The sequence below is a fragment of the Lagenorhynchus albirostris genome, chromosome 10, assembly GCF_949774975.1.
Source record: "Lagenorhynchus albirostris chromosome 10, mLagAlb1.1, whole genome shotgun sequence".
Lineage (NCBI taxonomy): Eukaryota > Metazoa > Chordata > Mammalia > Artiodactyla > Delphinidae > Lagenorhynchus > Lagenorhynchus albirostris.
Window position 1 is genome coordinate 40853865 of NC_083104.1, and position 275899 is coordinate 41129763.

The 275899-nt window shown below is 53.2% G+C and overlaps 12 protein-coding genes, 1 long non-coding RNA gene and 1 pseudogene across 37 annotated transcripts; 8 read left to right on the forward strand and 6 right to left on the reverse strand.

Moving 5' to 3' along the window:
• Positions 1-674: 674 nt before the first annotated feature.
• Positions 675-3512, reverse strand: LOC132527071 (death domain-containing membrane protein NRADD-like). 3 transcript variants are annotated; one of them, XM_060162131.1, is made up of 4 exons: positions 3394-3512; positions 2620-2698; positions 1754-1943; positions 675-1634 (listed from the first exon to the last, which is right to left on the reverse strand). In XM_060162131.1, exons 2-4 carry the CDS (start codon positions 2660-2662, stop codon positions 986-988), a joined length of 882 nt encoding a protein of 293 aa, XP_060018114.1. In that variant the 5' UTR covers positions 2663-2698; positions 3394-3512; the 3' UTR covers positions 675-985. The 3 variants fall into 3 exon arrangements, with proteins under 3 accessions (XP_060018114.1, XP_060018113.1, XP_060018115.1); XM_060162130.1 differs by lacking the exon at positions 3394-3512 and adding an exon at positions 3131-3194; XM_060162132.1 differs by lacking the exons at positions 2620-2698; positions 3394-3512 and adding an exon at positions 3131-3260.
• NBEAL2 (neurobeachin like 2) lies at positions 3347-34971 on the reverse strand. Of its 8 annotated transcripts, none has more exons than XM_060162126.1 (54): positions 34740-34971; positions 25512-25600; positions 25312-25440; positions 25129-25210; positions 24921-25045; positions 24655-24737; positions 22939-23024; positions 22557-22839; positions 22288-22394; positions 21728-21808; positions 20205-20288; positions 19702-19800; positions 18644-19245; positions 18429-18561; positions 18223-18342; positions 17696-18017; positions 17383-17465; positions 17176-17268; positions 16806-16983; positions 16544-16677; positions 16012-16171; positions 15681-15783; positions 15360-15513; positions 15098-15256; positions 14749-14908; positions 14487-14572; positions 13807-14319; positions 12968-13146; positions 12714-12873; positions 12336-12473; positions 11650-12243; positions 11341-11498; positions 11074-11198; positions 10855-10990; positions 10220-10380; positions 9805-10121; positions 9609-9704; positions 9164-9288; positions 8939-9079; positions 8641-8771; positions 8415-8524; positions 8208-8325; positions 8003-8100; positions 7816-7932; positions 7102-7191; positions 6906-7015; positions 6565-6737; positions 6357-6451; positions 5983-6099; positions 5728-5886; positions 5503-5651; positions 5023-5158; positions 4036-4132; positions 3420-3469 (listed from the first exon to the last, which is right to left on the reverse strand). In XM_060162126.1, the coding sequence occupies exons 1-53, from the start codon at positions 34788-34790 to the stop codon at positions 4073-4075; spliced, it is 8292 nt and encodes a 2763-aa protein (XP_060018109.1). In that variant the 5' UTR covers positions 34791-34971; the 3' UTR covers positions 3420-3469; positions 4036-4072. The 8 variants fall into 8 exon arrangements, 7 of the variants coding, with proteins under 7 accessions (XP_060018107.1, XP_060018109.1, XP_060018105.1 ...); XR_009542841.1 differs by having other exon boundaries at positions 3453-3469; positions 3740-4132; XM_060162128.1 differs by lacking the exons at positions 3420-3469; positions 4036-4132 and adding an exon at positions 4700-4938 and having other exon boundaries at positions 11650-11799; positions 11887-12243; positions 34740-34969.
• Positions 34972-37267: 2296 nt separating this feature from the next.
• On the forward strand, positions 37268-102969 carry CCDC12 (coiled-coil domain containing 12). Of its 5 annotated transcripts, XR_009542842.1 has the most exons (10): positions 37268-37385; positions 69824-69891; positions 80540-80619; positions 81934-82104; positions 82239-82300; positions 82546-82580; positions 83633-83709; positions 97238-97384; positions 101532-101623; positions 101948-102969. XR_009542842.1 is itself a non-coding variant. In XM_060162136.1 (8 exons), the coding sequence occupies exons 1-8, from the start codon at positions 37275-37277 to the stop codon at positions 83890-83892; spliced, it is 690 nt and encodes a 229-aa protein (XP_060018119.1). In that variant the 5' UTR covers positions 37268-37274; the 3' UTR covers positions 83893-85085. The 5 variants fall into 5 exon arrangements, 4 of the variants coding, with proteins under 4 accessions (XP_060018119.1, XP_060018120.1, XP_060018121.1 ...); XM_060162136.1 differs by lacking the exons at positions 97238-97384; positions 101532-101623; positions 101948-102969 and adding an exon at positions 83807-85085; XM_060162137.1 differs by lacking the exons at positions 97238-97384; positions 101532-101623; positions 101948-102969 and adding an exon at positions 83807-85085 and having other exon boundaries at positions 81979-82104.
• On the reverse strand, positions 99138-123972 carry PTH1R (parathyroid hormone 1 receptor). Of its 2 annotated transcripts, none has more exons than XM_060162134.1 (15): positions 123952-123972; positions 121933-122055; positions 111316-111418; positions 109280-109414; positions 107552-107662; positions 107322-107440; positions 107059-107153; positions 106641-106833; positions 105984-106137; positions 104315-104375; positions 103885-103951; positions 103504-103598; positions 102694-102835; positions 102547-102588; positions 99138-101876 (listed from the first exon to the last, which is right to left on the reverse strand). In XM_060162134.1, the coding sequence occupies exons 2-15, from the start codon at positions 122005-122007 to the stop codon at positions 101499-101501; spliced, it is 1770 nt and encodes a 589-aa protein (XP_060018117.1). In that variant the 5' UTR covers positions 122008-122055; positions 123952-123972; the 3' UTR covers positions 99138-101498. The 2 variants fall into 2 exon arrangements, with proteins under 2 accessions (XP_060018117.1, XP_060018116.1); XM_060162133.1 differs by lacking the exon at positions 123952-123972 and adding an exon at positions 123077-123217.
• On the forward strand, positions 110729-138674 carry LOC132527074 (uncharacterized). The gene is made up of 7 exons (XR_009542843.1): positions 110729-111059; positions 111329-112241; positions 113394-113743; positions 116075-116638; positions 121623-121719; positions 131525-131608; positions 138599-138674. It is a non-coding gene; the product is annotated as an uncharacterized LOC132527074 (long non-coding RNA).
• Positions 138675-141164: 2490 nt separating this feature from the next.
• Positions 141165-146692, forward strand: MYL3 (myosin light chain 3). Of its 2 annotated transcripts, none has more exons than XM_060162141.1 (7): positions 141165-141374; positions 143596-143623; positions 143760-143909; positions 144730-144903; positions 146029-146106; positions 146222-146264; positions 146360-146692. In XM_060162141.1, exons 1-6 carry the CDS (start codon positions 141240-141242, stop codon positions 146248-146250), a joined length of 594 nt encoding a protein of 197 aa, XP_060018124.1. In that variant the 5' UTR covers positions 141165-141239; the 3' UTR covers positions 146251-146264; positions 146360-146692. The 2 variants fall into 2 exon arrangements, with proteins under 2 accessions (XP_060018124.1, XP_060018123.1); XM_060162140.1 differs by having other exon boundaries at positions 141166-141374; positions 146467-146692.
• Positions 146693-171687: 24995 nt separating this feature from the next.
• Positions 171688-177156, forward strand: LOC132527863 (putative serine protease 42). Its single transcript, XM_060163903.1, is given in 8 exon segments — positions 171688-171715; positions 171900-172032; positions 172434-172509; positions 172511-172554; positions 172556-172616; positions 173155-173419; positions 174317-174489; positions 176257-177156. Coding segments are annotated over 8 exon segments (882 nt in total). The 3' UTR covers positions 176359-177156.
• Positions 177157-181270: 4114 nt separating this feature from the next.
• LOC132528019 (serine protease 45-like) lies at positions 181271-190868 on the forward strand. Its single transcript, XM_060164036.1, is given in 6 exon segments — positions 181271-181367; positions 183407-183433; positions 188341-188488; positions 188997-189271; positions 190137-190296; positions 190631-190868. Coding segments are annotated over 6 exon segments (945 nt in total).
• On the reverse strand, positions 185237-185696 carry LOC132527377 (Purkinje cell protein 4-like protein 1; annotated as a pseudogene).
• Positions 190869-194395: 3527 nt separating the features above from the next.
• On the forward strand, positions 194396-221605 carry LOC132527865 (serine protease 46-like). Its single transcript, XM_060163904.1, is given in 7 exon segments — positions 194396-194444; positions 201174-201349; positions 201531-201705; positions 201708-201788; positions 202575-202645; positions 202647-202742; positions 221351-221605. Coding segments are annotated over 7 exon segments (903 nt in total).
• On the reverse strand, positions 206470-207588 carry LOC132528020 (dehydrodolichyl diphosphate synthase complex subunit NUS1-like). Its single transcript, XM_060164037.1, has one exon. The coding sequence runs from the start codon at positions 207586-207588 to the stop codon at positions 206638-206640; it is 951 nt and encodes a 316-aa protein (XP_060020020.1). The 3' UTR covers positions 206470-206637.
• Positions 221606-223297: 1692 nt separating the features above from the next.
• Positions 223298-236191, forward strand: LOC132527079 (probable threonine protease PRSS50). The gene is made up of 5 exons (XM_060162152.1): positions 223298-223762; positions 225080-225240; positions 226226-226509; positions 234345-234464; positions 235998-236191. Exons 1-5 carry the CDS (start codon positions 223298-223300, stop codon positions 236168-236170), a joined length of 1203 nt encoding a protein of 400 aa, XP_060018135.1. The 3' UTR covers positions 236171-236191.
• Positions 229961-243138, reverse strand: TMIE (transmembrane inner ear). Of its 3 annotated transcripts, none has more exons than XM_060162155.1 (4): positions 243095-243138; positions 234970-235087; positions 231558-231707; positions 229961-231253 (listed from the first exon to the last, which is right to left on the reverse strand). In XM_060162155.1, exons 2-4 carry the CDS (start codon positions 235019-235021, stop codon positions 231153-231155), a joined length of 303 nt encoding a protein of 100 aa, XP_060018138.1. In that variant the 5' UTR covers positions 235022-235087; positions 243095-243138; the 3' UTR covers positions 229961-231152. The 3 variants fall into 3 exon arrangements, with proteins under 3 accessions (XP_060018138.1, XP_060018137.1, XP_060018136.1); XM_060162154.1 differs by lacking the exon at positions 243095-243138 and adding an exon at positions 238294-238507; XM_060162153.1 differs by lacking the exon at positions 243095-243138 and having other exon boundaries at positions 234970-235189.
• Positions 243139-243566: 428 nt separating this feature from the next.
• ALS2CL (ALS2 C-terminal like) lies at positions 243567-265753 on the forward strand. Of its 8 annotated transcripts, XM_060162142.1 has the most exons (29): positions 243567-243639; positions 244290-244411; positions 244655-244709; positions 247508-247633; positions 248402-248600; positions 248932-248997; positions 249446-249611; positions 250120-250251; positions 250953-251072; positions 252516-252574; positions 252718-252784; positions 253205-253401; positions 254476-254541; positions 254974-255072; positions 255163-255324; positions 256064-256175; positions 257274-257351; positions 258205-258335; positions 259535-259708; positions 259864-259960; positions 260126-260283; positions 260873-260941; positions 261861-262034; positions 263263-263305; positions 263893-263922; positions 264122-264183; positions 264290-264439; positions 264729-264825; positions 265244-265753. In XM_060162142.1, the coding sequence occupies exons 2-29, from the start codon at positions 244325-244327 to the stop codon at positions 265301-265303; spliced, it is 3036 nt and encodes a 1011-aa protein (XP_060018125.1). In that variant the 5' UTR covers positions 243567-243639; positions 244290-244324; the 3' UTR covers positions 265304-265753. The 8 variants fall into 8 exon arrangements, with proteins under 8 accessions (XP_060018125.1, XP_060018130.1, XP_060018129.1 ...); XM_060162146.1 differs by lacking the exon at positions 244655-244709 and having other exon boundaries at positions 243622-243639; XM_060162144.1 differs by lacking the exon at positions 243567-243639 and having other exon boundaries at positions 244211-244411; positions 261906-262034.
• Positions 265754-275899: the final 10146 nt, after the last annotated feature.

The following is a 275899-nucleotide window of genomic DNA, read 5'->3' on the forward strand; positions in this document are numbered from 1 at the left end:
TTTAGCAACGCCCTCCAAAGGCACAGTAACTGACCTGCCTGGTGGGCATATGTGAGGGGTGCAGGTGGTCTGGCTGCAGCTGCCCTGTCCTCAGCGGCCCCTCAGGTAGGTGGGATGACCTGCCTGTGCTTGGCTTGTGTGGAAGCATGTTTGGACCTCCCTCTTCGAGTCTGGAGTATGGGTCTTGAAAGGACACTTTCTTCCTTTTCCTCACCTGGAGATGACCTGAGGCCCTTGGTAACTAGCTTCCCAGGACCAGTTCAGAGGCAGTTCACTTTGCCTCGGAACTGCCTCTTGCTTTCTGCCTAGGGGTGGGGCAGGCTTCCAGCCCTTGAGGCTAGTCACAGCACAAGTCAGGAAAATGGTCTCAAACCCAAGGCCTGAGAGTCTTGGTGGGAGGCTTCTGAATGTACCAGTCTATTTATTGTTCTCCAGCTAAGGAAGCTGAGGTTCAAAAAGGTAAAATGCTTCCTAACACAATTCAGCCAGTGAATGGCAGATGCAGGATGTGAACTACATACACTCTGCCCGCAGAGCTCGCACATCTGCAGAACACACTGCCTGCCAACTCAGGGGCTTTTCCCACCTTCTAGGGATCCCATCCTTTTTCTGGGCCTCTGCCACATAGCTATCCAACTGTCTCACAGGCCCACGGAACCAGACAGAGCCAGGCCAGTAGTCCAAAGTTGCCTTTAATATGGGATACAAAAGTAGAAAAAACAGTTGAGGCTAAGTAAGAGGGGGTGGAGTGGGGATCAGGAGAGCAGGACTGCTCCTCACTATCAACCCCTCCCCCCAATATCCTGGTCCCTGTCCTGGAGGAATGTAGGGTGAGGGGAGGTGAGTGGTGCCTGGATCTTCCGTGTCCCCCCAGAACAGCAGGCCGAGGTCACCAATGCCAGGAATCCCGTGAAAGGGAAGGTGTATGAGCTGGGGGTGGTGGGAGCACCAGAGCAGGTTCCCTGAGAGGCCAGGCTGTGGAGCGTCACACCACGGAGCAGTCCTCAGCCAGTGGGCCCAGGGCCCAGACCACATCTTCACAGCCCAGGACAGCCAGCGCATCTGCTAGCACCCTGAGGGTGGCACCACTGCCTTCTTGGACAGCCCAGTACCTCAGCAGGGTGTAGGCTGGCACCTGGCTCTGAGCCATGGTCTCCACTGCCTCAGCCTGGTAGCCCAGGTGGCCCGCCAGGCCCCGCCAGCCTTTGTCAGGTTCACCCGACACCTCCAGGAGCTGTTCCACTTCCTCCTGCTGCTGCCGAGGGAGCTCCAGGAGCTGTTCCACTTCCTCCTGCTGCTGCCGAGGGAGCTCCAGGAGCTGTTCCACTTCCTCCTGCTGCTGCCAAGGGAGATGGAGGTAAAGCCGGCAGCCAAGTTCAGGATGTAGCCCTGGGATGGGAGACATGAGGGACACATGAGGGTTAGGCAGGCTTTGTGGTGGGACAGAGCTAGGTAGGTGTGAAGGACTACAGTTTGGGGAAAGGGGCTCACCCTGGCTGGGGACACAGGGCTCCAGGCTGCTAGGAGAGTCCCAGAAGACACTGCTCTCCCCAAGCATCTGGTCCCTGTTGAAGGCCCCCAGCTCTGCAGTCCGAGCTTTGGCCAGCTGCTGTCTTTGTTTACGTGAGCACCAGCTGTGGGGAGCAGGGGGAACCTGCCAGCCTGCTCCAGCCTTCACTGAGACAGACAGGGAGCTGGTTGGGAGCCCGGATGGGGAGGGAGGTTACCAGAGGGCGATGCCCAGACTACCTACCACTTGAAGGCCACGTAGGCAAGCAGACTGAGGGCCACAGAGGCCAGGAGGGCACAGTAGACAGGGATATTGCTGCCTGAGGCCCCTGGAGGCTCAGGGGGGAATGAGCAGGAGGTACTGGGGGCCAGGGCTCCCCCTGCCCCTGCCCACACCCCTTCCCTGTCCCTGTCCTGCTCCCTCTGGGACTTATCTGTGGAGGAAAGGACAGACAAGGTCAGGGGCAAGGAGGCAGCAGATGTAGACTTTGCTGCTAGAAAGACTGGAAATCATAGTCCCTACTGTGTAGAGTCAAAAGTTCATACCGTGGCGTCAAAAGCTGACTGGTTCGTTCCCCACCCTCATCTCCCACAGCCTCCCCTTGGCTCGCCACGCTTGGACACCTAGCCCTTCCCAGATGTACCTTCTCCGGGCTTCCAGACGTCTGCTCTTGCTAGTCTACCTTTGCCATCTGACAAACTGGCAGGAAATCTACTCTGGGAAGTCTTTCCTGATCTCTCCCAGGCTCCCTTTTCTGGCTCCTGGTGCATCTCCTCTGCCTGCTATGGCACTAAACTGTGTCCTGTCTCCCCCACCAACTCTGGACTGTGAGAGCACACTGATTCATTTTGGTCCCTGTGGGAGCCTCTGTGCAGAGGAGACCTTGTAGATTTTTGCAAAATAAAACTGATCCGAAAGGCAAGTAAATGCTGCTGCTAACTTCTGCCTGCAGGCCAGTTGTCCCCACAATCCAGTGCAGGCAGGGCACAAGAAACAGGGACTCCAAAGCCTGTGACTGGACTTGTGTATGGCCTGCAAGGCCAGGGGCCCATGGATACCTCTCATCCTACCCTCTCAGTGCCCAAAATCTGGATCAAGAAGTACTTAACCCACATGCACCGTGCCTTCCCTGTGGCTGGAGTTGTGAAGCATGGTTCTGCCAGCTAGCAGTGCTCCCAGTGGCTGTATCTTAGAGAAGGGGTTGGAATGTCATGGGCAGCACTCAGAAAAAGGAGCTGGGAGACTTCTCTGAGTCCAGAAGGGGCTGTGTATAGGGACATGGGGGAAATTCCTCAAGCCTGAAGTCAGGAGTCCCTTGGGGTAGTCTGTTCCGCTTTCCTGGCTCACTTCATCCTGATTCATTCCAGGACTGGGTACCTACCCCCCAATCTCCCCAGTCACCAATCTGGACCAGTTTCCTCCAGTGTCAAATGGGGTGGAAGTGATATTGCTGGCCCCAGCTGGCCAAAGCTGGAGGAGACCATATTGCAGCTCTGGATGGAAAAGGGCACACTGGAAACCACCCTGTCTCAAAGACCATGGCAAACCCCTGGTCTGAGTCCAGGGATAGCCCAGGGAGACTCCCATCCCCATCTAAGCCAGAGCCAGGTGGAGACTTACTAGCTGGTAGGAGGCTTTCCAGAGTTGTCAGCAACAGCATAGTCCCTGGAGTGACTAAGCTCCCACTCCTGCCTCTAGGGTCAGTGTCCAGCCCTCACCTCCTGCTCAGGGGCTGGACAGGAGGGTTCCTTGGTGGGTTCAGCAAGGGCAGATGGCATGTGGGCCCAGAGGCTCCCCCTGGTCCTTTCTCATCTGGGAATTTGGAGAGGGCCTGGAGGCCAGAAACCTGAAGAACACTCAATCCAGGACCCATCTGTACTTACAAGGCTGATCCTGCTGAGACCCACCTCCTGAGGCTTGGGGAAGAGACCCTGGTCTGGGCAGAGGAGGGGACTTTGCCTGGAAAAGGGATAGAGATGAGACCTGGGGGAAGGTCCTCCAATTCCCCCACATCCACATTCGACCTGGTCCAACCCAGGCTCTCCAAACTCACTTCCCCCCACATCCACATCCGACCTGGTCCAACCCAGGCACTCCAAACTCACTTCCCTCCACAAGGCCAGAGGCCCATGTGTATGGTAAAGCACACAGTCGGCAAGTGGGCCTGGCACTGAGGCTGTGGTGACCCTTGCCACCTGAAGGATGTGTATGTACATTTGTGTCACTTACCACATAAGGGGCCCTTTCTGGATCCGGGTTGGCGGGTGAGCTTGTGACTAACGGTCGCAGAGACAGCCAAGCCTTGTGCCCGACCCACCCCGAGCTGTGGGACTGGAGCCTCTACCAACTCCCACACACACCCATCTCGAGGCCCACAGAATATGCACACACGCACACACTACCCCGACTTCCCACAGGCAATCCAACCGCACAGGATTTCGGGTCTGGAAATGGGGGGCAGAGAGGCAGCCTTGGCTCCCTCCGTCCAGAAAGACCCAAAGCTGTGTCCCCAACCCGCTCCTGACCTGTGGGGGCCGACCCTCCGCGGGTCCCAGGATCTGCTCAGCCGGGCGGGACGGGGCCTCCGGGCCTTGGGCCGGCCGGGAAGACAGAGTGGAGTCCCTGGGGATACCAGGTTCTTACCCGCCCGAGACTAAAGCGGCGGCACAGACAGGAGGAGGACTGGACACCGAGTGGGCGGGGGCGCCCACGGTCTTGCCCCGCCCGGTCCCGGAACGCACACATGCGTGGAGGTGAGCCCGGAGGGGGACTGAGCGTGCAGCTGCCGGAGAAACTGCAGCCGGGGCCCCTAGGGACTAGGGCGGTGTGGTTGGGGAGGGGACGGGTCGCCGCAGGTGCTCATGGACCAGGGGGACGCTAGCCCGGGGCTGTGGCCAGGGCGGGTTGAGACGCCGCGCGTGCACATATGCTTGGAGGCGGAACAGCTACAAAACTAGTCCAGGTTTATTGCGGAGATGCGAGAGCGGGGGGCCGCCCTTAGGATTAAGGCCACGGCCCGGCCCCTGTACTCTGCCGGGACGGGGGCTTGGGAACCTGGGCTCCCCACCCCAGGCTGTGCAAAAAGTGCTGTGCGGCTGCTGAGGCCAGCGCTGGGACTCCGGGAGGCCCCTCTGCCGGCGAGGGGCGGGACTTCCAGGAGTGATATCGCCCACCAATCCCTGAGCTGGGCAGAGGTGGGGCCCCGCCCACCCCCTGCCAGAGTGTGGGCTGGACGTCACCCTCTCCTTGGACTCCTGGGCGGGGCCCTCCCAGGGCGAAGCCCGCTGGGGGCGGAGCTGCGCGGCGGGGCAGGGCAGGGCAGGCTGTCAGCGCGCCTCTCCAGGGTTGTACTCTGTCTCCCCAGAGGACACCTGGGAGATGCGCCGGGAGGATCGCCACAGCTTCCGCGCTAACTGGCTGCTGCGCACCTGGTAGGAGCAGGAGCAGGCTGGGGTCAGCCAGGACCGTCGCTTCCCCATCCCGTTCGAGGCCCTCCCGGCCCTCATCCTCACCTCAGAGGGCTGCCCTGCGCCCACCACGATAAGCTTGCCGTCTTCCAAGCCCACGAGCACGTGGCTGCGCTCCTTGGTCACAGCCACACTGCGGACGGGCACCTTCATGGGAAGGGGAGGCGCGGCCGGCAGCAGTCTGGAGGGAGGGAGGGGGGATATATATATACGAACTCGCAACTACAAGGAAGCTTTGATCCAGCAGATAGATGTCTCTCCATTCTCCCATCTACCTCCCAGTCCTCATTTGAAGGATGACTCGATTAAAATCCTGACACAGAAAGGGACCTCCCACAAGTGTGTGGCTAAGGGAGGCCCAGGGCAAGAGCTCCCCACTGGGGGATAGGAGGACAGGTGACAGGCCTTGAAGAATGTGTCCACAGACATGTAAAGGGGATGTGGGTCCACGGGGGCACCTCCTAGTGTCCTCTGCCAATGACCACCACCCTGAAGTATCACAAACCCATAAACAGTGGGGCTCACTTGTTCAAATGGAGGATGTGCAGGGCACACTGGGCTGTGCCCAGCAGAACGAAGTCCTCCGTCACCGCGAGGGCTGTGGGCTGCTCTACCAAGGGCAGTGAAGCCCGCAACCTCCCGTTCACCGAGTACAGGTGCAAGGAGTAGGTGACCTGGAGGAAGCAGGAGGTGTCAGCAAGGACAGAATCCCAACCACCCCTATCTTGGCTGGGCGCCCCTTTCCCGTACCTGGGCCCCCAGACGCTCCCGCGCTGAGCTCTGCACCAGGATCTGGCCCTCAGACCCCAGCGCCAGGTGGGACACAGGTCCAGGCAACGTGGCTTCTGGGTGCCTTAGTGCGGCCACAAACTGGCCACGGCGTACAGTGTGGATGATCACAGTTCCATCCTGCAGGAAGGCAGCTTAGGGTGCTAGGCAGGGGTGTGTGAGCTCCAGGGGCAGTGCCCAGCAAACAGCCTCCCCTGGACACAGGCATACACACACCTCGGATCCAGACACCGCCATGTCAAGTTCAGTGCTGATGGCCACACAGCTCACTGCAGCCTCATGCCCGTATAGGACCTGCACAGGCTTTGATGCCAGCCCCACCGAGAGACCACCCTGTGGGGAACACCAGAGCTGGCTCAGGACTGGGGCCTCCCACTACCTTGGCTCCTGAGTGAGTGAGAAGGCTAAAGCTCAGAAAACTGAAGGTCTTGTCCAAAGCTGGAGAGCTGGAGGGCTGTGGAGCCCCAGACTTGCTCATGGTAGCAGAGGGAAGGAGAAGAGAACAGGGTAGGACTGGAGAGGCCCACTGAGGGGCAGACGGACTGCAGATCTGGACTATGGGGGCCCCGGAGGGCTGCCACCCAGCATACCTGCTGCAGGAGCCGCCACACCATGCATGTGGTGTCCCGGGAGCCTGAGATGAGGTAGATGCCACAGGTGTCCAGTGAAAGGCAGGTTACTACATCTGAATGGAGCGGGGAGGGGAGGGTACCAGCAGAACAAAGTGGTTACCCCCTCCCTGGCCAGCCTTGGAACCCTACTCCCACCTGCACACCCCGAGTCCAAGACTGCACATACCGAGGTGGCAGCTGAGCTGCTTCAACAGCTTGCCCCGGGGTAGTGACGTCACCCGCAGGCTGCCATCCCAATGGCCGCCACTGAACACCAGCTTTCCGTCTGGGGCTGCTGCCAGGGCCTGCCCACTCACACCACCACCTGGCACCCAAGGGCCACTCAGCAGTCGCTGCATCCTGACCCAGTGAGGAGGACCACAGGTGAGGTCAGGCCACAAAGGAGAACCCAGGCCCTCAGAAATCTTGGCCAGAGCCTGCAGCTGGCCTGCATTCTGTTTGGGTGGGGAGATGACTTGGGGTGCAGGGTATTTAGAGCCCACCCCTGCCCACAGCCCTATGTCTTACTTGGGGTTGCCCACGGTGGGGTCTTTGCTGAAGCTGAAGTAATTGCTTATATTACGGTCATAGGGCAACCAGCTGTGGGTGCCCAGTAGCCCATTGGCACTCACAGTCACCTGTGGGCAAGAGGGGACAGAGGTGGGTTTGGGGCAGAGTCAGAAAGGGGTTGGAGCTGAGATGGGGCCCGGCCCAGTACACTTACCAAAAGGTCTGCGGAGCCCTGGGTAATGAAGGAATGGGGCTGCCGGTGGGGAACCAGGGCCAGCACTAGGGGCACGCCATCACTGATGACCTGCAGGGAGCGGAGCAAGGCTAGCTGTGCCTGAGCAGCCAGCTAGGGCTCTCACTACACTACCGGCTCCCTGGAACACGACTCAGTCCCTGGCCCTCAGCCCCCAGGGGTCACAGGCTAGGCATCATACAGACAGAGGTCTCTCAGAGGAATAGGCATCAGAGACCAGTGTGCCTTCAGGGCGTCTCAGAAAGTGAGTGAGAAACCAGATGGACAAGGAAGATCCTTCCAGGGTGTCAAGCTTGGTTTCAGCTGTGGTCATCCCAACCCATTACTCCACGGCTCTGAGCCTGCTAGCAGGAGGAGAGAAGAGCCTAAACACGTCAGACTTGGGGGCATTCTGGGATGCAGACAGGAAGGTGAGGTAGAGTATCTAAGGCCGGACTCCCTCCTTCTGGTCACCCTAAGGATGGTCAGGTGAGTCAACACCTTGTCCTGACTCTTCCTCACGAAGAAGGCATCCCACCCGCACTCCCATCTCCTCTGATGTTCACCTCTTTTTCTAAGACGTCTTAGCATCAGTCACCTTGATTTAGGTTTTCTATCTGCCCCAAGAGGCTGGTAAGGACAGTGGGATTCAACGAATTTCACAAAGTAAGAAGTCGAGACCCTGCCTCCTCTCACCTCTGCGAAGAAGGCCTTGAGCTGGTCCAGGTGCTGGAACATGCTAGGTGAGTTAGTATCCAGACGTGCAAGGCGTTGGGCTGCTTCCTCAGCTGAAAGCCGAGCTGGATGTGGCTCCTGTGGGCAAGTGGCCGATCAGCACCGTGGCCAGGGCATCCCTGACCACTGTCTTCCAAGCTGGCCTTACCTTCAGCAGTTGACAGGGTGTCTGCCCGAAGTTGCTGATAATGCCCTCCAGAGCCTTCCGTTCCCGCTCATCTGCCACTTGGTCCAGGTCCACGGCCCCTGAGCATCAGACAGGAAGGGCAGGGCAGTCAGGACTCCCTCTGTGCCCACCGCATTCACCCCTCCTCTGTGCCCCGGCTCCCACTTGAGTCAAGGACACTGCTCACCCTCATAGGTGCAGTAATAGAAGACGTTGAGGGCCTCCTCTGCAGCTGGCCCCCGCTGCTTGTAGCCAAAGATGAGGTCGATCCACTCGTGGAGGTGGGCGGACACATATTCTGACTCCTGGGGGCGGGGAGGAGGCAGTCAGTCCAGGAACGGCTGACTCCCCCACCAACCCCGGCTGCCCGCCTGTCTGCGTGTGCTCATCTCACCAGAGCCCGGCGGTGCTGCTGGATGAAGTCCTCAGGAGAGCTGGCCCACGGGGGCAGCACCACGTCGCCTACCTTCTCGTTGGTCAGCTGCAGGCAGCCCAGGTCAAAGCCTGGCACAGAAGACTGGGTCAGCTGTCTCTCTACGCCACCTTCACCTGCTCCCTGGCCACCGCCCCCAACCCGAGCTCTCCATCCCCACACCTCCTGCCCCGACGCCAGCTCCTACCGTTCTGGTTCTCCAGGAAATCAGGGAAGTAGAAGAACTCTGGGATGAGCTCCTTCACATCGGCTGGGCTCTCCAGGCGGGCCTGCCAGGCTGCTGCCACCGAGTGGAACTGCCGGTCAGAGCAGTCAAAGCTAGGGAGGGGCACGGGCCAAAGTGAGGTGGAGAGAAGGGAGACAGTGGGGGAGAAGGTGTGGCCGCAGGAAAGCCGGGAGCCAGAGGGTCCAGGGTGCCTGGAAGACCCGCCTCTTCCCTTCATCCACCCTGCCCTGCCCTGCACCATCTGCCTGCCCCTCCGCACCGGCCACTCTGCAGCTGGACGTGCAGGGAGGTGAAAGGTTCCACGCGGATGAGGTAGTGCATCACACCTGCTGCGTTGGAATAGTGGGTGCCATAGTGGAATCTGTCAATGGTGCCCGCTGGGTCCTCGAAGCTCTCATACCTAGAGCAACAGTTGGGGGGAGTCAGCAGAAGCCCTCCTCTTGTCCATCCCAACCCCCGAGCCCAGCCTCACTCAGGCACTCACTTCTCTCTCACAAGCTGGGCATGCTTGGGATTCACCACACCGATGGGCTTGGACAGGTCCCGGAAGACGACTGGGTTGCTGAGGTCCAACGTTGGGGACACATAGTCCTGTAGGACCCAGGGGAACTGGCCGCCCACCCGGGCAGGAGCTGCATGAGGGTCCTGATGGCCTACCTGCCCTGCCCTCACCCTCACCCTCAAGAAGACGGGCGGAGCCCACAGGTGGGGATGCACCACGTGGAGGGGCTGCAGGGGAGCAGGAGGGACTGTCTGGGACAGGATTCCCTTCGGGGAGAACAGAGGCCAGGCCTCAGACAGCACCCACCCAGGACCAAGCTCAGGGCTCAGTCCTGACCATCAGTAGGACCTGACCATCAGTACCCACACTTGGGTGAACCAGGGCTGGCAGACCAGAGGAGTGGGGGAGGTGGGGAGCAGGCCCTCACCACAGGGTACTGAGACAAGTCATTGTAGGTCCGCCCCGCAATGGTGTTGAGTTGCATCAGGTACTCGAAGTTGGAGATCTCACGCTGTACCCATTTCTGGGGGGCAGGGGCAAGAGGTGAGCCAGCTGGGCTGCCAGCCCTCTTCCCAACCGCCGGGCCCTGACCTCACCCGATCCTCACACTCCAGGGCTCTCACCTGGGTAAGGCCTGAGGCGCGCAGCATCTCCTGGGGGGAGCGGCTGCTCAGGTAGCCTTGGGTGGGGGGTCGCAGGCGCAGGAGCCACGAGTACACTTGGTTCCGCACCTGGGTGTGGGGTGGGATGGGGCAGGGTTGGGGCCTGGGGGCCTGGCACGGAGATGAGGCCGTGGCCCCACCCATCTTGCAGGGGAAGTTGAGAAAGTAGTTGGCCTGATCAATGAAGAAGAGCTCAAGCGCCGAACGGCGCAGGTTGAAACGCCGCAGGTGGACCTCGCGGAGCTGGGCCAGTGGGCGCCGGAAGTCATGGCCGATGCCTGTGGGGACGGACAGCGAGTGCAGAAGTCACTTGCCCCGGCCCCACCATACCCCAGCCATCCCTGCCGTCCCTCCGTCCCGTTCCATCAGAACACACCCTCCTCGGTTTCCACACGCTCAGCGCTGCCGTCGTAGAAATACACGTGCTGGGTGGTGACCTCCAGCAGCCCTGGGACCACAGCCACCACTGTGACCAGCTGGCACTCAGCTGACAGCACCAGCTTCTCATGCTGCTCGTCCAGCTCTGCGGCCTCCAACCTGGGGGCCGGCACCCACTTTAGGCTCCAGACTCTGGGGTCCCCTTTCTGACAAGCCCAAGGACCACGCTCTCAGAGCACCACCAAGTCATGAGGTGCACAGCTCATGACTCCCAGAGGAGGAGGAGCTGCCCAGGGTCCAGACTGACCACAGTCCCCGCCCCGAAACCTGGGCCTCTGAATGTCTTGCCAGGACACCAACCCCCATCCCCGGCTTCCCTCACTCAGCCCTGCCTGCTCCCATGGGCCCCCATCCTAGTCTGGTCTGTGTTTCTCAGTCCTGCTCTGGGGTGCCGAGCCATGAAAGAGCAACTATCCATCCTGTTATAGCTGTGCCCAATACTCCCACCTGATTTTGGACCATCCCTTTCAGCGGGAGGGGAAACAGACTCCGGAGTCAATTCCACCACCGGCCAGCACACACTGGAGCAGACCCGTTGCCCCCATCAATCAGCTCTTTCCCAGCCCCACTCACGCGGTCTCCAGCGCAGCCAGCTCATCCTCACCCAGCTGGTCTTCCTGCAGTTCCTCGGGTAGGCTGCTGACTTTGGCCTCTTTGGTCACTGCTAGAGGCAGGGAGGCCTCCTCTGCAGGTGTCAGGGGGGCCTCACCTGCAATGGGCCCAAGGGTGCTCAGTCAGAGACAAGACAGGGCGTACGAGGTTGGGTGGACCCAGCTCAGCACACCCTCTCACCCAGGTTGTCGCGTAGGGCACTGGCTTCCAGGTGAGGGTTGAAGTGATGGTTGGGCACCAGCTTCAGACGCATGCGCGAGTATGTCTCGGCACTGGAGAGCTTCCAGCGGGGGGTGGGCGGGTCCCTACAGATACGTCCCCAGTGATGGTCACGGGCAGAAGGCTATAGACCTCTGGGTTCCTCCCAGGTTCCTCCCCAAGGGCACCCTCCCGGCTCCTCCCTCCCAAGCCCCACCCCACCCAGACTCCACCCAGAACCCCGCCCACCTCAGGGCCCAGGCCCCACAGGGGCTAGAGAGCTGACGCCACAGCGCCCCCCAGTGCAGCAGGGCGGTCGAGTGCTGCGCTGCCTGCTGCTTCAGGGCCGCTGTGTACCGCAGCCCCTCCAAGCGCGCCCGCCGCTGTGCAGGTTCCAGCACCAGCTCCTGAGGAGTGGGGGGGTGGGTAGGGTGGAGGAACGGGTGAGTCCCGCTGGCTGCTTCATGTGCTGTCCCTGTTTCTCCACTCCGTCCCATCAGCCGTCCTCTGGGCCCACGTGTGGAGCAGCTCCCCGCCCCCCCGCCTCGGGTCGCACACCTGGAAGGCCCGACGACCGCGTGCCCGCTCCCGCTGGCGCCGCTGCCCACTGCTCATGAGCATGTCGTAGCAGGCATTCCAGAAGCCTGACATGAGGTCGTGGCTCTTAGCGTAGGTGTCCATTTCGAACTGCGACATGGTGGGCTGCACCTGGAGGATGGGACAGGGACAGGAGACCGGTGCTCGATGTGGGTCCCCAGCTCGCACTTCTCTGCCCGTGCCCCCAGCTCCAGGCACCTGCTTGTCGATGAAGTGACGCCATTCGGGGGTGGCACAAAAGGCCTGGAAGTCCTCGAAGAAGGTGGGGCTGCCGTTGGTGGGAGGCAGGGAAGGCAGCCCCCACTGCAGCCCCAGGGGCCCGTAGGCACGGTTCAGCAGTGTGCGCACCAGCGGTACCAGCCATGAGCAGCGCTCTGCAGCAGCGGCTGCAGCTGGGGGCTCCCCGTCCCCGGTGGGGGTCTCTGAGGCTGGGGTGTTCAGCGCCCGTGCCAGCGCCGCCTCCAGCTTGGAGAGCACATAACAAGCCTCCTCCCGGCGCATGGGCACTGCAGTCTGCAGCAGTGCGTGCAGCTTTACATAGGCCTGGGCGTGCAGCTGTGGACCGAAGGGGTGGAGGTGTCACCAGCTACTCCCGGAGTTCCCTATACCCACCACACACCCTCCCCTCACACCCACCCTGTGCTCACCTGTGGGTCCTCCAGCAGAATGTAGCCAAGCACGAGGCGCAGGCCAATCTGTGCCATCTCTCGGAGATCTGCTGTGCCATTGGCCAGGTGCAGCCAGGCCCCCAGGCGATCAAGCAGGCTGCACACACCTTCAAAGAGCTGCCACACACCATATATTCCAGGCGGCCATCACCAGAGGAGGCCAACAGCCCATGGGGCAAGAGCAAGGTGAGGTTTGGGCTGGAGGCCAGGGAGGGTTTGTACATACAGATAAACCTACGCTCACAGATACCGGAGCTGATGAACCCATGACGGCACACGTGTACTCATCCACCTCCCAGACCAGATGCCCTCAGGTGCACGAGAACATCGAGCACGTGCCCCTCTGAGCTATCATACCTTCTCACTCCACAGCTCCTGGTTACCGTGGCCCTCGGCACACAGGAAGTCCTGCAGCAGGCGCAGCAGCCAGAGCGCCTGCTGGGTGAGGCTGGCTAGGACCCCAAGGGGGGCCTCTTTGATGTCGGTCAGGGCTGACTCCAGCATCATCTCCAGGAGGCTGGAGAGGGGCGAGGGACTCAGGTGTCTACCTGACCGCCTTCTTGGCCCCAGGTTTCCCCGAGGCTCTTCCCCCTCCTGAGTCACCCCCTCACCTGCGCTTGATGCAGTCTGGTGGGCGCACAAGCGTGGCCGAGGCCCCCAGCTGGGTGAGCACGGAGAAGACCTGGCCGCGCTCCCGCCAGGCAGCCTCGTCACTGCCATCCACTCCCCGCCAAGTCACCGAGAACAGCACGTTGGTGAGCAGGTTACAAAGCTCCTCCTCACAGGTTTGCTGCGGACACAGGGGGTGTGTGGGGTGCAGGCTGGGGAGGGAGGCAATCACTGCCCCACTACCATCCCTGTTCAGCACGTCCGCCCACCCACTAGTAGGGACAGCAGGAAGCCGAGCTTTGGCCAACAGCCGAGCCAGTCTGGTGCTAAAGGCCTAAACAGATGGTGTGGGCCTCAGCCACTGCCCGAGTTCCAGGGAGGATCCTGGGATTCCAGGACTCCTAAGAGGAGATGAGGTAGTTCACACGGTTACCTCACAGTCCTCACAGGCCTCAAGGACTGTCCTAGAATTCTCTGGAAGAATGCCATGGAATAAGCAGACGCCCATCCCCGGATCCAGAAGCACAGGCAGGACCCTTACAGCAATACTGCCCACGGGCCCTGTGAAGTCCCTGCCTCACAGGCTCTCTAGGGCCTTCTGAAGCCTGGTTAGTGCCCCCAACTCTGTCTCAGCATGACTTGCCCTGTTCCAGAATACCCCCCACCCCCCAGGGAACACACTGCAGATAAAAGCTACAAGGCGGCAGCGCCAGACCCGAATAGCAGTTGTAGCCCTGATGTCAAATAGGGCAACACCTGTGGAAAAGCTACGCTGCCTGCCCCGTGTCCCAGAGGTGCCCTCCCTTGGTGCCGCACGGTGGTAGAGGGTGGGCCGCCTCACCTGAGGGTTGCTCGTATTAGAGGTGTCATCCCCACTGATGGTGGGCTCTGGCAGGCTGCCATCCTCCAGCACATTGGAGAGACTGGAGCTGTGGCGGCCCTGGGCAATAGGGAAGGACCGGGGCCCATCCAGCGGGGAAGGGGTGCCAGGCTGGCTGGCTGGAGTGAGAGTCCCACTGCCACTGCCACCGCCAGCAGTATTGCCTGAACTCACACTGGCCCGTTCTGGGCCCAGCTCAAAGGGTGTGGAGAATGGGGAAAGAGCCTGGTAAAAGGCGTCAGGGTCAGGGCAGGGGACCTCCGCGGGCAGGAAGACGTCCGAAGGCTCAGGTGACTCAGTGGGTGGCTTGTGTAAGGCTGGCTCCGGGGAGGTGGGTGGCTCGGGGGTAAAGGGCAGGGGACTGCCAGCTGTGACGGCTTCCAGGACAAACAGCCGGGTCAGCACATCCTGCCAGCCGGCCTGTCGGGCCAGCAGCCGCACTACATCTGGCTGTCCGTAGATGAGGTGGAAGAGCTGCCGGGCCAGGGCACAGCAAGTGAGGGACTCATCCGACAGCCTGCCCCAGCCCCTCCTCCTGGGGCCTTTGCATGGGAGGCCTCCAGAGACCCCTCGTCACAGGCAAAGGCCGCAGGGTAGAAGCCGCCCCCCAACCCCCAACAAAGCTTTCACTTCCCACTCACCTGACGACAGATGTCTAGGCGGATGCTGAGGTCAGCCTGCAGGGACAGCTGCACCACAGCCAACAGATCTGAGAGGTTCAGGCAATCTGGGAAAACGGCCAGAAAAGGCCTGAGGGACTGACCCCAGAGAGGGACTGTGCTCCTCTGCTGGCTCAGCCTTGGTCCCTTGGTACCAACACCTTCCCTATTCCCACCTGCCCTGGTTCCTGGATCCACATCACCCCTCTACTTGGCCTGCCTCTTGGCTCCAACCAGGTTGTACCTGCCCCCAGGAACAGCTTGAAGAGGCCCTGGCAGAGCTGGGGGGAAACAGCCCCCTCCGGCAGGCAGGCAACGAGACCCTGGAGGCCACACTCTCGCAGCCGGAGCCGCTGGCGGCTGCGCTCAGGTAAGCGCTCATTCTGCTGCAGTCTGCGCAGGATCTGTGTAGGGGTCGTCATCATGGGGAAAGAGTTACTGGAGGAGGGTGAGTCACCACGCAGGCGTGTGGCTCCAAGAGAGGTCGGCAAAGGCAGCTTCACCCACCAGCCTAAGGCCTTCTGCACCTCTCTCAACTCAGGCGGGGGCCCCCGTGAATTAGGATGCCAGGGTCAGGAGTGAGCTGAGTGTACCTTGCAGACTCGGTCGGGCAGCAAGGGCATGGGCCTTGGCCGCACCAGCAGTGCCAGCAGCACCTCAAGGTTCCCTGGCTCCAGCAGGAAGGCAGCCAAAGACTCCTGTGCTGGCGAGCCCTGCAGCAGTGCCAGCAGCAGGTCCAGCGCACCCAGCACCTGGGGATACAAAGTCTCACACTGAGCCGGCCACCCCCCAACCCTGAACGTGGTCCACACTCCACCCCTCCCCCAGTCTCACCCTCGCCAACCTCCAGCTTACCTGGCCATCATCACCCGCAGCCGCCAGAAAGTTCAGCACCACCTGCAGGTCATCAGCGGAAGAGCTCCGCACCAGAAACTCCCGCGCCAGGCCCAGGAGTGAAGTCTGCACTGTGCGCAGGTCATCAGCCGCTAGGGGGTGCTCCCGCTGTAGGCTGGGCAGGTCCCAGCAGAAACATGCACCCAGGGCCAGGAGAACACAGGGGCATGAAGGGGAGAACAGGGCAAGTGGGCAGGTGAGCTGGGGGACTGAACAGACCTGCCCCCAAGGCCAGAAGCTGCAGTGTCAGCACCCCACCCCATCTGCCCCCACCAGCCTCACCTGTAGTGAGCGCGCAGAGCATCGAGGATGAACTGGACCCCATACTTCTTCCGGAGCTTTTGTCTATGCTCACGGACTATGCTAGACACGTACTGGATGTGGCCTAAGTGGGAATCGGCAGAGGGCTCAGGCTACCTGACTGAGCCGGGTCCCTTCCATCCTCCAAGACAGGGGCCATGCCCCTGCCAGACCTCCCTGCCCACCTCCACCCCCCACCAGGAGAGGGTCATGGTCCCCTCAGACGCCTCAGGGCAGATATGTCCCCTCAGATCACCCACAGGGTTATAGCTTCTCAGAACCTCCACCAACATCCCCAAGTCCCCACACCTACCCAGGCGCACAGCAAAGTCACTAAGGGTCCAGAGGTGAAAGTTGAAGAGCAAATGCTGGTAGAGCAGGTACAGGAGGGGCCCACCGCCCTCGGCTGCCACCTGCTCCATCAGAAGCTGGGCAGACATGAGCACATTCATGTCCATGGCCCAGCTGGGGACCTGGGGGAGGACAGAGGAGCTGGGGTGAGATATCAGGCCCTGCCCGCCCACTCTCAGGCCTCCCAATTTCCACCCTGCCCTGCACAGGCAGATGGACACAAGCATTCTGCCTGCTCAAAACGCTTCAGTGGCTCCCTGCTGTCTCTGAAGTGCAAGCTCCCAGACTGCTGTGCAGGTGCCCTGCTGTTCTGCTACTCCCCCCAGACCCTCTTAGCCAAACCCTGCCCAGCCTTTCAAGGCCCTGCTCAAATGCCACCTCTCCCAGGAGGCCCTCCCTGACTGATGCCATCAGGCTCCCCTTCTTGGTCCCTCCAATCAGTCCCCTTAGTCAGACAGGGCAGTCCCCTCCCCGCCTGCCCCAGCAGGCCCCACCTTGCGCAGGAGGGCCCCAATGATGGCAGGCCCCTGGCACTGCACCAGGCTCTCCTGGTTCACAGCATGGCCCTGTAGGAAGTTCCGCAGCATCAGCAGAAAGGCAGCCACTGCATTCCTCTCCATTCGCTCCTCTACCGCCACCAGGAAGGGAACAGATGTACCTCAAAGGCCTGCCAGTGGCCACAGAGACCTCAAGCAGTCCAGTCCCCCAACCATGCCAAGATCTCCTCCCCCCAGTTCAGGCAGCAGGGACACTTACCTGAGGACCTGCCCAGTGGGAGAAGCAGTCCCTGGGTGGCGTTGTGGCCAGAGGTCAGTTCGGGCCCCACAAGGTCATGTGTTTCTGCTGGACCTGCCTCGGCTTCTTGGGGCTGTGTAGCCACTCGTTCCAGCAGGGGCAGCAGGGCACCCATGCCTCCCACGCAATTCACCACATCCTGCGGGTGGGGGCCCCCATGAGAGGGCAGCACCCAGCCATCTCCTGCCCCACTCCATCCCAGCAGACCCTCCAGCCTGGAAATCTGGGTCTCCTCAAGACCTCCCAGGGCACAGTGCCACTCCCCAGCCCGCCCTGTACACATGTGCCCATGCTCATGCTTCCTGCACACACTGCTCACGTGAGCACACACCTTCACGTCCCAGGTCTCCACCCTGTGGCCTGTCAGGCGGCCATCCAGCCCGTGACCAGGGGACAGGTCCAGGCAGATGTTGTTCTTACAGGCCTGCGGACAGGGGGTGAGCAGGCAGCAAGGCTCAGTGGAGGAGGTGGCGGGAGACAGAGGGTGGGAGGCAGGGGGACGGAGCGGGATTAAGCCAACTGCCCACCTCCGCAGTACCTGAGGTGAGTAATGGAGGAGCAGCTTGGTGCCAAGTTCATGCAGTTCACCCTCGGGCTTGAAGGGTGCTGTCTCATTGGGCCCTGGGGGGTGGGCAGGGGGGCTTCAGACCTGGCTGGGCTTCTGGCCAAACCCCACACACAGCCTGCCTCTTCTCTGCCTGATAAGAGGACAGACCCCCCCCCTCCCAGGGACACCTTCCCCCCCGCCAGACCCCTCGTTTCTGGCCTGGGCACTTGTTGAGACCCAACCAGTTGGGTCCTGGGGCAAAGCGGTAGGGGCTGGGGCAGGGCACGGGGACGGCGCTGCATACCCAGGGTGCACAGGACCCGCAGGGCTGCCGCCTGCAGGGCTTCATGGAAGATGGCCACAGCCCCCAGCTCGCCCTCCAGGGATGTGGGGCTGCCCCACCGAGTGTCCTGTGTGCCTGCGAGGGTGGAGCTGATGCTGCCCTCCTGCAGAGGGGCCACCAGCCCGGACCCCCAGCCAAGCCCTGTGGTGGCCGGGACTGACTGGGAGCGGGTGAGGGAGGGGTGAGTGTGAGCCAGGGCAGCGGGGACAGGTGGCGCAGGTAGGCCCGTGGTGGTGGTCGTTGTGCGGTGCCCAGCAGAGCCGATACAGCAGGAGGAGAAAGGCTGTGGGGCCAGGGTTGGGGGAGCGGTCAGGTCACAGCAGAGCCTGGGGTTCCACCTGCATCCAGTTCCTCGGTGACCCCCAAGGCTGCACAGGCCCCAGAGGCTGAGGCCTGTGGGGTGGGGGAGGGGGAACATGGGGCTCCAGGCCCCACCCTGTCCAAGTGCCCCCAGCTGCCCAAGCCTCCCTAAACCCTGCCTGGCACACCTCACTAAGGGAGGGGCAGCGAAGGGGTGCCGTCTTCACCAGATGGCCGTCTTTGTAGACATGCACCAGGTTCTGGCTGAAGGGCCGGCGCCCGGGCACATGGACAATGGCCACACAGTGCTAGAACAGAAGCCACAACATCAGGTCACAGGTTGGGACGTGGTGTCCCCTCCACCTCCCTGGGCCACATGAGGACGGAGGCTCACCCAGGCAGAGTCGGCAAAGGACACTTCAGGCAAGCTCATGGTCAAGTACTCCTTCCGGGTGCACACGGCCACCACCAGGGTCCCAGCCGCCGTGAAGAAGGCTTCAAACCCTGAGCCGCTGCTGGTGAAGAAGCTGGGGGCAGGCCAAGCCAGTTATGCCCGCTGGTTCTCCTGCTCACCCTGGCACCGCGCCCTGGTCCCTAGCAGTCACCCACCTGTACAGTTGCTTTCGCTGGAGCGGCCGGGTGGGGCCCGGGGCGGGTGTTACAGCCGTGGGGTGCAGACACAGCCAGGCATGGAAGGTGAAGCCAGGTCCTGGCCATCGCTGCACAGGGGGTACCATGATACCCGCCATGCTGGGCGTGAGGTCAAAGTAGCACAGGGCTCGTGCCGGGCCCTGGCGCCGGGCCATGCCTGAGAGCGCGCGGATGGTGGCACCTGCGTGTCGGGCAGCCCCGGCCTCAGCTCCACCCGGCCCTGAGTCCAGACCTGCTGGGGGACGAAGCAGGCGACGCAGCTCCAAGGGCCTTAGTGACACGTGGCCCAATGCTTGCAGCAGCGCCAGCAGCTGCTCCTGGCAGCGGGCCCCCAGGGCTGCCCCCTCGCTGAGTGTCTCCAACAGGCAGCCCACCAGACCGGCCTGGACACACGTGGCACGGCTGGCAGGGCAGCTGTCGCAGAGCCACCAGAGGCGCTGTGCTAGGAAGAGCCGCAGCTCAGCTGTGGGCAGTGCTGGCAGCCACCGCATTAGCACCAGCACCGGCTGCTCATTGCGGATTGGTGGTGGCGGACACGTGCTGTGGTTGCCCTCCACAGCCTGCGGGTGGAGAGAATGATAGTTCCCGGGCAACTGGCATGGAACAGGCCACCCTACCAACAGTGGGACTTCCTGTCTCAGTTTACTTGCCTCCAGCATGGGAACACAACGTGTGCTACCCCATCCAGCTCACAGGTTGTGTCTGAGGCTCAGGAAAGCCAGAGGTGCTCAGACAACCATTGCTACCAACAACAACCCTTGGCTTTCAGTCTAGGTTGGCCTAAACCCCAACTGCCTATTCCTAGGATCATCCTGGGGCTTGCTAACATGTAGCAGCTTCTGTTGGTAGCCCCATGCAGCTCAGAATCCTCACCCCAGTGACCCTGACACACAGGGTCAGGCCCCAGGTCACACATAGTCAACATGGTCCCCTAAGGTGGAGAGCTCACCTTCCGTGGTAGCCCTGACTCACTCCTGGCTGCCCTTGGGACCCTGCCCCCAAGCCCTTGCCCTCACCATGTTGAGCAGCTCTTGCAACAGTCGATGGGTGGGGGGACCGTGACTCTGCAGAACCTCTTGCAGGTGAGGGTAGCCGATGCGCTCCTTAAACACCTCCTGTGCAGGGACGTGTGGGAAAGGAGTGAGTGTGTATGTGGGCCCCAGGGCGCACTCACACCCTACAGGAACCCTGGAGGAGGCATCACCTTTCAGAGCCCCCTTGCCTGGCTCTGCCTCTGGGTCACAGTGCTAGCAGGGGAATAGGTCTACCTCGGAAGGCTGCAGATGGGGTCAGCCACAAGCGTCCTTCCGCCCTCCAGCTCTGAGCCAGGATAGCCAGCTCCCAGGACTCACTAATGACCACGCTCGCCCAGGGGCCTGAGCCGCACCCCAGAGGGCAGGATGGTCACCTCCCCAGCTCACTTGCTCTGACAGCCATCAGCCAGGCCTGTTCTAGAGACAGCCGATCAATTGAACTCCCATCCCACACCCCTACTACAGCAGGACCGCAGCATCCTCACCTTGGCGGAGGGGGAGCCGCTCATGATACAGGTCAACACTCTGACTACGTGGACTGCAATGGCATCTGTGTCCTGGTCCAGTACCTTGGGGTGGGGAGGGACAGTCAGGAGAGGCAGGTGCCAGGACGTCGCAGCTGGCGGCACCCTGCAATAAAAGGGGTGCAGGGACAGGAACAGATGCCCCAAGGCAAGTAGCTGAGCTGGCTTGGGCCAAGGGAGTGTGGAAGCCCTGTCTGGGCCATACAGTGCTAGAACAGAAGCCACCAGGCCCTCTACCCTTGCCCAGGCTGCCAAGCAGTTTGGCAAGGCCCACTCTGACAGAGAAGCCAGGGAAGAAACCAAGGCTGGGAAGGGCCTCACTGGGATACTGGGACAGATCACCAGTGAACCCTCTGGCCACAGCCCTCTGCCCTCCACTGTCCGGTGGGTTTATGGGCCTCAGTCTCCGCCCATCACCACCCAAGCTAAACACATGTGCAGGAAGGCTGGCAAGTGTCCCATCACCCACGATGATTGACAGGGGGTTGGGGAATTTAGGGACAATCAATCACAGGATGTTAGAACCAGAAGAACCTTCGAGACTTGAAGTCCTACCCTGCCCCTTTCCCCTAGATCCAGGTGGGGATGCTGAGGCCCACCCTGGCTGCACCCAACAGCCAGAGGCACGCTACTCCTTCACCCTGCCCTGCTGAGGGGCTGAGAAGTCAGGAGGGCTCGGAGAGTTTGTCAGCAGGTGCCAGGCTGTATTTTGGCTCCATGGGGCCCTTGGTCCCAGCTCTGCCTGACTCCCTAAGGGACCTCCGGCAATCTTTTCCCTCCTCCAGGCCTCAGTTTCCTCATCTGTAAAAAGCAGGGGTCTCACTGGCCTTGCCTGCTTTGTAGATGAATGGACATGCAGGTTCTCAGAAAACAGCCAAGTGCAATAGACACACAGGGCTGCTTCATGAGGACAAAGCCAGGGCGGGGCTCTGGAGGTGGGGGCCCAGGTGTTGAGCCACCAGAGAGAGGATGCCCCATGCAAAGCCCCTGACACCCCGCAGCCTCCTACAGCCCCCATGCAAGGTGAGGCAGGGAGCACGTCATGAGGGCATGAGGGGATAGGGAACTCCCAGTGACCCGCTTAGGGCAGGTGCAAGGATCCAAGCAAAGAAGTGGCCCCACGTGGGGGACCTCCTTCTCTGTGAGTGACCACAGCCAAATCCCTGAGTATCTGGCCTCTTGTTTCCCCTTCTGTGCAATGGGGGTGGGGTGGTTGAGTATCGAAGGTTCCTTCCAGGTTGGCATAGCCAAACCCCAGCTCCCAAGACTAATACAAGGCAGGGAACAGATCACAACTGTGCCATTTCCTAGGACTGGGATTTGGAAGGTAGGTGAGACAGCATGGGGGACCCAGCCCCATCACTAGGCTATACCAGGACTGGCATCGTTCCCCCTGCATAGTTCAGAAAGGCTCAAAGAGGGAGCCCCGGGGGGTGGGTGCCCAGGGATGTGGGTGCCTGAGCTGGTCAGCCCCAGGGTGGTACCTTCTGGACATCGGGCTCGGTCAGTAACCAGGTAGCCAGGTCACTGTCCCCCTCAGGGGGCGCCCGGGCCTGCAAGTACAGCTGTCGGGGGTGGGGGGGAGGCACAAGGTAGAGGAGGCAGAGGAGAGAGAAGATGAGGGAAGGGTGGGATTAGAGCAGGACCTGGGGCAGTTGCCAGGGCTCCGCCCCATAGGGAAGGATGCGCCCTGAGCCCCAGGCCGAGCGCCCCACCAGGCACTAGGGAAGGGTAGGGGAGCTGAGCCACCCATACCCTGCCCAGAGGGACAGAGCCGGGGGCAGATAAGTGGGCAGGGATAGGCACTGCATCCGAAACAGCTGAGCCTTCCTCCTGCCCCTACGTTTGGGGTTGGGGAAAAGGGAAACAAGGGGCCAGGGCAGCTCCCGTCCTTCTACAACACCCTCTTCATGTGGGGTCCAGAGCCATCCTGAGCCCCAGGCCCTCCCACTGAAGTGCAAGCCATCCCACCAGCCCAAGTTTGCTCATCAGCAGCTCGGCATCCACATGTGGTGCCCCCAGCCCCAGCCTGGGCCCTGCCCACCTTGCTGTTCTGGATGAGGCGAATAAGGTGTTCAAAGCAATTGTTGCTGAGGAAGGTGGCCTGCAGCACGGGCCGGTCCTCACATGCCAGCATCATGGGGATGGCATCTGTGGAGAGGTCAAGGGTCAGTCCTGCCCAAGCCTGTCTCAGCAGCGCCTCTGGTCAGCCTTAAACCTTCTTCCCATACTGCCCAGGCCAGCCTTTCCATCATAACTTGGGCCTTCCCCTGCTAGTGCCACCTCCCCAAGAGCCCAAGAGGCTATACCCACCGAGCATGCTGACCCGTAGGGTGATGAGGGCCTCTTCGGGGTCCAGGCTTGGCCCGGCTGGCCAGTCGGCATTAAGGACACGGAAGTAGCCCTCAAGCAGGGCTCGGAGCTCTGGCCCCCGGGGGGGTGTGCGGCTGGCGTGCAGGACGTGTACCGCACCCACCAGTGCCTCCAGTGCCAGCGGCACTAGGCGGGGGTCCTGGGCTGGCCCGTGGCCCCAGCCCCGCACCACATCCAGCAGGCCCTGAACAGTGCCAGCGCTCACAGCCTTCTGCCCGTTCTCCTGCAGGTGTGGGCAGAGACGGGCAATGGGCAAAGGGCTCACCCAGCAGAGAGACTCTGAGACAGCCACCCTTGGGCCCCCAGGCTCCTCCAGGCCTACCTTCCCTCCTGCAAGGACAGCACCAAAGAGATGGATGAGACGCAGCAGGAGCACAGGCGGCAAGTGATCTGCATCCTGCAGGCTCTCTGATGGGGGTGGGGAGCAAGACAATGTCACAAAGCTTGCAGGGCTGTGGGTCCAGGGGACCACACAAGAGGTGGGTGCCCTGGGGTGGGAGTGGGGGGCTGGGTCAAGGAACAGGGCTGGGAGGCCCAATCTGAGGGAGAAGACCGGGTTCTGTGCTGGGAGTCTAAAATGTCATGATTCTATGCTAGGAGGTCTGAGGACACAGCCCTTCGTTGGGGAGCTTGTAGGGGGCATGGCCCTGCCCTGAGAGCCTAGCCAGCTCCCTGGAACCTTAAGCCCCAAAATGAGGACCCCAGGGTGAGCACCCCCCATGCACTTCCCCATGGCAACCCAGGGTTTAGTTTCTTAGATACAAGTCTCCTGGTCCCTCTGCCCTGTGATGGCTGGAGCGTCCCATGACCGGCTCTGGGGACCCTGCCGTACCTACCATACAGATGCTCCACACACCATCCCCCTACACCCCCACTGGGGACTTCTAGGGGCTTTCACAGCGTCATATCTGGGAGGCCCACCTGGCCCTGCTCCAGTAAAGCTGGACAGGATGCCAGGACACGAACTGAAACCCAGAGAGCAGAAAGGACCAGCCCTGGGTCACATGAGTGTGTGTGCGTTGAAGGGGGGAATGCAGAGCTGCCTTGATACCAGTGGGATGGGGTGGGGGTCCTCCCAGGGGACAGGGCTTTCAAGGTGAGGCCTGATAATGCAGTTGGCCTGGAAAGGATAAGGAAACAGTATGGGCAAAGACGAAAGGTGGGACAGTTGGATTCTAGGAATGAGAGGACAGGACCGTGGCTGGAGAGCGGAGAGCAGAGAGCCAGCGGGGCTGGAAAGGAAGGCTGTGGAGACGATTGGATTCTGAGGGTGTCAGGTCCCCACTGAGGAATTTACAGTAGGGGAAACAAAATCCAGTGTGTTTTAAGAAGAGTACTCAGGCTGTGGGAGAACAGAGGCAGGGACTTCCCAGGGGCATCTCCCCTCTTGGAGCTGTTGCCCCCGTTCCAAACCCAGGCCCGCAGCTCCCTGGTGCATCCCAGAAACACTGAGGTATTTCCTAGGCCACCACCTTCCCAAACCTGGCCTGCCCCTGTCCAGACAGCATCCTGCCAGGAGCCCATCTGAAATCCTGGCCAGTGTCTTCCAATGAGAGGAGAGGGGACACTCAGGAGCAGAAGGTACCCAGGGAGAATAGGTGGCCAGAGATGTTCTGGGGGGTCAGCTTCCCCAGGAGTATGGGAGCAGGAAGGGGAGACACCTAATGTAGACACTGTCCTGTGGAAGAGAGGAGACTGGGTGGAGCTACAGGGACAAAGAGATTGGACCAGGGAGTTTTAAGATGGTCCAGATCAGAGTGGGGTACAAGCAATGGGGGGTCCCAAGAGACAGAAGAGAAGGGGGAAGGGAAATCGACTCCCCCGCAAAAAGAAATTACTCATTTTGTGCAGACATGCCCTTCCTCTCCTCTCTGCCCCTGAACTCCTACTTGCCTTTGGAAGCCCACTCAAATTCCCATGGTTCTTCCAGCCCTGAGTACAGCCACAAGTGGGTCCTATCCTGCATATGCAATGGGGAACCAAAGGAGGGGGCTCATGTTTGGGGGCGGGGCCAGGCGGGCCGGGGGTGGGGCCTGACCTCGGAAGAAGGTGCTGAATCCACAGGGCAAAGCCGCAGGAGGGAACTTGTACTTGCTCTTCTCCTTGGAGCTGATGACTTCCCTGGCAGGTGGGGACAGGGTGGGCAGGGGCTGAGGTGAGGCCAGTACTTCACTCCTCCTGCGTCATCCTCCCCCTCAGCAGCCTGCACACCGGCCCCTCCCACCTCTGCACCTTGGCCAGTGCGGCCACCCCCATCCTGTCCCGGGCCTCCTCTAGGTCCTCCGCCTGCGGGCTGCCTCTCACCCACTGTGCTGGCGCCGCCAGGTCTGGTAGGGGTCGAAGAGGCCCTCACAGAGGAGCAGGGCATGCAGGGCTACGTTTTCCAGCTGGGACCCATGGCCCTTCTCCGGTGGTGGGGGTCCTTTCAGCTGTAGACATGCAGAGAGGGTGAAAGGGGGTTAGTTGGGCCGTGGCTACCACCTGCCAACCGCCAGGGTAGAGGCCACCTCACCTTGGCCACCAAGCAGGTCAGCAACGCCAGCACCCGGGGCACCAGCACCTGGCCCCAGCCTGCCTCTACATTCTCCGGGTTCCTGGGAAGTGAATGACGGGAGAGGTCCCGGTGACAAGCCAGCCCCCACCCCGGCCCATAACTGCACATTCTCTCACCGTGGAGAAGACAACAGGGACCCACCTGCAGAGGATGACGAAGAGCTTGAGCAGCAGCAGGGCTTGCTCCAGGTCCCCCTCGTCCAGCCGCTCGGCCAGCACGTGCAGCGCATCCCGAGGGAGCAGCGGCACCTCTGCACCTGCCTCCTCCGGCCTGCAGGGAGCGGGGTCACTAGGCGCCGAGCATCCCTCAGTCTCCCGCCCTCCATGTAGCTCCAGCCTCACCTGCGTGGCTCCAGAGAGGACAGTGAGATGCTCTTCTCGAAGGTACCCACAAAGGCCTTCAGCCACTGCTGCAGATAGCCCAGGTCCTTCTGCAGGCAGAGGAGTTCAGGGGAACAGTGGTGGGGGCAGAAGGGGCACAGTGGACAGGGGAGGGCCAAGGGGATGTGGACAGAGGTGGAAAGTGAATGGGGGTACACAGGGATTGGAGGCAGAGCAGTGGGGGTGGAGAAAGGTAGGGATGGGTTGGGGAGGAGGACAGGAAGCGGAAGGTCAGCATCAGAGGACTGCCTCACATATTGACCACTCTCTCAGGGCCCCCATCTGCTTTTCTCAGCCTCCCAGTCTCCTCTCCCACTTCCTGAACCCTTGGGGACCCAGGCAAGCCTGACACAGGCAGGGGAGGGACTTAAGTGTATACCTTCCTAGGGCACGGCTGTGGCCCACAGGGGTGCTATGGGTAAAGGTCTCCCACTCACCAGCCTCCCTGAACCCAAAGCTATGAGCTGGGCTCTCGCCTGCCACCTTCTCCCAACTCAGCAGCCACCACCTCCAGAAAACCTTCCTTGACTGTATATCCCAGGCTGCATGTGCACTATCGACCAGGCAGACCCACGCACACACAGGACCCCCCCCCCACCTGTACAGGCAAAATGCCCTGCCTCACCTTGGGAACCTCCGCCCACACCCTGGCTGGTTACCTGGACCCCAGGCCCCAGAGCTGGTTCCATGGGTAAGAGGGACAGCGGGCTGAGCCCGAGTTTGGGCGCCACCAGCCAGGGAAACTTTGGTGTGAACGGGAAACGTCCCCTCCCACCCTGGCCCCCGGGGCAGGAAGCGCAAAGTCACGGTGGGGGAAGGGGGCCGCTTCCTCCCGGCAGACCGCAGGGATGTGGGAGGGCCTGGGGCACCCAGGGCCCAGCAAGAGAAGCTGTGAAGGACCCAGCCTAGCACCGGGGGTGGGGCCTGCAGCACAGATGGGCAGGGGTCACATTGCCCTGGGTGGGGCTTGTGGACAGAAACTAGTTCTACAGGCGTGAGGTCCAGGAGAACTCCAGGACAGGAGTCAGGCCAAGCCTATCCAGGGACAGGTTGTGGTCCGTGCTACCACAGTGCCCTTCATTCAAGGTACCCACAGCTCCCTGACCTGGGGCTAAGGCCTCAGGCCCAGGCAATGATGCTGAAGGACTCATCCATACCGCTGCCCCACCCTCCTCCTGCATCCAGGCTCCCCATCTGGCCCTGCTGGTCTCTTTGCTCCAGGGACACTGGTAAGCCCTGGACTAGCCCTAATCTGTTCTAACCTCTAAGCCCCTCCCAAGGCATGGAGTGGGTGGTGGCCTGGATCTGAGCTCCTCCTTCCACACCAGCCCCATCTGGAGGACCCACCCTAACCAGCATGGCCCAGAGAGCAGCTTTCTTTCCCAGGGGTGGGGGGGAAGGGCAGGGACTATACTGAACATGTAGGGGCAAGGGACACACCACAGACGACACCCTGAGACTGCTCCCCAGGTGCCACGGGCCTCAAATCAAGGACCTCCACAACTACTTTTGCATGGACGGCTAATTTTTTTTGCCGCTTGTGGGCCCCAGACCACAGGGCCAGGGCTGAATAGGCTCCAGGGAAGGGGCCTGACCCCAGCAGACTGGGCCAGGCCCCCAAAAAACCTAGACAGAGCAGCCCTCCACCCTGTGGCTGGACACCTTCCTTGTACATTTTATCACAGAGCCAAGGCCCAGGCAATTCAGAGAGGGGCTGGGGCCACCAAGGTGCAGGCCCACACCGCTGTGACTTTTTGCCTGTCAGTTACCTTTGGCGACCTCTCCACCCTCTGCCGACCTCTCCACCCTCTGCCGCTGGCAGCCTCCCTGCTCACCTACCTCTGTCTATACCTCTCCTCTCCACAAACCAGCAAGGACATCAACATGCCCAACCCTGAAAACACCAGAGCAGGCCAGGGCTCTTAGACCATTTCTTCTGAACCCTTCCCACTGCAAATGGGAAAACGGGGGGCCCCAGAGGGGATGCCTCGTCCACTAGCACAGTTGCAGCTCAACCTCTGTTCTAGGCCAGGATCACTCATGGTGGCTAGAGCCAGTCAGCCCAAGCTGACCACATGACCCACGACCCTGCCTCAATGACCCCACACATCCCTCCCTACCTTCAAAATTGTCCCAACACCATCCTCCCTTCTTCTAGCCCCAAACCACCCCCAGTCAAGCCACTGTCTCTCCCACCCAAAACCTGCGTCCTTCTTGCCCACTACAGCTCTGCTGAGCACCTGTAAGCCCACATTTGACCATGTCCTCCCTCCCTGACCCAAAGATAAAAGGCTTAATTGGTAAGCCAGGCATTCTGGGCCCCTAGTCCAACCAGGGACTCCTTCTCCAGCCTCTCTGCCCTCCCACATCTGTGATTCACATTCTCCTGTGCAGGCCTCTGATCTCCCCATGCCCCACTGCCATCTGTGACTTGGGCTTTTGGTACTTAAGCAGGAAACTCCCACCCTCCTCATAGCCATCACCTGGATCGGCCCTCCCAGACCTGATGGGCCCCTCAAACTCTGCACACCCCTGCTTTCTGTCCCTAGAACCACACCCTCAGCATGTCCAGTCCTGCAAACTTCCAGCAGGTCCAGGCTGGGCTGGGTTCAGGTCTGAGGCAATCAAGGCAGCAGCCTTTGTGGGTTCTGGAGGGGCAGGAGGGGTCTCTAGAGCACAGTAGTAGGCAGGGGTAGGGGTAACTGCCGGTCTTGACTCTGGGGGTCTCACCTCTTCTCCCGGGGAATCCTCAGCCTGGCTCTGACCTGGGCCCCATGGCTTGAGGCTGCAGTGCTGGGGGGTGAGGGAGTCCCTGCAGGCACCGGGGCTGGGAGGCAGGGCAGAGCAGGGGCCTTAAGCATGGAGGCACTGCTGCATGCCGAAGGCTCCAGAGCCGGCAGGAGGTGGCTGTGCTGCTCAGGAGCCCCACACTCCTCTCAAAGCTCTGCCTCGCTGGCTCCTCCTTCCCTTTCCAGCTCAGAACAGGAACATCGGTGGGCCAGCCCAGTCCCCACCCCAACCTGACTGGGACGGGGTCCCAACCCTGCCCCTCCCATGAAGGCAGGTCAGGAGCAGTCACACTCCTCCCAGGGCCTTGCAGCAGGGGAGAAAGCTGTGGGTATGGGGGTCTCAGAGTCACCCCTGTTGGGACCCCAGTCTATGCCCAACCAGCCCTGAGGACACTCAGTGCTGGAGGAGGGGAGCTCCCACGGGTTGGTTAGGTCCTGGGTGAGCGTGGAACTGCCACTTCCTCAGAACTCTGAGGTAACGCGGCAGGGCTGAGGGCAGGCGGCTGAGGCATGGATGGGTGGGTAGGGCTGTCTTTCAGAGGGACAGGGACCACTGAGCTCCTGACACTGTGCTGCCTGAGACCTGCGTGCCTTACCCCGAGCCTGACATCAGGCCTGGCTTGCCCTGTGTCTCAGGGACCAGATCTTGCCCCAAATCCCCCATCCCCAAAGTTCCTTAAGCAGTACCCAGCGCCCCCAGGACCCATCAGTTACCACTACTGTCTGAGCAGCCAGTCAGCCACCCTACCACAGGCCCAGGGCACGTCCACAGCCTCCCCCCGACATCCGAAGCCCGCCACGGGTGGTGCCCACCTCATCTCCAGCCCCACATGCCATATTCACTGGCTGCCCCACTGGATATTACTCACTGTCCCCACTGCCACAAGTCTGCATGCGCTTTGCTCTCCGTGTTTCCTCGGCTTAAATGTATCCCCATCAGAGCCAGCACCTTCCCCAAGATGCAGCCCTGTCTGGTACTTCAGAAGCCGGGGGTGCCAAATTGAATGTGGTTGAGGGCATGGGTTCTGGAGTCCAGACCTGATTTTTACACTCGGTAGCTTACTAAATATTAATCTCTCAAAAGGGAACTCTCCTACACTGCTGGTGGGAATGTAAATTGGTACGCCCACGATGGAGAACAGTATGGAGGTTCCTTAAAAAACTAAAAATAGAGCTACCATGTGGTCCAGCAATCCCATTCCTGGACATATATCCGGAGAAAACCATACTTTGAAAAGATACATGCACCCCAATGTTCATGTATCATGAACAGCACTATTTACAATAGCCAAGACATGGAAGCAACCTAAATGTCCATCAACAGATGAATGCATAAAGATGTGCTACATATACACATTAGAATATTACTCAGCCATAAAAAGAATGAAATAATGCCATTTGCAGCAACATGGATGGACCTAGAGATGATCATACTAAGTCAGAAAACAACAAATATCATATGTTATCACTTATATGTGGAATCTAAAAATTGATACAAATGAACTTAATTACAAAACAGAAACCCCATCACAGATTTAGAAAAAAAACTTATGGTTACCAAAGGGGAAAGGTGGGGGGGGGGAGGGATAAATTAGGACATTGGGATTAACATATACATGCTACTATACATAAAACAGATAATCAGGGCTTCCCTGGTGGTGCAGTGGTTGAGAGTCCACCTGCCGATGCAGGGGACACAGGTTCGTGCCCCGGTCTGGGAGGATCTCACATGCCGCGGAGTGGCTGGGCCCGTGAGCCATGGCTGCTGAGCCTGTGTGTCCGGAGCCTGTGCTCCGCAACGGGAGAGGCCAAAACAGTGAGAGGCCCGTGTACCGCAAAAAAAACAAAACAAAAAAAACAAACAGATAATCAACAAGGACCTACTGTATAGCACAGGGAACTCTACTCAATACTCTGTAATAATCTATATGAGAAAAGAATCTGAAAAAGAATAGATATATGTATAACTAAGTCACTGCTGTACAACCGAAACTAACACAAATTGTAAATCAACTATATTCTGATATAAAATAAAAATGAAAAAAACAAAACAAACGATTAATCTCTCTGCTTCAGCTGCCTCTTTAAAACCATCTCTTTGCTTAACAGGTAAAGGCTCTCCAACCACACCCACCAGCATGTGGTAAGGTGAGTGGGAGCTCCACTCCCAAATTCACGGGCTCTGCCTTCCCAAGCCCTTGGCATTCCAGGGCAACACTCATCTTCTCCCCACCCACCTCCATGAGTGACAGATGAGTGGCAGACCTTGGTTCACTGGCAGAGCCAAGGTCCCATGGGCCACTCCCCAGCTGGCTGTCCCAGGCAGGTGGAATGGGAGGATCTTCATGGACCCCAGGTTAGCGCTAGAAGGAGGGTAGGGAGAGAAGACTGAAGCTCCATAGTGGTGACTCTTCCCAGTCAGAGCTGCCTAGGTGGTAGGGAGCACCCCATCTCCTGGAACAGGCAAGCAGAAATGGGATAGGGTGGGGTGGGGCCTGACCAGGATGACCTCCTTCATGTGTGGGGGTCTCCCCACTCAGCATGAGGGGGATGGCAACGTCAAGCTGAAGGTGGCCTTTGGCTACACCAGGACGACTGGAGGTCAGACTTGGAGGGCCTCGGGCCAAGGAACGAAGCAGGAAGATGGGGACTTTGCCAGGGGCAAGGACAACTGAGGCTAGTGGTCCAAGTGCCTAGGTGGCTGGGCCAGTCTCTCCCCCTTACCTGGGGATGGGGTCTTGAAAGGCATGGACCTTCTGGTCTCCATAACACCCCTCAGGGTTTAACCTTCCCCTTGTCCTATCACTTTGGAAAACAGGAATTTCCTTTCAGGGTCCCCATGGTAACTGACCTGTTTCCACAGTGACCCCACACTTCCACATCAGCTCCCCAGTTGCCATAAAAGCTCCAGGGATTACCAGCCCCTCCCCCAACCCTGGACTCTGTGCTACTCTCCCCATCACCTCAGTCCCTCCATCTTCAGTTGCCTCAGTAATAAAGGCAGGTAGGAGGAAACTCTGGTTGCCCCTTTAAGGTACGGAAGAGGGTTGCGGGGGGGGGGGGTCAAGCACCAAGGAGGTCCTTTTTCCCATTTCAAGATGGTAAACTGAGGCAAAGGAAGAAATATGACCCAGCTAAGGTCTCGGAGGGAGCAGAGGGCCTGACTAGGTTTCCATGAGGCAGTAGAGCTCATCAGTCAGGGGTGAGGGACCAGGGAGGGGCGGGCAGAGCGAGGACAGCTCGGGCTCTGACCTGACCTTCCTAGAACCCTGAGTCCTCAATAGCATAAGCAGAGAGTTCAGCCTAGGCTCCCCACCTGAACCCTGTCTGTTTGCCCTGTCCTGACTTTTGGGACCCTAAGTACCCCTCAGCTTTCATGCTCCCCAACGCTCCCTTTCACTGGAGGGCTACTGAGCAGCACTACTGCTCCAGCCTGAAAGAGGGCCACTCAGCTGCATATTTTGCATAACCTCGACAGCCACCCAACTGCTAGCCTACTGGGTGCGGCCCCAGTCCCCTTATCCTCTCCCCCACTTCCTAAGCCCTCACTGGGGAAGCCCTGCCGAGTTGAGTCCTCTGGATGTGCCCCCACCCACCCGACGAACTTGCCGCTCACAGTTCCCACTGCCGTGTGCTTGCTCCTCCTGCTCCTGTGCGCTCAGCCCTCCAGGCCCAAACTCAGGCCTCTGGTAAGACATCCCTGATCAGTCACCCAGACATTCAGCTAATACCCAAGGAGCACCGGCTAAGTGTGAGGCGCGGGGAAACCGCAGAGTAGCAAGCACAATGAGGGTTCAAGTGGGGACACGCCTGGGCTGAGGTCCAGCTTGGGCTGCGGGAACAGGCGGGGAAGGCCTCCTCAGACAGGAGGGAGAAGGCTCCAGGCAGAGGACACAGCCTGTGCCGTCCCAGGGTGCAGGCCCACCTGAGTCTTCCCGCCCACAGGACTAGACCTTTCCTGGGTAAGGGAACACAGGATAGAGACTGGGCCAGAGCTCTGCCAGGCTCTGCCCCAAACCTGTCCAATGACCTTGGTACAACGCTGCCTTGGTTTCCCCACTAAGGCTCTGAGGGGCTCAGACTGAGTGATGGCCAGGGGGCACTCTGACCCTCCTTCCTCCTTCAGTAGCCACCCACAGCCCCCTCACCCACTCGTGGCCCCAAGAGGTAGGGGGTGAGCAGGCATGAACCTGGGGTCTGTGAGGGGAAAGGAAGGGCAGAAACAGGGGTGCTCCCAGGGCGGGCCTAGACCCACAACTGGGGAAACAGGTTTGCCAGCTGATGTCAGCTCTCACTGTTGAAGGGAGGGGCGAAAGTATTGGGGGAGCCTACTGGCTGGGTAGCTGGCCATTTCAGGGGTCTCTTAATACCCTCTCTCAGTTCGACCCCTTACCTTATCTTCCCCTCTCCCCCAAGTACACACACAATAGGTCCCTGGCAGGGCTCAAAGTAGCACAGCCACCACTCCCTAGGAGCTCAGTACAGAGGGTGGAGACCACGTTCCGGGAGCAGAAGCAGGACCAAGCCGGCAGGAAGGCAGTGCTGGGAGGCTGGCTGAAGCTTCCTCTCCCCAGGAAACCTGGCCCCTCCCGGCCCCTGGGTTCACACTCATATCCTGGATTTGTTTGCCTGGCCCCAGGCCGTACCCTGCCTGCCCAGGCTTCTAAGGCTACAACCAGCTAGCCTGTGCCCCACACCCGCCCTGTGAGGTGAGGAGCTGGAGCAGGAGAAGGGACTCAGCACAGATGAATGCTAAACACCTGTGAGGGACTGACCACTTGCAGAGGTCAGCTAGAAGGGGCAGCAGGAGGTAACCACGTCGGAGGTACAATCCTGGGAAACTGCCGAGACACCCTTCCCCAGCAGCATGCCACCCAGCCTGAAGACCCACCATTCACAACCCTCAGTCTCGTCTCCTCGCTCAAGCCCCCCCCACCGTCGCCTGATCACAGCTGAAGAAACTGAAGACCAAGAACCTGCCCACGACCACGGAGGCAATCAGAAGCATGAGGGCCAGAGGCAGGTTTCCTCCCAAATCTTTTGCTCCTTCACAAGGACCAACCTTTGGCGATGGAGACAGAGAAGCTGGGGTGAGGGGATCCAATGGGGCGGGGAAGCAGGAAACTTCTCTGGCCTGGACCAGCCATACTGGCTATCCCTCTGCACAGTCCAGGCCACCGGAGGCCAGGACTGTGCCAAATTTACAGATATGGAAGCAGAGGCTCAGGGGTGTAAAGAGCGTGCCCTCGGTCACACCAAAGACAGACTCCATGCGCTGCCTCTTGCCGGGTGCCTGGACTTCTCACCACCTAAGCGGGCTCAAGAAGCTACGGCCCTTATGGCCTGGACTCCTGATCTCTGGGGCCCAAGTCCTGGCCTGCAGTCCTGGGAGACAGTCGGCTAGCCTCTTCAGAGGGCCAGCTGATTTGAGCATGAACTTCCCCCTAGTGACGAGATCAGGGGCACACAATAGTGCATTGTGCCCAAGGCACACCTGAGCCAGGAGTATGATGCCAGGCAGGTGCAGGGAGGAAGGCTGGTGCTGGGTGAAGGGGAGAGGGAGCCTTACCCTGGGTTCTCTCCTTGCTGTGAATACAGAAGGAAAGTGGGGGCCTATGTGTGCGAGACACAGTTTGGGGTACACCTGGGTCAGAGTTGCTCCCTTCACCTTCTGAGGCCACTTGAGGTAGTCTCTGAGGAAGGACGGGGAGCTCAGGAGAAAATGGCCTCCCTCCATCCCTTTCAAACATCCCTCCCACCTCACCCGCATTCCCCATTTTCACCCCCAGCATCCAAGGCGAATCTTTGCTTTGGGCTGGACCCCCCCTCCCCCGTAATCCACACCCTGCCCCCCGCCCCGGGGTTGGGGTGGGGCCACCTGGGGTCAAGGAGGAGCTCACCACCGGCAGTTCACCGCAGGGTATCTGAGGAGTTGACTCAAGTCAGACCGAAGTAGGGACGCCCCCTTGCATGCCTGGAGACCCCCAGCCCACTCAGACCCATCAGGCGACCACCCAACTGGGCTGCGCCCACAGGAGTGGCACGCCCAAATTCAAAGTAAGCCTCCCGCCCCTTTCGACCCGGCCAGCCTTATTTTCCCCCCAGGCCTCAGTTTCCCCATCTGTAAAAGGGGTAAGTGCCCTGTCTTGGTCCAGGCCCCTCTCCTCAGGGACAACCGAGGCTGCACTGTCCCCACCCAAGAGGCTCTTGTAAGGTGCGCACCCGCGAGGGCCGACCCCCAGGTATAAGTGCCAGAGGCACCAGCCGGCCGGGGTCGCACACGTGCGTGCGGAGCCCGAGCACGCCCGGCGCGTGCGTATACACGGCCCAGGTGGCGCCGGGCGCAGGTGCAGCAGACGCCGGGCGCGCGGAGCTGTGGGCACGGCGGGCGCGGGCTCACCTGCGCGTAGTAGAGTAGCCACAACTCGTAGAGCCGCTCCGAGGCGGCCATGGCCCGACCAGGCTCCAACCCTGCTGCACGCCACCTGCCGCCGCCGCCGCCTCCTCCGCGCCGCCCGCCGGTTGCCCTCGGCCAGGCCCATGGGCGGAGGGCGTCACTCCAGGGCGGAGCGGCGCGGTACTACTGAGGGAAGTAGTACTGGCCGCCGTCGCGCTCCTCCTCCTCTCGGTCGGCCACCGCCCGGCTTCCTGCGCTTCTGCAGCCGCCACCGCCGCCCCGCCTATCCCGGGACCGTGCAAAGGGCGGGGAGCCCGACAGGAGGAGGAGCCTGAGGTCAGGGCGGCCCGGGAGGGCGCCCAGCAGCCCCGCCCCCCCGCAATCCGCGCCCTCCGGAAAGGCCAATCTGAGGCCCCCGGACTAGGGTCTGCGTCAGGGATTCCAGATTTGCCCTACGTCTAGATCTAACCGGGACGCAGCCCGCCTGGCTGGAAAGGCCACCATTCGTGGAAGGGACAGGCTCGCGGGATTGGGGGAAGGGGCTGCGGGCCGCGTGCAGATGGGCAGGGTCCTTCAATAACTAACGAGGACAACAACCGTGACAACCACTTGTAGAGTTTACCACGTGCCAGGCGTTGGTATAAGCGCTTATGGGGAGACCGAAGTGTCACTTTTTTAATCCTGTTGTTAGTGGAGCAGGGTTGTGTGGCAGGAGTGCGGGGCGGGGGCGGGAGGGGGGATCAGAAAACAGCAAGACAAGCCTGAAATAACTCCGGGGGAGCAGTTCCTTCCATCTGTTGGGCAGATCCCTGGAAGATTTAGGTACTCCTCACCTCGCCTGGATCCCCTCCTCCAGGAAGCCTTCCTAGATACTCCGGAGGCACCCTTCACTCCGGGGCTCAGCACTTGATTCACATTTTTTTTCTTTAACTTCAAGAGGTTAAAGGCTAAAGGGTACCTCATGCTTCTGTTTAACAGGCAGAGAAACTGGGGCCCAGATGGGCCAAATGAGGACCACCTGGGCAGCATGGACAGGGACAGAGGCCTGACTTTCCAGAACCACTGCCACCATCACCCCTGGGCCTCTTCCCCCACCTCCCCGTACTCTCCCTGGGAGGTGAGGAGGGCCCATGGTGTTGGGCAGGGGTTAGGCCCTTTTTTGGGGCTGGGGGGAAAGTTTGTGGGACCCAGAGAGTTACCATCAATTGGAGGAACTGACCAGCCTGGAGCCCCCTAGACCTTGGGTGGCCAAGAAGAGACAGACTCTGTCCCCATACCCATCCTGTTCTGTCCTCCTGGCTTTTTGGGCATCTCCTCCACTCTGGCCTTTTCTTCTGCCCCATCCATCCTACTTCTGACATTTCCTGAACACTTACTACATGTGTATTGGGTACTACCTGCATACTAGGCCCTGGCAGGGCACCCCACCTGATGCAGGGGAGAGGGCACCAAAAGGCCCAAGTTACAGAGGTCAAGAGGGTCGTTTGTGGGGGCCAGTTGGACAGGGGTCTGTGGCACTGGGGATCTCTGAAGGGAACTGGGAAGCAAGGAGTGGGTGTCCACCTGCTGTCAGCCTGGGAAGGGAGGCCACAAGCAGGGAACAGCTTTGCTGAGAGACAAGTCACTCTCCCTAGGTGGGAGGAGGTGTGGCTCTGGGGACCTGGATAGGCTGTCAGAAGATACTGACTTCAGTCAAAGTGGTCTCTCGGTTGTCAGGGCATGGTAATTGACTTGGGAAAGGATACCCTGGCAGCTCCTGCTGGGAGGCAGTGCACCTATCGGCCGAGGCGAAACCAACTCTCAGCTTAGTTCTCAGGAACTAAGCTCAGGGTGGTCCCTTAGGGCCCACTGGGCCCAAGTTGGGGTTTGCTCTTCTCCAGGTTAGGTAGTCTGACCCTGGGTACTTAGCCACCCCGGGGGCGGAGGCCGGGCGGGGGGTTGGAGGTGGGAGGGGATCATCCATGAACCCAGAGGAAAATGGCCATTCAGCCAAGCCCTGCTCTGCTTAGGTTTTGTCTGAGCTGAGAGTGGACAGAGAAGGGCCCAGAGGCCCATGAACAAGTGCATCCAGGAAGCCACAGATAGCTTAAGAGGAAAGGAGAGGCAGACCTCTTAGGCTGGGATCAGAGTAGAGAGTCAGGGAAGGCTTCGTGAAGGCATTCGAGCCTTTAAGAATCAGGAGAAGTGGACAAAGATGGGTCGGCGCATTCCAAGTGGCCAGCCAGCATGGTTGGCGCTTAGGTAAAACCAGAGCGATTGACGCGCTCTATCCTCCTTCACTCAGGTCTGGTTCCTCTTGCCGCTTTTTCCCTGATCGGCATTGGACGAATCGAGCCTTAGCGCCTTCTTTGTCGACCCCCGAAGAGTTAGACGTTCTGTGGGGGAGGAAGAGGGAGGGTCCTCCTGTAGCAACTCAGCATTGGTTGGCTTTCAGGACTTCCTGCTCTCCCATTCTCGTCCCTGGATTGGCCGTGAGGGGTTCGTCTAACACCTTGGGCCTGCGCGCTGCGGGACAAGAGAAGAGTGGGGGCGGGGGGGATGTCTGTGGGCAAGATGGCGGCTACTGCGGCCGGTGTGGGCCGGTTGGAGGAAGAGGCGTTGCGGCGAAAGGAACGGCTGAAGGCCCTACGGGAGAAAACCGGGCGCAAGGTGAGGAATGCAGAGTGAGGGCCGTGGCTGAGGTACCCAGCGTTTGGTTCCGGCATCAGGGCGAGAGGGCAGGGGACTACAGGGAAAAGGCAACTGCTGGGGACGCGCATGCGCGCTGCTGGAGCATGCGTACGGCGTCGGCGACCGCCCAAGTCTGGGTCTGCGAGAGCGGTACTATGCTTGGCGCTAGTGCTGTCGCGCGTGCGTTGGTATGGTAGGGCAGTGGTCGACGCGCCGCAGGCCCTTTGGCTCCGGGCCGGTGTTTCCCGTGTGGATTTCCAGGGCCAGTTTTAGTTTCATATGCTCGTTGGTTTGGGCGTGATTTGTTCGTGTCTGAGCACGCTGAATCTTCCGTTTTCCCATGACCAGCCGGCCTCCCATCCCTGGTGAAATACCGCGAGTATGGCCGACTCTCCGCTGTGTGCCAGAGCGCCTTGGGCAGGGCAGTACGAGACTGCCCTGGGAGCCCGGCTGGATCGTTGAGTACAAAAAACCAGAAGGAAAGATCTATGTCTGGGTTAGGGTAGACCTAAGGGAAAGAGGCGGGCGCTTAGTTCTTTTCCAGGCTCTTCTTTGGGGATTTAGTCCTATTAGTTGCCAAACTTGGAAGCATTTTTCCTTGGTCTTGTTTGACAACAAAATGGTCTGATTCCATTTCTATTTCGTTGTTCTTTCCGAAGTAATCGAGAGGAAGGAGAACTCTGAAGTTCACTACTTTTGTGCGAATCCTGGTCCTGTCACTTGGGGTTGTAGGATTTGGGACTAATTGCTTCATCTCATGAGCTCCTGTTTCTTCATGTCTCCAGTGGAGGATAACAACCCCAAAACATTCATTCTCACTGGGTTATTTTGAGATCTAACAGGATAATCTGTTAGATTATCTGTATGCAAGAGCCCTAGAGAGTATATAGAGTACAGAGGATGGACGTTGTTCGTTCTGCTGTTTTGGGGTGGGCAAAAACTTTGTCCTCAGCTGTACAAAATACAAAGGATATTAAATATCTAGACCTGTAATGGATGGGGGGAAACAGGGACTCCATTTTCCAACTAAAAAAAATCAGGCAGGTTGGTTTGGCCCGTTTCCTTTCTGCATGGCCGTCTGGTGTCCTGTGAGAAAGTGTAAGGGGAAGTAATAGAAAGTGAAAGCCAGCGGGATTGGCTTCTGTTTTTGTTGGCAATTTGTCGGCTCTGTCAGTTATCCCTGCAGACTGCTTGGCCTAGGGATACTCAAGACCTCAGCCTTTCAAACAGCAGCTAGTCAACCCGAGCTGTTTCCTTGGATTTAGGGTCCAGATTATGGAATTGGGTTTGAGGGCAGAATACAAAGGACAGAATGGTATCCTCAGGCCCCCTTACAATGGGAAGGATGCCCCAGGCTATCAGGAAAACTGGCCTTTTAAGAGGGATTCTCTCAATGCGCTGAAAATATGGACCTGTTTTTTCCTTTACTTTTTAAAAAATTGTAGTAGGATATACATAACATAAAATGTACCATTTTAAGTGTACAAATCAGTGACATTAAGGATAGTCACAGTGTTATATAATTAAGCCACTATTTCCAGAACTTTTCATCATCCCAAATGGAAACTCGGTACCCATTAAACAATAACTCCCCTTCCCCTTCTCTCCCCAGTTCCTGGCAACCACCATTCTTTCTGTCTCATTGAATTTGACTACTCTAAATATCTCATATAAGAGAATCATATACTACTTGCCTCTCTGTGACTGGCTTATTCATTCAGCGTAATGTTGTCAGGGTTCAGCCATGTTGCAGCATGTGTCAGAATTTCATTCCTTTTTAAGGCTGAATAATATTCCATTGTTTGTATATAACACATTTTGTTTATCCATTTATCTGTTAGTGGGCATTTGGGTTGCTTCTAGCTTTTGGCTGTTGTAAGTAGTGGGTATACAAATATCTATTTGAGTCCCTGTTTTCAGTTCTTTTGTGTATATATCCAGAAGTGGAATTTTGGGATCATACAGTAATTCTATGTTTAACTTTTTGAGGAACCGCCATGTTTTCCATAGCTGCCACATCATTTTACATTCCCACCAGCAGTGCACAAGGGTTTCAGTTTCTCCACACCCTTGCCAACTTTTCTTTTTATGTTTTGTTGGTTATACACATCCTAATTGTGGTTGTAGTTTTGATTTGCATTTCCTTGATGAGTAGTGATATTGAGCATCTTCTCATGTGCCTATGGCCATTTGTTTATCTTCTTTGGAGAAATGTCTATTCGATCCTTTGCCCATTTTTAAATTGGGTTTTGGTGGTGGTTGTTGAATTGTAGGAGTTCTTAACGTATTCTGGATATTAACCCCTTATCAGATGGGTGATTTGCAAATATTTTCTCCCATTCCCAAGGTTGTCTTTTTACTTTCCTGATAATGTCCTTTGATGCACAAAGTTTTAAATTTTAATGAAGTTCAGTTTATCTTTTTCTGTTGTTGATCCTGCTTTTGGTATCATACCTAATAAACCATCATCAAATCCAAGATCATGAAGCTTTTCTCCTGCGTTTTCTTCTAAGAGTTTTATAGTTTTAGCTCCTACATTTAGGTCTTTGATCCGTTCTAAGTTAATATTTGTATATGGTATAACATAAGGATCCAGTATATTCTTTTGCATGTGAATATCCAGCTTTCCCGGTACCATTTGTTGAAAAGACTGTCCTTTCTCTATTGAATGTTCTTTGTATCCCTGTTGAAAATCATTTAACCATATATGCAAGGGTTTGTTTCTAGACGCTCTTTTCTGTCCCATTGGTCTGTACGTCTGTCCTTATGCCAGTATCACTTTGTTTTGATTACTGTAGCTTTGTAGTAAGTTTTGAAATCAGGAAGAATGAGTCCTCCAACTTAGTTCTCTTTCAAGATTGTTTTGGCTGTTTGGGATTCCTTGAGATTCCATATGAATTTGAGGATAGATTTTTCTATTTGTGCAAAGAACACCATTGAGATTTTGATAGGGATTGCACTGAATCTGTAGATCATTTTGGGTAGTATTGTCATCCTAACAATATTAAGTCTTCCAATTCATGAGCATGGGATATCTTTATGTTTATTTAAGTCTTTAATTTCTCTCAACAAAACTCTTTAATTTACATTGTACAAGTCTTTAGCCTCCTTGGTAAATGTAATCCAAAGTATTTCGTTCTTTTTAGTGTTGTTTTAAATAGGATTGTTTTCTTAATTTCCTTTTCGGATTGTTCATTGCCAGCATATAGAAATGCTGCTGATTTTTGTTCATTGATTTTGTATCCTGGAACTTTGCTGAATTTATTATTTATTCTAACATGGTTTTTTTGGTTCTGTTTTGTGTTTTTGTTTTGTTTTTTGGTGGACTTTAGGGTTTTCTGCATATAAGATCATGTCATCATTGAAGAGAGATAATTTTACTTCTCTTTCAATTTGGATGCCTTTTATTTATTTTCTTGCCTAATTGCTCCGGCTGGAACTTTCAGTACCATATTGAATAGAAGTGTTGAAAGCAGGCATCTTGGTTTGTTCCTGACCTGAGGGAAAGAGTATTCAGTCTTTCACCATTGAGTGTGATATTCACTATGGGTTTTTCATATATGGTCTTTATCATGTTGAGGAAGTTTCCTTCTGTTTCTAGTGTTGAGTGTTTTTATCAAGAAGGGGAATTGGATTTCATCAAATGCTTTTTCTTAATCAATTGAGATGATCGTGTGGTTTTTTTCCTACATTTTATTATTGTGTTATGTTGATTAATTTTGTAAGTTGAGCCATCCTTGCATTTCATGAGTAAATTCCACTTAGTCATGGTGTATAAACCTTTTAATATGCTGCTAAATTCAGTTTGCTAGTATTTTGTTAAAGATTTTTGCAACAGTATTCATAAGGGTTATTGATCTGTAGTTTGTCTGGCTTTGCTATCAGGGTAGTGCTGATCTTATAGAATGATTTAGGAAGTATTTCCTTCTCTTCATTTTTTTCGAAGAGTTTTAGAAGGTTTGGTGTTAACTCTTTAAGTGTTTGGTGGAATTCACCAGTAAAGCCAGCTGGCCCTGGGCTTTTCTTTGCTGGGAGGTTTTTGGTTACTTATTCAGTCGTCTTTCTAATTATAGGTCTATTCAAATTTTTTATTTCTTCATGAGTCAGTTTAGTTACATTGTGTGTTTCTAGGAATTTTTCCATTTCATCTAGGTTATCCAGTTTGTTGGCATACTGATTACTACTTTAATTGGTTTAATCTTCACAGTTCTGACTTCAGAAAGCTCATGGTTGTGAACTCATTTCTGAAAAATGTACATTTGGAAATCACATGGCTTTCCTCTTGGAATTGAGAGCTCACTGGCCTTTGGAGTTTCCTTGCATTCATTTTAAGAAACAAGAGTTACTGTGAAGCCACAATTTTGATTCCGTTGGAAGCTTTTTCCTTTCTTGGCATGCGTATCTAGGAGCTCCTGATTTTTCCACTCGTATAGTCCTTTTCCTGCTTAGAAAGCGAAGTTAGAATTTTTGGTTGACTCTTCGATTTCCATGCAGTGGTGTCAATAGTGCATTAGCAGTAGGTGATGAAATATTGTTTGGTTTGTTTCAAAATGGATTATTAGAACTAGTAATCCATTCCTTCAACAGAGGTGTACTGAGCACCTACTGTGCACCAGTGATTCAGGCACTGGAGGTACCACAGTGAACAAAGCACACAGAAGTCTGTGCCCCAAGCAGCTTCCATTTAGTTGGGGGCACAGATGGTCGTGCAAAATATATCTAGTGTTAGACGGAGATGGTGTTATGAAGAAAAGGAAAGAAGGAAAGAGAGATGGGGAGTACATGGTGCTCCTGTTTTACTCTGTAGCTCTAGCAGTTTAATTTCTTTATTAAAGGCAGCAGTGTTTTCAGATTTAACATGGCTAATGATACTGCCTGCCTGGCTTATCTTATCTGGTCTTGATGGCAGCCTTGAGAAGAAGGAAGAAGGAGGGCTAATTTATAGGTGGCAGCACTAAGGCCAATAAATGGGAGGCAGTTTTATTTGTCACATAAGGAGGAGGTATCCCAGGTGAGTGCTGCGGTTAGGGACCGTGAGAACAGGTGGTGGCTCTCTTTATGCACTGACTTGGGCTGGTTTCTCAGAGGCAGGGTGGGGGCAGGTTGAGAAGCTTTCCTACATAATTTCTGGCTTCTTGAGGTTTTATGAATTACATCCCCAAAAAACAATAGTGGAAAAAGAGTATAGGCCCAGGACTTCCCTAGCAGTCCAGTGGTTAAGAATCCGTGCTTCCACTGCAGGGGGCACAGGTTTGATGCCTGGCTGGGGAACTAAGATTCTGTATGACGCATGGTGTGGCCAAAAATAAATAAGTAAATTTTAAAATAAAGTAAAAAAAAAAAAAAGTATAGGTCCCAAGTCCAAGCTGCCCGTATGTACATGCCTTAATCCCTACTGACTAAGATCCCAATTAGTCCTGATTCTGGCCCTTCTTCCCACTGACAAGGATGGGTGTAACCTTATTTGCCACAGTTCTTTTTTTTTGGTATTTTTTTTATTATGGTAAAATCTGTATGACATAAAATTTGCCATTTAACCATTTTTCATTGGTATTAAGTATATTCACAATGTTGTGCAACCGTCACCACTATTTCTAAAACGTTTCATCACTCTAAACAGAAACTCTGCACTCATTAAGCAATAACTCCCTATTCCTCTCTTACCCCGGCGCCTTGTAGCCTCTAACCTACTTTCTGTCTCTCTGAATTTGCCTGATATAAATACCTCATATAAATGGAATCTTGCAGTATTTGTTCTTTTGTGTTTGGCTTATTTCACTTAGCAAAAGTTTTCAAGGTTCATCCATTCTAGTGTGTAACAGAGTTTCATTCCTTTTTAAGGCTGAATAATATTCCATTATATGTACATACCACATTTTGTTTATCCAGTCATCTGTTGATGGACACCTTTTGGCAGTTGTGACTAATGCTGTCATTGGTGTATTGGTGTACGTTTTGGTGTATAAGTATTTGTTTGAGTCCCTGTTTTCAGTTCTTTTGGGTATATACCTAAGGAGTGGAATTGCTTATAATTCCGTGTTTAACTTTTTGAGAAACTGCCAAACTGTTTGCCAGAGCAGCTGTACCATTTTCCACTACTACCTGCGACGCATGAGGGTTCCAATTTCTCTACATACTTGCCAACACTTGTGATTTTCCTTTAAAAAAAATAATTATAGCTCTCGTAGTAGGTGTGAACTGGTATCTCACTGTCGTGTTTTTTTTTTTTAATTTTATTTATTTATTTTTTGTCTGCTTTGGGTCTTCGTTGCTGTGTGCGGGCTTTCTCTAGTTGCGGTGAGTGGGGGCTACTCTTCGTTGTGGTGCACGGGCTTCTCATTGTGGTGGCTTTTCTTGTTGTGGAGCACGGGCTCTAGGCGTGAAGGCTTCAGTAGTTGTGGCACGCGGGCTCAGTAGTTGTGGTGCACGGGCTTAGTTGCTCCGTAGCATGTGGGATCTTCCTGGACCAGGGATCGAACCCATGTCCCCTACATTGGCAGGCAGATTCTTAACCACTGCGCCACCAGGGAAGTCCACTATTGTGGTTTTGATTAGCATTTCCCTAATGATTATTGCTGTTGAGTATCTTTTTATGTTCTTATTTGCCATTTGTATATGTTCTCTGGAGAAATATCTACTCATGTCCTCTGCCCATTTTTTAATTGGGTGGCTTGTCTTTCTGTTGTTGAGTTGTTGATTTTTTTATATGCGCTGGATATTAAACCATTATCAGGTATGGGATTTGCAAATATTTTCTCTCATTCTGTGGGTTGTCTTTTCTCCCTCTTCGTAGTGTCTTTTGATGCACGAAAGTTTTTAAAATCTTGATAAAGTCCAAATTATCTTTTCTTACCTTCTGTTACCTGTGTTTTTAGTGTCATATGTAATCTCCACAGTTCTTTTGTTTTCCTGCGGTACGTGGGCCTCTCATAGTTGTGGCCTCTCCCTTTGCGGAGCTGCGCAGGCTTAGCGGCCATGGCTCATGGGCCCAGCTGCTCCACGGCATATGGGATCTTCCCAGACCGGGGCACGAACCCGTGTCCCCTGCATCAGCAGGCAGACTTTCAACCACTGCACCGCCAGGGAAGCCCTCTCCACAGTTCTTGAGTGACGTTACTTTTGGGGTAGATGCCTGGGGAAAAGACAGTCAAGGGTCTAAAGTCTGAGTTAATTTTTCAGTCCACAGTTATTTCTCGTGGGACCTGTGAGTGTGGAGGAAGTACGGCCTGCCTACTGCCGGCAGATAGGAAGCAAGTGGTCTCCTCCCTCAGGGAGGAAGTGGTGCCCCACTTTTAGTTCAGTCTTCTGGTGTTAGGACGAGGCCTCTGTGGGACAGACTCCAGGGTCGAGCGCTGCCTCAGCCTGCCCCTGTTGATGGAGAGTGCCTGTCTGCCCCATGGGGTGGCTCCCTGCTGGCCCCCTAGACTCTGTGCAGGTCCTTCGTTGGTACCTTCTGTGCACATGGTTTTGCAGGAGGCGTCAGGGTTTCGGGCATGAGGTTGATTTTCCTCATGGTGTTATCTTACTTTCTTCCCCCACAAGACTATAAACTTATAATTTAGTGTAGTGTGGAGGAATCAGTGCTGAGATTGTGACAGATGGACTCAAAATTATAGTCATGAAGTTTCTGTGTATTATTCAGCAGTAAAGCTCCATCGTGGTTGTGCAGCTTAGCAGTTTTCCAAAGTGCGTCCTTGCTACCCCACCTGATGCAGCTGATTTGAGAGGGGGCAAGACAAGAAGAGGTTCAGGTGCCCAAGGTTATGGAACATAAGTGACTCTCCTGGATTCCAGCCCAAGCAAGACGCCCTGCTAGACCCCCTGCTAGAGGGGGCTTTTATGCAGGGACAGCCCTGCTTGTAGCAGCATACTGTAGGTCAGCCAACCCAGGTTGACAGGTGGAAAGACCACATACGATGTTCGACTGTGCTCCTGGGGTTCATTTCCTGGGAAAGCCAAGCTGGGTCCAGGGAGGCTTCATGGGAAGGCAGAGTGGAACATGGGCTGAGTTGTGGTGGATGGGACTGGGAAGGGAGTATTAAAGTAGCTGGAGAGGAATGTTCCAGGGGAGCAGTTCAGAGATGGGAACATTCAGGGGCACAGAAGGGAGAGTGGGGGATGCTCCAGAGGGTTTGACAGCAAGCAGTTGGCAGGGATTGGGGCAGGGATGAGGTCTGAAAGTGCTGCTGGGTGCTTTGGTGGCCAAGTTCTGCAGGAGCCAGGGCTTGCAGCTGCAAGGGCAGCCAGCTTGCCCGGGCACATATTTCTGTACTGCAGTATTTGAACCTCATTTCTTGATGCTCATCCAGAAGTTCCAAGCTGGGTGAGTAGGTGAATAGTTCAAGGCTGTAGGTGAAGTTCTGTGGCATCTCTCTACCATGCCATCCAGCAGGGCACTGTGAGGCCACTTTCTTTTCTGACCTCTTCCTCAGCAGCCAAATGGTGGCTTCTGAAGGTGATTCACTTGGCACAAACACTTGCCCCTTGGCTGTTGGCTCTACTGACATTTGGCCTGGATTGGGCTGTCTCTTTCTGCCCTGAGACAGGGAGACTGGTTGTCGGCCTGGCCAGCCCCTCAGGGGTTGGGTGTGGTCTCGGGGCCAAGGTCTGGCTGTCAGCTTTCAGGTTCAACAGCAGTTCCTGTTTTTCACCTGGCTCTAGAGACCAGAGCAGCACTGTTCAGTGTTCTACATCTAATCTGTGCTGTCCAGTACCATAGCCACAAGCCACATGTGGCTTTTGAGCCCTTGAAATGTGGCTAACAGGACATTAATTTTATTCCATTTTAATTAGCTTACATTTGAACAGCTACACTTGACTTATGGCTGTCTTATAGGATAGTGCATCTTTGGAGGACTTGCTTCCTCTAGTCCATCTCATAAGAGACCGTGTCTCTACCTAACTCCCATTTATTGAGAGGTAAGAGGGAGAGGGCAGGTGGAAACCACCCAGGGGACCATCAGATCAGCCTGGGGGGCCTAAAAGTCCAATGTGCTACCCATTGCACCACAGAGCCAGGTCTTGGGGGGCCTAGAGTTGGGGCAGAGGGCTTTGAAGTTGCCAGTCTTCGTGGCTGGTGTCTCTAGCACATGCATATCCCTGACCTTCTGTGTGTGCATCCAGTGCAGTTAAATGCTGACCATTCAGCGGTACAGTTGTGGTCTTCACACGCAAGGAATGTGCATGTGGAGAGTGGGAGCAGTGCCAAGGCAAAGGGGGAGCACGTTGAAACTTTCTGACTTTGGTGCACCGGGGAATGTCCTGGCCAGATAGGGGCAGAAGAGGGAGCTGGAGGGAAGGGCTAGCAAGTTGGGGGGGGAGGGCAGAGTAGGGCAGTGAGGGAGGCGGTGGAGGAGAGCCCAGGGAGCTGGGGGGAGTCTGACGTGTCCATGTCCTGATCACCTCTCAGGAAGTTGTCTCTATCCCCACCCCATGTGGCCACACCCCATGCCCAGCAGCCTGATTGCTAAGTCACTTGAGGAGGTGACTGCCTCTTGGGTTGACAGCCTTTTGCAGGTGGGCAGTCACAACATTTACACGGCCGTTTGTGACGGGATCTCGTGACTTGTTCAGTCCCCAAAGCAGCCCCTTCAGGTAGGTGTTGGTTTCTCCCTGTTTAATAGACAAGGAAACCTGAGGCTGAAGGGACCTCTTGTGCCTATGCTTTGCCGTGTTGCCAATCCTGGATGGTCCCTTAGGCCCTGGCCCTGTATCCCTCTCCACTTCTCAACCCCAGGTGCTTGGGAACAAGCGGTCCCCAGGAAGGGGTCTCCTTCCCATCACACACAGAAATTGCCATCAGGCTGCCTGGTGGGAGCTGCCTGGCTTAGCGGAGAGCATCTGCTTTGGAACCAGGTAATGTGGTTCAAATCTCAGCTCCATTCATCACATCTTTGGGATAGAAGCAGGTCTTCAAAACTCTGAGCCTCCCTATCCTAGACATGGCTTCTGACCTCTTCAGTAGCTACGAGCCCAGAGAAAGAGGTCCAAGAAGTGTCCAGCTCAAGATCTTGCCCATGGGCCTTTTATAAACATGAGTGTCTGTCCTTTATCCTCTGCCCTCTTGGAAGCAGGGAAGTCAAGTGGTCCTCCAGCCCCCTCTGCTGAGTGACAGTGGGTGGAGCCCGCTCTGTTTCCGATGGAAGCAAAGAGGACATCCTCCTGGTACCCTGGCTTTACTCAGCCTAGCCCTAATTCCTTGAAGGTGGAATTCATTTTTAGTGCCAAATGTTAGATTAACAAAGTGGATTTGCAGAGCTGCAACCTTGATGAGGTTTGCAGTTCCCATTCATCTTAAGGACTGACCTCTTCCCCACCTCTGCTCAGACCCTAAGGTCTTAGAGCCAGTGAGAGAGAGAACCTTGTGGGTGGGAGGTTTGGGCTCCCAACACAGATACCTGTTGATGAACCAGTGTTGAAACTTTGGATTCAGTCATCCCCTTGGAGGGCCCTGACTTGTTCATTTGTGAAATAAAGATGTTGGTTCAGTCAGAGGTCCTCAGACCTACCAGTACATCAGGATCACCTGGGGAGACAATTTGCAATCTCTTCTCTGGCCCCATCCCAAACCTCCTGTCAGGATCTTAGAATCAAAGCATTTTTAAAGTTCCCCAGATGATTCTGATACAGCATTTTTCTGGAAATCTCTGATCACTCCCCTGACATTCTCCCTTGACAAAAGGAAGTAGAACATCTCCTTTCCCTGGAGCATTAGCTGCCCTTTCTGACTGCAGGAACTCTGCAGCCAGCTACCAAACAAGTATTATTGAGCACCAGCTGTGTGCCAGGCCCTGGGGATCCAGCCTGTGAATAAGACTGCCTCCCTGCCTCCAGGGGCTTCCATGGGAGGAGTGGGTGGTTGGTAAAGTACACATAAACGGGGAAGATAACGCGTAAACAGGGAAGATAACTTGTGAGGGCTAGGATGGGGGTGTTGGGGTGGGTGTGTGTGTGTGTGTGTGCGCGCGCGCGCGCGCGTGCTGCACAGCTGCCTTCGGTTGGGAAGATCTCTTTGAGTGGGAGATTTGAGATAGAGGGGGTAGGAGTGAGGGGTGGGGAGCGGGGAGGGATGGGATGCCAAGATCTAGGGAAGAGCAGGTGGAGCTTGGCTTGTTTCAGTGGCAGAAAGAATCCCTGTGTGGCAGGAGTAGAGTCAAAGGTTGGGGGCGTAGGGTGGGCATGAGAGTACAGAGGCCCTGGGAGGCTGGGGCCGCAGGGGCTGGACCTCCCTCTGAGGGTGATAGGGAGCCACTGGAGGCCTGAGCGAGCACCAGTGCCCTGCCCTGACAGTGTGTGGCGGTAGGAGGCTGCTGCATTAGGCCAGGTGTGAGGCAGTGGCCGTCGGACAGGGTTCCGGGACGTCCTGACAGATGGGCTGTGGGGTGAGTGAGCTGAGTGGATGGCGGGGCCTGTTCCTGAGATAAGTCCAGGGGACAGTGGTCTTGAAGGGGAAATCAGGAGTCCAGTTTAGGTCACTTTAGGCCTGAGACGACTATTAGACATCTAAGTGCAGAGAGACTGGCAGGCAGGCATCTGGACTGTTGAGAGGTGCTTGTGTAGTAGGATTTGAAGCTGTAGGTCTAGATGAGGGCCCCTGGGTTCAGAGCCTAGAAAGCAAAGCGGGAGAACTGGGGGCACCATCAGTGCCCTGAGGCTTGCCCTGCGGGCGTTTCGGAGGAGTTGGTGGAGGAAACTTAGAGGGAGGGGGCAGTGGGGCTGGGGAAGCCAGGTGAGGATGGAATGGCTTTGGGCAGGACGAGGTGACAGGCGAACTCGGTCCAGCTGTTTCAGGGAAGTGTGTGGGGGAGGGGAGGGTGCCAGTGGGGTCCAGGCCGGCTGGATAGGGGTGCAGCATGGCAACCACAGCCTCACTGTGAATTGGGCCTCCTTTCCACTGTAGCAAGGCCTCACCGGACCCCAGCGGTAAGACTCACTGGTCTCTCAGGAGAGGTAGCACAGGCTGAGGCAGTGCCCCTGTGGCTTGGCTCTCTGGGCTGGCCCTGTGTTGTGGAGCAGGCGGCCTTCCTGCTTCCTTCTCTCTCTTTTTTTTTTTTGTTTTTGCGGTACGCGGGCCTCTCACTGTTGTGGTCTCTCCCGTTGCGGAGCACAGGCTCCGGACGCGCAGGCTCAGCGGCCGTGGCTAACGGGCCCAGCCGCTCCGCCGCATGTGGGATCTTCCCGGATCGGGGCACGAACCCGTGTCCCCTGCATCGGCAGGCGGACTCTCAACCACTGCGCCACCAGGGAAGCCCGCTTCCTTCTCTTTTGCCCTTACCCATCCCTGTGGGTGGGCAGGCCCCGAGGGCTGCCTCCATTTGAACTGAGTGCTGCCTCTGAGTCAGGCTGGTGGCTTCTCTTGAGGTTCCCTGCACCAGGGTTGCCTAGGCAGATTGCATTTGCCACCTTGCCTGCTACTCTGCTAACTCTGAGACCGATAGGTAAATCTCCTCGTGTTCCTGAGCTTACACTTCTTCAGCCGGCCACGGTAACCCCGGCCCTCCAGGATGAAGATGAAGTGGGGTGGTGGGTGCAGAAAGGTGTTGAGAAATGAGAAGTGTGTATGTGCGTTTATTCTTTCTGCTGTACTCTTGTTCTGCCCCCAGTGAGGACCCCTTTACTTTACAGATGTGACAGTGGAGACCCAGAGAGGGTCGGGGGCTGTACAAAGTCACACAGGACTGCCCCCCTGGAGATGGGCACAGAGGAGCCCACCACCTCATGGCTGAGTCCCTTGGAGCCCTCCCGATGGGGTGGAACTGGTGCAGCCTCCCCCTTGGAGCTGTGCAGGGAGGGGCTTTGCCATGGGCTGCAGGGAAGAGAACGAGACCTTCCCTCAGCTTGCTCTGCTAATGTGGGGAGAAGCTACTGAGCTGGGCAAAGGGTGCACCTCTTTCTAAGTTTCCTGGGAGGGTAGGGCTTCCCGAGGTAGATGCACAGCTGTCTGGCTCTTTTATGGTTTAGCTCACCTGCGGTGGCTGAGGCAGCCTCATGTAGCAGAAGAGACCCTGGACAGGAAGCCAGAAGACAAGATCCCTCTTTCTTGCTCCTTCACTGCACTGATGCAGTTATTCAGGCCTCAGTTTCCCTTTCGGGTGACTTCTGTGGCATTACAAGATGTAACCAGGTGTTCTCAAGGCCCCACTGATGGGGGACAGGACTTGGAAAGCAAAGGAATCTTGAAATTCAAGCTGGTTGGTGTGTAATCTTTCTGTTAGCTTTTGCAACAAAAGAATTTGTGTGACCTTGATGGTGAATCCCTCAGTTGTATTCGCTTGTCTCCTAGAGTCAGGAGGGTGTGAGGGAGTGTGCTTCCCTCTTGGTGTCCAGGTAGCTGTCTTCTTGGTGTGCTTGGGGGCCCCGAGATATTCTTCTCTTTGGAGAACTTACTTCTTACTGTCATCTAGACAGAATTAGCCCCCGCTTTAGGTTTTAATGATTTATTTTTGGTTTCTAAATGGATGTCAGTTTTTCTGTTTTAACAACAATGAAATGGCACTAAAAATTTTTAAAAAACAACTCTTAATTGAAGTATATTATACATAAAGAAAAGTACACAAATCAGCTCCGTTATTTTCACTAAGTGAATATACCCATGTAATCAGTAACTCAGATCAAGAAACGTGGCAGCATTCCAGAATCCCCCTCCTGCCCCCACCCAGGTGCTTACATCTCCAGAGTAATCAATCCCTTGGGACTTTTAACACCAGAGTTTGGCTTTTCTTACTTTTGAACCTTATGTAAATGGATCATACAGCACATACTCTTGTATCTGGCTTCTTTCATTCATCATTATGTGTGTGGGCTATTTTACTGAGTGTGGCATTATTTCATTCTTATTGCTGTACAGTATTCCATTGTTTGAATATACCGCATTTTATCCATTCCACTCTAGATTTTCAGGGTGGGGCTATTATGGATTATGCTGCTGTACCCAATCTTGTGCATGTCTTGGGGAATCTATGTACATATGTCTGCTGGGTGTATGCCTGTGAGTAGAATTGCTAGGTCATAGGGCATATATAGGGTAGATACTGCCTAACAGTTTTCCAAAACGCCTGTACCATTTTACACTCCCACCAGTGGTGTATATGAGGGTTCTCTCTAGCACTTTTGTGGTTTAAATTTGCATTTTCTTCCTAACTAATAGAGTTCTGTATCTTTTCATATGTTTATATGAAGTACCTGTTCAGGCCTTTTATTGGATTGCCTGATACTTTTTCCTCTTGATTTTTAGGAGTTCTTTATTCCAGTCCTGCGTGAGTCCTTTGTTCTATATGGTGCTGCAACTGTCTCTTCTACCGCCTCTGGGCCTTCACTTTTCTTGCTTTTAATTGCATTCTTTGATGAACAGAAGTTCTTCATTTAATGTAGGCCAGTTTATCCATTTTTCCCCCTAATACCTTCTATGGCCTATTTAAGAATATGGTTGCATACTCTGGGTCATGATGATGTTCTCTTATGTTATATTCTAGAAGTTTTACTGTTTTACCTTTTACCTTTAGATTGCCAGTCCATCTGGAATTTATTTATTTTTACATGGTGTGAGATAGAGGTCAAGATTTTTCCCCCATATGGATATCAGTGACTCAGCACTACATATTATTTGGCATTTGTTTTTTTAGAAAGAAGACTGTTTCCTTGTGAATGGTTGGCAGGCATGCAGCGTCCTTGATAAGCCATACTGCTAACCTCCCACATCTTGATAATAGTTGTAGTTACTATAATAATAATAGTAGTAACTAATTTTTTTTTGTTTTGAATGTTACTGAGTCCCAGTTCATGCCAGCCGCTCAGTAGACAGGCAGCTCCTTGGGGCAGGGACAACTCAAACTTATTTTAACATAGCATTTAGATATTTCATGCCATTGGCAGTTGTCCTGGGTGTTCTTTGTCCCATGACTCTGAACCCCTTGGCTTTGTGCACCAGACCACGGACTCACACAGAGGGCAGGGACCTGCTGAGCCTGGCTCCCCAAAGCTGCTTGGACTTGCCATCCACTCTCTCCATGTTCTGGACCAACTGACTGGGGTGTTCTGACTAGAAATATGAGTTGCCTCGAACAGTTGCTTCTAGGTCAGCTGTTTCAAACTCGGGCTGTATGTTTTAAATTCGCTCCTGCTAACACTTGGACCGGGATGTGGTTGCTCCATAGTACTAAGTATTGTAATACAGAATTGAAATGCAATTTGTGTTCTTTGTTATTATTTTTAAAATTTTTATTGGAGTATAATTGATTTACAATGATGTGTTAGTTTCAGGTGTACAGCAAAGTGAATCAGTATACATATAACTGATCAGTTATACATATACATGTGTCCACTCTTTTTTAGATTCTTTTCCCAGGTAGGCCATTTCAGAGTATTGAGTAGAGTTCCCTGTGCTATACAGTAGGTTCTTCTTAGTTACCTATTTTATATATATTAACGTGTATTTGTCAATCCCAATCTCCCCATTTATCCCTCCCCAACTTTCCCCCATGTTCGTTTTTTTTTTAACTTATTTGTTTTTGGCTGCATTGGGTCTTCATTGCTCTGCGCTGTCTTTCTCTAGTTGTGGTGAGTGGGGGCTACTCTTCGTTGTGGTGTGCAGGCTTCTCATTGTGGTGGCTTCTCTTGTTGCAGAGCACGGGCTCTAGGCTTGTGGGCTTCAGTAGTTGTGGCTCATGGGCTTAGTTGCTCCGCGGCATGTGAGATCTTCCAGGACCAGGGCTCGAACCCGTGTCCCCTGCATCGGCAGGCGGATTCTTAACCACGGTGCCACCAGGGAAGCACCCCCACACACACACCCTCCAACCCCCGCTCACTCCCTTACATCATCGTATCCCACATCTCCTCACACTTCCCCAGCCCCTCCCCACGTACCCCACACAGCAACCCGCCAGACTACACCCACTCCCACTGCCTTCTCAACCCTCAGTACCTCCATCCCACACCTCTACACATCCTATAACTCCCCAAAACACACACATGAACCATACCCCACACCCTCAACACTGTCTCCTCTCCAACCCCCAACACATACAACCCTAAACAGCTGGGAGGGACTCGCCATTTCTAGTTGCTAAGCCATTGCAGAGATCTGGGAGACCCCAAGGCAGAGCTTGCTGTGGCTTGGTCACGTCTGGCCCTCCTTCTTTCAGGGCCTTCCCTTACTCCTCGGTGCCCTGGCTTCTCCCCGGTTTTGTTTTTGAGGGAAGCAACAGCTTGTACTCTTGAAAGAATTCCAAGAGGAAAAACAGTTGCTGTGGTAATGAGGCCCCGTGGCCAGTAAAATCCACACTCCAGGGCTGTTTTGATTCAGGGCTCTCAAGAGCTGCTCTGTCTAGAGAAAATGTGAATGGCTGGAGCAGAAAACATTTGTCCTTTCAAGGATGGCACTCCCTCTCCCCCCACACCCTGTGTTCAGGGCAGGGCCACACTCCAGTTCTGGCAGGGCAGTTTGAATCCTAAAGAAGAAGCACCTGTGTGTTGGATAGCTGGGAGAGGCAGTCCTTTGGTGAGAGCAGGACTTTCCTGCCCCGGGTCCAGGAGTCCATGACTCCTTAGAGAGTGGGGCTTGAGGCCTGGGCTCTCTGGGGCGAGGCGTAAGTTTCCAAGCCCTTCTTTGCAACCGCTGTCCTTCCTCTTACTGAGGAGCACCGGCTGTGTGCTGGGCTTGTGAAGAGCTTGGGGACCGATATCAGTGAGGCTGGGCCCAGTGGGGTGACAGACCCGCGCACACCAGTTATGATACTGCGTACTGCTGTGCATTGCGGAGGGACGGGAGGGGTGTCTGAGAGAGCTGTGAGCCTCCTGGAGGGAGGGCTTGCAGCAGGGTATGGGCTGCATGGAGGAGGGAGTCCTGAGCCCAGTGTGAATTGCTTTCCCCGCTGTGTCTTATTGGTTGGCTTTGTGCCCCAGGCAGCATAACTGACCCAGCAGAGGTGCTGAGAAAACACTTGAGGAGGGATTGAGTGGAAGGCAGTCTGGAGGCCTGGGAGAAGGTGAGGGGCTGGAGCACAACTGGCACGTGTGGAGGTGTCTGACTTTGAGGAGAAGCTCCTGCCTCAGTTCACCCTCCCACTGTGACTAGCTTTCCTGACCTGGACTCATGTCCTCTGCACACGGGATGGATGTGCCCTTCTAAAGTGAGGTCAGCTCAAGGGCAAGGGATCAGTCCTCCTCTAGATGAAGTGAGGGGAGGGGAGAGGCATGCGTGTGGGGATCTGTCATATGACCCCTTTCAGGGATGGGGTGGGGGGAGCAGGCCTCACTTGGGCGGTAGAATTTCGGGGCCTCACACGGACGGTGCAGGTGAGAGCATCCGGCCCCACCGTCAGTCATCACCGTGTTGGCGCCTACTGATCGAGGACTTCTCGGTGCGGCCGTAGCACAGAGCTGCACACATCACATACGCTCCCTCATTTAACGCCCCTCTGCAGTTTTGGAGAGTGCAGCTCTGAGAAGCTCAAGAACTCAGCGTAGTCCCACAGCATGGCTTCCTTGTGTGCTTCTGCCTTCTCAACCTTTCAGCCCAGCACGTGGTTAAAAAGAAAAAAAGGCTTTGCTTCCAGAGGAAATATGTGTAGGTGAAGACCAAAAGACCTTGTTTAAGCGATATTTTCCGCAACAAATAAATGTGCCAATTCTGGCTTGTAGTTTAAATTTGGTTCAATTAGGATTTTTATCACTTGGAGATCACACCAGCGAGGACACAGCTGTCTTACCTTTACTTCTCAGACCGTGACACTCTGAGAAGCAGCTGATCAGAGGTTAAAATAGCTTCTAGTCTCCTAGGAGCTTCAGCGCACTTTGTTGCTCTGTAAACCGCTGACTTGCCTGGGAATTGACTTGTAAAGAATTTGCTTTTTGAACTGGGGTGCCAGTGTTGGGACCCTGCACATTTCAAGCTCAGCTCCAGCTTGGGATGGAAGGATGGTGAGAGGAACCCCAGGCCAGGTGAGCACCTTGGCTTGCCTGCATCACCCATTGGCCTTTGTGTTGGACTTGGGGGAATGCTGGGACCCAGTCCACAGAACACTTTACATCCTGAGCCCAGCTTCTCCATTTGCAAGCTAGGCATCAGAACCTTTGCCTTGCTTGCATCCAGGGTCTCCCTGTGGATCAGATGAGTCAGGGAATTTAAGAAACTTGGAATGCTTAAAGTGATGCCCATAATTATTGTTAGGCTATGGCTGTAAGTGGTCACATGAAGCTAGGGTACTTAGTTGCAAGCAACAGAAATCTACTCTGACTGGTTTGTTTGTTCATTTTTGAAAAAAGAGAGAGCAGAGCCTACCTTGGAGGTTCGCAGTCAGAAAGAAGCCCAGCATTTCACAGGAAAATGGCTTGCTCTCAAGTACTAGACACCGCAGCTTGCTCTGCTACCGATGCCGCCAGAGAGAAGTCTGTGCTGCTGGCGCCTCCCCACAGCTGGGACAGTGAGTGGGGGGCACTTTATAGGCTGCAGCTGGCTCTTCTTCCCTCGAGGCTCCATGTGGAGCCTTCCCAAGTAAGGGAGGGGCGTGGGCATTCGGCAGCCCATAGAATGACTTGGGAATTGAAGTTCCAGTCACCTTCCTCCATGGCTCCAGGCAACATGGTAAAATAGACAACATACCAGTCAAATTGAAGTCCAGAGACCTGAGGTCTAGGTTAGCCCTAGCTCTTGCCCTTCTTGTCCTGTACTTTACTTGGGTCTCTTGTGGCGCTCAGGATGTCTGTGTTGTATGAGAGATTTCTGTGTTTCTTCTCATCCTGCCTGCTCTGATCCAGAGCCCACCCACCCTGGTGACCACAGTAGGCACTCAGGCAGCTTGGGGTGGCATCATACAGGTCACTTCCTCCCGTGGGTCAGCCTCTTTGAGAGGAGGGATGTGGTCTGACTCAGAAGCTCCTGAATCGGGCCATGTGGTAGAATCATGACCTGGGAGTGGGCAGGCTCTTGAAACATTCAGATTCCTGGGTCTTACAGTGGAAGATTCTGATGTGGTCAGTTTGATTTCTAACACCCTCCCTGGGCCACTGGATCTAGTTCATGTTGTACCGGATGATATCTGAGGTCTTTGCAGCCCTAACAGTTTATGGTTTTGTTACTTTTCTCACTTGGTAATGGACATGGTCACACTTCTCTGGCTACTGTGCAGAAAGCACACCCAAGCTTTGAGGCTATTTATTTGAGTTTTGGAAGCATGATGCAATCAGGAACTTCAGTTTAAATGCTGACCTGTCTTTTATTAGCTGTGAACCGTTGAGTAAGTTCCTTAGTTGTTACGAACCTTGTTGTTTGGGCGGGATGATAACGCCTGATCCCAGGGTAGTTGTGGGGACAAGAGGCCCTGTGTGCCTGAGTGAAGTGTGGGCAGCTTTGCAAGCACAGCATGGTACCGTGCAGCTGGAAGAGTCTATCCCTCCAGACAGACTCAGAGGCAGCTGCCATCTGCCATCCTTGGGGTAAGGAGGTGGCTTTTTGAACCCATATGTGGCTTGTTTTTCCAGTGGCCTCAACCAGTGAGCCCTGCACTTTCTGGCCCTTTCTGAATGTTCTTTATAAATAACACTCTCAGCACATTTTTGCCACCTCCTTGCCTGTCCTTTCACTGGCTTCTCAGTGCTCATGGGATAAAGTCTGTAGCCCATGGGGCAGGCCTTCCTATGCTGGGTCCCTCCTCCAGGTGCACCTTGGGGGTCTCTGCCCTCTCCATGGACACAAGGCCCAGCCTCAGTACATCCACTCCTTCCAGTAACTCCGGCGCTCCCTGCCATGCCTGCTCTGCCTTGAGTGTTCCTCCAGGTGAGCTGAGGTTTTGTCTTCCCCTCAGCTGTTAGTCACTCTGCATTCCCCTAGCACCCAGGAATTCACGGCCTCGCTGTGTGGGGACTCTCCGTTCACCTGTCTGCTTCCCTGTTCACCTGCCCCTCAAGTCCCTGAGGACAGCAATCACATCTTAGTCACCTTTTTGTCTGCCAGGTGACAAGACCCAGAGGCACTCTGTAAACATTCGAATGAAGAAATGAAGCAATGTGGCAGGCACATGGACTTGGGAGTTGGTTGGGCTGAGATTTTTCTGAAGGAAAAGCAGACCTGCCCTTTGGGAGGAGTTCAGGGGCTTATTTAAACGTCTGCAGGCAGCAGCGATGTCAGCAAGATCAACTTCACTGTGTGTGAAGTCTACTAAGACAGTTAAGTTTCCAAAATCTGTTGTTCAGGCATGGACTGGGGTTGCTTTGACACCTGTCCACGTGGAGAAGAGCTGCTCGTGTTAGTCGATCACAGGCTTTTAATAAGCCAGCCACGTGATGTTGGTAACAGGAGCCCTGATGTCCGGTTGGTGGCTGTTGGGGAACCACTTGGGGGCACCCAGCATCGGTGTGAACAGGCACATGTGCTTAGGTGTGTGTGGGGCGTGTGGAAGGCTGTCATTTCAGGGGCCATTCACTGGGGTTTTCAGACCCTTGCTTGCTGCTTCCACTGGATCCAGGGATGGTGAACACACAGGAGATAGGCTCCCTGGGACCTCCCTTCGGGACTCCGCCTCAGAATCCCGCCCACCAGCCAGAGTTCAGGTGCAAGGGGGAGGCCTGTGTGCTCTTGAGCCCTGCGGATCTGAAGAGGGTCAGACACCAGCGGCGTGTCCTCAGGACCTGAGCTTCCGGGTGGCTCTTCCATTCCCCACAACTGATCGTCTGGGCCCCCCATTCCCCGTGCCTGGTGACTCTGGCTGTCCCCTGTGATGCGATAGGGAGGGGGCTCCAGGCCAGCTCCCCCCGCAGTGCCATGTGAGGCTGTCCCATACCAGGGCAGGGGAGCTTCAGGGACCTTATCATTTGCCATTGGGATTCGCTTGCTCTTGTTTCAGCTGTGAGTCTAGCATGGTGAGGAAGTCCTGGTGGTTGTGAGTTCTGCTTTATGGCAGGGGAAACGTTTTCCCCCTCCTTCCACTAAAGGGAAATGGTGGGGCAGGGGGAAGGGAGGGGAGGTAACCTCATCGTTTGCCATCAGTTAAGTTCTTAACTGAAATTTTCACGCTGATTATTCAGCAGGAGATGTTTGGCCTGATTGGAGGCCCCTCGGCCTGTAGTGTGACTGCGGGGCGTGTCCCTGGGCGCACAGGGACGCTGGTGTGTGCAGGCCTCAGTCTATCCTCTTCTTTCCCCACCAATGCTGGGTTTTTAGTTTTTGCTTTTTTTTTTTTTAAGCTTGAGAAAGGTCATTAAAGATTGACTGGACTGTGTTGGGCCTGAGGGCCACCCATGGTTTCCTGCTTTCCTGTTGAGCCAGGTGAAGGTCAGGAGAGTCTGTTTATGGTGTGAGTACAGTCAGGCAGTGAGCCACAGGCAGCTGGGTTCCTCGTGTCACTCTTGTTTTTAAATCATTTTGTTATTAAGTCATTTTGACAACAGAATTAAAGGAAACGGAAGAAGCACTGCCCACAGCCCTGCTGTGTGAGCCTGTGAAGTCTGTGACCATTCTGCGTCAGGTGTTGCCGTGGTCTCACTCATGGTTACGTGTGTGGGCTCCACACCCCTCATAGTCCTATTCTATCTCACGGTGATGCCCATCAGGTTGCTACTTCAGCGAGCAGCTGGCCTGCCTCACTGTGTCCGGCAGGTCACATCTCCCTCCTGGCTCCACTTCTGCCTGTTATGAGAAACACAGCTGTGAATGCCTCTACATACATTGCTCTTTTGTCTCCTTTGGTGCTTTCCTGGGATTGGAGTTCCTGGCCCAGAAATGTCTGTATGTGGGGCTCCTGATGGTTTGGTCATGTCTCTCTGAAATGTCACCGGGAAGAGATATCAGCCCTGTAATGTGATGCTGAGTGCCATTGGATGCCAGTGAGACCACCCGTGTATTTGAGGTGGGTGGGAGTAGGATCAGAGCAGAGGGCTGGGCTTTGTGGGGGAGCCACTTAGGCATGGGGCCCATGCCACCCTTTGGGCGCTGGCAACCCCAAGCAGTGTGACTCTGGGTGGGTTACTTAATAGTAACAGCATTGGGCCTCCAGTTTTATCTGTGAAAGGAGAAAGCGGTATTGACCTTATTAAATTTTTATGCTGATTAATTTAAATGTTATTTCAATTAATTGAATAATCAATTGCCTGGCATACTGTTACAACTGCTGTTGTAGGAAATACAGTAGAACAGAGTTGAATAACAATTGGGTCCAGCCCTCCCCAGAGCTCACCTTTTATTGGGAAGTCTTCTAATTTTATGGAACCTAGTCAGATTTGATTCTTACCACTCTCTTAGGGAGTGGGCACGGTTGAGATTTTTGCCCTCATTCTCTGGGAAAGAAGCAGAGGCGCGGGTAATTGTCAGAGGGGAGGATAGAACAGACAGCTTAGCGGTGAACAAGCGGATGTGTTGGTAGAAGGAACTGTGTGTGTAGAGGCAGGGAAGTGGGCTTCCAGTTGTCTGTCTCCTCAAACTGACGGAAAGAGTGTAGGGTCCGACATCACAAGCCTAGTGATGCCTGAGGCACGGGCGCTGTTTGGAGGCTTAGACAACCAACTTGGGGAGGAGAACCTCATCTGTAAGCGGAGGAATTAACATGTGCATCCTGTCTCCCCCCAAGTTGTCAATTCATTCATTGGCTATTGTTACCCTGCTGTCATGTGCCAGGTGCTGGGGAACAGTGATGGACAGGCTTCTTGAAGCTTGAATCTAGGCAGGAAGACAGGTGATAAACAAAATCTCTTGTAGGCAACTCCAGGTAAAATCGAATGTCTGGGACAGTTATCATTAGAGGGCCTGCCTGGGAAGAATGCCCTCTGCTAAAAAGGGGTGTAACTTTCAGCCCGCACAGCCAGGGGAAAGTGCTGTAACCCACCAACCATCTTTCAGCTGCCGTGGAGTTTTGTGGTGGGTGCAGAACAAGGTTTCTGTAGGGAAGCCTCACAGATGTGGTATCTGCTCTTCCAGCCTGGGGCCCCTGAAGGAGTCAGACAGGTCATTCTTAATTTGAGTCTCAATTTTAAAAATTAAATTTTGTCATTTACAGAAACTTGGCAGAAAATAAAGAAGCACTATCAGAAAAGGATATTGAGGGGTCAGGCAAGCAGGTGGTGGCGGGGGAAGGAGAGGGAACATCTGGTTCCCCAGGAGGATGCAGCAAGAGTTAGGCTCACTGCTGATGGATGGCAGGACTCGGAACACCCCAGGATGCCAGCAGGTTGTTTCCCATAATGGGTGTCATGGGGGGTCCTGTACCAGATGGTGGACCCCAAGTTAGCTTGTTTAATCCTCAAACACCCTGTGACATAGCACCAGCCCCACTTTAACAGGGGAGGGAACAAGAGCCTCGGAGAGGTCCTGCAGGTGCCCACAGTCTCACCGTTGGTAAGCAGTGGAGAGTGATTTTCCGGCCTGTCCAGTCCTGCTGCCTGGCTTCCTGCAAACCACAGTGCCCCCTACAGGTGTCTGGGCGGGAGCTGGGAGTCTTGCCTGGCTGCCCAAAGGAACTGGTCCAGGCTGACTGTGTATGAAGGAAAGGAGGGGACTGGTCTTTGCTCTGCCCTCAGTGTGACCTTCCAAAGGCTTTCCTGCAGGGGATGTGGGAGCAGTGGAAGGGCCCTAGCAACCCTGTGCACACTCACAGTGATAGTTGTTCCCTCTGCTGCCCATCCCCCAGCCCCTCTTCCCACTCAGCCTTTAAAATGAAGACAGAGGGCTTCCCTGGTGGCACAGTGGTTAAGAATCCACCTGCCAATACAGGGGACACGGCTTCAGGCCCTGGTCCGGGAAGATCCCACATGCCGCGGAGCAACTAAGCCCGTGCGCCACAACTACTGAGCCTGTGCTCTAGAGCCCGTGAGCCACAACTGCTGAAGCCCATGTGCCACAGCTACTGAAGCCTGCGCACCTAGAGCCCGTGCTCCGCAACAAGAGAAGCCACCGCAATGAGAAGCCCCCGCACCACAATGAAGAGTAGCCCCCGCTTGCCGCAGCTAGAGAAAGTCTGCGTGCAGCAACGAAGACCCAACGCAGCCAAAAATAAATTAATTAATTTAAAAAGATAAAAATAATAAAATGCAAGACAGGTGGTACTGTACTTCCTTTGGAGAGCCTCCCCAGATACCTCAAGTGCCACCCAAAGAACCTCCTTCCCCACCATGCTGTTGTCACCTTCCCTTTCCTCCTCTGGGTCGTCACCCCCTTGAGAATCTGAAGAGCTGTGGATTCTTACTCCAGAAAAATGAGCCTTTGCACACCTGGCCTGTGTGTGTGTGTCTGATCATGGACCTCTGGAATCCTGTGCATGGACCCAGACTGAGTCCCCACCCTGGTCTGTGAACACTAGGTGCCTACTTGTTCTTTTTTTCTCCTCGGCCAGTGTGGAGTACCTAGCAGGAGGGAGCCAGTCAATATTTGTTGACTAATAGTCTGCTGGAGGGGTTATCTGCCACCCTCTTTGAGCACGACTGGTTCCCCAGTTGCACTTGTGGCAAGAATAGGACCCGACTTGGCTTGGGGCCACCTCCCCACACTAGTCTGCCACACGCAGGTCGTCAGCAGTCATCTGGGGCAAGGCCATGCATGCCGTTGCCTGGGCCTCGGGATGGGGTATCAGTGGTGGAGCCGGCCCTGCCTCTCCTGAGGAGTGGGCCCATTTTCTGCTGCTGAGGACACCTTGACAGGCACTGGAGCCTCAGCCATTGTCTGCACCGGCCATCGCCAGACTCCAGCATTAGGCCTCAACCCTGGTCATCCTGAAAGCTGCCGCACCCTTTCTCTTTGTCGCCTAAGCACTGCCACCTTTTTTGTTAAAGGCGCCTTCATTCTCCCAGTGAGTCAGGGTCAGGACCTCAGTCGTCCCTGACTTCTTCCTGTCCCCTCGCAGCATTCAGGCACCCCCTTGTTCTATCCCATCGCCACTGACCTAGTTCCGGCTCTTATCTGCAGTCCTTATCTCCCGCTCCCTTTCTGTTCTCCCAGCCCTCAACTCCCTGCGAGCTTTGTTCGCTTTGTTCTCTCCGCTCACAAGCCTTTAGGGAATGTCCACACCCACAGGAGAGCAGTGGCTCTCAGCTCTGGACCCACCCTCCCCTTCTGAACTCTCTGATCCTTGGTGAAGCACTGAACGGGGAATCAGAAGACCTGTTCCCCCTGTACAGATTGTCTGACATGTCTTCTGACGTCGTCTTCGTGGAGCAGATGTTATCATACTGCCCGTCTCGGAATTGCAGAGAAAGCCTGGTGAAAACAAAGTGAAAACTTACCGTGACCTCTGCAGGTGCCAACAGTCTGGGCCTGTGGCCTCATGGTTTCTCTGCGGCCCTTCCCTTCTTGCCCTGGCCCGATTCTCCCTGCCCCTCAGGGTCTGCTGTCCTGTTACCCAAGCCACAGACCTTCCTCCTTCCTCCCTGGTCATTTCTTTCTTGCAATATTGCCATGATGTTGGTATGATAGTCCTGGTTTTCATACATGGGGAAACCCAGGCCAGACAGATTGAATGGCTTGCCCAAGGTCACACAGCAAGGTGAAATTGAGCCGGGCTTGCCAGACACATTCCCATCCAGAGCCCATGAGCTCAACCACTGTGCTGTGCCTGCTGTAGGCGGTGTCAGGCCCACGGGTACAGGTGGCTAAGACCAGCATCTGCCTTCAAGGATCTCTCCGCCTACTGAGCAGTGGGCACACCGGCCAGGCCATCCCAGCAGCAAACTGAGTGCCAGGGCCCAGAGTCAGGGGCCCTGCTGCCCAAGCTGCCTGTTGGAACCTCCCCTCCCCACCCCCTTCCCTGGTCTCTGGGCAGTAGAGAGCCATTCAGTTTCTGTGCCCAGGTGTGGTGGTGTTCGGCCCAGGGCTTATCATTGCATCTTCAGGGTGAGTCAGACTCTGGGTGACTGCCCTGCCCGCTAAGTGCCCTTGGAGCACAGCTCCGGCTGCAGCTGCACCCGACAGGAAGTCCCTTTGCCCCACATGGGGCTGCCCTGGCTCTGAGGATGGGCAGCAGGGTGATACTGTGAAACCTGCCAGGTTTGCCCTCAGCATTGTTAGTGCCTTCCTGCTCCCCACTTCCTGGCATCTGTGCCATGTCTCTTTGACTTTTCCCCACCCTGGGCCAAGTTGGAACTGGAAAGGCTCAAACCGGGGCCAGTTTCACCTCTTCTTAGGGAACCAGGGTTTGGAGCCTGTTCTCTTGATTGTTGAACAGAAGGGCTGTTTCCATGGACAGTACCCCAGGCATACTCAGAGCTAATGAGGCATGTTTGCCTGGGCACTGGAAAGTGTTTCTGTACCTGTGAGTTTCTGTTGGCTCTCCAGCTGCTTCAGTAATGGTCTCATGGTGGGAGGAACCTAGACCAGAAGTTGAAGTGTCTCTCTGTTAACCCTTTCCTGCCTCTTTTTCTTCTGGAAGGGAGAGCCCCAGGCAGCAGCTCCTCTTCGGATGAGGGAGGGGCTTGTTCCTTGTCCCCTCAAAGCAAGCGCCCCTGCCTCGGCACATCTGCCCCTGATGGCACCCACCCGACCCTCAGTTACTCTTAACCACCCTCCCCAGCGCACACGCACAAAGAACAGGTAGGGACAGGTCCAGGCTGGGAGTGGAGCATCTCACCTGGTTTCTAGTCTCCGTCCCCTCCCACCACTCACTCTCCAGGCTGCCAAAGTGCCTTTCCAAGCATCAGCCTCCGCCCACCCAGAGCACTGGAGGAAGACCCTGTCAGCCCACCTCTACTCCTGACCCCCGCAGTCTTGGGTGGGCCAGCCACCTGGGTCTGCCCTATAGGTCTTATCAGTGCCCTTGCTCTGCTCTCATGTCTGCCAGGCAAGTACCATTCCCAGGAATGTTCTGCCTTCTTTAGCCACTTGGCAAGTCCCCATTTGACATTTAGAGTTGAGTTGAAGGGTAACCTCCTTCCCTGACAACACCTGTTCTTGCCGATTCTCCAAGTATACAAAACATTGAATGAAGCTTTCCTCCTCACTCTTGGCACAGTTACCATTGTCTAAACCTGCTCCTTGAGCTCCTTGTGGGCAGGGTTCTTGTTTCCTTTATCCTGTGTCTAAGGCAGACCCAGCACACAAAGGGGTCCAGGGGTACAAGGGAAGAGGGACCCTTGTCTTTGCCTGGGTGGGGAGGTCAGCAGGAGGAGATGCAGCAGCCTCCCTTCTCCCCCTGCTTTTCTACATTTCTGGTGGTTAATTGAGCTACTTCTGGTAGTCGCCCTACATTCAGGCAGCAAGTATGGATTGATCTCCCCGCCCCCCATTTTGTATACCATCCAGAGGCAGGTGAATTCAGCTAGTGAGGGCTCCTTCTGAGAGGGGACTGAGGAGCAAACACGGAGTTAAAACACCAAGTCTTGGGACTTCCAGTGGTTAAGACTCCGTACTTCCACTGCTGGGGGCATGGATTCGATCCCTGGTCGGGGAACTAAGATCCTGCATGCCGCCTGGCGTGGCCAAAAAATTAAAAAAACAAAAACGAAAAAAAACACCAAGTCTGGACATGTCCCAAAATTGATAAATCTTCAGCTGGTCTAATAAGGAAAGAGAAAAAACACAAATTATCAATATCAGTGGATATCACCACAGATCCTACAGACATTAAAAGGATAATAAGGGGGGCTTCCCTGGTGGTGCAGTGGTTAAGAATCCACCTGCCAATGGAGGGGACACAGGTTCGAGCCCTGGTCCGGGAAGATCCCACATGCTGCAGAGCAACTAAGCCCGTGTGCCACAACTACTGAGCCTGTGCTCTAGAGCCCACGAGCCACAACTGCTGAGCCCATGTGCCACAACTACTGAGCCTGTGTGCCTAGAGCCCGTGCTCTGCAACAAGAGAAGCCACCACAATGAGAAGTCCGCGCACTGTAACGAATAGTAGCCCCTGCTCACTGCAGCTAGGGAAAGCCCGCGCACAGCAATGAAGATCCAATGCAGCCAAAAATGAATAAATAAATTTTTTAAAAAAGGATAATAAGGGAATATTATAAGCGACTTTATGCCAGTAAATTCAGTATGAATGGATATTCCTTGAAAGACACGATATAATAAGACTGACTCAGGAGGAAATAGAAAATCTAATGAGCCCCATACCTAAAACCTCACAAAGAAAACTTCAGGCCAAGATGAAGTCTTGTCATATATTTAAAGAAGAAATAACACCAATCTTGCACAACGCTAATTTTATGAAACAGGTCGGTCAGGCTCTGTTTGGGGCAGAGCTGTTTTTGAGAGGCCCTGAAGTCCTGCCTCAGAGGCCCCTTCCTCCTGTGGGCTCTGAGGGAGGTGAGAGCAGGGGCAGGGCCTAGGTGTGGAAACCTGGGCCGGGGTCAGAAATGTGGGGTACCTCCAGTAACATGCAGGCGGGCTGTGGGGAGGACCCCAGTCCAGGCCTTGGCTTTCCTGCTCTCCAGCCACCAGTGTTCTAAGAATTTGGCTCTTCTGGAGTTGGTGGAGAGAGTGGTAGTTAAGTTAGCACAGAGTTAATGAAGGTGATGTAGTCCAGGCTCATGGCTACGCCTACAAGAGCTCTAGGAGACGTCTCCACACTGAGAGGGACTTGGAAGGGACACAGAGGCCTGATGATGAGTAGGAATGACAACAGGCTTGTGTCTTGGGCCCAGAGGAGTGACAGAGCCTGTTGCCTGGGAACCTCAGAAGGCTGCCTTGAGGAGGTAGCCTTTGAGCTGGAGTCCAGAACTGGCCAGAGGGTGGGCTTTGTTCGGGGTAGTCAGAACGGACAGATCAGGATTTGGGACAGAGGGTCCGGTGTCAGGGTATTCTGGACAAGGCCAGTATGGATGGGCTACAGGGAGAGTGCTGAGGCCTTGGGAGGCTGCACCTTGAGGAGAATGCTGTTCCTGAGGGTATGGGGACCAATGAGAGCTTTGAGCAGAGGACACCCTCCGTCCACGTGGATGGATAAGGTGGAGAGAGATGTAGGGGAGATGGATTAGAAAGAGGAGGAGGGTGCAGCAGGCTGCTGTGTTCTCCAGAGTGTAGCGGGTAGATGGCGGCAGGCAAGGGTGGGGGGAATAGCTGTGGGCTTGGCTGTGGTGGGGACCTATCAGGGTGGGACAGAACATGGGGTTGGAAGGAGGGAGAAAGGCGGGAGATTGGGGAAGGGTGTGTGTAGGCGGGACGAGGCAGCGAGTTACATTTAAGGGTCTGGGGGTGGGTGAGATGTCTCTAGATTCCCTGGGATGCTGTGTACCTCGGGCCCTGCCTGCACTCCCATGGGTGTCCTCCAGGGCTTAGACCTAGGCCCAGGCTGGCTGTGACTGGTCTGAATGCACGTGGCCAAATCTGAACTGTGAGGGGAGCATGGGAGAGGTGACTAGGTTCAGAGCTGGTTTTAGAAACTCAGTGCCTCTCCTGTCTCCTTGGCAAAAATGCAAGAGTTCAGGAGGACCTTGATCCAGAACCCCAGCTACCACTGACAGATTCTGTGACCTTGGGACAATCTTTCCTTTCCGTGGCGGTCATTTGCCAGCTTCCCCCATGGGTTGATTTGAGGACTCGGAAGGCGGTGGTCCTGTGAGCCCTCCAGTTCTGAGGGCCTTCGAGTCTCTCAGGCTGGGTGGGCCGTGAAACTGGTCAGTGCCTCCTACCACTGTCCCAAGCAGTGCAAGTCCTGCCTTGTGACCTAGGCCAGGGTTGCCCCAAAGCCATTTCCCTGCTCAGAGATGCTCACCGTGCTACCTGAGTTGCCTTTGAGTGGGCCGACTGGAGCGTGCCTCGTCCCTGCACTTATGTGGCCTGTTCATTTGTTCACCGGCTCCGGCTCCACGCACATATGGGTACCATTCTTGAGCCCCTGCTCTTGCACAGCCTCCCAGGCTGGGGTCTTCCTTAACCTCAGCAGTCTGCACGGCCCACCAGACTGCGGGGCATGTTTTTTAAATGTCATTTAGATCATTGGGTGTTTTCTCATTAATGAATAACTTGGCCTTTGCCGAGACACTTGAGTGTCTCCGGGACCCCAGGAGGGTGGTGGCAGCTGCGCTGCTGAGTTTGCCCTTGCTCAGGGGCTGTGAACGTGCATGGTGTTTGCAAAGGAGTTGCTCCCAAAGGCTGTTTCCACAGTCCCCAACCTCTGCCTCCAGCTGGCCCAGGTTAACAGGGCCCTCATGGAAAGAAGCCTTCCTGTGGTCTTGCCCATCAGCCCACTTCGGGGGAAAGCTGAGCCTTTGCTGCTCTTCCACCTCTGTCCTTTCTCACCAAGGGGAGGTGTCTGCCACCTTCTTCCCCTGCTGCAGGACCTCTGGCCATCAGGGAGTCCACTGGCTGGCAATTAGGAAGGAGCTTTTAGTTCCTATGTCCTGGCTTCTGGCGTCCCGTGATCACTAGCATTTGTCAGGGAGGGGTGCATGCAGCCTGGGAGCCATGTGGGGAGCCTTAACATGTTTCTCAGTTGAGAGTTTGTACGCCTGCTCCCCTTACCTCTTTGGCCATCACCAAACAAATGCTTCTGCCCCAGGGCCTCCCTGCCCAGCCCTTCAGCAGGCTCTTGGGAAAGGCCTCTGGTCCTTCCTCCAGCAGCTCTGCTCCCGTTGCCCTGGAACACTGGCCAGAGCCCTCTGTGATCGGCCCCACCCCTTGACAGCCTTACCTGAATTCACCTGCGTCCTGCCTGCTGCTCCAACCACCTGTGTGTTCTTCAGACCACACCCCGCCTTTGCTCAAGCTTGCTCCCCTCTGGGAGTGCCCTTCCTGTTCCTGTCTCCCCATCCTGTAACACCCAAATTCTGCCCACCCCTTAGTAGGAAGGTAGGAAGCCCCCTACCCACCCCACAGACCCATGTTGGCCTCACTCATGTAGCTGTTGTGGTTCCTGCTGCCTCATCCCCAGGAGACTGAGCCGCCCTGGGTTGAGAGAGCCAGGGGAACATCTTGCTCTATTCACATCACAGAAACCTTTCTCTCGTCCAGGACTCCGAGCCTGGTTTGGGTGGTCTCCTTGCCCATAGGTGTGTGGCCAACGAATGGCGCAGTCTGGTGGTTTCCAGGGTCTCCACGATGAGCACTGGCAGGAAGTGACTCATAATGCAAATGCCACTCTCGGGGAGGCCGTTGTCAGTGACAGAAACAAATCTCTAGGAGGGGTGGTACAAGGAGCTATTTTACTTACAATTTATATGTTCTTTTCTCCATTGCAGCAGGTCCCCCATGGCAGGGGCTTCCAAGTGTCTCCTCGGAACATGCTCCAGCAAGTCAAAGGCAGGTCATGGCCAGTTATCAGGGGCACATTGATCCCCTCTGGAGGGCCAGCCCTGGCACGCAGGGAGACCCCGGGCAGGGCTCTGTCCCAGATTTTCTCAGGACAGACACTGGGGGCGTGGGCCATGCGAGAGCACACCCAGTGCACGCCCTCCATGTTCGTTAGTCTGCTGGCAGGTCTGATCCAACTGCAGTGGTCACATGGTAAGGAAGAAAGCCCAGGAAGGTGTTTCCTGCTGCAGGTGGAAGCAGCATGGGGGTGTCCTTCTGCTGGGCCCTCGGCGCACCTGAGAGCAAGCACACTCTGTCAGGGTTGAGAGGAACATGGCTTCTCTAGACTTACAAAGAGGTGGGGAAGGGGGAAGAGGAAGATAACCACATTTAGAAATTTTTCCCATGGAAACTTCAAACTAATTCCCCTTCCCTCCGTCCCCCTGAATGCATTGCAGGAGTGAACCTGTTACAAGCCTGGTCCTAATTCGAGTTATGCTGCTCCTAAAGGGAACCAAATAGGTGTTTCTGGAGAGGCCTCTGGCCTGGAAGGCAGGGGGTGGCGGTCAGGAGACCTGAGCTTTTGTGCTGCTCTGCTTGCTGGTGACTCTCCCGACACATGAGGGTGGCTGGTGGCCTGCCAGCGTGGGCCCTCGGCGGCACTGACCAGCATCATCTCTCACCACCTAAGACCTTCCAGCTCTTCCTGCTAGTGTTCTCTGAGGGCCACCCTGGTCTGGGCCTGGGCTGGGATCATGGTTTTGTTTTGTTAATTAATTTATTTATTTTTGGCTGCATTGGGTCCTTGTTGCCGTGCCTGGGCTTTCTCTAGTTGCAGCAAGTGGGTGCTACTCTTCGTTGCGGTGCGCGGGCTTCACATTGCAGTGGCTTCTTTTGTTGCAGAGCACGGGCTCTAGGCGCGTGGGCTCAGTAGTTGTGGCGCGTGGGCTTCAGCAGTTGTGGTTCGTGGGCTCAGTAGTTGTGGTGCACAGGCTTAGTTGTGGGATCTTCCCGGACCAGGGCTTGAACCCGTGTCCCCTGCATTGGCAGGCAGATTCTCAACCACTGCGCCACTGGGGAAGCCCAGGGTCATGGGTTTTAAATTCTGCTCAGGGAGTTGAGGGGTGGGAATTGTGGCTCCAGCATTGTGCCCCGTCGGTTGCAGCAGGCATGTGCCCCGCTTGGAGGCTGGAATGCCAAGCTGGTCCTGGCCAGGCTGTCTAGCTCCTGGAAGGAGTGTTAATTTGAGCAGCTCGTTTTCTCCCTTCCTTTGCAGGACAAGGAAGATGGGGAGCCAAAGACCAAGCAGCTCAGAGAAGGGGAGGAGGAAGGCGAGAAGCACAGGTAATGCCTCACACGCAGCTCTCTGCCCTGCGCTCTCCTCCAGTACCTGTTGGCTTCCACATCCTCCCAACTCTGCGTTCAGTCTCTACCCCGTTGCTTCCTCTCCACCCCATGGCTGCCTTGTTCAGACAGGACAATCTTACAGTTGGAACCTTCTCTGCACCCTTTCCCCCACTGGCTATCTGACTCTTAGCCACCAGCCTTTTATTCCAGACCCTCATGTCCCCTCACTCTTCTCTGAAAACACTTTGGGTGACATGGTTCTACAGCACCTGCAGAATCAGGTCCAGACTCTCCCTGGTGTGTGAAGCTCTGTCTGAGCCAGCAGCCTGGGCGCCTGCTCACTTCGGGGAGTAGATCTTGATGCCCTGAGAAAGCTTATCTCAGTGGGCTGTGCTTTGAGGGGGTGCAGCAGGTGGGGAGGGGTGCTCCCCAGAAGAAGCTGGACCAGCACTCAGAAGCAGGCCTTCCTGACGCCACAGCCTGCTGTTTCCTTCACCAGTGTGAGTGGAACCCTCCCCAGGTGCAGGCCCCTCATCCCTGCCTTCTTATTCAGGAGCTGATCTCAGACGAGATGGGGCTTTTTCAAGTCCACAGGGGCGCGCGTGTGTGTGTGTGTGCACGTGTGACTTAACACTTTACAAGGTGTGTTCACGCCTTCCTCACAGCAGCCCTGCAGGGTCCTTGCCATCTCCCTTGTTATCACAGAAGGCGACAGCTCTGTGCTGAGAGGCTGGTGATGCTCAGTGGTGGTGCAGGGACCCTTGTCACCCTAGCACTGGGCTCTGGGGTGTCTTGTTGGACCTTGCCCCCCCCCCCCAGCACAGCACGTGGCCCTCTCTGGTGACAGAAATGAAGGCCAGGTCATTGCTCTTTTGCCAAGTGACTGCAGACTTGGGCGCTTGGGGGTGGGTCTGTGGTAACTGCTCAGAGACTCTTTGGTTTTCTTCTGGTTTGTCCTTAGGTTTTTGATTACTGACTGGAGCCTTGAGTCATTTTGCAGATTCAGTTGTCTAACCAGATACAGTGCGGGGCCAGGGGTTGTGGCTGAGGAAATGGGAAAATCCAGCAGGATTGGAGGCAGGCACCCCAGGACCTCACCCCTCACCAGCCATGCTGGAGAATCACCCACCTTCCTCTCTGCCCATGCTCCTACCCATCTGTCCAAGGAGACCTATTTAGAATCGTGGCTGTTTTAGTTCCTTTGGCTTTCCTTATAGGTTTTAGAATCAGTTTGTTAATATCTATTTTTAAAGCTTGCTGAAGGTGACTGAGAGTAAAGAGTGACAGAGGAGGACAATGATGTGTTGTGGAAACCAGGAGAGGAGGGGGGGTGGCTTTCTGGAGACGGTGCCCTTCCCTTCATCCTAACCCATTCCTTAGTGGCCCTGTGCATGGGTATTTCAAGGAGTGTGGAAGGGATGGACCGTCTCATGTCAGTTCCTCTTAAAATTTCAGAACGTAGGCATCATTCAAGTGTACGTGTTTGTATTGTTGCCTACTTATTTAAAATAAACTAATACAAAAAAGAATAAAATAAAAATAGATAAAAAGTTTGCTAGAGTTTTGATTGGTATTACATGGAATCTACAGATCAGAATACCTTTAAACATTTTTTTATTACTCTCTTCAGGATAAATCCTACCGTATTCCCCTACAACCAAATCCCCATTGAGTGGGAGTCAGTCCCCCGAAGGTCGACTAGCGTAGGCCAGGCTCTGTGGGAAGGTAAGACGAGTTCCCACCTCCAGAAGGACCCCTGCTTCTCCTGTGGGCTGGATCTGCCCTCTCCCAGCCAACCTTCCCTCTTGGTTAATTGCACGGGCGCCCATGACTCATCTCTAACACAGCCCCCTCCTTGCCGCCTAGGTAAGATGTGATATGGCAGCCCTGGAAACCTGGCCACAAAAAGGGGCATTTATGTCAGTTGCTGTTGTTTTTTGTAAGCCCTCAGTCACTTCCTCCTGAAGGCAAGTTGGCTAGTGTATGCCGTGGAGGTATGTCTAGGGTAGGGTTTGTGGCCAGCAGTCGTGGCCACCCTACCAGGTGGGAGGAGAGGGCCGGCGTCGCACACTGTTGGGCATGGAGCGGGGGAGCGGTCTTAAGTGCTTGAACAAGCAAGCCCCAAACCCTCAGCTCCCACAGCCGTCACCTCCCCTTGGCTTAGGATTGAGGTCTGCACCCAGCCAGAGCTGTCACCATTCAGGGACACCCTGGGTGAGTGTCACGTACTGGAGAAGGAACTAGGCCACGAACCTTCCTTCCTCGGGGATGGAAAACCGGTTCTCCAACTCCATATGGAGAAAGGCCCCACCCCAGCTGAGGCCCGGCCCAGCCTTGTCCCAGTGCCCAAGCCCTTTCGGCTGACAAATGCCAGGCCTTCTCGCATCTGCCGGTTGGGTCCCCAGGATGGTGGCTTTGCACCAGGGCGTGCTCGCAGACCCATGACGTCAGCTTGATTCGGCAGATATTGCTGAGCTCTCGCGGTGATGCTCAGAGCGGCCCCTGCCCCCACTTGCTGAGTTATCTCACTCCCGCTCCAGGCCGGAATGTCGTGGCCCTGGATAGAGGGGCTGGACTGTGGCTCCGTGACTCGTGCTGAGGCAGCAGCACAGAGACCTGCGGCTGCCCTGTTTTTCCTGATCCTGTTGCTCGGGACTAGGCGCAGGAATGTGGAAGAGTGAATCAAGAGAGAACTGGTATAAGGGATGTGGTGTCGTGGGAAGCCGACTCGACGTGTGACCGGGCCAGGTGCTTCCCTTCGTGTAGGGGGAGAGTGGGAGCACGGCTGGGGCCTTTCTACATGGAAGACAGTCTTCGTCTTGTATGTTGTGATCTCCAGTGCCTCGAAAGTCCTTCTCATTAAACCTGTTCTGGGGGAACGTTGTGATCCACCGTGACTGAGGAAACCACAGTTCACACAAGTGAAGTGACTCGTCTAAGATTCCCCAGCTGAGAGGGAGGGGACCGGCACTGGGACCCCTCCTCCATCCCTGTCTGGTGTGCAGGCAGGGTGGAGAACAGCTGAGCTCATTCAGCTGTCATGTCACAGATGGGGAAACAGAGCCCTTCCCATCCTCTGCATGCGAGCTCCCGGGCAGGCCAGGCCTGGTTCCGTTGCACTGCCTTCACTCTCAGTGCAGTGGCCTTTGTCCCATGTGTCCTCTTGGCTGGAGCTCTAGGGGTGGGCATCAGGGCTGCCGACAGCTGTGCGGTGGAGAGAGAGTGTTTCTCTTGGGCAGCCTGCAGCCTGCATTCTGCAGCCCAGGACGGCCCCCAGAGTGGTCTGAGGGATAGATTGGGCCCCAGGAGAGTGGGGGACAGTGAACTGTGCAGGCTCTGGGCCCTGCCACCACCTGGGCCCCGACAGCCAGTGTGGCCACTTCAGTTCTCATCTTGTGGGCCCTTTGGGATTCAACTTAGCTGCCATAAACCTTTACTCCACGCCTCTTTTTAAATTTAAATTGATATTGAAAGTACTTAAAGATTTTTTCAATTGTCGGAAATTTAGTAAATCCTATTAGCCTGTATCTGTGAATATCCTTCTGTTTTGTAACCTTTTTCACATACTGTATCTTTTTTGTTGGTGGTGGTGGTGGTGGTTTTTTTTTTTTTTTTTTTTTTTTTGCGATACGTGGGCCTCTCACTGTTGTGGCCTCTCCCGCCGTGGAGCACAGGGTCCGGACACGCAGGCTCAGCCGCCATGGCTCACGGGCCCAGCCGCTCCGTGGCATGTGGGATCCTCCCAGACCAGGGCACGAACCCGTGTCCCCTGCATCGGCAGGCAGACTCTCAACCACTGCGCCACCAGGGAAGCCCCACATACCATATCTTGATCATCTTTTGATAAACATGCTTCTATAAAATTCTCAATGGCTGCTTAGTATTTCTTTGAGAGTGCCGTAATTAATTTTTCAGTCCTTGAGTTTTGGCATATCAGCTGTTTCTACTTCTTTAAGTGCCCATCAGCTATGCATTTTCAGGTGGATTGGGGGCAAAGCTCAGCCTGTAAATTTATTTATTTATTTACTTAAAATTTAATTTAATTTTATTTATTTATTGTTTTTGGCTGCGTTGGGTCTTCGTTGCGGCGTATGGGCTTCTCTCTGATTGTGGTGAGCGGGGGCTACTCTTAGTTGCGGTACACGGGCTTCTGATTGTGGTGGCTTCTCTTGTTGCAGAGCACCGGCTCTAGGCGCACGGGCTCAGTAGTTGTGGCTTGTGGGCTCTAGAGCGCAGGCTCAGTAGTTGTGGTGCACGGGCTTAGTTGCTCCACAGCATGTGGGATCTTCCAGGACCAGGGCTTGGACCCGTGTCCCCTGCATTGGCAGGCAGATTCCCAACCACTGTGCCACCAGGGAAGCCCCTCAGCCTGTGAATTTAGAGAAGCTGGGCTGGGCTCTGTGGAGTCTTGGGTGGGAGTAGGTGCAGACCATGTGGCTCAGATGCGATGGCAGCTTCAGCTGGACAGGGGCCTGTCTGAACTAGCTCTTGGCACATTCAAAATAACCAAGTGAAAAATCACTCTTAGATAATCATTGTCAACTTTTAAATTAATTAATTAATTAACTTTAGTTTTGACTGCATTGGGTCTTTGTTGCTGCGCGCGGGCTTTCTCTAGTTGTGGCGAGCCGGGGCTACTCCTCGTTATGGTGTGCGGGCTTCTCATCGCGGTGGCTTCTCTTCATTGCGGAGCACGGGCTCTAGGCCTGTGGGCTTCAGTAGTTGTGGCACATGGGCTCAGTACTTGTGGCTCACGGGCTCTAGAGCGCAGGCTCAGTAGTTGTGGCACACGGGCTTAGTTGCTCCATGGCATGTGGGATCTTCCCAGACCAGGGCTCAAACCCCTGTCCCCTGCACTGTCAAGTGGATTCTTAACCACTGCGCCACCAGGGAAGTCCCTCATTGTCAACGTTTGGTTGTTGTTTTCTGTCTGTTAAATTTCTGTTATATGTTCAGAACAATCCTTTGCAGACATTATTTTCAGTGGTTATATAATGATCCATGTAATGTCTGGGTGTATCTTTATGTATTTTATATATATTTTATTTTATTTTTTGAGTATGTAAAGGATTCATGATTCATAATGCAGAAGGTGTTAAAAGACACACAGGGGAAAAAAATCTTCCTTCACTCCCAACCTCCTAGCTGCAAGACCACCTTGAGGGCCAGCTCCTTGGCTCCTTTCAGAGGTGGACTGTGCACAGATATTCAAATATGCTGATATATATCCCCCCAACCCCCCACATACACATGCTTGTTGTTACACACGTGATAGCACACTATACTGCCATACTACTGTTCCTCACCTCGCTCATGTCAATTTGACAGTACAGCTTGACATTCATTACACAAAAGTTCATAAAAAGCATCTTCCTTGTCCCTTTGGTCATGTGGCGTTCTATTGTTCATATGGGCCAAAGGGCACATAAGCAGGGTTTGCATGATGCACTCTCCCCGCTAGGAGAGGGTTAGCTCCAGGAGGGGGCTCTTAATGTCTGTGTCCTCCAGAGCACCTTAGCACAGGACTCCCCTGTTTTGCAGCCTTAGACCAGGGGAGTCTGAAAGGCTCCTGGTTCTTCTCTGGCCTGGCTCTCTCCACCATCTGCCTTTGGCTCCTGGAGAGCTGGGGATCGGCTCACATTTCCTCAGTGTCTGGGCATTGCCTCAGGCGTAGGAAGAGCCCGTGCAGTTGGAATCTGTCTTCTTTCCTTATCCAGAAGATTTCAGTCCAGGTCCATTTCACACCTAGTGCTGAGAAGAAAGGGCTGTAGATATAAGCAGTAAGATAAGAAGCCAGGCTCCTGGACTTACCAGTAACAATGCCAAGTTCATGGAGATCAGACATACTGGAGAGGCAGGTAGTAGGCTGTTCTTTGGCTGGGCCTCAACTGCTGGGGTATGTCCTGGCCAGCCCTGCCACTTGATGTGCAATGTGCAGAAACAGGCGCGTCCCTGCCACCCTGTGGGCCACACGAGGACCACTTTCGATCTGCTTGCGCAGTATTTTGAGAAGGCTTGGTAGGCCATGCGGGCTGGGCATGGCCCAGCCGTGGGCTGCTGGGCTGCTCGTTCCCACCTGCACTCAAGGGTTACTCTCTGGGCTTTGGAGGGTTGACCGTCCCATTTTGGGACAGTCTGCCATACTCCCCTCATAGCAGTTAGAGAGCTCTCAGGGTTTAGGAAGGGGCTTCTGGGGCAGCAGTGTGGAGTGGGAAGGTAGCACTCCTGGGCAATTTGACCTTTGCTCTGCAGGACACCACTCTGTGCAGTGTTGATGTCCACATTCTGTGTCACCCACAGCCTCATGAGAAATGATACCTTTGATTTCCATATGGAAGCCAATGAAAGCATGACACTTTCCATCCTGTCTCAAAAGCTTCAAAGCTGGATTTGAACCCAGGTCACACTGTTGGAAGGCCAAGGCTCTTGTACCCTCTCACCCGAGCAGCTTCCTCGTTCTAAAATGGGGATAGCAGAACCAGCGTTTGGCTCTAGTGGCCTCCAGAAGGGTGAATTCCAGATGCCAGTGCTGCCTGATGAGTGCAGTCGCATCCCACCCAGTCTCCAAGAGCTGTGACAGTTCCAGTCACTGCAGGGGGAAGCCCCCAGGACGGCAGCCTGGGCCCACCTCGTGACCCTCTTGTCTTACCGTTCGTTTCTTGGCTTTCCTGTTGTGTCTCAAGTCCGGTCTTCTTTTGGATTTTTTGTTTTTAATCTTTCCATGTCCTTCCTGTTATCTTGCTAATAATATACTCCTTTCCCTTTTAGAGGTTTCCACAGCGATACAACATACATCCTTAACTTGTCAAAGTCTAATAACAAGTCACATTTTACCATTTCCCATACAGTGCCACAACCTCAGAACACTCTAAGGCCATTTGCCTCTCTTCCTGTCTTCTGTACCGTTGTTGCTATATTTGAAATCCCACAAGTCATTATTACTGTTTATACAGTCAATATTCATTTAAATTTACCCACGTATTTACTCTTTCATGCTTCTCAAGGAATGCATTTCATTCCTTCCTGAGTTCCATGCTTCCATATGAGATCATTTTCCTTCAGTCTAAAGCATTCCCTTTAGTATTTCGTAAAGAACAGATCCTCTGATGACTAATCTTCCCAATTTTTCTTTATCTGGAAGTCTTTCTTTGAAGGCTGTTTAACCTAGCTTTATAATTCTGGTGTGGCATTTTATTTACTTTTGGCCCTTCCCATGTATCTCTCCATTGTCTTACGATTTTCATGGCTTCTGTTGAAAAATCAGCTGTCATTTTCAGTTTCTCCTTTGAAGGGTGTCTTTGTCCAATTTAAGAATTTGTCTTTGGTGTTAAGTAGTTTGACAGTGATTTGCCTAGTTATGCTTTTCTTTGGAGTTCATAGAGTTTCTTTAATCTATGGCTTGATGTTTTTAATTAATTCTGTAAATTTTTCACTCATTATCTCTTTAAATATTGGTTTGCGGACTCTAATTACATGTATGTTAGATCTTTCCACCATGTTCCATATGTTTCTTAAGTTATTTTCTGTATTTTTCAACTTTTTCACTTCTGTCCCTCAGCCTGGATATTTTCTGGCTTATCTTACAGTTCACTAATCCTTTCTTTAGCAGTATCCACACTGCTGTTGAACCCATTTATTGATTTATTAATTTTGATTCTATTTTCACTTGTAGAATTTCCATTTGATTGATTTTTACAGTTTCCGAAATTCAGATCTCTGCTAAAATTCTTTTTTTTTTTTTTTTTTTTTTTTGCGGTACGCGGGCCTCTCACTGTTGTGGCCTCTCCCGTTGCGGACTCTCAACCACTGCGCCACCAGGGAAGCCCTCTGCTAAAATTCTTGATCTTGTGGTATACCTTCCTGAACTTTTAATAATTTCAATTAACGCACATTTCATTTCTGATACTATATTCCAGTATCTAGGTCTCCTGTGAGTGCATTTCTGTTATCTTTATTTTTTTCTCTTGGCTTTGATTGAATTCTGGATATTGCATATGAAAAGTTCCAGAGATAATTTGGGATTTTGAATAGTTTATTTTCCCCCAGAAGGAGTTTATTCCAGCTTTTGGCGGACATGGATACCCTGACCTACCCTTTCAGGACTGATGAAGAGGCTTCCTCTCACTGAACAGAAATTTTTGTCTCTTCAGCCTCATGAGATCGCAGGAAGCTCTGCTTGGTCTCTCGGCTTTTCAGCTTCTGCTTGTAAAAAGACAAGTGCTTTAAGGGGAAAGAAATGCCCAAAGCCAGGCTCACCTTGTTGCACTTCCCTTCTTTCTGTGATTGCAGCCCCTCAGGTCCTTGTTGCCGTGGTAATTCACCAACACACAGATTTTTTTTTTTTTCACACAGATTTTTTTAAGTTTGCAGAAGGAGGGAATTAAACCTTGTTCCTTTGTTAGAAAGGCCAGGCCCCAGAGCAGAACCCAGTGCCCCATGACCTCTCCAGAAACTTTTGCCATTTGGTGGTAAATAGGGGTGGGGTGGGAGGAGCAGTTAATTGGACATTAGTGAGGGTCAGTCTCTTCATTATCTCTCAACAGACTGAACCAGGGAAGGACTTGAACCTAGCTTGACAGAGCTCGACACACCCAGCATAGCCTTCTTGTTTACAGATGTGAAAACCGGAGCCTAGCATGGGGCACTTCCACAGTGACTGGGACCCAGGTGTTCTTGAGTGCTTGACCAGTGCTCAGCTCTAGGGGAGAACAGGGGACAGTGGCCGGCGGGGCTACCGGGGGTGCTGGGGGTGGTTGCTGTGCAGCCAGCCCACCAGACGCTGCTGCTCTTTCCTGTTGCTTCAGGCCTCTCCGTGTCTCCTGCTGTGTCCTCCCTCTTGCGGCTAGTCTTCTGAAGCCTGGGCAGCAGGGGGTGCTGGAGGTGTGGGTGCTTGTGGTTACTGCTATGAGCTCTGGGTACAGCTGCCATCAGACTCTCCTCTCTCTGATCTCTTACAAGACCCTGGAGCCAGTTTCTGAGAGTGACAGTTTTTTTTTTATTCTCACAAATCCCCACAGTTTTCTTCCCACACCCAGTTTCTCTTCCACTTTTCTCCCCACCCTGTTACAAACGAAAGTCAGTGTACCGATCATGCCCCACTTTCTCTCCCAGTGCCTTAGTGACCTGGCATTTACCTCCAGGCATTAGGGGATGGTGTCCCTGCTCCTTAGAGGAGGTAGACCCTGGGAGTAGGCAGCAGGCTTCCTCCACACAGGCCATGCTGGTACTACTCCCAGGCACACAGGTTTAGCCAAGCCCCAGGACTGCAGGCCCTGGGGGCCCTGGCAGAGGGCAGGGGGGGCAGGTGAAGCTGGTGAATAGGGGACTGATTTGGTGTCAGAAAACCCCCAAGTTCAGACCACTGTTACTTGCTAACTGTGTAGCCACAGATACCTCCTGCCTCCCTTCTGGAAAAGCTTGCTTGCCCAGGGGCTGGAGAAATCAGCCACACATTTCCCTGGCACAGACAGAGGGTTCCATAGATGACAGACCACAGGAGGCCTCCTGTTGAGAAAATGTTCCCAGGATTTCTGAGGCGCCAGCAGTCCTGAGAGGGCTCAGAAGAGGTAGTGGGGAGGAAAGAGGACCCACATCCCAGTCCCATCTGGCCGACCGGTTGGGGAGGCCACTTCTGCCTCCCGCAGGGCCTAGATGGTCTGTCCTAGTGTCTCTGTCTTGCCTTTATTAAGCAGCAGCCCCCAGGAACTCTCTTTGCTACCCTGTGGAGTTAGCCAAGGGCCCGTCCTGCGGGCAGGCTGCTGTGTGTGGGAGTCAGGGTTTGATGAGCTGCTGAGCCAGAGAGGCCTCCAGTGAGCACTTGGTACAGCCAGCCCTGCCCGAGGAGACTGCAATAAGAGGAAAACAACACCACGGTCGCTGGTCAATCCTAGTGTGCCATTCTGGCTCCTTGTGGCCGCTACCCCTTCATGGAGGAGGTCGTGGGATCTGCTCTGGTAGATTTATAAAAACCCCTTGCAGGGGCGAGGTATGTGAACTTCTCATGGCTGTCCTGGTGCATTGTGGCTTTCCCAGCCTTGCACACTGTCATGCCTGTTCCCTCAGCCCTTGCTGGCCAGCACACCAGACCCTTGCCACCAGTAGCTGAGGCTCCAGGGCACGAAGGCTCTGAGGAGCAGGTGGGGCTTGGGGAACCAGTGGGTGACCACTGGCTTCCTCTTTTAGGAGTAGCTCTGGCCCTGGCTTGGAGTCACAGCTTGCCTTGTCTCAGATGCTACAACCACTGCTGTATGACCCTATAAAAATGGTGCAGTCTCTTTGACCCCCAGTTCCCGTAACTGTCAAATGGAGATAATGCTGGAGAGACATCCAGTGAATGCTCTCTGTGCACCCCTGACCCCAGCTCTTGATGAGAACCTACAGTGCAGGTGGGGCTTTGGGAGAGCACCCAGCCTGGCTGCTAACGGGAAGATGAGGAGGCTGAGGCTCGGAGAAGGGAGCCTATCACAGTGAAGCTTCTGTTCCTGTGCTGTCCCCCTTCACCAGGTCATCTCCAGAGAGACCAGAGGAAAGTCCAGGAAGTAGCCAGCTCCTATGGCTTCATCACATGCCAACCTGCAACCTGTATAAGGTGAATGAGACTGTGTTATACCTTACTTTCTCTCTGCTTGTTCTCTCTGCCCTTTAGGGAACTCAGGCTGCGGAACTATGTCCCAGAGGATGAGGACCTGAAGAAGAGAAGGGTGCCCCAGGCCAAGCCAATCGCAGGTAGGTGGGCTGCATCTCCACCTCTGTTCCATGGCACTGTTGGTTGCCTCCACCTTGGCAGGTGTCACCGTCTCTTGGAGAATAACTGACAGTGCTGGGGCTGGAAGTTGGGCCTCCAGGACCCTCCGTCACCATCTTGTGGCAGATGCACAACTAGAAGCAGTCTGGGCACTGAAGCGGCCCGTTGTGCCTGCTCTGCCCTGCTCACGCCCTGCCTTGGAGGCTTTCCAGGGGCCTGTGAGGGAAGTGGCCACATCCCCTCAGAGGACCTCTCCGGGCTGAGAAGTGGAAGTGGCCCTGGGGCCCTTGGACAGCAGGGGCAGGGTGATGGGTGCTGCGGGCCCTTGGAGGGTCAGAGTGAGAGACGCTGAAGACGGGCTGACCATCCAGGTGCTTGGAGAGTAGTGGGCAGGCAGACACCCGCCCAGCTTGGGGCGTGGCAGTGCCAGAGCACAAAGGATGGGCAGAGGTGTTCTCACTGGTGGGATGAAGGGCCTGGCCCGGAGGCTGCCCAGTCACACCAGGGTGTGGGGAGCTGCACAGCAGCCAGAGCATCTGGCCAGCTGCAGCCTGTCCAGAGCCATCCACGCTGGAGATGCTGGGGTGCTTCCTATCATGCAGATCCCTGGCCCTGGCCGTGTTTTTTATTCTTTGTTTTTATCAATTTTTAATTATATGAGTAATAAACTAATAGATACATTTATCTTATAAAAGAGTAAAGTGTTGCGCATTCAGCCACACTCCAGTCTGCCTCCCCATCTCCTTCGGCCCTGAGAGTCACACACTTCCCAGGTGATCTGCTTCATGGTTTGGGCCTTGCCGTGGTGAGGCAGTGGCATGGTGGGGAGAGTAAGGCAGGACAGAGGACAGGGACGGGGAGCTGGTCCCATGTCTCAGGGTCAGCACTTGTGGCTGGCGGGAGGTGAGGCAGGGCAGAAGGGCCATGAGGAGACCCGGGACAATGGTGAGGGGGGTTAGAGGAAGCCCATGGAGCCCAAATTTGTTGTTCTTGACATCTGTCCCCACAGGGTCAGGGCCCTCCTGGTCAGGCCACCCAGAGGCCCGTTGTGCTGTTGGCAGCTGGGTGGAGCCGGGAGGTACACGTGGGCAGGACTCCTCAAGGTGGCTGCCCCGCTGGTCTTGGGAGCACAGATCTAAGAGTGGGATGGGAAGAAATGCCACCTGTGCCCTGGCCATTCCCAGGGCATGTCCTCAGAGCCCAGGAGCCCCAGGAGGGTATGGGAAAAGCCAATCCTCAAGGCCCTTCCCAAAACCATACTTTGGATATATCCAGGCAACTGTCTCATTTCCCAGCTGGGGATCCTGGGACTAAGAGAAGCACCCATGCTTCCTGGCTAGAGGTCTTGGCTCCATCTACTCTAGCTGGCTGCCGCCTGCTGGCCCTCCTTCATCCCCGAATTGCCTTCATCCTGAGAAACCCAAGCCCTTCCTCCAGAGCTGCCTTTGCAGGATCTTCACCTCTAGGTAGTTAGGGGCCAAGGGGAGAGGCGGGGCAAGAAAGCCCAGACTCTCCCAGGGACCTGCGGCTGCAGTTTGCCTATCTGGGAGAGTGGTGGCTCCTTTCCGACCTGCCTCCGTTGTTGTCTTGCGCCCTCTAGTGGAAGAGAAGGTGAAGGAGCAGCTGGAGGCCGCCAAGCCAGAGCCCATCATTGAGGAAGTGGTGAGTGCCTGGGGGTGTCCCCATCCTCCCTTGCTCCTTCTGTGGGTCCTTTTCTCCTTCCCACCTGCTCTCTTCACACATCCTTCCTTCTCGTCACTTCTTTATTCCCTTTCTACCTCCCTGTTTCCCCTCAGCCCCCTCCTTCCTCCTCCCTTTTCTCCCCTTTTCCTACCTCTGTCCCCTGTCTTCTACTTCCCTTGGGGCTAAGCCCTTCCAGCCCTGACATGTATCTCCTCCCTCCCCAGGACCTGGCCAACCTCGCACCCCGGAAGCCTGATTGGTGAGTGTTGCCCATGTAGGACCGGTGCAGACTGACTGGGACACTCTTGGTGCTAGGCATGGGCTCCGGCTGGGCCTTTCCCAGCCTCGCAACGGGAGGCAGGCAGTGTAGACATACAGCTACAGGAGATTATTAATGTCTGAAGTAAGTGCCGAGAAGGACGTAAGTGGAGAATGAGAGGAACATGACGGGGAATGACACCTAAGGGTGGGGAGGGGCTCGGGCAGAGGGGGCTCAGCAGTCCCCTCCAAAAGTTCCTGCTGAAAGGATGAGGGCCCGCCCCACCTCAGAGAGCTCCATTTGAACAAGGCTGACCGTTGCCCTCAGGGAGCCATAGGGTAGAGGCCAGACGGTGGGAAGGGCAGATGAAGGTTTCTGTGCCAGTTCTGCCACCAGCTAGCCTGTTTTCCTTTGGCCTCAGCTCCCTCTGCAGTGAAATGGGGATGCTCATCCTTCATGGTGCCCCTTTGACTGGGCAGAGAAAGAGGGCGAGAGAGGGCCGTGTGTTCGCTTTACCTTGGTCCAGAGGTACCAGCCATTTCCCTCTCACTTGCAATTCTGTGTCAAGTACGGCACTAGCTGAAGGTGTTCTGATATGATGAAACAAAAGCATGGGGCGCGTGTCCTTGGAAACCCAGATCCAGGGGGAATAGGCTGTGTGTGCACTTCTGGAAGCTCCTGGTGGTGAGGGTGAACGTGTGGTCGAAGGAGGAGCAGGACCCCCAGCGGGCCAGGGCAAGTCACTCCCTGATGGAGACCAAGGGGAACAGACAAAGAGAGGACCCTAAGAACCATCTGCCTTGTACCCCTTGACTCGGTCCCCTGTGTTGGGTGGGTCTGTGGTGCTAGTCCCTGCCTCACTGGGACTGGCAAGGTTGGCTGGTGCTGGGTTTTGGAGGACACAGAAAGAGAGAGGGGAGGAGCATCCTGACCTCAGGCACCTGAGTGTGATTCCTGATGCCGGAGGGGCTGTGGGAGGGGAAGGCCCCAAGGCCACACCAGGCCAGCCTTCAGCCTCCGGCCTCCTCCCACCTCCCACCTCCCTGCTCCAGGGACCTCAAGAGAGATGTAGCCAAGAAGCTGGAGAAGCTAGAAAAGCGGACCCAGAGGGCCATCGCCGAGCTGATCCGTAAGTGCGGGGCCTGGTAAGGCAGCGTTCCCTGCCCTCTGGGTGGTGGCGCAAACACACGGCCCCTCTCCACTCCTCCTGTCTGCCACCCTTCCAGGTGAGAGGCTGAAGGGCCAGGAGGACAACCTGGCCTCTGCAGTGGCGGCCACCACCACCGAACAAGAGGCTGGTGACTCCGACTGAGGCACGCCCTATCCCCTCGCCGCCCGCCTTTCAGGCCTGTTCTATAGGAGGATGGTCTTGGGCAAGGGTCGGGGCTGGGCTTGCCATCACCTCCAGTTTGGCCTCAGAACAGTGACTCCCTGCCTAGCGGTCTGAACCCCACCCCTCCCCATGCTGTGAGGTCGGCTCCTTGTCTCCTGAGTGGTCCCCAGCGTGCTGAGTTGGGGCAGAGCCAGCAACAACTCTGTGGACTTGCTGTATCTCTACATATATATGTTATTTTGAATTTTTTTAATGTCTAGAAATAGAAACAAGCAGACCCCTGTGTATGGCAGAAACCTCCTGAATATTTGGGATACTCTGGGTTTGGGCCCCAAGACGGGGCAGCTGCAGAGGTGATGTTTAATATGAGTAAGCCCTGTGTTGGGCTGAACATGTTGAGGCTGGAGGGGTGGGGAAGGCCCAGGCCTGACCTTCTGGGTCCAGGTTTCTGGTCCAGTCCTTGGTCAGCGGTGATCATCTCAAAATCCTTGGGTGACAGAGATAGGCCTTACAGTAGTTTGTGGGATACCTTGGAGAGGCTCCCACTCTGGTCCTCTGTGGACCCCCTTGCAGTGAGAAGGAAGCGACTGGGCCCATGAAGGGGGTGAGCTGTGCCTTGGCAAAGCCTCGACTCTGGGCCACTACAGATTCGGGGCCCCTGGCACTGCTCGTTCACATTCCACCCACAGCCCCAGCAGCCCGTCTCCCCACTTCACCGGCCAGAGCTAGACGCTGGCTTCCCTGGCACAGGGCACCCGTATGGGGGAGGGTGGCCCATTCTGCTAAAGACTGGGGTATTGTAGCCTGGGTTTCGGGGGTGATCTTGGACCCTGGGTCCCCAGGGTCCTGGCTTCAGGACCGTGAGCCGCCTCTGTGGAGCTGACTCTCCAGAATGACCGGCTGGCCACAAGTGTGACTCCAGGTACCTGTGACCATTTAGAGTTTCATCTCCTCCAGGATGATCACTCTCTTAAGTTTCCTTCATGGTTTCCCCTTGAGCCTCCCGCCCCTGCCCTGAGTCATCCCAGTGTGTTCCTCCCTCCGTGCCAGCTTCTAGGAACACAATGGCCCAGCTCTGGTAGACGGTGCTGAGGACTCGGGCGGTAGAGGTGGAGGGAGTGTGTGCACACAGACTGTCACTCATACAATAAAGTAAATGGTTTAACTTAAAATTATGCAACTCCTCTAAGAAGATAATTCTTGGGAAGGGAGCAGAAACTGGCAGCTATGAGTAAGGGCTGAAGTGGTAGGTGGCTGACTGCTGTGGTGAGCTGTGAGACAAGGCCAGGACTGATTCCCACAACGGACAGGGATCAGACATGCCCCACAGGTGTCAGGACTGGAGCCAGGCTCTCTCTGCATAGCCAGGGTCTAGAGCTGGGCTTCCCTTCCTAGGAATAAAGGGTGAAAAGATGCCCCCACCTCCTGGGATTGCAGTTGGAAGCAGGATGTTTGTCTGTGGCAGTGTAGGACTCAGACACCTGTGACTGGCAACTAGGCTCCCACTTAGCACCAGAGTAAGGATATCCCCACTGTATGAGAGCCCAGAGAGTTAATGAAAGGTTTGCTTCTGCATTTGCAGCCCTGTGTGCCCTATAGAACAACGGCCGTGCAGGGAGAGAGAAAAGCAAAAACTATCACCCATGAGGGACACTCAAAAATTATAAAATGCATGAGAAAATCCAGTGCCATAAAGAATGGCCAGCAGCCCAACAAGTGGGAGAATTTCTACTTGAAGAAAGTAAAACGATAATATCCTAACAGGCTTTAAAATGAGCATTTGTTTTATCACCAGTGAGATCAAAGAGGGACTTTCTGATCTCTCACAACGCAAGAACAGGGATTTGGTATAAGAAACAACTGATTAGAAATCTTGGAAATAAAGAATGTTTATTTATTTATTTTTTTTAGTTTATTTATTTATTTATTTTTGGCTGCGTTGGGTCTTCGTTGCTGCGTGCGGGCTTTCTCTCGTTGCGGAGAGCGGGGGCTACTCTTCGTTGCGGTGCACGTGCTTCTCATTGCGGTGGCTTCTCGTGTTGCGAAGCACAGGGCCTAGAGTGCGTGGACTTCAGTAGTTGTGCCACGTGGGCTCAGTAGTTGTGGCTTGCTGGCTCTATAGCGCAGACACAGTAGTTGTGGCGCACGGGCTTAGTTGCTCCGCGACTTGTGGCATCTTCCCGGACCAGGGCTTGAACCCGTGTTCCCTGCATTGGCGGGTGGATTCTTAACTGCTGAGCCATCAGGGAAGCCCAAGAATGTTTATTAAAGTAAGAAACTCACTGGAGGAGCTAAATGATTACTTATAGTCAAAGAAGGGATTAATAAATTGGAAGTAAAGTTGAAGATCCAAAAGGTGGCAGAGAGAGAGAAAGAAGAGAGGGGATAGGTTGAGAGCCCTGACGTACTGGTAGCTGTCCTTTAGCTGATAGGAATTCGTTTGGGAAAAGAAAACTGGAGAAAAAAGGTACTTGAAGAAGGAGTAGCAATCACTTCTGTTTCTGGCATCTCGGTAGGATGGTTGCCTGAAGTGATCTTCCCTTGGAAAACAGCTAAAAATACTAGGTAAATAAATATTGACAAATGCTTTTTAAATGCATCCATGATCTGGCAAGAAAGTATGGAATACTCAGGCCAAAAGGTAAGAGAAGTGGCAGAATGCTGAAGCCTGACCTTTGCCCTGGAGGTATTTGACAAGCCAGGTGAAATCGAGCCTTGGTTTTGGAGGCCCTCAGTGCCTGGTGGGGCCCCAAAGGGCAGCACCCTCTGTAAACTAATAATCAGTCTGTACTCTTGACATCCCAAGGGGAGCTTGAACCCTGCCAATTACTGGAGTAGAATAAAGTCTCCCTTGAGAACTGAGGCAGCCCTCCCTCATGTGGGTTTGCACACGGGAAACCTCAGCTCAAGATTTACAGTGGTCCCAGAATGTGATGGTCTCAGACACTTGATAGAAGGAAATGCAGATCCGACCTGAATGAATCTTTATTCATCTGAGTCCTCAAAGAATCCCCACCAATAAAGTTCCAAGAAAGAGGAATAGCTTACAGAAAAGTTCACGAGATATACTAGGCAACAAAGCACTCAGAGCAAAGGACATCAGAAAGAACATGGTAGCATGAGAGTTGCAAAGACTTCAGACATTAGAATTATCAGTCAGATAATTTCAATGTTTAAAAATGATTTAAGAACTAAAAGAGAAGCTTGAAAACCAGAATAGATTTGCAGAAGAACCAAAGTGATGCTCTAGAAGTAAAAATTATTATAGCAATTTAAAACCTTGTATCTGTGAATTAGAGCCAAAGAGACAATTTGTGAACAGGAAGCTAGATCTGAAGAGGTTATCCAGAATGCAGCCAGCGCGATAAACAGATCAGTAGTGTAAACAAGAGGCTAAGAGATATGAAGGATAGAGTGAGAAGATCCAACTTGTGGTTGGAGTTCCAGGGGGAAAAAAAGGCAAAAATGGGGCAAAGTTCTTTTTTTTTTTTTTTAACATGACTGAACTTTTCAAAATCACCAGTCCACAGGTTCGAGGTCAGCAGTTCTCAAGCTGGGCAACCAAAAGACATCTGCAGTCAAATGTTCTGTCTCTTGTTATGGGTGGTGACTCATTAGGTATGTTCACTTTACAAATATTCATTGAGCTGTACATATACGTTTTGTGCACTTTTTGTATGTTCATTACAGCTCAGTAAGCAAGTTTGCCTCAAGTTTTTTCACACTTTGTATTAATTATAAATTGCTGCATACAAATTACCCCAAATCTCTGTGGCTTAAAACAACAAATCATTATTTTCTGACAGTTTCTGTGGATCAGGAATTCAGGAGTGGCTTAGCTGAGTAGTTCTAGTTTGGGGTCTCTTTGAAGTAGCCGTCAAGATGTCCTCCAGGGCAGCAGACAACGCAAGGCTCGACTGGGGCTGGAGGATCTGCTTTAGGACCGTTTCCACTCCCAGCGCTCACAGGAATGCATAGAGAAGCATTACGCACCCACAGTTCTTGCCGCGTGCACCTCTCCATAAGGCTTGCATGAGTGTTCACATGTGGTAGAGGCTGGCTTTCCCCAGAATGAGTGATCCCAGAGAGGAAGCAGGAGGAAGCTTTAGGGTCTTTTATGACCAGGTCTTGGAAGTGATATTCTGCCACAGTCTGTTTGTTAGAAGCAAGTCACTGCGTCCAGCCCACACTCAAAGGGAGAAGAAAGGGAGAAGAATTAGGTTCCACCTCGGGGTGGAGTCTGAGAATTTGCGGACGTGTTTAAAAACCAGTACATACGTGAACACATTGTAATAAATTGTCAGAACGAAAAGACCAAGAAACAATCTTAAAATTAGAGATTATATTTTCTTTCAAAGAGCAAGCCCACAGCAAATGTCTCAAACACAGCCGGTGTTAACTGGAATGGTACCATCTGGCATCAGTGTTAACTGGACAAAAGGTAATTGTCAACTTGAAATTCTATACCCAGAGAAAATATGTTACAAGTACAAAATATTTTTAGACAAACAAGATCAGAGGTTTTGTCACCAGCAGACTTTTTAAAAAAATCTATCTTGAGGTAATGAAAATATTCTAAAGTGGATTATGGTGATGGTTGTACAAGTCTGTGAATATGCTAAAAGCCATTGGATTGTACCTTTAAATGGGTGAATTGTATGAGGTATATATTATATCTCAATAAAGCTGTTTTTTAAAAAAAGAAATAAGCATTCTCCTTAAAAAAAAAAAAAAAAAAAAACCTGAATGTCTTTTTTTGAATGAATGTCTTCAGACTGAATCCCAGATGGAAAATCTGAGATCGTAAGAAGGAATGAAGAGAAAGAAAGTGTAAATTTAAGTAGACGTTAACCTTATAAAACAAATATGTGTTGTGAAGTAAAAGTAAAACAAGGGCTAGGGTACATAACAACAATAATAGTAAGTCCTGAGGTGATCGGTGATTGGAATTACAGCCATCTACCAAGCTCACTCAGGAAGAGAGCAAAGACTCTGGTATACAGACAGGCTGACATTTCTAGGATAACGCTAAAAATAGAAATAGAGTGATAGAATGTACCCCTTCTTTTTTTCTTTTTTTTTTCTTTTTTTTTTTTTGCTTCACCATGCAGCATGTGGAATCTTAGTTCCCTGACCAGGGATCAAACCCCTCCCCCCTGCATTGGGAGCGCAGAGTACTAACCTCTGGACCGCCAGGGAAGTCCCTAGTACCTCTTCCAAAGAAATTAAGAAAAAAAAAATGGACTGAGAAAAATAAATTATCCAAAAGAAGGCAAAGAGAGAAAAAGGTGGGACAGATAAATCCAAATATGTCATTAATTACTATTAATGTACCTGTTCGCTTTTTTTAAAAAAAACTCTTGTCTGATGTCATTTAAAAAAAGAAACCTAAACCCAGTCTTTCAAACAGATTGAAAGGGATTAGAAAAGCTCTGTCATGCTCAAAATCAACAGAAGGAAGCTCAGCTAGCTGGGGTGATGCCAGACAAGGGAGACTTTCAGACAGAAGGGTTACTAGCTACCCTGGTGTGCTGTGGAGCAGCGGGCCTCCCACCTGCCACATGTGGGAATGCTGGTTGGTAAGACCACTTTTGCAAAAGTTGAACTGGTGCACAGCCAGTGACCAGCAATTCCACTATTAGTGTCCTAGAGCACTGTTGCACAAGAATACCGGGAGACAGGGACAGGAACCCTAATAGAAGCAATGTTCATAATAGCACACATACACACAGTAAAACACAATGAGTTATTGTTTTGACAGTGGAATACTCTATAGCAAGGAAATGAGCTATAGCCCCGTGTAAGATTGTGGATACATCTCAGAAGAAGCAAGTCAGACTTCCCTGGTGGCGCAGTGGTTAAGAATCCACCTGCCAATGCATGGGACACGGGTTCGAGCCCTGGTCCCAGAAGATACCACATGCCACGGAGCAACTAAGCCTGTGTGCCACAACTACTGAGCCTGCACTCTAGAGCCCACGCTCCACAACAAGAGAAGCTACCGCAGTGAGATGCCCACACGCCACAACGAAGAGTAGCCCCTGCTCGCCACAACTAGAGAAAGCCCGCACGCAGCAACGAAGACCCAACGCAGCCAAAAATAAATATTTTTTTTTTTTTTTAAAAAGAAGCAGGTCACAGAAGAAAAGAAGTATGAGACATTTGTGTGATGTTCCAACACAGGCAGAGTAGAACGATACACTCTCTAAGGATACACACATGGGTGGTAAAGTCGGCACAGAAGAGCAAAGGCAATGATCCTCATCATCAGGCTTGTGGTTAGCTCTGGGAAGGGGCTCTCTGAGGTGTTGATAATGTTCTTTTTCTTGGCTTAAGGGGTGGGAATTCATTTTATTCTTTATCCATTCATTTTCTCCATTTTTTTTTGGTTGTATATACTGTATTTCACACAATTTTAAAAGAAATTTCCAGAATCCACAACCTAAATTACTCGATGAGTATGAAGTAGAATTTTTTTAATGGCTTCATCTGCAGTTTCACTACAATGGTCAAGATTAGAACATTGAGGGGAAAGAGGAAAATCCAACAAGCTACAGGAGGGGAAAAAAAACAACAACAACGGAAAGTTTGCCTACTAATGAATGAGTTCCACTTTTCATCAGTCAATGGTAGATAGTAGAAGACAAATTTTTCCTAAGTGCTGAGGAAACATAAATGTCAGTCTGCTCAATAATAAATAATAAGGGCAAGATAGACATTTTCAGGCTTATGACACTAAGTGTTTACTCTGCACTGATCTTTGCTGAAAGAACTACTAAAGGATGCTCCGTAGCAGGAGGAGGAGGGAGGGGGCAGGGAGAAGGATATGGGAATCAGGATGACATTTGGCAGATGCTCACCTACAGGATTTTAAGTGAGGAGGGGTTTTTTCTTGTGTTATGTCTAAGGTGGTACAGTGACTCCTTGAGACCACGAAGGACGTGAGTCCCTTCTGTGTCCTCAGCTGCTGTCCTTAACTCTCTTGGAGGCCTTCACCCCCTCCCCCAACCGACCTCCCAGGTTTGAGCTACAGGCAGGAGGGGGAAGGGCAAAGGGCAAGCCAGCTGAAGAAACCATGACTTCAAGCCCTGTCCCCCATGCTTTCCTTCACATCTGATCAGCCATTACTGTGTCAGATCCAACCCTAACTGCAGACATGTGGGGAGTAAGGGTATTTTAAGCTGGGCACATTGCCACCATGATTGAAATTGAGGTTCCATGAGAAAGGAAGAAGGGTAGAAAGAGTACCGGGAAGGCAGCCAGCAGTGCCTGCCACAGGATGCAGGAAGAAGTGGTGAGCAAAGAAAGTGGTAAACATTGCAGAAATCAGTAATTGACTAACAAGAAATAAAGACTGATGAAGAAAGAGGAGACAGGGACTTCCCTGGTGGTGCAGTGGTTAAGAATCCTCCTGCCAGTGCAGGGGACATGGGTTCAATCCCTGGTCCAGGAAGATCCCACATGCTATGGAGCAACTAAGCCTGTGCGCCACAACTACTGAGCCCATGCTCTAGCGCCCACGAGCCACAACTACTGAGCCCACGTGCCACAACTACTGAAGCCCACACGCCTAGAGCCCGTGCTCCACAACAAGAGAAGCCACCGCAATGAGAAGCCCGTGCACCGCAATGAAGAGTAGCCCCCGCTCACCACAACTAGAGAAAGCCCATGCGCAGCAACGAAGACCCAATGCAGCCAAAAATAAATAAAAAGAGAAAAAAAGGAAAGAGGAGACACACATTAGGCATATTAGGAATGAAATAACGCTATCACCATAGACCCCATGGACATCAAAAGGACAATAAAGGGGTACTGTAAATACCCACATTTTGACAAGTTGATGAAATGGACCAATTCCTTGAAAAGTGCAAACTGCCATAACTCACCCCAAATGAAAAAGATAATTTGCATAGCTCTGTAACTATTAAGGATATTGAATTCATAATTTTTAAACCCCTGAAAAAGACATCTCCAAGCTCAGGTGGTTTTACTGGAGAATTGATACACAGGTTTAATGCAATTCATATCAAAATCTCAGTAAGATTTTTATATATAGACAAGATTATTCTAAAATGTATCAGGAAGGTTACAAGAACAGCTTAAACAATTTTTAACTAGAAGAGTAAAGCAGGAAGAGTCAATCAGCCCATTTCAAGACTTATTATACAGCTACAGTAATCAAGATGGTGGTATTGGTGGAAAAGTAGGCACATAGATCAATGGAAGAATACAGAGAACTCAGAAGTAGCCCCACATAGGTATGGCTCACTAATTTTTGGCAAAGGTGCAAAATGAGCTCAATGGAGGAAGGACAGTCTTCAGTAAATTGTGCTGGAGTGATTGGATATCCATCCAAAGGTCCCAAAAAGGAACCCCAACCTACACTTCAGACCTTATACAAAAATTAAAGTGGATTATAGGAGAAAACCTTCAGGACCTAGAGCTTGGTGAAGAGCGTTCTTAGACATGAGAAAGCACAATTCATAAAGAAAAAAAAGGGCAAATTTGACAACCAAAATGAAAAGCTTTTGCTCCAACAAAGACCCTGTTAAAAGGATGAAGAGAAAATCTACTGACTAAGAAAATACTTGCAAACCCCATATCTGATAAAGGACTCCTACCTAGAATAATACAGTACTCTTGATTGGAGGGACAGGCCCCAGCAACAGACTCTCAGGCCCCAGCAGCCCCTTTGTCATAGGGCTGAAGAAATGGGCCAAGTGGCAGTGCCCAGCTCTGTGGATGGAGCCCCGGTGTGCCCACTGCTACCTGGCTCACCAGGCACTCCTCCAGGACAGCCCTGACCTCCCAACACTCCAGGCCCCTCTTCCTGCTGGAAATCCTCAAGGACATCTGGCCTCTGGGTCATCTCAGGAGAGGTGTCAGGTTTGAAATGTTCGGCAACAGCATGGATACCCCTTTGCCAAGCAGAGGACAGGAGTACAGGGCCTGCTGGCCCAGAGACTCACGCTTGATGCCTCTGGGTAAGAGGGAAGGCAGCACGAGGGCTGGGAGGAAGTCATACCTGGGATTGCAGGGACAGGACCCTAGAGGCCAGGTGGACATCCGGGCTGGTATAGGGCCTGTAACACGGTGAGGAATCGCAGACGCAGGGTCACAGAGAGGCATAGCCCCTAAAGTTACAAGGGAAGATTCTGTCTAGCCCAGTGGGCTGCAGGTGAATTGTGTGAAGGTGACCAGTTTGGGCAAATCAAGTCCCCTGGACTCTATACCTGTGCATCCTCAAGCCCAAGGCATCGTCCAGGCCAAGTCCCCTGTTGGGGTTTCATGCTGCTCTTCCCCACCCCTGGCCTTCAGTGTGCGAGACTCCTGCTCACCTTCAGGTGACCTCTCCATGGGGCTCTGAGCTGCATCTGGGGCCTGCTGCAGCACCCTTACAGGAGCTGGGGATTCAGGCATTAATTCATCCTGTTTCCTGAGTATCCACCTTGTGCTGGACACTGTTCCAGGGGCTAAGGATGCAGCTGTAAACCTGACGTTGCCCTGCTCTCCAGGAGCTGACCTTCCAAGTGGTCTCGGGATCTGTGCTAGGAGCCACGTTCCTTTCCTCAGACCAGTCTAAAAGACTTGGCTTTCCCCAAACCATCTCACTGGGCCTCACAGTGGGGGGTAGTGAGTGGTGGGGATCTAGGGCCAAGAGCCCAGCAATTCTATTCAGCCAGCAGACCTTTATGGATAAGAATCTCCGTGTAGCCTTTATTTCCCCTGTTGCCCACACACGGCCACTGGGGGGCAGCAGAAGACACCGACCCAGGGCCCCTGCAGGGGGAGTGTGGGTCAGCATAGCCTGCTTTTCCCGCTGCTGAAGTGGATCTTCTGTAAGGAACCTCACCCCACCAGAGGAAGCACCCCATCCTTTCCCGTGGGGCCTGTGTCATTTAAGGGGCTGATATCAGAGGTGATCCCGGGAGTGGGGCTCAGTCAGCCTGAAACCCAGAACAGTGGTGGCCATGTCCTGGGGAGCAACAGAACCCTCCACTCCGCCCCACCGACACCAGCCTTCCGCAGGTTCCAGGCACCAGGCACTTTCGGGTGTGTGGGCTCCAAGTGGAGTGTATTGCGTACCCTCCCAACCCTGTGGGGAGCACCAACCCTGCCAGGTCACAGGCAGCCTCATCCCTCCCGAGGGAAGGTCTACGTATGTGTGAGACGTGTGTGGACCGAATACTCAGGGATGTGGACCCACTGTAGCCTGGCTGGGAAAGGGGCCCCACCTGGAGGGTCAGGTCCCCTTAGCCCCTGGGCCAGGTCTGACATGGCACCCCCTGGGCCTGTCCTGAGCATCTGTTGCTCAGAGCCAAGCTGCAAAGATGCCTAGATACAGGGGCCATCCAGGTGGTGTAGGGGACTCACCCACTGGATGGGCAGAAGTGGGTATCCATAGAGCACAGTGGTTGAGCATGCTGGGTTCTAGGGCTGCTTCCCTCCCTGCCTTAGGCCTGGACTCAGGGCCTCTGGCAGCTGTGGGCTGGGCAGGGGTGTCCAGCCTATTTCCCGGCCAGCCTGCCCTTTCTCTATGTATTTACTGGTTTTCTTAAAATGTTCCCATTACTCAGGGCTCTGGTCGGCACTGAGACAGAAATAAATCCCACAAGGTGGCCCAGCCAGAAGCCCGGAATCCGATTCCCCCTCAAAGGCCGAAAGAAGCTCCTGTGCAGAGCATGCTCAGACCGCAGTGGCTCACACACTCCACATGGCCACAAATATGTCCACACAAACCCCACGCACACACACCTGCAAACGCATGCATTCACATACCTAAACGTCCGCACGCACAGATGCCCTACACACATGCAGGCACTCACATGTCCCCCACACACTCACATTTGCCTAATGCACACACGCACACATTCACACATGCGCTCAGCCCACTGACACAGATTGACCTCATAGGCACACACGCATTCACGTGTACACGCCCCCCATTGCAAAATGGATTTATGCGCACACACACCCTCCCCCCTACACACACACACATGAACTCGTCCCATACACTCGTGCACACACTCCCTGGCAACGAGGCTTACACTCAGTCATGACCACACACTCTGGGATCACAAACTCAGTCATCCTCAAGGTGCTGCTGGGCGAGAAAAGTGGTGAGGCTGTGGAGGGTGGGAGGACGAGGCAGCCTCTGAGCAGCTCTGGAGGAGAGTGGCCTCATGGGAACGCAGGCCCGAGGCTGCCAGGGCTTCTGAATTTTTAAAAGAAACTGAAAAGCTGAATTTTTATGTGAAATATCCTGATTTTTAAATGTTGGCTCAAGATGTTGAAAATACTATGAGGGCCAAACCAAACATGTCTCTGGGCCAAATTCCACCCACAGGCGGCGTTCTCAGACCACGGGTCCACACAGACACACACACACAAATAGACACACACATATACACAGACATACCAATAAATACAAACAGACATATTGGTACACACACAGTACAGTCACGCACACACACACACCAAAAGACACACATGCAAATGGACACACAGATACATATTACAAACATGAGCACATTACCAACACACAGACACAGGATACAAATAGAACTACAAACTGACAGTACGAATAGACACAGCAGATACATATAACTAGGCACATATACAAACAAACACACGCAAATGCAAATAAGCATGTATACAAACACATACACATAACAACAGACACACAGCACACCTCTGTCTCTCACTGGTTGGGGTGCGCTTGTTGGGGGCAGGCAGCCTGACAGTTTCGCCTCCGGGCAGGGCCAGGACGTGGTTCACACCAAGGCCGTCCCCTGACTCACGTGCTGCAGCAGGAAAAGGGTGCTGGGGCAGAGGCCCCCAAGGAGGGCTGACTGGAGAGCACCGCGTGGGGAGTGGAGAGGAGCAGGTGGAGGGCCTCGTGCACCAGGGCCTGGAGTCTGGAGCCACAGGTGCTGAAGCTCTGAGAAGGGAGCTTGCAGTGGCCACAAGCCCGGCGTCCCATGCCCAGAACCCCGTCCTCCCAGCCTGGCCTCGTCCCCTCCTCCTCGCCATTGGGAAGCAAAGCCAACAGGAGTCCCATGGGGCTGTCCATCAACAGAGTCCCCTGCCAGAACCGCTGGCCGTGTCCCCACCCTGCAGTCTGTGAACTGGGACTGAGAACCATCAGGCCTTCCAGTCAGGAAGCCTTTGGGGGCGTTGAAACTCTCCTCTCTACCCCCCTAAAACAGATGCTGCAGGTGGCAGGGGCATAGTTAATTCAGGCACACGAAGGGCCCCACCTTCCCTCCTTTCACGCACAGATGGAAGGCTGAGGCCTGAAGGGATGGTTTTAGGCCTGGGATACAATTTTCTGCCTCCCAGACCCTGGCCCCTTTCCTGACCCCCAGCCTTTGGATGGGAAGGAGATGCCCAGGATCCACACCCACCCTCTTGGCCCCACTGCCTGCATGACCGGGATGCCGAAGAAGGAGGGAGCCTCTCACCTGGGGATGTCCTGGCCTTCAGTGCTGAGGGCCCCAGGTCTGCCCAAGGGAAAGGTAAAGTCCTTGTCCAGGCAGCCAAGAGCTAGCCTGGGGGCCCACCAGGGAGCAGGTCGGGGTACTGAGACCACACAGGCCAAGAGACCTAGACAGGAGCCTGACCTCAGAGGTGAAGCTGAGGCTCAGAGAGGGAAGGCAGCTTGCCCTGGATCACACAGCAAACACGGGAAGCCAGCCAGGGCCCAGACCCCTGTCTGGCTCTAGAGTCCCCTACGCTGCCCAAGAGGAGGCTCCTCTGCCCCAGGCAAGGCTTGTTTCAGTTGGCCGTGGGAGCCTCGGGCTGGGATCATTCTGGGGCTGGCTGAGGAGACAACAGGGTTATAGCTGAACACAGTCCAGCCTGTGTGTCCCAGTGCTCAATGAGAGCCACTGACCCAGCACCCTCTGACCGGGTCCCCACAGCCAGACCTCACTTCTAAAAATGAAGGCAGAGCCAGGACCCTGTTAGGACCCCTGATGGATGGATGGTCCACGTCCCCTCTAGTACCCTCAGAGCAGGACTGCACCCCCTCAGACCACCGCCCCCGCCCCCCCCCGGCAGGTCCATGACCCCTCACACCCCCTAGGAGCAAAACTATCAGACCCCCTGGGGCAGGGTCACGTCACTTCATGTGCCCTCAGAGCAGAGCTGTGTCCCTGCTGACCCCCACAGAAGGTCTGTGCCCCATCAAGCACTCTCAGAGCGCTGCTTTTTCCCCTCAGAGCCCTCAGGAAGTCCATGCCCACAAGCACCCTCAGTGTAGGGCTGTGTCCCCGCAGTGTTTCCCACCCCAACGGCTCCTTGTCCCTTCATGTGCCCTCAGGGAAGGATGGTGTCTCCACACCACACAGGGCAGGTCTTGCCCCTCACGCACCGTTGGAGCAGAGCTGAGTCCCCTCAGACTCCCCGTGGAGGTCCATGTCCCTCACGTGCCATCAGGGAAGGATTGTGTCTCCTCAGACCACACAAGGCAAGTCTTGTCCTCTCTTGCACCCTCGGAATAGAGCTGTGTCCCCTCAGACCACATGAAAGGTCCATGTCCCCTCACTCACCCTTGGAGCAGAGCTGTGTCCCCTGAGACCCCCTTAGGAGCTCAAATGTCCCCTCATATGCCCTCAGAGCAGAGCTATGTCCCCTCAGACCCTCACGGAAGGTCGATGTCCCTTCAGGTGCCCTCAGGGAAGGATTGTGTCTCCAGGCCACACAGGGCAGGCCTTCTCTCCTCACATGCCCTTGGGGCAGAGCTGTGTCTCCTCAGACCCCCTCAAAAGGTCCACGTCCCCTCACTTGCCCTCTGGCACAGCTGTCCCCTCAGGCCCCATCGGGAGGTTCATGTCCCCTCACGCACAAACAGAGCAGAGCTTGTCCCCTCAGACCCACTCAGGAGATTCAACGTCCCCTCACCTGCCCTCGGAGCAGAGCTGTGTCCCTTCAGACTCCCTAAGGAGGTCCAGTGCCCCCTCACATGCCCTTGGGGCAGAGCAGTGTTCCCTCAGACCCCCACGGAGGGTCCGTTTCCCCTCACCTGCCCTCGGAGTAGATCTGTGTCTCCACAGACTGCTCAGGAGGTCCAATGTCCCTTCACGTACTCTCGGAGCAGAGCTGTGTCCCCTCAGACCCACACGGAAGGTCCATGTCCCATCACCCACCCTCGGAGTAGAGTTTTGTCCCCACATGTCCCTCAGGAGGGCCAATGTCCCCTCACGCACCCTCGGAGCAGAGCTGTGTCCCCTCAGACCACACGGAAAGTCTATGTCCCCTCACTCACCCTTGCAGCAGAGCTGTGTCCCCTGAGACCCCCTCAGGAGATTCACTGTCCCCTCAGGTGCCCTCGGAGCAGAGCTATGTCCCCTCAGACCCCCAGGGAAGGTCGATGTCCCTTCATGTGCCCTCAGGGAAAGATTGTGTCTCCTCAGACCACACAGGGCAGGTCCTGTCTTCATGCGCCCTCGGAGCAGAGGTGTGTCCCCTCAGACCCAAGCACGAAGTCCAATGTCTCCTCACATGCCCGCAGGGCAGAGCTGTTTCACCTTAGACCCCCGCAGGGGGTCCAGAATCCCCTCACATGCCCTCAGAGCAAAGCTGTGTCCCCTCTGATCACCTCAGGTGGTTCAATATCCCCTTGCATGCCCTTGGAGCAGAGCTGTGTCCCCTCAGACCCACTCAGGAGGTCCAGTGTCCCCTCACGCACCCTCGGAGCAGAGCTGTGTTCTCTCAGACCCCCTCAGAAAGTTCAGTGTCCCCTCTAAAGCCCTCGGAGCAGAGTGTGTCCCCTCAGACCCCCTCGGGCGGTTCAATGTCCCCTCACACGCCGTCAGAGTAGAGCTATGTCCCCTCACACCACCTCAGGATGTTCAATGTCCCCTCACGCACTCTCGAAGCAGAGCTGTGTACCCTCAGACTCACTCAGGAGGTCCAATGTCCCCTCACGCACCCTGGAGCAGAGCTGTGTCCCTTACGACCCCCTCAGGAAGTTCAATGTCTGCTAACACACCCTCAGAGCAGAGCTGTGTCCCCTCAGACCCACTCAGGTTGTTCGTGGTCCCCTCACGTGCCCTTGGAGCAGAGCTGTGTCCCCTCAGACCCACTCAGGAGGCCCAATGTCCCCTCACACACCCTTGGAGCAGAGCTGTGTCCCCACAGACCCCCGCAGGAGGTCCAGAGACCCCTCACACGCCCTCGGAGTGAAGCTGCGTCCCCTCTGATCCCCTTAGGTAGTTTAATGTCCCCTTACATGCCCTTGGAACAGAGCTGTGTCCCCTGAGAGCCCCACGGAGGGTCCATGTCCCCTCACGTGCCCTCAGGGAAGGATGGTTTCTTCTCAGACCATACAGGGCAGTTCTTGTCCCCTCACGCACCTTCGGAGCAAAGCTGAGTCCCCTCAGATTATGATGGAAGGTCCATGTCCCCTCATGCGCCCTTGGAGCAGAGCTGTGTCTCCTCAGGCCCCCACAGAAGGTCCATGTCCCATCATGTGCCCTCAGGAAAGGATTGTGTCTCAGACTACACAGGGCAAGCTTTGTCCCCTCAGGTACCCTCGGAGCAGAACTGTGTCCCCTGAGACCCCCTCAGGAGGTTCATTGTCCCCTCCTGTACCCTCAGAGTAGAGCTCTGTCCCCTCAAACACCCATGGAAGTTCTATGTCTCCTTACCCGCCCTCAGAGCAGGGTTGTGTCCCCTTCTTCCCCCAAGGAAGGTCCATTTTCCCTCACAAACTGTCTGAACAAGGCTCTGATCAGACCGCTGGACTGGGTCATGTCCCTTTCATCTTCCAGGGAACTCAGTCCCCTTCCCCCTCATTCTGTCCTCTGTCCTACCTCCACCCCAGGTTGAGTGGTAATGGGAGTGGACTGTCAAAGCCTGCTCACTCTCCGCTGACACATGGGCCCCACTTCTCCACAGGCTGGCATGTTGTGGGTCATTAGAGGCCTCTCTTCTATGACCCTGGACCCCTGGACCCTCTCGATCCTGCTCTGAGCTGAAGCTTCCTCTTGAAGCCTGGCCTGTGTTCTAGGAGCCCCCAGCAGGGTACATTGCTTCCATGGGTCTTCAGAGGTCCTCAGCCTGGGCTGCGGGGAGACAGGCCAGAAAAGGCCGGGCCTATCTTCATGCCCAAGACAGGTGGGAGCTGGAGCTCATCTTACTGGCGTGACTTGGAATCTAGAGCAGCACCATGAGGTGTCCAGACGCCGTGGCCAAGGAGGCTGATGAGTCAGGGTCTTCTGGGCTCCTCCTCCCTGCCTGCCTGCCGCCCGGCTCGGCTGGTGTTTACGTGTTCCCTGCGGCTTGGCTGGGCTGTGAGGCCTTGAAGGGAGAAATGACTACCTGGCTCCAGCCCCTGTTCAAGGCAAACAGGGTCCTGACTGCCTGCCAGGCCCTCTGAGAGCTCCCACTTCCTCTGCCAACCCTGGATGGCCCAGGTGGGGCTCAGGGTCTCTCTGAGTGGGGGGGCTGGCCCTGGCCCAGGAGCTCCAGGTCTAAGGGAGGAGACCTTTTCCTGGACTAGGAGCTTAGACTGATGTAAGAGGTCCAGTCCTATCCTGGACATCCAGTCAAGGGGGCAAATGCTGCCCAGTCTAAAGGGGGAGGCCTGGCCTTGGACTGGGTGCAAAAATCCTGAGGAAGGAGGGCCAGCCCTTGGGGAGGAGGTATCCAAGTGGATATGGGGGAACCTTGCCCTGCTTGGGATCACCAAACCTGAGGGGGGTACCCAGCATGTCTTGGGGGCATTTAGTTCAAAGGGAAAGCACAGCTCTGTCTTGGGGGTTCATCTAAAGGGAAGGTGGTAACAAGTCTGAGGGGTGAGTATAGCCCTGTCCTGGGGGGTGCCTGGTCTGCGTGAGGGGTGAGCATAGCGCTGCTCTGCGGGGGGGACAGTCTGAAGGATGAACACAGCTCTGTCCTGGGGGTATCCAGTCTGAGGAGTAAACACAGCCCTGTCATGGGGTGGAAGAGGTCCTCAGTCTGTGGGAAGAGGTTAAACCATGTTCTAGAGGAAATCCAGTTTGAGAGGAGAGGCTCCACTCTGTCCTGGGGGGCACCCAGTCTGAAAGGAAGACATAGCTCTGTCCTAGAGGTGGCCAATATGAGTGTTTCAGGGTGAGTAGGTCTGTGGACTCAGCCTGGGCCAAAGGCAGCTTGGGTGCCCGTGGAGCCTGTGTACAAGTGTAGGGAGCAGCCGAGGTGACAGCTGGAGACAGGGAAAGGCTGGGGCCCTCCTCCTGCATGGGGCCACTGGGGTGCTGATGACCCAGCAAACCTGAGCTTCTCTAGGCTTAGACAGGGGCCTCTCTCAGGCCCTTTCTGCCGGGCTGGGTCCCGACCCCCCCAGGGACTGGCCCATGGTTCCTAGACCCCCTCCTGAGGTAAGACCAAGAACACCCCCATGGCTCCCAGCTCCTCCCCTCCTGGAATAGGTGCCCAGTTCAGACCACAGGAAGCCACACGCTGCTTCCTTTTCCTTTTTTTTATTTTTCCTATTTTATCCTCCCAGCCCCAGTCCTGAGTGGGCAACTGTCCAACAACCTGTCTCTTGGTCCGCTTGTCCACCCTTATGTCCACAGGTCCAACCCTCGGGTCCCCAATCACATGACTGTCTCCCATTCCTCCTGCAATAGGACAGGTGGCCTGTCTGGTGCAGACACCTCCTCATCCAGCCCCGAGCAGGAGCCGTTGAGGAACCCATCGTCCTTAGGAGCGGCCACGGCAGGTGGTGTGGTCTGAAGGGCTGGGGACCCTGGCTTGGTGTGGCCGGGCAGCTGGGGGTGGCCATTGGCTGTGGTAGCAGGCAGCAGGCGGGGGCTGAGGGGCAGGCCAAGTCCCGTGCGGGGCCCTACATTGGTCACACTTGTGTGAGACACCATTGGACCGTAGCTGTAGCTGCTGCTCCCGCTGCGTGCCTTGCGCTTGAAGTCCAGTGCCAATGTCCAGCGGCTCCAGGATTTCTTGATCTCAGCCTGTACCTGGGATGGCAGGAGGAGGGTGGGTGGTCAGGTGTGCCCCTAACCCCTCTGCCACATGTCCCCAACCCCAGCGGTGCCCCCATCCCTGCCCCTGCAACACTCAGCACTGAATGTAAAGAGGCGCAGGCTGTTACTGGAAAATTTCAAGGCCAAGAAGAATCCCGTCATTCTCAGAACATGGCGCCTGGCTGCAGGCAGTTGACACACCCAGAATCTAGAAAGCTCAAATGACCCCAAGGGTGGATGAGTGTTCAATCTGGATGACAGACGATTCAACCGATTCAACCGTGGGGCTGGGAAGATACTTGGCTTTGCCCACAAATCCTAGCGCATCCTCAGCCTGAATCATCTGGAAAGACTTCTCTCTGCCTTCAGAACGTCCTCAGGGATGTTCTTGGAGGAAAAGAGTAAGAACCAGGCAGAAGAATGAAGGGACAGGACTCGGGAACCCCCGGAACTTCTTTTTCATTTTTTAATTAAAAAAATTTTTTTTATTTTTGGCCGCACCTTGCGGCTTGTGGGATCTTAGTTCCCCGACCGGGGATCGAACCCGGGACCCCTGCAATGGAAGCACGGAGTCCTAACCACCGGACCACCAGGAAATTCCACCCACCCTCCCCCGGCACTTCTGCGTCCTTCCTGCCTTGCCCCAGCGTGGCCCACCGCTTACCTCGCCGTTGCAGAAACAGTATATGATGGCGACAAAAAATCCCTGTGGAGAGAGGGTACTGGGTCAGGGCCCAGAGCTGCATCTGGAGAGGGTGGAAGCAGCCTTCCCAACCCCACCCGCCCCTCACCCTCAGACAGGGCTGCGCACCTGGAAGGAGTTGAAGAGCATCTCGTAGTGCATCTGGACTTGCCAGAGCGTCCCTGAGACCTCGGTGTATGGCGTGGCCATGAAGACGATGTAGTGGACGCCAAAGAGCGGCATGAGCACCAGTGTGGATTTGAGCAGCTTCCTGGGCCAGCAGGGCAGGGGGGTCAGGGTGGAGCCACTTCCCCCTCAACAGGCGCTGTGTACCCCGACCTGCCAACCCCAGGCTCCAGAAGCCACTAAAAGGCCCGAGGCTCTGGCAGCCAGTGGGGGAACCCAGTTCACCTGAGCCAATGACACTTTGTTTTCTCAGCAAAGTGTTAACAGGGCCCCTTGATTCTGAGGTGTCCCAGAGTGGACCATAAGTTATGTCGCCCTGTCCCAGGGCCCTTTGCACCTGCTGGTCCCTCTGCAGGCACTCCCCCACTCCCCCACTCCCCCGTGGCCTTACCTCGGTATCCCAAGGTCCCTCCTCAGGTTTCAGTCAAGCTTCCGCCTTCTCAAGGCCACCCACTGCCCACCTGTCTCTCAGACTCCCTGCGACCAGCTCTCTGAGGAGAAGTCTGGGTTTGTCCTGCCCAGACCCCAGCTCTAGTGCAGGGCCTAGCGCCAAGAGGCCCAGCCTGGCTTTGGGGTGCCCCCAGAAGCCAGGCAAGATCCCATCACTGCTGGCAGGGCCAGCAAGGGAGTCAGGAGCTGAGTCCTTCCTTGAGACAGGCTCATTCGTGGAGCCTCTGTCTGCTTTTGTACATGGTGCTGGTGTTGGATGACCCCTGAACTCTGAGGAGCCTGGGCATGGTGCGTGTGGCTCACCGGTACTGCTGCCGCGTGTCACACCGGCCAGCGTTTGTCTCCCGCAGCTTGGTGGCGAGGACCCGGACAATGTTGATGAAGAGGATGAAGTTGAGCTGTGGGAGTGAGGGAGGGCTGCGTCTGGAGGCTGCACCCTAGCAGAGAGGGGCAAGGACTCTGGGACCCATGACCCTGCACAGGCTCTGCTCTGCCACTGTGTCTGCAGGTGGCTCCTTAGGCCCTTGGTTTCCCCATGTGGACCCGGGTGGGGATCAGCTGCTTCTTGGGCCTTGTGGCTCCAACCCTGGGGTCCAGGGAAGCCTCTATAGGTCCCTGTCAGGGGCTGGTCACTGGGACCCACGGTCCATACCCCGACCCAGGTCTGTGGCCACCCCTGCTTACCACAATGGAGGCCAGGATGGGCACCTGGATGATCCACTTCTTGTTCCCGGAGCTCAAGTCCCAGCACCTGGGGGAGGTTGAGGCATCAGCCCCCACCCCCTGCCGTTCCCAACCTGAGCCTTCCCACAGGGAGGCTCCAGAGCTGGTCTGCTCCGACATTAGCTGTCCCCCGACTCCCACCAAGAGCACAGGACAGGGGAGTGTCATATATGGCCAGGCCTGAGGCCACCCTCAGAGGTCCCTTCTGAAGTAGCCTCCGCTGACCCTGAGCGGGTACCCAGCTTGAAGCTGAACTGAAAACTCCCGAAACTGGGCCACTCAGGGCCAGGGTACAGGAGGTGCCCCTCACGTGCTCTACAGAGGAAGAGGGTAGCAGGGGTGTTTCTGGCCTGTGTCAGAGCCTCCTGCCCACTTCTCCACCTGGACATACCCGGTGTTTGCCAGGGTGGCTCTCACACTGACCCACACAGCCACGAAGATGGCAGGCAGACCTGTGGGCACAGAGGGAGACAGTGTGTGAGGGACTGTCCATGATGTCTCTCTCCTCAGCCCACCTTGCCAGTCCCATTCCCCTCATCCCTGGTGACCCCCAGCTTAGCCCACCCTTGTCCCTGACCCCCCTCACCCTGGGCACATGGGCTAATTGGTGACAGAGCCCTACTCTTGCATGTGCTGCCCTGCTGTCCGCACAGCCTCCCCTCAGGGCTCCAGCCCTCACGACCCTGTTCAGCCCTCTGCCCTCATCTTGGTTCCGCATCTTGTACCACACATGCACTCCTGCTGGGCACTTGGTGAATAAGGTATCACTAATTTATCCACACCCAGTCCATTCTGCCCTCCTCTCCCCTAAAGGGTGCTGCTCTGGGCTAGGGGTTCCCTGTGAGGGAGGGAGCTTATCATCACGGGTTTTCTATTCCAGCACTGCCACCCTTTACAAAGTCCTAGCCCCGTGGATGAGGCTGGATAGGGTGTGCTGTTGTTCCAGGATGGATAAAGGGCTACAGGGAAATCTCAGTGTGCCCAGGCCCAAGCCAACTCAGATGGCACATGGTACCTCTGAGTGAGTTTTGCCTCTAGGAATGAGCCCAAATCCCCACCCTCTGCCCCCACACACTTCATTCTAGGCCCAGGGTACCCTTGGGAAGGGCAGGGCATGACCTGGGTTTATGCAAGGAAAGGAGCTGTGACATTCCTGTGCCACAAAGTTCTCTGTGTTCCCCTATCTGTGTGCTTCTCGCCCACACTGATACCCTCTAGCCCCAGAGCCCACATCAGCCTGCAACTCTGGGGCTTGCCATGGATGAGGTCAAGGTCAGAGTGTCCACCAAAGGGCAGGGAGGCTATGGCTGTTGATGTGAGGGCCTCTAGGTGCTGAGCGCAGGGAGGGCTCCAGCCACCCAGCCTACCCTTCTGCAGTCTGGCCAGTTGCCCCGGAGCCTGGCCAAGCTCTGGAGCTGCCAACAATAATGGACAATTATTGGTAACTCGATCCCACAGCCTGTGGGGGGAGGAGTGCAGAACCCCAGCAACCCATTCTGCAGAGGAGCTGCTGAAGCCTAGATGATGCTAGAGCCAAGGCCTGCAGTTCTGGGCCGTGCACCCTGTGGGCAGGGTGGCAGAAGCATGGACAGCTCCATGCAGCGTGGGGACTGGTGGAGAAGTGGGGCTCAGGGTAGAGGGAGCGTTCCAGATCCCAACTCCAGCCCCAGCAGTGGTGATACAGTGGTGAGAATAGCTGCCTTCCAACTCCAGCCCCAGGCTGACCTCTGACCCAAGATCCACTCTGATCCTGAGTGGAATCTTGACCTGAGAGTCCCCCCCTCCCTCTCCTGAGCTGAGCCTCAACCCCGGGTGAACCTGCCTCCAGGTGAGCCCCAACTCCAGGCTGAGACAACCCCAAGTGAACCCTAACCCTTGGCCAAGCCCTGTTCCCTGAGCTTGGGGTGGGGGGGGCAGTCAGTCACAGACGGCTCACCACCTGCTGCCCCACATCCGGCACAGGATACGCTGTATGGGTGCTTTCCCCTCAGTGGCACTCTCTGACCCTGCTGCCCATGGTCCCACCCTGCTTGCACCTCACTGCCTGCGTGCCTGCGTACCCCAGCCGAAGATCGTGAAGCCCCAGAGGTACTTCTTCTCTGAGAAGAAGGCCATGAAGATGAGACTGTGCAGGTACAGCCCCTCCACCAGAATCCAGTAGTAGTTGGTAGCCAGGAAGTAAAGGAAGAAGGTCACAGTCACCCGGCAGCCCACCTAGGAGACCAGCTGGTGTTAGCCAGAAAGCAGGACCTGCATCTGGGGAGGGCTGGGCTGGGCTGAGGGATGGGCAGTGGGAGGGGGTGCTGGTAAGATACGACAGGTGCTAGTCAAGCTGGTGAGGAAGGGACAGGCTCTACCAAGGGCAGGGGCTGAGGGGTGTGTGTGGAGGCGATGTTGCCCAGGCAGGAGGGCACGGACGACGGGGGTGGGGGATCAAGGTGAAGAGGTGGGGTGACTGGTGGTCCGGGGCCGAGGCAGGAGTGTTGATGAAAGTGCGGGGAGGGGGAACACTCACAAAGCTCTGGGCAACAGGGCCTGGAAGCAGGGCTGAGAGGTGCAATGCACGCAGAGAGGTGGGTGTGAGTGGCCTGAAGCGCGTGGCTGCAGGAGACAGGCGGGGGCGAGGGCCGAGGCGCCGCAGGGTGGGTGGGGCTCCCGCGAAGCCATTGGTGGCTAGGGGCCCCGGGCGGGCGCGGGCCGCCGGAGGGGGCACTCACGTAGCCGGCGGCGGCGGCGGGCGGCGGCGGTGCCTGGGCGATGGCGCGCAGCTCTTCCTCCGTGAGGCGCTCAGCCTCATCAAGCGTGGCGCCGGAGTAGAGCACCGCGTCCTTGACGAAGATGCTCACGGCGCGAAGCATGAAGGACAGGAACAGGTGCATGTGGATGTAGTTGCGTGTGCAGTGCAGCCTCCTGCGGAGCGCGCGACAACACCGTGGGTGGGGGCACGGGGACACGCGGCGGGAGGGCACGAAGCGGCGCTTGGTGTGCAGGGGTACAGTGAGCGGAAGAGAGACATTATGCCTCCGCCCGGTCCAATCACGCCCTTGGCCACGCCCCACGCCCCCCACCTCGGCCCCTCCCCGACCACGTCCCCTCCCCACCCCAGACCCCCGACCCACTCCTCGCCCCGCCCACCTAAAGTAGGCCAGGATGAGGACAGCCACGGTGAGAGAGGCCAGCGAGACGGAGTAGCCCACGGTGTAGATCATGCCCAGGCGGTCAAACACCTCCTGTGCAGGTGGGGAGTTACTGTCAGAGCCCTGGGACTGGGGTGAGCATCAGGTTAAGGGTCAGAGGCCACTTTAAGGTTGCTAGATGAGTCAGGACTAGGTTCAGGGGTCACCAGTGGAGTGGGGTGGCCTTACACGGGTCAGGTTAGGGAGGGGGAAGCCTCGCACCCGTTCACGAGTCTCATTGGTCAGGAACTTGACACACTCGCTGTAGTTGGCCCATGTCCGGTTGTGCCCTGGCACCAGCTCCCAGCTGCCATTACGGTCACAGCGACGGTAGGCATGGCCTGCAGGTCCACAGGAGGGTCAGGGCAGGCAGAGAGGTCTGGCACCACTGAAGCCCTGAGCTCCAAGTCCTGACATCCCTGTGGTCCCCACCCTACTCCAGCCCGCCTTACCTTTATGATTGAAGTCATAAATGTAGTCGGGACAGGGCATGGCCACCACCTCACCTGGTGCCCCCAGCGGCCAGCACAGGATGTGGTCCCACTCTGGCAGGCAGGGGCGCCCTGTGACCACGGAGATAGACAGAACAGGTGGGGGACATCAGTCAGATCCATGGTTAGTGACCCAGAGGAATAAACACACCTGTGGTCTCTGGCTCCCTCAGGGATAGGTGTGCCCCAAGACTGGAGAACTCAGGCCTGGAGCATTCTGGAGGGAATGTATTGAGCCCTTACTCCCTACTGTGCCCTACAGCCACCTGGCCTCATAGAATTCCCTCAGACCCTCTATGCAGGTGCTGGTAATGGTCCTATTTTCTAGATTGGCTGGTGGAGGCCAAGAGAGGCGAGTGATTTACCAAGGTCATACAGCCCGGGGCCCTGCCCTCCTCTGGTGCTCAGCCCCTAGCCAGGCCTCTCTCTTTTCTCTCTGTTCTTGGTCCCACCTTCCAGGTGTCCCTAAAGAAGAGCAAGTTCCCAGACTAACTGTCCCTCAGCTGAGAATGTTTCCTATGTGCTCCTTGCCCAGGGACCATGGACTAGAGGAAGAAGGTCTAGTTTCCAGTGCCAGCCGGACTCCTGAAGAGCTGCCCACCTCATGCAGGTGTCTACTCTCTTTGCACTTCAGTTTCTTCATTGGGAAATTGGGATTGATATGCACTTCCACCACTGTCCAAGACCCGCCCTGAGCACCTGCTGTGAGACTCTGGTGACCACTTGTGGGGGTACATATAATCCCCCCAATCTAAGTGCTAACTGTGGGATTCAAGGCAGGGAGACACATCCCACTTTGGGGCTCCAGCCCCACAGCAGAGATGCTAAGTGACCTTGGAGCGTCTCCAGCCCCTGAATCTTCCACTTTCCACTCCCAGCTTCCTTCTTCCCCCTGCAGGGCTCCAACCACAGGACTCTCCAGCCACCCTGGAAGGTTGCCTTGATGGCTAGACCCACCCCGGCTTGGTGAAAGGCTCTCTGTCCTGGGCACCATATTCCCAGCCCCGCCTGGCCAGGCCCACAATTCCCTCTGATCCCTGGGGAGCCACAGGGTGACCACAGCCTCCCAGATGTGGCCCATCTGGAATCTGCTGCCCACCCAGCCGGTTCAAACTGGCCCTGTGGCTGCAGCCTGGGCTCTGCGTTTGTCTCTCCTTACCTCCCTGAGGGACAATGCAGCCCGCATCTCCCTCCTCTTCTCTTCTGCCCTCCTTGTCCCACTGTCTGGCCCCACCCCTTCACAGCCGCCCTTCTGTCCTGCTCTGTCTCTATGGCCAACCCCACTATGTGTCTTGATGCACCCTCCTATGACACCCTGAGTCCCAGTCCCAGTGTGTGCCTCCTGGTCCCCTCTCTGTCTCTTCCTGCCTCTCTTTGTCTCTGGGTCTCTCCCAGCCTCTCCCTGCCCCTCTGTCTCCTGGGTTCTCTGTCATCTCTCTCCATGGGAGGGGCCACAGCCCTGGGTCCACCCCTGAGGTGTGCAGTCAAATTCTCTGCCCACATCTCCTGGGGGCCCTAGTCCATCCAGCTTGCCTGCCCCCTCCACACTCTGCCCCCTGGGCTGAGTCTCCTCCTAGCACCTCCCCTCCTACAAGAGCCGAGGAGCATGAGCTCACATGAAGGCTGTGGAGCCGTGGGGCAAGTGGGTCCGAGTCGGTCTCAGATGGATGCATGGAAGCACAGACATACCTCGGTGCCTGCTGCCAGCGGACACCTCCTTGTCCTCCTCAGACTCAGGGTAGAGCTTCCCAGATGCCTTCTCTTTCTTGGGCTTCCCTGATGTGGATGCAGATGCCCATCCTTTGCCTGATTCCATTATGTCAGCTGGAGAAATTAGGCCAGTTATGGCTGTTGACAGCACTACAGCAGAAGACCCAGGGTACCCTCCTGCCTCAGACTCCCCCTTTGTACCATGGGGGTTGTCCCCTGCCCTGCTGACACCTAGGCTGATGACAGGTAGGGACGTGCTTTACAAACTGTAAAGTGCTTGCCAGGTGCAGAAGTAATCAGTCGGCATGGAGACTGTAAACAAGGGGTTCAAATGGTAACGAACACAATTCAGGTGTGGGATCAACTAGTGAGTGGGTTGAGCGGTAAATCCGGGCAGAAATGTCTGACCCAGGAGTCACAGCCAAAGCCCACGCAGGAGGCGAAGGCCCCACCAGGGGGCGCATGGCAAAAGTAGACAGTAGTGGTGATGTCAACAGAGGTGAAACAGTGAAAATGAATCCCGGCCAGAGCGCTGTGTAGGTCGAGAAGCTGGTGGTACGAAAGACAAGAGCAAGATGCAGTTGTCAAGGGAAGACAGATGAGCCCACCTACCCCATCCCCTGCCCTAGGATACCCAAGTAAGGGGTTCACAGCTTCCACAAGGGACCCTGGAGACTCTCCATCTGAGATGGGGCCTGGCCTTTCCCTCCACTGGAGAGATGCCTGAGGTCTCTCTTCCTTGCTGAAAGTCTTCCTCATTATCTAACCTTCAGCTACAGCCCAAGCCAAGGCCCCCTGGCCCTCCCATGTCGGGGTTTGTGGCAACAATGAGAAGCTGAGTGCAGACACCCTGGGCTGGGATAGAATGGCTGTGCCCATTTTCCTGCCTGCACCCTGGGGCATCAGTAGGGTGGGGGTAGCAGGATGAGGTAGAGTGGGAAGGGAAGGCCTCCATCGTGAACAAAGAGAGGGCAGAGGGAGGTGCCTCCATGCTTCCACAACCAGAAAGACGGCTGGGTTCAGGACTGCCCAGACCCTGATGTGACTGGGGCAGGGGAGCAGGGAGCCACCGGCGGGGCCAGTGTGGGCAGGGCTGTGACTGCAGAGACCATGTCAGTCCCTGTGAAGGGGAGCAAAGTCTGTGGGCTCCAGGGTACGTCACTGTGTGCTTGCGTCCTGGGTGTACATCAGCATCCCCTCCCAGCAGTCTGAGGGCCAGCGCAGGGGAGGAAGCTGTCTTCCCTGCCAGTCAGGTGGGGTCTGGGCCTCTTCCAGGTTGAGGAGATTAATCAGACAGAAGTCAGAGGCCTGGATGGTTGCTAATGAAGCTCCATTTCCGCTTCCAGGAAAGGGACTCAAGGAAGAGACCAGCTTGAGACTGGGGCAGGAGCTGTGAGGTCAGGTGAGTGCCCCTCCCAGCTTCACCATGGCAGGGGTCCCATGGAGATGCTGTGTTGGTAGAAGGAAGCCTTCCTACCCCATCAAGAACCCTTTACTGGACAGTGGATGTGACTGACATAGAAACCCATCCGTATCCCTCTATTCTCCTCCCCTTCCAGCCCCATTCTCCTGACCCTGGACACCTCTGCCTTGCCCTTTGCCCAGGGGGCCTTTTTCAAAGACCTATTCTTCCTTCTGCACCTGCACTGGGTAGCTCCTCCTCCTGCAGGAAGCTGTCCCAGCCCACTCCAGCGGGGTCTGGAGCCCTCGTCAGTGCTCCTGATCGTGGCGTGCCTCACTAGATCTAAACCAGTTCGAGGTAATTCAGTCAGTAGTTGCCTCCGTAACCTCCTATCCCCACCCTGGGAGGGGAGGCTCAGTGCATCTCTGAGCCTGCTGACTTTAATCTCACCTGACTCACCCCATTTTTGGTCCTCACTTTGGCCTGGCCCACTTTACCTGGACCTACCCTCCCTTGGTGCCACTTGGATCTGCATCCTGGACTCCCACCTTCCTCTGGCCCCTCTGTCTCCTGACCTTGCCCCCAGACCCTCCTCCTTTAGCCCCGCCCCCACCTGGCCTCTGCAGGACTTCTTTGAGCCGCTTCTCACATTGGGCCTGGGCACGGTGCAGCAAGAAGATCTGCTCCTCTTTGGTCATGACGTCATCTGCATCCACCTACCAAGCCGAAGGTCAGATTGCAGGCAGGACTTCCCAGCAGAGCGGCAGACTCCACAACTATCCCAACCTCCTTGAGGGATTCCCCCCCCCTTTCCAAAGAATGCGGGAAATCTGCCTTATGTAGCTCCATTGTACAGACGGGAAGCCTCGGCTTCAAGGGGAAGGGCCTGCCCCACCATAGGGAAAAAAGGGGGAGGGGTGCTGTCCCCTGCTTGCCCGATAGTAACCCCATAGGCTGCAGCCACTGATATTCTCTGTCCAGTCTGTTCCCCAGGGGTACATGGGAAAGGGATGGAATGTCCCAGGGTGGATCCTCACAGGATCCTGGCTGTCTATTGGGGACCTGGGTGGAGAGGGGGTGGATAAGGGGTGGTGAACTCTGGGGAAAGAAACGGGGCCTGGATTCCTTCAAGTCCTAGTGCCCTCGGGACCTTGGGAGTCACCAATTTCCATCCTGGCCCTCTCCCCAGTCAGTGCTTTCCCCGTGAATGGAGAGTGCCTCAACTCCTCCCACCCTTGAGGTCCCAAGAGGGAGAGGATGGAGAAATTGCTGGCAAGTGGTCTGGGTTGGGCGGGGCACTCCTGTGCAGGCTGTGGGTGGGAGTCACCCACATCCATTGCTTATCTGGAAGTTTCCCTACATCCAAGTAGACCCTGTGTTCTGATGATGTGGACCGGCCTTTGCTCCCGCTGTTCCCTCTGCCTGGAATGTCCTTCCTTTCTTTCCTTCCAGCATGTACACCCTGGGTATTGGCTGCCACCCACGAGGATTCACTGGCATCATTTTAAGGAAGGGAGCAGGAACGTCACGGAGGTGGGGGTGAGATGGGACTCACTCTGAGCCTCTGTTTCCCTGACTTAGGGTTGGAAGGAAGTCAGGGGGTAAAGGCAGCATCCCGCCCTGGGAAAAACTCAGTGTGCCCAAGCCCAGCCACTCCCATGAGTGGGACCCACAAGAGGTTAATGCATCCCCTCAGACCCCACCTTCACCCCCAAGTCAGGGCCATGTCCCCGCAGACCCCCAGGACAGAGCCTGGTTCCCTTAGACCTCCAACAGGCAGAGCTGCATCCCCTCAGACATCCCCTGTCAGGGCCCGGTCCCTTCAGTCTGAGCGGAGCTTTGGAGGGTGGGAGAGCCCAGAGGAGGCAGGGGAGGGAGGTGGAGGTGGGGGGAAGGGGCGGGCCCCATTATGCGGGGGCGGGCAGCCGCCGGGAGGGTCAGGGAGACCGCTGCAGGGAGAAGTTAATTGACCGAGTCTCTCGGTGGCAGCAGCAAGGGCTTCTAGGGCCAAGGAGTCTCCAGTTGGCTCGGCTGGGATTGGGTTCTGCTGGTTTCACTTAGCAGAGGCGCGTGCGCGTCTTTGCGTGTGAGTGGCGGCACAGCCTTGAGTGGCCGCGCACAATGCTGTCTGGCTGGTGTGTGCACTCGTGTGTGCCCCTGTCTCTGTATATTCTCACGTGGGGATCGTCCAGCACGCACATTTGGGACGTGAGCCTGAGGTGTCTGTGAACATGCACGTGTACCTATGTTTCTGGGCAAAGGTCCGCGTGTGTGTGTCTGCGAGTGTGTGATACGGTTGCTCATTAGCCTGCATGTCTGTGGGTGTCCGTGCTTTCGCGGATCACTGGCGTCTGAGTTGGACCCTGAGATCTCAGCTGGACCCAATGCCCGGGAACTGCTGGAGAGATTCCCACGTGCTTGCTGCTGGCCCCTACAGCTCCTCTGACTTCCCCCACCCGCAGCTAAGGCTGAGCAGGCTGGGGCAGAAGTAGCCCTGGGGAGATGGGGCTTGAGGGAGGACAACTAGGGTTTTCCCTAATCCAGGGGGCTCCAAGACTAACCTGAAGTTCTCTTTGTGCCTCTGGCATTGGGGATCCAAGCTGCTGAGGGGTCTGATCCCTGGGTAGCTGCCCTGCCCATCCCACCCCCACTACAGCACCCTTTCACCTCCATTTCCATTACTGCAACTAGTACCTCTGTCAGTAACCACCACCACCATCACCACCACAACCAACACCACCAACACAACCACGCCGCCCACCGCCAATACCACCGATACCACCGGCAGCGGCAGCAGCAGCACCACCATTACCCCCATGAGCACTAACTACTATTACCATCGGTATACCCACCATCATCACCATCACAACTGGTAGAACATCATTACCATCACCACCACCAGTGCTGTTTCCACCAGCACGATTACCACCGTGACCATCACCACCACCTCCAGTATTACCACCAGCATTGCCATCCCCACCAGCACCATTACCACCAAAGGCAACATCAGCACCATCACTGCCACCAGCCCCATAACCACGGTCAGTACCACCTTTCCTATCATCTTATCCTTACTCCCTCAGCATGCCCCCTTCCCCACCACCCCTTCCTCCTTCTGCCCACCTTCATCTCTTTCAAGATGAACAGATAATCACCAGATTTTTTCCAGCTGAGGAAAAGCTCCTGCGTGGCTGACAGGCTTCCACCAGTCGCCAAAGTCTGGCACACCAGCCCTCCCGATAGGCAGACTAGCCCACTGATGTGACCCTCTGAGGGTTACGGCTGATGGCCTAGGCTAAAGGCATGCAGCCATGGGTTGAAAACTGCCCATTTGGCAGACTGACAGACAGACAGGTGTGCAGCTGGGTGACGACCAGGAACTGACCCACACCCCCTATCACAGGCCCAAGGCATCTGCTCAGCCGCCACCTACTGCTACTGCTGCCCTCTGTGGCCAAGAGGAGGCACACCCTCTTTTCTGGAGTCTCATTTCCCGGTGGGTCTGGGAATGCCCAGGAGAGGGGCATGTGCTTCAGGCACCAGATAGCCCCCAGATTCCTTCACCCACAGGGACGGTGGCACCATCTCTGGCCTCCCTGGACTGTACGCCCCATTTCTCTGTCACCCAATCATGGCAGAACTGCCATTGCAGCAAGAAGGATTCAAGCCAAGGAGTCAAGAACGCACTTTCCCAAGGGGTGGAGGGCAGCTCTACACCAAGGGCATCCCCACTTGCTTTAGAGTACAGCTCCCCTGCCTGGAATTCGTCCATCACCTCTCCCTCCAGCTGCACCCTCTCCTCATCTAAGGAGATGCTGCCATCAGCATCTTGAATCCTGTCTTGAATCCTGTCTCCACCACTGACTGACTTTGTATCTTTGGCAAAGCTGTTTAACCCTTGTGCCTCAGTCTCCCATGTGTAAAATCAAGATAATAATAGGGCTGTTGTGAGGGTTAAATGAGGTCCTGTATGAAAAGCTTGGGCAGAGGTGGGGCCCACAAAAAGCTGGTTGCTATTATTACCACTGGGTCAGCAGCAGCACCAAGTCATGGCTCCCCGCCTCTGGCTATGGGCCACTGTGCTGCCGGGCACCATGGGTGCCCCCAGGCTCAGGACCCAGAGAGGCAGGGGGAGACTGTCTGAGTAGATGACTAAACCAGGGGGCCACAGTGAGGAGCAGGTGGGTGGTGGGACTCCAAGGAGGATTGGGAGCAGGGGGTACAGGAGGGCCTGCAGGTGAGGTCTGCCTGGCCAGCTTTTGGGGTGAAAGGACACCCCGATAACTCCCTGCATTTCTGGATCCACCCTGGACTCACACTAAGATTCAGGGTCACTGCCAGACCCCCATACTTGGGCTTAAGGGGCAAGAGGGCCCCTCCTCTGCCTCTGCCCTGAGTGAGGTCTTTTCTAATGGAGTGATGCAGAAAATGCTGAGAGCTCTGATTCTCCTCCTGGCCTGGCCACTCCATCCGCTGCACCCTCCCCGACCAGCCCCTTTCCCCCCGCAGAGTTCAGTGTTTCCTGGCCTAGCTCCTGGTAAGGAGGACTCAGACTTGTATCATTTTAGATCCAGAGAGTCTGTGCATCTCGGGTCTCACAGATGAGGACTGAGGGACCTGGAGCTGGGTCATGGCCAAGGGTCAGTTAGTCCATACCCACCACTGATAGGGTCACCTAGCCCTGGTGCCAGGTGTCCCGAACCCCTCTTCCTCCCACGCCCCTCCTACAGTCTCGGGTTAGGGCTGACTTCCCCTGACCTAACCATTGGAGGGCTCGGCTGTAGCACTCTCCCCATGTTCAACCCTCCAACGTGGAACCTTCCTGTGTGCACACATGTGCGTGATCTGCAGTTTGTGAACATGCAGGGAGAGAAGTGGCCTGGGAGCCTAGGGCTGGTATTTGTGGGGCCACAGGCAGGGTGCAGATGCGGGCTGGAAGCCAGTATGTTATCTACAAACATAGAAGCTGCTGTCTCAGAGAGAAAGTAATGTGTGGTCAAGAAGCCCGGATGTGCTTCTCATTTCCTGAGTTCAGAAGCTCAAAGGAAGAGAAAAGCCATCTGCTCAGTACCCCTCCCGCCAGGGGGCAAGCAGCTCCTCCTAACTCAGCTCCCAGGGAGACCCCACTGAGAATGGTGTTGGAGCTGCAGATGACAGTGATGGAGGCAGTGGGGGTGGAGGTGAAGACAGTGAGTGGGGCGATGTCAAGGCTAATGATGGTGATGGAGGTGTGATGGTGACAGTGGTGGTGGAGAGTCAGTTTCGTGCCACTGACCAAATGAGGGCCACTCCTCTCAGTTCCTCTCCTAACTGCCAAATTCCACACACTTGCTGTCTGTGATCCCAGACATGCCTACTTTCTCCTCCTCCAGGCAAAACAAAGGAGGAAATACAAGGGATCCTTCTTCAGCTGCTGACACCTCTGTCTCTGGGAAAGAGGCTCCTTCTACTGCTTGGTGTCAGCCTCAGGATGCCCTCTTGGGTCATCTCATCTATCGCTCTGACTGGCGTCAGCCTGCTCCCCCAGCGGAAGACAGCTGCTGGCTTCTTGCTCACCTCTAGAGAAAGCAGATCTACCAACATTCATCCCTGGATGTGACCGGTGTCTCCCACCCCACGAAAGCCCCTCTACATGTTGGCAACAGCCATTGCCCCCGGAGCTTTAACCACATCTCCTTCAACATCCCCATCTTACGAATGAGGCCACTGAGGCGAGAGTACAGTTCGAAAGAAGGGGGCCAGGAATGGAGCTAAGGTCTGCTTGATACTGAAGCAACAACCCCAGAGGAAGGGAAAGAAAGGAGGAAGTACCCCGCCACGTGGGTCCTCTAGTGACAGCCTCAATACCAGTTTTCCACAGAGTTCTTCTGGATTCTGTCTTTCACTGTGTCAAGCAAGAGCCTCTTTGCAGAGCACCTAAGGCAGCTTCCACAAAGGTAATTCAGGAATGGACGCAGACTTAAAGGTGATCAGGTGGTGATGGCGTGGGTGATGGCAGCTTGTGCTCAGCTCTAACTGGGCAGAGGACAGTTGCACCCTCGTATTAGGAGGGAGGAGAGTTTGTACCTTCAGAAAAGCCAGGAGGAGAAAACCTTGGCTAACAGGAGACCCCCTCGTGACCTCCTGGCCTTCCTGCCCCTCTTCTCCAGGTCCCACTACTGGGACCTGTGCTGCCACCCCTCGATGTCTCCCATGCCGGCTGGCTAGGCACTGCTCCCTGCCCTTGCTGCCTTCTGTCTGTCTGTCTGGCCTGAGCAGGCTGGGACGGGTTCCCTGCCGGGGACGCTCCTGCCCCACCACGCCATGGCTGACAAGTGCTGACTTTTCCTCCCCTCCGCCTGGCCTTCCTGAACAGGCTGCCTGTGTTCGGGGCTGGGAGGGGCTGGGGGGAGGCACTGTGACGCCTCTCATCCTGGCCAGCGTGGAGGCCTTCAGGGCAGGCAGTGGGATGGAGCCTGGGATGGCAGAGTTGGCTGCTAGGACCCTGTGGATCTTCATAAGTGGCCTCTACCTGGGCTTGGAGACCAAGGCCCAGAAGGATGGTATGACCTAACCTAACCATAACCTGGTCAGCAGAACAGAATCCTACCAGGTCTCACCTCTGCAAAAGGCAGGTCCCAGAGTTGGGGTTCTGAAAGGTTTGGAGGTTTCTGATGTCTTTGAGAATCTGAGCAAAACTTTGCACCCTCTCCCAGTCACACTATATTTTGCAGACAATTTCAGGCATCTGCAAACCCCCCACTCCACCCTTTCTTTTTCGTGGGGGCTCTCTGAAAGAGCTGCCTTCCGGATGTGGTGGCCGGACCAGGGAGTGTCCCCAGAAGGCCCACAACAGGAATCTGGGGGAGGCCTCTTGATGCCTCATTAAAACATTCCGAAGAAAACCCGGGGGGGCTCGGCCCCCCTCCTCCTGCTCTGTCCACAGGCAGCTCCCAGAGCTGGGGTGGAGGGTGGAGGTGTTTAAGGGCAGGTGATATAAAAAGCTTCAACGAATCAATACGAAAAAGACAAATAACCCGTAGAAAGATGGGTAATGGCTCTGAGCAAGCTCTTAGAAGATGGACAATAAGCCAATGTAAAAGTCCAAAAGCTCACTGGTAATTGGCATATTAAAATGGCAAGAGACACCATGGCCAAGGTGAGGAAAAGAATCTTCGGGCTACCCTGTGAGACAGAGGGTGTGGGGAAGAGACCTCCTCCGTCATTCCTAGTGCTGAGTACAAACCCACACAGGCTTTTTAGAGGGCAGTGTGGCCATATCTATTAAAATAAAAAATATGCATGTTCTCAGACCCAGCAATGACAGAATCTAGAAATATCCTACAGGGAAATGGTCACACAAGGACATGAGAAGGCACTTCAAGGAGTTTCCCTGCCACCATCTGGAATCTCTCTCTCTCTCTCTCTCTCTCTCTCTCACACACACACACACACACACACACTCATACAAACACACATGAAACTATCTAAACGTACATTCCTAGGGACTGCTTAATGAATCTCAGGTTTTGGAACACTATGCAGCCTTTAAAAAGATTTATATTCACTGACATGAAGATCTCCAAGACACATCTGTAAGTAGAAAAATGCACATGGCAGAGCCCTATCTACAAACTGCTATCATTTACTAAAAAACAAATAGAGGGGCTTTCCTGGTGGCACAGTGGTTAGGAATCCGCCTGCCAATGCAGGGGACATGGGTTCGAGCCCTAGTCCGGGAAGATCCCACATGCCGCGGAGCAACTAAGCCCGTGCGCCACAACTACCTAGCCTGCGCTCTAGAGCCCGTGAGCCACAACTACTGAAGCCTGTGCACAGCAACGAACCCAATGCAGCCAAAGATAATAAATAAATTAAATAAATAAATTTATAAAAACAAACAGAGAGCAAATGACAGAATAAAACTATCTACTTTATATGCACACAAAAAGGTACCTGTTTGGAAATATACAGAAAAGGATCTGGGAGGACATCCCCCACCCACACTGTTTAAAATTGCTTTCTCTAGAATAGGGAATGGGTTTGGGAGTAATCAAGGATAACTTCTGTTTAATCCGTATTACTTGACTCTTTTATAAGAAAGAACATATTCCAGTATTAGTTATGAAATTAAAATAAGAAAATAAAAGTAAAATAACCAAAGGATTCTACTTAAAAAAAAAAAGAAAGAGAGAAAAGGAAGACAAAGAAAACCTAAGTGGGACATAGGGATCTCCTGCCAGCATAAGCCCTCAACCTGCTTTGGAGGAAGACGCTCAGTGCAGGAGTCTGAAGACTTGGGTTCAAATCCCACCTCTGCCACAGACTCACTGTGTGACCCTCAGGGCCCTTTCCCATAAAATGGGTGGATGAACAGCTGGAATGAGAAAATATCTGTGACCATTTCTAGGTCAGAATCCGGGGATGGCCGCTGTTCAATACGTGTTGGTTCCTTCCTGTCTTTAAAAGTGAGCCCCTTGGCTGAGCTGCCCTTGGAGCCTGCTGAGAAGGGTTCCCTGGGTCCCACCTACCCCAATCTCTCCTGAGTCTGACCCTGAGGTCATATCTCTACACTCTAAGCCTCCCAACCCCACAACGCTGACCTTCAGCCTCTCCCACTGCAGTTTCTCCTTCGCAAGCGTGCATGCTGAGGGTGTCCTTAGGATGAGGCATCCCCAAGGATAAGACCACCCGTTTCCTCCCACTCACAGTCTGTGGGCCCATCCCTTCCTCCAAACTCCAGCCCACCTGACTCCCAACCTCACAGCTACTGTTTTCTGTAAGGCACAAGATGGACCAGCTGAGTCTGGCCACAGCCAGTGTCCTCCCAGTGGGACACTTGTTGGTCCTCCAACCATGAGGTCCCTCCCTCATGGAGGATGATGTGAGCCTGGTCCTGGGGCCAGCTGGGCAGGCAGCATATTGGTTTGGTGACAGGGTCCATCAGCTGAGGGTGGAAGCAGTATCCCCTGGGTTTAGGAGAGGGAGCTGGCAGACTCAGTTTCTTGCTGGCTCCAGCTGAGGCCAGGGGGCCTACAGGGTGTTGGGTGACCCTCAGGCCATATCCTCTATCCCCGGAGCCACGGAAGGTTCATTGCACTCACGGCCTGAGTGTGCAGCCATAGATGTCTCAACAAGGTCCCAGGGCAGACCCAGCCCTGGCATCCCTCCTCCTTTCCTACCCTCAGCCTTGGGCCAGGGCTAAGCTGGGCAAATTCTCTGCATGTGCCTCAGCTTCCCTGGAAATCAGTGTGGGTCCCTCATAGAGGCACAGGGCTTGGCACTTGTTGACATGCAACAAATAATGGTCATATCGGTTGTGTGAAGGTCAGTTAAAGGGGACAATAACAGAACCTTTCTCAGAGGATTGTTGGAAAGATTAAACTAGCTAATATTGTAAAGTGCTTAGAACAGTTTCTGGCAAGCAGACAGCACTACAGAAGCATTTATTGAATAAAAACAAGAAAACAATAGACCTGGATGCACATGTGACCACAAACACACACACACATGCATAACTATGCTTCTACAAGTCATGTGCAGACCGCAGCCTCAGACACACGTGAGCTCACACAAGGTCTCAGACACTCGCACTTACGCAGACCCAGAGAATACCATGCTGAGTCCCACAGAGCCCTGCTTCGACACACAGATATACTCACAGGTCACCCACGCCCATCACCCTGTCTATTCCTCTACAGTCACTTGCACACATGTGTGCACGCAGACCACACTGGCTGGCTCTGCACAGTGGCTATGCTCACACACCCTGGAAGGGGCCCTGGGAAAGGTAAGCCTGGCCTGAGGGGAGGCTGGGGAAATGGCTCTGGGCCCCGGCATTCACCAGAGTTTGGAGCATCCCTGCACTGGGTGCTGATAGTCTCTGAACCTCAGTTTCCTTATCAACAAATCCTTGTATGGGGCGATGTCTCTGGCTTTGGGGTGCCATGCTGTGTGGGCATGGACAACAGTGAATGGGGTGTACTGAGGCCAGCAGAGGAGAGGAGAGCCTCAGATCAAGGGATTCTTAGGCAAATGTTTCCTTCTTGGTGTCTTTTTACAGATAGGGAAACTGAGGCGTGGAGAAGGATAGCCCAAGGTTACACAGGCATTGGCAGAGCTGGAGGAATCCAAGAGCTCCTGCCTTCCCGCCTGGGGTTCCACCTGGATAGGGAGCTGGTCAGGGGAAGGCTGCCTGCCTGTGTCTCTAGATGGCAAATAGCCGCACCTGGGAGGTGAGGGGGAGGCAGCGGGGGGTCTTGAAGTCAGACACAGGCAGACAGTCTCCTCAGCAATTGCTGATTCCCCCAGGACAGGGCTGCTGTGGGATCTGACTGACTCCCCAGGAAATGGTCCCCAGACCCTGGCCCAGTCTGAGGAGGGTACTCAGCTCTTTGTCTCCAGCTCTTGGCCTCCGCCAGTCTCTCCCTATTTTTCTTCGCTATTCTTGGTCTATCTACTCCTCCTGCTCTGGGGAGCTCTCACCCCCATCTTCTTTGTCTCTGTCTCTTCTCTCTCTCTAACCTTATCTGTCTGTCGCTTCTTCTCTCTCTGGTCCCCTCTTGGCCTCTGCTCTCAGGAGGGTACGAATGTGGGTCTCCTCACTCACCGGAGCATGCTTCTCCTGTGGGAGTGTTCTGTGAGGTCAGTCTCCTTCAGGGGAGCTCCATCCCTCCTCCATGCCACACCATACCCGCCTCCCTGGGCAGACATCTTCCCGTCTGGGTGAAGCTGGGCATGAGTGCACGCATGTGTGTGTGCATGCGAAGGTGAGAGCTTGAGGGGCCCTTAAATCCTACCCCCTGACCTCAGACCCACAGCCCTGTGTCCCAGACTGCAAACAAAACTTGCAGAAAACAGAGGACCCCAGAGCAAAGTCTGTGTGACCCTACATCAGGGCCAAAGCCTAATCTTCTGCTAGATCACACTGTCATCTTCCAGGGAGACACAGAGCAGTGATGCTCAGAGAAGCAGAAGATAGGAGGACCCTAACCACAGATTTCCAGACCTGGGACCCCAACCCAGTCTTCAGAAATAGGTAAGTCTTAGGCATCTGGAACCCAGAGTTCAGACATCCCAGAGACAGCAGGCACCGAGGATCCCGGGCCAGAGGGGACGCCCACCCAAAGTTCAGGATACTGGGGGAACTCAAGCCTCTGAGCCCTGGACACCTTCCCCCCACCCCCAGCCCCCGCCCAGGGACCCCAGAGCAAGCCCGAAGCCTGTCCTGGACTGCGAGCGGGGGACTTACCAGCACGTATGCGGAGCTGAGCACTGGGCAGCACAGCAGGAGCGCCAGGCCGGGCGCGATCCGGGCGGCCCCCATCGCCACCGCCTAGGGCCCCGTCCCTCGGGGCAGCCGCCGCTGCCGGCCCTGGTGGTGGTGGTGGTGGGGTACAGAGCTGCGTCAGGCCGGGCTGCCCCGCCCACGCCAGGGCCTAGGGGACCCCGGAGGCCCGGCGGCCCGAGGCCCCGGGGCCCAGCGCGGGGCCCATGCGCTGAGGGCTAGGGAGCGAGCGCAAAGGAGAGAGAGGGAGGGAGGAAGGGAGGCAGCCGGGGGCCGGGCGGGCGGCGGGCGGGCGCCGAGAGCTGCGGAGCTGCCCGTCTGCCTCGGAGAGGAGAAATCACATCCATATGGCCGGGCCCCCCGCCCCCGGCCCGCCCCCCGCCCCCCTCTCCCCCCGCACCGCCTTTTCTTTTCTTTTCTTTTTTTTTTCTTTTGGGGAACTGGGAGCTGTGGCTTTGCCCCACGCCCAGTGGGGGAGGGGTCGGGGGAGGGGTTGGGGTCGCGGTCTGCAGGGGGCGAACGGGCTGTTATTTTTAGCTCCGCGGCTAGCGCAAGTAGGGGGGCGGGGTGGGGGGACGCGTTTTGCGCAGCTCCGGGCGTGCAGCTTGGGTACTCGATCCCAACTTTGCAAAGACACTGAGCCCTTCGGCGATCGGGCCGCCAGCTCCTTGCCCCTCGGCCCCCTCTGATCCTCATCCCGTCCGCGGCCGCCTCCGGCACTCCCTCCCCATCCTCGGCCGGAGCCCCGCCTGCGCCCGCGCCGCTAGAGCGCGCCTGCGGCCGGGACGCCCGGTCTCTCTGCCTGTCTGTCAGTCCGTCTCTAGCTCCCCCGGCCTTGGCCTCCGTTCTTCCAGCAGCCCCGAGCTCCGTTTCGGTCACTCCCTCGCTCCCTCCCTCCCCTCCCCCTTTTCTCTCTACGAAAACATTTGCAAGTTTCCAAAAAAGCCACGGAGCCGAGCGGCGCGGGGCTGGCGGCTCCACGGGGCTCCGAAGAGGAGCCGCTGACTGACACCGAGACAAACCAGCCCGCCCGCCCCGGTCAGGCCCGGAGTCACCCTACCCAACTCCAACCCGCTCCCCTCGCCGCTGGCCCCCAACCCCGACTTACTCCGAGCGCGCCGCCGCGGCCCCCGCCTAGCCATGGGTGTCGGGGATCCCCCGACAGCCTCCCCAGGACAGCGCCCCGTCCGCGGCCCCGGGGAGACTTCATGGAGCTCTTGGGATTCCCCCCTGGCCGGCCTGGCTTCCAGCGCCCCCCGCCCGGCCGCCTCTCGGAGCCGCCGCCCGCCGCGCGCGTCCCTCGCCTCGGCGTCTGCCGCTCCCCCTCCCCCCCCCACCCCGCGGCCCGGGCGCCTCTTCCCTCCCCCGCGCCCTCCCTGGGCCTCTCCCGCCCCCGCCCCCCCTCCGTCTTCTCCGACGCGGGTGTGTGGAGCTGCAGAGCGGAGCTCGCCGCCCCCTGCCCCGGGACATTTCTCTAGAGGCCGCGGCCCGGGGTCGCACAGCGGCGGGATGTGAGTGTGGAGGGGACGGGGCCCGGGGAGCTTTGACATCGGGGCCCGGGAACGTGGCCCGAGCCGCTCCCGCCGCTTCATTTTCCTCTCCGGGAAGGCACAGACGTTATTTTTTCTGATCGTCCGGCCCCGGCCGGTGAATAGGGGCCCTCAGCCGCGAAGCAGGCCCTCTTCACTGGAGGTACCCAGCGCGCCCCCGGCCGCAGCGCTGTCTGTCCGCCCGCGGGACTCCCGCTCAGGCTGGACCGGGATCCCCGGAGAGGCTGCTCTGCCGCCAGCCCCAGAGCCTGGCTCCGCCACCGCCCTCCCGCCCGCCCCGCCCTCGCCTGGACCCCCAGCCTCAGGAATCTCCCAAGTGGGTAGGTCTGCTGTGCCCCAGACCCGCCCCCGTCCCTGCCCGCGTCTCTGGGCTCACGTCCCTCTCTCTCCCTCCCCAGTCTCTCCCGGGTCCGGGTCTCTCCCGAGTCCCTACCCATCCAGACGCCCGCCCGGCCTCTCTAGCTCCGCCCCTGACTCCACCCCGGGCGGCTAGAGGCCGCAAGACCAAGGGCTCAGCCGGGACCCCCACCGTGGGGTTCCACCTCCCTCTCCCACTCCTTCACACCCCCAAAAGCTCTTGGCCGGCTCTGGTCCACTGGGGACCCTCAACTTGGGAAAAGGGCGGGAGGAGACTTTGGGGGCAGAGGCCAGATGGGGGCGGGGCTTATGTGCTCCTGCCCAGGGGGGGGATGCAGGAGGGCTCAGAGGAGGGGACCTCGGACCCCAAGCCTACAACCTCTAAGTATCAGGTGGGGAAGCTGAGGTTCAGGGAGGGCCTGGGGATGCCTGGAGCAAAGGGCTTTAAGGATGGTCAGGAGGAAGTTAATGCGACTGTCAGGGCCCTAGGAAATATCCGGGCTAAGTGGCAACCCCAGGTCTCCCACTTACCAATTGTGTATCCTGGACACGACGACTCTCCTGCTGTCTGAGCCTCAGTTTCCTCATCTGTAAAATGGGGAGCTGACCAGCTGATTCAAAGGGCACTTTTAACTTTACTGTTGCAGTGCCTCCGAGGGTGGGTATCTCTCTGGGTTTCTGAGAGACCCATGGACTCTGGGGGCTCCCCAGGCTCAGCCTGTGGAAATTGAGCTCCTCAGAGCCCTCAAATCGGCCCCCTGTCTCAGGGATGACCCCTCTCTTCAAAGTGAATGAGTGCCCAAGCTCAAGCCCTAAGGCCACTGGAGTCCAATTGCAGCCAACTTTCCTGGCAACCCACCCCCTCCTCCTGCTCAAACCCACCCATCTCCCAGACTGTACCCACAAGGGTCTTCTCCATACATCTCTATGGCCATACTCTCTTCCATGCCCCACTACCCTCAAGTTTCTTGTCCTGGTGTTTAGACTGCTGTTTGAGGCAGTTTCCTCCAAAGGTGACTCTCCTCAACAGGCACTGTTGACTAGGCTCCTGGTCTTCTTTCTGTGTTCACTGCGCTGCCTTTGCCTTTGTAGTTTCCTCAGCCAGGATCATACTTCTTTGCCTGGTGTAGAGGACGTCTCTCTCTCCTTGTGTCTCCATCTCTTCCATTATTGGGGGAGGGGTGGCTGTGGTTTGGGGACTGCTCCCTATGGTGTGTGGGCTCTTTGGGAACAGGGACAGAGGCTCAGGTGCCCAGAGCAGGCACCTAAAGAACACCCATGGTTCTTCAAAGAAGCTTTATGTCTCTGTTTCTAAGCAATTCGATTCCAAGTTTTATGATTTGATGACCCACACCCCTTGATGATAGGAAAAGAACATTCATGGAGGGATTGGAGGTACTGAGAGGTGAAACTAGGAGTTGATGGAGGAAGTCCTTCTCAGATCTGACACCAGCAAGCTTGAGATTGAGAAACAAACAGTACCCTGTGCTTGGGAGGACCAGGGTGGGCTAGCTGTGGATAGGGCTGCACAGAGGGATCATGGGCTCTGGGCCCCTTAAGGGTGTTTCCCTAGCCGTCATTCATGTGCCTCACTCCAGAGTCTCCTGCTGGACATTCCACCACTGTGGGCGGGGCCACTGACCCCCTAAATCACCCCCAGGCCTCTGGTTAAAGTGCCACCATGGGGGTGGGAGTGTCACACATTAACTGGTAGCACCCCAGTGCCTGGCAGAGCACAGCCCACCCTTTTTGACAGGCAAGCCCCAGGGCCCCAGGGTCAGTTTCTGGTCAGTTTCAGGTCAGTTTCAATGGTGTTTAGAAAGTTCTGGTTGGGGGTGGGGAGTGGGAGTAAGTCCCTGTGGGGACTCCCCTCTTTGATCCCCAGGCTGGGGCCTAGGAGGAGGAGCCAAGGCTGTCACTGGAGCTCAGAACTGGAGCAGCGGCTGCACTCTGGTTCAGCAGCCCTAGGCTGACAGGCCTCTGCTGCCGCCACGGCCACCATGAGTAGGGCTCTGGCCAAGGTACACAGACCCTGGGGCCTGGGTGGGCACCAGACTCAAACAGGAAAAACAGAGGCTCTCTGAGACCTGCAGCCTGGCCTCACTCCCTCAGAAAATCCCTTGCCCGAGCCTGGAAGCTATCTGGTAAAATTAGCCATAGACCCCGACCCTTTGTTCCCTCAACCCTAGCCCCAAAGTCAGCCTGAATCCCAATCTCAGTCCTGATCCCAGAGTTAGCTTTACCCCCAGGCTGAGTCCTTTCCTTGTCTGATCTCCAACCCCTGGTTGAACCCTGACCCCAGGCTGAGCCCCCATCAAGCCTCAATCCCAGACCTCTTTCCAGGTTCCCAAGCCCCTCTGGAAGCTTTTCAAGGCAAGGGGCTGGTAGGGGAGGGAATGGCCAGGCCATAAGTGAACCTAGGTGCCACTTTTACAGCCGTTTCAGCTGCTCATAAACACCCCCCACCCGGATGAGTCACTGGAGGCTCCCAGGCAGCTGGTCAAGCAGCCCCCTCCCCCTGCAGCAGGAAGCCTGGCTTTCTCACTTCTCAGGAAGGTGAATGGCGGGAAGCTGGGGACACAGGGGGCCAGACTGCCCTGTCCCAGGCAGGGAGCATTCCCGGGACAGGCGGCTGGGAGTGTGGGATTCCTGTCCCTTCTGATCACATGGTCACAGGACCCTGCTGCGGTAGCACCAGATCCATAGATAGATATCTCCTAGTGGGCATACGTTGTCTGCCCTACAGGCACAGGTACACACACACTAACCCAACTGGGTGCCCCAGCCTCACCCCTTCCAGCTACACTCAGGTCTCAGGGCTCCCCTGAACCCCACTCACCTGGAGCCCACAGGATGTTCCAGATTGGGCCTAGAGCCACGGAGTAGACTCAAATTGGCCATGGGGAGGCTGTGGATAGCCCTGAGCAGCTTCTGTGGTTCAGGCCTAAGCAAGGATGTTGCTGTTTGGGACAGGAAAAGGCCTGAGTCAGAGCTTTCACTTGAGGAGAAAAATTAATTATTTTTTACCAAACCCTGCACCAGCCTAGGACTTTGTCCCAGACCCCTGGTCAGGAAGCAGAGGCAGGTCCAAGTGCACCAGTGTTCAGGTGCCCTGGGCTGGGCCCTCCCCGCCACTGTCCGTGGGCTTGCCTGCCAGGTGCCCATGCCCATTCAGTCCCTCAGGTGTGTGTGTACCTTAGTGGTCCTCTCCTTGCCCTGCCAAGGCTTTCTCTGATTAGCTCTCCTTCTCTCTGTTCCTGTGTCCCTGCCTGCCCCTTCCAGCCTTTTCCACATCTCAGAAATTTCAGGCCACCACGAGGTATGAGCACAGCCCCTATGAGTGAGTTCATTCAAGTTTTGGGCACCTGGAGCAATCAGATGGTGGATGAGGGTAGTTCAAACCCAGGTCACAAGCAGGAAAACTGAGGCTGAGAAGGCTTCCCCTCCAAGCACTGAGCACCCAGTGTCCCCCAGCTAGGAGTGATGGGGACCCTCGTCCACCCAGCCCTTGTCCTGATCCCTGCAGACCCATAGCCACCCTCTCTCCATCAGACTCTTTACTTACTGGGACATGGGCTCCTGGTGTTTAACCAGCCAGGAAGGCCTGACTGGCTACCCCCCTACCCCAGTTCCCCCCAGGCTCAGGGCCTGCTTATGTAGTTAGAGGTCACGGAGGCAGGGGATTGTAGACAGGATGACCTCTCTCTGTGGTTCTGCAGAATGCGCTGTAGCAGAACCAGTGCTGGACCTGGACGCAAAGGGTGAGGACGTGGACACATGGTGAGGAAGAGACCATGCAAGATCCTGGAACCTCACCTCAGGGCCCAGAGATCCTAGTGGGAGGCTGCCCTTCTGCCAGAGCCCAGTCTGAGCTGGTTTGAGTCTGGAAGTCCCAGGCTCAGCCTGACGAGGTGTAATGATTCACGTGGCAGCTGCCTCTCCACACATTCCAGCCACAACCCCCAGTGCTTAGCATGTGAGGTGGCTGGCCTGGAACCACCCAGCGGCTGGGGCATGTTCCTAGGGCCCCCGCACTCAGGGGCGACCTCTCCCCAGGCCTCCCAGGCTCCTGGGGAGGGTAGCACTCTTTATAGTTTCCAAAGTACTTTCTAGTTCACAAGCTGGAAAGAGGGGCAGGGAACTTGCCAATACCTGGCCTTCAGGGAAGGGAAATGAGGGAAAATGGGGCTTAGAGAGGAGACTGGGCTGGCCAGGGCCATATAGTGAGACTATGACAAGTAGCACTTAACAGGGCTCCTGTCCCGGGCCTGGGCTACTCCCAAGTGTCTGGCTCCAAGGGGTATCCCAGGGCATGTAGGACCCATTCTGTGACCAGGGCCAATGGAGGGGGGGCAGACTTCCGCTTTACAGGTCAGTGGGCAGCTGTGTCCAAGGGGGAAGACCTCCTTTGCCCTCTGTAAAGCTTCCCACTGCCCTGAGCCTCCCCCAACGGAGCCTCTCCCTCCTCTGAGCCCACACACGCCCCCTGCCCTTCCTGCTGCTCCCATCCTCACTGGCCAGAGAAGCAAGAGGCTGGGGCTCAGTGCCTGTTCTGTCCTGACCTGTGGATCCCCTTCCTGTTCATGGCCTCAGTTTCCCAGTCTGTCATTAACAGATGGGCAGTTCAAGGCTCGAAGGGGCCCCATAAAGTGCCCAAGCACTTGGGTCCTGGATGCAGACCCGTGACTCTGAAAACCTGAGGTCCCGTCTCCCCCGCAACCTTGGGGGCTGCCCGTGCAGGCCAGGCTGTGCTCCTCCTGTGGGCCCCAGCCCAGGGCTCTGAGGGGCGAGTCTAGCCCTCAGCTCAGGGACAGGAAGTCGTATTTTCCTCCTGGGTCCTGAGGAAGGAGGCAGGGGGAGAATGGCAGCTCAGACCCAGTCATGTTTACTCGGGCCCGGCCCCCTCTGAGCTCAACAGGCCCATTCATTAGGAGCCCCATAAACCCTTCGGGGCTCCCTGAGGTTCGGAGCGCCTGGACGCCAGGCCTGGCTGCTGCCCCCAGACCTGCGGGGGGCCAGGGGCAGCAGGTGGGGCACAAATGAGGCAGAACTGGGGATGGCCATGGGGAACTCAGACACGCCCTGGCTTCCCAGTCTCTGCATGGGAGTAACGGTTCCTGCCTATGCCTACTGTGGAGCAGGGGGGAAAATCAAAGGAGTCTTCATGGCTGTGTTCCCTCAGACCGGGCTCCTGAGAGCATGTCCTCGAAGTGTATGGCCTTCAAGGCAAACCTGAGACTGCAGTGGCCCAAACCAGAGCTGAATTCCTTGTGAAGACCCTATACCTGGCCTTGGGTTGTCCACAAGCCACACCCTGGCAAGGTGGGCATGGGTGTGCAGCCCTCTGGGGTGGGGGAATCCCTTGCCCGCTCCAGCACTCCCTTCCTCATCTGTTCAAAGGCAGACCTTCATCAGAAGTGGAAACCTGGGGACTGGATGGGCTGTTGAGAGATGAGGCCCTAGGGTCTGCTCACCCCCAGATCAAGAGGGGATGACTCATATCAGGGGCCTCTCCACACAGTCCTCCAGCTGTACTTAATCAGGTGGGGTAAGGTGTTGTCCTGTGGTCCCCCAAAATGGAAGGGATGCAGCAGCAGCATTTGGTGAAAAGAACTGTGGGTTGGGGGTCTGACTCCTACCCAGCTCCTGTGTGACCTTGGAATAATCCCTTCTTTACCCCAGGCTTATGCTGACCGGGGTTAGAGGGGACACAATCCGAAACTCCTCTCAGCCCCCGGGGTTCCCGTGATGGACAGAGAGGGAGAGGGTAGGAGCAAGACCTCCCACCCCAGACCCCTTTCAGCAGCGCCCCCAAGTGCCCGGGGCGACCTGGCCAATGGCTCAGGGACCCTGGCTGGGGGCAAGAGCAGAGCCTCCTTTCCCAGACACCTTCCAGGTGGGGTGTGACTTCCCACTCCAGTGGTTGTAAAATCCACTGAAGCCTGGTGAGTCCCTAGTGGTGGCGAGGAGGGGGTCTGTGCCTTGGAATGCCACCTCCCATGTGTGTTTGACACGTGTTTCCGCCTCTCCCGGCATGGGCTCCTGCTGCTGCTATTTATAACCTTTAAGAGCTCCTGCCGACTGCAAAGTTTTCTTAAACTCAAAATATCACCGAGGTCCTGGGCATGCTTTCCAGAGGCCGGATGGGCCCTGCGGTTTGAAGGGATGAGGGGGCCAGGAAGGAGGAGGCAGTGGGAAGGGGGTTAGCTCAGACACTGGGTCTTGCCTGGGGGCGGTGGTGGGGAGACCTTGGGTGAGGGACCCTTAGTTCTTGACACTGGGTCCTGCTTGGCCTGGAGGGACCGTCTATGTGGGTGGTCCTTGTTCAGACTGGGCCATCTGGGGACTGCTGGGCCATCTCTCTGGGCCTCAGTTTCCTCTCACCCTGAATGCCTCAGGGCACGCTAGCTGAGCTAAGCAATGAACTGGCAATGACACTGGGGACATCTCGGGCTGGGACCAGGGCTGTGTCTGCCTGGCTGTCCGACACCCAGCACAGAGGCTGGCCCAGAGGCGCCATGGACGTGGCTGAACTGGCCAGAAGGGGAAGTACTTTGGGGAAGTTTATAAAACTGTGTGGGAGAACGATGTTCAGAGAGGGGCAATGGCATGCTAGAGGTCACCCAGCTCATCCAGACCAGGTCTCCAGCCCTTCCCAACACCCAGGGCCCTCTCAGGCTGTGGAAGAGGCTGAAGGGCCCCAGATGGAGACAGGTGAGTTGCCACCTTGGAGGAGGTTCCAGGGTGACAGAAGAATGGCTATGCATATCTCAGAGACCTCCCCGGAGCTGGAGGGGGCACTGGTCACCAGCTGGGCCCAGTAAGGACAAGAGGCAGCTCAAAGTCACACACCCAGCTCCTACCTGCCCTGGGCCGCTGCTCCGTCTCCGGGGCCCCTCTGCCTCCTCAGAAGTGAATGAAAGCCTCAAGCCCCGTTTCCCAGGTGGGAAGCAGAAGCCCCGGCGACTATGGACTCAGTCATGCTCTCTCCATAGGGTGACTGGTGGTTTAGCCTCCCCCCACCTCCACTGCGCCCCTTTCCTTCCCTGCCTTCCTGAGCTGGTGTGGGTGTACAGAGGCAGGGAACAGGAGTGCTGACTTCTAGGCCAACTAGCATACGCCGCCCCTCTGCAACACCCTTTGCCCCACAGACGGCTCTGGAAGCCATTCCTGGCCCAGGGAGCAGAGCTGGGTCCCTGACGGAAGAGTGGCCACTTCCGCCCCTCCCACTTAGTGCTCCACATATATTTTCCAATTTAAGCATGATCACAGAGGGCTATTTGGGGGCGGACGGGGGCAAAGACGTGATGACCTAGCAGAGAGAGGAGAGGGATGAGAGAGAAAGAAAAGTGTTCTGGAAGGTCAGACCTGATGGAGCCGCTCCTTTGCTCAGACGCCTTCCTGCGACCCCCTGGATCAGATCACTTACTCCCCCAGACGCTTGAGAACTTATTGTGTGCGGGGCTGGGCTCAGAGATTGGAGGCTCCACTTCTGGGAGCCACTTCCCTGCAGGCACCGCTGCCCTGGGGTTCCCATTGCCTGAACCCTGGTGAGTCTCTACCCCTGCTTCTCACTGTCTGACTTGCCCTCCCCTTCTTGGCTTGTGGGGGGGTCTCATATACCCTTCAAATGTCCCCTTTTCTCCTAGGTCTTCCTGGATCTGCTTCTGAGCCCCCAGCAGAGTAAGACGTCTCCTAGGTCTTCCTGGATCTGCTTCTGAGCCCCCAGCACAGTAAGACCTCGGATTCTTGATTCTTGCCTCTCTCTTGATAGACTGCGAGCCCTGAGGGCAGGGACTGGGTCATCTCTGTGGTCCTGCTGAGTCTTTCATGGTAGAAAAAAAAGCATCATCTTGTCCCACGTCTCTGCAGGAGGGGAGAATTAGTGGCTGGAGCTTTGGACTTCAAATATTCTCCCCGCCCCTTGCCCCTCTTATCTCTCAGTTGCTATGGAGACAGCCTTCCTCTTCGGAGCCTCAGTTTCCCCAAGAGGAGGGAGGGAATCCCAGGATCTCAGAAAGAACCTCCTCTGGCCTCTGGACGAGTCTCTTGTCATGCATTGTTAGAAAGTTCTTCTCCAGGGAGCCTTAGGAGATTAAACCTGATGGATTGGAAAGTTCTTAGCAAATCAGGGAGCAGCCCAAGGGTCAAGCTGGCAGGACTGGAGCCCAGCTCCTAGATGGGAGACTGAAGTTTGGGAGGCCTGGGGCTGCAGGGAGGACCCGACTGCAGTGCTCCAGCCCAGGCCAGCCCATCTGAACCTGTGGCCTCTGTTCTCAGTGGGATGATGGGTTTGGGGGGACCCCAGGGTCAGGCAGCGGGGGTGTGAAGGTGGTGAGGGCTCTTGACTGATGCAGTCAATGGTTCCTCTTCATGGTTCCTGACCCCAAACTGCATCTACAGTGATTGTAGGTCAGGCAGGGAGCTGCAGGCAGGCTAGGTGGGGGATGCGCTGGGGGAGGGGCCTGCTACACCTACCAGAGAGGTTCCTGCTTATCCCCTCAGACCAGGACTCCCGAAGGCAGGGCCCCTCTTCAGTGGGGTGGGGCTTGCCGTCAGGCAAGGATCCCAGGGGACACAGGAATCCCCCAGTCCCTCCTCGATTATCTGTAGCCTTGGATGAGCCCTGTATTCATGTGGAATTCCAGCCGATTGTTCCCTTGTTGACTTGACTCTAGGCTCTAAGCTCCAGCAAAGAAGCTCCAGCCTTCTCCGAGGCACTGAGACCTGGGCAGGGGGCAAAGGTTGGTGCAAGTGGGGGAAGGAAGAGACTCAGGTCCGAAGATGCCCCAAACTGACTGTGTTGGGGGGACTGTGTGTCTGCTGAGCTGACCTAAGACCCCACTCCATTGTACAGGTGTGAACACTGAGGTCTCCAGAGGGCAAGAGTCTCTAGGAGTCAGTGATGGGACTAGGACCAGAACTGGGTCCCCTGCTGGCCCCGATAACCAATCCCAGGACCAACACCTGGATTTGCTTTGGATGGGACATGGTGCTTTGATGTCCCCCAGCACTCCATCCATCTCCTCAAAACAGCCTCTCCATCCAGCTAAGCTGCAGACTTCTCAGACACCGAGTCTCTGACCATTAGCCCTGCCTCCAGAACCTAATGAGCCTCCCTGGAGCAGAGGGTCTCAAGTCCAGATTGTGCAGAGAGCAGGGGGTCTGGTATCATCCCTTTCTGTCTGCTCCAGGCCCAACAATTGGAGGTCCCTGGGCTGGTTCGAGGGGTCACTGCACATTCCTGGGCATCTGTGAATCTGAATCTGCTGTGGACCCCCTCCAGTTCTCCAGCCCAGCATGATGGGGCCCTACCTGTCCCCCAGCCATCCCCTTTGCCCTCCTGCTGCCTGCTCTGGGGTCCAACATCTGGGAAAGGAATGGGTCGGGAGCCTTCCAGAGAGTCCTTTCCCACGAGAGCCGAGCTCTGACCCCAGTCCTTATCTGGCCTGGGTGTTCCAAGAACAACACAGATGCTAAGGCTTGCAAGCCCCAAACTTGGGGACGCTGACCTCCCCAGGCCCAGCTGCTCTGCTCTGGCCTCTATTTCCTTCTGTGAGCAGGGTGGGGGTGGGGATGGCCCTCCAGGGGATTTGGAGAGGAGGCAGTGGAAAGGTTCCAAAATACTGGACACACACGTTCAAACTCACACACACACGTGCACGCACACTCACACTGCCACCTACCCACACCTCACCAGGCAGGCCTGCCATGGTTCCCTGATTGCTATTGCCCTCGGCCTTTCTCCTCCTTCCCAGCACTCCTAATTCCCACCCAGAGCTCTTCCTATACCGTGAGCTTGAAGGTGTGATGCGTCAGGGGTATGTGTATGCAGAGGCATGTGAATGTGTGTATGTACGCACGCAAAGGGAATGTGCGGGCAAAGTGCATGTGCACCTGTGTATGAAAGTGTGTGTGCACAAAGGCATCTATGGAGTGTGAGGGTTTGTGTTTAAAGATGTGTGCATAGGAGCGTGCCTGCTCTGGGTCCAAGCACCCGTGGGTGGGGTTCCTGAGTGACTGTGAGTGCGTGAGTGTGTATGTGTGCATGGGTGCACATACACACTTCAGTGTGGTCCCTGTTGGCCCCCGTATTGGTAGAAAGGGGCCAGGTGACGTGAGGGGTGTCCAGGGACCAGTAGGAATCTTCAGACAGACACAGCCACACACCGGGGGTGGGTTAGCCTGACTGGGGTATCCTGTGAGTGAGTGTGTGTGAGTGTGCATGTGTGTGTTGTACTTTAGACATGAATACACCGGGTGGGCGGGCAGATATATAAATAGCCACACAGGCAGGTACAGCAATTGACCCTGACTATTCCTGGCTGGGGGCTTGGGCCATTTGCAATGCAGCTCCACACCCTGAGCCACAGAGGGTGTTTGTGTGACCACTGGAGGCAAGGACACAGCTGGTGCTCGGTGGGGTGGGCTGGGGACAACCCTGGGTCTGTGGGGCCACCACAGCTAGGTGTGGTCTGCGAGGGGACAGGGAGGGAGGCTCTCCCAGCTACCTTTCCCTCTTCTGCTGTCATCACTACCATCACCTCCTGCCTTCACTTCCACCACTGCCATCCCGGTCCCCTGCACTGCCTTCATTCCTGTCACTGTCTCCTTGTCATAGCTGCCCATCCCACCCTCCCTTCCTGCATCCCAGTCTGGTGCCCCCTTCTGGTCCAGCTTGGGCTGCTTGAGGGTGAGTGAGAGGAAAGAATGAATCTGCTTTCCACCGGGCTTGCAGCTGGGACTGGGGGCCAGAGGGCTGTGTGCACATGCATTGTCTGTAGGCTCTGGGAAGCTCCATCCTGCCCTGGGCACTCCCTTTGTCTCTGGTCCTCCTCAACAACCCTCCCTCCCCTCTTTCTGAATCTGTCCCCACCTCTGTCTCTGTCTTGGTCTCTGTGTGTCGGTCTCTGCCATAGTTGGGGTCCCCGTCTCCAGTTTCTCCATGATGGCCCAGGGGAGCTGGTTCCTCCTCCCAGCCAGCGCAAACTGTTTGCCTGAGACAGTTGGTCCATCCAGTCAAACAACCACCCAATTCAGACTCCTCGTCTGACTGACAGGGTTTTTTTCCTCTGCTAAATTTACTTGCATTTTTGACTGAATTGGCCATTCAACAGAGGTTGTGTCCACATGCCCCTACCCCGCCCCATGCCAACAGATGAACAAGCTCCCAGATGGACACGCACACAGAGCCAGGAGTGCCCAGGCGTGCTCCTACACACATGTGGTCACAGCCTCGTGTGACACACGCCCACAGGATCACACATGTGTTCCCATCCTCCTGCCCACAGTGGTGCATCTGAGCACACACAGACTGCACACATCTACCCGCTCACACACACATTCATACCTCATAACGTGGGGACAGAGTCTGTACACCCTCAGACCTACTCTGGGGAAATTTTGGAGAGATGGAGATCTGGGCAGAGCCCCCGCCCAGCAGCCTGGGGCAGCCACGGCCCCTCTCCTCTGAGGCCAGCTCATCCTCCTTCCTCTGCCTTCAGCCTCTAGGTGGGGTTTCTGGTCATCTCAGGCCTCTGCTGAACCCCTGCAAGCCTCAGTAGCAGCTCCCAGACCCTGATCCTAAAAGGGGACTCTTTTTTTTCTTCCAAGGACAATAAATATTTGCTCTTTGGGAAACTGCTGGTGGGAGAGTACAGGGTTTGGCCCAACGGCGGGGAATGTCCAGGGCAGTTCAGAGAGGCCGCAGGCCATGCTGGGGGATGGGTTGGGCCCCTCTAGAAGCTACACCAGCAGGCAGAACCGGGAAGCCAGGGCTAGGGCTGCACCTCACTCCCTTCCCTTGGACCCCGGCTTCCGGCCTTTGTTTTCTCCAACCCTTTGCGTAGCATGTTGGCGCACCCTGCTCCTATCCCTCGCATCTCAGACCCCTCTGCCCCATACCTCGCCCTCTGAGAGCCTTTTTCCCACTCCCATTCATCTTGTCAGCACCCCCCTCCCCTTTCTCATGCACTCAGACTTTCAATCTACCTCCTTAGACCAGCCATTGAGGGCAGGGATGATGACCCCCAGGCCAGGCCCTTGAGAGCAGAGCACGCCCCTCAGATTGCGCCCCTGAAGTCAAGGCTGTGCCCTCCTTCCTTAAGGGAACAAGCCTGGCCAACAGTGTCCCCCACCCTGTCCCCCATGAGACACTGGTCCCTGGAGGCTCCTGCCTGCCCACCCCTCCCTCATCCTCATTTGGGCTCCCAAATATAGCGGCCATGGCCACAGCCGGCCAGAACACCACAGCCCCAAGCGTCAGTCCTGGGCCGGGATCAGAGGGGCAGGAGCTGATTATAGGTCCCTGGGCCAAACCCAGGGCTTGTCTGCCAGCCCGCTGGGCCCTGCCACCCCCACCCCCAGAACCACAAGGTTGGAGCATCTGGTCCCCGTCAGCACAGTGGGCAGGAGGAGGGGCCTGAGGGGTGTGTTTGGCCTGCTGAGGACAGAGTTGTCTGTGTGTGGCATGGGGGTGGCGAGGACTGGCTCGTCGCTGCTCAGGGGCAGTGACTGTCTTTCGAACTCAGGATCACTTTGCCCCACCCATGGCCATTGTACAGATGGGGAAACTGAGGACAAAAGGAACCAGGACCGGCCTGGGTCACAAGAGCAAATGAAGTCTCCTGCCTCCCCCTTGGCCACTCCTTCCCATCTTTCAAGGCCTGGGGCTGTGCCTCCGGGAAGCAGGCCACATCCTGTTGGTGGCAGAGCAGCTCTGCTGGGAAGTCCTCCTTGGAGTCAGACTTTCACCCAAGGCTCCAGGGGCGTTGGATGGTGCCGAAATTCCTCTCCTTCTCTGGGTCCTCGTGGCTGCCTTGTGCCACCTCTATCCAGAGTTGCTGGGCAGCTCCTGCCCCTCTTGGGGCTTCAGTCCCCCTCATCTGAGCAGTTGGGCAGGAACTAGTGGCCCTGTGTAGGGTCTGTATTTATGGGCGTGTAGTGGTGAGTCCACATCTATGTGAATACACACTTGTGCCCTGGTGGGTGAGCTGCAGCCCGTGGGCCTGCCCATGCCCAGATGGGGTCCCCAGGACCTGCTGCACAGCAACATTTGACCTACTTCTAAGGCTCTGGGTCTGGCCCAGGCCACGTTCTTGACTCCTCCGGGAAGTTTGGGCCTGCGTCCCAGCCCAAAGGCTTTGGACAGGAGGGGCGGTCCTGGGCGGGCCAGGGCAGTCTGAGGAGCCTGTGGCCAGGGGGACAAGGGCACGTGGGGAGCCTGACCCTCCTTCCCTGACTTTGGTTCCTGGGCCCAGGGGATAGCCAGGCCTCACCTATCCATCCCTCTCCTCACTCCCCACCATTCCCTCCATGTGGCCACCGTATTCTGAGTTCCCCAAATTGGCTCTGACAGGATGAGGGACATTCCTCATTCCCCTCTGAACGCTAGCAGGAAGGTCTGCCAAGCACTCACCCCTGCTGTTAGCCAAGAGCTAACCCCTCCCCTGCTCCACCCTCGTCTACACAGGGCAGGAGGCAGTGCCCATTTGGAAAACCAGCAGCCCCTGTCCTGGGTCCAGGGTCTGGGGTCTAGGTTTGGGTTTACGGGCCTGGAGTCTGGGTTTAGAGTCCTGGGTCCTGGGCCTGCTGTCTAGGGTTTGGAGTCCGGGTTGAAGGTCTGGCTTTGGCATCCTAGGTTTTGGAGTCTGGGTCCCCAGAGCAGAATCTGGTCCTGGGCTCTGAGTTCCAGGACCTAAGTTTGGGGTTCGGATTCTGCGGCCCGGGTCTGTGGTCTGGGTTTGGCGTTCCAGGTTCCAGATTTGCATCTGGGATCTGGGTTGGGATCCTGGTTTCTGGTGTTTGGGTTCCGGATCCAAAGACCAGTTCCTATCCCTTTTACGCCCCCTGCTGGCTGGTCCTCATGGTCAAGTCACTGCCTATACCATCCGGTCGTCCCTACCACTTCAGGCTCTTGAGAGGAGTCTTAGCAACGGATGGGGAGTGGCATGAAGAGCAGGCCTGCGTGGAGGGAGGCGGCAGGCGGGCTGAGGGGCAGCGATGGCTGCATTGCTGTCCGGGGTGCCCCCGGCAGACACAAGTACTGTCAGTCAATCCGCAAATCTCCCCTTGCCTTACTCCAGAGATGGGGTTCAGAAAAGCGTTCCGGTCCCCCTGTGAGAGGTGGGTAAGTTGAGCTGTTTGGGACATTTGCTCATCTGACATTTATGGAGTGCCTCCTGTGTACCAGGCTCTGTTCTAGACCCTACGGATATACAGCCATGGAAGACCAAAAACTCCTCCTACGCCAGCTGACATTCATGGGAGGGGGGACACACATAAGAGACGAGATAACGGGGAAACAGCTCGTTTTAGGTGTGCAAGGATGGGGAGTCCAGCTGGGAGGCAGGGCAGAGGGAGCAGGTCCAGGGTAGTCTGGGGAGGCTTCTCGTAGGAGGTGACATCTCACTGAGACCCAGAGGTGACAAGGAACAAGCCATGGCCAGAGTCCCAGACAAGGGCACCAGAGGGAGGAAAGCCTCTGCAAAGGCATGGGGGCTAGAAAGAAGGAGGCCAGTGTGGCCAGGGGTCTCCTGCCTCTGCTCATGGGCTCCTCAGAAGTCAGGGCCCACAGTTTCCTCAGGTGGGGGAGGGGGAGGTAAGGTGGCTGCCCCCAGAGAGGGCTCTGGGATGTGCTGTCTGCATCAGACTGGGCCACAACTCAGACCATGGAGCTGGGGGAGTCAAAGAAGAGGGATCCAGACCCCTGTCTCTCCCCGCAGGCTCTGCCAGGATCTTGTCTGCTGGGCTGTCATTCCCAAGGGGCATGGAGCCCAGGCTGGGACCTGGGAGAGAGAGGTGAGTGCCAAGCCCTGTGTGGCTCGTCTTTGCTAGCCAGTGCCTGCCTCTCCCTGTCACTAAGTCCCCTCTCCTGTCCACCTGCCTGCCCACCTGCCCACCCCTTAATTTCCTCCTGTCCTCGGCAGGCATGTTGCTGGCAGTCAAGGGGGGTGATCCCTGCAGAGTCCCTGCTGGGGTCTAGGCATTAGTTATGGGTTGAGAGTGGCCCTGTGGGGTGAGCCTAGGGCACTGCTGCTCCCAGGAGCCAGAGCTCGGACAGTCAAAGGCCCATCTGAGCCCTGGGGAGGGAGTGGTGGATGGCTCTGTACACGGCGTCCCCACTATAGGACCATATCTGCCCTGTGCTCGAGGGAAGAGGACCAAGACACCCCCTCCCCAAGCAGAGGAAGATGGCTCTGTGTGGCTGTAGCAGGCTGCATGAGTCTGCAAACCTGGGAACCAAGCCTCAGGAGGCCCATGTCACTCATCTACTCCTGTTCCCACTGATGCTGAGTGGTTTCCAAGGGATAGCAATTGTGTGTGGATGCAACAGTGAGATCGGTGTTCTGGGCACCCCTGTGGATGTCCAAGGCTCTGGGCCTCGGTTTCCCCCATGAGGAGTGAAAGGGGATTGGGTGGTGTCTTGTTGGCTGTGCCTGTGGCTGGTGGGAGCCCTCGAGGGTGTCCAGAGTCAGTTGTCCTGAGGGTCAGCAGGTCTGGGTGATGGGGCCGCCCAGAGGTCTCTCTCTCTCTGTGTCCCCCTCTGTCTGCCTTCTCCTCTTGTGGTATTTCTGGCTGGTCTCTGAGGATCCTCCTCCACCCCTTTCTTTCTTAATACTCTTGCCAAACATCTGGAAGAAAAGTGAAAAACTTGCCTCTCCCCCAGCGCCGGATGTTGTCAGATTTCCAGATGTGGGGTGTTCTGCCCTCCAGATGAGGGGAGGAATGTCCTGTGTTCCAGCTAGGAGGGGACCCAGCCCTGTCCCTGGACTGCTGTTCCCCTCACCATGAGGCTGAGTGACAGGATGAGAGGGACCTGGGCTCAGCAGGGGGACGTTGGGGGCATCCAGGTAGAGGCCCAAGTGAAGCTTCACCTCAGGCTCCACCCACGGTGCCTCCCTACACCTGGGAAATCCCCGGGGGCCAGGAGAAGGGGCAATGCCTCTGAAGTTTCTATCAAAGGCTCCAGGCATTTAAAAATAATAGGGAACACCTCCTTCCCACCCCCCCCCCCCCGGCACAGACACTGGGCAAGGAATGGAGGCCAATGTGTTTGCAAGATGTCCCCACTCTCCGAGTTCTGTGCCTGGAAGGGCCTTACGCCACCTCAGCCTTCCCTCCTCCCCCCAGCTCCTGAAATGGTAGACCAGCCAGGCTGCCCTCTGTCACTGCCATCTGGGGTGGCATTGTGGGTAGGAACTGGGGGGGGGCGTACCCTAGACTGGGCACCTGGGAGGCAAACCTCTTCCAGTGCCCTGGGGTCCTTCAGAGAGGCAGACCCTCTCAGGACCCCACCAAAAGTGTCAGCAGAGGGCAACATGGGGCAGTGGAAACAGCTTCCTGGAGGAGGGTGCAGTGCGGCCGAGCCTTGAATGCTGCAAGCAGAGGGGCAAGGGCAGAGGGTGCAGTGTGTGCAAGGGTCTGGCGGGGAGCAGGCCCTGGGGTGTGTGGGGAAAGTGGGTCGCAGGGAGCCGTGGAAGAGGGGCAATAGGAAGTGAGGGTGAAACCAAGAAACCGACCTCAGGGTCAGGCAGGTGCGGATGCGGGAGGCTGTGGAGGCTGCTTGGCTGTTGAACTAGGCTGGGTGACCGCCCTCGAGGGAGCAGACCCCATCCTACTGCCATTTAGGGTGTTCTCAGAGATGGGCTGCAGCTGCCTGCAAGCCATGACCAGACACTCACGCAGGCATGATAAACACCCAGACACAAACACACAGAAGCAACACCCGCGGACTGGAGTAGGTCATCCCCCACGTGGACACAGACCCTCCCACCATAGATACACAGAGACCCTCTCTGCATACAAACACCCAGCCAAACGGAGACAACACACATGGACACACGCAGACCTCCCTCTCCCCCTCCGTGTAGACACACGGGCACAGACACATGGGAATTCGATGCACAGATGGGAAGTTTAACTCAAGGGGTGCCCAGTCCTCCTGCCCCCAACACAACACACAATACATGCTCGGTGCAACCTTCTGCACCCTTTCAGTTTATTGACCTGCTGAGGGACAGCAGGGCCCCTGCGTATGTGCGCGTGCTTTTGAGGGTGTGTGTGGGGGCTGAGCACCGACCTCTGTCCTCCCCTCCCCCGCTCTCTTCCCAACAGGTGATTGGGAGGAATGAAGAGCCCTCCCTCTCCCCCACCCATTCCTGAGACTGAACAATGCCCCCCCAGGCCCCAAAATAGCCACTGAGCCTAGCCAATGTCCTTTTATGGCTCTGTCCCCATTGTGCCCTGCAGGGGTGGGGCTGGGGTCATGAGGTGTCCAGGCAGGATAAAGGCTGGTTACGGGAAGGCTCACCTACCCGGCTCTCTGCTTCCTTCTCTCCACGTCCCTCTCTGCTTACAACCTCCATGGCTCCCAAAAAGCCAGAGCCCAAGAAGGATGACGCCAAGGCAGGCGCCAAGGCAGCTCCAGCTCCTGCACCTGCACCCGCACCTGTACCAGAGCCCCCCAAGGAACCTGAGTTCGATGCCTCCAAGGTCAAGGTGGGTGTGGGAGCTGGGTTTCCGTGGGAAGGGCAGGGTAGGTCAGTGGATCTACCCCGTGGAAGACCAGGCTCCAGAAAGTGAGTACTGAACTGAAGCTGGAAGCTTCAGGCATCAGGAGGGCTGCAGCAGGAGGGAGGGTGGTCAGACATCAGGCAGGACTCCCTCAGTGCTGCTGAAGGGACTATCTTTTTGGTGGTTGGAAACTGACTCTCCCTTGTCCTTTTCCCTGGACCTCACATCCTTGGGGAATCCTGGACCTGCCTGTGCCCCTCACCCCCGCAGCCAGGCAGGGATCTTTCTTGTCCAGCTGTGGGGTCTTAAGTCCATACCAAGTTCCCCAGGGTGGACAGGGTGGGGAGTAAAGGGAAGCAGGGCTCCTGCCCAGTCTGGGTCACACTCACCCCTGCCAAGGTCCCTGAGCCCCAGAGCTGGTGGGGCCTCAGCTTTGAGCTGGCGATACTGAGCCAGTCTGGGTAGGTCATGGAGGAAGCTGGTCTTGGAACTGTGACCAGTGGCCCCAGGAGCCCTTCCCCAGCTTGGCTTGAAAGCCTTTCTCAGAGTCTAAACCTGGAGAACGAGCCATGAGTCCCACCTGCGGCATCTGCATAGTGGCACGTACCCGCGTCCTGCCCGTTGCCTGTTCTCGGCTGGCCACTGGCCACTGCTGCCCTGGCTGCTGGCTGAGGGGCCCCATGGAGCCCTCCCAGCCCTTCACGGTCCCCAGCGAGACCTGCAGCCCATCTGCACAGGTCCGTCTCCATTCCTGAGCCCTTCCTGGAGACACCTACCTTGTCCCTCAATACACGGGCTCAAATCCCAACTCTGCTCTATTCCCATCACTGCTCTAAGGCTTAGTTTCCTCAGCTATAAAATGGGACAATAAGTCCTCCTCACAGGCTGTTGGGAACCACTCATGGCAAGTGCTCCGTGGAGTTGACTCTGACTCCTGACCATCCCCAGACCCCAGGTTTGTGTCCCACAGGCCCCCTGGTCTAGGGTCAGCCAACCCTAGGGCCCAAGGTGGCATTGTGTGGTCTCACCGGATCCGAGGCTGCACAGACTCCCCTCTGAGCAGAGGAACTAGTGCGGCCTCTCCCGTGACCCCTGCGGAAAGCTGTGCGGGGGGCCCAGGGCCCGTAATCTCAGCAGGCTTCTTGGTGGAGAGAGCTCTCGGGGGCGCCAGGAGCAACAACTTGGTCTTCCCAACACAGGGCTAAGCCAGAGGGTTGGGAGGGACAGCCCAGCAGGGTGACAGGGGCAGGATCCCCCTCTGCACTGGTGTGCACTACTGAGGTTGGTGGAGGGGACTCCAAGGGAGCAGCAGTGGGAGAGGCGCCAGTCAAGTCCCCCTCCCCCAAGCTCCTTTCCCTTGTGCGACCTTGACCTTGGGGCGAGTGACTGCAGTGATAAAAATAGACCTGGTATCCAAGTGAGGAGGGGGAAACCGGGTCCCAGGAGGCCTCCTGACCTCAGGTGGCCCCGATGTGGCCTCAGCAAGCACTCAACCGCTGGGCCCTGGCCCCCTGCTGTGCCACGCTGGGGGCTGCCCTGCGCTTATGGACAGGACTGTGTAAGACTCAGGTGTAGGCAGGGCCACGTGAGTGAAAGTGCCCAGCCTTGAGGGCTCTGTGGGGGGCAGACACATGCAAACAGATGCACACACAGGTGTGCGAACGCACATGCACGTCGCACACACACCCCCTCCTGCAAATATGTTCTCATGGTGACAGGGCTCTGCGGCCTGCCCCCTCGCCTTTCCTCCTCCCGCCCCCGCCCTGGTGAGATGAGGCCTCCCATCTCACTTATGTGGACAGTCTACCCACTGGGCCCCAGGCCTGGCAGAGCTGGCAAAGCCAGTCTGTGCTTCAGGCACGTCTGTCCAGGACCAGGGGCCTCAGGTAAGGCCCACCCCGGGCTGGGGATTCAGGGCACCAGGCCTCCCTCCTCACCACTTCCCCTGATGAGGCCTACCTGGTGTCAGGGTCTGGGCACTTGCAGACCCAAGGTCCTCAGGTGGGATGGCGGGAGGGGTAAGGAGGCAGGAGGGAGTCAAGGTGGACTGCAGGAGGTCCTGGGCAGTGGAAGCTGGAATCCTGGAATGTGGACGGGTTGGGGCAGCTGAGGGGTTGAGGCCTGGTCTGGGTGTGGAGGCACCAGGAGGACGCCTGGCCCCATCCTCTGAACCAGACACTCAGAATCTTTGGGGGTCTCCTTTCAGATCGAGTTTACACCGGAGCAGATTGAAGGTGAGTGGGGGTTTTGAGCCAGGGGCTGCAGGGTTGGGGCCCGGGTCCCCCAGGCTCAGAGTCCTCCCCTGCAGTGTGGGGCGAGTCGGGGGGGCTGACTCTAGAAGTGTCCGCAGCTCACGCCCTCTCCCGGCAGAGTTCAAGGAAGCCTTCATGCTGTACGACCGCACACTCAAGTGTGAGATGAAGATCACATATGGGCAGTGTGGGGATGTCCTGCGGGCGCTGGGCCAGAACCCTACACAGGCCGAGGTGCTCCGAGTCCTAGGGAAGCCGAAGCAGGAAGGTTGGTACGCCCGGCCTGAGACGCGTCCCCATTAGGGCCAGTCCCGGGGGAGACCCCCCAGGGTGGGCTGCCATCGCTGGTGGGACAACACGGGAACTCCCCTGCTGTGCATTCTCCTAACATCCTCCCGCTCTCTGGAGGAGGACCTGGAGGCCAGTCTCAGGTGATGCTGGCAAGGTGACGAGCAGTGAGGGTTCCTGTACCCTCTGGCCCCACGCCTATTTGCCAGGCCTCCTGGTCGTAGGGGACTGACAACAGCGCGAACTAGCTTCAGCAGCAGGTGTGAGGGCAGGCCAGGCCGTGTCTGGCCTCAGCATCCCATATGCTCTCCCTGTCCTTCCCGGCCTCCTGGGCATCCCTCTGTGGGGCAGGGTCAGCTTCCCTCACCACCATGGCCAGAGAGGGTTGCCTGCTTTGCCCCAAGGAGGAGTGAGACCCAAGCCCTCGCCACAGGTGCGGAAGTCCCAGAGAAGGTCTCTGATCGGCCCAGCTGCTCTCGACCAATCACAGGTGTGGGGAGAGCGGGGTTGATAAGAAAAATAGAGAGACGCTAGCGAGAACTGTTTCCCCAAAGAAGAGCAGAGGTGCTAGTCGGAGCCCACTGTCGTGCCACTGTCCTTGTGAACAGCAAAGGACGACGTAAATAATGCATTTCTCAGTTGACTGTAAAGTGCCTTGTGATGGTGGAGTGCTTTGTAAATGACAGACTGGTGTAGAGTGCATTGGGGGCTGGGTGAGGGCAATAGCTCCTCATTGCCAGACACAGGGGAGGGATGCCCATCTCCCCTCAGAGCCTGATGCTTGGGCCATCTCTCCCCAGAGCTTAACTCCAAGATGATGGACTTTGACACGTTCCTGCCCATGCTCCAGCACATCTCCAAGAACAAGGACACGGGCACCTTCGAGGACTTTGTGGAGGGGTTGCGGGTCTTCGACAAGGAGGGCAATGGCACGGTCATGGGCGCCGAGCTCCGCCACGTGCTGGCCACGCTGGGTGAGGGCAGCCTCCTCCCCACCCCACTCTCTCCTTCCTGGGGCATCCGGGGGAAACCACTCTGTCACCCACCGGGCCTGTTTCTCACTTGTGGAATGGAGGGTGATGCAGTCAAGGTGCCTCGATGGCAGGAGACGGAAATGTGGGGAATTTAGAAATTTAGGTGGGGAGTAAAGAAACCCAGCCGGTGCAGCTCACAGAACTGGAGGGGGAGAGGAACAGCTCTGGGGACAGGGTGGGGCAGGGCGGTACATCCAGGGGGATCAATCCAGTCCTTGTGTTCATTGCCTCAAGGTCAAATTCCAGAGCCGAAGAGGTGCTGTGCCTGCCTCTTGGGCATCTTGACCCCCGCTGTCAGGTGCCTGGCTGGCCGGAGCGCTCCTTTCTCAAAGAGAAGTTTTCCTACAGCAAATGTTCATTGAGCACCAATTGTGTCTGCGCAAAGTGAACTGTTCCTGCACCAGACATTTACTGAGTGCCTACTGTGTGCTCAGCCCTGTGCTGGTCTCTGGGGTTGTGTGTGTGTGTGTGTGTGTGTGTGTGTGTGTGTGTGTGTGTGTGTGTGTGTGTGTGAGACTGGGGGCTAGGAGGTGTGAGGGAAACTGCAGTGGGCATTCCAGTGGGGGAAGCAACATACAAAAGCACAGAGGCGGGAAAGTTCCAGACTTGTCTGGGGAGCAGTGGTGGTGTCTCTTGGTACCCTCCATGGTCATCCCCTAAGGTCCCCAGCTCTATCTTAGGCGTCCTTCCTCTAGCCTTGAAGGGCTGCCCCGAGGGACTGCTTCCAGGGAGATGGGGGACCTGGCCTACTCCTGATGGAGGGAGTCCCGCCAGCCTATTGAGGACAGGGGACAGTATGTGCTGGTGGCCTGAACAGCAAGATGGCACTGTTACGGACAGAGCCTAGGCTCGGAGAGAGTGCCAGGCCTGCACCCCAGGCCTTGCCCTTTTTGACTTGTCACTGATTCTTCTGGTTTCAGAAATAAGGGTGACAGCCCAGGTCTTGTGTGTACCAATATGAGGTGTGGGAATACTGGAGAGGCACACCCACCATCCAGCGGGGCTCAGGGGGCCCCCCACCCTTCACACCTCAACAGTGCTGACTCAGCTTTCCACTCCTGCCAGGTGAGAGGCTGACAGAAGATGAGGTGGAGAAGTTGATGGCTGGGCAAGAGGACTCCAATGGCTGCGTCAACTACAAAGGTAAACTCAGCAGGGCAGGGAGTCTGCTGGCGGGAGCGGGGCGTTAGGATCCTAGGTCGCCACCTTTGGCTACCCAGGGCCGAAGCCCTGCTGCTCACTCCTTCCTTCTTTTCAGCATTTGTCACGCACATCATGTCCAGCTGAACCTCTTGCCCCAGGTGAGACCTCCCACCCTCCCTTCCAAACCTGCTACCACCTTTGCCACCTCTGCTGATTTCAGCCCCATTGTCCCCCTCCTGCCTCTGTCATCCAGATCCCCTGTTGCCACCTCCCCAGCTCCACCAAGTCCAGTTCTCAGCTGACATCCCGCAGCCTTGCTTGCACCTCTCCACTGTAACCTGTGACCGCCTTTGCTCTCAGGGAGCCCAGGGGAGGCCGTGCTGGGGACAGCTCATCTTCCACTCGAGTTGCTGACACCCGTGGCCTGCAGCCTGTGGGACGGAGGGGAGCACATTGAGACTCCTGCACAGGCTCTCTCTGCACAGCTCTGCGGGGCTGTCATCTCTCCCCATCAGGCTGCACTTGCCTGTGACTGCATCTCTGTCCCCGGCCCTTGGGCCTCATGAATAAATGGCTTCTTTCCTTCTTTCTTTCCTCCCTCCTCCCTCCCTTGCTTCCTTCCTCCCTTCTTTCTCTTCTTCCTTCCTTCCTCCCTCCCTCCCTCCCTCCCTCCCTCCATTCGTTCATTCATTTGTTCGTTCGTTCCTTCCTTCCTTTCCTCCCTCCTTCCTTCTCTCTTCTCTGTGGCCCTTTGGTTGACTTTTATAAAAATCTATGAGCCACACACGGTGAGCCCTGGACAAAACGAGAGGAATCACTTTGAAATCTTGCCTCCTTGCTCACCGCATCAAAACTGTCCCATCTGTGAGCCAAACCCTCTGAGCCTGCCCACCAGGACACTGGGCTGAGCTGGACGAGGACTGGGTGCCCTGCCCCACTTCTGGAGACAGTAGCCGTGCTCTGGCCTCTAACACAGGGTTGCCACTTGGTGCCTGAGAGCGCTGTCTGAGCTGTCTCACTCCACAACCAGCAATCAGGGAACTGCAGGGCACTGGCCCAGAGCCACCCATGTCACAGGTGGGGAAACTGAGGCCCAGAGCAGAGAATGGCTTTGCCTGACTCACTGTCCCCAGGCTGTCAGAGCCGAAGAGGCCTGAGACCCCTGCCTGACTCCGGTCTCTCTGCCTGTGCTGTGGCTCTAGGTCAGAGGGCGAGAATCCGGGGTCCACCAGTGGTTTCTCAGCCCTGGGCTTCTCAGCAGAAGACAAGTGCACAACCCCTGCAATGACAGGAGGAGATGCACACACCCTTGCACATGCCAGCCCCACTGTCACACCCTGCTCTGGGGCCAGGCCCTCCCCTCCTTTCGGAGCTCAGTGGGGAGGGTGAGGGGAGGCTTCCTGGAGGAGGTCATCCACTCTGGTTTGAAGGGGAGGAAGAGCAATGCCCTGTAGAGAGTCTTGGGGGCCCTAGAGATAAGGGTTGTGGAGAGATCAAGGGCCCAGAGTGTGGAGCGGGCCACACAGCGTAGGAAACAGCTTGCAGGCCGGGAGGACTCAGGAGGTCAGGGCAGCCCTGCTAGGGTGCATTTGGATGTGAATGCATCTGCTTGTGAGATGAGCGTGTGGGTGTATGAGAGCGGGTTTGAGGCTTGCACAGATCAGGCTGCCTCAGGGCGTTTGTGTGGTGCGGCGAGCATGGCAGGACTGTGAGTGTGAGAGTCTGTGTGCGCGTATGTGTGGGAGGAGTGGCGGCAGCGTGTGTGAGAGTCTGTGAGGGGCTGTGAGTGTGTATGCAGGAGTCTCTTTCCCTTCCTTTCATCCTTTCAGCATTTATGGAGCACCTACTGTGTGCCAGACTCTTTAGGCCCTGGGAACACTGCAGTGGAGGAAGCAGCCAAACCCCTCACCCTTGTGGCACTCGTACAGAGCTGACAGATCACCAGAGCCGTAAAGTGTGTCAACCAGTGATAAAGGCTGGGGAGGGGCCCAGAGGAGGGGAGGGCTGTGCAGTCTGTGTGCAGTGTGTGTGTGGGGTGGTGGGGGGAGGCAAATGACGTGTTAAATAATGAGGTCAATGAGTATCTGAAAAGGCAATGGCTGGGCAAAAATTGAAAACAGGAGAGATAATATCCTGAATATATAAAGGCTTCCTACAACAACAACAAAACGAACAACCCAATTCAAAAATGGGCAAAGGACTTGAATAGACATTTCTTTGTTGTTGTTGTTGTTGTTGTTGTTGTACGTGGGCCTCCCACTGCTGTGGCCTCTCCCATTGCGGAGCACAGGCTCCGGACGCGCAGGCTCAGCGGCCATGGCTCACGGGCCCAGCCCGCTCCGCGGCATGTGGGATCTGCCCGGACTGGGGCACGAACCCGCGTCCCCCGCATCGGCAGGCGGACTCTCAACCACTGTGCCACCAGGGAAGCCCGAATAGACATTTCTTTAAAGAAGATAGACAAATGGCCAATCAGCACCTGAAAGATGCTCAATGTCACTAATTAGGGAAATGCAAATCGAAACCCGATGAGATACCACTTCACACCCATTAGGATGGTTATTATGCAGAAAACAGAAAACAACAAGGGTTGGCGAGAAGGTAGAGAAATTGGATCCCTTGGGCACTGTGGGTGGGAATGTAAAATGGTGCAGCTGCTGTGGAAAAACTATGGAAAGTCCTCAAAAAATTTAAATCATTATTACCATATGACCCAGAAATTCCACTTCTGAGTATATATCCCAAAGAATTGAAAGCAGGGACTTGAAGAGATGTTTGTAAACTCATGTTCACAGCAGCATTATGCACAATAGCTGAAAGGTGGAAACAACCCAAGTGGCCATCAACAGATGAATGGATAAACAAAATGTGGTCTATACATACAATGGAATATTATTCTGACTTAAAAAGGAAGGAAATTCTGACACATGGTACAACATGGATGAACTTTGAGGATATTATGCTAAGTGAAATAAGCCAGACATAGAAGGACAAATGCAATCTGATTCCACTCCAACGAGGTTCCTAGAGTGGTCAGATTCATAGAGGCAGAGAGTAGAATGGTGGTTGCTGGGGGTTGGGGGGAGGGAGGAATGGGGAATCGTTGTGGAAGATAAGAAACACAAAGAAGAGAGGCGAGATGGAGTGTCTTAGGCTGGACTTCCCCAGAAGCAGAGCTGAGACAAGGACCTGAATGTAAGTAGTGTCCCTGGGAGGTGGCCCCAGGGAGCACGGGAGAGCAGCTGGGCAGGGAAGGAAGTCCTTAGGGTGCATGGGAGCAGAAGACCCTGTGGGCAACGGGGCCTCAGCCCCACTGGGGACCTCCAGGAGATGGTGGTGGTGTCTCACTGAGGGCATGAGGAAACCAGACTATTTATCTACCAGCTCCCACCTTCGCTGGTGAGGGCAGGGCCCCAGAGGCAGGCTGGAACATTTGTGTGGGGCAATACTTCAGCATCTGCTCCAGGGAGCCATGAGGGCATCAGAGCAAAGGCATTCCAGCAGAGACGGGAGCAGAGAGTGCGGTGGGGAGGCGACAGGATGTGGTGGAGGGTCCTTGGGCCGTGGGAAGGGCTTTGGTGTGTGCTCTGGGGAGATGTTTTATCAGCATCACTCTGGCTGCTATGTGGAGAATAGACTGGGGCACGTGAGCGGAAGCAGGGACCGCAGGTAGGAGGGTCCAGGAGAGAGAAGAAGATGCATGTGTGGTCCAGTGGAAATGGTGAGAAGTGATCAGATTCCAGGTCATTTTTTAAGACACTCTCAGCAACATTCTGGGCAGATTTTGAGGCTTTCTTCTTCCTTTCCTTATCTAGACACAGTCCACTCCAGCCCCAGATCTGGCGTGGGGTGGGAGTGAGGGACCGTAGTCTGCCCGTTCATGGTGCGTAGTCTGGCTGGCTGGTAGGGCAGGGAATGGAGGCACTAGTGGACTTGCTGCAGTGGCCTCTGCTAGTAAGGGTGTCTGCTTGTGCATGTTTGACTTTGCTGGATTCTGGCTAGCCTCCCTGGCCAATTGGTGGCCGCAGACCCCCACAGAGGAGAGCAGGGTCTCCCTTTGGCCCCAGTCAGGGCAGAGAGACTGGCCAATATCCTTCTGGGCAGGCCCCAGCTCCTGCCTGCCCAGCCACCTTGCTCTTGGACACCAAGCCCAGGAACAGCTGAGTTCCCTTTCAAAAGTCTCCAGGATCCACATGGGACTGAGTGGTCCCAGCTTTTTCTTTCCACCCTTGGCTGGGTCCTGTAGGCAGGGATCACACCTGTTCTCAACCATCCCCAGGCAAGAAGCGGTCCTGCCTCCAAGCTTCCATGTATCTGGGATCCCAGGGAGTATGTGTCCTGCTCTCGCAAGAAAGCCTGCCCCCTCCTCTGGTTTCCAGAATGGTCTTACAGTGCCCCCAGCCCTCCCCCAAACACACCCTCCTTCTTGCAGGCTCCCCTAGTTCCTGGGAGCTACCACCCTACTCGGCTTGGCCTGGCAGTGGAAGGGAGTATCCCACACATCCCCCGAGACCCTCTGCGGCTCCCACCCGCCAGTCTTCAAGTGTGGACTGGGAGTGGACAGGCTGTGGGGGGCTGGCGCGGGCAGAGCTGGGGCTGTTGTATCTGTTGAGCTCTGCCTGGGGCTGTTTGGTCCCCCTTGTTGGGGCTCTACTCCACTTAGAATGTGTCTCTGTCCCAGTCATGGCCGTGATGCCACTCTGGGGCATCTTGCCTGTTATATGTGGCTGTGCTGACCACGTGTGGGCTTGGGTCACTGGCTGTGGGTGTGAGTGTCAGAGTGGAGGGGCCTAGAGGGTAGAACCCAGCTGCAGGGGTGAGGCTTCTCCTGACTCAGGAGCCTCCCACCTACCTTGGCTGGGTGAAATGTGTGTGCATTTCTGTGTGTCCCTGTGTCTGTGTGTGCATACGTGCACAAGTTTGCCCGTGTACTTGTGTCTGTGAGTGCGTCTGTGAGTGTGTGTCTGTATACCAGCGAATGCCGGTGTCCATTTGTCTGTGCACACGCACATGTATGTTTACCTCTGTGTGTGTGTCTGTGTCTGTTTGTGTGCATGTCTGAGTGTGTACGTGCTGGGGGGCTCTGCTGAGTCAGTGCTTGTGTTGGGCGGGCAGCACTGCCAGCCAGGCTGTGGCCTCCCCACAGTTGCATAAACACTGGTCCCAGCTCCCCCTTCAAGCAGGGTGGTCCAGCCTATGTCCCTGCGGCCGGTGGAAAGGGGTGGGTGTGGCAAAGGGTTTGCCCTCATGTCAGCCTGGTGCCCTCCATGCCTCAGGTGCCAGGTCACGTGCCCCATAAGGCTGGAGTCTGGTCTGGGGTCTCTCTATGCCTTACTTCCCCCACCTGGCCCGAGGCCTCATCTCTGAGGTCTCTGTAAGGTGTCAGGAACATTTACCTATCCAGTCGTGGTCCAGGCTGAACCAGAGGGTCAGTGGGGCAGGCAGGGGGCTAGGGGGCCAGGGGCAGAGTTCAGCCTCACAACCCCAGGACCAACCATCCCTCCTCTGCTCTGATGTCTCTGCACGGCTCCCTGCCACAGCCTGCATCTTCTCTCCAGATGCCTGCCATCTGCAGAGATCCTGGGGTCACCACTGGGACATGGATTAGGTAGCACTGAGTCGGGGGGCGAGAAGGCCAGAAATTCAAGTCGAGGCAGAATGAAGTCAGGCAGGGTCTAAAGAAATCAAATATTGGAGGAAATCCGTAAGCAGGTCACAAGAAGGAAGGAACTCAAACTGTAGGGATGAGGCCCTGGACTGTGGGGCTCAAAGCGCTCAGTGGCACAGGGGCTGACAGACTGAGGATAAAGATCTTAAGAGAATGTGGGGAGGGGCGGGGAGACTAAACGGGTCCAAGCAGTGGCGTGCACAAAATCAGAGGGAGTGTGAAGATGAGGTGGGAGGCAGGAGGGGCAACAGAAACTGGGCAGTGGTGTGAGGCAGTCCTCATGCTGCATAAGGGGTGCTTGGGGGCGTGCCAGGCCGGAGTGCTGGGCTGTGGCTTCCGAGGCCTTGGGAGGTAAGGAGGGTTTAGGGGAGGGGGCTAGGGCGAGCCTGCCTGGGTACAGGGCCAGCCACACCCCAGGGAACACAGGTACCTCAGGGAACAGCAGGAAGACCCTAGACTTTGAACCCAGTGACCCAGCACAGAAGAGCCTCCCTGGGGTTCCCTTTCCAACCAGCCCCAGGTCCACCGTTGCCCAAGTTTGGGGGTTATTTGTTCCTGCCCTCCCAAAGCCACACAATGCTGGTTTGCCCAAACGCTGACAGAGCACAGCTGGAATGTAGAGTGAATGTGTGTACACGAGGCTCCCCAGGGTCGCCCGCCCAACAGGCCCCTCTAGTCTCAGCAGCCAGGGACCAGGTCCCCTTGGATGGGGAAGGGCCTAGAAGGTCAGGGCTGGGAAGGGCGCCTGCCTGCCGCTCCTCCCCAGCCTGGCTGTGGACACCTGAGGTTCCACCATTTTCTTCCAATCTCCACTCTCTTCTTTGGCCTGTGGGTCCGGGCACTTTGCACATCTACTGAGGCCTTGGTGAGAATGAGAATGGGTGTGTCAGAGCCTTTCTGGAGGGCTGGGGCGTGGAGTGAGGCAGTGGAAGACTCTGGAACTCCAGAGATGGGGAAGACAGTGCTCCCTGGGAAGTCTCAGATCTTTGCCAACTTCCTAATTTTTCTACTTTGGTCCAGTTGAACACGAGCACCCCTTTTCCCCACCACGCCTATGCCCTGGGTCTGGAGGTCTGTCTTCCCTCCCATCAGTACCTTGTCCATCTCACTCCCTTCTTCATCTCTTTCCCTCTCTCCCATAGTAGGCTTGCTTGGAAGCCACTTAAAGGTGCTTAGGATGCCATCCCTAACTCCCAAGGTAACTCGGAGAGACAGTGAGCACCCTGTCCCAAGGGATGTGCAAGCAGAGGGGAACCAGTTCCAGTCAGGAAGGCTGCAGAGGGATTCTTGCTCTGCTGGAGACTGGAAGCACTTGGGTGTCCTCAGGCTCCAGGGCCCAACGTGTGACAATATCCAAGACAGTTTTCATGGGAGAAGAATAAGGCCCATGTTGCGTGTTTTCCATGAAGCTCAATTTATGCGTCTTCAAGGCCTGGCTGTTTTTATTCAGGGACTGCATCCTGCCTTACTTCATTTTTATTTTTTTTGCCTTAAAAATATTATTTTGTTCCTAAAACAATGGTGATGATAGCTGGTGCAGTTGTTTTCCTTGTCTTTACTTGGCAAAATAAGACCTTACAAGTCCATTTTTAAGTTCTGAGGCAATCACACAGTTTGTTGCAGTGAAAATCTCCCCAAGTCCCTGGATAGAGACCCTTGAACGGGGCAGGTCCTTTCCAGGCTCAAGCCTCGTATGAGTCAGGTGCCGACTGTGCTCCACCATGATGACTAACAGAGGCCTGGCCCTACCAGCTGGGATGGAGTGGTGAGTGGAGACGTGGCAGGGGCAGTGCAGATGAGCTTGGGGCTGGGGCACATGAGCGAAGATGCCTCAGCTCCCTTCGTTGGGGTGTCTGGGACCCTGAGATTCCAGGTGTCCCCAGATCGCCGGATGCCCATACCTGTGTGCACCTCTGGTGGGAAGCCAGTGGCAGTGACCTTTCACTCCTTGCTGCAGCACATGGTGTGGGACGGTGGCTGCTGGGCAAGGAAGGCAAACACTGAATGGCTTCTAGCTTTTGTGAAGAGAAACCGTGCTCAGGGCTGAGGGATAAGAAGGGAAGCTGGGCACATCCCAGGAGTACCAGGGGCTTCCTCTGCACGGCCTGGGCTGGGGGCCCCCAGGAGGGTAACACACCCAGATCCCACAGCTCTAGGTGGAGACAGCTCGGGCCAGCTAGTAGCAAGCTGCTCTCTCTCTCAGGGGCTCGGGTGCTGTGTAGTCCGTCCCCCAGAGGGTGCCTTCCTTGCAGTAAGGGGGTCCCTGGGGTTGGTCTGGAGAGTAGAGCTGGAGGTGTGGGCAGGCCCTGGGCCCCCAGGCTTGCTGTGGCTCCAGGGCCACATCACGGAGTGATTCCTACCCTCCTGGGCACCTAAGGATCCATCCGTCAAGCCCCATACTCAGGGTGGACAGGCCTGGCTATAGGGTCAGCAGGGGCAAAATGGTTACAGAGTGCCAAGAATGACCTTGAGATTCATTTCCCAGCACGCCCAGGTTGCCTGCCCTGCCTGGGCTCCTGCCTCAGTTTCCTCTGTGGTCAGAGTCCCTCTCCTAGGTGGAGGCCCTGAACCCTGCAGGCTGCCTTCCTCTCCTAACTCTAGTAGGGCCCATTTAACTCATCAGTTCACAGTGATCACACATCTATTGTGCTCCCAGCACTTCCCCAGGTGCCAGGAGCTTGTAGTGAACTCACGAAGAAAACGCTTTGGCCGGGTCCTGCTCTGGCCCTGGCCCAGCTCCCAGGTCTCCTGTCCTTGTGTTGTGCCTGTGACTTCAGACCTGAGTGAACAGGGAGGTGCACCTAATTCCGTTCATCTGGAGTGGGTACTGTGCCTGCCAGCCCGACTCTGACCTCAAAGTTGGGCAGGAAGGGGCCTCAGATACCTGGGCCAACGTCTTTCCCAGGGTAAGACTGATGAGCTGCTGCTTGCTTGAACACCCCCAGAAACAGGGAGCTCACCCCCTGTTGAGGCAGCTTGGCCAGGCAGGTGGCTCTCTGACGTAGGGCCAAAATCTCTCCAGGCGTCTCTAGTCCTCAGAAACTGGGTCCTTAGAACTGTTTTTCCCCCGACCTGAACCCTCTGTGATCCACTAGGCTGACCCCAGCCCTGCTATTTTCTAGGTTGATCCCTTGTTCCAGGATGGGCCTTGCCCTCTGTAAGGCTGCTGAGCCAGTGGGGGCTCAGGGGTGTTTAGGGTTTTTTTTTAATAGAAATCTTTTTTTTTTTTAAAGCACCCCAGTGTTTGCTTTCTTTCTCCCTCCCTCCCTTCCTTCCTGCAGATCTTACTTGCCACATGCAGGATCTTCGCTGCAGCATGAGGGATCTTTTTTTTTTTTTTTTTTAGTTGCAGAATGAGGACTTAGTTGCGGCATACGTGTGGGATCTAGTTCCCTGACCAGGGATCGAACACGGGCCCCCTGCATTGGGAGCATGGAGTCTTATCCACTGCGCCACCAGGGAAGTCCCGGCACTTAGTTTTTTAGGGCCCTGAAGACTATCCCAGCACCTGCTCCCGGAGCTGGAAGGCAAGGGCTGGCTCTGCAGTGTAGAGAGCCCTGAGGTCACCTGTGTGGAAGGTGGCCGGGAGGGGGTGTTTCCGGACAAGGAAGACAGTGTTATGGGAGAGGGAGGTCCCTGCAGATTGCCCTGGGGCTTCTTCTCTGGGCCTCAGTTTCCCTCTGGTGCGGGCTGGAAGTGTTCTGAGCTCCCACCAGAGGTGGGAACCTCTGGTGTTCTGAGCCCTGGAGAGGCCCCTTCTGGACTCTGAGCTTCGGGCTGGGGGCGGTCGGGGGAGGCGACAGCTGCTTTGAAACGTGGAGAATAATAAAGCAAGGAATGTCTGAGCTCAGGGGAAAAATAACCCCCGCCTGCTGGGCCTCCCACCCTGCACGTAATGAATTAAGTACAGGGAGGCATGTTTCAAGTTGGGGTGCTGGCTGGGGGAGGCTAGAAGGCTCCTAATGAGAAACAGGGTCCTGGATGGGGCCACTGGGAGCTGGGGGTTTGAGGTCACCTAACCTGACCCCTGGGGGTGCTCTCACTCCCCAGAAGCTTCCTCTCAATCTCCCTTTGTCTGAATGGGTGAGGGGGCGGTCATCCTGTCCCATCTCCATGCTGACCTCTGATCCCAGGCTGCACCCCAGTGCTGGCCCTGAAAGGTCAGAAAGGGGAGATGGTGAGGCTGATTTGGATGGATCATCTCCTCATTCTCTCCCTTCTTCAAGCATTTACTGAATACCTACTGGGTAGGTATCTCCTGCCAGCAGGATTGTGGGGTCGACGCTGCCCCCTGCTGGACTGATTGAATCCACAGAGCCCATCAGCATCTGACCAGCAAGCCCCCTGGCCCCAGGCCACCACCTGTCTCCAGTCTCCACAGCCCTTCCCCTTCCTCTGCCAATCCCTCTGTCCCCTATGGCCTCACCCGCCTTCCACCCCTATGTTCCTGGCCCCAGCTCAGTACTACCCCTGCCCCCTTCGCTGGGGCTTGGACATCAGTGGCTCTGGGTCCAGCTCTACCTTTCCAGTCCACCAGGGATCTGGCTTTATTATGGGTCACCTCCCCCCACCTCCTCTCTCTCCCTCCCCAGTAAACTTAATGTTCCCCCAACAAGGTCCACACTCTCGAACTTCACTCATACTCTTCCTTCTGTCTGGTGGACCCCCATTCATCTACTCCCCAAGACTGCTTTCTAAAAAAAAACCACTCCTTTCCAGAGGGGCCCAGGGAACAGTGGATAAGTGAGTAATTAAACTGTCAGCAAAAGGGTAAATTCTCAGCAAGGGAGCTGTAGAGGAGTGGAGTCAGGTAGGGATGTTCCTAAGGCTCCCCAAGGATCCTGGCCCCCCAGCCTCTGCCAGCTTGGGGCAAGTCTCCCATTTTATTTTTAAGAAGTCTGACCAGGGCCCTGGAGCTTGAAATATTCTCCCCCACCATCCCTTCTCTCCCCCCACCCACTTTAATTAAAACCATTGTTTTTCAAGCACATGTTAATTAAAAAGCAAACGTGTTTTGCTAAGTAATTTGGAAGCTCTGGTTATGCAAACCAGCGTCATTCCAGTTAAAAAATCCCTCACCCAGATTGCCCCAGTGTCTTGGGAGCTGAGGACCCTTGTGGCTACAGTAGATGCACATCCCTTTAGACTTTACATTCCCTGTGGAGGTCTAGCTAGGGCAGGTGTCCTCTCTGTTTCACGGGTGGGAACACAGAGGGGTTACAGAGGCCTAGAGTTCCTAGCAAGCCAAGCATCACCAACCCCCTGCAAATGTGTGCTCTGGGCCTGGGGAGCAATAGCTGGTGAGGAGGGTGATTGACTCCTGTGCCCCACCCTGCAGGCAGGGTCTTTGTCTCAGAGCCTCTGCCCAGCTGTGGGGTAAGGGGAGGAGGATGCAGGCATGACAATGCTGTGAGCCCAGCCAGGTGCTGGGCCACCTCCCTGAGGTCTTCAGCACAGCTGGGGCTACGATTAACCAAAGCTGGGACAGTAGGTCCCTGAGGTGAGGGCCCAAGGTAAGGACCAGCCCTCTGGGTTGGGGGAGCCCTGGATGCTCAGAGGTACCTGCTGCAGCCCCAGCTCCCCACTCTGTGTCTGGTGTTGCCCACAGTGTCCCCACCCTCACTCCTGGCCCTGGGAGTCTTGCAGTCCTGGGGCCCTTCACATCTTGTGCAGTAGCCTCAGGGCCCACTGCAGGGACCTGGAGCCCCCAAGATGCAGGGTTCAGTGACCTCTAGTCCCTCCTGCTCCCTTTCCCTGGCAGGGATGGGGGCATTGCACCAAGAGGCCTTTCCAAACCCTGTCACCACTTTGCAACCTGCCTGTTGGCTCTCCCAGCTCAGAGTCTCACCAACAGCAAGGTGTCTCACATGTGTGCCTGTGTGTGCTCCATGTGCGAGTCTGTACCCAGGTGTGTGTCACTGTTCACCAGGGCCCTGGTGTGAAGTGCTCTCTCCCTGCTTCCTGAAGGAGACCAGTGTCGAGGTTCTGCAGGGATGGGGGTGGGTGGTGGTGCGGTAGTGACCAGGAAGAGGATGTCTAATGCGGGAGGGAAGGCGGACACCCACAACCCCCGCCCGGCACTGTGGAACACGATGGGCCGGCTCGCACCTTCTGCACACACACAGGGACACAGGCGGGGCGCCTGGAGTTCCGGGCCTGTGCCACCCAGCCGGCCCTCTCCCTTCCCTGCACTCAGCCGCCTTCTCTGTAAAATGAGAAGTATGTGCTGTGATGTTTGCAACTTATCACACGCAGTGTCTCCCCAACGGGGACACACACACCCTCACAAGCCACGACACACGGTGGCACACAGCGACGCACGCTGGCAGCCGGTTCCCAGAGCCCGCCCTCCCTGGGCGACGCGCCAGTGACACACACACACTGTCGCCGCTCCAAATCACACCCACGTCCCGGGAGGAGCTGTACTCCCGCCGCGCTCCCCTGGGGTCCGCGGCGCGGCGCGGCGCTTCTGTGTTCTGCTCCCTCCGCCGCGCCTAGAAACCGCAGTGGGCCGGCCGGGATGAGCTCACGCCGCCTCCGGCCGCCCAGGTCTAACGCGCTCCAGATGCCCCGCGGCCCGAGCCGGGAGCGCGGAGGACGGCCCTCTGGCTCCCCCTGCAGGGCTCAGCTGCTCCCGGCGGTGCAGGCACCCGCGGGACGGGGTGGGGCTGCCTCCGGAAGGGGCGGTGCTTAGCTCACCCGCCCACTTTTCCTCCGGTTCTGCCCGCCGCCTGAGTTCGGAGCTGGGGGCGTGCTGCTGCGAAGGCTGTCACGCCTGTCCCGCGCGGTTTCCAGGTCCCAGCCCACGACCCCCGTGGGCGGCTCAGCGGCCACGTGCTGGGTGGCGGTCCCGTCACCGGCTGCCCTCGCCAAAACATGGGATTCCACCCCACTCCACCCCTAGTTACTCGGCCCAGCCCGGACCCTTCACCAGGTACTGCAACTCAGGGCCCCGCGCGGCCCTGACTAGGCCCTGACCAGTCTTGCTCCTCTTGGAACAAACAGCCTAGTTTCTACTGGGAAAGCAGCAGGGGCCTGACCACCGCCTGTTTTTAATAAGCAGCTGGTATTTCCCCGAAATCGCGGCCTCGTGGCTGACCTCACGGGGATGACGGCTGGCTGTGGGCCAGGGGGCGGGAGCTGCCTCAGGGTGAGCCCCTGATGCCTGGCCTTGCAGAGAAGTCGGGCAGAGAGGAGGAGCTCTGGTTTCCTGTCCCAGCTCAGCTGCTGGCTCATCCAAAAATCTGTCCCTCTGTCTGTCTGCAGTGTTGTGCATCCCAGGCCAGTGCTTCCAGCGCCCCTCCTCCTCAGCTATGCCTAGGGTCCCGCTTTCCTCCTGCCTCGTTGTATGGTCCTGGTAAACTGCTTAACCTCTCACCTCTCATTTCCTCCACTGTAGGATGGGGTCATTGTGGGATTTGAGAGGGCACCAGCAAGGGAGAGCAGATGGACCCCAGGAACAAGTAATTTCCAGAGGGCTGGAGGAGGAGTCTCTCGGGAGCTAAGGGGCCAGGGATCAGGCCTTGGTCTTCCTGGGCCAGAGTTGGGGAGGTAGAGGAAGGGCCGCCGGAGAGACAGATAGATAGGGCAGCACAGATGTCCTGGCAGAATGACAGTGTTCAGTGAAGGGTCAGCATAGGGGGCTTGGAACACCTGGAGTCAGAGAAGGGTGTCAGGAAAGGCTTTCCAGAGGAGGCGGTGCTGAGTGAGGTGCAGTTAGTCAGGCTAAGACCTGGGGCGGGGGGCAGAGTACTTAGGCAATGAAGGGGTGGGTTGGGGGACAGAGTGGAACCAGACAGTTGGGTCCAAGACATCTCTGGTAGTGAGTGGAGACTCTGCTGGAGGCACCATAGGGGGTGACGGCCCTTGGGAACTGGTCCTGAAGCCCCATCTGTAACTGAGGGACAAAGACCGAAAGCCAGAGGAGGACACAGGGTCCAGTGGAGGGACAGAGGCCAGGAGCCACAGGGGGAGCAAGGAGACAGGGAGAAGAGTTGTAGCAGGCAGATAGGTGTGCGTTGGACATATCTGGTAGCTGGAAGATTTGTTTGCTCTGGAGCTTGCATTTTGCAGATGCTTGGGGCCCCTCCTCAAAGGAACAACAGTAACAGTGAGTAATACTTTTTGAGCAAAGCGTGTGCCAGGCAATGCTCTGAGCACTTGCAGGTATTAACTCATTCTCTCTTCACTAGAATTTTATTCATTTGTTCATTCATTCAGCAGATGTTTGTTGTGTACCTACTGTGTGCCAGACATGTTTCAGGTGCTGGGAATCCAGCAGTGACAAGACGTACAAAAACCCTGTCCACAGAAAGTTTACATGTGGAAGGGGAAGACAGCTCATGTATATGTGAGTAAAATGAATAGTATTTCAGATTGTGAGAAGCGCTACAGAGAAAATTAGAGGATAAGGGGGATCAAGAGGGCAGAGTAGGGGGGCACACTTTTTGAGAGGGTGTCCTGGGAGAGCCTCAATGGGGAGGTGACATTTGAGTACAGACCAAATCTGACTCACCACCTCTTAGCTGAGAATAGTTTTTACAGAAGAGCATTTGCGATCATTTCCAACATAGGGAACACTAATTTTGATGTTATCCCCCTAAAAGAATTCCATTCTTCTTAGTAGACCCGTATTACCCCAAACCAAAACCAAAACCGAAAAAACAACAAAAAAAACCCCCAAAACTAGTACTCAGTTCTTCCCATTATATTTTGAATTTCATCAATAAACATTGATGGAAATTCATTTTCTCTTTTGTTATATAAGTACCTGTATAATCTCGATTTTGTCTCTTGGTCCACGAAGGCTAAGATATTTACTATTTGGCCCTTTACAGAAAAAGTTTACTGATCCTGGTATAGACCCACCAGGTGAGGAAAGGAGCTGTATGGACATCTGGGGGCAGAGGGAACAGCCAGTTCAAAGGCCGGGAGGCAGGAGCTAGTGCGGTACATCGAGGAGGACAGCAGGGTTGGAGCCCTGTGAGTGAGGAGGAGAGTGATAAGAAAGGGTCAGAGGAACGCAGGCAGATGATACAAGGTCTTGTGCCAATTACCAGGTATTTTTTTAAAAAGTGTGTGTGGCTGTCTTTAATGGAATATCTTTTTTTTTCTATTACATTTTTTAATTTATTATTGCTTCAGGGTAGAAAGTTATTGATTTTGTATATTGATCTTTTCCCCAGCCCTCTTAGTTTATTCTCTTATAGTTTTATTAATTTTTCAGTTGGTTTGTTTGGCTTTGTTTTAGAAAGCAATTATATCTTCCACAAATGATGCATTTTGGTCTTCCTGCCTATATATAGCTCAGTTTCTTCCTTTCTTTACCTTCCTCCACTCCCCTTCTGCTTGTCTCCCTACTCTCTCCCCTAACTTCCTTCCTCTCTGCTCTCCATAAGGCACAGGGTTTCAGTCTCTTCACATCCTTACCAACACTTGTTATTTTCTGTGTTGTTGATTTTGGATTGTTTATTTTTAGCCATCATAATGGGTGTGAAGTAGTATCATATTGTGGTTTTGATTTGTATTTTCCTAATGTTAGTGATGTTGGTTATCTTTTCATGTGCTTACTGGACATTTTTGTATCTCCTTTGGAGAAATGTCTATTCAATTTCTATGTCCATTTTTAAACTGGGTTTTTGTTGTTGAGTGTAGGAGTTCTTTATATGCTCTGGATATCAATCCCATATCAGATATATGAATTGCAAATATTCTCTCCCATTCTGTGGACTGTCTTTCACTCTACTGATAGTGTTTTCTGCAGCACAAAAGCTATTAATTTTTTTTATTACTAATTAATTAGTTTATTTTTGGCTGCGTTGGCTCTTCGTTGTTGCGCGCGGGCTTTCTCCAGTTGTGGTGAGCGGGGGCTACTCTTCATTGCAGCGCGCGGGCTTCTCATTTTGGTGCCTTCTTGTTGCAGAGCATGGGCTCTAGGTGCGCGGGCTTCAGTAGTTGTGGCACGCGGGCTCAGTAGTTGTGGCTCACGGGGGGCTTTAGAGCACAGGCTCCGTAGTTGTGGAGCACGGGCTTAGTTGCTCCGCGGCATGTGGGATCTTCCTGGACCAGGGCTGCAACCCGTGTGCCCTGCATTGGCAGGTGGATTCTCAACCACTGCGCCACCGGGGAAGTCCCGGGATTGTTTTCTTAATTTCCCTTTTTATCCCAATTTTATTTTTATTTATTTTTAAAAATCAATTTTAGTGAGGTATAATTTAAATGAAATAAATTGCACATATTTGACTAGTTTTGAGAGATACATATTTTTGTAAAGCCACAACAATAATCAAGATACAGAACAATTCCATCCCCTGTAAAAGTGCCCTTGCGTCCCTTCACAGTTCATTCTTCCCTCTGCCCCTGGCCCAAGGCAACCACTGCTCTCTCTACCTTCTGTCACTATAGATTGGTCTACATTTTCTGGAATTTTTTTTTTTTTTTTTTTTTTTGTGGTACGCGGGCCTCTCACTGTTGTGGCCTCTCCCGCTGTGGAGCACAGGCTCCAGACACGTAGGCTCAGCGGCCATGGCTCACGGGCCCAGCCGCTCCACAGCATGTGGGATCCTCCCGGACCGGGGCACGAACCCGTGTGCCCTGCATCGGCAGGCGGACTCCCAACCACTGCGCCACCAGGGAAGCCCTGGAATTTTATATGAATTTTTATATAAATGGAATAATTCTGTATGGGTCTGACTTCCTTCACTCAACATAATGATTTTGAGATTTACCCATACATTTGTATGTATCAGGAGTTAGTTAAGTAATTAATTAGTTAACTTTTGATGTGTATGGATGTCATATTTTGTTTATCCAGTTACCTGTCAGTGGTCATTGTTTTTTTTTTTCCCCAGTATTTGGCTTTTGTTCAGTTTTTACTGGGCCATTTGTCTTCTTACAGAGCTGTAAGTGTTCTTCATATGTTCTAGATACAAATATTTTGTCATATATGTATTGCAAATATTTTCTTTCAATCTCTACCTTGAATTTTCATGCTTTTAACAGTTTTCAAAGAGCAAAATTTTAAAATTTTGATGAAGTCCAATTTATCAATTTTTTCTTCTATCTCTTGTTTTTATGTCTTATTTAAGATATATTTGCCTACTTCAAGGTTACACAAATTTTCCCTCATAGTTTTTTCTAGGAGTTTTATAGTTTTTGGTTTGACATTTGAGCCTGTCATTGATTTCTGGTTAATTTTCGGCTTAATTTCCTTTTTGATTGTTCACTGTTAGTGCATAGAAATGCAACAAATATTTGCACGTTAATTTTGTATCCTGCAACTTTTCTGAATTCATTTATTATCTCTAACGTTTTTTTGTGGAATCTTTAGGGTTTTCTATATATAAGATCCTTTTGCCTAATTGGCTGGCTAGAACTTTCAGTACAATGCTGAGTAGAAGTGGTGAAAGTGAGCATCCTTGTCTAGTTCCTGATCTTAGGGAAAAGCTTTTAGTCTTTTGCCATTAAGTATGATATTCATTGTGGGTTTTTCATATATGGCCTTCATCATATTGAGGAAGTTTCTTTTTGTTCCTAGTTTATTGTTTGTTTTCTTTTTTGATCATGAAAGGGTGTTAAATTGTGCCGAATGCTTATTGCCTCAATTGAGATGACATGTATGTATATGTATGTGTGTGTGTTTCTTTTTCTTCTTTGAACATGTGTAAAATAACTATTTTGAAATCTTTGTCTACTATGTCCAACACATGGGGCCCCTCGAAGACCCCATAAATTAAGTTTCTCCTATCTGCTTCTTTTCCTATGTATTGGTTAAACTTTCCTGTATCTTTTGCTGACAAAAAATTAATCAATGGTCAATCTAAGAAAGAAGTAGAAAATTTTATTTCAGCCAGCCTAAGGATTATAACCTGGGAGACAGTTTTTCAGAAAGTTCTGAGGGGGCTTCCCTGGTGACGCAGTGGTTAAGAATCCTCCTGCCAATGCAGAGGACATGGGTTCGAGCCCTGGTCGGGGAAGATCCCACATGCCACGGAGCAACTAAGCCCGTGCGCCACAACTGCTGAGCCTGTGCTCTAGAGCCCGGGAGCCACAAGTACTGAAGCCCGCATGTCTAGAGCCCGTGCTCCGCAACAAGAGAAGCCACCACAATGAGAAGCCCACGTACCGCAAGGAAGAGTAGCCCTCGCCCGAATAAGAGTAGCCCCCGCTCGAAGAAGAGTAGCCCCTGCTCACTGCAACTAGAGAAAGCCCATGTGCAGCAACAAAGACCCAACACAGCCAAAAATAAATAAATAAAATACATAAAATAAAAAAAAAGTTCTGAGGACTGTTCTGCCTGTTAGAGATCAAAGCACAGTTATATAAGATTTTGAGACAAAGTTTTATGCATCAAAGTCCCATATTGGGGGCTTCCCTGGTGGCGCAGTGGTTGAGAGTCCGCCTGCCGATGCAGGAGACATGGGTTCGTGCCCCGGTTCGGGAGGATCCCACATGCCGCGGAGCGGCTGGGCCCATCAGCCATGGCTGCTGAGGCTGCGCGTCTGAAGCCTGTGCTCCTCAATGGGAGAGGCCATAACAGTGAGAGGCCCGCGTACCGCAAAAAAAAAAAAAAAAAAAAGTCTCATATTGACAGTTTACATAGTTCACCAAGGTGAGTAGTGGGTTATTGTGAGCCCTTACAGGATTGAGAAAGGAATGTTATCTCCTAAGGAGTTACCTTCTGGTGCCAGGAGGAAATTGGTTTTCTTTTGGCGAGTAGGTATTCCTGTCTTCTGAGGAGAGCTAGTTAGTGTATAATGCAGATGCACAATGCACACTAAAGGAGAGGGGGTAGTGGCTCAAACAGGCAGAGAGAGAATTTTATGTTTAAAATTTTTCTGGTCCTGCCTTAAAAATAATTTTATTTCATCACTTTGCATGTCTTGTAATTTTTTCATTGAAAAGCAAATGTCATAGCAAATCGGGATACTGATTCCTGCCCACCCAGGACTTGTGGTGATCATTTGTCTATTTGTTTAGTACTTGTGTGAGATAATTTTGTGAAGTCTATTTCCGCCTCAATTTGCAGCCTCTGATATCCCTGCTTAGGTTTTTTCCTTATTTTTATATTTTAGCCTGGCTTCCTAGGGTTAACTCCTGGATCACTGTAAGCTAGCTACTCATTGGTCAATGGTTGTGTGTAAGCCCCTTTGGTCAGTTTTATTTTCACTATTTATCGTTGGAAATGTGTGTGTGTCTCGGAGACGGCTTTCACCATTTAGGGAATTTACTCTCCCCTCCGCCACCACATGTTCATCCAATGACTGGAAACTTGGAAATTCCCTATCCATTCATTCTTGAAAAGACAGAGGCTTGGGTATGTGCATCGTCTCTCAGCCTACTAAGGATGAGTGTGATTTTATTTTTAAGCTGGGCTTATTAGGAGTCGCCCCTGGGTCAGAGAAGCTCATTGTGCAGCCAGTATTTGGTCAGAGGTTGTGCTTAAATCCACTGCACTAGCAAGGTTTCTGCACTTTGCTGATCTGTGTTTGGTTTGGAAAATACATTTAAATTTGCTCTACTTCCTGCTCTTATTGTTCCTGAGTTGGTGTAGCCTAGTGCATGCGCAGTGTTTTAGACCCCTGGGGATGAGTGTGATCCCAGGAGAACTCTTCTTGGCTGCTTCTTTCACTGGTTTTCTCTGTTAAACTTCTGGTTAGTCTGCTGTTTCACTTTTTGTTGCTAGTATCATGGAGCTACTGACCCTCTCTTAACTGCTCACCAGGAAGATCTCTGTTGTTCTTAACAACTCCATTAGGCATGAATTTCTCCACCCTCTGTTCCAAATAAATTCAGCTATTTCAAGCAGAGTTGCAGAGCATTTCTTTCAGCCTGCCTATCCTTCTGGGCAGAATGTTTGTGCTATTGTACCAGAGCTAGGGATGGGGATGGCAGCCTGTTTCTCCTGGAATGAAACTCCTGTTCTATTAGTGGGTAATGGGGAGAGAGTTGGTATCTCACTTGCCCCTCCCATGGAACTTCTGCTCTATGAGTGAGCTGGGATGGGACAATTGAAGACCCAGTATTCTTAGCCTGCTGTGCCTGGGGTAGAGCTTCTGCTCTATGAGTAGGGGCTAAGTGAGGGAAGGAAGCTCTAGTCCTCTTGGTCATGCCTTCTAGAACAGAGCTTCTGCAAAATGGTCTTGGGAGAATGAAAGACACCAGCTATCTGCTTCTCCTGGGGTGTAACCATAGCTGGGGGAGAGGGAGACCCCATCGTCTTGGCCACTTGCCCAGAACAGAGTTCCATAATACGAAGCTAAGGAGTAGGGATGGGAGCTGGTCATGGCTCAAATACCACACTCTCGCCAAGAACTCTTGGTTCTTACCAAGAATTGTTAGATTTTCTTGCATAAGTATTTCTCAATTTTCTGTATGCCCTTAGGACAATTTCCATTGAACTTAAATAGTTATTTTTAAAAAAATAATTTTCACCAGATAAATAGCTTTCTCTCTGGAGAGAGAATCAACCGAGTTCCTCATGCAGCCATTCTAGAAGTCCAAAATAAAAGTTTTAAAGTCTGTCCAAACATTTGGCAATTTTCAAGATATTTTTCTATTATTGGTTTCTAGTTTAATACTGTTATAATTTGAAGACATTCTGTACAATTTTAATTCTTTCAAATTTGCTACTATTTGTTTAATGGCCCTGTAATATGCTCTATTTTGGTGTATGCTCCATGTACACTCAAAAAAGGTATATTGTGTTGTTGCTAGGATATAGTATTCTATAAATGTCTGTTAGGTCTAACTCATTGATAGTGTTTTACAGATCTTATATATACTTAGTAGCTCTCTGTATACTTGTTCTATCAATTATGAAAGACATGATAAGTTCCAAATTCTAATTGTGGTTAGAATGTCTTTTTCCGCTTGCTCTGTAAATTTTGAAGATCTGTTGTTAGCTCCATTTAGGATCCTAACATATTTAGGATTTTGTTTATCATTATGCAATTAGTGTCTTTATTTATCCCTGACAATATTCTTTGTTCTGGTGTTGACTTTGCCTGATAGTAATCTAGCCATTTCCTCTTTTGATTAGTGTTTGCATCATATATCATATTCTATACTTTCCCCCATAACCTGTCTATATTTAATGTGGGTAAATAGTTGTGCTTTTTAAAAAATATCCTGTCTGACAGTCTGTCTTAACTCATATAATACAACATGAACGTGAATTAATAGAATCGCTAATTCATCTAATTCATTTACCTTTGGTGTAAGTATTGTTATTGTTGGATTAAAATCTACCATCTTGCTAGTTGTTTTCTATTTGTCCCATCTCTTGTTTCTCTTTTCCTCTCTGCTTTTCTTTAAATTAATGGAGTATTTTTTTTTTTTTAGAATAATTCTATATTTTATTTATTTATTTATTTTTGGCTGTGTTGGGTCTTCGTTTCTGTGCGAGGGCTTTCTCCAGTTGCAGCAAGCGGGGGCCACTCTTCATCGCAGTGCGCGGGCCTCTTCACTATCGCGGCCTCTCTTGTTGAGGAGCACAGGCTCCAGACGCGCAGGCTCAGTAGTTGTGGCTCACGGGCCTAGTTGCTCCGCGGCATGTGGGATCCTCCCAGACCAGGGCTCAAACCCGTGTCCCCTGCATTGGCAGGCAGATTCTCAACCACTGCGCCACCAGGGAAGCCCATGGAGTATTTTTTATCCTCACTATTGTCTTACTTATTATAGTTATTTAACTTTTCTCTAGTTTCCCTTGAGTTTCCAGTGAATATCTTTAGTTAATTGTCCTCTTTCTTCAAATAACAGGATTAGTTTTTTAGGTAGTGCAAGGGCCTTATAACAGTATCTCCCATCCTTTATTAGTTTTCTATTGCTATCTATACTATGGTATAGATAGGGAGATATCTGTGATATCTGTGGGAGATATCTATGGGAGATAACAGTATCTCCCATCCTTTATTAGTTTTCTATTGCTATCTATACTATGGTAAAATCACTTTGATGATAAATAATGTTTTTTGAATCACAAGTTATATCAAGCTACTTTAAAAAAGTCCCTGTGCTGTCCAAAATTAAAACAAGGAGGAAGACATGCATTTCAACACACATTTGGAGTAGATATATTTTCTGAGCTTTCTGCTACAGTTCGAGAAGCAGTTTTTGGACCTTAATTAAGCAGTTTTAACCTACCTTAAGCAGTTTTTGGACCTTATGCAAAGGACATTTACATATTTCAAAAATCCACTTAACATTGCAGTTGAGGAGCTTCCACCTAAACTTCAGTGAAGTGATTAATTTGCAATGTAATGACAGGATAAAATCCAATTTTTCGAGAGAAAAATCCAAAAGAACTCAACAAATGCCTTCCAAGTGAAGATTTTTTTTTTGCTCAAAGCCATATGTTCATAGATTAATAGCAGCATTTGATGATGGCACTTATCTGCATGAAAAGACACTCTTAAAGGTGAAAAGCATATGGGCTTCCCTGGTGGCGCAGTGGTTGAGAGTCCGCCTGCCGAGGCAGGGGACACGGGTTTGTGCCCCGGTCCGGGAGGATCCCACATGCCGCAGAGCGGCTGGGCCTGTGAGCCATGGCCGCTGAGCCTGCGCATCCGGAGTCTGTGCTCCGCAACGGGAGAGGCCACAACAGTGAGAGGCCCGCACACCGCAGGAAAAAAAAAAAAAAAGATGAAAAGCATGGGGACTTCCCTGGTGGTCCAGTGGTAAAGAACCTGGCTTCCAATGCAGGGGACGCGGGTTTGATCCCTGGTCGGGGAACTAAGATCCCACATGCCGCAGGGCAACTAAGCCTGCGTGCCACAACTACTGAGCTCGTGCGCCTCAGCTAGAGCCTGTGTACAGCAAACTACAGAGCCGACGCACCCTGGAGCCTGCGCCTCACAACTAGAGAGGGAAAAAACCCGCATGCCACAACGAGAGAGGTCTGCCCGCCGCAACTAGAGAGAAGCCTGAGCAGAACGCACGGGATAATGAAGAGATCCTGCATGCCTCAACAAAGATCCCGTGTGCTACAACTAAGACCTGACGCAGCCAAAAAGAAAAAAAGATGAAAAGCATAAAATATAGGGTTGGCCAAAAAGTTTTGGCCAACCCAGTATCATTACAGTTCACCATTAACAGAACATTTACAATTGATTTTGATGATAGAGAATGCTAACTTTGAACCCCAATTAAGTAAAATGTTATTCCTCCCCTCTCCAAAATTTCAGTCTTCTCATTAGTAGATTTATATTATAAAATATTATATCCAATTCATATTATTACTGGTTTTGAGGAAATGGTTCCTTCTTATAAGAAAACCTACATAATATCCTTAATTTTATCTTATGGTTGGCAAATTCTAAAATATTTGCTATCTGGCCCTTTATAGAAAGTGTTTATGGACCTCTGGACTAAAGCCTTCAAATATATTCATCATAGCATTTAAAATTCCCCGTGTGATAGTTCCAAAATCCATGTTATGTCTTACTCTAGTTCTGTTGATTGGTTTGTCTCTTGAAAGAGTGTTGTTTATTTTTTGTTTGTTTGTTTGTTTTATTGTGTGTCTTGTCATTTTTGGTTGAAAGTTAGCCATCTTGTGTAGAATAGTAGAGACTTAACCAATACTATTTATGTCCAGAAATGGGTATGTCTTTTCTTTAGTAGGGAGTGTTGACATAATTGTGTCCTGATTGTCTCTGATTTTTGTTGTTGCTATGGTTACCCTCAATATGCAGCAGGCTTCAAACTCTTCTAGTGTTATTTTTTGCTTAGAGTGGTAGCTGATTTGTTGGAGAGTTTTTCTCAGTGTCTTCTCCACTCTCACCTATCTGTCCTCTCTTTGTGCCTGTGTCTCACAGAAGATGTCTTTCCATGCTTTTACTCTGTCTTCTAGCAATAGACTGCTGTTACTTGTTCCTGGACACTTGCTAGTGGAGGGAGGAGGTGGGGCATTCTTTGTTGTCCTGATTCAGCCTCCCTCTTAGGCAGGTGCTATATTCTTGGCTCTCCAAGAAGAGGCCTTCTCATTGACCTTGACCCTCTCGCTGTATAGATCTCTATAAGTCTGGTCCAGGAGAGTTTCCTGCTCCTCCCCCAGGGATAGAGGTTATTTTATGTTCTCTTCACCCAGCTACAGTAGGCTTTAAACTGTGTCCTGAAATTTACAGTTTTATGCCCTTCCCCTAGTTGCATAAGGCAGCATCTCCTCCTCTTCCTCCTCCTTCTCCTCCTTCTCCTCCTTCTTTGGCAGCACAGGGGGAGAGGAAACAGTATAGAAGGACCCAGGCCAGACTTCATACCTTTCCCATAGTGATTCCTGCTTACCTCTCCAAAGACTGCACTGTAATTAAGGCTTACAATTTTTTAAAATTAATTAATTAATTAATTAATTTATGGCTGTGTTGGGTCTCCGGTGCTGCACGTGGGCTTTCCCCAGTTGCGGCGAGCGGGGGCCACTCTTTGCTGCAGTACGTGGGCTTCTTACTGCGGCAGCCCCCCCTGCTGTGGAGCACAGGCTCTAGGCGCATCGGCTTCAGTAGCTGCAGTACGTGGGCTCAGTAGTTCTGGCTCACGGGCTCTAGAGCACAGGCTCAGTAGTTGTGGCGCACGGGCCCTGCTGCTCCGCAGCATGTGGGATCTTCCTGGACCAGGGCTCGAACCCGTGTACCCTGCACTGGCAGGTGGACTCCCAACCACTGTGTCACCAGGGAAGCCCCAAGGCTTACAATTTTAACTTCTCAGTTTAAAAACTTCCCTGACTTTCCTAAAATATTTTCATATGCCTTATAACTGCAGGGTTGATGTAGTTGATAATAAGATGTAGTATCTGATCTTTTGCCTCACTGAATTTCAACATAAATTGAATTAAGAGCTTCATCAGAAATCTTACAAAAAAGTTAGGGCATTGATTGGGAGTGAGACCCTGAAAATTTACATGGGAATACATTTGGATAGATTTAGGACACCCTTACCCCCAGCCACGTTGAACCACTCTTGCTAACAGAAACAGCGCCTCCTCCCATTTGATAAGGCTGGCCATCTCCACCTTAGAGACACTGCAATGACTTCATGTGAGTAAATTACATTATAAGGGCATACCAATTCTCTGCCTGAATCACCCCCGTCTTCACTGCCTCTAGACCTAATAACTAGAGTAAGATCCCAGCACACTCTAGGACAGGTGCAAAGTATAACCCAGGGATAGAAGGCTTCCTTACAAAAAGAACTGCAAGATTTTGCTGATCTACATTGGAAGGAACAAGAGGTATATATATAGGATGGGATTCAAAGGATTCTTGATTGGGAAGGCTTAGTCCCAAATTTATCAACAGTACACTTGCTAGAAATTTGGAATTCAGTTTGCTGGTTCAGGCAGGTGGGAATGATTCTACATGTTTACTGGGTTGTTTTAAACCTGAACACAGTAGTGGACCACACTAAAGGAGATTGATATGTCAGAAATTCCTTGGCCTAATGTGGAGAAAGGAATGCAAAGAGAGAGGGCTTTAGAGAATAACCCCTTCATCAAGACATTGAAAAATAAATTGTGAGGGGAACACCCATATCCTCGAAAAACACTGTAACTGGCTGTCCTCTTTTGGCTGGGGAAAAGTGGGAAGTACTGCAACTCAAAAGTTGTTATTGTTGTTTTTCCCCTGACTTCAACAGGGATGATGAAACCCAGAGAGGCAGAGGCCTGGTAGAAGCACTTATGCAACAAAGACAAATAGACATCGGTGCATAGAGCTAATAAGAATGGATTGACCTGCGGGTCTCTTTGGTGGTGGCTCATTTTTACAGGCATCCCCGTGACTGAAATTGCATAGCAGCCAGCTCCTTTGTCCAACCCACATCCACTTCATCTGTAGTCCCCCTCCCCCCAAATCTAGGTTTGGTGAATGAGGCCCTGCCTTGTGGAACCGTTATGGAGAATTAAGGCTCCTCAGCTAGTTCCCAGGATGCCCATCCTCACCAGCTCCAGGCCAGGTACCACACCAAGAAGGGCAGGGGCGTCAGAAAGCGCCCGCCTTTTAGAGCCGACGTTAAATTGGAAGGTTCCTAGCAAGGACAGTCTCCTCAGATGTACCTTACCCCTCGGACCTGGGCAGTGTTCTGGCTGGACACAGTCTGGCGTGAGGATCTGAGAGCACAACCCTGCAATCTCAGGCAGGAGACTTCGTGGGCAGGGGCACGCAGAGCGCTGAGGCCGTCGCCGAGCCCGTGGCATCCCCGGGCAGCCCCTGCAGCCTCCTGGTCTGGCTTCTGCTCCTTCAGCGCTGGCTCAGGGAGGCCCCAGCGGGTGGGTCAGCGACGTCCTTGCCCACTTCACCCCTCTCGGGAGGCGGCCTCGAGGACCCCACGGCGGACCAGCCAAACCCTGGAGGGGGCTCAGGGAGCCCCTGGGAACCCCAGGTCCCCTGGGGCTCCGGGAGCTCCCAAGTTGGTGGAGTTTAGGTCAGGTGACTCTTCGCATTGGCCTTCCGGAGGGGCGGGCTGAGGCGTCAGGGTGGGGGCCGGTGTTCCCTGGGAGTCTGAGGGGATCGGGGTCTGAATTAGTGCAGCCCTGCTGTGGAGCCTGAGGGAGACGTGCCTCGTCTGTGGGTCCATGGCCTGCAGACTTGGAAGCGCTGCCCTGGAGCCTAGGAGGACATGGCCTTCTTGGCTGTCCGAGGGGCTCCAGGGAGACAGGGCCTGTTTCTTTGAGGTTCTCCTTGCTACCTGTCCTCACCCCATCGTGTGGCCAAGTGTTCCTGAAAATCGTGGGAGGAAATCAGAGTGAAAGAAGGGAAGTGGCCCTGGCAGGTGAGCCTGAGGGTCAGTGGCAGACGTGTGCGGAGGTTCCCTCATCTCAGCTCAGTGGCTGCTGACTGCAGCCCACTGTATTTTAAGATGAGTAATGACAAGTGGAGATGTGAGAGTTCTGGAGTCAGTCCTGCCCTCCTCAGATACCCACTAGTTTCTGCTGCCCTGCAAGTTGATAAAAACCCAACCCAAACCAAAGCACACACAATAAAAATGGGAGGGATTCTGCGCTGGTAGTCTTGTTACTAGGAATACTAGTTTGGTGAACAAAACCAATTGTTTGGGAGGGCAAACCAATTTTTTTGTTTTTTTACATCTTTATTGGAGTATAATTGCTTTACAATGGTGTGTTAGTTTCTGCTTTATAACAAAGTAAATCAGTTATACATATACATATGTTCCCATATCTCTTCCCTCTTGTGTCTCCCTCCCTCCCAGCCTCCCCATCCCACCCCTCTAGCGAGCAAGCCAATCTTGAGAGTCATTAGGAGGGTTTTTTGGTGATAGGGTCGTAGCGAGAGTGGTGAGAGAGGTTGGGGCCACATTGGGAAACAGCTGATATGTGTGGAAAGGCACAAGGGATGCTTCCCAGGGTCTGTGTGAGGGACATGTCCTCCTCCCACAGCTGTTACCGCTGCAGTGTCATGATGGGAGATCGGAGTGTCTGTGGTGAAATCTCAGGGTTGGTGGTTCCTATCAGCCGAGTCGTTGTTCACCCTCAGTTCTCAACACGTGGAACTGTTAAATATGACCTTGCTCTTCTCCAGCTCTTCTACCCTGTAAATTTCACTGGGGTCATCCAGCCTATATGCATCCCTGAGAAGACTTTCCAGGTGGAAGCTGGGACCAGGTGCTGGGTGACTGGATGGGGCAAGCAACAAGAATTCGGTGAGACTGTGGGGCAGGAAGTAACCTTGGGCAGAGGGAGGCAGCCTTATCCCTGGAGTAGGCAACAACACTAAAGGGAGCGGTAGGGAAGCACACCACCTGGCAGGTGGGTTAGGGGGCAGCCAGGCTAATGGTTCCCGGTTGGCTTGAGCCCAGAAATTGGTTGAGATCTTTTGTTGCCACACAAATATTTGATGGCAGCCGTTTAAGCAAGGCACCAGTCCTGGGACCTAGAGCTGCTCAGGAGAAGAAGAAATACATGGGTGAAGTCTCCTGCAGATTTGTGGGGAACTGTGCCTGGTTGGTTTGGGGGCATTTTTAGGTTCCCTGGGGACAGAGCCAGATAATCTGGAGTTCTCTCCAGGGTGGATTTCTGCTCAGGGGGTGATGAGCTCTCTGCCAGGCCGAGCTGTCCCTCGCTGGAGGTACCTGCCTTGGTGCCCAGGGACTTTCCTGTCCTTGGGAATGTTGGCAGAGCCCGTGGGCCCCAGTTGGTGAGGCTATAGGGCCTCCTGTCTCTGGGAAGAGGCTGGATTGTTCCTTTGGGTACTACCTGTCTGAGAGTCTGTGATTCTGCTTTAAAGTAAAGACACTTTGCTGATGCACCGGACACCTTTCATTATTACTATTGATGCACAGAGTGACAGATGCGTGGTTATCATTTCTCAGGCTGGTAAGGCCTCGCCTCTTCCTGTCCTGATCTGTTCTTCCTTCTCTTGTCCTGGTTTTGGTTCCTACCTTCTCTTCTCCCCATGTCAGCTTTGGGCTTCAGTTTCCTCCGCTGTCAAATGGGGACAATATCCTCTGTGCTGCCTTCTTCAAGGGGGATTCAAGGTGTTTGGAGGCTTACTGTCCGCCTGTGCAGATCTACCCACTGCTGAGTTTCTTTGCTTGTAGGTGGCCCATTTGTCTCGGTCTTTCTCTGGGAGATAGACCAATATATCATCTACTATGAAGAATGTAATGGGATGATCCAGAAGGCCATGCCAGCAGATAAGGATGTAGTACTGGAAGGAATGCTGTGTGGCTATAATAGTATAGGAAACGATTCTTGTCAGTTAAGTTCATGGGTCTCTTGCCACCTCCGCATTGAGGTTGTCCCGTCAAAGTTTCCTCATTCCCCAGTGGCAGGGCCTGGGTTATTTGCCACCTCCTCTTTCAGCCTTTAGTTAAGGAGATTCAGGGGAGAACCCCTCAGGATGCCCCTGAGCTGGCCTGGCCCGTTCCTTCAATAGGGAGCAGCCCTCGCATCCTGGGCGTGCTGCCAGGGTGTGGTGAAGTTGGGGGTGATGATGATAATAATGTAAGTTCCTATAATTGAGTTCCCTCTATGGCGACTTACTGTGCCAGTGTGAGCATTCACCCACATTAGCTAAGTTACCCAGCTCACAACCCTGCAGCATAATTATACATATTATTATACAGATGTGGTCCCTACAAGACCTAAGCTCAAGGTCCCCCTGGGAGTGCCTGGGCCCACAGTCTTCCCTTTGCGCCAAGCAGCCTTTCTGAGCAGGGGGCATCTGAGCCAGGTCTTAGAGGATGAGTATTTGAGTCCTGGAAAGAGGAGACCATCACTGTTGGGAGAGGGAACAGCAAGTACAGAGGCTCAGAGTTCTGAAGAACGTGTCATGTTTAGGGAATGTGTTTCAGGTCTGGAGCAATGAGGTGGCAAATATGGCCAGAGGGGCTTCCCTGGTGGCGCAGTGGTTGAGAGTCCGCCTGCTGATGCAGGGGACACGGGTTCGTGCCCTGGTCCAGGAAGATCCCACATGCCGCAGAGCGGCTGGGCCCATGAGCCATGGCCGCTGAGCCTGGGCGTCCAGAGCCTGTGCTCCGCAACGGGAGAGGCCACAATGGTGAGAGGCCCGCGTACCACACACACACACAAAATATATATATATATATATATATATATATATATATATATGGCCAGAGAAGGTGATTGGAATCAGAATATGTGTGGCCTGCAATGCTGTGCTATGTTTCACGTTCCTGTCCATGCAGGACTGTAGGCCAGGAGTTTGTTTTCACCATGTAGGCAATGGTGTTGAGCCCCAGGCAGGACCTGGGCTGGTGGGGAGGTGAAGGGGTTGTGTTTGAGGTTGAGTCATCAGTTCTTGGTGACTGACTGCCTGTGAGGGTGCGGGTGAGGGAGAGCTTGAGGAGGACTCTGAGTTTCTGACTGAGCTGGTAGATGGGGGGCCACCAGAACAGTTTTGGGAAAGGGTGTGCAGCGTGTGTGAGGTGGGGTTTAGCATGACTGGTTGTGTTTGGAGAGAGGAGGAACTGGTGAGAGGATGCTATTGGCTATGTGGGTTTAGGGGCAGGGAGAGATTTCAGGGTAGATGTGATGATTTTGAGTCCCCATGCAGAAATGATACTCAAAGTATTTTACCACTGTGGAGGCCTAGGACTGACTAGTGGGAATTGACTCTGACCTTAGAGTTGGAGAGGGGCTCTGGAAGCTGCACACAGTGCCAGGGGATGCCCCTTTAGTTGCTGGCTGTTGGGAGGTTTGGGGAGGGTCATGGGGAAGGGGTCAGGCAGTGAAGGATTAGGGTCACTGAAAGAGAATTTGAGTATATCCTGGCAGGACTGATGTACAGGGCTTACTGGCTTTATAGCTCCTGTGGTCCCTGAGCACCTGGGAAGGAGTAGTATTTCTCAGATGGTGTTAAAGTTTCCAACTCTCAAATCTCATTCACAGAAACCTGGGCCTGGTGGGTACCTGGGAAAGGACCTAGGTGCCTATCTCCCTAGTGCCTTGCTAGCAATCAGCCTGCTCTGATGATGATCCCCTTCCATTCCTGTGTTTGTTTCTTCTTTTTCTCCAGGGAGATTCTGGAGGTCCCCTGGTCTGTCAGTTTACTGACTCATGGGTCCAGGGGGGGATTGTGAGCTGGGGTGTTCACTGTGGTCACACTGTGGTCACATAGAATTGCCTGCAGTTTATACAGAAGTTAGTTACTACAAAGACTGGGTCATTGATCACATCATTAAGGTGTCCTCTTGTGGACAGCAGGGTTCTTTATCCTAACGCTGTGTCTGGTGCTGCCTCTGGGCATCCTGGTGACCCCGTGATCACCCTGGCCCACGCTCCCTCCTGTTTCTGAGTCTCACACTAGCCGTGCATCTGACCTTCCACTCCTACTCAATGCACTTTCCTCAAACCTGTTTGGGATTCACTGACCCTGTGGAGATCCACATGACAGAGAGTGGCAGCAAGAAAGGAACCCTGGGAGTTTTCCAGTCTGGTGCTCAAGGAACCGGACTCATCCACACCTACACCATGACTGTGCTCCACATGCTGGAAACAAGTCGGTGAAACCATCCCAACTGGATGGCCAGTGACCTGCCAGGTGATGCTTCATGATGCTTCGGCCACATCTTGGAGAACATCTAGCAAAGAAGGGACATCATCACCGGTGAAACAGTGTTAGACCTGACACTTTATCAAACCAGTCCACTTGGTGATTGTTGGGAGAGAGTGAGGAGGCATCACCATGTCCACATCTGACTCAGCTGTCTGGGTTGGGAGAAGGTCCCCGGCTGCCCAGTGCGGATGCATCTGTGAATGTCCAGCGTCTGCCACACAAGCCTTGCTGGGGCAACTCAGTCTAGGAACCCCCTTCCCAGTGCTCCAGTGGCCACATTCAGGCTCACCCCAAGTTGTGTTGAGGCAGTTATGGAGTATGGAGATTTCTGATGTCAACTGAATAAATGTTTGGTTTGTTCTTTTGTGTTCTTATGGTCTGCTCTCCTTGGGACCGTGGGGTTGCATATAACATGCTCTGTAGAAAGCAGTTTTCTCATTTGGCTTAGAAACTATTCATGGTTCTTATTAAGCCCTAGAGGGAGAGGTGAGTCTAAACCTGCTCATTTGTGAGTCTAAGGATGGTTTTAGCCAGCTGGGTCCTGCTCCCTGTACTCCTGTTATAGTCATCAGCATGTCTGCGGGGAGATTTGTAGCCTAATTTCGTAGCCTTTATAGCTCAGAGTAGAGAATCAAGATAGACTGGAACTAGGAGTAAGTAAAATTAGGGCATGAGCAATATTATTCCTCCTCCCCTGCTTCTACTTGCTGCTCACCTCCACCCTTACCAAAGATTGCATTTCCACAGGGAGAATTATATGAGAAATTCCCTGTATTAGGTACTGGCTCTTTACCATTTTTCTAGGACAGAGTATCCCAGAGTCTCTGTGTCTTGCTGGTGATTTATTCCCTCTCAATCTCCTGTCACCTGCCCTTCCAGGGGTCAGCATTTCAGCTCCCAGATATCCATGGGCTTCAGAGTGCAGTCTGTCTCATGTGTTGCCCGAGGAAGGCTGGGGTTGAGAGACTGGGAACTTACATGAAATACAGTCTATTAATAAGTATCGAGCCAGCTGCTTTAAGAAGCCACTGAAAATCAAAACAGTGTGGTAGGGGCACAAAAAGAGACATATGGATCAATGGAACAGTATAGAGAGCCCAGAAACAAACCCACACATGTATGTTCAATTATTCTTCGACAAAAGAGGCAAGAATATACAATGGGAAAGAGTCTCTTCAGCAAGTTGTGTTGGGAAAGTTGGACAGCCGCATGTAAATCAATGAAGTTAGAACACACCCTCACACTATACACAAAAATAAACGCAAAATGGCTTAAAGGGGACTTCCCTGGTAGTCCAGTGTAAAGAATCCGCCTTCCAATGCAGGAGATGTGGGTTCGATCCCTGGTCAGGGAACTAAGATCCCACATGCAGTGGGGCAACTAAGCCCTTGCGCCACAACTACCGAGCTTGCGTGCTTCAACTAGAGAGCCTGTGTGCCACAAACTACAGAGAGCCCATGCACTCTGGAACCCACACACCACAACTACAGAGCCCACATTCCTTGGAGCCTGTGTGCCACAACTAGAGAGAAGCCTACGTGCTGCTGTGAAAGATCCCACATACCTCAACAAAGATCCCATGTACCACAACTAAGACCTGACGAGGCCAAAAATAAATAAATTAAATAATAAATCTTTTAAAATATGGCTTAAAGACTTAAATATAAGACATGACACCATAAAACTCCTAGAAGAGAAAATAGGCAAAACTTTCTGACATAAATCATACCAACTTTTACTTAGGTCAGTCTCCCAAGGCAATAGAAATAAAAACAAAAATAAACAAATGGGACCTAATCAAATTTACAAGCTTTTGTACAGCAAAGGAAACCATAAACAAAGGAAAAGAGGACCTAGTGACTGGGAGAATATATTTGGAAATGATGCGACTGACAAGGGCTTAATTACAAAAATATAAAAACAGCTCATACAACTCAACAGCAAAAAAACGAACAACCCAATCGAAAAACGGGCAGAAGACCTAAATAGACATTTCTCCAAAGAAGACATACAGATGGCCAACAGGCACATGAAAAGATGCTCAACATCACTAATTAGTATAGAAGTGCAAATCAGAACTACAATGAGGTATCACCTCACACCAGCCAGAATGGCGATCATCAAAAAATCTACAAATAACAAATGCTGGAGAGGGTGTAGAGAAAAGGGAACCCTCCTACACTGTTGGTGGGAATGTAAATTGGTGCAGCCACTATGGAAAACAGTATGGAGATTCCTCAAAAAGCTAAAAATAGAGTTACCATATCATTCAGCACTCCCACTTCTGGACATATATCTGGACAAAACTATAATTCAGAAAGATACATGCGGACTTCCCTGGTGGCACAGTGGTTAAGAATCCGCCTGCCATTGCAGGGGACATGGGTTCGATCCCTGGTCCGGAAAGATCCCACATGAAATGGAGCAACTAAACCCGTGTGCCGCAACTACTGAGCCTGTGCTCTAGAGCCCATGAGCCACAACTACTGAGCCCACGTACCACAACTACTGAAGCCCGTGCGCCTAGAGCCTGTGCTCTGCAACAAGACAAACCACCACAATGAGAAGCCCGTGCACCGCAACGAAGAGTAGCCTCCTCTCGCTGCAACTAGAGAAAGCCTGCGTGCAGCAATGAAGACCCAATGCAGCCAAAAAAAAAAAGATACACGCACCCCCTATGTTACGAGCAGCACTATTCACAATAGCCAAGACATGGAAACAACCTAAATATCCATTGACAGATGAATGGATAAAGATGTGGTACATATATATAAAGGAATACCATTCAGCCATAAAAAAGAATGGAACAATGCCATTTGCAGCAATGGATGGACCTAGAGGTTGGACCTAGAGGTTATCATACTAAGTGAAGTAAGTCAGAAAGAGAAAGACAAATACCATATGATATCAGTTATATGTGGAATCTAAAATATGACACAAATGAACTTATCTACGAAACAGAAACAGGCTCACAGACATAGAGAACAGACTTGTGGTTGCCCAGGTGGGGAGGGGGAAGGATGGAGTGGGAGTTTGGGATTAGCAGATGCCAGCTATTATATATAGAATGGATAAACAATAAGGTCCTATTGTATAGCACAGGGAACTATATTCAATATACTGTGATAAACCATAATGGAAAAGAATGTGAAAAAGAATATCTATACGTATATAACTGAATCACTTTGCTGTACTGTAGAAACTAGCACAACATTGTAAATCGACTATACTTCAATAAAATAAATTTTTAAAAAAGAAGCCACTGAGTATTTATGGGTTAAAAATAAATTTAACTTCTTGTTCCTGTATCATCCCTATCAGGTGTTCTTGATCAGCAGGTGGCTTTTCTCCATCTTATAGCTCCACTCAACCCTGTGGTTCATGCTTCCCTACCTCAGAATTCCCTGGAGGGCTTTTTAAACTACAGATCACTGATTCTACTCCCAGAGTTTTCAATCCTATAAGTCTGGGGTGGGTCCTGAGAATGTACAACTCTAACAAGTTCCCAGGTGATGCTGGTGCTGCTCTGCAGACCACACTTGGAGAACCATTGCTCTGCATTAACACAAGTAGAGAAGTGAACCTCCTCTCTACTGCCTTGGCATGGAAGTGGCATCTGTAACCTCTCCTCACCTCCTATTGGTGCAACTCATCATCTGGACCACTTTAGATGCTAGGGTGGGGAATGTGGTCCCCAGATCTGGATCCCTCACACTGGACAGGAGCAGCAGGAATCTTGGTTGTCAGCTCCCAATCTTGGACACACTGAGCAGATCCAAAGACCACATTCTTCTACAAAAACCCTGTGAAAGCCCAAGAAATGGTGGTTTTTGCCACTATTTCTTTCAGTTTCCACCATCCCACTGACGGTTCGTGGAAGAAGATAAATGCCTTTCCTTTGAGTTCTCCCCCAAGACTCTTTGTTCATCTTAGGTCCAGCTTAAATGTCACTTTTGTAAAGACATCCTCCCTGATTCCCTAGCCTTACTGTTCTTTCCTTGTGCTTTCTACACCTTTTCAGATTCTCAAATCAATGTAAATTATGAAGCTCTCCCGTGCACGAAGCCCAGGGAAACAAGGTTATGATCAGAGGCTGGGCGACAAGGTGCCAACACTAGTCCAGGGATTTGGATGTGCCTTCACCGGCCAGGTTTTGGGGGACAGTCACCCACTTAAGGCACTTGGGGGTACTTCCATGGGACTGGCCACCACAGAGGCAATGACAAGCCCCGGGCTCTGCAGTCATCTTCAAGGAACCCGCACGAGGTGGGTAAGTGCAGAGGAACGTTCAGCGTTCCAGGGGCACCGTCACAGGTCCGCGACGTCATCACGTGCCGGAGGGGCTGTCACGTGCCGGAGGGGCTGTCACGTGCCGGAACTCCGTCACGTGCGTCACGTGCGGGAGACGTAGTCGCGGCGTCCGGGGCTACTGCGAGCCGTCCCTGCTGCCGCTAGCGGACGCCTCAGGGGCCTCATGGCCGCATCGTTGACCTGCCTCAGCGCTGGGCCTGCAGCCTCGAGGCCCTCGGGCTGGAGCTGCCACCTCCTGGTGCTGATGCTGCTGAACTCCGGTGAGGCGGCGCCTGCTCTGCGCCGCTCCGTTCTGGGTCCGTCTTCCCCGACGCCGCCACCCCACCCCCCCCGCCAAAACCCACACTCGAGGCCGGGACAGGCCTCGCGGCGCCCACCCGCAGCCCCTTCTCCTCTGCTACCCCTCCGGGCATCTCCCAGGGCGGTTCCGGGGATCCCAGACTCCCGCGCTCTCAGCTTCCGCCCTGAGACCCACCAGCCCTGTAGCCTCCTGGGGCCTTGTGGTGCGAGGGGCATCCCAGCGTTTCCTCCTGGAGGCGTGGATGTCGCGGCTGAGACCCGAACCACCCTCTTGACGGCATCCTCAGGGCTCATCTTCCCACGCAGCAGGGCAGTGCTGGAGACCCCGCTCCGGGTAGGCGGTCCGGGCCAAACTCATGGTCTCCAAACACTTAGACGAATGTTCCTCACCTCACTTGCTTCCCAGACCCTCAGCTCCTACCGAGGGTGCCTCTCTAGCAGCGGCTTCCTTCCCTCAGGAAACGCATGCCTTCAGGCGCTGTCCCCTTGACTCCCTCAGCCCGGGGACCCCTCCAAACCTGACAGCTCAGTGCCACCCGCTCCCCTTTCCTTAGGAATCAGAGACAGACCTCCTGTTCAAGGTCAGGCTGCTCACCCCTGCTCTGGACTCTGGGCCCTTCCTGTGCTCTCATCGATCTCTATCCTCTCCCTTTCTATTTGCTGTGTTTCTTCACCCTATCTCTTCCCCTCGCTGCCACATTTCTCAAAATAAGTTTTCACTTCATGTTTCCTTCAGGTGCTTCCTCACTTTTCACTTAACCCTTAGCCCATTCCTGGCATGCCTCTGTCCTAACATCCCTAACCTTTCTGCTCCTCCCTCTTTTTTCATTTTCTCTAGGCCCTTGGCTTCTCTCAGGCCATGCCTCCTAATTCTCCTCTACCTCAGGGTGACTCCCTTGCCCTTCTGTGTCCCTCCCAGGCCACCCATGCTCTGTTCATCCCTGACGTATTGGTGTTCCCTAAGATGCTGTCTGGGTTCCTTCTTCACTGCTCCCTGGGTGAGCTCACTTGCTCTGGGCATTGAGCTGCCATGTATGTGATGCTGCCTCGCAAAACAATGTGCATGGATGTGCAGCCACCTACTGGACATCTGTACCTGGATGACCTAGAGCCATCTCAACTCCTTGGGTTCCAAAGTTGAGGCCCTCTTCTTCCTATAAACTGGGTTCTCTTACTCAGTGGATAGTAGTCACTCTTCTCTAAAATCAGAAACTGGGGGGTCATCCTAGATTCAGCCTTCTCCCTCAGTCCCACATCCAGCTCACTAAGTGTGTTCTCACTGCCACTTCTTCATTCAGCCCTCATTTCTTGCCTGGGTTCTGCAGAGCCTATGGTGGGATCTTACTGCGTTCAGTCTTGTCACCTTCCTATCTATTCTCCATACTGCCTTCACAATACAAGTCTGACCATGTCACACCTCCATTGGCCTCCCTCCTCCCAGAGTGTCTCACTCAGGCTTCTTGGCCTGGCTTATGAAGGCACTCGTGATGACCCCTGACTTTCTTCCCCGGGCATCATTTCTTGTCATCGTGGGCCTTGCCCTTTATCCTCTGGAGTCTCCAGCTTACACCATGGTGTTTCTTTCATAAGGAATGTCATCACTTTTCATTCCTGTTTTACCTTCTCATCCTTAAGATGTGGCACAATAACCCCTCTTCCTAGAAGCCTCCCTGTCCACCACTTCTTCTGGGCTTACCTGACACCTGTGGCCTTGTCCCCACATTGATCGCACATGGGTGATTGTGTGTTTACTTATGTCTCCTCTGCTGGGCAACCTGCTCTTCAAGGGCAAATACAGGATGTATCTGTCTGATACACCTCTGTACACCCCTGCGCCCTGCCCCCAGCCCCCTGGCCTTGGGCTCCAGGCTGGGAACAGAGTGGGAGGTGGGGAAATACTTGGTGAATGAATGAATGAACTAATTAATGAAGAATGCACCTCTTCACTGTCATCCTGTTACAACCTCTTACTTCATCTCTGTCCCCCTTTCTCCTCCAGGTTACAAAGGAGACAACACCAAACCAGGTGGGTGAGGTGAGCCCCTGCTTCAAGAAAAGCTTGGATCCTGGGAGGGTATGTTCTGAAGAGGGTCACAGAGATAATGTTTCTGGGTCTATAGGAACAGAAATTCAGTCTAAATGGCCTGCCTTCTAAAGAACAACCTGTGCTGTTCAGGACGTACAGACTCAACAGTGCACATTAAAAGAGTATTTGGGCCTCCTGTGGGAATGCAGAACCTCTTAAAGTTGAACCCAGGCTGCATCCCATCAGGGAACATGTCCAGGAGGCTGATGCAGATCCCTTTCCACATAGAAACATTTTGAGCTCTAAACTGTTCATTTGCAAATGGAGCCTCTTGGGCCCTGTGGCAGTGTCTTCTGGGGTCTTCCTGTCATTTTCCTTAGACCTCAGGGGTGGAGGGTTGGGTTGCTCCTGCTTGTTCGCGGGCTTCCTTTGTCACAGGTGCACCCTAATTTGTTATGGATTGTTTGGTTAAGTTAGTTATTTCTGCTTGTGTCCATGCCCCACCCCTATTCCCCCTCTTCACCCTTCTCCCAGCCTTTCTTGTATATTTGATGTGTATCTTTCTGTTTGTGTGTGTTTTTGTAAAAATACATATTGTGGTTTTGTGTGCATGTATTTCTAACTTACGCAAATAGCATGTTCTCTAGATCTCCTTCTGTTTCCTCCTCTTTTCATTCAGTCCCATTTAAAAAAACATTTTATTTGGAAATAATTTTAAACTTACAAAAAAGACTGCAAAAATAGTACAAGGAACATGCACACACACAAAATTTTTTTCAGAATCAGTTGAGGGTAACATACAGCATGGCTCTTTAAATACTCTGGTGTGTGTTTTCTAAGAATATTCTCTTAGATAACCACAGTATAAGTTATCAGTTTCAAAAATTTACATTGATAGCATATTTTAATATATCGCCCATATTCCAGTTGAGTCAGCCCTCTGCATTCCTACCAGCAGTTTGTGAAGGTGTATATATTGCTACAGACCTCCCACCCCTTGGCATGATCCAGCTTTTACATTTTTTGCCTATCTAATAGACAAAAAAATGACTTCTTAGTTTTTTGTTTTTTTTTCCCACTTGAGGATTTTGTTTATTGCTTTCATAATTATTAAACATGCTAAAATCACATAGAGTGGCTGTTCCACTTCTGCTCTGACTCCACAGTGGGGCAGGTGAGAGCTACAAGGGTCACTTGGTTTTTGTGGCCTCTGAGGGTGGCTAGGTATGAGGGGTTAGAGGTAGGCAGGTTAACAAAGCCCCAAGAATCCTTCATATGGTACACCTTTACCAGCAGTAACTTGTGTCCTTAGATATCTCCTCCTCCTTCATTTTTCTTTTCTTCCCAAATCAACTGGCGATTTCCTTCCCAAATCTTCCCATTTCCCTGCCTGTGGCCCCTTGAACCTCTTCCACTTCTGCCCCTTATGGTTCTAGACTAGACGATGAAGGAAACTTTTCCTTGTCTCTACCAGTCCCAGTCGGCCTTCCTTGGAACTAATCTACTGAGCATGCACTAACATGGGAGCAGTTTGATTTAGGTCTGCCCAGGGGAAAGGGAGGCTCCAGTCCCCACTGTGGCTTAGCTCATAGGAGGGAAGTTGAGGTCCTGATGAGAAGGATGTGAAGGTAAAAAATGCTACCTGAAGTGTGAATGTTGTAACGAGTGGAACAGGGCATATGCCCCACCCTCGGGCACCCTACTCTGAAGGCTTTTCCCTCACTCCCACATTGTCAGGGGTCCCTCTCTCAACCTCAAATCCTCTTGCTCTTCAACCTCATAGGGCAGGCACAGGTACTGATCAAGGAGCTGTATCCCAAGGAGAAAATGTTTCACCCTTAAGCAAGTGGCTGCCTGTTGAATTCTTCATCTTTCCTGTGTTCCTTGTGCCTCTGCAGCTGCGATGGCGTGAGGGGCCAGAGAAAATAATGTATAAGTGTTGAACTTGCCTCAATGAGAAGCTTGAGGGACAAAGAGACAAAGATACATGGGAGTCAGAGCTGTGGAGAAGGGGAGGGAAGGGAGCAAGGTGAAGGGTAAGGCTGGTTATTCAGGAACTGGGATCCTTTTTCTTTTTCTGGAATCGCTGGAACTTGCCCTAAATAGCAAGGGCAGCCTTCTCTGTTTCTGGTGCTGTCAGATCAATGTCAATCTCCTCCTCCTCCTCAGCCTTCTTGGCATTGCCAGCTCTCCCCTTTTCCTCTGGGCCAGCTACCTGGTTGGTTGCTGGGGATGTTTTGGTGTTAAGCTCCTTCCAGGGCATTTATCAGCATTCAGATGATGTCTTGTCCTTACACTTGAGCTTTAGATCCCATTCCCCTTTTCTCCTCCTCAGGAATCTTCACAATCAATTCTCTTGACTTGCTTATAAATAAAACGTCTTCCTTTTTCACTCAGTATGATAATCTCCAGGTCCATCCATGTTGCTGCAAATGGCATTATTTCATTCTTTTTAATGGCTGAGTAATATTCCATTGTATATATGTACCACATCTTTATCCATTCATCTGTCGATGGACATTTAGGTTGCTTCCATGACTTGGCTATTGTAAACAGCGCTGGTTTCAGGACTTAATGAAGCTCAGGTTCTTGATGTCTCATTGCAGAAAGAATTCAGTGAGAGACAAAGTGATAGGTAAGAAGTGGATTTATTTAGAGAGAAACACACTCCCCAGACAGAGTGTGGGCCATCTCAGAAGGTGAGAAAAGGCCGACTTCCTAGTTTAACTGACATTTTTCTCATTACTAATGAGTTTGAGCATGTCTCAATGTGCTGTTGGCTTCTTGAGTTTCCTCTTCTAATAAATTGACTGTCTTTATCCTTTGCATATTGTCTATTCTTTTTTCTTGTTGATTTCCTGGAGTTCCTTGTATATTCCTAATAAAAGTCTTGTATTGATTTTAGATATTGTAAATATTACCTCCTAATCTGTCATCTGACAGTTAACTTTGTTCCTGGGGTCAAAAATCCTTGATTTTGATGTAATCAAGTTAATCAGTTTAATGCTTTATGGATTGTGGTTTGAGGTTTTGTTTAAAGAGTCTTTTCCCACCCCATGCCACATGGTTGGCTGTTAACTTTATGGTTTTACCTTTCACGTTTAGGTCTTCAAGTACTACTAGAGAGGAATCCAGTTTTGTTTTTCTTATTTCTTTTATAGTGAGCGAGTTTTCCCAGCACCATCTACTCAACAATCCATCCTTTACTCACTGATTGTGGTGGCTCCTTTATTTACATTAAGTTCCTGTATTCTCTGAAACAATCTCAAGCTCTCTATTCCTTTTTTTTTTGGTCCACTTGTCTGTCCTTGTCAATACCACACTGTTTTTGTCACTATGGCTTTGATGTGTGCCTTAATATCTGCTAGGACAAGTGTCCCTTCTTTGCTTTGTCAAAGATGGAACTATTTATGGACCTTTGTATTTCTATTTCAATTTTAGAGTAAGTTTATCAAATTTCTTAAAAATTCTAACTGGGTAAGTAACTTTATAGATTAATTTTAGGAAGAATTACACCTGAAATATTTAGTTATTCTATTTAAAAGCAATAGATCTTTCTCCATTTATGCCAGTCATTTTCAGTGTCCTTCATTAGAGTTTAAAATGTATTACTGCAAAAATTTTGCTTAGTGTTGGATACTTTAATTCCAGGGTATTTTATAATTTTTAGCTATAAACTGTATCTTATTTTGAATATAGTTGTGCTATACTCAGGTTGGTTGGCATAGAGAAATATTATTGATTTCAAAGTCAGTTACTGAAGTATTATATACATACACAAAAAAGTGCACAAATTATGTGTCCAGCTCAAGAAATTATCACACAGTGAACGCACCTGTGCAGTCTCCACCGAGGTCAGAAAGTAGAGCAGTACCAGCACCCAGAAGCTCTCTTATGTCCTCCCAGTTACTTCCTTTGTCCTCCCACAAAGTATCATTATTCCTGGCTTCAGAAAGTATAAATTTTTGGCCTGTTTCTTAATGTTATATGATGTTTGCTGTAGGTTTGTGGCATATAACTTGTATAAATAAGTATTTTCTTTCTGTTCCCAGTTTGCTAAGAGTGTTTTGTTTTTTAGTCGTAAATCTGTGTTGATTTTTTCAAATACCTTTTTCTGTGTCTATTGAGAAAAGCACAGTTCTTTTAGAGAAAAATAACTGTTTATGTGGGGAATACACAGAGACCGCTTCCATTGTGGGACCACCCTTGTACCCCAGGACAATCTCTACATGATCATGGTGCATAATTTTAAAAAATATAATATTGACTAATATTTTATTTACAATTTCTGCATCTGTGTTCATATTCATGCAGTCATACAACTTGATTGTTGGAACTACTTGCAAACTGATAGTGTGTCAGCTGTTACACAGAGTGGGAGGCCTCTGTTGGCTCCATGCTGGGATTTTTACTTGAATGGTCTGTGTAAAGACTTCTGACCTAGAAGTCTGGAGCTTTTCTTGACTCTGAGTAGTGTGGGGACAGAGTCCTTTTGCATCTAGGAGATGCAGAAAGCTTTATAGCCTTTCAGGAACGTGGCCTAGGGACTTACCCTGACACAAGAAAATACATTTCCTGTCCTGGGGCTCCTTCTATGCTTCTCCCTTGTTTTGAGGTTCTGTGCTGCTTGCTCCCTGTGTGTCTCAGTATCTCTCTCCTCCTCCTGTCATATCTCTGTGTTTCTGTCTTGATGCTTTTTATCTCTGTCATTGTCACTTTCTGTCAGCTCAGTGCCTTTGGGCAGGCCACTGCTCTTCTCTCACCTTCGGTCTCCCCTTCTTTGAAATGGAAGCAAGCCTCCAAGTTTACAGCCTCATGCAAATTACCCTGGAGGGCATCTTGGTCACAGTCGTTCTTATCCTTCTCTATGCGGCCACTGTATCTCCCTGTCACGCTTGTTCCTGAAGCTTGTGGCAAACCCTGGTGGCCGAAGAATTTGGACGTGACCCGCCATTGGCCCTGGGAGGTGAGCCTCCGAGTGGAAAATGAGCATGTGTGTGGAGGAGCCCTCATTGATCTCGACTGGGTAGTGACTGCTGCCCACTGCATCCAAGGGTGAGTGTGGCCCACGGAGACCCAGGGCTGCAGCGGGCCCAGCCTAGACTCCTCATTTCCTCTATGAAACAACGTGGCAGTGGGGGACGTGGGGCAGAGTGGGAAGGGATGTCCAGAACAGGGAAGAGTCATGCTCATGATCTCACAGAGGCCGGGGACTGAGCTTGGGCAGGAGCCCCAAGCAACAAAGACTATATCCTGACCAGGGCAACCGCATGCACCCCGTATACACCCCACCCCTCACACACATTAGAACACGTGTGCATGCTAATAGCTGCACACTCAAATCCACAGCACATAGACCAGGCCACTTGAATCAGCTTGACTGATGAATGAGGAGGCAGTCATATCTCTGACTCCGAGGGCCCCCTGGGTAGATGAGCAGGATGGAGTGAGCAGGGCAAATCAGGCAGGACTTCTGCTAAGGGGAGCGTCCTTGGCGGAGGTAGGAGCATAGTGTTGCTTGAGAACCTGACATCTACCAGGTGGGGCTCTGTGTCTCCTGTAGCACAAAAGAGTATTCAGTGATTCTCGGCACCTTCAAGCTGAAGCCCACGGACTCCACGAGGGCCCTCTTGATCCCTGTGAGGGACCTCATTACGCACCCCAAGTACTGGGGCCAGAACTTCATCGCGGGTGATGTTGCCCTCCTCCAGCTTCACACTCCTGTCGTCGTCAGCAAGTACGTGCAGCCCATCTGCCTCCCGGAGCCCAACTACAACCTGAAGGTTGGGACGCAGTGCTGGGTGACTGGCTGGGGCCAGGTTAAACAGCGCTTCTCAGGTGAGGAGGATGGGGTCGGGGTGACATGTGGTACCCCAGAGGGTACACTCCTTTCCTTTGGGGCCTCTCCTGATGAGCCCCCTCATGGTGCCTCTCAGGAAGCTTGTGGCTGTTACCTCTGGCCCCTGGTTCTTTGGATGTGTTAGGATTGCTCCTCACATGGGAACTGTTGCCATGGTTTACACCATTGCATGTGCTATGGGCACTTCATTTAGTCCTAGGAAAACCTGATCATTTGCCTCTTACGGAAGCTCAGAGTCAGGGATTCATAAATTCACTCACTCACTGATTTGTTCATCTGAGAAACTTCGATGTTCAGGCATCTGCCACACGCCAAACCCTTGTCACTGGTAATGCATGCCCTGCCTCTAGGGAACTCATAACTGAGTATGGGTGGAAGCACAGATTAACAAGGAAAGAGGCAAAGACTTTGTCAGGTGATCTTGAGAGCAAGTCGGGAGGGATCTGGAATGAGCTCTGGCAGAGTCTGCCTGAGATGCCTGAAGGAAGAGCAAATGTCAATCAGGTGGCAGAGGGCACAGCCAGTATAGAGTTCAGAGGCTGGAGAGAAGCAGCATGGGGGTGGGCTCTCAATTTCTGAGTGGTTGCATTGAAACTTGGATTGTAGCCTGCTTGGTTCAGGAGCAAAAGATTCCCAGAGAAAGGGATCCTGAAATAGAGCCTTAGAGGGCAAGGTGCTTGCCCGACATGGTCCACACCACAGGGGGAAGGGCCAAGTGAAGGAGGGCATGGAGGTGTGAAGGGGTGTGGCTGAGTCCTGAGGATGGAGGTGACGAGACCCTGGGAATAGGCAGGGCTGAGTAGAGTGAGGAGTCAGTTCTCACCCCACTGGACTCCTCCACAGCCAACTCCACACTGACCCCAGAGTTGTGGGAGGCCGAGGTGTTTATCATGGGCAACAAGATTTGTGACCGGATTTACCACAAGAAGTCCCTCATCCCCCGCGTTGTCCCCCTTGTCCTGGGGGACATGATCTGTGCCACCAATTATGGAGAAAACTTGTGCTATGTGAGTTTCTGGGAGGTTCTGGCAGCTCTCCTTCGGTTGGGATGACCCCAGGTGGGGGGCATTTCCCCAGGGGGAGGTTTGCTTGGCCTCCCTCTTTGTCATCATCATCAGGTAGTGCTCTGCTCCCATCTGCCTTCCCCGTGACTTTGATTTTGCCTGATATTCTGGGATGGGATCCCCAACTGAGGAGTGAAGGAGGACTCCAGGTAGTGAGATCCTCAAGGAATGAAAGAAGCTTCCAAGCAGAACTCAGAGGGTGGGCATTCTGGGTCCCCCAATCCCTTGGGTCCCAGCTGGGTCCAGAGCCTCCATCACTCCTCTCTCTTTGCCTAGGGGGGACCCTGGGGGTCCGTTGGCTTGTGAAGTCGAGGATAGATGGATTCTTGCTGGGGTGTTGTCCTGGGAAAAGGCCTGAGCCCAAGTACATAATCCAGGAGTGTACACCCGTATCACCAAATACAGCAAATGGATCAAGAAGCAAATAAGCAATGGGGTTCTCTCAGTCCTCTGCACCTCCTCCTGGCTCCTACTCCTGTCCTGGCTGCTGCAGCCCCAGATGGGCCCCTGATCTCCCTTCTCCTTTCTTCTCTGTGCTTTGCCTTTGCCAAATGGGGCCAGATCAAGGTTAGACCAAGGTCATGGGTCTGCTGTAATCAACAAAGATCAAGGTGGGAAAAGAGTGGCCCCTGGGAGACTGGGTCCTGCTTTGACCTCCTAGTGGGGAGGATGTGGTGGATGACTAGGCTTTGAGTGACCAGGAGAAGGAAATTGTGGCCTAGAAGGGCTTTGGAATTGGGGACCAGGATAGCAGGGATTATATCTGTGCAAACATGAGCTGGCTCTGTTCTCTTTTCTGGGTGGCCCCTGGGAGTTGGGGGTTGGTGCGTGGGTAAGGCCTCCTGGAATTAATTCTGCCAGCACGCTCCCCAGAGTGGGGACTGATGGTTTTTGCTATATCACTTGTGCTAGGACTTTGGGAAAGGGCCTGGGCCTGAGGCATCAGTTTCCTCAACTGGAAATTGGGCATGCTGTAAGAGAGCAGTTGAGACATGCACTGTAGGTGACAGTAGGAAGGACCCACATATCGTGCTCCAAAATCAGCTTTCTTTTTTTTTAAAAAATGGCATTAAAAAAAAAATACTGATTATAAAAGTTCCCCTCCTACATTTTTTTTTTTTTTTTTTTTTTTTGCGGTACATGGGCCTCTCACTGTTGTGGCCTCTCCCGTCGCGGAGCACAGGCTCCGGACGCACAGGCTCAGCGGCCATGGCTCACGGGCCCAGCCGCTCCGTGGCATGTGGGATCTTCCCGGACCGGGGCACGAACCCGTGTCCCCTGCATCGGCAGGTGGACTCTCAACCACTGCACCACCAGGGAAGCCCCCCCCTACATTTTTTAAAAATTAAAAACAATTAAAAGCAATGTCTGAATTTTTGTTGTGATTTACCAAAAAAATTCAGAAATACATGTAAAGATTCTCCCTTGCTCATTCACCCCCACCACCAATGCTGCTCCCCTCCCCAGAAGTAATCATTGTTGGCATCCTTAAATAAAATATCTTTATGGTTTTTTAAATAAGTAGAATCTTATATATGTATTATTAATAACCTACATTAAAAAAACTATATGCCTTGAAAACCTATGTCAGTACCTAGAGCTATTCATAATTTTACATTATTGCATGTGTACTGTGTGGATGTAATGTATGTTATTTAACCAGCACCAGGTTTTAGGCTGTTTCTGACTTGTCAGCATTGTGACAGTGCTGCCATGAGCATATTCCTGCGTGCTCGGGGGTGGGGTGGGGGAGAGCACAGTCTGAAGCATTTCTGCAGCGGTCTTCCTAGGAGTGGATTCAGGGGAGGACCATCAGAGTAGACACAAATTTAGTAATTTTGGATGAATATAATTTACTCCTCCCAAAAGCTGAACCAGTATACATTCACACCTACCGTATACAAGAATGAACGCTTCTCCTTTTTGCTAAAAATGGGTATTATTAATCTTCAAAAATTTTGCCCATCCAATGGTAGAAAGTTATATCATTGCTGTTTTAATTTGCATTTTCTTGATTGGAAAAATGTCTTTTCATGTGTTTATTGAAAAAAAGGTTTACCTTTTCACTAGTAAATCCCCCGTTCATATGCTTATTTTAGAAATTAGGTTGTTTATCTTTTTCTCATGGAAGGTCTTTATCTTTTCTGAATATTAAGCTTTTGTCAATTATTTTACAAATATTTTCTCCAGTTGTTGTCACTTATCTGTTACAAATATGTGGAATATATGGGTAATTTTCCTGTAAAGACTTTAAAAATTATTATTGAATGAAGTCAGTCAGTGTTTACTTTCTTTATGGATTTTGTGGCTTGCTTAACTTGGCCTTCTCCATCTCCAGATTATAAAACTATCTTCACATATTTCTTTTAATATTTTGATAAATTTATTTTTTATGTGTAACTGTAATCCTTTTGAAATTTCTGTTATATATAGTGTGAGTCAGGCGCTAACTCTGTTTTCAACTGGAGAACCAACTTGGTTGACATTATTTCTTATAGAGTCCATCCTTTCCTGCTGATTTGAATGTCCACATTTATAATAATGAAATCCTAATATATTTGTGGGTGTGGTTTTGAAACCTTTATTATTTCCCACTAATCTGTTTGTCTGTCCCTGGGCTAGTGCTGTACTGTTTCAATCAGCTTCATGTTATGTTTTGTTAAATGGTAGCAAAAGCTCTCCTCTTCTTTAAAAAAAAAAAAATTGCCTAATCTACAAAGTTTGCCTTCCATATAAACTTTAGAATCAGTTTGTCGGTTTTCATTAAAAATGTTATTGGTATTTTAACTGAAATTAAATACACAGAATAATTTGGGGAGAACCGTCATTTTTACAGTGTTGAGTTCCTAACCAGGAATATGGTATATGTCTCTATTCATTCAGCTCTTCTATTCATGGATGTCTGGAAAACCATTGAGTTTGTTTCTAAGTAGTTTACAGATTTTGATTATGTCTGTTATGGGTGGTATCTTTTCCCATTACACTTTTTCTAATTCTGCATATTAGGTATTTTAAAGCTGTTGATGGATTTAAAAAAAAACAGTGATCTTGATTCCTGGTCATCTTGCAAAACTGTGTATTAAATTCAGTAGTTTTTCAGTTGATTCTCTTGGCTTATTTTGGGGTAATCACATCACCTAAAATGGTGACAGCTCCCTCTTGTCCTTTTTGAAAGTCACACCATTTATTTCTTTTGCTATCTCATTGCTGGAGACTCCAGCACAATATGAAATAGTAGCAATAATGGTGAGGGTACATGTACTGACCCTGACTTCATTCTTTCATTCATTCCCCAGATACTTGGAATTTCCTCTGTGTCAGGCACTGTTTTGGGCCCAGGTGACACAGTTGTGAACTGTTAAGATGATTATTCTTATTTAATTTGTGTACTTAGTGAAACACATGACTAGATCTCCGGTAGATTTCTTAGGTAAATCCTGTAATACACTCTGGATTAAATTTCTTCCGTTTTGTTTAGAATTTTTGTTCCAATATTGGATTGGCCTACAATTTTCCTTTCTGTTCCACCCTTGGTGCCATTGCTATGCTAGCATCTTAAAACATGTTGAGGAGCTTTCTAGTCTTTTCCTGTGCCCTAGAGCAGTTTATATAACACCAGCATTATCTGTTCCTTACGTTTGGTAGATTGTGCACATAAAACTTACTGGGCCTGATGCCTTTTTTAGGGGACAAATCTTTGACTATTTAAAAAAAAAACTTTCATAGTTATTGGCTTAGTTGGGTTTCCCACCTCTTTTTGCATTAATTTTAGTAAAATAAATCAATTTAGCTTAGATTTAAAGATTTTTAACTGATACGTAAAATTTGAACCTATGGCTCCTTTCCTATTTTTAATATTATTTACATGTGTACTCTTTCACATTTCCTAATTATTAAAGATTAAAATTGCCAAATTTTTGTCTATTTCATAGGTATTTTCCAAAAAAACACCTGATGTACTGTTATTGGTTAGCTTTATGGTATCCATCCTTCCCTCATATTACTACAGGTCCTAGTCATTAGTCCACACTGTCTGCCATGTTGCTCATCATCTTCAGGAAGAAGCTGTCACACTCCCAGCTCCCAAGTGGGTGGCTCATTGGCTTGATCTAATTAGCATAGTCCAGTGCCCGGCCACCTGACCCCAGTTAGGTTATCCCAATAAGCATAAGGTATGGTTAGAGGAGAGAAATGCATACTGTCTCTCTTTTTTTAAAATTTTTATTTATTTATTTATTTTTGGCTGCGTTTGGTCCTCGTTGCACGAGGGCTTTCTCTAGTTGTGGTGAGCGGGGGCTACTCTTCTTTGTGGTGTGCGGGCTTCTCATTGCGGTGGCTTCTCTTGTTGCAGAGCGTGAACTCTAGGCATACAGGCTCAGTAGCTGTGGCACATGGGCTTAGTTGCTCCGCGGCATGTGGGAATCTTCCCGGACCAGGGCTCGAACCCGTGTCCCCTGCATTGGCAGGCGGATTCTTAACCACTGCACCACCAGGGAAGTCCCCATACTGTCTCTCTTAATGTGGATGAGGAGGCAGAAGGATGCTGGCAACCATTTTTCAATAAGGGGATCAACTCAGAATGAAGCCACCATCACTGAAGAGAGGAGACAGAAATTTTAAGCCTGTTTGAGTGGAAGTTTCTCTTACTTGTCAACTCCTAAATGGTACAAACTACCTTTTGATTTTAGTGATCAAATATGCTTCTTTTTGTTTATTTTATTTCATGAAAGTTCTTTTAGCTTTAGTAATTCAATCTTCTCCTTTGGGGAGATTTACTTTATTGTTCTTTTTCTAACTTCTTGAGTAGTATGCTTAGTTCATTATTATAGACTTTTTTCATTTCTAATATTTTCACTAATTCCATAAAATTTCCTGTGAGTCTCACTTTGGCCATATTTCACAGGATTTTATATGTACTGACCTCATTGCCATTCATTCTATATTGTTTTTTATTTCACACTGTATTTCTTACTTAACCCAAGAGTACTATATGGGTGTTATTTAATCTTCTGACGGATAGTTTGGGGGAGGGACAGGGGCTTCTCCTTTTTCTCTATTAAAAATTATATCAATATGGATTTAATTATTTCCACATTCTGGAATGTGTTGAGGTTTTCTTTGTGCCTAGTATTTGGTCAGTTTTATTGAATATTTCATGTGCGTTTGAAGTAAAAGTGTGTGTTTTGAAACAGAGTTCTAGCTAGAACTGACTGGATCAGGCTTGTTGATTGTGTTATTCAAATCCTCTAACACTTCAAATATTTTATATCTATAAATCTGTTGATTCCTGAGCGGTTTATCATGAGAATTCAGAGTTTGTCTATTTCTTCCTGCAGTTCTAACAATTCTTGCTTCATGTTTGAAAGCTGTGTTGTTAGGAGTGCAAGGTTCATGCCTGCTGTACCATCTTGATGGGTTATACCCTATCAGTGTAAAATATGCCCGTTGTCCTATTTAATATTATTTCTTTTTACAAAGATCCAGATCATAGAGTTCATTCCTAACTCTGCTGTAATAATTGGTTAGGGTATAATTTTATATTTTGTACATGTTTCTTACAGCTTTTCCTTGGGGTTATTTTGTACCTTTTACAGTTTCTTGCTTTGAACATTTAATTCATTTATTTTCATTCTTTGTTATTCGATAATAAATACCTTTAAGGTTATAGATTTGCCTTGACCACACTCAAAAAGTTTTCAAGTCATTTGTTTTATTTCACTTACTCATTCTTATTAAATCTTTGTTTCATTGCATCATCGTAAAATATGTGGCCTAAACTAGTTCCACTTATAGGGAAATTATTGTGGTTTTCTTAGTAGTCTAGTATGCAGTTGATTTTTATAGATGTTCAATCCCTCAAAGATAGACAAAGCTGGAGAAGACTCTCCCACTGCAAGTGAAGTTTTTCCATTTCTCGTGTATCACTGTTTGATGTTGTTACTGATGACCAGCTTTAATGTTACATAGTCATTATAATTTTTATCTTTTTTCAACAGAAAGTAATTTTATTTTTCTGTTTAAAGCTTTTGTCCTGAATTACATCTCTAGAGATTAATATTGTCATTTCTATTTTTGCTTACATATACTTAATATATTTTTGCCCATCTTTTACTTTCAACTGCTTCATATCACTTTGTTTTAGGTGAGTCTCTATTGAGTAGCATGTGAGTAGATTTTTTTCTACCCAATATAAGAATCTCTGACTTGTAAAAGTAGAGGTTTTTCTTTGTATTCACGTTGGCAGTGATAACGGATATGCTTGGTCTTTATTCAATTATCTTGGTTTTATTGGTTCATCATTCCCCCCGCAAAACATTACTTTCCACAAAGGCAGAAGAGTAGAGAGAGTTTTGCTTCTCTGGATTTTCTTTCTTCTCTCTCTCCCTCCCTCTTTCTCTCTCTTTCCCGCAGAGGAAATCTGATTGTAGGAAATCTGATTTTCTACCATGTATCCCTAAAAATAGTTTGTGTTGCCTGTTTTTGAATTTCATGCAATATGTACCATTTGGTGTCTGAATTCTTTCACTCAGCAATATGTTTTATGAGATTCCCATGTCACTACATGTAGTGGTCTGTTCTCATTGCTCGAGTATTCCGTGCATTCATCCTGCCTTTGATGGCAGCTGGGTAGTTTCTAGTTGGGGCTCTACCCAACAGTGCTGCTGCCAACAGTCTCATGTGTCTTTCCTCCTGCATACGTGTATGATGTTTCTAGGGCTCACAACCAGGAGTGGAACTGCAGGTTGTGAGGTAGGCACATTTTCTGCTTTGCTAAATGATTCCGAAGTTTTCCACAGTGCTGGCCCCAGTCCATCTCCTCTAGCAGCGTAATGAGCAGCAGTCTCATTACCCATGATCTTGACAACACTGGCAACGGTGCGGAGCAGGAGTGAGCCGTCCTCATGGACAGTCCCTCAGGGGATTCTTGGGGTGGGGACTTCAGTGGAGTGGTGGAGAGGGGTCCCAAAATGTCATTTATTCTGCTGATTCATGAAGACCCAGGCTTGCAAGCTGCTTCCTCTCAGGAATTCACCTCCCAGGCCCGAAACACCTGGCCTCTACCCATGAGCTGTTCTCTTAAAAATGCAAAGTGGGAAAAAGGAAAACTTCAGTTCCAGCTCAATCAGTCACAGCAAGGAACTAGCCGTCCCCCTCTCAGAGCCTCAGTTTCCATACCTCCAGGGGAGCCATGAGAAGGGCTTCATAAAGGAACTTGCACTGGGCACTGGGAGTGCCTCACAGGCCAGGCACTAGGCACTGTCACAAGCCAGATACCTGGCGCTATCACAGACTTAGGGTTAGGGATACAGGGGCCCCGTCAAGGCCAAGGCTGAGCCCAGGAGGCAGTGTCTCGGGCCAGACAGCACGTGCTGTCACAGGTTCAGGGCAAGGCATCAGCAGCACCATTCCAGAGAGGTGTCTGGCAGCAGCATCACATCATGGCTCTGGCAGGCCACATTGTCTACTTAGCCTCCTGCTGCTGCCCCAGCTGGGTGAGCCCCCAACCCTGGGGCGGAGGCTCACTCCCTGCTGCCCTGCATAAACAAACCATGAGTTCTAGAATTCTCACACAATAAAGATGCCCTGCCCCACCCTGCCTCCAAGTCCCATAACGAGGACCAGTGAGGGCCGTGCAGTTGCTTGCCGTGGCATGTGGGCAGGGAGATCTTCAGGGCCTCGCATCTCCATTTCCTTCTGCCAGGGCTGAGAATAATCTCTATGTTCAAGGTAGGGCTTTGGGAGCATGGGAGAGAGGCAGGAGGGCTTTGTTTGCCTGGGTGCCTATGTCCACTGTCCTCATGCCTGCATGGCCTCCATTTGTTCCTGATGGGCATCTCCTCATCAGACTGCATGGTGTGCCAAACCTGGGGACCCAGACAGTGTCGAGGCAGTTCCTGTTTGCCAGTGACCATGAACATGAGGAAAGAGCCTTATTAAAAATGGAAACAAAGTAATATCCATGGAACGGATTTGGGAGGCACAATCTCAGAGAACTGGGACTTGTGATGAGGACGATGTGATATGTGGGTGACTGCTCATCCCACATAAGATATCATTCACATGGCTTATATCTCAACACCCCCTGAAGTGGGCTTTACCAATATCCACATTTCACAATAGGAACCTGAGGCCTAAGGAACTAAGTGCGTGTGGTGCCAGTATTCAGTACCAGTTTTCAGCAGACTCTTTGGGGGTAAAAAGTGTGGGACCCCATGTGACAAGGTCTCTGGGCTCCCACCCTAACTGACCACATGTAATCTTGTGGTGGCAGCCCTGATTCAGGTCACCTGCCAGCTGTCCATTCTGCCCCTTGGCAGAAAATTTGCTGGCGTGGCATCTGTTAGTAGGGATGTGTTCCCCACCTTAGGGAATTTGTCCTTTTCCTTCACTGTGTGACTCCCCTTCCCAGACCAGTTCCTTGAGTGAGTGAGTGAGTGAATGAGTGCTCTCCTACTCTGTGCTGTCCTCAGGTATCTGTGACGTCTGGGGGTGGTGAGGATGTGCACTGCTCCTTGTAGCTAACTGCTGTGCCTGTGATGATGTGGGGGTGAGGGTCTGGGACCTTGTAGGGACAGAGGTCATGAGCCAAGACACACATTCCCATTGCCACGTGTGAGTGCACGGGGTGACATCGGAATACAGCTTGTGAGTGGGAGCGCTTGGACTCGAACTCCAAGAAGCGGTAGAGGTGGTCCGCAGTGGAATCTGTTTGAGCCACTGAGTGTCCCCCATATATCGAATGGTATCACTGTGTCTATGACAAGATTGATCCGCAACACCTCATGCCCCCAAATTAATCCATCATGGCTCCCTCCAGATTCAGCTGCTGTTCTTGGTGCTGGCATCTCCAGGCTGAATCCTGCACATCTTGTATAAGGTTTGGGGGAAGGAGATCAGAGTCAGCGTTGTCCTGGACGTGAGTTGTGAGGAGTACTGTTCTCTGAAACTGAGGAACCCACTGAGGGTGTGGAGCACAGAAGCAAAGCCCAACCCTACCTCTTAGAGCTGTCACTTTTTTTAAATTTAATTTAATTTAATTAATTAATTTATTTTTGGCTGTGTTGGGTCTTCGTTTCTGTGCGAGGGCTTTCTCTAGTTGCGGCAAGCGGGGGCCACTCTTCATCACGGTGCGTGGGCCTCTCACTATTGCGGCCTCTCTTGTTGCGGAGCACAGCTTCCAGACGCCCAGGCCCAGTAGTTGTGGCTCATGGGCCAAGTTGCTCCGCGGCATGTGGGATCTTCCCAGGCCAGGGCTCGAACCCATGTCCCCTGCATTAGCAGGCAGATTCTCAACCACTGCGCCACCAGGGAAGCCCAGAGCTGTCACTTTTTAAGTAGCAAAGTTCATTCTGTCGGACCCTGGGTCTCCAGGGCCTAAGCTTTGTGAGAGAGACAAGGGCAAGGCTTTGGAAGCCCTCTCTTTCCTACCAAAGTCTCCATTGGAGCAGGCTGTAATCTGAAACAAGGTAGCCATAAACCCACCACAGTATATGAGAAGGGCTGGAAATGTGGCTCCCCCTTGGGGGAGACAGAATATAAGACAGCAAGCCATTGGACAGAAACATGGGCAAGAATGGAGCAATGAGAGGGCAAGGCAGACGAAACTCCATGGAGATGTTGGGGCTTGTGCAGGTGCCTGTGGATCCCTGGGGGGAGCAGCCATGGGAGTGTGTGGCAAGGGGACCAGCCATCCACATCTGATAGCAGTACCAGGAGCCCTGGGACATGGTGGAACAAGACCAAACATCAATGGTTTGGGACCCTCTGAGGGACTGCTATGAGGCAGAGTCCAGTAGATGTTTCTGCTAATGTGTATGAGTTGCAATAGATTATTAGCCTGGTCTGTTGATTGTTGTACCCTCTCCACCACCACCACGGAGCGCGCCCCTGCTGCCCCCCTTTGCCCCCCACCCCGTTCCCAGGCAAGGACGAGCCTTGCTTGCTGCTGCTGAGTCCCTGAAGCTCTGGTTGGCACTGCACACTGAACTGCTGAAGGGAACACTTTCTGGAACCACGTCTGCTTGAGACAGTGTAAATACATGTCCAACTTTGCCTGTATGAGGAGGTCCGTGACCGCCTGTGACAGCTTCTTGGGCAGCCCAAACTTTACAGCAGGCTATACATAAGGAACCTTTTAATTTGTCTTTAGTCTTGGTCTCCAACCTTTGCTGTAGAATTTCTCCCTTTCCTGTCCTCAGTGATGTTCAGTTATTAAATACCAGTCCAAGGTGGTCCAGTTCAGAATCTCAATCTCCTATCCATTTCAATGCAGCCCCCACTGCTCCCATTCCTGCTGTTGGAGCCAGTGAGGGGCAAGGAGGAAATTGATAAGCATCTCTACCCATTTCCTGGTATGGTCGCAGAGAGCGCACCTCCAGGGCTGGTGGTCTATGGAGGCATGCCCTGGAGTTGTACAATGTGACATCACTGTCCATTGCTTTCTGGCTACAACTGACTAGCAGCCCTGCTCATTGTGCCCCATCACTTAGCGCTTACTGACACTCACCCCTCTGATGATTCTCTCTTCTCCTTCACTTGTGTAAACAAGGGGGAAGGGATGAATCCTGGGCTGACGGATTGTAAGAAGCCCTGGAGGGGTTGTCTGGTCCCCGTTGTTTGGAGGCTGTCTTTATAACATGGGGCTCCTGCTGCCTCTGGGCCTTTGGTTGCCACTTTGGGGGTGGTGAGAAAAGCCCCTCCCCGCATGTGCATGTGGCAGTGGCTGCTTGTGACGGCTGGAAGTCTGAGGGCTGCCCTTTGCTGCCCGAGAGTCTGCATGGGGCTGTCATGGCCCCCTCTCTACCTTTTTTCTAAGGGTCCTGGTTCCAGGCCTGTGGTCAGACTAACATCTCCTGCAAGCATGTGAAGGGGAAGCTAGTAGAGGCGGGCAAATGGCCATGGCAGGTGAGCATCCTATTCCTGGGCGCGAACAACTGCAGTGGCTCCCTCATCCACCACCAGTGGGTCCTTACAGCTGTGCACTGCTTTCAGAGTTCAGTCAGGGTGGCCCTCCAGTCTCAGGGGCTTTGCTTTCTGGCCTAGGAGGCCCTGCTGAATCTGGGAATCCGGGAGTAGGGGCCTGGCTGGGTAGCCCTGTGCTCAGCCTGTGTCTCTCTAACCATTCCATGTTTGACCTCACTGCTGGTGATCTGCCTCCTACCCGTGACCCTGCAGATCCAAGGACCCCAGATCATACTCCGTGAAGATGGGAATTCAATGCCTCTCAGAAAATGGCACCAAACTCTCAGTCACTCGCATCGTGATTCATGAGGATTTCACCAGCCTCATGTCCCAGGATATTGCCCTCCTGAAGCTCAGGGACTCTGTCTCCTGGTCCCCCCTCATCCAGCCTGTCTACCTAACCCTAAACTCAAGCCATCTCTTGGATCCATGTGCTGGATGATCGGGTGGGGACAAACATATACTCGAGGTAAGTGAAGGCAGGCCGAGGTCCCAAGACACCCGCCTCTTCAGAACATAACTCCACCACGGGCTCCTCCATCCATTCCTTTATTCACTCATTCATTCCGTCAGCAAATATTTCCTGAGCACCTACACGTGCTGCACGTTGCCCTGAACTCTGTTGATAGGAGGATATACACAGTGCCCTGGTGTAAAAGACACTCATGGCGTGTATGGACCTCAGTTCCCAAAGTTAAGTTAACTCCAATGTCAAGCTCTCACCTTGCCGCCTGGAAGGAAATTAATCTTTGGCTATTAATGGGATTTCTTGTCTGCAGGTGGCACAAGGACTGTGGTCTCAGGGGGGTACCTAGGCATTGGGTGGCCATTGTAAACACTTGTTACTTTGAACACCAATAATTCCTGTCCCTTGTTGGTGTCATTCTGAGGTCCTAGAATTGAGGAGCCTTTGTGGGGTCCTGCCCTCCAACGGGTGGCTCACTCTGGGCTCTAGGGTCTTGCCACATTGGCAGGTAGCCATGGAGCAGTGCCCAACCATTCACCCTCATGGAATGTGAATTACTGGGGTAATCTCTCCTTGGCTTCATTCAGTGCTTGGATGTTGGTCTGAGCCCCTCGGGAGACTTTTTAATGAGCTCGGGCTTTTTCAAAAGTCAGATTGTGGTTTGGGGCCTTTATACATCACTATCCCAGGAAATGACCCTGCCTCCCACATTACGAATCTGGATAGCTCCAAGAGGGAGATGTGCCAAAGAGCTGAAGGGATGACGAGGCAGGATCTCTCTCTCTTCAGAGACCCCACAGCCCTCCTACAGTCTTCAGGAGGTGGCTGTCAAGATTGTAAACAACAAGATCTGCAATCAACAAACAGTACAAGTTCCTCTTCTTGAAGGGCCAGAAAAAGTTAATAGGGAATGACATGATTTGTGCCATCTTACAGTGGGGCATGGACACCTGTCAGGTGCACAGTGTCTAGACCCGGGCGAGAAGACGACTTTCAGTGGTCATGCATTCCTTTCCACATGGCACTGGGAGACCTTATGAAAATCTCCTTTCCCTGGGCTTCAGTTTCCCAATGTGTAAAATAAGGGTGAAAATACTTTTCACTCCTCTCCACAATTATGGTTAATAATGGCAGTACTTCTCAGGTTATTTGAGCACTTCTGAACATCAGTCACATGCCCAGATCTGGGCCAGATGCTGGTGGAACGAGTTTAGCATAAATGGCATCATTCTGTAAGCAAGCTTCTGTTTCTTGCATCTTCTAGTCAACATTGTTTTTGAGATTTATCCATATTGATACATGCCTCTGTAATTCATTAATAGCTCTATCTACAATATTCTCTTTTGTGAATATTCCACAGTTTATTCATTCTCTGTTTATAAACATTGAGGTAGCTTCTAATTTTTTCATATCACATACTCTGCTGCTCTGAATATTCTTACACACATCTCCCTATTTACATGTTCTAGAATTTCTCAGTATGGTGCATCCTGCAAGGAACTGATGGGTCATAGGCTGTGCATACTTTCATCTTTAATAGTCATTGCCAAATTGTTTTCCAAAGTGATTGTATTAATCTATATTCTTTTTTTTTTTTTTTTGCGGTGTGCGGGCCTCTCACTGTTGTGGCCTCTCCCGTTGCAGAGCACAGGCTCCGGATGCGCAGGCCCAGCAGCCATGGCTCACGGGCCCAGCCACTCCGCGGCATGTAGGATCTTCCCGGACCGGGGCACGAACCCATGTCCCCTGCATCGGCAGGCGGACTCCCAACCACTGCGCCACCAGGGAAGCCCCTAATCTATATTCTTACAGCAGTGTTTGAGAATTCCATTGTTCCATATCCTTGTCAACTTTTGGTATTGGTCAGACTGTAAAATGTTTTCCATTCTGAGGATGAGAACTAGAGAAATAGTATCCCTTTGCGGTTGCATGTACCTGTCCCAGTTACTAATGCAACTGTGCATCCTTTCATATGTTTATTCACCATTCATAATTCTTTTTCTGTGAATCACTTGTTCAGATAGTTTACACATTTTTCTATTGTTTGCCATTTTCTTTTTATTGTATTTTTATGTTTGGGATACTGATTTTGTGTTCATTGTGTATATTGCAAATATTTTCTTTCTTTTTGATCTTGTGTATACTCTCCTTTGCTCAACAGCAATTTAGATTTTTTAAAACAAATTTTTATTGGAGTATAGTTGACATAATGTTGTGATAGCAATTTAGATTTTATTTCAATCAAACATATCTTCTTTTTTCCTTTTTGGTTTATGCTTATTTAAGAAATCCTTCATTTTCCTGAGGTTATAAGGACATTTTCCTATGTTTTCTTTTTCCTAAAAGTTTGGGAATTTTGGTTTCCACATTTGGGTCTTGAATCCATGTGCATTCATTTTGTGAACGGTGTAATTTAGGGGTCTATTTTTATTTATTTTGTGTATGGACTACCAGTTGTCCCAGTGTCGTTCGCTGAAAAAACCCTTTCCTGTACTGGCTGTCACCACTTCTCTCATAAATCAAATTTCTGTATACACAGGGGATAATTTCTTGAGTTGGACACCTTCAAAAAATTTTTTTTCATTTTTAAGACAAGTATTTCTTGTGGTTTTTAAAATTGAAGTATAGTTGATTTATTGTGTTAGTTTCAGGTGTATAGCGTAGTGATTCAGTGTTTTTGCAGATTATATTCCATTATAGGTTATTACAGGATTATCAGTATAATTCTCTGTGCTCTACAATATATCCTTGTTGCCTATCTATTTTATATATATTGAATAGTAGTTTGTATCTGTCAATCCCATACCCCTAATTTGTCCCTCCCTGCTTCCCTCTTCCCTTTGGTAACCACAAGATTGTTTTCTATATCCGTGACTCTGTTTCTGTTTTGCGTATACATTCATTTGTATTATTTTTTAGATTCCACATATAAGTGATATCATGCAGTATTTGTCTTTATCTGACTTATTTCACTAAGCATAATATTCTCTAGGTTCATCCATGTTGCAGATGGCAGTATTTCATTCTTTTTATGACTGAGTTATATTCCATTGTTATATATATATATATCTCACATCTTCTTAAGCCAATTGTCTGTGGGTGGGCACTTGGGTTGCTTCCATGTCTTGGCTATTGTAAATAGGGCTGCTATGAATATTGGGGATGCATGTATATTTTTAAATTAGTGTTTTTGTTTTTTCCAAGTATATACCCAGGAGTGGAATTACTGGATTATATGGTAGCTCTACTTTTAGTTTCTTAAGGAACTTCCATACTATTTTCCGTAATGGCTGCACCAATTTACATTCCGACCAACAGTGTACAAGGGTTCCCTTTTCTCTACATCCTCTCTAACATTTGTTATTCGTAGATTTTTTTTTTTAGTTTATAATCATTTTATTTCAACTGTTTTTTAAAATCATAAATGAGGTTTTGGAATCCAAAGTCAAAACATTTATTCTTCGTAGCCTCAGAATTTGGCAAGCAATTCCAGACCTTGCTTTCCAAATCCAGTCTTTGCTATTTTTCAGAGTCTGAGCCCTAGTTTTTAAACTACTCCATTCTAAACATACAATTTTGGATAACTATTGTGCACTTGTTAATAAGATTCTTCTGAAAACAGCCCATCAAATATAAAGAATAATGGTTTCTGTCTGAGTATCAGCAGTGAGGGAAGAAAAACTAAACACCTATCAAAAAATCATTTCTTCATTTAAAAAGTAACAGAACCAGTGCTGTTCTCTGCCATGAAAGAGAACATGCAAAATTAAATTACTTTGTAGACTTTGGTAATGTTTTATTACCTACACAGGCCTCAGTCTTACTTAAAGATCATATTTTTACGCAAAGTCACCGTCAGGATTTATTAAGTAAAAATCCTGGGTACTAACATGGTCCTAAATGTGCTATTCCAAAGAGGAACAGGTTACTTTTGAGGAAAAGAGCTGCCTCGGTAATTTCCCTCAAATGCTTATTTAAATAAACACAGTTAATGGAAATTTTTTAAACCAGCTTTGGGTACTATCTAGCCCACTGCCCACCAAACAGAAAAGGAGATCAAAACTTTCTTTCCTTATTCAGGAAAGTTTCACCTTTACTTTTAAGATTACAACCTTTTCACCTTTTATGACTGCCTCATACAATATTTAAATTTTTTTTAATTCTGCATTTCAATGTTGTAAGAGTTCTTTTTCAAGTGATCTTCACAACCCAGAACACAGACAACAGAGCGACATTTTCAAGTCACATTTTGACAATAACGAAGAGATGAAAATGGACGGATGTCTGAAAATATGTATTCCCTTTGCTCCAAAGGTGAGCAAACTTTTAACATGTGAACAACACAGAACTTCATTCCTCTGGAGATCCCTCAAACTCAGAATGCTTCCGTTTAATACATCAGTATACTTAAAAATTAAAGTTTGGTCACTTGGAAAGACTGAACAAAAGTTATTCCCCTCCCCCCCCAAACAACAACAAAACAGCTTTAATCACCCCTTTCTCTCCCCACAAAAAAGGGAAGTAGTTGGGGCTGAAGCGTGTAAATCTGAAATTTCAGCTCCTAAAACATCGCTGCTATTTGCTCAAAGGTGCAAGTCCACATATTTCCTCCTCCAATACTTCCCCCATTTATAAGTTTATTTCCACACACGCATGCACATGCACACATGCACACATACACACTCATACATGTACTCTTACTCTCAAGTAAGACACTTTTTTGTGTTTGTTGATAAATTATGAGGATTATGAACTAGATGTGTACAGGGTTTCATAGGTGTTTTGTAAACATCAGAGTCACTTGAGTCCTTTTCTCCAAAAGCCTGAAATCAAATTACACAACCAGGGATCGCTACTTTCCCTGACGCTGTTCACAGGCTGCATATTGACAAAGGGCAGAGAAAAAGTCCTCATAACTGATGTTCAGGTGGGAAGGCAAAGAGACAATCTCAGTCAACCTGATGTGCCAGGGAAGAAAGCCTAGTGTGCTGTCCACAGGACCAAACTTCAATACTAAATCAGGATCAGGGAAACCATTTGAACTAAGTAAACTGTCTAACATATCTACATCCAAATCTGTGCATTTCTTTTGCTGCTGAGCTACTAACTGGCAGAAGTCTTGAGCAGCTCTCACAATAGCTACTATTCCATCTTCTGGGGACAGCACCTTCACTGCCGATTGGCAATTTAAAACTTGATCATCTTTGTCATTACTATTTGCAAACTCTGGTGAGTATTTGGAACAATCTAAGCCCAGGAGTTCCTGCTGTTGTTTTAAAATTTCATCCATCAATCTGGAATTATTTCTTTTGAGAATACCTTGGTGGTCGTAGAAGCTAATGTAAGAAACGCCCACGGCCATACACCACACCACGAGGCTTGCGATGTCCGAGAAGCTGGGCTCCTGCTCCTCCTCGGTGATCACCAGGCCCATGTGCACAGGCAGCTTCTCCAGGGAACTGCCGTCCGCGCGCCAGCGTAGCCGCGGGTGGTCGGCGGCCGGGGTCCGTCCCCCGCGTGGATGCCGGTGGTGACGGCGGTTCCTACCTTTCCTGCCGACACCCAGGAGCTTGGGGAGCGTGAAGCCGAGCGGCGCTAGGACAGCGGCGGAGGCGGCCCGACGGCAGCGCCACCAGATCCAGTTCCAGGTGCCGGACCAAACACGGAGCCAGGAGGTGAGCATGCGGTGCAGGCAGAGCAGAGCGTGCAGCACCCGCCACACCAGCTTGTACACCCTCGTCATACTCTCGTGGCGCCCGGGCACCCTACTCTCTCCTACACCCGCAGCGCGACCGCTTCTCATCCGGCCCTGCAGCCGGCGCGGGCCATCTCTCCGCGTTCCCCCGTCCCCCGCACCCGAACCCCTTTCTACTGCCAACACCTCACCTCGACCCCGCCGCCATCTATTCGTAGAATTTTTGATGATAGCCTTGCTGACAGGTGTGAGGTGATACCTCATTGTCGTTTTGATTTGTGTTTCTCTAATAATTAGCAATGTTGAACATCTCTTCGTGTGCCTGTCTTCTTTGGAAAAATGCCTAGTCAGGTCTTCTGCCCATTTTGATTGGATTATTTGTTTTTGTGATATTGAGTTGTATGAGCTCTTTGTATATTTTGGATATTAACCCTTTGTCAGTCACATTATTTGCAAATATTTTCTCCCATTCCATAGGTTGTCTTTTTGTTTTGTCAAGGTTTCCTTTGCTGTGTAAAAGTTTTTAAGTTTAATAAGGTTCCATTTGTTTATTTTTGCTTTTATTTCTTTTGCCTTAGGAGACTGATCCAAGAATAAAATTGCTCTGATTTATGTCAAAGAGTGTTTCACCTATGTTCTCTTCTAGGAGTTTTATGGTTTCATGTCTTACATTTAGGTCTTTAAATCATTTTGAATTTATTCTTATATATGATGTGAGGGAATGTTCTAACGTCATTGTTTTACATGTGGCTGTCAAGTTTTCTCAGTACCACTTGTTGAAGAGAATGTGTTTTCTCCATTGTATATTCTTGCCTCCTTTGTCATAGATTGACTGTAGGTTTGTGGGTTTCTCTCTGGGCTCTATTTCTGTTCCATTAATCTCTGTGTCCATTTTTGTGCCAATACCATGCTGTTTTGATTACTGTAGCTTTGTAGTATAGTCTGAAGTCTGGGAGAGTTATATCTCCAGTTTTGTTCTTTTTTCTCAGGATTGCTTTGGCAATTTGATATCTTTTGTGGTTCCATATAAGTTTTAGGATTATTTATCCTAGTTCTGTGAAAAATTTCCTGGGTTATTGTTTTGTTTGTTAGTTTGTTTTTTGCGGTATGCAGGCCTCTCACTGTTGTGGCCTCTCCTGTTGTGGAGCACAGGCTCCAGACGCACAGGCCCAGTGTCCATGGCTTACGGGCCTAGCCGCTCTGCGGCATGTGGGGTCTTCCCAGACCGAGGCACAAACCCGTGTCTCCTGCATCGGCAGGTGGACTCTCAACCACTGCACCACCAGAGAAGCCCTCCTGGGTATTTTTATAGGGAGTGCATTAAATCTGTAGATTGCTTTGAATAGTATGGCCATCTTAATAATATTAATTTTGAAATCTAATAACACAGGATATCTTTGCATTTCTTTCAGTCTTCTTCAGTTTCCTTCATTAATGTTTTATAGTTCTTAGTGTATAGGTCTTTCACCTCCTTGGTTAAGATTAACCCTAGTTTTTTTGTTTGTTTGTTTGTTTTTGACACTATTTTAAACAGGATTTTTTAAAACTTTCTCTTTAAGGTATTTCATTATTAGAGTATAAAAATGCAACAAAGTTCTGTATATTCAACTTGTATCCTGCAAAGTTACTGAATTCATTTATTAGTTCTAATAGTTTTGGGTGGAAACTTTAGGGTTCTCTATATAGAGTATCATGTCATCTGCAAAGGTGACAGTTTTACCTCTCCCCTTTCAATTTGGATACCTTTTATTTATTTTCCTTGTCTGATTGCTGTGGCTAGGACTCCCAATACTATGTTAAATAGCAGTGACAAGAGTGGGTATCCTTGTCTTGTTTCTGAATTTAGGAGGAAGGCTTTCAGCTTTTCACTGTTGAATATTATGTTGGCTGGGTTTGTTTGTTTGTTATAAATGGACTTTATTATGTTGAGGTATGTTCCCATATGTTGTTGAGATACCCACTTTGATGAGGGTTTTTATCATGATTGGATGTTGAATTTTATCAAAGGCTTTTTCTGTGTCCACTGAGATGATCATGTGGTTTTTGTCTTTCCTTTTGTTAATGTGGTGTATCATATTGATTGATTTGTGTATGTTAAACCATCCATGGGACCCTGGAATAAATCCAAGTTGATCATGGTGTATGATCCTTTTTATGTATTGTTGGATTCAGTTTGCTAATATTTTATTGAGGATGTTTGCATCTATATTCATCAAAGATATTGGCCTGTAATTTTCTTTTTTGGTAGTGTCTTTTTCTGGCTTTGGTATCAGGGTAATGGTGGCCTCATAGAATGAATTTGGGAGTGTCCTCTCCTCTTCAATTTTTTGGAATAGTTTGAGGATAGGTGTAACCTGTTCTTCCTATGCTTGGTAGAATTCCCCAGTGAAGCTGTCCAGACCTGGACTTGTGTTTGCAGGGAGTTTTTTTGTTTGTTTGTTTGTTTATTTGTTTTACAGATTCTATTTCACTTGTAGTGATCAGTCTGTTCAAATTGTCTGTTTCTTCTTGACTCAGTCTTGGCAGGCTATATGTTTCTAGAAATTTGTCCATTTCCTTGGTATTGTCCAATTTGTTAGCATATAACTGTTCATGGTATTCTCTTATGATTTTTTGTATCTCTGTGATATTGGTTGTTATTTCTCCTCTTTCTTTCTTATTTTGTTTATTTGGGTCCTCTTTTCTTCTTCGTGAGCCTGGATAAAGGTTTATCAATTTCATTTATCTTTTCAAAAAACCAGCTCTTGGTTTCATCATTCTTTTATATATATATATCTTTTAACTCTCTATTTTACTTATTTCCTTTCTGGTCTTTATGATTTCCTTCCTTCTGCCGACTTTGGGCTTGCTTTGTTTTTTTTTTTTTCTAATTCTTTTAGGTGGTAGGTTAGGTTGTTTATTTGAGATTTTTCTTTTTTTCTTGAGGAAGGCCTGTATCACTATAAACTTCCCTCTTAGAACTCTTTTGCTACATCCTGAAGATTTTGGAAAGTTGTGTTTTCATTTTCATTTGTCTTGAGGTATTTTCTGATTTCCTCGTTGATTTCATCATTGACCCATTGGTTTTTTAGTAGCATGTTGTTTAGTCTCCACGTGTTTGTTCTTTTCCTATTTTCTTTCTGTAGTTAATTCCTAGTTTTACATCATTGTGGTCAGAAACATGCTTGATGTAATTTCTATCCTGTTAAATTTGTTGAGGCTGGTTTTGTGACCTAGTGTGTGATCTAACCTGGAGAATATTTCATGCCCACTTGAAAAGAGTGTGTATTCTACTTTTTTTTTTTCTTTTTTGGATGTAGTGTCCTACAGATATCAATTAAGTCCAACTGGTGTTTGGTGTCACTTATGAACTCTGTTGCCTTACTGTTTTTCTTTCTGGATGATCTGTCCATTGAGGTCAGCAGGGTGTTAAAGTCTCCTACTATTATTGTATTATTGTTAATTTCTCCCTTTATGTCTGTTAGTATTTGCTTTATATATTTAGTTGCTCCTGTATTGAGTGTATATATTAACAAGTGTAATATCCTCTTCTTGTATTGATCCCTTTATCATTATATAATATGCTTCTTTGTCTTTCATTATGGTCTTTGTTTTAATGTCTATTTTGTCTAATATGAGTATTGCTACCCCCACCTTCTTGTCATTTACATTTGCATGAGATATCTTTTTCTATCCCCTCACTTTCAGTCTGTGCGTGTCTTTTGCCCTGAAGTGAGTCCCTTGTAGGCAGCATAATGAAGGGTCTTGTTTTGTTTTGTTTGTATCCAATCAGTCACCCTATGTCTTTTGATCAGAGGATTTAGTCCATTGACATTTAAAGTAATTATTGACAGGTATGTACTTATTGCCATTTTATTCCTTGCTTTCCAGTGTTTTTGTAGTTCTTATTTTTTCCTTTCCTCTTTTTTTTTGTTTTTCCCATTGTGGTTTGATTATTTTCTTTCATAGTATTCTTGAGGTCCTTTCTTTTTGGTTTTTGTGTATACAAAACCTACAATAGGTAGGTTTTTGATTTGTGGTTACCATGGGGTTTATATATATTGACCCCTAATTATATCTATTTGCTTTAAACTGAAGTCATTCAAGTTCAAATACATTCTAAAAGATCTACATTTTTTACTCCCCTCCTCCAGATTTTGTGTTTTTGATGTCATGTTTTATATCTTCATGCTTATCCCTTTACTGTTTATTGTAGTTATAGTTGCTTTTACAATATTTTTTGTTTTTTTATTCTATGTACTGGCTTACTTAAGTTATCTTCAATCCTTACTATATATTTGTTTTTCCTATTGGGATTTTCCCTTTCGGACAGATTCTTTCTTCTTTTCCATTTAGAGAATATCCTTCAACATTTCTTTTAGGGTAGGTTTGGTATTGCAGAATTCTTTTAGTTTTGCTTGTCTGAGAAATTATTTCTCTCTCTTTCTGTTCTAAATTATAATCTTGTTGGGTAGACTATCCTAGGTTTCAGGTTTTTCCTTTTCATGAGTTTGAGTATATCATGTCACTCCCTTCTGGTCTGCAAAGTTTTTGTGGAGAAATCAGTTGATAGCTTTATGGGGGTTCCCTTGTACATGACTCTGTTTTTCTCTTGCTGCTTTTAGGAGTCTATCTTTAACTTTTGACATTTTAACTTATGATATGTCTTGGTGTGGGCCTGTTTGGATTCATCTTGTTTGGGATCCTCTGTTCTTTCTGTACCTTGATATCTGTTTCCTCCTTTAGGCTTAGGAAGTTTTCAGTCATAATTTCTTCAAATACATTTTCAATCCCCTTCTCTCTCCCTTCTCCTTCCAGAACCCTTACTATGCATATGTTGGCACATTTTATATTATCCCATAGATCTCATATTTTGCTTTCTTTTTTTTTTTTCCATTTGTCTGTCTGCTGTTCTGATTGGGTTATTTCCATCATTCTATCTTCCAGATCTCTTATGTGTTCTTCTTTGTTATTTAGTTGGCTATTCATTGCTTCTAGAGTGCTTTTTATCTCAGAAATTGAATTATCTACTTTTGATTAGGTCTTTATAGTTTCTAGTTCCTTGTTAAAAAGCATCTGTGTTTATATTGATACTCTTTCTTAATTCACTTAGCACTTTTTTTTTTTTTTGCGGTACGTGGGCCTCTCACTGTTGTAGCCTCTCCCATTGCGGAACACAGGCTCCAGACATGCAGGCTCAGCGGCCATGGCTTATGGGCCTAGCCACTCTGTAGCATGTGGGATCTTCCCAGACCGGGGCATGAACCCATGTCCCCTGTATTGGCAGGCAGACTCTCAACCACTGCGCCACCAGGGAAGCCCCACTTAGCATTTTTATTAGCAACTTTTTTTTGGAAATTTCCCCCTTTTCTTTTTTTTAAATTTTTAAATTTATTTTTTATTTATTATTATTTGCAGTACGTGGGCCTCTCACTGTTGTGGCCTCTCCCGTTGTGGAGCACAGGCTCTGGATGCACAGGCTCAGCGGCCATGGCTCACGGGCCCAGCCACTCCATGGCATGTGGGATCTTCCCGGACCGGGGCACGAACCCACGTCCCCTGCATCGGCAGGCGGACTCTCAACCACTGCACTACCAGGGAAGCCCCTCTTTTTTTAAAAAATAAATTTATTTGTTTTATTTATTTATTTTTGGCTGCATTGGGTATTCGTTGCTGCACGTGGGCTTTCTCTAGTTGCGGTGAGCAGGGGCTACTCTCCGTTGCCGTGCACAGGATTCTTATTGCAGTGGCTTCTTTTGTTGCTGAGCACAGGCTCTAGGCATGTGGGCTTCGGTAGTTATGGCACATGGATATTAGCAACTTTTTGAAGTCAGCGTCTGGTAGACTGTTTATCTGTTTCATTATTTGGTTTTTCAAGGGTTTTCTTTTGCTCTTTCAGCTGGGAGTAGTTCCTCTTTCTTTTCATTTTACTTAACTTTCTGTGTTTCTGTGAATTTAGGTGAAACAGTTATCTATTGTGGTCTTGAAGTGGTGTTTTTACGTGGGAGTGTCCCTACATAGACTGTGTGTGCCCAGTGTCTTTGGTGTGAGGGCCGGATTTGATGCAGATGCCAGCCACGTCTTTCCTCATGGTGTGCTGGCCACTATCGCTTTGATAGAGGGTGTGGCTGGTGATGGAGGAGCTAGAGCCTGAACAGGGTGTGCGGTGGGACTTCCTCTCTGCTCCCTGGCTGTGGCTGTCCTGTCAGGGGTGGAGTCTGCTCCCACATTGCTAGAGCAGAAACTCTGAGGTCGGGCTTGAGCCAGCTCTGTTCCCTTTAAGTGTGTGTTTTTCCTTCTTGCTGCACTGGGGCTTTTGCCCCAACGGAGGGGAGTGATGAAGTAAATGGGGCTGAATTGGAAGATGGTTGATTTATAATGTTGTGTTGGTTTCAGGTGTACAACAAAGTGAATCAGTTATCTATATCTATATAGATATAGATAGATATATCTATTTATATAGATATAGATATAGATACAGATATATCTGTATCTATATCTCCACTCTTTTTTAGATTCTTTTCCCATATAGGCCATTACAGAATATTGAGTAGAGTTCCCTGTGCTATACAGTAGGTCCTAATTAGTTATCTATTGAGAAGTTTGACTTTAAATCAAGTCTAGCTTTGTGACTATTGCGTGACTATGGATATTCTGATTTCTGGACTGAGATGTTTATGTGACAGCGTAATCATACTGATTATGATTACATTAATCACAGTGAGCAAAACGTTCTGACTCTGCCCAGTTTTTACCCAGGATCAGAGAAAGAACTCACCCCTTAAATACATTTTAAAGGGACAAAGGGGATTCCAATGAAGATGCCTTTTGTGTTCAATGTACCATTTACACTTTTCCCTGTCCTTTGTCCATGTTTTTCTGTTAAACTACTTTTCTTTTTATTGATTTGTAAAAACTGTAGATATTATATGCTGTGGTAATTGGTAAAGGAACATCATGTCTTTTTCAACTTAATTTTAAGTGGTTCATAAGTATAGGTGTATACATACACACATACTTAATGGAGAGAGAGAGAAGATAAAACAAATATGGTTAAACATTAAATTAGTGAGTCTGGGTAAAAATATTATGCTTGTATATTTTCTGTAAGTCTTAAATTATTTCAAAATAAAAAGTTAAAAAAAAAACTTTAGGAACCGGAAGTTTTAACCCTTTGTGAAATGCTTTACAATATTTTACACTACTTGTCCATGATTTACCTTTTTTACGTGTGGATTTCTTCCCATAGAGTTAATTATTAAAATTTTCATATGTTCATATTTATTGTTATTTCCCTTAATGATTGTAGTTTTTGTGCTGTGCTTAGAAATATCTTTCCTACCCTAAGATTATAAAATTCTTTACTCATACATGTTCTTAATTTTTTCTTTAAATATTTTAATTTTGATTCATCTAGAAGGGTGAGAGAGGAAACCAGTTTTATTTTTCTCCAAATGTAGCCAGTTATGTCAATAATTTTTATTGAATACTTTTTTTCGGCAGTGAATTAGAAATGCCCTCTTTATTATATCATACATTCCCATCTTATTTTTGTGTATTTCTGCCCTTTGCAATCTCATTCGTGTGCCACCACTCTTTTTAAATTATTGTAGCTTTGTAATTCCTTTCTGTATGTGGTAAGGCAAGTCCTCCTTCATTCTTCTTCTTTCTTTTTTTTTTAACATCTTTATTGGGGTATAATTGCTTTACAATGGTGTGTTAGTTTCTGCTTTATAACAAAGTGAATCAGTTATACATACACATATGTTCCCATATCCATTATTCTTCTTTTAAAGAATTTACCTTGCTCTTCTCCCATGTTCATTCTAATTGAACAATCTTTGTCTCGAGGTATTTTCTGATTTTTTCTTTGATTTCATTGTTGACCCATTGGTGTTTTTTTTTTTTAATTAATTAATTTATTTTTTACTGCATTGGGTCTTTGTTGCTGTGCGTGGACTTTCTCTAGCTGTGGCAAGCGGGGGCTACTTGTCATTGCAGTGCGTGGGGTTCTCATTGCAGTGGCTTCTCTTGTTGCGGAGCATGGGCTCTAGACATGCGGGCTTCAGTAGTTGTGGTGCATGGGCTTAGTTGCTCCGCAGCATGTGGGATCTTCCCCAGCCAGGGCTGGAACCCGTGTCCCCTACGTTGGCAGGCAGATTCTTAACCACTCTGCCACCAGGAAAGCCTGACCCATTGGTTTTTTAGTAGCATGTTGTTTAGTCTCCAAGTGTTTGGTTTTTTTTCCCATTTTCTTTTGAACAATCTCAGTATAATACTAAAAGGAAAATCATGTGGTGATTTTGGGAAAATAGACTCTATTTTGCTCTATTTTATTTGTGTCCCTAGAGCTGGAGTTTATATAGCTTTCTCCATATAATTACTGCATGCTGCTTCTTAACTTTATTCCTAGATATTTTATATTACATCTCTATTGTAATATAAAATGTTTTTTTCAGTGTATTTTCCATTTGTATTATATATTGATTTTTTGTGTATTTACTTTGTAATAAGCAAAATTCCTAGATATAGTGGATATAATGGATTCTCTTTAATTTTGAGACATACCATCTGCAAACAATGGTAAATTTGTCTCTTACTTTTCAATATGTATGCCTCTTACTTCTTTCTCTTGTTTATTGCAATGTCAAGAATCATATTCCAGAACAATTGCTCTGTCTTCCAGGAGACACTGTGTTATCTTGTTTTAGGTATGTCTTTTAATAAACAGTGTAATGCTCAGTGCTATATTTTTCAACACATTTGGGAGGCTTTCCTTTAATTAATTTACCAAGAAGAATGTTTCTTTTTATCCCCCTACTTTATGTATTGGTTTGATTTTCTTTTTCCACTCCACTTTTCCCCTGTAGTGGTTTAAAAGTTGTCATATCTCAACGTCATTGTACTACAGATATTTTCCACACATGTATTTAAACTTGACTTAACACCTAGAGTTAATCAATGTCTACTGCTTCCTCCTTAGCAGGACAAGAGCCTTCCTTTTCACTTGCCTCATTTCCATCCCCCAGACTCAAATTGTTGAAAACATCTGGGAGTTCAGCTCACTGAACCCTTCTATTATATCCAAGAGTTTTTAATTCACTCTCTTGGGCTTTCCAGGTTTATGCCCATATGAGCTACAATTAGTGATGATTTTGCCTCTTTCGTTTTCATGATTTTTACTTTTTTCATTATTTTGGGTACTGCTCCCCAAAAGCAACCTGGAATTGTAGCTCTACTTTTTCCTGTTGCTTACCTTCCTGGAAGTTCTTCCCACACTTCATCATGAAGCATGTTGCTAACGTGGCATATCATCTGTCGAGGAGAGAGCCATTCCTTTGTTTCACTGTGGCATTTTATTTCAGGAATGAATGCTGTGCTTCGTAAAATGTGGTTTCTGCAGCTATCACGATGACTCTACACTCTAACTCAGCTAGAGTGAGTTAGAGATATGGTTGACTGGACTCCATATCTAGAGTGCTGAGTCAGTTCCATGAACAGATTCTTCATGTCCATTTACCCTGCCTGCCAGGATTAGCCCTCCCTGGTCATGGTGTGCTTTGGTTTCATTCATCTGTTGGATTCAGATTTATAATATCGTTTTTTAGAATACATTTAATTTATTTGTTCATCCAACAAGACACCCCGTGCTGGGCTCTGGGCCAGGCACAGGATAGTGTTGGTGCATGGCCCAGGAAAGGTACTGGCCCTGGAACAGCAGTCCTATGAGACACCATCCACGCAGCCTTTGCGTTTTGTTTTGTCTTCCTCCAGTGAGGCTGGGCTCCACCGAAGGTGTGTTGAGGAAGGCACCCCCTTTGTCAAGTTATAGAATCACAAATATGCTTCACTTGAAAGCACAGTCTATGTTCTGGAACATTTGAAATAACATAAATTATCTGCTCCTTGAATGCTGGATAGAAGTTGCTTGCGAAACCACATAGGCCTGTTTTCCTTTGAAGGGGTAGTTCTTGAGCAATACTTTAAGTTGTTTTGTCCGTGATTATTGGATTTTCTTAGAAATTATTCATTTCATCCAGATTTTAGATCCATAAAGAGAAAGTTATAAATAGTCTTCAGATACTAGAAAGTGTATTTTCCCTGGGTCTGATTCTAGTCTCTTTTCTACTTATACCACAAAGTATTTGAATTTTCCTTCTCTTTGAGTTTTTCTTGGTAGGACTTACAAGATATTTATTTTGTTGTTGTTTTTTAAGTACAATTTATTGATTTTATTCCTCAAGTCTATGATTTTTTTGCTTTCTAATGCATGACACCTGCTTTTTGTCTTTATTAATTCCTTTTCAAGTGTCTTCAGCTGAATGTGCAGTGATAAATAATTGATGATGACAATAAATAATTTATTTTCATTCTCTCTTGTTTGGTATTAAAGTATTTAGACTAAGACTCTTCTGTGTGAAATTCAGGCCCGCATCCCATGGGCTTTGCAATGTATGGCCTTCTTATCTTTCTACACTCTAACTGTAGATTTTAATTCTGTTTTTACTTTAACATTTTTGAAAGTTAATTTTTTTTTCTTTGATGGGGGTGGTTCACATTTTGTTACTGGATTCTGGCTTAATTTCATTGTGGTAAGAGAATGTCCACTTACAAGATCTTTCTCTCTCTCTTCTATTTTCTCTCTCTCTCCCTCTGAGTTCTCTTTTTCTCTGGATTGCCAGAGTCCAGTCAACCATATCTCTATCACTAGCTTGATTATCACTGGCTTGATTTTCCCCTTCATCTTCCATTTTCTCTCTCCACAAAAGGCCCCTACTGAAATCTGTTTAATACATGTCTTTAAAGAAGTCTGTATCTTTGAAAAATGCGTAGTGTTGCTATGTGTATATTTTACTTTGCATAAATGATGTTGTGCTGCAGTCCTCTCCTGTATTTGTTTGTTGAGGAATCTCAATTTGTTCGAGAATCCACATTAAATAGTTTTATTCTTTCCAGTCATTGCCCCCATATGCCCTGTGTCAAATCTTCTTCCCTTCTCCAAACATCATTTTGGGCAGAGCTCATAATTTTCAGTTACTTTCAGTTATTAAATACCTTGTCATATTATAAGTCTCAATTTAAAAATCAATTTGATTGGAACTTCCCTGGTGGCACAGTGGTTAAGAATCCGCCTGCCAATGCAGGGGACACGGGTTCGAGCCCTGCTCCAGGAAGATCCCACATGCCGCGGAGCAACTAAGTCTGTGTGCCACAACTACTGAGCCTGCACTCTAGAGCATGCGAGCCAAAACTACTGAGCCCGCGTGCCACAACTACTGAAGCCCACGCGCCTAGAGCCGGTGCTCTGCAACAAGAGAAGCCACCTCAATAAGAAGCCCAGGCACCACAACGAAGCGTGGCCCCTGCTCGCGGCAACTAAAGAAAGCCTACATGCAGCAATGAAGACCCAATGCAACCAAAAAATAAGTGAATACATAAAAGTCAATTTGATTTAAACTTCGCCAAGCCCTACTCCATCTCCCTCCTCTGGAGCATGGGGGTCTGGACACTGGGAGCTGACAACTGGGTCAGCCTAGACATGGAAACCTTCAAGTCTCCCTCAACTCACTTTCTCTGCTTGTTAATTTTCAGGGTTTCCTTAGATAGGCTAAAATTGACCTCTAGTTGGTTTTAGACAGAGAAAATGCCCTATCTTAATTCATCATCTATCTTCAATGAGATTTGGTGTCTTTCATTGAACAGATGGTCTTAACTTTGATGTAATTAAGCCTAACACATTTGCCCTCTTCAGGTTTGTGGGGTTTTATCTTATTTTAAAACATGTGCTTCATCCCAAGTCATAAAGTCATGGCCTTACATTTTTAATTAGCTTTATCTTTCTCACTTTTCACATTTAGAGTTTTATTTCCTCTGGAGTTTTGTTATGGCAGGGTCCAACTTCATTTTTCTCCATCAGTTTCTCCACCATCTACAGCAGAGACCTCCTTTCTCAGTCATGACACTTTCTGGAGCATGTGCCAAGTTTCCTCCACCTGCAGGCATCTGGCTGGCTCTCCATTGCCCCATTGGTCTATTTTTCAGTTTCTATGCTAGTACCGTGGTTTCTATAATTATAGCTCTGAAATAGATCTAACTCTGTTTAGATGTTTCTCCAGTCCCCAGCCTCTCCAATCTGCTCTTTTTTTCTCAAACCTGTCATAGAATTCATGGACTATTATCCTTCAATATCAATTCTAGAATCAGATTGTCAAGGTCCTGAAAAAATCCTTCTGACATTTTATTTGGAATCGCTTGAACTTTAGAGGTCAACATAAGGGGAACTGACATTGTTATAATTTTTGACTCTTTCACTCTCTGTTGAATACAGATAAAAGAATATTTATAAAATGTGTATGGAGAATAAAGAATAACACAACCAACACCAATACCCTCAGCACCAAGCCTATAAAATAGTGCATTACCAGAAACTTGGAGGCTTCCACGTGGTGATTACTGAATCTCAAACCAGGAAGGCTCTGATGCTGCTTTGGTTTTTCTCTGCTGGCTGGCATTTGCTCTTGGTGCCTCAGCTTCCCTGTGTGCAGGGTGATGTTCTAAGAGGACATGTTCTTTAGAGTGTTTTTTTTGTGGGAGTTCGCTGAAGCATGGCTTGAAAGTGGGTTCCTTCAGTCAGAATCTATATTTGCTTCTGCCAGATACCTGGACATAAAACCAACCCAGGACCTCTTTAAATGACATTCTTGGCTCAAGTTTTTTTAACCACCCAGACAGTGTGAATTCAAGTTGCAAGTTCACATGAGGGCAGGTGTTCCTAGTTTATCGTCACTCGGAAGGTGTGGTCCTTTCTGGGAGGTATAGTTTTTTGCAGGAGGTTTCCTCTTGGGCTCCCCTCCTTGGGCAGGCCCTGGGTTTTGCCTTTCGTCTTCTGCACCGATGAATGAGGCTGTGAAAACCAAAGCTCAGTTTCACTGGGTTTGGCCTATGGCTTTGGGGCAAAAGTCATCTTCTGGGCTTTGCTGATGGCTCTGTGTTTTAGCCCTCCCTTGGGTTTTGCACTCTGAGGAGTCTTTATTTTCTTGCTAGCTCACCCATGCATTTAAAATCTCACAGGTTTAGTTATCTTCAGCAAGGTGGGAAAGGGGATCTAGTCTTCCATACTGTAGGAAGCCAAATGTTGAGAACTGACTTTTTTACATTGTTTTAAGTTGCCTCATCTAAGAACAACGGTATATCTGTACATTAATGTGGGTCTTCTTTTGTGTTCTTAAGTATAGTTTTATTATTTTTTCCTTACATGTTTTATGCACTCTTCATTAGATTATGTCTTATAAATCTTGGTTTACACTACAAGAAAAAATATACATATATGTGGGGGAGGGAGGGGGGGGGAGAGCATGAGCTGTTTTTCAGATTTATAAAACTTTTCAACAATACAGAAGAATGTAAGAAAGTTTTAAGAAAATCACAAACCCACCATCAGCAGAAATAACAGCTACTACTTTTTGATGTATGCTGTTGTAAACATTATTCTTATACATGCACCTGCTTTGCACAAAGAGAGAGGGGGCAGGTTTGCATTTCAAATGGCTCATTCTGTAAGCAGGATTGTAGGAAAGAAGAAAGTCAAGGGCAACACCTTGGAGGCCCACCACGATTTAAAGAGAAGGCAGAGGAGGGGACCGGCAGTTATGGTCAGAGAGTTAGCAGGAGAATGCAGAGAGAGCCCATTGTGATCCTGAACTTTGGCCCCAGTGCAGTGCTTCCATGTCACAGAGCAAGTTCATAGCCATGCGTTGATATCAGGGACAGCACGGGCCTAACACAGCTCGTGCTAAGGATATGGCCCCGGAAGGTGCAAGTTTATTTGTCCAGAACTTGCAGGGAGGCCTTCCTGCTGCCTCCTTTATGCCTCCCTTCCTCCCCTCCACAGGGTAACTCTGGCAGTTCCCTTGTCTGCCAAGTGAACCACACCTGGATTCAGGTGGGGGTGCTGAACTGGAGCTTTAGCTGCAGCCGGCACCGCTTCCCGGGCATCTACACCAGCACCTCCCACTTCACCGACTGGATCAAGAAACAGATCAGTGATGTGAGGTTCGTCAGTAGGGCCGGGCCAGGCTTCCTGAACCTGGTCTTCCTCACTGGCTACATTCTGCTGGTTTCCTTGGGCTCCCCGTGGCTCCTGTGAGTGATGTTTCCAGGGCAGTCCCTCCCGGAGGCCACTTCTTCCTCCCCTCTGTCTGTCCTCAGGAGAAGTGGAGGCTGGAGGAGCACAGGACATCAGGGCAGAGTACTCTGGGGGAGGGTCCCAGAGCCACTGTTTTTTCAGTTGTTCAGTGAAGATGCTCTTGAACTTTGTGTCACTGAAGTCATCATCTTTCTTCTTGATTATGGCCAGACCCTTCAAAGCCTCCCCTCCCCCAAGAGGCCTGGCTGTCCTCTCAGGGGAGCCTCCCTGATAGTCCTCCTTGTACTTGTGCTCATCATGTTCCCCTCTCTGGGCTACAGTTTCCTCTTCTGCCAAATATGGAGCTGGACTTTGTGATCTCACTCCCTGCTTAGTCATCCCAGCACTCCAGCAATTCCCAAGTCCCCATGACTCTCTCCTGGGTCTCTGACCCAACAGTTTTCCCTCAGGCCTTACTGTGAGGGTTGGCCTCTTCCCAAGAAACTCACAATGACCAGACCTGCACTTGTGGACCTGGTTCCAGAACATGTGGGTCTCTCCCAAGCCCTCATATCACCCTAGGAGTCTACAGAAACTGACTGGTTCCTCCTCTCTCCCTGGCAGGGATGGGTGATGATGGGGGGCAGGGAGGGGGGCAAGGCAGAGTGCCTGCTTAGGTGACTGTGTGAGGTGACGGCACCCTGAGCTCCTGAGCTGCCTTAGTCACCTCCATCATACTCTGAAGAGGAAGGACAGGCACAAGCTAGCCAGACTGAGAGGGCAGAGCTCTGCCACCCTTGTGGAAGGTAGCATGGGCACCCCCTCAGACCTGGTAGGCCTCAGGTTCACAGTGGCCAGCTGCCCTTGCCCTTGGGGTCCAGAGTGTAGTAGGTGTGGTTTGCAGGAGATTGGAGTACTGAATGGCCAGCCCTATCGTCTCTCCCAAGACAGCAGGACCTGGCAAATGTTAGACTGTCCTGGCTTGATTTAACTTTCACCTTACCTTTTATTAGGCTAGAATTTTCCAACAGCTTTGAACCAAAGCTTCTCATAGGATTTCCCCAGACTATTTTTTAATTGTATTATCCATCTGTGTCACTGAGCCATCAAAATGTTCCCCAAATTCCAACACACCAAGTGGCCTTCTGCTCCAGAAGGGCCCAATGGTTACTATCCCTCTTTCTCTGTTTATGGAAACCTCACCTGTGTCATCTTTCTAAGCAGATGGATCTGTAAGGGAAGGGCATTTGCTGAATGGCGACAGTGCTTAAAATTATGCACTCTTGAAAAATTATTATTGAAAACATTTTAATCTGCTTAATTTCAGTGCCCTGGGGCAAGGCCCCACCGTAATTACCAGGCTGGAGGGCAGGTGGGACGGCTTGGAAATCCCGGATGCCAGCCCCAGGGGTTGGGCCTTCATCTCACCGGGTAGGGATGGAAGTGGGCTGCCGGAGGAGGAGGTGCAAGAACCGGCCGAGGTGAGGTTAAGGGACTCCAGGAAACTGCTGGGCCAGGCCGACTGGGAGACACGGGGTCCCAGGAGGGCAGAGGCGTGGCCAGAAGCCAGGCAGTCCTGAGCACCAGCAAGCCAGACAGAGGGCGGCTGGGACACCAGGAGCACCATCGCGGGGGGGCCACTGGGGGGCGCCGCGCGGACGGGGTTGGGAGCACCCGCGCCCACCACACCAAAGAAGCTGCCGCTGGCTGCCAATGGGGGGCGCCGTCGTGGGGCCAGCCCCGGGAGCGGCATCGCAAGAGGAGCGCCGAGGCTTATTCGCTGCTTCTCGGGGATGGAGCTCTGGTGTGGGGCGCTGGCCGGCTGGCGCAGTCCCCCGCAGCCCCCGAACGTCCGCCCTTGCCCACGCCGGGCTCCTGCTGATGCTACTGCTGTTACTGCTGCTGCTGCTGCGGCCCGCGGGTGCCGCCCCTCCGCTCCTCCCACAGGCCTGGCCTCCACCTCTGATCCTCTGCGTCCTTCCACAGGTTGCTTGGGCGCTGGCAAAGTGCCGGGGGCACTGTCCACGGATGCCCCCGCCGACCTTGACGCCCCCTGTGCCCCCAGTGCCACCTGTCCCTCAGGCGGACGTCGCTTCCCCCGGCAGGCTGCCACTAGCCAGCCGCCCAGGACCCTGCAGTACTCTGCTTCTAAAGCCGACGAGGATGAGTTCCTTTCCCGTGAGTACTGGGAGGAGGGTGCCCAAGCAGCCTGAGGACCTTAAGGGGCAGCGGAAGAAGGGGCACGGAGAGTGAGAGGGGACCTTCCTTTTACCAGTGCTTATTGAGCACCTGTTGTGGGCCAGGCCTCCCATGCTGTCGAGGTAGGAGGCAAGGAAGGTGGGGGGAGCCTGGGGTGTGCTCATGTCCTGCCTCCCTGATGGTCTATGGGGACAGCACCTCTCCATCCGGCCCAGTCCCTGATCCAGGCTCCCAGCCAAGGCCTTAGGGGGTCTTCTCAAGCATGGCTTCAGGGAGCCTTCCCTTGTGTGTCTCGGGGCACACCCACAAGGCATTCTCTCCATCAGTGGCTTCCAAGCATGTTGAAGTAAGACCCACATAAGAAATACTTCTCATCCTGGAACTGAGTGCACAGAATTTAACTGTCGCAGAAAGTCACACACAGGACCCAGCTGCACCCTGCTGTGCTATTCCCTCTCCTGCGTTAGCCTTTACAGCCGCTGGTGACAGCCCACTTACATTGATCTCACGATCCTCTAGTCCATTTGGAACACGTAGGAGCGGGACTGCTGTGGTGTTAGATATGTGCATCTTCAGTTTAAAGAACTTTTTCTGTAAAATCTTTTCCAGGGTGACTGCACCCATTGACCTTCCCTCCAGCAGTGAGTGAACAGTCTGGGGCCCTGCTCCTCACCAACACTTGTTATCAGGGATATTTAGTTTTGCCTGGCAGGTGGTGGTGAGCAGAACCTCACTGTGACTTAAGTCCACACTTCCCTGAGGACTAATGGGGCTGAAGAGCTTCTGCATTTGTTTGCTATTGGGGTTTCGTCCTCAGATGTATGTGTTCTTGCACACTACCCATTTTTCTCTTAGGTCACCTGCCTTTCTCTCACTGAATCACAGGAGAAGGATCCTAGAGGAGGGGGAGGGGTCTTCCTTGGCTGAAGTAAGGGAACCAGATGGAAACACAGATGGGTTTGTGAAGGGCCTGGCCAGAGCTGATGTCTGCTTGACCAGGACAAAGGAGCTAGTGGCGCACCAGGCTGGTCAGCTGGGAACGCCCTGGGGCCTAAGCTGTGGGACCAGAGAGAGGGATACCTGGGGAGTGCTGAGGCCCTTCTGAGGCTGGAGACCCCAGTCCTCATGTGAACAACATCATTATGTGATGACCAATGAAGAAGGAGAATCATTGGATGGGTGCAGGCCATCTAGAGAGGTGGGAGATCAGGCTGAGGGGAGGAGGAGGGAGAGGTGCTGTGGGATGTAGCTGGAAGGGCCCATTCGTTATCAGGCTCCTTTCGTTTTCCTCCTTAGCCTGTGGCTTCTCCTGTGAGCGGGACACCACCCTCAGGGATCCGGAGGCCATGGCTCGGCGGTGACCGTGGATGGTCAGTGTGCGGGCCAATGGCACATATCTGTGCAGGCACCCTCATTGCCTCCGAGTGGGTGCTGACCGTGGCCCACTGCATGATCCAGTGAGTCGGGGCCTAGATGGATGGGTGGAAAGTCATTGGAGCCACCAGGGCCCCAGTCATCTTGCCAGCTGGCCCATCAGTGGCAGACACCATAGTCCTAGCCCCACCTCACCCTAGCTCTGAGCAGGTGGGGGATGAGTCCTGCAGATTCCTTCCTGGGAGCTGGGGGTTTCCTCCCCTCACCTGGCCCCCTCCAGTCCTGTGCAGTCATTCCATAGATAGGAAACGGAGGCTTGCAGCCACTGTCTAGGCCTCCTTCCTCCTATCCGCAGAAAGAATGTCCTAATTCTTCTGCTCCACACCCTTTGTTTCACTTACTCATTCCTTCCTTCATTCAGCCAACAGCCTTGGCACTCTTTGAAGCCAGGCCTGGCCTGGGCACTGGGGGCAGAAAAGGGCTGCACCACTCCTCTCAGGTTGCTGGGGAAGACAGACAAGAAGATAGATGCTCACAGGGGAGTCCGGTCAGGGTGGGAATGAGAGAGTGGGCATGCCCATGTTCTGGGGCCAGGGAGCGGCCTGAGGGTCACATCTGGCCATGAGGGCTGACCAGTGGAGAAGCGAGCTCCAAGCCTAAGGGACACGCTGAGAAAGTAGGCTGGAGGGCAAGGCAGCGCTGATTGCACAAGGTCTCTGTCACTTCCAGGGCCCAGCATGGGATGCTGGACAGAGTCCAGAGTTTGGAGCCAGAGAAAACTGGGTCCACGTCCCAGCTCCACACTTCTTAGCTGTGTAGCCTTGAGTCAGTCACTTGAGCCCCATTTTCCCTCTCCATAAAATGACGGGTTGTTGTGAGGACTGGACCACACAGTGTGTGTGCAGGGCCCCCTTCACATCTGTTGTGAGGAGTGGGCTCTGGGGCTTGAAGCAGGTGGGTGGCCTACCTGGATTTGCTCAGGGTGCAACAGTGTGGTGGAGGGTAGGGGGTGCAGGCTGGGGTGGGGTTCTTGGAGCTGATGGAGGACTCTCCTTGCTGTTCCCCTAGGAGTGATGTTACCTATTCAGTGTGGGTGGGGAGTCCATGGGTTGACCAGATATCCAAGTCTACTGTCGACGTCCTGGCGCAGCATGTCATCGTGAACAGCCATTATCGGTCCCATCGGTACTGGTCCGGGGTCGGCCGGGCCAATGACATTGCCCTCCTTAAGCTTGAGTGGCCACTCAAGTACAACAAGTATGTCTGGCCCATCTGCCTGCCTGGCTTGGACTCTGCGCTAAAGGACCACGCCCTGTGCACCGTGACAGGCTGGGGACTCCCCAGGGTTGATGGTGAGTCGGAGCCTCCCCACAGCAGGGTGGGTGGTGTGGGAGAGGACCTGGGTGCAGGCCAGGGTCTACCGTGGGCAGATATTTCTGAGACACCTCCCCCAGGGACCCCATCCCCACCCCCATCAGACTCTCATCTCTGAGGTCTCTTTCCCTTTGAGGGTCTCAGCAGTGAATGTATCATGGCCATTTAGGCCTTAGGGGACCCAGATTGCCCTTGAACCCTCAGGCCCAGGCCAGGGTTGTAAATAGGACTTCCTTGAAGGTAGAGGGGGCACAGAGTAGTATCTTGCTGTCTGCACACAATCCCAGGGCATCCGTGTCTTGAAGCAGAACAGCCAAGGTGAGAGGAGCAGGATTCTGTGTCTGTAAAAGGCTCCCCAGAAGATCCCATGTGGCTGGCTAAGGGCAATCTGCACCCAGAAGGTGGGAGTCACTGAGGGTCCACTCATGGCTCCCTCCCGCAGCAGTGGCCCTCAATCCCTCATCATCCCAATTTAGGAGCCCAAAGGGTAGGAGTGTTGTCCCAGGGCCGTCCAAGGGACCATTTCCTTATGAGCCCTAGGAATGTCCATTTCCTTCAGGGAACCCCTATTCTTTTCCCACAAGAGAGGCGCCCTTCCTTGTGGCCTCACAGAGCCAGCTTGCCTGAAAGCACCCACAGGGTCTCCAGCCTAGGGTGGGGTGGCTTTTTGTCATGCCTTCCATGGCCTATCTGAGGAATGGCTGGGAATGGTTGGAAGTCACCTGTCCCCTAGGAGCTCAGACTAGGGACAGAGATACAATTGAGAGAACAGGGAGGGGAGTAAAGAGTGCCTGAGACCCACGGAGGGGAGTCTAGGGAAGCTTAGAGAAGGAAGTAGGCCTTTGGGGAAAGCTTGAAGAAAAGGCAGGATTTGGACCTTAGATGGGCCTGGTAGGCTTTGGGGATAGAAGGAACACAAGAGCCAAGATGCTGAGATCAGAATGGACTCAATGGATAGTACTCTGCAGGATGTGAGACCAGGTCCAACAAGGCCAGATCATGGGTAGCCTGCTCCCAAGGTCTCTGCGTCAAGGGGCCCTTGGGAGGCATCAACTGGAGTGGTGGGTGGCCTATGCCTGGAGAGATCTCCAGAGCTGCTGTGTGGCAAGGAGAAGGGGCTAGAGGAGTGGCGAAGAACAAAGGGAAGATGGACACAAAGCTGGCGGCAGTGGGCAGGAGCGAAACCGCCAAGCCTGAATGGGGGCCCCTGTCCCACAGGTGTGTGGCCCCAGTTCAGGACCATCCAGGATAAGGAAGTCACTATCCTAAACAGCACGGAGTGTGAAAGCCTCTACCACAGGTTCTCCAAAATCCCCTCTGATTCAGATCATCAACTCCCAGATGATTTCTGCAAAGGACGTCAACAGGAACAGTTTTGCTTTGTGAGCATCTCTCCCCCTTGCTCACTTGCCTCCAAGGGCACCTGGCCAGGAATGGGGCTGGGGGAACAGGGAAGCCAGGACCTGCGGGGAGGTGGGGAAGGGGATGGGGATGAGCAGGGCTGACTGAGGGGGAAGATAGGAAGATGGGGGAGGGGAGACTTGATGAGGAATGGAGATTGGGAGGAAAGAGATGAAGGTTGGGGTGAGAGAGATGGGCAGAGGGGATGGAGGTTGGAGATGAGGGAGAAGAATGGGAGGCAGTGGGAAGATGGAGGGTGGGTATTAAAGAGATGGGGGATGGAGAACTGGCAAGAGAGAGATGGGAGGTGGAGCCCTTTGAGGAAGGTCTCCTGGGTTAGGACCTCAAGGGCACCCCCTCAGCTATGTGACACTCGGGGGCTGCAGGGAAGGTCTGATGTGAGGGCACCCTGCTTCTTCCTGAGCTGGATTAAGTCTCCCTTGGACTACATCTGGCCTCCTTTTTTTGTTTCCCCCACCCCTCCCCACAAGAGATAAGTGGTGAGCCCTTGGCCTATCCTGTGGAGAGCATATGGTACCTGGTGGGAATGGTGAGCTGGGGCCCAGGCTGCAAGAAGAGCAAGGCCCTGCCCATCTACCTACACATCTCCTCCTGCCAGTAGTGGGAACGCCTCAATGGGCAGACGCTGCCAGCCCCATCCAGGGCCCTGCTCCTGGCACTCCTGCTGCCCCTCAACCTCCTCGCTGTCCTCTGACACTCGTGCCGTTGTCTCTGGGTGCACCCTCCCTTGCCCAGGCCCCTCCTCACCCTCTGTGCAGCTCTCACAGCCTCATAAGGCAGGGCAGAGACTAGGTGCTCAATTAAATGTTTCTCTTCCCCATGCTTCCTCCTTCCTGGGCCTGCTCCAGTGGGAGATGAGAAAACCAGACAGGGGTGGGATGGGCAGTTTATACTGAAAAGTACAGAGCCCCAGGATCCGCCTCCATCCAAAGGTTCAGGGTGGCTACCACAGAAGGTGGAGGGAGTGTGTAGGGATGATATTGGGGTCCGATGATGGAGGGCCTAGATACTGGGGTCAGATGATGGAGAGTCAGGCTGAAGCTGGAGCTGCCAGGACGCAATGTGAGGCTGGGAATAAGGGTGCAGCTCTGTCTGGGCTGGGGAGGTAAGTGTGTTCTCCTTGACTTTGGCCCATCTTCTGGCCGGTGGCTAGAACATACCCTGTTTTTGCCCTGAAGCACTGTAGTGGACTTTGACCTTCCAGCCCTGTCCCCTGTCTGGAGGCTGGGGCAGATGCCCACTGGGATCAGATATTATCCCCACCATCATCAGACATGCCTGTCCATAAAGGGCTAGTGGAGGCCCAGGTCAGAGGTCAGGGAGGCAGCTGGCAGGGCAGATGTAGCCCGGGCCTGGACTTACCCCAGGCATTACCAGCTGCTTCTCTGACTTATAGTGGCTCCTGCTCCTCTGGGCTTCTGCTGCCCAGCCAACAGGAGGGCTCTGGCTTGTATGAGTAGAATGATCTTTGCCACAGCCATATGTATGAGAAGCCCATAGGCTGGAGCCCAAGGGCAGAGTCACGGTTCCCACTTGGTGGCGCAGTGAGTACTCAGCTTCCACAGCAGGGCCTTCTGTAATCTCTCTGCTCCCTCATGGCTGTAAGACCCCATGCTCCTTCCCCCATGCCAGCCTGGTTCCCTCTTCTTGTGTAATAATGGTCCAGGTCCAGATCAGAATCCAGGTTTGACTCCTCTGTGTCCCAAGCACCCACTTATTGAAACCCAGGGTGTGGAGCAGAGGCAAGTGGAGAGCAGGCAGCTTCTTCCCTGGTCCTGCTGCCCTGCCTCAGGGCTAGGCCCCACTGGCTGCAGCTGACCCTCTGCCTCTTGGCCACCACCTCTCCCTCCAGCTCATCTGAATTCAGGCTGGGAGAAAAGTCAGGAGAGGGAACGTCAGCCTGGCCTACACCACCTATCATCGATCACTGCATCACCCTCCACGTAAGTGCTCCAGGGATGGGGCATCCTGAGGGGTCATCTCAGGTCACTCGGGTATGAGAAGGCACTCAGCTTTATTTACAAATCTCTGCAGGCTGCAGAGTCAGCGTCAGCTTTGCCAGCAGCTCCCCCTGGCTCGGAAATCTCCGGTGTCTCCTTAGTCTCCAGGCCCAGGTCTGAGTACCTCAGTTGATGTTCGCTGCCATCTAGAAACCCTTCTCTGCATCTCCCCTCCCCAAGGATTCAGTCCCCAGGTCAAGTTTGAGCCTTCACCTTCTGGCTAGCAGTGCTTCTTTTAGGCACCGTTGTTAAGAATGGAAGAGGAAGCTCTGGGCTGTTATATTCAGCACGTGGAAGGCTGGTTGCTACCTCAATCCCTAACTGCCCCCTGCGGTGATCTCCTGGGGTGCTGACACCTGCTACCACAGCTGAGCCTAGAAAGGGCCAGCAGAAAAACCCAAAGTCCCCCTTGGCTTCTCAAATTTTCCCTGTATTCCCAAGATGGGGCCCTTCTCTCTCTGGCCCACTGGCCTCAGCCTTCTGCACCCCTGCAGCCCCTAGCCCTGAGCCCATGGGCCTCATGCTAGGCCCTCCAGCAGCCTCGGCTGCATCACAGCGTGTAAGACAAGTGTACCCATTGCTTAGAGCTCGGTATCTGCTATGCTGGGGGTTCTGCTTCTGGTCTCCCTCTGCTCACTGCCCTGGGACAGAACCCCTGCCAGGCTTGGGGCAGCCCCCTCATCACCAGAGCTGCTATCCAGCTAAGTTCGAGAACCTTCTGCTGCCCCTGCTTCCCCCAGTGACCCTCTCTCTCCTCATGGCCAGCCTGGTGTGGCCTCACATCTAGCCCATCCGGGTCAGCCATCCCCTTCCAGAAGGAAACCCACATCCCATTACCCCTTTAGCCACTGCTGTGCCTGGCAGAAGAGGGGACAGAGGCATGTATGGGTGGGTAGAGGCCACTTTGGGTCTACAGAGGGACAGTGGCCCAAGACCACCTCTGCTGAGTGGCCACTTGGATGGGGTGACAGGAGTGGAGTCCAGGCTGGGAGGCAGCACACCTAGTGAAGTCATATCCTTGCCCCAGTAGGCTCTAGGACAGGGTCCTGGGCCTCAGCAACCCCCTCTGAGCAGGGAGAGGGTGTTCTGCAACCTCTATGGTCCATGTATGAGCTTGGAGTCTAAGATGTCCGGACTCTGGCCAGGACTATGAGCCCCAGGGCCAGCTAGCCCCAGCCTCCACCTCCAGGAAGCTCTCTTCATTTCTCTTCTTTCTTCTTCTTGGCCTCATTCTTCTCATCCTCCTCTACCTTGATGGCCACTGTATCCACACTGTCCTTCTTCTTCTTCTTCTTATCACCTGTGGAGCAGAGGAAAAAGGGTGCAACAGGAGTGAGACAGGGTCCTAGGGCCTGCACCAGAGCCTCCCAGTCCAGCCCTTCATTCCTTCTTCCTTCCAAACCTCTCCTACCTGCAGAATAGCTCCTTGTTTTCCCTGCCTCACTCTGACCCATTTCTTTGCTCTGGTCTCCAAAAACAGGGCTGGGTCCCCTCCCTGAACCAGGTGGAGGGGAGGAATAGGGCAACTCTGGGTGGCAGGATGAAGGAACTGGCCAGTGTAGCAGAGTCGGAGGGTGGCGGGGCTGGGGGCCAGGCCTGCTCACCTCCAGGGACTTCTGTGAGCTCATCGAGGGGTGGCACAGTCTCTAGTTTGTCCGTGTATATCTTGGCTGCCTTTCGCTGTAGGTACCGGGCTTCAATCTCCTTCCGGGTCCGTGGCACGCGGCAGTTGAAGACACAGCAAAGAGTGATAACTACGGGGAAACAGAGCAGGCTTGGCAAGGGCCAGAGCTCAGACACCCCAGGAATGGTTCCCAAATTTCAGGCCTGTCTCCATCTACCTATGTGTGTCCCACCCAAGAGACCCTCTCAGGAGGCTCCACATTTTGACAAAACCCCTGTGGGCTCTGGGATTTTCAAAATATCTTTCCTGAGCCGGGCTGGCTTCACATAGTAGGCCCACTTTCAGGAGGGCCTTGTGCTTGGTTTGTTATTCTGCTGTCACTTCCTTGAAATTCTTAATGATTTTTGAACAGAGGGGCTCACAATTTCATTTTGCACTGGCCCCGTATATTGTGTTACCAGTCCTGGTTCTGGTGGGTCTTTCTGACTAGACTGAGAGGTCCTGGAGGGCAGGCAGTGGGCTGGACCATGACTCAAGCTACAGCCTCCTGGAGGGTGTCCTGTGCTTCTAACCCAGGCCTCTGGGCTCCTGTGCATCCTAGTTTTTCCTCCCCAGGCTCCTGAGAGCACCTCAGACCCTGGAGGACATGGCTGCATCCTCCTCAACCTCCCTGAGGACAAGCCAGGGCTGCTCCTGGCTGTGAGAGCGTGAAAGAGGGCACAGACCTTGCCCCGGCGCGTTCACCTTAGACAGGGTTATTCCAGGAGTGGTTTTCTGGCTCAGGGCAGCTGTGCCCACGCAAGCTGGCCAGGGCATGGAGCTGGCCTGTCTAGGGATGGGCAGGGCAGGGCTGCCAGGACCCGGCTGGACTGAGTTTATTTTTCTAAGGCCCCTACAGTCTGACCACCTTGGCCCCAGCCTCAGGGGAGGGGATGGAGCTGCTTCCTATTATAAATCAGATGACCAGACATAACTTCCTGACAGACTCCTAGGGGCAGGAGGACCAGGCGGACAAGTCAGGCCTATTTTGGGGAAGATAGATCAGACCCATGTGGCCTGGGCTGGAGCACCCCTTGGGGTCATCTTGTGCAACCCCTTCAGCCAATGTTGTGGTCCCACTGAGTCTCCCCCAGACTCACAGAATGAGAGAAAACAAATGAATGAGATGGTTTCAAAGCCTTTGTGGCTGAGGACAGGACTGGACTCCTGAATAAATGGATGGGGTGTCAACAGCATCCAGGAACACATGGTGGGGGGTTAGTTGTGCAAGGGTCCCAGCAGTAGGTCTGCCTTTCTTACCCAAAAACCTGGGTTCTGGTCCTCTCCAGACCCCTGTATGCCAGAGGTCCAAGGTTGGACCTCCACCCTACTGGCTTGGACCACCTCTTCCAGCTACCCCACTAGGTGCCTCCTCAGGACCATGCCCATGCTCTCTGCAAAGGCTGGAGGCCTGGGCTTTAAAGGGAGCTCAGCCACAGCTATTGGCAGTCAGAGCAGGACTCCAGCACCGCCCCTCACTCCAGGCCTGCCCCACCCAGCCTGGCCTGTTTGCTTCTCTTCAAAGAGGAGAGAAACAAAGTTCCTTGGATCGAGTTCTAGGCCCAGGCAGGGGCTTGGGATAGGAGTCCCCAGGCTGGAGGGGACCCCGAAGAGGTACCCCATCCAACTCCAGCTCTCTCCACAAGGTTCTGGGGGTGATGCTCCACAAACAGCTGTACCACCTAGGCCCAAGCAGACAGGGAAGTGAGAAAGATGTTTCCTCCCCAGGAGATGGCGTTCCCTACTCCCTAGAGCCCTGCATAGAGGGTAACAAATGCTAAACTGTTGCTCAGAGGCCTTTGGGACTATCCCTTACCTTTCTCTAGGAAATGGGTTTAGGAGAGGAAGTCAGTCTGTGTGGTTGAGGTCCAAGTGCCTTTTTGGGCCTGACACTGCAACTTTCCTATGTGGCCCCAGGTACTTCTACCATCTAGGGCCAAGCAGAGCCCTGGAGAAACCATTGTGTGTCTTGAGGCCCCATGGTGCCCTCATCCCTGCTTCTTGGGGTGCCCCAGAGCTGCTCCTTGGACCTGCACCCTGGATTGCTCCTGTGGCCCCTGCAGGGCAGATACCTCCCCCAACCCTGCCTCTTGGTACTGGGGGTTATTCCCCTCTCTGGACACATGAGCTGGGGCTGCAGCCACAGCTGTTTCTCTGTGGGGCCTCCACTCAGAAGCCTGACTGATCATTGGCCGTGGCTAGGAACAAAATGCAGGCTCTTGCTCCCACTCCAGCCGGGAAGACATGGGGGCGTGGAAGGGCACTTCTGGTGCCAGGAGAAGCACATGCAAATTAGAGGTCCTTGCCTCCCCTGGAGCCCCCGCATCTGGATGGGCCCTTCTGGTCAGCCCTGCCCCCAGGCTAGCTCCAGCTAGGACTTAAATGCTCCTTTAGCCCCTGACCCGGGTGCACTCAGTAAACGTCTTATGGGGGTTATCTGAGACCTGTGTGGAGGCCATTTCCTTGCACCTCTGCCCACACTGTACCTCTGCCTGTAATGCCTTTCCAGCTGCCTAACACAAAACCACTCATCCATCCTACCTATCTACAGCTTGGAGGACCCCTCCTCCATGAACTCTTCGCTGGGGGAGTGTGTTTTCTTTCTCTTTACTGCCTGTGCCCCACTCCTCCCTTTGGCCTGTAGGAACCTCTGTCAGACTCTGCTGTGTACCCTGGCGGCCTCTGCCATCCAGTCGGCGTTTCTCGGCCCCCTTTTCCCCAACTCCAGACCCCAACTCTGGAAGGACAACTGAAGGGAGCATGCCAAACCGGCTTCTGTTGCGACTTCGCATCAAGCAACTCCCAGGTCCGAGAGAGGAAGGGGGTCTCCTGCTTTTGACTGAGGTAGGTGAGTCGTTCCAGGGAAATGGTATTTGACAGTGCAGGGTTTGCAGCCTGGGAGCCACATTTGCTGGGTGTCTGGGGAGCCTTTGGGCTGAGCTGCAGCCAAGGGTGGCCTTGCTGGGGCCCCTGGGTGTGGGTGTTTTAAGCTGGCCAAACTGCAGAAAAAGCATGAGGAGGCCAACGATAGGGAAAAATGACACGTCTTCGTCCTGGTTCAGTGGAGTCCCCTGTAATTACCATAATTGCCGTGTGGCTGCATCGCCGGTCGGGCAGAATACTTCAGGTCACCACCGGCCTGTCAGCCCTCCACAGGGACTTTGTGTGGATCAGGAGGTGCCAGAAACCACAGCGGGCCTCCTGTGGGCGCCTGGCCTGCCTGCACTGCCCGGAATTGCTGCTCTGAGCCCCTGGGGGTGGAGCGGGGGGGTGGAGGGGTGATGAGGCGGTGCCGGGCTCCTGCTGTGTTGTGGCAGCGGCAGGGGGCGGTGATGGGGGGAGCAGCTACTCACTGATGGACAACACGAAGAGCGAGAAGATGCCCACCACGTGCCACAGGCGCATATCCCAGAACACCACCGTCTCCTTGGTCAGCGGGGGCGGCTTGGGCTTGGGTGGGGCCGTGCTGGGCTGTGGGTCAGGAGAGAGTGGAATGAGCCAGGCAGAGGCCAGGGACTGGGACGGGGCCGAGAGAGGCCCAGGTCTCAGCAAGCACTCACTCAGTCCAAACATTTCAGAATCTCCTAGAATCAAGTGTCTTAGACGTTCATAAACAATGCCTCAGACCTTGGGAAGTTCCAGATTTAGAACGGGAAGAGGGTAAAGCCCCAGAACCATGGAGCTGGGAACTTGGAGTGCAAGGGTTGATGCTTGAGGAAACCAAAGCCCAAGGGGCAAAGGTGGATGGCTTGTCCCAGTCAGGTTCAAGGGCCCTTCTCTCCTCCTGCTCTGGCCCTGGGCTCCTCCACACTGGCAGATGGGGTCTCAGGACCAAGGCCAGAGACAAGGCGAGTCCTGTCCTGTGGGACTTTGTTCACATGTACCTCCAGTGTGGGGTGGGGTGTGGAACTGGAGTCAGGGCTCTGTGACTCTGTTACTTGACCAGGACTCCCACCAGGTGGCCTCAGCAGTCACCTGTCCTACCTGAGTCACCACCCCTGACCAGGCTAGGCCAGAATCCTCACAAAACGGGTCTAGATAATATGTCTGAAGTGCAGTAGCGACACCTGGAGGCCAAAAGCTGTAAGCACGGCTGGAGCAATCGTGAGCAGAGCACAGCGCGCCACTTCCCACCTTCCCAGTAGGACACCACCCTGTCCTGGGAGTCTGAGGGGACATGGCCCTGCTCTGGTGGGTGGGAGCAAGACCTATGCATGACCTGTGGGGCTGAGAGGGATATGACCCTATCTCTGTCACCAAGTTTGGCTGAGGGGTGTGGATGGGGGTTAGTACTTGGAGGGAGAGGGGATCCTGGGGCATCTGTGCAGTGCCTTGTCCCCTGATTAACCAAATAAGGACAGACATGAGGAGTCTCTTCCAGCTCTCTGGAAAGGAAAAGCAACCCGCAGCTCAACCATCTGTCCAGTCTTTCCTCTGGTGCATAAGCATGGATGGGGCACCTACCAAAAGCCACGTACTTCTTCATCTAATGGACACCACCCTTCGGCATGTATTGGGGACACTTGGAGAGGATCAGCAACCTGTCCCAGGTAACCTAGAGGATCTGTGTGCCCAGGAGTGGTACATGATTCCTGGCTCTTTTCTCTTAACCAAGGCAAACTGGGGTAGGAGACTTCTTTTCTCTAGGCCTCGGTTTCTCCATCTGAGTGGGATGGTTCCAGCAGTGCCTGGGAAGCTCTCTATACAACCTGAGTGGTAAAACTGACAAACTATCCTTCCTCAGCATCATCCCAGGGGCCTGGACCCATTTGCGGGCTCAGACACATGTCTGTGGGGTCTGGCCCATGTGTGGGGGGTTGGGGCACACATATGGGGTTAGGGCTGGGCACTGTGGGTATAGGGCACGTGCGGTTGGATACACATGCATGTGGTTGGGCACCCATCTGTAGAGTCAGGGCCAAGGTCTGGGCAGTGGCAGGGTTCCCTGAAACTAAGGCTCAGTGTGTTGGCCCAGTTGGGTTATATAACTGGAAGATTCTGAGGGCCACGGTAAAGGTCTCAGATTCAGAGCCTGGGCAGCCAAGAGCTCACTTCTTACACATTCTTGTTCCAGCTTTGTTCAAGACACCCTGATAGGGGTCGTGGGTAGAGGGAAACAGGTAACAGTTGGGCATCTCCTTGTGGGCACTGCTAGGGGTCTGAACTCAAGCTTGGAGGCCTGGCCTCCAACAGAACCTCACAGGCTGATGGAGGGTGATGCCTGTGGGTGGGGTGGGTGGTGCCATGGACCCTAGCCCTGCTCATCTTTCTGGTGCTTCCCTGGATCGCCTGGACTCAGCCAGGGCCTCGTTCAGGCTGTAGGCAGATGGCAGGCAGATGGACTGGAAATGCAGTTTCCCTTGATGGGCTGGGAGAAGATGTTTTCCTGGGGGCTGAGGGAAGAATCCTTGGATCAGAAGTGAGTTGACCCCCACGCTCAGGCTTCTCCTACACCCAGACCAGCTCAGTTTCTGTGCCTGAGGCCTCAGGGCAGCTGGTGAGGGGACCAAGTATACTCCATGGGGCTCAAGCCAGCCTGGCTCCCCTTACAGGGACACTAGAGCTGACATCTGACTCCAGCCCAGCCTTCTGATCACACCCCCTGGTCAGCAGCAGGAACAGGGGGTGCAGGGCTCTGTCTCCATGTACCTCAGACCCACCAGTTCAGGGCTGTGTCCCCTCAGACCCCACGGAACAAGTGCCCTGTTCTCCCTCTCCCATCTTGTCCTCCAGCACCTGCCCCTTGCGGGCTCTCCTGGGTGCTTGGCTGTCTCTTACACTTCTGTTTCCCTGCTGTCTCCACTCTGCCACTGCCTGCAAGGCTCTGACCCCACTCCTCCCTTGTCCTGCCTCTTGGGCCTTCTCCCTCCAGCCTAATGCTCCAGAATTTTGGGTCTGGTCAGCCTCTTTGACTCCCCTTCCTGGCTTAGCAGGAATGGGGTACAGAGGGGCCAGCCAAGGAGGCTGCAGATGGCCCCCACCCTTCCCTCCCTGGCCCCAGCCAGGCTCCTGGCCAACCCCCCAGCCGTCCTCTTCACCTCTTCCCGGGCGATCTTAGCAGCTCCTTACAGTTCTCCCAACTGTGTGCCCTCTTCTGATTTATTCTCCTTCCAAACCAGGACTCATGACTCTTGCCCGCTCAGAAACGTTTGCTAGCTCCCAGTTATCACCAGGACCAAGTGAGACCCTGAGTCCTTGGGCCCTGCCCTGCTTGCCCCTCCCCTCCAGGGCCTAGTGTGCAGCATGGAGTCTAACTCAACACATGGCTGCTCTAGGAAGGATGTCCTCACCCTCCTGCCTCCCACCCACCACCTTCGACCTCACTAGACCAAAGATTAGAATAGGGGCTGAGTGTCCCCCATCAGACACTCGCTGATGCCCGACTGTATCTCCAATCAGACCGGGAATCCCTAAGGTCAGGGTGAGTCTCCCCCATCAGAATAATGTTCCTGAAATCAGAGGCTGTGCCCTCCCATCCGACCAAGGACACTAAGATTGGGGGCTGGGTCTCCTCCACAGCCTGGAAGCACGTGGGATAGAGCTGTGTCTCCCCATTAAGTCAGGTCCTCTAGGGCAAGAGGAAGGGAAAAATCAGCTGCTGGTCAGTAAGGCGCCCCCCAACCCTCTGCCTGGAGGGTGACAGCCACCCCGAGCCCCTCCGCGCCGCCCCGCCTCACCTCCACCAGCTGCCCGGCGACCCCCGCGAGGCAAACCCCCAGGGCGGCGCCGCCCAGCGCCCAGAGCGGCCCCGCGCCTAGCCGCTGCCCCGCCATCTTCGCGCGCTCCGCGCAGCTCGGCAGCAGGTCAAGGGGAGCCGAGGGATGCCTGCCGGGCCGCCTTGGCTCGGTGACTAACCCCCGGGCCAGCCGGCGCTCGGCGGTGGCGATCTGGTCTCAGGCAGGCTGCGAGTGGGCATCATTTATTCATTGTCGGTGTCTGGTTCCTGTGCTGCCCGCTCCCACACCACTCTGGGTGGAGGGCCCGCCCCGCTGCGGAGATCACACTCCAGACTCCGCACTCCCCTAACCCGACCGAGACCGACATAGGGCCGGGAGTGGGTGGGAGGGAGGGCAGGATGGGGTCAGGTCCTTGAACAACAGGTCCCACCTTCCCTTCCCCACTCCGGCCTCAGTTTATTCATTTGGGACAAAAGGGAGGGGCTGGAATCTGCTGATCTAGGAGGCCCTTCCCATTCTGACGTTCTGAATTTGAAAAACTGTACTGGACCCAGATTGGGGCTGTTGGGAATGGCATGGCAGGCAGGTTGCCATGGTGACAGGTGCTCGGGGATATCCTGGGCTTTCTGGGCTGGCTTCCTGCCCAGAGGCAGCTCTGGTCACCCTGGACACCAGAGCAGGGGGGAGGGAGAGGGGGAACAGGGGATGGCATGGTCAGAGTAGCCAGCTGCGGGTGTGATGGAAGGTTCCTGAAGGAGCCAGCATCTGTGACCCCACAGGACAGGGTGGGCTCACCCTGGAAGGGCTGGAGGACCATGTTCTGTTTCTGATTGATCCTCAGCCTCTGCCCCAGCCTGAGCTCTGACTCTCACTCCAGTCTGAGCCATGACCCTGACCTCACACTGAACCTGGCCCACACTGCACTCTAGTCCTGACCTCAGAGTGAGCCTTGACAACCCAGGGACTGAGGGAGGGAGGCTTGGAGGAGCTGTGGAGACCTGGGGAGGACTTTGGAAGAGGAGTGGGGAGGCCTGCGATAGGGAGACTCCTCTGATCCATCCTCCCCCTCTCTCCTTTCCTTCCTTCCTTCCATTATTATTAATCTGAGAAGCAGCCCAGGTGTTGGACCCCTGCATTCCTCATCACCAAGGGCACCAGTGGAGACCTGTGCAGGCTGGGGTGCTTTGGGCCTTGGGCCTGCCCTCAGAACTGGGGACCCTGTAGATCCAGAGTCTTTTGCGGCTCCTGCCTGGTGGTGCCGTAGATGGGCAAGGACCAAGGCAGGCTGCAGCAGAGAGGAGAGGGCCAGCTGCAGACACCTACAGGCGTCAGGGCTAGGAGATGACAGGGCAGGCAGGAAAATGAGAAAACCACTGGCAAAGGACAGCTGGTCCATCGAGAAGACCCTTGACAGTGGGTGGCAAAGTCTGGGGACTGGGTGGGCTGGGCCACCCCACACTCCCCAGGCTTGCCCTCGTCAGGCAAACCACTTGCTGCAGCTCTCTGCCCGCCATTTCTTCAGGCCATCTGTTAGGAGAGCCACACTGGCCAGCCAGGGACAATGGGGTCAGAGAAGCCTGGCTGGACGGGGCTGAGGTTAGTGTGCCTGACAGTGGCCTTGAGTAAACCATTACTCCTCTCTGCTTTGATGTCCTCACCTATGGAATGCAGAGGGCAAGACTCTCATCACAGAGCTGAAGGGAGGATTATATGATCTAACGATTATGGGAGTGATGAGTACAAGCTGGCTCTCCTTGATGGGACAGCTCAACCCAGGAGGGGAGGGTGTCGTTGCTTCTTTCCATCCAAAAGGTAGGGAAAGCCCGGTGAAGAAATCTGAAAGGGAATACAATCACGTGTGTCCGCAGTGTCCCCTGATACGGCCTCTGCTCCAAGTGTGCTTTACCTCTCAGCAGGCTGTTGAACACAGCTGAAATGTCACTGTATGCTATTTATCATATACCTTTTTCCCAATACAACATCCTAGATCCCCACATCCCCCAAACACAGTGTCAATACTGTCATGCAGGCTTTGGAGTCATACTGACTTAAAATAACAAGATGGCCCAAAAGGCTTAGTGCAGTTTTAAGCTTTAATAACCTCAGAAGTATAAAACTGCAAACTTACAAGAGACACCATTTGAAAGTTTAATTATTTAAATTTCCTTTTTTGCCCTTTGGAGATGGCAAAACTTGACAGAAAAAAATTAAAGTTATCCAAAATTCACGATGAAATTAGCATAAAGAAAATATAAGGAATGAAACTTTCAAATTATGTTTCTTGTAAATTTGTAGTTTTATACTTTATAACTTCTGAAGTTATTAAAGCTGAAAATGGAGACTTATGGGTCATGGTTATATTGACAGCTGTGAGCTCTTAGTGGGCTACTGAACCTCTCCAAGCTTCAATCCCTCATCTGTAAAATGGGTATAACTACAGTATCATGGCACCTGCACATTACAAGCTTTCAGTAAATGCAAGTCGTTATGATTATTGCTGTCACTGTTGTTAAAGGCAGTGTGAAATTACATTGTATGAAACCCAACTATACTTGGTTCATTCAGTTCCTTATTCTCAAATATTTGCGTGTTTCCAGTTTTCCAGTGTTAAACACCATAGTGAGAGGGACATCCTGAAAGCTAAAGCCTTTTCCACCTTTTTATTCCTCCCCCTGTTTACTTGTGAAGAATTGAGGCCCAGAGAGGGGTTGTGTCCTACCTAAGGTCACTCAGGAACTGGGGCCTCAAACTCAGTTTTCAGCTCCTAACCCAGAGCTCTGCTCACTGTCCAGTACTGTTTCTACTTCTTATGAGGGTCCCCATATATTCCTGCACCCCACTCCCAGTTGGGCCCATCAGGTCTGGGGTGGTGGAGCTCTGGACACCCATGCTCTCCAGCCTGGCTTCCCTGGAAGACAGTGTTCCCTCCATGCATGGTGGCATGAACGCTGGCCTGCAGAATCCTGTTTGTCCCTTGTGTATTATTTTTAGTTCCTTTGGGTTTCCTGTAGGGATCCAGTCCAGCCTCCAGGGCCTCTGGGCTGGAAGCTGTGGCCAGAGTCATTTGGCAGGGGCCAGGGGATCCTGTAGACATTCTCTTCTGGAGCCTGAAACCCCAGAGCTCAAGGTTCAGCTCTGGGGAAGCAGGGGGTAGGGAGCGAGGATCCCCCTAGTCACAGAGCCAGGCTGAGATCCAGTGCATCTTGGACTCAGCCTGGGCTGGGGTTGGGGGCTGGCTGGCCTAGGCCTGTGACACAGTGGCTGGGGCCTGTTGGGAGCTGGCAGTCTCTGACCTTGTTGGCCTCGGGCCTGGCCCAGAATAGCTCTGGGGCTGAGCTGGGCCTGGGTGAGACCTGTGTGTTCATCAGCATGTGTTTATGTCCCAGGGCACTCAAGTACGTGGGAATACACATGCACTCTGCACTGGCCTCTCTGCATGCCTGGGTCTCTCAGTGCGCACTCCATGGAGCAGTGTGAGTCTGCACACACGCACGTGTACAGAGCTGCTACCCAAGTTATGCAATATGGAGGCCCTGCCAGTGGGTTCAATAGCAGATGGGTCCGTGTGACACAGGTAAGTGTACACACCACCATATTCCTGTGACTGTGGAGTCATGTATGTGTGCAGGGGGTGTAGGAGAGGTGCAGGTGGGTGTGTGCACATCTGTGGTGGGGTTGGGTAAGGGCCCTGGGCTGTACTGTAGGGGGTCAAGGGCAGGTGGACCAAGCGGAGGCTGTCTTTTGGGCACTACCGGGCACTACAAATTACCAACAACGCTGGGAGAGAGGCTGGGCAGGTCTTGCCCCATTTATCAGGTGTAAAACGGCTTGGCAATGGCTGTGACGCACCCAGTGAGTGGGAAATGAGTGAGGGAAGACCAGCCCTCAGCCTTCCAATTCCCCTAGATGTGGCTGAACAGGAAATCTAGGCTCTGGGGAGGAAGTCAACAAGGCGCTTCTCTTCCTGCTTGAGCCCAGGCAGCACTGCCTTCCCTCAGCTACAGGTACAGATAAGGAAACTGAGGCCCAGAGAGGGGGAAGGGCTGGCCCAGAGACACCCAGCACAAGATTAGATCCCTCCTGCTCAGGGCCTGGCCTGCCTGCCCTGTTTGTTGCCAAGTGGTGGGAGCATACGCTCCTGGATCACCTTGCTCTCTCCACCTGTGGCTATGGCCACTCTTCAGCCCTTGGCCCTGCCTCCCAAGGCCCAGAGACCTCTTGTCTGCCCACCGCAATGTGCCAGGCCACACACAAACCCGCCAAGACCCTGCTCATCTGTGAAGGAATGCTTGCAACCCGCCATGTACTCCACTGGGGATCTCTCTTCAGCCTGGCAGGACGGGGCATGCCTCCCACCAGCTCAGGCTTGAGTAGAGCATTGGTGGGCCATCCTTTCTGCATTTCCACTGCCTGTCTCTGGATGGGGCCTCTCGGCCTCAGTGTTGTCAGCCGTGAAAGGGGCAGTGACGTGGGTCATTCCCTGGAATCCGCGTGCCTCAGTAAGTGAATGGAGAACCGGAGGCAGGCAGCAGACTCCTTTGTTACAGGCTTGAACCGTGGGCCCTCCCCCTGCCGGGAGGTCCGCTGGAACAAGGCTTCCCCGCCACCTTTGCCAAGGTCGCAGGCCCTGGCGCGCAGACAACCGCTGGCTTCACGCTCTACTGGGCCATGTTGAGACTCAGGAGGGCGGGCAGGGGACTTCCCCAAGGTCACTCAGGAGTGGCCGCTGGCCACGGACACCCTGCCCACCGCGGGTAGCCTCGGTTTACCCTACTCTCGGCCACAGGTTTCATGAACCCACCTGGTGCTCCTCTTGTGCCGGCCCCTGTGACTGGTGCGGGCGGAGGAAGGTTACCAGGCTCTACCTAGGCCCGCAGAGAGTCAGAATGAGGGCGGAAAGGAGGGGAGGGGAGAGGGATTGGAAAAGACCCCGCCGGGACGAGAAAACCAAGACTGCTTCCTAGACACACCCAGGCTCTCCTGGGCGTGAGCAAGAGCGTGTGCGTGTGTGTGTTGGGGGAGCGAAAGGCGGGTCAAGCTCCCACCTCCTCTCCTCCTTCTCCCGGCCCCCCACCGTGTCCCAGGAGACTTCAGACCCCGGAAGACAGCAGACTGAGACTTCAGGAGAGCCCTAGTGCACGGGGCAGATGGACGCCAAGCCCCGCCTACTTCCAGGCAGGCCCCCGCCCTTGACTCGGAGCAGTACCCGGAGGCGAGGCGGGGACGGGGGGTGGGGGTGGAGTGGCCTTCGGGGTGGGGCCTGCAGGGGCGGGGCCGACGTGGGGCGGGCGTCCGCGAGAGAGCTACCGCGGCGGCTTTCCCGGCATGGGACCCCGCGCCGCACAGGTAAGGGAGGGCTGGAGGTCTCGCGTCTGGGGTAGAGCCCTTCTGCTCCCCGCCCCTCCTCGCTCCAGGTGGGACTTTAGTCTCCGCGTCCCCTCGGGCCGCCGCGCGCCGCCCCTCCACGACTCCTCGGTCCCTGGCAGCACTCACACCCGGGCCGTCCGAGTTTGTCCGAAGGTCCCTCTCTCCCAGCGGGGTTCAGCTTCGTCCTCCCTGCCCCTTGGTCACCCTGTCACCACGGGACAGCCTCCCTGGGCCCGTGCCTGACATGAGGGCAGACAAACACGTGGGCAGTGCCCAGGGGCTTGGCCTGGGCTGTGGGGTGACCCCGCGGGGCCTCAGCCAGCCTGAGAGACTGCCAGGAGGAGGTGACGCCGGCTAGTATTGCTTGCAGTGAGAAAGCATGGGCAAATGCCTGGTGGTGGGAAGTGGATCCCATGTTTGGGAAATTCCAGTGACTACTTAGGAAGAGGAAGGAAAGCTGTGAAAAAAGCGACCAGAGAGATTGGGAAGGTGGGGGGTGGGGTCTAGGACAAGAAGCCTGGAGCCACGGAAGGGCAGAGGAAGGGTGCCGGGGTAGGGTGGGGGGAGAGGCCCAGGTGGAGGCTGGGACCCGTCAGCTGTGACAGTTCAGCGCCCCCTCCCTTGGGCAGCCCCTCCCTCCTCTGCCTACCACTGAGTTTGCTGGATGATCAAAGGGGTTCCAAGGCAGCCCAGGAAAAAGCCTCCACAGCAAGCAGCACTTCCTTGCCTGTCCAGACCAGGAAATAACAGAGTGAGTACCATGACAGGGTGTGGCCCAGGGGCCTGAGGGGCCAGGCCTTGGAGGAGGCAAGGGAGAGAGGGACCCAGCGTGGACAGAGGCCTAGAATGCAAGAGAGAGAAAGAGAGAGAGCACGAGAGAGAGAGCGCGTGAGAGAGAGAGCAGGTCTGGCGGCTGGTTAGATTGCCACGGGGACTGGCAGCTGACTCACCTGGACACGCCAAGACTAGCCAGTCTGTCCTCACCCCGCCCCATGGTGAACATGAAGCCTGCCTGGGAAGCCTAGGTATTTGCTGTGGCTGCCTTTCAGGTGAGCTTGGTGGGACTGGGAGCCAGAGGCCTGGGTCTGAGCCCTGTACACGCTCTACAGTTAGTGTTTCTGGGCCCTCCCATGCCCTTTTGGGCCTCAGTTTCCCCATATGTACATCATGTGCAGTCTACTACTAAGGAACCTTAGAGCTGGATGGAGTGAGAGCATGAGGAAGCCATGCCCTTAACCAGAGAGGAGTGGGTTGGAGGTGGGACTGGGGTTTGAAAGGGGAGACTCCTGCCGGGTCCCTGTGGTGTTAGGTTCAGCACCTCTTCCTCCTCCCTCGCCAGTGTACACACTCAGGCACACTCACGCCTGGCCTGGCCCCTGCCCTCACACTCTCCTCACTGCCTGCGGGATGAAGCCCCAGAACTCCCTAGCCTGGGAGCGGAGGCTCTCGGGACCAACCAGACCAGATGTCTAGCCTCAACTGCAGTCTTCTCCCCACCAGCCGTCTCACCAGCCATGTGTAACCTCTGGCCTTTCCTCTGGGCAGTGTGACTCGGTTTCCTAGGGTTAGAGATCCTTTTGGGGCCACAGACCTGGCCAGTCTGTGTTGCCAGTGTTGCCAGTTTGTGTCGGTAAGACTCATCGTCAGGGGCCCCAGGCTGCACTGAGAGATAAGGGAGACTGAAGAGCAGGTCCCCATACCCAGAGGAGCTCCCCTCCACCGGTTTATGCTTTCTAGGGAGGACTAAAATAGTTTGAAAAGCTGTGATTTAGTCAGACCTTCATTTCACAGAGGAGGTGATTGAAGCCCAGAGAAGAGCAGGGCTCTGGATAAGCTGGGGCATGGCCAGGGCCGAATAGCTGAGCAGAGGTCAGAAGGGGGTCCTGTGGGAGCTACTGAGGTGTGAGCCATGGGTCCAGGGTAGGGGAGCTTCTGCCAGCCCCATGGGGGCAAGGGGAGGAAGCCTAAGGGGGAGAGGAGTGCCCTGGGTGTGGCATTGGTTGGGGTGGGCCCCAGGTAAGTGTCGGGGATCTGATGTGCAAGGCCTCCCAACAGTGAGTTATCTGCTGCAGGTCCCCAGCTCACCCTGATCTGGTTCCTAGTCTGTACCTCCCATCCTGGCTGCACCCTCCCCCCTCCACCTTTAGCTGGTGTCCTCACCTCTCAGCTCAGACCCCGACAGACTGCCAGCTGAGGGTGGAAAGGTCACTTCCCAAAGGGTCTTTCCATTCCACCAGTTTCTGGAGATATGGGTGAGGGTCAGATGGGCCCAGGCCGCACTTGCTGTACCCCTGACTCCTTGGCTGTGTTGTCCTGGTATTCTGAGCTGACTTGGAGCAACCCTCCCCCAGTCCTCCACAGGGGGCTGGGGCTGCTGCAGGGGGCCAGCAGAAAGAGAAGCCTGCAGTTGGGTGTCCAGCCATTTCTCCTTCCTGCTTCTCCCTCCCAAGGCCTCGCCCTCCTGAAGCAACAACAGCAGGAAAGGTGGGGCAGGAATGTCCTGGGCCTGGGCCCTTGGCCAGAGTTCTGAGGCACTCATCTCACTCTGCCCCAGAGCCAATTCTCTGGGAATTGTAGGCTCTGTCAGGAGCCTGGAATGCCCTTTGGTGTCTTTGGGGTTGGGTGGGGAGGGATGAGACCCCTTCTCATTTGATCCTTTGGGTCTGTCTGTATCTCCTCATATTATGTCTACAGCCCCACCGAGGTCAACCAACTCAGAGCCTCAGAGTGTCAGAGTCGGAGAGAGGCCGAGTCTGAGGGTCTGGGGTTAAAAGACTCTCTATTTCTCAACCCTGAGGCGTACAGTCACGTAATCTGGGCAGATGACCTCCTTTACCAGGTCTGGTAGGAGAGGGCTGTGTCTGATTGGAGGATGCAGCCTGGCTATGGGGATGGGTTCGAACCCAGGCCCCTTGCTCCCCCTCCCTCCAGTCAGGAGGCTGCGTTCTCAGGTGATCCTGCTTTCTTGGAGGGTCCTGCTCTCCAGGGAAGGAGGTCCAAAGACCTGCCCACCCCCATGGCCCCCACCTCTGGAGTAGAACCCGTCCTGCAGCTTGCAGGGGGGCATGAAGTGTCTGGCTCCTGCCCACACTCACCTTACCCTCTCATGGCTTGGAATCATCTCCTCTGAAACTGTCACCAAGTCCATGTCCCCAAGTCTGACTTTGAATCCCATCACTCCCCCACTCTGAGGCCCTCCATGGCTCCTCTGTTAGCCACTTAGGGAGCTCTTGGTGGGCCACCTGCAGAGCCTGGGCCTTCATGCCCATGAGCCTTTGCTCTCATGGTTCCCCCACCTGCATGCCTTGTCCTCCTCTCTGCCTCTTTATTTCTTGCCCATCCTTCATGGCTCCAGCAGGATATTTCCCACTTCTCCCAGACCCCTCCTACATAGCCCTATTGGGTGACAGGGAGTCCTGAGCCATGGCCTTGAGATAAAGGCTGTGCTCCTCCGAGAGTATGTCCTTGTTTCCAGAGAGTCAGTGGAGAGAGGACTAGGTCGGAGCACTACTAGATGTTACTCTGAGCCCTTGGGAGCCATGGTGGGTGTTTGAGCAGAGGAATGAGCAGGCCAGAGGGCTTAAGGAGCATCTGCCTTTTGGGTAAAAAATAGATGCTTCCCTTGGCAGTTCTGAGTCCTCTTTCCCACTCCTTCAGGCTCCCCTCAGCTGGGCCCAAGTGGAGCATGAGCAGGGGTCACTGGCCAGTTCAGAAACTCCCCTTTGGGGTGACATGGGCTCCTTGCTCAGTTCTGAGGTAGGGTGGTCATGGGCCTTTTGGGCATATAGCCTGAGAGGGCACCCTGCTCCCATGGCTGCTATTCGCTCTAATCTTGCTTGGTTCTCAGGCCCTGAGTCTGGCACCCTGGCCATGTGCAGCCCTGAGGAGGCAGCCCTGCTGCGGCTGGAGGAGGTCTTCTCAGCCACACTCGCACGCATCAACAGCTTTGTCCTCCAGCCCCTTCTGGAGGCCGGTGAGTTGAGGGGAGAGTGGGGGATGCAGGAACCGTCCTAGGGACAGGAGTCCTCCCTGTTGGACCTTCTGAGCTACAGCTTTCTCAGCTGCAAATGGGAGCGGTGACATTTGGTGTGGGTGTCTTCGGATGGATCCAGGGCCCTCACCCCCAGTTGCTGGCTGCTTCCTTCTCAAAGGGACCCCAGGGAACCAGGCTGTGAACCCCATTCTAGCCCAGACCTTCTGTGAACGGAGACGATGTTCCATCCCTCCCAGGGCACAGGCCTGGATTCTCTGCCTGAATTCTCATCTTGCTTTCACCCAGGGCATGATTGGAAGGCAGGATGCCCGGTTTACAAAATGACCTTGGGCAGGTGCCTTCCTCTTGGGGGCTCTGTTGGTGCATCTGTGAATGGCAGGAGACTACAGGACCCTATGGGCTTCACATTCTGGACCTGAGGAAGCTCTGAAGCTCAGGGGGGATTCTTGTACTTGGTGGCCCTAGGTCATCAGTGCTGTCCCTGTTTAGTGAGGAGGTGGACACGTGCCCCTGTTGAATCCACAAGGGTGCTGCCCATTGCTGTAGCCTGCCCATCCCTTGCTGAGCTCAAGGGGGCACATGGGCTTCCAGTTCTGTCCCAAGGACCCCAGGGATGTGAGACCCTAGCTGCAGCTCCAGGGCTAGGGGTGCTGCTGCCCCTCCGGTGACCACCCAGGGCCTCTGCGTGCTCCCTGGAAGGTGGAGCGGCCCTGTTCCCCTCACAGTGTGCTTGTGCTCCTGCCCCAGCTCCAGAGCCCTCAGATCCCGGGGGCAGAGAGTGCCTACAGCTCCTGCAGCAGCTGCACAGGAGCTCCCAGCAGCTGTGGGAGGTGACGGAGGAAAGCCTGCACTCACTGCAGGAGAGGCTGCGCCACCCGGACTCCATCAGTCTGGAATCCCTGCTGCTGCTGCACAGCGCTGACCGTGTCTTGCAAGTCCACCTGGAGTAAGATAGCCGAGGCGGGGCTGGGGCCGGCACCGGGACTCACGTGGGTCAGGGCTTTGGCAAAGGTTTGGGTTCAGCCCTGGGTTTGGGTGTTAGCCTGGTGGCAGGCTCAGGCACCCCAGATCTGAGCCTGGTGGCCTCCCAGGGAAAAGAGACTTTGAGTTAGAATTGTCTAGTTGGGTCAGTTAAGACTCAAGGTCACCAGTGCCCAGAGCCAGGCCCTCAGGGCTGCAGCCACTCAGTGGGTGGGATCTGGGGACACCAGAAGGGCAGGGGCTTGGGTCTGGAGCTGAGCGTTGGGCTTGCTGGGTGTCCCCTGTGCTACCTACAGGTACATCGAGTCCTACACAAGCTGTGTGGCAGTGCAGGCCTTTCAGAAGGCAGTAAAGAGGAGGAGGTGAGCATGGAATGCTGCAGTGGGCCTCTGAGTTGGGGGTGTCTGGGAGGGAGGGCTTGGGGAAGCCACGTCCCCAGAGCAGTGAGTGTCACGGCCCGGGACTCATCCTGAGCAATCCTGGCTCTAGCAATTGCATGCTGCTCCACACTGAAGAGAGGGAGGGAAGCCTAGTGAGGCTGTGAGCAGAATCCATATACCAACTGACGGGAGTGACCCTGGGGCGGGGAAGCATTCCTAATTGCTACTCAGGGTGGGCTTTCATCTCTGAGATACCGCTACCAAATCTCCAAGAGGGTCACTCAGCCACTGTTTTTCTGATGGGAGAGAGGTTTGGGGTCTGGGACTGTCCTGGGATCTGAGAGATTAGCCAGGGCAAGGGGGCAATGGTGGCAGGTGTGGGAACAGAGGAGGGGAGAGTGAAGGGGTGTGCGGCCCTCCCTCCACTCAGCGAGTACTGGCAGGGCCAGCGGAAGGCGCTGCAGCAGTTCCTGTCGGGCATGAGCTCAGAGGGCTCGGTGGGCACCGCGCTGGTCCAGGCTCTCCGCCAGCCACTCACCCATCATGTGCGGCAGTGCGTGCTCCTCCTGCTGAGCCTCAGGGACACTGTCGGGGAGGTAGGTAGCAGGGGTGATGGGGAGTGGGGGGTAATTGCTGGTTATCAGGCCTGTCTCCCGTGGGGAAGCTGAGGGATGGGAGAAACGGGCCTCTGGCTCAGGGAACCTGCCTACTCAGGAACCCTGGTTTGAGAAGGACCTGGCCATGCCCTGGGGACATGGTCTTGTTCTGGGGGGTTTGAAGGAATATGTCCTTGCCCTGGGGTATCTGAGGTACATGGCCCTGCCCTGGTGGAGCCAGCAGAGACCCAGAGAACAGATGTAGAATCATGTACTGGGTGTGAGGACACATGGCCCAGCCCCAGCTGGGGGAGTCATCGAATGGTCCTAAATCCCCTGGAAGCATCCTCCTACTGCCAGAGGAGGGGCCGGCAGGGAGAAAAGGGAAAACTTAGACTTAGACCCAGACCTCCTGACCGGCTGGGGCCAGGCCAGGGCTGGGGCAGTCATCACAGGGTGGGAGAGGATTCTGATAATACCCCACCCCGGCTGCTCTGTCCCCCTACAGGGTCACCCCACCCGGGACCTGTTGGTGCATGCAGCCACCGTCTTTGGGAACTTGCAGTCCTTCATGGGGCAGGAGCTGGACCAGGCCATGGCCACGCAGGCCCTCTGGCACACTCTGAGCAGCCGGCTGCGGGTGAGTTCGAGGCCTGAGGGGCAGTGAGGGAAGGGGTTGCCATCCGGCAGGGGCCCGTTGGGTAGCTTGAGCTGCCTGCTGCCTGCTCCATGCCCCAGCTTCCCCACCTGGGTCGGGGGGCAGTGGCTAAAGCAGGTGTCTGTGACGTTCCCCTGTCCAGCCATCCTCACCCATTTGCTGAGCACCTCCTGGGCTGGATGTGAGCTTCTGGCTCTGGGGAAGAGTGGTCAGCACAATCGACCCTCTCTCCTGGGATGTCACTGAATGATTGCACCCCCGAGTCACTGCCCGTATTGCCCCTGCAGGAGGGAAAGTCCCCTGTGCTCTCACAGGGCATGACAGGCTTGGGGCCCAGTGCAGCAGAGAATTAGGAGGACAAGTGAAGGGGACAGGAATTGCCAGAGAGAGGCAGGGATTGTAGAACCCTGGGTGAAAGTTGATGGGGGCTTGACTGGGGCCGTGGCCTGAGATGGGTTGGAGGAGGACAAAGTAAGGCTTCAAGAGAAGTTGTGCTGTCCTTCTGGGCATAGCCAGGAATGAACCCCCCCACCTTGGAGCCCCAGTGCCCATCACTGACCTGGGAGCCTCCAGGAGATGCTCAGAGTGGGGGAGGTGCCTGGGGCAGAGGCGGGCCGTGGAGTGGCCAGCAGCATCCAGGACAGAGGTCCCTGAGCCTTGCACCTCCCTCCTCGCCTCACCAGGATGTGCTCTGTACCCCCACTCACCGACTCTTGCAAGACAGCCAGGACATACCTGTGACGGTCACCCCGCTGAGGGCAGAGCGTGTGCTGCTCTTTGATGATGCCCTTGTCCTGCTACAGGTAGGGTGGGGCTGGCCAGAGGTCGTGGGGTCACAGTGGGGGTCTGAGGGCTGGTTGAAAAAAGGAGTGGGAAAGAGACATGTGGCTGGGAGCGAGAACTTGGGCCTGGGGAGGTGATGGGGGCAGAAAGGCAGAGTGCTAGGGTGGGGGCAGCAGGTGGAGCCATCCCTGAAGGAGTGTGGGCTATGGAGCAGGGCTCTTCCAGTCTCAACTCTCCACAGCTCGTATCCCTGTTAAATGTCTTCTCCTCAGTTTCCTTACCTGTAAAGTGGGACACTTGTCAGTTTGTGCTTCAGCAGATGGCAGACAACTCCTAGTTGTCTTCCTCCAACAGGAGAGGAACCTCAGACAACGGTCATAAGTGGCCCATAGTGGCTGAGGAGGGCTGCGTGAACCATTCAGGGCACATGCAAGGCTTCTAGAGAGGAGTTCCATGTAGCAGCAGTGCCCGGGCTCTCGGCCTTACAGAAGTCAGGAGGGAGCCAGTACTAGGGTTTGGGATTTGTTATGTGGCCCATAACCTTGGCTGTGCCTAGTTCCCCCTGAACTTATATTGCCCCTGTGATAGCCAGAGCACTGTCTTCTGTATCCCCCTGGAGTGTCAGCCTGGAACTCCCCTGCAGATAGGGAGGCTGAGGCCTAGAAGGGATGCTACTTGCCCATCTAAAGCTGTGTCTCCTGAAGCCTGGTTTTGGGGTTTTGATTCAGTTTGAGTTTCCCTCCACTCCCGATTTCACCCTTTGTGCTCCAGGTATGCTGACGAGATACTGTCACTAAAAGGTGCTGAGCCCTTTCCCACCTCTGGACCTTGGCACGTCCTGTTGTCTGTGCTGGACCCTCTCTTGTCCTGGCCCGTGTCTGGCACACTCCTCCTCCCCTTCAGGCCTGGGCCTGGTGCCGCTTCCACCTGTGTCTGATGCCAGGCGAAAGGTCACTCCGCAAAATCTTCCAGAGGAAGGGAGGTTTGTTCTGTCTCTCAGAGCAGGGATGACATTCCAAGTAGAAGGAAGAGCACATGCAAAGGTTCAGGCTGAGGAGAATTTGTGGCAAACTGGAGGAGGCCCAGGCAGTGGAGGGGAGTGGTCTGTGTGGTCTCAGGGGTCAGGCTCAGCCGTAGGGACCTTAGAGAGGTTTCCAGCAGGGGCTAACAAGATCCATGCTGCATTTCCAGAAGACCACTCTGGGGGCCCTGATGGAGCAGAATGTCGGGGGTGCGGGAGGCTTGTCCTGGGTTTCTGGCCAGGCCCTCGGGTGGGAAGGGAGGTGGAGGACCTGCCCTGGAGATGGGGAGCCGGCAGGGGTGGTGTGGGACTCAGTGCTGGGCGTGCCGCACTGAGCATGCTGGGGACACCCAGCGGTGAGCCAGCGAGCTGCTGCTTGGGAGCAAGGCCAGACCGGAGAATAGGTGAGCGTCTTGCCCACCTGTGCCCCCTCTTCTTCCAGGGCCACAGTGTCCACACCTTTGATCTGAAGCTGGTGTGGGTGGAACCTGGGCAGGACGGGTGAGCATCCCCATCCAGTGACACCCCAGGCCTTCCCTCCCTCTACCCCGTGTAACCTGCCCGCCCCAGGGCTCTGACTTGGGCCCTCCCTCGGCACCCTCCTGGACAGAGCGGGAGCCCACTCATTAGCTCCATCTGTCTAGGTGCATGTTTCACCTCCTCACGCCTGAGGAAGAGTTCTCCTTGTGCTCCAAGGACCCACAGGGCCGGGTGAGTGTGGGCGGACTGTGAGTCCGGGGAGTGGGGTCAGGGGAGTGAGGGAAGGCGACAGGAGGGTAAGAGGAGGCTCGTTGGGAATGTCAAGCCTTTGGAGTCAAGGTCAGAGTGAGTCAGGGGTCAGCCTGGGCTCGGGCATCAGAATGCCGACGAGAACACGTGTTTTTCTCTGTGAAGCCAGGGTTGGGGCCTGTTCGAAGGTTCTGTTTGGCCTCTCTGGGCAGGCCCGAAGCTGCAAACAGGTATTCGGGTCTGAATGAGGCCCCAGGGAGCAGCACGGGAGCCGTTGGAGGTCCCTGCAAGTGATAAGAGTGGGTGTGGGTAGGGTGATACCTGATGCCGCCCCAGGAGGCTTCCTAGAGGGGCTGCCTCCAGCAACAGTGGCCTGTCCTGTGTTTCCCTGTCCCCCCGCAGGTGGCCTGGCAGCGGAAGGTCACCCAGGCTGTGTGCCAGACCTTGCGTGGGAAGAAGGACTTGCCGGTGCTGGGGGCGGGCCTGGAGCCTTCTGAACCCCCCACCTGCCGCTGTGGAGCATACACCTTCCGTGCGGAGGGCCGCTTCAGCCAGGCCACCTATGAGGGCGAGTGGTACGGTGGCAGGCCCCATGGCAAGTGAGTGACCGAGGAGGCTCTGGGCCAAGCGAGGCAGGGATCCTCCTGGGAGTCTGAGGGGCAGACAGGACCCATGTGGACCTAATTGCCTCGGGGCATGAACCAAAGGCTGTTACCCGCCTGTGGTGAAATCTGTTTGTCCCCCACAGTCTCTCTTAAGTCCTCTTGGACAGGACCTGGCCCACTGTAGGTTTGTGCCAGATACAGTCTGGATGGCAGTGAGGCTACCGAGCGTGGGGCAGACATCAGGAAGCTTACCTGCAGGGCCCACGGTCACCATTCTGTTCTCAGGCGGGTGGAAGAAAACTCTCATGTCTACATAGCATTGTCTGGTGGTGGTAGAAATGTTTTGCAGACGTTCTGTCTTCATCAGTCCTTACAAGAATGCTCTGGGGGAGTGTTATCACCCCCTTTAGGTGATAGGCCCAGAGACTGGCATGACTTTCCCCAGGCCTCAGGGCAGGTTCTAGGGTGAACCTGGCCTCAGTTGCAGGTCGACACGACCCCACAGGCAGATAGGCTGTTGAAGAACATGGCCCCAACTTGTGCTACAGCTGGCGAAACCAAGGCCCAGAGAGCAGAAAGGACTCGCCAAGGTTACGCTTGCAAGCATTCCACTCGTTTCTGATACCCTGCCTGCTTCCAGAAAGGGCTTGAGGAAGCTTATGAACAAAAACACAGAAAAAGCAATGCTGTGTCAGAAGAGGAGACAAGGATGGTAGAAACCCCACTGACTAGCACTTGGCTTGAGCTTGAAGGTTAGCTCTGAGCTTCCTGTTGGTCAAGGGAAAAAGGCAACCTGGATGCTTCCAGAGCTCTCCCTGCTGGGTGTGGAGCACACTCTGTGAGGCTGCTGGGACCATTGTGCCAGGAGTAGAGAAGGGCTGAGAGCCCATGTGGGGTCATAAAGCTCGGAGAAGAAGACCGAGTTGGGGCAGAGAGTCCAGTCCAAGGGGGATCGAGGCCTCGGAGAGAGTCTGCGGCGGAGGTTGGCTGGGGGTCTTGTGTGTGTTGAAGGTCTGGTGGGTCTGATGCCCATGGACCTGATGCCCGTGGACCTCGACTGTGTTACAGGGGAACCCTGAAGTGGCCAGACGGGCGGAATCACGTGGGGGATTTCTGCCAGGGCCTGGAGCACGGGTAAGGCTGGGGCTGACACAGGACTGTGTGGTGGGCAGGCAGGGAGTGGTTTCCACCCCTCTCCACTGTCACCAGCCGGGCCCCATCCTACATTCCCAAACCTCAAGCAGAAACTTGGAGGCCATGTGGTCCAGCTCCACTCATTGTCCTAAAGGGGAAACTAGGCCTGAGGAGGGGGGCAGGTCATGGAGGGAGTGGTCCAGGGCCAGAAGGCCCTCCCAGAGTGCATGGGGGTTGGGGTGGAGTTGGGGTATCCTGAGGGGCTCTTGGGAACAAGATGGGGCTCAGCACCTCTCAGATTCTCCCCATCGTCTGAGAAGGCCCCTTGGAAGAGCAGGGACACTCCTGGGCATGGAGGGGGTGTGACAGGTGTCTTGGGCCAGGGCTGTGGCCCCAGTGCTGACTTCCCTCCCTGCCCACCCACACTGACAGCTTTGGCATCCGCCTGGTGCCCCAGGCCTCCGAGGATAAGTTTGACTGTTACAAGTGCCACTGGCGGGAAGGCAGCATGTGTGGCTATGGCATCTGTGAGTAAGTGACCCTTGGCCTGATGGTAGGACAGGCTCGTGGGACAGGCTCGTCCTCTGGGAGGCAGGGCCAGCCATTGGTGACCCTCCGCAGGTACAGCACCAGCGAGGTGTACAAGGGCTACTTTCAGGAAGGCCTGCGGCATGGATTTGGGGTCCTTGAGAGCACCCCGCAGACCCCTCAGCCCTGCAGGTACACGGGCCACTGGGAGAGGGGCCAGAGGAGTGGCTATGGCGTCCAGGACGACGGCGACAGGCGAGTGCTCTGCGGCCCCGCACCAGGATTGAGGGGCAGAGGGGCCTCACAGGCCAAATGCCTCAGGGCCCGGGTTCCCTGTCGTCACTGGGTCCGTTCTGTCTGTCCCCCAGAGTCTCTCTGAAGCCCCTCACTTTCTTTCCATTCCCTCGGTTGTTGCTGAGGCTCAGGATGAGGGACCCCGACCTTGACTGCAGGAGCCCCCCCAGCTCTGGCCCCTCCCTGTGCTTTCAGAGAGGAGTTTCTGGCCCCCTCTGATCGGGTCCTATCAAAGGATCACAGCCCTTCCGGGCTCTCTGGGCTGAGACAGAGCCCAGTGTCCTTGGCCCGACATTTGAGGCCTTGCCTGCTCCTCTGACCTCATGCCTGCCATGCCACCTGTGTACCCCCTAGCCTTTTAGACCACTGAACGCCCCCATGTATCTATCGTACACTCCTGCCTCAATGGCTTTGCATATGTTAAATGGCACCCTTACTTACTCCATCTGTCCTTCCTGCCACGTCTCCCGGGAAGCCTGCCAGGATGCCTTCCCCCAGACAGGCTCCCTTCCTCCTCCACCCTCATTCCTCCTGCGGGTCCTCACCTCACCTGCCCTATGTCTGACTTGAGTGGATTCAGGCCATGTCATTGCTCCTTATCTGACCCCTGCCCCCACCCCAGTCCCATGCCAGCAGAACACACAGAAGGTGCATGGGCACAATTCTGATCCAACTCTGGCCCTACTCTCTCCTCCCCCAGGGGTGAGCGCTATATTGGCATGTGGCAGGCTGACCAGCGCCATGGCCCAGGGGTCGTGGTCACCCAGGCGGGTGTCTGCTACCAGGGGACCTTCCAGGCAGACAAGATGGTGGTGAGTGCAGTGACCCACGTGTGTCCTGAGCTACCCTTTCCCTGCTCTGGGGGCTCCAAAGCTGAACTGAGACTGGTCAGGGGTGGATGGGACAGGAAGCGGGGTTCCGACGTGCTGGAGGGAGCCAGAACCTGGGCAGGAATCCAGTTCTGCCACCTACCTACCCTGGCCTTGGCCAAGTCCCTGCCCCTCCCAGCCTCAGTTTTCCCATCAGCAGCTCAGGTGAACTACTTATCGTAACGACTCACTAAAATAGCAACAATGAAGTGCATAGTAATGAGGATGCCAGCAGCCTGTACCACCCATGTTTATAGACCCCTAACTGGGTGTCTAGCTCTGGGCTAAGCCTCCCAACATGATCTCATGGGATCCTCCCAGTAGCCCTGGGGTCATGTTATTGTCCCTAGTGTAAAAGTGACAAACGTGAGGCTCAGAGAGGTCAGAGAACCTGCCCACTGTCGCATTCTGTTGAGCGCAGTTTTCCCGTGCCCGGGCATAGCCCTCACCTGCCTCACCCACACCCTGCCAGGTGCTTGGCACATAGTGCGGCTCTGGCCTGATGGCTGTTACTGATATTGTGGCTTGTTTGTTTATCTATGCTTTGTCCTGGAAAGGATTGAAGGAGAAAGAAAAGGTAAGAATAGGCACATAAGATAGATTCAGAAATAAGTAGAACACGAATTGTATCCCATTTGCTTCTGAGCTTCCTGGCAGCCAATGCAGCACAGGAGCCTGATCAGCTCCACGGTCCCCGGGGTCAGTGACAGGGAAGTGGGGATGGTTCAGGAAAAGCCCAGTACTTCCTGAGCTGTAGGTGGGAAGGAAGGGTCCCCCAGGAGGCTTCTTGAGAGAGGCTGCTGGAGGGGAGGAGCCAGGTCCCAGGGTGTCGGTCAAGGTAACCCAGGGTCGAGGTCCATGGGCCTTGTGCTCAGTGCTCAGAAGGCCAGGGGCTGGCATCCCACCTAGGCACAGTCCTGGGAGGTATGGCAGGGCTCAGGACCCTTCTGCCCATGGGTCACTGCCCACCTCCCCTCCCCACCGCCAGTCTTCTGGCCCTTCCTAACCCACTGCTCCTACCCTCCCCGCTTCCTTCCTTAGGGCCCAGGGATCCTTCTCTCTGAAGATGACTCCTTGTATGAGGGCACCTTCGCCAGGGACCTGACCTTCGTGGGGAAGGTGAGAGCCACAGAGACCTTACTCCACTCCCTGCTGAGACCTTGGCTGGGGCCTGTAATCTCCCTGCTTGGATTTAGGGCTGAGGGTAGGTGGAGCAGGTAAGGGAGGGCCTCTCCCATCTCCACTACATCTAGGGGGTGGATACAGTGACGATTCCCTGCTGCGGAGGTGTGATTTGATCGGGTGTGAGTCAAGAGGGGATAGGTAGGCTTGCCTTGGGTGCAGAGGGTGCTGGTGGTCTCCTGGCTGTGTCTCCTCCTGGCCCCCAAGAGAGGGATCCACCCCCTCCACCACCACCATCAGTGCCTTGGGCAGGTGCCCCTGGAGGCATCATCCTTCAGTATGTTTCTGCCTGAGCTGACCTCGCAGAAGGTATCCCTGCTGTATCCCTGCTGGGGCCTTTGGAAATGTGGGGGCTATTTGACTGGGGGGTACTATGGCATCTAGTGGATGGAGACTAGGAATGCTGTGAATGGAACAGTCGCATGCAGCAAGGAATTGCCCCTCCTCAAGGCCGGTAATGCCTCATGTCCTCCCGAGGCCTCTGCCTACTTCTGGACCCAGTGGTGGTCCTCCCCACTCTGACCTGTGAGTCCCTTCTCTGTCTCCCTCGCCGTTTCCTGCCTCAGAGATGAGCCCCTTGGTGGTGGGCACAGGCAGGGGCTCCTGCAGGGGTGGAGGATTATGAGCCCCTTGGGGTGGGGCAGATTGAATGGATGGTGGGAAGGCCATCCATCAGTTTCTAGCCTCTGTGACCTGGGATGGACAGGCGTGAGGCCTGTCATGATGGGATGGAAGGGCAGCTGGACAGACAGATGGACAGACATCCCTGCATCTGTCTCCCGGCTTCCAGGGCAAGGTCACCTTCCCTAATGGCTTCACCCTGGAGGGATCTTTTGGCAGTGGGGCAGGGAGAGGACTGCATACCCAGGGTGTGCTGGACACAGCTGCCCTCCCTCCAGATCCAGGCAGTACCCGCAAGAGGTGAGAGACTGACTGTCTGGCCTGTGTATTCTGAAGCCTTTCTGGGGGGGGTGTCTGTGTGTGTCTGTGTTTCTACCCTAAAGACTCAGGTCTCATTAGAACGGCTTTTCTGTACCTCCTCTTAGCTCTTTGGAGAGTTCAGAGAGCTCAGGTCACATAGCCCTTGTCAGAGACTCTTGGAATTAAGGGCTATGTGACGGTAACTCCACATGCCACAAAACTGGAGAAAAATACTATGTGTAGGCTTTGCTTAGACCCTGCTTTTATTCTAGGAAGGGTACAAGACAGTTTATGAAACAAAACAAACAAGAATAAGATAGAAAATTAAAGTGTGAGTTGAGCTTACAAGAAAGGGAGGTGCAGATAGGCCTTATAATCAAGCATTAGCCTGGCTCTGAGTTCCCTGGCAGCCAGGGTAAAGAAGGAAACTTACTAAGTGGAATCACTGTCCCTATCCTGGGGTATTTGAGAAGAGGATGGACTTCTTCCCTATGGGGACAGAGTTCTTCCTTGGAAAACCGTTGTTCAAGTGGTGACTCTTACTATGTCTGTTGAGGTGAGGGTGGTGGTTCTAATGGTGCCAGCCAGCATTTCACATGTTGTTTACTTGACACATTGTCCCTGCGTGTTTCTTTTCCCTGACAGCAGGAGCTAGAAGTGGATGGCAAACCCTAGGGGTGTGAGCCCGGGTCGGGTGCAGGTGTAGGAAAATCTATGAGCGTGACATGGGAGAGCAGTGCTCCATTAGACACTGCACCAGACACACACACGGCCAGACCCCTAAGCCTATTGGCTGAGACAGGATCAAGCTCAGGAAGGACCCAGGTGTGGTAGGAGGGAGAGCGGGGTCCCGTGGCGGGGGCATCCTGGGATTTGGGCCCTGGTCTCTCTTAGGCCAAGACCCCACTCTCTGGACTTGGCCTTCAGCTCTCCAGCTCTTTCTGTTTCTTTTCCAGTGCTCTGTGTGCCCCTGTCTCTTTTCTCTACCGTGGAGTAGATTCTCTCTGACCCTTCTCTGCCTCCCGTTTCTCCTCCTGGAGCCTTGGAGGTCAGGCCGCTCTGCATCCCCCCCCTCCACCCACCCCACCTGGGCCCTGACTCTGGGCCAGGCTGGATATCCCCACCTCTCCAAGGGCTGATCAGGGTCCTGCTCAGCATGGCTCCATCCCTATCCATGTCCCCCACTGCCTCCATCGCAGGCAGCTGGGCCTGGGCGTCTTCCCCGTGGAGAGCCGCTGGCAGGGCGTCTATGGCCCCTTCCAGGACTTTGTTCAAGCCGGCTGCCCTGGAGACCTGCAGGAGGCCCTGCTGGGCTTCCACGTGCAGAGCTCAAGGGAGCTGCGCAAGTCCCAGGAGTACCTGTGCTGCGAGAGGTGAGGCCCAGGCATGCGTGGGCGTGTGTACCCATAGGGCATCCAGAGCTCAGTGTTGGGGTCAGTGGGGCTCTGAGTGGGCCAGGGGAGGAAGGCTTCCCAGAGAGGGCAGGCCTGGGCGTGGGTGAGAGACGTGTGTGTGTGTGGTGCCCCAGGACCCACCCCGAGGACCACGCAGGCAGAATGGAGGACATCCTGGAGGAGCTGCTGCAGCACCGGACGCCCGAGGCCCTGCAGCAGTGCCTCAGGAAGGTAAGGGCTCCAGGGGAGGGTGCTGACCAGAGGGGACAGGCCTGCCTGTGGGCCCTTGCTGAGAGTGCCTCGGTGCTCCCATTGAAGAAGTGGGGTCCTGCGTGGGCATGCTGTGCTCCAGCCCACAGTGCTGAGTATCTCTTTGTTGCCTTTGCACCTGCCCAGGCCCTGAGCAACTCTCTGCATCCCCTGGGAAAGCTGCTCCGGACTCTGATGCTGACCTTCCAGGCCACATACTCAGGCATTGGGGCCAACAAGCACCTGCAGGGGCTGGCACAGGAGGAGGTGAAGCAGCACGCCCAGGAACTCTGGGCCGCCTACAGGTGAGCTTGGTGGTACATGGGGACAACCACTGCACTGTGACCCCAGAGCGGGGTGTGGGGGAAGCTCTGCCCTTTCCAAGCATCAGCTCTGCCTGGTGCCCTGGGTAGGAAGGGTGCCTTTGCCTTGGGTCTGGATTGAGAAAGAAACAGGGGGTGGGTTGGTTAATATGCAGCTGGTGAGCATAGGGGTTAGAGGGTGGGGAGGTGATAGCAAGCCCTGACTGCAGCCAGAGTCCAGGCCCCAGCCAGGCCCCGGGCTAGCCCTGACCCCAGGAGAACTCTAACCCCACTGCAAACGGAGCCTGACCTGGGCTCAGACACCATCTCCCGTCCTGTCCCGGCTGAGCTGTGACCTCGTCAAACGCTATAAACTGAAACCTTAGATGCTGCAGTTAGTGCTGTGGTAGGGTTCCAGGACACTCAGGCAGACATCCCGTACTCCCAACCTCCTCGCTGCTGGGGTTTGGGCCACTGGGCTTTGCAGTCCTCAGGCTCCGTGGTTCTGGGGGTGGAGCCCACCTGCCTGGCCTTTGGTGACTCCCATCCTGTGGGAGATGGCAGCCACGCTGCCCCTCCCTTTGGTTTGCAGGGGTCTGCTGCAGGTTGCCTTACAGTGCAAGGGCCAGGTCCCAGAGGAAGATCAAGATGCAGAGACAAGGTGACTGCCCCCATTAGGTCTGTGGGGTTCTCTGCCCTGGTGCAAGCAGCCAGGCTCGGGTCCTGGGAGTCCGTATACCTTTGCTTCTGGGCCCTCCTTCGGGGGAAAAGGGTATTTCTTGGGAAGTGTTAGGGGTTCATGCTATTGACCAAATATTGCTCATTGACCATTCAAGAATCAGAATGATCCATGACCTCTCTTCCTTGAGCAACCTGGGGAGGGGCCCTGCCACAGTGCATCAAGTGCGTCTTTGTTCTAAACGTGTTATCCCACCCTCGTCTCTTGGGTGTATGGCGGGTGAGCACTGCCTCAGGCACCTCCTTTTCCCTGTGCACAGATGTGGAAACTGAGGCCTGGCAGGGGCTGAGCCTGAGGTCACACAGAGCAGGAATTAAGTGGGTCATTAAATCTGTCTCCCCAGTCCCCCGAGACCAAACCTTACAATTTGCCTTCAGATTCCAGGCCCAGAGATCCTGATCAGAGAGGTCTTTCTGTTACTGCATTGCAGGAGGCATGGGAAATGGGGTTAGACATTAGGGAGAACTTCCCCCTGAGTCCTAGGAAGCACAGAAAACTAGGAGGCAGAACTGGACTAGCTTGGAACGGCTGCTGAGAGCTTTGCTGCAGGTCACTCATCTATCAAGGCCCTGGTTTTGCTTTCAATTAAATGGGGATCAAAATTCTGCCTCAGCTGCCATATTGGTTCTCAAAGTCAAGTGAGAGTGTGAGGTAGTCACAGATGACAATTGGTTGTGAAATGACTGAGAACAGGCTGGGAAGGGTTTTCTCCGGGATGGAGGAGGCTGGAGGCAGGAACACTGGTGGGACGAGGAGTTCTGTGGACTCTTTGAGGGGCAGCCCAAGTAGATCCCCACGCCCACCCTGCTGACCCTGACCTGTCCTGGTGGCTCTCACTCAGGGACCTGCAGGTGCACAGATTGATGCTACCCCTTGTCCTGCCCAGCTTCTACTCGGAGCTCTTCACTCTCTACCTGCTTCTTCATGAGAGGGAGGACAGCCTCTACAGCCAGGGCATTGCCAACCTTAGCCTCTTCCCCGACACCAAGCTGCTTGAGTTCCTGGATGTACAGAAGTAAGCCTCCCTACCATGCCACGATTGCCAGAGTTCTTGTGTAGCAGAGGGTACAAACCCAAATTGTCTTCAGCAAAAAAGCGGGGAGGTTAATTGGCTCGTGTACCCATGAAGTTCTAAGGTGTGGCTAGATTCAGGTGTGGCTGGATCTGGGTGTCCAGTTGCATGATAAAGGAAGCAACTTCTCTCATTCTCTGTTGGGCTCTCTGGCTCCCCCGTATGGTGACAAATATGGTACCAGCCACTCGAGGTTTATATTCTCCCAGCTCAGGCCCCACAGGGAGCTGTTGTCTCCTTCCCAGCAGCTCCAGCAGAGCCTCTGAAGTTCCTCCCAGGCTTGGCTGGGGTCTTGAATGTGTCCCTGAATGCTGGCTGTGGCCCAGATTGGCCAGGCTGGCCTCAATATCTACCACTGGGGCTGGGGCAAGGTCGCCTGCTCCCAGCTCTTGGACTGAGAGTGGGAGAGGGGAGATCCTCAAGGGGAAACTGAGGACTGTTCCGGAAGTAGGTCAGAGCCTCCCTTCCGCCCTCAGTCATCAAAATGTTCTTTCTCCTTCATGCTCCTTTGATCCATTGATACTACCAGTGTTGAGGGCATGAACGCACTCTCTCCTCCCACACCTGGTTTCCTTTGTCTCAAGGTGATGGCGCTTCCCATTCCCCTTCCTGCCGAAAAACCTTGTTTCCCCTTCCGATGTGGTGAATGTTTCCTGTATCTGACCAGGCACCAGCCCAGAGACCTGGTTGTCCATGGCTTTGCAAGAGTCCCTCCTCCCCACCCCTCCTGCTGCCTCAGTGCCACCTCCTCCATGCTGGCCTCCCTGCTCCATTGGCTCTACTTGCCTTGCGTGGCATCCCTACTTCTCGCCAGCCTGGGCCCGCTCACTGAGCCCCTGGAGCAGTCTCTACCACTGAGCTCTCTGGCCTGACCCCCAGGACTTTGCCCAGGAGGGTCCCCTGGCCTGCAGCACTGCCCCTCTGTCTCCTCATTGTGTTCCAGTCCCACTCGTGTTTTGGGGTTGCATGGAGGGCTGCCCTCTCAGGGAATCCCTCCTGCCCTCCTCTTGCCTGGGCTTCACACAAGCGTTCCCAGATGCCATTGTGCATCCCCTGCCCCTCTCCCCTGCTCAGCCCTCCTGGGGGACATGGAGGTGCAGGGAATTTGCCCTCTAACCTCAGACCCTGCACCCTGGTCCTGGCAGAGCTTCCCACCTTCCTTTAATTTCAGGCACCTGTGGCCCCTCAAGGACCTCACGCTGACGACCAATCAGGTGAGAATGTGGGCCCATTACCTGCCCAGGAGAGGGAGGTCTGAGCCTGAGCTGGGCCCCCAGGTTTGCCCAGGCTTCCGAGCAGCTCTCTGCCTCATGGTCACTGGTCAGAAGCTGCATAGGCGGGTGAGGGAGGATATGGTAGGCTTTCTGCACTGTTCTGATTTCCCATGTGGATGAGTTTACAGCCACAGTGACCAGGTTCAAGCTTAGGTTTCACCCTTGTACTGGCTGTACGACCTTGGGTGAGATGTGCCTCAGTTTTCCCATCTGTGGAAGTAGTCCCTGATGCGTACTAGCACTACCTCCTGTGGTTGTTGTCGGGTGGTGTGGGCCAGAACATGAGGGGCGTTGGTTCTCAGTGTGTTTGCTGGATCGGCAGCATCCGCGTTGTCTGGGAGCCTGTTAGAAAAGCAGATTCTTGAACCCATCCCAGACCTACTGAGTCAGAAACTCAGGGAGTGAACTTGGAATTTGTGTTTCAACAAGCCCTGGGACTCAAGAACCATTGACATAGAACTGGGCGGCACCCAGTGACCATTGGCTGTTATGATTCTTATCTTCTTTTTCCATTTTGATCCTCCCAGCCTCCTGGAGACCATTTACCCCACTTTACAGTTGAGTAGACTGAGGCTTACAGTGGATCTGTGACCTTCCCTGGGTCACTTAACCCTCTGGGCAGAGCTGTCCTGAAGCCAGTGATGGGGAAGGGGGTGGGTGGTGAGGGGCTCGGGGGCCAGCCCTGACCCTGGGAAAGAGGAGGTGACGGAGCTGGGGGGCTGCGGCCTCATCTAACCCACTCCCCCAACCATGCAGAGATACTCCCTAGTCAGAGACAAGTGCTTCCTGTCAGCCACGGAATGTCTGCAGAAGATGATGTGAGTCCACACCCCGGGAGGGTGGGTGTGGGTGGCAGGAGTGTTGGGGCCCCTGGTTGGGACTGAACCTGAGGGCCTTGATCTGGAGCCGGCTACCCTCCTGCAGCACCACGGTGGACCCCCGGGAGAAGCTGGAGGTGCTAGAGAGGACATACGGGGAAATTGAGGCCACTGTGTCGCGGATGCTCGGCCAGGAGCACAAGCTGCCCATGGACGACCTGCTGCCGCTGCTCATCTACGTGGTGTCGCGTGCCCAGTGAGCCCCAGCTGGGGGTGGGCTGCAGGAGGTTCCCTTCCCACCCTGCCCACCCCCAACCAAGACATACTCCAAAGTCTTTGAACATGGGGGTTTATGGACACAGCCTTTCTTGGTACACATGGGGAAGCTGAGGCCCAGAGAGGCCCACCCAGGGTCCTGTGGGTGCCAAACTCAGAGCAGGGACCAGGTGTCCAGCCACCCAGGCCAGAGCTCCTTCCCTGCTGCTGGATGCGTGTCCCTGATAGGTCCCCTCTTCCCTCTCGTTGTGGTGGCGGTGGTTCTCCAGAATCCAGCACCTGGGAGCCGAGATCCACCTGATCCGTGATATGATGGCCCCTATCCACACAGGAGGCCTGTATGACTTCTTGCTCACGGCCCTGGAGGTGAGGGACAGAGGCGGTGGGCCAGGCAGAAATGCCCTGGCCACTGGGGCAGACCCCTTTCACCCCAGACACCATCACGGGGATGAGCTCAAATTCACAGCTTCTGTGTGTCTCCATGGGAAGGGTCCTCACAGAGCCACTGCTCTTGCCCTTGTTAAAAGGGGCTGGGTGGGGGGAGGTGGGCACAGTGCATCCCGGCCCTCGGATCCCCAGGGCTGAGTGTGTTCCAGGCTGCATCCCTGAGCACAATAGGAGAGGGAAGGAGCCATTTCCTTGCAGACTGTGGCTGAGGGCTGAGTTGGAGACACAGTGGTCCAGGCCCGGGAGGTGGGTGCACCCCAGTGTCAGGCCCTAGAGCCTGTGCATGTGGCTGAAGCGGGCAGGCCAGCTGGCTTCAGCCTCACCTCTCTCCCGCCAGTCCTGTTATGAGCACATCCAGAAGGAGGACATGAGGCTGCATCGCTTGCCCAGCCGCTAGAACTCCAGGGAGCCGTGGTAGCTCAGCTTCTCCTGGACAAACTGCAGAGCTGAGAGGGGCCGCCATGGAATTCCCGTGGAGTGAGCGTGGCCCACTCTGGCCCTTGTGGCCCACAGGACAGAAGGCAGGATGAGCCCTGGAGGTGGCTCTTGGGGGAGATGAGCGTTTAATTTCTCGCAGGGAGATGCTGCTGCTGTCCTGACTGGGAGGAGGGTGAGGGTGACGGGTGTGGCCCCAGAGCTGGTGGTTTCCCCTCCCCCTGCCCCCTGCCACTCTCTAGGCCAGCCTTGGATGACCTTCTTGACCAGCAGCAGCTCATGGACTGGGGGCAAGGAGCTCCTGGCCTCTCCTTGCCTCATCCTTGCCTCTAAGTTATTGAGCCTCTCTGGGCCTCAGTGTTGCCATCTGTAAAATGGTGGACTGCATGATCTGTAAAGGGCCTTCCATCCATCTTGCTGACTTCTGGAGTCCTTCCGTAAGTCTGACTTTGGTCTGTTGGGCTGTAACTGAAGTTCTTATGTCTCGGGTGGTGTCATTCCATTTCTCCTCTCCTGGTCAGAGGCTCCAAGCTGCTAGTGACAGCTCCGTTTATTGGGCTTTTTTCCCATGAGTTGTCTCCTGTGGACCTGCCTTCTTCCCGACTGCCCCAGGGCAGAGCTGGCCTCTCAGGGCTGCAAGGCAGGAACAGCTCCACCTCCGCCCTGACCTGCTGGGTGGCCTCTGGCAAGGCCCTTCCCCTTGCTGGGTATGCAATTGAGAGCGTGGGCTTGGGGGTCTCTGAACTACAGTCCGCATATCACGGCCATGCTGGAGCAGGCTGGGGGCAGGGGAGGAAACACACCTTGCTTGCCTCACTGCCAGCAGGTGCCAAGGGAATTACACACCTATGACCTCTGTGGGCCTGCGTGCAGGAGGGACAACGGAGGCACAAGGTTGGCCTATGCCCTGACTGATAAGCACCTCTGGCTCAGGACCCCAACAGGAGTTGGGGAGGGAGGCATTGGGAGCTCCTTTGCCTTTGGGAGGGGAGGACTTTATTTAAATAGTGGTTCTAATGTGGAACCAAAAAACACAGAACTGGGTCTTGGGGCAGCTTCATCCCTGCCGGGCCTCAGTTTCTCCTCCCCACATGGAGGAGTTTGGGGCAGGTGGCCTGCAGGGGCTCCCCCTGCCCTAACAGGAGATGTGCGACGGTAGGCAGGGCGACTGTGTTCTGAAGTGGTCCAAGGGCAAAGCATGGGGAGAGGGTGGGTTTACGCAGGGGCGTAGCCCTGGAGGACAAGCTGGGCCTAGCTGTCAGGCCCATGCCTTGGACTGTAAGAAAATTGGGTCATACATCTTGGCTCTGGGTGTGCCTTCCATAAAAAAACCCTGAGGGAGGCTCCAAGAAAGCCTGGGCCCAAGGCCGAATCCCCAAGGATTTAGCAGGGGGCAATCCAAGGACCCTCAGAGATACTGTGGGGCATTGAGTGGAGAGACTCAGCTGCCTCCATGCACTGCCGCCTCCAGAGGAAGGGGCGGGGGTGAGCTTTCCCTGGCTGTTCCGCCAAATGTGGCAGCTTGAATGGAGAAAGGTCCTGGGCTCTGGTTTTGCCAGACACTCCTGTGGTGTCCCCGCAGAGTCCCTGGAAGAGGGTTGAACTGAGGAAAGGTAAGGATATCCAGGCTGCCGTGGGCATGCACCTCACCCAGGACTATGGCAACTCTCCAACAGTTGTCAGGTAGTTCTTGTCCCTTAACAAGTGACAACAGCCTTGCCCAAGGGCAGCCCTGAGTTGGTGCGATGCCGCAGCCTCACTCCAGAGAGCACCGCACACTCCCCGGCTCCATCAGGATCAGTGCACGCTCACCGCAGTGCAGATTCACCAGGACCTTTCACCCATCCTCTTGCTGGGCCTCCCCAACACCTACTGAACTGGGGCCCCTGGACAGGACTTCAGGAGATTCCCGGGGCAGCTCGGGCTGTTGTGTCAGACCCTTTCAGCACAACCATAAAGCCAGCAGGGGCCTTCGAATTAGACAGCGAATTGACAGCTGAGGTCAGTTCTTCATTTACAGAAGAGATACCTGGAGCCAGGTAACCCCCTGCCGTGTGGGTGCCTGGGGAGGCTGATGGGGATGGCCACCTGTGGGCAGGCGAGTCCCCGCTCCAGTGATGGCCTCCCCCGGCTGCTGTAGGAGCCCCTTCGCTGCAGTGAGAGCACTGGTATCCACTCTGTGAGTCTGGCTGGGAACCAGGAACTCTAGCGCCTCGGGTGATCCGGATGATGTCAGAAGCAGCCTCTGCACTCTGTCTTTCTGGTCCCCATCTCTTCTCCAGGATGAGAATTCTGCTTTCAGCAGTGATCGTGAGGAAGTGGTAAAATTCTTCACAGTCAGTCTCAATCAGGACTTCATGATCACCAGGGCCAGAGAGGAGAGAGGCCAAGGGAGATGCTTTTCACTGACGGCGTTCTGACAGGCTACAAAGAGCCACACTGGCCCTGCCCTCAAGGACCTGGACTTGGGGCTGAGAAAGACAGAGACACCTGAGAGTTAGTAAATGGCCTCTCAGTGAGCAGATGTGTCCGAGTCACACGGCCCAACCCCGCACTTTTCTCCCCCAATGCAGTCCTGGTCCTGCATGCAGTCGCTCATGCAACCTCTCAACCCCTGCTTCCCCCCACCCTTTACTTCCCTTCAACAGTCAAACCTATCTGCTGCCACCTCCTGCTCTCCAGCTCCTGCCCCTCCTTGTTCTGTCCCCTAGAAATGTCCTTCTCCAGTTCCACTGGGTCCCAGACTGCTCCATCCTCGCAGGCCCAGCTCTCATGAAGCCCTGTGTCCCGGGGCAGGAGTCTCCCTGCTCCCCAGCCCTTCTCCAGGGCCCCTTCCCTGGCCTCATCACGTTACTGGTGTGTGACTGGTGGGTGCCTGCTTCCCCCCAGTTCGCCAGGCACACGGCTCACTGCATGCTAGGCCGAGAGAATGGGGAGCTGGATCCGAGTTCTGACCAAGTCTCTTTATTCAGACCACCCCTGAGGGTGCTGGGAGCTAGTGCACAGTCTGGGCGGCCCCTTGCCCACTGCAGCCCCAGAGATGCTGGAAGGAGTTGGGGTGGGGGGTGAGAGAGCAGTCTGAGCAATGCTATGTAACCCGAGCAGGGACCTGAGTGAGGGCCACATGGCCACACCTGTCGGGGCTCCCAGAGGGATGGCTGCTTACTGTGGGGTCAGCGAATGGCAGGGACTGCCCTCCTGTGGGCACTGGGGAAGGAATAAGTTCAGGGTTAGGGTCAAGGTCAGAGTCAGGGTCAGTGTCAGGTTAGGGTTAGGGGTTAGAATTGAAGTGAGAGTGAGAGTCAAGGTCAGGTTCAGGTCAGCTCAGGGTCCTAGTGCAGGTCGGGGCTTTCCTGGTTGGCTTGGTCAAGAGTTGTGCAGAAGTGAGCTCTGGCTTTTATCTCACCGTGAGCAAGAACCAGGGATGGGGACCAGGCTGCCAAGGCCTTGATCTGTCCATGACCTCAGCCAAGTCCTTCCCCTAACTGGGTCCTCTGCGCTGTGTGTAAGGAAGGTTGCTGCTAGGCACTATTGTTCTGCCATCCAGGAAGGAGGAGGAGACCTGGAGCGGAGGAGCATATGTTCTGCTCCTGGAGAAACACAGGACTGAGTGGCTAGGTCAGGATGGGGACCGAACCTAGACAGCCTCACTCCAGAGTGCAAGCTCCACCCGGGGGGTGAGCTAGAGCCCAGGAGTCGGGGCCACCTCCCCTCTCCCCACATGCACAGGAGGTGCTTCGAGATGGGCAAGTCTCTCCCAAAGCCACCTCCGCATGTGCCCCTGGATGAGGCTTGCCCCCTCAGATCCAAGGGGGGCTGGCAAGAGACTGGGAGAGGGGGAGGTGGTCCCGTCAGCAGGACCAGGTGGGAGGTGACAGATCCAGCAATCAGTTCAGTGTAGAGCACTAGCTATGGTCTGTAGGAAGCACACAAGAGAAGTTTGGTTTTGTTCTTGTTCTGACAGTAGAGGGAGACCACAGGGCACCAGCAGTAATAAGATGACGCTAAGGGAGATCGTATCAGCATCTAGAAAATTAATCTTATTTTGTCATTTTGTTGGAGGCCATCCTGCCTCCCCAGTCAATAGTCCTCAGTTCAGAGTGTCCCGAGAGTGGGTGTCCAGGACTTAGATCGAAGGCAGTGGTGATGGTCTGGGATGAGGTTGCCAAAGCATTCTGAGATGACAGGCTGGGCCAGGTGTCCTGCGGGTGAGAGCCAAGTCGCTAATGCCGCCCTCCCCAACGTCTCTGACCTTCAGGAGTCCGAGGTGCCCCTTCCCCACCAGCGGAGCAGCTGTCCTTTCTCGGCCGCACGGTCAGTATATGTATGACCTGTCCCTGCAGCACAGGGACTTTACGCTTTGAGAAGTCCTCGCCATTTCTTACTCCGGCTGGATTCATCCCTAGGAGATTGCTATGTGGCATCCCTGAACGTGGTGGCCATGCTGGCAGGACCACCTTAGGAGCTGTCACCTCACACTCATGCTCATTATCAGCGATGTCCACAATTGCCCGATCCAGCAAGCATAGGCATGAGGTAAGGGAAGCCCCAGGCTTGTCATCTCAGAACGTTTTGGCAACCTCGTCCCAGACCATCACTACTGCCTTCAGGAAACCAGGCTATGGGACCTGTGGGGGCAGAGCAGAGCTGAAGGTGGGCACAGGAGGGGAAAAGGGAAGCGGGAGAAGGCTCGTTAACGTGAAAGGTCCCATGAGTGCCAGATAGTTGTCTGCTGTTGGCACGCGTGACCATGAGGGTGGCATCACCGTCTGACTGGATGTGTTCAGGGAGTTCAAATATGTAGCAGCACATTTAGGAGTTCTCAAATGGTATGGCCTGCGTTTGCTCTGCAAGTGGGAATTGTTGTGTTGTACCCAGAAAGGGTCTCACTGTAGTCAACACCCAGTGGTACCCCTGGGACAAGGGTAAAGGGTTTCTAGAGTCTATTTGCCAGGACTGGCCAGGTCTAGTGCACTGGACCGTGCACCCCAGAGTTCCCTTTGTCACTTGCCGGTGGAGCTGCCAGTCAGGCACATTAGCCGGGCTTCCTTGGCCTCAGGTGCTGGCATTGCCATGCCCTTTGTGAGGATGTATCCAGGTGGCTGTGGTCTTTACCTGTGTGATGCAGAATTGGTCAGCATGTCGGTTCCAATGATGTTCGTTGCCAAAGCATCCTTTCCCATGGGTCATGGACAGAGTGCATGGGTCCTGTGCAGTCTGCTGCCACAGTGTTTGTCCCTAAGGGGCTGGGATTCGATCCCGGTTGTTCGGTTGTCAGGTGCTACACTGATGTCCATTGGCTACTGGCTGCAAGTTGGTGAAAATGTAACAAGATGTGTTCAGTGGGTGTCTTCCAGGACAAGCACCAGTCTGCATCTCTGTCCACGGGCAGAGTTTTTTCCTTTCTACATGCTTTGGCTTTTTCCTGTGGCTGCCCAGCCACAGTGGACCGTTTAATATAACTGGGCTGATTGTGCGTCGGGCCCAGGCATCCTCTGGTACCTTGGTGTACTGAAGACCCCACGTCTGAGGTTCACCCATTCATGCAGGTGAGAGAGTCCATTGATGGCTGGTTTACTTCTTTCTTGGATGTACCAGTTTCATTTAATAACAGGTGCTTGCTGGGCAGGGCCCACTTTATCCCATAACACATGTGCCAGGGAGGAGCAACACAAGGGGAGCTGGTCTCTCATCGTCCACCTATGCCCGGTTAGAAGCCAAGTGAATTGGCCCTCACATGGGGTATGCTGAGCCGTGACTGTCAGGCAACTCCCACTCAGAACACCTGGGGTCGCCTTTGCTGCGTGTCAACTTCCTTCTGCCCCAGGCTCCGGGTTGCGTATCTCAGTCCCCCACACTGTCATTGGAAAGGCTCTTTAGGACAATTGGCCTGAGCGGGAGGCAGTCTGTACAGCCTGCTGGTTGCTTTCTTTAAGCACTTCTGCGTCCACAGCTTTTTAGTCGGTGTGTGGTGATCTCCTTCCCCGTCCACCCTTGTCTTCTAAACTGCTTTACTGCTACCATGTGGCTGGGCCGGGGAGCCTGGAGGGCACCTGTTGGGCACCAGTCCCAATGTCATTGTCCTGACTGTGGCCTTTCCCCAATGGCAGCATCCCTCACAGTAAGGAGAAGTAGTTCTCATCCTAAAACCTCTATTTCCGCAAGGTATTATTCAGCAGGGTCAGCTACCTGGGTGTGTGGAATGTCCACCAAATGAAACAACACAGGTTAGTTTCAAGCACGTGGTAGGGCCAGTGTTGGCTGAAACGGCACCTCTGTAACCTAAAAAGGACAGCCTAAAGCACTATCCTTGCCTGGAGAGGAGTGGCCAGAGATCTCATCAGGAGCATATAGAGCCACAGCCCCATGGAGTGTGCCTTTTTTCCCTGTTAAGACAGCCTTCTGACTGGAGTTACAAATCCAGCACACAGTGCCTCAGAAACATAAGTTCCTCCACCTTGTGAGGGACAGCAGTTCTTTTCTTGGTGCCCGAGGGAGGCACCCCCTTCTCAGAGTTCTGGGTTCCTTCCCCATAGGGCCCGTCTTCCAAGTTTCTATATTTTCATATCTTTAGCCTCCCCCATTTCTTCCTCCAGCCTTAGGGAGAGGAAGCTGCTTTATATAACTGTTCAAGCATTCTTTTTTTTGCCTTTTCAGTTCTTCAGTTGCTGGGTGTGGTAGGCAGAATAATTGTTCTCCGAAGATGTCCACAGCCTAATCCCTGGAAGCTGAGAATAGGTCACCTTACATGGCAGAAGGGACTCTGTAAATGTGGTTAAGTTGAGGACCTTGCAATGGGGAGCTGATCCTGGGTTATCTGGGTGGGTTCAATCTAATTATGTGGGTCCTTAGAAGTTGAGGAGGGAGGCAGAAGAGAATCAGAGGGAGATGTGACCACCGAGGAATGGCCCGGGAGATGGCAGTGTTGGAGCACGGGAATGTGAGAGACTCTAGAAACTGGAAAAGGCAAAGAAATGGATTCTCTCCTAGAGCTTCCAGAAAGGAACACAGCCCAGTGAGAGCCGTGTTGGATTTCTAACCTACAGAACTGAAAGAGAATGCATTTGTGTTGTTTGAAGTGACCAAATTTGTGACAATTTGCTCTCGCAGCAATAAAAAACACATAACTGGTTAATGCTTTTATATTAAATCCTCTTTGTTAATATAACTGGTGAGGTTTCATCCTCCCTGCCCTGGGCTAATTCAGAGACTCCCTCCAACTCCCTCACGTCCTGCATATTCCTGTCACTCCAGATAGTGGGCTGTGTGCGCTCAGGGCAGATCCCATCTCTCCCGCCTCTGTCTCTCATGCTGGGTGGCTCTGACATGCAGGAAATTCTTCCCTCTGATGAGCCTCTGTGTGTCTCTAATCTTGTGTGTCCTATAACTGGCCCCTGGATGGCGCAGACCCCACAGGATTCCCAGGCTCCCAGGAAGCTAAGATTCTATTCCCTCCTTGCTTGTGACATCTTCAACTTATAAAGTACCCTGTCATCATGTAGGGCCTCCCCAGAGTTGGGGCTTTTGGCCCCAAACCCTCTTCAAGCCTTTCACTTTAGACCCTTCTGGTCATGTAGACCCAACTCACTCAGGGCAGGTAACAAACCACATGCCCTCCAGTTCTCTCTCATAAAAAGGGATGGTGTAGCTTCCTCCACAGACCACAAAAACAAGCACCAGATAAACTGAATAGTTAAAAGGTAAAAATAAAACTAAATATATTAGAAGAAGAGATGGCAGAATAAGTCCCCAAATTAGTATGTGAAAGACCATTTTATTTAAGGATGAACTTGAACTCCTGTTGATGCTGCCTAATGGTTTTGGGGACCAAATTAAAATAGTAGACCACCTGGTAGACTGTACCAACTATCAGTGCATAGGCTAGAAAATTCATTCAAGAAGTGGAGGGTAAAATGAAGTTCTTGTAAATAGATAATAGATCTAATGTTGGTGAGCAGAATATCCAAGATGACCTTGAAGTTTCAGGAACTGCTGACTGAGCATGGCTGTGCCCCTGGTATACTAGAGAACATAGAAAAAAATCTTTGTTAATTGAGAAAGAGAAATTATAAATTTGGCTTTGATTCACTGTCTTTATAAAAATGGTGATTCATCTTCATGTGTCTGTTACTCGTCTATTTGAGAGCCATGAGTTAAATCTTTGGAATGCTTATTGGCTCTAGGACCTGTTTTACTCCTTATCCCTTGCAAGATGTTCTTATCAGGACTCAGCAGAAGACTAATATAGCACTTGGGGGCAAAGATTCAGCCTAGTAGTCCTGCACTGGAGGCCGAGATGGAAAAGATCTCCATGGCCACCATGGTGCTGTGATAGACAGGGAAGGATGTGACCCAGACACTGCAGAACACCAGCATGCTTGAACTTGACTTCATTGAAGGTATCAGGTAGATTCCTGGCCCAGAAAGCCACAGCAGTGCTCCCCAGGGTCAAGGATCCCATATATCCCAGGACACAGTAGAAGGCAGTGACAGAGCCCTTAATGCAACCAGTGATGTGTGTAGGGTCAGAGTGTGTGTTTATTTCAATGAAAGGAGGAGAGAGTCCCAATCTGGTTCTAGATAGTGACTTGGATCAAGGCACAGATGGGAAGGACAGAGTCAGGTGCTCCTGATATCAACCACTGCCTCATCCTTTTCCCTTTGTTTTGAAAGCCAAAACCACAGAAATGATTTTACCCAAAACAGTGGAAATAGCCACAGTAAACACAAATGCAAATGTTGTTTGCTGAGGTATGCAAATGCCTGTGTTGGGAAGGCCAATGGAGAGTAAGAAACAGAGGGAACCCAGGAAGCGGGAGGTGAGCAGGAGATAGCTGTGGGTTGGATGTTGGCCTTGATCATGGGAGTGTCTCTGTGCTTCCCAGAGACCCCAAGGACCACAGCTGTGAGAACAGAGAAGCACAGAGCAGTGCAGGCCAGAGCCATCCTCAGTGGGTCTTGATAAGGTAGGGAAGTCACTTTCTTTGGGAGACAGTGGTTTTGATTTGGGTTTGAGTACTGATGATCTGGACACCTCACACACTGGTGTGTATCTGACAAGAAGAGAAAAGATGTGCAGTGTCTCCAGTTCAGGGACTCCTACTAATTCCCAAGAAAAGGAGTCCCCTTTGGGAATTTTGGACATATTGTCCATCCTGATGCACATTCAGACAATAGCAATGAAATTTACAATTTTCCATTGATGCTGTCTAAAGATTTTTGGAAAAAATGAAAACTTCTGTCACTTATCATTTCCTATGTGTAAGGGAGCTATTTTGTTTCTTTTCACAGGGAAACTATTATAGATTCTTAGAGATATAAATATTATATCTTCAGGTTATGTCCCGGATCACAATGTTTCCCCACCTTAGGTGAGTAATTTATTCTTGAGAAACATGTTTTTACTGAGGATTAGATAAGTTTAAGGAATGACTGTTGGTTTTGTTAGGTGTGATAATTTTTTACTAGTTATATGGGAAAATGTCATATTTTCAGAGAAGTTTTCAGAGAAACCTAAGGAATGAAATGTCAATATATCTGTAATTCACTTTCAAAAACATTTGCGGAACAGTAATAAGTGAAGCAAACATGGCAAAATGTTAGCAGTTAAAATTTTGATCACATATATACGCATTATACTTTAAATTTGAAAATGCTTATAACATAAAGATCAGAAGAGGAAAAAAACCATAAACATCATTGGGGGCAAATTCTCCTAAGTTAAAAGCATAATTAAGTTTAATTTCAGCGGAAAATTGTTAATTCATTCCAGAGCCCCAAATTTAAGCACTGAGTTAAAATAACACAAAATTCCTTTAAAAGTAGGCACACAGTTATTCCAGGTTTTAATGTTATCTGTCATAAACTGACATAATAAGACAGGCTCACTTTTATTAACTTACATCTGTCTACCTACACTGCTTCAAGTCCTTTGTGTCTCTTACATGTTATACACCTAAATTTCTGCTTATAAATTATGCACTTGATAATCAGTGTATGTTACTTGAGTCTTTCATCCAAGAATCCATCAGAAAACAGGATAGAATTAAAAAGTCTACAAAAATAATGTTAATAAAGCACCAAGATTGCCACCACAGGAAACCAGCAAACCAGGAGTAAATCAATGAGACATGCTTTTTTTTTTTTTAAGTGGAGTATAGTTGTTTTACAATGTTGTGTTAGTTTCTACTGTACAGCAAAGTAGAATTCCCTGTGCTATATAGCAGGTTCTCATTATTTATCTGTTTTAGGCATATTAGTGTATATGTTAATCCCAATCTCCCAATTCATCCCATCCCCCTTTTCCCCCCTTGGTGTCCATACATTTGTTCTCTACCTTGAAAACTGGTTCATCTGTACCATTTTTCTAGATTCCACAAATATGCTTTAATATACGATATTTGTTTTTCTCTTTCTGACTTACTTCACTCTGTATGACAGTCTCTAGGTCCATCCACGTCTCTACAAATGACCCAATTTCGTTCCTTTTTATGGCTGAGTAATATTCTGCTGTATACATGTACCACAACTTCTTTATCCATTCGTCTGTCGATGGGCA

Bases quoted from the DNA above. Each gene is read 5' to 3' on its own strand.
- NBEAL2 (XM_060162122.1), bottom strand. From the start codon at position 34,790: ATGGCCGCCTCGGAGCGGCTCTACGAGTTGTGGCTACTCTACTACGCG. The intron at 19,246-19,701 runs GTGAGGGCAAGG...CTCCACCCGCAG, and splicing joins TGCAAGAGCTGCTCAACATG to GCTGTGGAGGGCAACCACAG. The intron at 13,147-13,806 runs GTGAGGCGGCCC...CTGTGTCCGCAG, and splicing joins CTAATACGAGCAACCCTCAG to CAAACCTGTGAGGAGGAGCT.
- LOC132527071 (XM_060162131.1), bottom strand. From the start codon at position 2,662: ATGCTTCACAACTCCAGCCACAGGGAAGGCACGGTGCATGTGG. The intron at 1,944-2,619 runs GTTAAGTACTTC...TTTCCTCCACAG, and splicing joins GGAAGGCACGGTGCATGTGG to ATAAGTCCCAGAGGGAGCAG. The intron at 1,635-1,753 runs GTAGGTAGTCTG...TGCTCCCCACAG, and splicing joins GCCTACGTGGCCTTCAAGTG to CTGGTGCTCACGTAAACAAA.
- CCDC12 (XM_060162136.1), top strand. From the start codon at position 37,275: ATGTCTGTGGGCAAGATGGCGGCTACTGCGGCCGGTGTGGGCCGGTTG. The intron at 80,620-81,933 runs GTAGGTGGGCTG...CTCATTTCCCAG, and splicing joins CCAGGCCAAGCCAATCGCAG to CTGGGGATCCTGGGACTAAG. The intron at 82,301-82,545 runs GTGAGTGCCTGG...CTCCCTCCCCAG, and splicing joins AGCCCATCATTGAGGAAGTG to GACCTGGCCAACCTCGCACC.
- TMIE (XM_060162153.1), bottom strand. From the start codon at position 235,189: ATGTTTGGACTGAGTGAGTGCTTGCTGAGACCTGGGCCTCTCTCGGCC. The intron at 231,708-234,969 runs GTGAGTAGCTGC...GTTTCCCCGTAG, and splicing joins GCTCTTCGTGTTGTCCATCA to TTATCACTCTTTGCTGTGTC. The intron at 231,254-231,557 runs GTGAGCAGGCCT...TCTGCTCCACAG, and splicing joins GCTCACAGAAGTCCCTGGAG to GTGATAAGAAGAAGAAGAAG.
- ALS2CL (XM_060162142.1), top strand. From the start codon at position 244,325: ATGATCAAAGGGGTTCCAAGGCAGCCCAGGAAAAAGCCTCCACAGCAA. The intron at 244,412-244,654 runs GTGAGTACCATG...ACCCCGCCCCAT, and splicing joins CCAGACCAGGAAATAACAGA to GGTGAACATGAAGCCTGCCT. The intron at 264,826-265,243 runs GTGAGGGACAGA...CTCTCCCGCCAG, and splicing joins TCTTGCTCACGGCCCTGGAG to TCCTGTTATGAGCACATCCA.
- MYL3 (XM_060162141.1), top strand. From the start codon at position 141,240: ATGGCTCCCAAAAAGCCAGAGCCCAAGAAGGATGACGCCAAGGCAGGC. The intron at 143,910-144,729 runs GTTGGTACGCCC...ATCTCTCCCCAG, and splicing joins AGGGAAGCCGAAGCAGGAAG to AGCTTAACTCCAAGATGATG. The intron at 144,904-146,028 runs GTGAGGGCAGCC...CACTCCTGCCAG, and splicing joins CCACGTGCTGGCCACGCTGG to GTGAGAGGCTGACAGAAGAT.
- LOC132527079 (XM_060162152.1), top strand. From the start codon at position 223,298: ATGGGGGGCGCCGTCGTGGGGCCAGCCCCGGGAGCGGCATCGCAAGAG. The intron at 225,241-226,225 runs GTGAGTCGGGGC...CTGTTCCCCTAG, and splicing joins GTGGCCCACTGCATGATCCA to GAGTGATGTTACCTATTCAG. The intron at 226,510-234,344 runs GTGAGTCGGAGC...CCCCAACTCCAG, and splicing joins GGGACTCCCCAGGGTTGATG to ACCCCAACTCTGGAAGGACA.
- LOC132528020 (XM_060164037.1), bottom strand. From the start codon at position 207,588: ATGAGAAGCGGTCGCGCTGCGGGTGTAGGAGAGAGTAGGGTGCCCGGG.
- PTH1R (XM_060162134.1), bottom strand. From the start codon at position 122,007: ATGGGGGCCGCCCGGATCGCGCCCGGCCTGGCGCTCCTGCTGTGCTGC. The intron at 111,419-121,932 runs GTAAGTCCCCCG...TCGGCTTGGTAG, and splicing joins TCAGCTCCGCATACGTGCTG to GTGGATGCAGATGACGTCAT. The intron at 106,138-106,640 runs GTGAGTGCCCCC...CTGGTCTCCTAG, and splicing joins CCGCCGCCGCCGCCGGCTAC to GTGGGCTGCCGGGTGACTGT.